Source organism: Opisthocomus hoazin, chromosome 2, assembly GCF_030867145.1.
Source record: "Opisthocomus hoazin isolate bOpiHoa1 chromosome 2, bOpiHoa1.hap1, whole genome shotgun sequence".
NCBI classification, from domain to species: domain Eukaryota; kingdom Metazoa; phylum Chordata; class Aves; order Opisthocomiformes; family Opisthocomidae; genus Opisthocomus; species Opisthocomus hoazin.
Window position 1 is genome coordinate 103,696,839 of NC_134415.1, and position 250,957 is coordinate 103,947,795.

General features: G+C 39.2%; 2 protein-coding genes across 3 annotated transcripts; both read left to right on the plus strand.

Moving 5' to 3' along the window:
* The first annotated feature begins 3,140 nt into the window (after positions 1-3,140).
* Positions 3,141-118,048, plus strand: COL21A1 (collagen type XXI alpha 1 chain). Its single transcript, XM_075414648.1, has 30 exons — positions 3,141-3,230; positions 29,992-30,111; positions 31,988-32,539; positions 36,573-36,741; positions 36,878-37,094; positions 39,388-39,561; positions 42,059-42,136; positions 44,487-44,495; positions 45,930-46,013; positions 50,819-50,881; positions 60,518-60,571; positions 61,048-61,101; positions 64,222-64,275; positions 65,132-65,185; positions 66,514-66,567; positions 66,646-66,699; positions 70,531-70,584; positions 91,672-91,716; positions 92,448-92,501; positions 100,530-100,583; positions 101,878-101,931; positions 102,447-102,518; positions 107,111-107,146; positions 107,847-107,891; positions 109,982-110,014; positions 113,600-113,746; positions 113,844-113,898; positions 114,194-114,394; positions 115,891-115,968; positions 116,697-118,048. The coding sequence occupies exons 2-30, from the start codon at positions 30,024-30,026 to the stop codon at positions 116,882-116,884; spliced, it is 2,874 nt and encodes a 957-aa protein (XP_075270763.1). The 5' UTR covers positions 3,141-3,230; positions 29,992-30,023; the 3' UTR covers positions 116,885-118,048.
* A 60,408-nt stretch (positions 118,049-178,456) lies between these two features.
* BMP5 (bone morphogenetic protein 5) lies at positions 178,457-239,941 on the plus strand. Of its 2 annotated transcripts, none has more exons than XM_009942338.2 (8): positions 178,457-178,636; positions 179,125-179,610; positions 202,574-202,766; positions 208,358-208,506; positions 218,962-219,159; positions 232,062-232,138; positions 233,969-234,079; positions 237,722-239,941. In XM_009942338.2, exons 2-8 carry the CDS (start codon positions 179,127-179,129, stop codon positions 237,869-237,871), a joined length of 1,362 nt encoding a protein of 453 aa, XP_009940640.1. In that variant the 5' UTR covers positions 178,457-178,636; positions 179,125-179,126; the 3' UTR covers positions 237,872-239,941. The 2 variants fall into 2 exon arrangements, with proteins under 2 accessions (XP_009940640.1, XP_075270764.1); XM_075414649.1 differs by lacking the exon at positions 178,457-178,636 and adding an exon at positions 178,912-179,015.
* The last annotated feature ends 11,016 nt before the right edge of the window (positions 239,942-250,957 follow it).

The following is a 250,957-nucleotide window of genomic DNA, read 5'->3' on the forward strand; positions in this document are numbered from 1 at the left end:
CTGAAGTAAGAAGGGAATGTAGCAGAGACCTCAAAATGACTAATCTGGACACAATTCATGCTCAGATTTTAGTCTGCCTTTTCATTTCATTTCTCTTTCGTATGGCCCCACTCGACATCACACCTTTTTATGCGTTAGATAAGAATGTTATTTTTTTTCTCCTATTCAGACTCACCATCTAGGAAATAATATTAAATATTATTGATAAGTAATCAGCTAAAAACTCACCATTTTCATAATTTAATGGTAAGCAAGTGTTAATCAGTGAATAAACATCATAATGGCAAAACAATGATCTACTTGGGGGCTGTGTTCACATCCATTTTTGTGCATCATTTCTTCTAACATGACCAGCCTAAGGGCTAACAAGACTTATCTTCCTATCCCATTCTTTGTGGAAGTTAAACAAAAAAATTATTAATGAAGCCTGGGTGATCCCTAGTGGATTTAAATCACACGATTGGTAGTTGAGATTGAGACCGCTGCTTTATTACCGTAATGTTTCAGACTTAATTGCAGACTCTGTTAAAGGCAAAGTTTATACATATAGCATTATAATGATTCTAAATTGATTCCCAGGAAATAGATTTGTTAAACAGAGCATCCTCAAAACTTGCAAATGATCCATGTTTAAGAAGTCACAATACCTCGGCCATGAATGGTGGGAAATTGTTCATGCTGTTAGTAGAAATATTCTCTTCATATAAACAACGGCCCAGAGGTGCTACACATTGAAAAACATTGATTCTGCTAGATTTAAGCACTCTTAGAGGTGGCGTTTGCTATTATGTTCTCTGTCCATGGTATAGTTAAAAGTTAGGATCTTTTTTCCTTCTTCAGCTCTTTTAGGTAAAACAGGTATTGTCTACTCTATGACAGTTCATACGCAGAATCCCTTAAACATCTCTCTTCTAAAGAGGAAAGAAAGTATATACAAAATACACATATGTGCATGTATTTAGGTATAAATATACACATTCACATGAGTGAATTCACCGACGGCAATCCAACTGCATCATCCCGAACTGAGATTTACATTGCTTCATTGCTGAGCTGCTCAGTTTTCTGAACGTGTGGTCAGAGTGAGGATGGGAAACAAAGAGTTGCTATCAAAGTTGTTCCTTTCAGATGTTCCCAAACAGTGTCCTTCTGGGATATGATTTAGAATGAAAGTCATCTTTGATCCTTTGCTGTGTTTGGGTAGGCAAGCAACAGCAGGGTTGATTTTTTTTTTATTTCTTTCTTATCTGCACCTAATTGGAAGGTGATAGCTCTTTCTGTCAAGTGTGGAGATGTTTGCTTGACCTTTGTCTCTGGGTATGAGCGTGTAACACAGACACTTACTGCCTTGCTCATTCACAAAAATCTGCTGCTGTTCAGCGACCCTCAAAAGAGGTTACATTCTATGTATATATAATTTATATAAAGGAGACTGGGGTTATGTTTGAGCCCGGATTTGTTTCCTGGCTGAATGAGCTATGCAGACACAACCTTGTACACACTCATGGGTATAAGGCAACCTGGAAAGATCTGTGGGAAGAGAGAAGCTGAGGTCTCTTAGTAATCTGCACCCTGACTACAAAATAGATGAACTGGTCATGGGTACTGCTGTGCCCACAGTACAAATAGCCCACGATGTCTTGGAAAGGCACGTTTAGCATCAAGAAGACAAGCTGGCCTTGAGTGTGAGAGCAAGGGGCCTCTGTCTGGGACCGCTGGCATCCACAACCCATAACGCTTTCTAATGTAGGTGTCTCTTAGGTTTAGGAGAACACGTGTGTCACTCACAGAGAAGTAGTGAAGCTGCATTTGCCCTCCTACCTGCCAGCCTCGGACCCATGTTAGCCAGGCGTCCAGTCTGACGAAAGCTGCTGCTTCCACGTTATTTAATCAATGTTTTTCTACATATGCATTCCTTCACAGCAGGACAGGACCCATGTGGCACAGCTCTGGAGTTCCTCCAGCACCTTCATGGACATGTAGGGGAAGACATAAGGACCATCAACTAGGTACGACCTGTGAAGAGGGAACAGTTAGGGAGCGGCCCCAGAGGTCTCATCACAGAATCATTCAGGTTGGAAAAGACTTCTAAGATCATTAAGTCCAACTGTCAACCCAGCACCACCATGCCTTACTAAACCATGTCCTGAAGTGACACATCTACACGTTTTTTTGAACGCCTCCAGGGATGGTGACTCAACCACTTCCCTGGGCAGCCTTTTCCAACGCTTCACCACTCTTTCAGTAAAGGAATTTTTCCTAATATCCAATCTAAAACCTCCCCTGATGCAACCTGAGGCCGTTTCCTCTCATCCTGTTGCTTGTCATTTGGGAGCTTTGCCCTTGCCAGGCTTGCCACACCACTCTCAAGTGGGGGGTACTTGAAATTTGTGTAAAGGCAATGAAGGACACCAGCTCCTGGCTTTGGTGACACCTCTCCACACGTGAAAGGCATGCGCTCGCTGGCTGGTCATCCAGCTCCCAAAGGGAACGTGTTCCCACCAGCCTGTCTGCTGGACGCTGCAGTCACCGAGGCCAGGGCTCGCAAAACTCATCCTGTCCCTTCGCCTGGAAGGAGAAGTGCCGGAAGGTGGGCAGGAATTTGTTCACGGTGTCCATCTGGGCACTGCCTTTGCTGCTGCAGGATTAGATCTATTCCTCTGTGCTGCCGCTTTGGAGGGTGACATTGGGTGGCAAGCACCAACAGTTCCGCACGGGCAGAGAAAGGGCTCCTGCACCCGAGCTCCGGTCCGGGCGGCGGAACGGCAGGCGCTGTGAAGGGGCCGTGGGGTGCCCGCCGAGATTTGCGGGCGCCTTCACCTCAGAAAGCGGGGAACGGCGGGGCTGAGGCGCCTGGCCAGACGCCGCCTCACCTGGCAGCGAGCTCCCCAGACCGCGTACTTCTGAAACGACCGCCACCGAGCCGCCCCTCTTGTGCCGAGCCGCTCGCTAATCCCCGCCGCAGCCCGGGACCGGGCTTTGCGGGGCCGGGGGGCGCGGCGAAGCGGCGAGCTCGGCTCCGCTCGGCTCCCCTCGGCGGCCAAGCCCGGGCCGCGGCGGGCGGGGGGCCGAGCGGGGGGCGGTGCCGGCGGCGGGGCGGGCTCCCGCGGGCGGTGCGGGGCCGGGGCCGCCGCCGCGCTGGCGTGGGGCAGAGCCGCGCCGCAGCGAGCAGAGCCCCGCGGCAGGTGGGGCAGCGCGGCTGGCGGAGGGAGGGCCTGCGGCCGCCTCAGGTCAGCGGGGGCGCCGGGGGGGAGCGGGGGCAGGCGGGCCCCCGCGGGGCTCCCCTGGCTCGGGGGGGTGCGGCGGGGCGGCCGGGCAGGTGCGGCCATCGGGGCGGCCGCGGCCCTAGCCCCGCAGCCGGGCTGGCCGGGCGTGGGGGCGGTGGGCGCCGGAAAGGCGAGGGCCGGAGGGGAGGGCGCTTGTGCCTGCCCCCTGTCACGCCGCGCCGCTGGTGCGGCTTCGCGGTGCGGGCAGGCGCATCCCGCCAGCCCGAAATCCTCGCTGGGTTTATGGGCGCGGGGTGAAATCGTTTCTGTGAGGTCCTGTCCTCCCGTGCCGTGCAGAGATCTGCTTTACTCTCGCACCGCGGGTGAAGCGAGCGCCTGGCTTCGCGTACGTGGGCTTGAACTGCTGCGGCGGTTTGTGGCGTGGGAACGCAGACGGTATGTCAGTGGAGGAGGAGGGTTCGTAATAACTGCAGTTATACTCGCTTCCGTACCTGGAGAGAGGAATCTGCTCCGTGGGCCACCTCTGACTGCCGCCGTTCGGTTGCGTGATGCTCAGGTGTCCGCGGTGCTTACTGTGCTGGAAGGACCTGGTCTGCGGTTCACGGATTTCACAGGCTGGAAAGCCAGTCCACTGGTTGGTTCTGAGAATCGTCCCGCTTTCGGGCACCTGAGAAAGCCTTAGAGTTACTTAGTAAACTTGGAAGTTTTCCCCAAACCTTATTGATTGTGGGAGTGCTTATTATAGATCTGTCAAATGTTTATTCAAATACAGAATACCGAACTAAAGAATGGGCAGAAAATATCTATTGGAAGAACTGTGACAACTGTGCTGAGTATTTCCCTTAGCAAATTCAGTTTTCAGCATGAAGACTCTGATAGGAGACAGCATGTTAAAGAGGTGTGCACGATGTGATGTGTAAGTACAAGGTCAGGTGAACTGGAAAAGCAGAGGTTCTGCAAAAGAAGGATTGAGGAGTTGCAGCTGACCAGAAACTGAACAGCAGTCAGTAGTAAACCCTCACATTGTTTTTGGATGTGTGTGTAGATACTTAAATAAAAAAAACCATCAAGACAAATGTGATTCTGGGGTGTGTAACAAGAGTGTTGCAGATGTGCAATGGCATCTCATGGTAGTTGTGACTTCAGGGTCTGTGTCTGGCATCAGTACCGTATGGGATTTTGGAGACCAGTTAGGCAGGAGATGAGTAGCAAAGGTGATCAGAGATCTAGAAAACATCGCCTGTGGGAAAATAGTGGAAGAACTGGAATTTTGCAGTCTGTGGAGGCAAAGACTGATGAGAGATGTGATAACAATCTTCAGATGTGTAATTGGTTGCTGCAGAGTGGCGGGAAATAAACTGTTCTCCACATCCAGCGGAGACGTAACAAGAACCAGCATGCTGAACTGCAGCAGGAGAGATTAGGTTAAATGGCAGGGAAAGCACTGTCTGTTTGTACATGTAATTGAGCATTGGATTGTCAAGGTAGGGTGTGGAATCTTCTTCACTGGAACTTTTTAAGGGCAGGTCTGACAAACATTTACCGGAAATGCTGAAGGCAAGGGTGACCATGCTGTGCCTTCAGGTCGGGAGAGAGAGACTACATGATCTCTCCAGGTCCTTTACAGGCTCGGGAGGTGGTGGAGGCTTCCAGGAGGCCAGCCTGTGAACTCACACTTTTGGTGACGATTGTGCATATCGAAGAGGCAGCTTTGTAAGGTAAACACGGCTCAGTAATCCGTGTATATTTCACTCACATACGTATCTTTTATACTATATTTTTGTGACTCTTGTTCCTTCTGCTCTAACTTCATTTACAGTTGGAGTCTAAGAGTGGTGGATGATCTGCTGAAGAACATCACATCTTGGTTTGACACCATCCCAACCATTGGCTATTGGTAAATGTTAGGAGATTTCAGCTCAGTTTCAAAGTACAGTTCCGTAAACTGTATCACTTTTCTCCTTCCAGGTCCTCAGTAGTGCAGGTGTGTCTCAGGCAGTCCAGGAGGCAAAACATAACTACTTTGGTTTAATTTATCTCTGTCTTTGCTGTGATCATCATCTTTGAAATTACTTGTGTTACAGTTCAGTTCTTAAACATACTTTGACAAGTGTAGTTTGTCCCTGGATTAAGCAAGTTTTTTGCCCAGTCCAGTTATTAGCCCAAGCGAATTATGGAAATAGCTGGCTGGAATGAGATTTTGTGTTTTTCTTCACTTGGCTCCATTATGTAGAGGTTTTTGCTGCTTTGCTGAAGTTGTATTCTTTTATTGTTTTATTCTTTGTGGTGTTGAACAGGCTGCCCAAGGAGGTGGGGAGTCCCCATCCCTGCAGGTGTTTAAAAAACGTGTAGATGTGGCACTTCGGGATATGGTTTAGTAGGAATGGTGGTGTTGGGTGGATGGTTGGACTTGATGATCTTAGAGGTCCTTTCCAACCTATGATTCTATGATTCTGTCAAATTACATATTAATTATTTTTAAAATTCTGCTACATTCTTTGCTTCTGGTGATTGCCTGTGGCATTAGCGTCACAGTCCACAAAAAGATCACCTAATTTTTTTGAATATCCTTGTTTTGTAAGAGTGGGAACAGACAAGGCCTGACATTTCTTTTTAAGTTATTTGTTATTACTTCGTGTCCCCATGTTCTGCCCTCACTGTTTTAGAGAGGTGTTGAATAAAGCTGATTCAATCTTTCCAGTGTCTCTTTAGAAGATAGGCCTTTATAATGCTCTTAGTCATCTCTATTATTAAGATGTCTTTGTTTCTGCCTTTTTTCTCTTCTTTGAGCTGTCGTGACCAGAGCCGAGCCCAGTAACACCTCTGAAGACGTGCTGTTCATGCAGCATCTTCTGCTGCTTCGTCTGCCTCCTCCCTCGCTTCCCATCACACCCGCGGTGGCACGGCCGTCTGGTGTGCTCGAAGAAATCAAAATGTGCCTTATAAAACGCATTGTCTCGCATTTAGTTCTTCTGATGTCAATTTGTTGCCCTGTACGCTGTTGAAGTTCCTCTGAATCATCCAAAAGGAAGCATTTTGTCAGGGCACAGCGGCAGGGGCTCCCCACGGAGGGTGTCAGGGCAGGGCCTGGCAGCCAGGGCCCGTCCCACCGCCCCAGCCAGGAGCAGGGCAGCCAGGGGGGAACCAGGGCAGCCCCAGCCCCCGGCATCGGGCACCTCCCTGGGGACAGGGACAGGCAGGGACATGGGCCCCTGGGTAGGTCCGGCTCCATGGGGCCCATGGCCGGGCAGGGCAGGGCTGTGGGGAGCCGGAGAGCGGCCCTGCTGCGGCGTCGCTGGGGCAGGGGCTGACGGACAGGGGGTCCTGGGCTGTGGGCCAGGGCCAGTAAAGGCCTGTTAGTGCTGTGAGGGGGGACAAATTTCAGAGCTTCACTGATCCAAGTTTTGTGCTGAAAATCTGTGAAACCTATCCATTGGCACAGTGGTGGGAATCTGAAGTATCTGAAGACGTGGGCCTTAGGAAGGGTGAGCCTACAGAGGCTGGAAGATGGCATTGCCATCTCTCGCAGGGTAACAGTCACAAGGAGATTGCCACAGAGTTTGTCTCCCCCAGTTACACAAAACAGCAAGGTCTCTAGAAGAGTTTTTTGCAGTGCAGACGTGTGGTTCAGCACCCTGTCCTTCTGCAGCGTGTCCTTGGCTTGCCTGTGCTGGAGTGTGTGGGAGCACAGGGTTTGATGTCCACTGTGCATCCTCTGCCAGGAGAATCCATGCACCTCCGCCAGCACCAGCGGTGACCGTGCACGGATCTTTGCGTGGGAGCTGCTCCCTCAGCCGGGGTCTGCTTGGAAGCAGCCAGCTCTGCCAGTCCGGAGTAAAGTTTAGGCATAAGCAGAAAATTTTGAAGGAGGTTGCTACACCATGGCAATACATATTGCTTTGTTAAATTAAAAAAAAAAATAAAAAAAAATCAAGGCTTGGCGTTTCTTCCCTGCTTTTGCCAATGAAAATAGTTGGAGCCCTGCAAGGCTTCTGTGTTTCTTTATTTAGAACTGGACTGGCTGTGGAAAAAAACAATATATGGTAGAAGAAAACTTAGACGTGCAGGGGTATAGACAAAATGGCTTGAGAGGCTTTTTTCCTCTCTCTAGTTTCTGTGGTACTGGGGTACTGTGAGACTTACAAAAGGAACTTTTCTAAGTTACCGTTAATCTGTACAGACATTGTTTTAAAGCAGTGCTGATTGATTTAGCCTTCCAGGCTAGGTGTCAGGCACGCTATTCATGATTAACAGCAGATAGAAACCAGGGAGATGAGCAGTGTTGATCATACTGAATAATATTATGAATGGAAATAAGAGTACAAAGTAAATACATGTCAACCTTTTGGAATTTTGTGTGATTTATATCGTTTCAGTATTGAGTAATTGATCTTTTTATCGGTGTGTTTTATGCTGTAATAAAACAGGATTTAAATAGTGAGAAGTTAAGAGCTGCTCTAAGTAAAACACACAGACATTGGAATGAGACACATTCTCTATAACTAAGAACATGCAAAAACTGCAGAGAAGTTTGTTTGAACTTGATGTGGTGAACAATAAAACTATCATTCATGCCTGTGAGAGATTTACATTTTTCCTTGAATTCTCTGTCAATTCAAAGTAAGCCTGTTAAGAGTACTGCATTAGCACATAGGAAATGTAAATTTCCGCCTTGTATATTAGTACTTTAAGGCGTCTTCATAATTCAGGCTTTTGTATTCCAAGATTTCTGTCTCTCCCGTGATTAGTTCCAGTAGCTTGCTCTGGGGCTCCGGTTTGAGGCATGAGACACTGAACTAGTAACAAAGAGAGGTTGGAGGCTTCTTGGCGGTGCAGGAAGAAAAAAATACCAATGTGGCAAAACGGGTGGGTTCTGGAGATGGTGGAGGGGAAGACAAGGAGGGGCTGGGATCAGTCGCAGCTCTTCTGGGGCAGAAGGGCTTGGGAAGTGGCCGTAAGGGCCAGCTGCCTTTGGTTGTGGGAATGGGGCCGGGGGTCTTCGGGGAGGTAACGCGGAGACAGAGGTGTGAGAAGGGCTCAGGGAGTTATTAAGGCAGGGAGGGTTTGGGGAAGCTTTGTGGCAGCGGGATCTCTCTTATTCCATCACACTTTTCATGCAGACCAGCTCACCTCATTGTCTTCTCCACTGTCCCATGTTGTGGGTGCCTCTTATCAGCTCTCTAGCCATCCATTTCTTTTCAGGCTAACAGTTTTCCTTTCGCTCTTGGCTGGCCCCTGCCAAGTCTCCTCCTCCTCCTAAGCTTTGGGAAAAGGGCCGGGGTCTCAGTGTCACTTGTTCTGGCTGTTGGGAGGGTGATAAGGGGAGACGTGAAGAGAGATAATGGGACTGTGCAGAGGTGAGGACAGCACTTCAGTGACCCTGCAGAGCAAGGTTTGCTGCTCTTGCAGTCCTGCGTGATGTGTGAGAGATGCATGGCAGAGGAGTATGGCAGGCCCTGCTCCTGCTTCACGTATACTCATCTCTGTTCTTGGAGGTCATGGCAGAAGTGCTGTGTAAATAAGAGGTGCTAATCAATGGTTTGGGATGTAGCTCTGCCATCCTCATCTTCTTTGGCATAGGTAAAATCTGCTGGTAGAAGTGGACTACTTGCTTACGAGCCTGCAGGTTTGTGTGTGGGTGTGAAAGACCTTGAACAAAGAAGTGATTGTTGGGTTTTTGTATATTTTAATTGGGACGTTAAGATTATCTGTGAGGACGCTAAATAAGTCTATTTGGACGTGGCATATCCATGGCTGAAGTGGCTGTAGCACGCTGTGAATTTGCTGATGTGACAAAACTTGGAGGATTTTTTAAAAGATTTTATCTGTGGAACATGCTAGAAAAGCATCTTTATCCAAGCTGTCTTTGAAAGCGAGAAATTGAGTTGCTGGGATGAAGAGTGTCCCAACTTTTGTGGGTGGAGTGTATATTAACACTGATATTTGGTTAGCTCAGAGCATTTTTTTTATTTTAAAGACCATTTACTCTACCCAAAGCTCTCTATTTTTTTGTGTTTAGTCCAACTTATCAAATCTACAATGTTGAGTTGCATTATCCAAACTGTCAGTTCTTTTCCCCTTTCTTTTGTGTAAATCTTGAGAGCCATGGTGATGATAGAACATGTTCTAACTTGCCTGAACTCATTTATATCCCACATCAACAGAAAGTGGAAACCCCCCCCTGAGCTCTAGTCTGAGATTAAGCCAACAATTTTTAAAGCATGCGAGCTTGTATTTTCCAAAATATTTTCTAACAATCTGTACTTTGTTCATTAAGTAGAGTTGATGATTTCCAAAAGTTTTCTTTTGAGTGAAAACTTTTGCAGCATATAAAAATTAGCCCAATTAAGGTGATTTGAAGACACGAGATCGCTCTGTTGGTGTAACACCAATCTGACAGTACGTGTAGGCTCAGCCTGTAACAGACCCTTGAGAAGTCTTTGTTGTCAAGAGTACCTTGTGCTTCGTTTGGTTTCAGTGGGTAGTTCCAATTCTCACCTCCTTACGAGCTCCCGAATTCCACAACAGCTTGCAGTATCTTGTGTGGGGAGATCAAGATAACATTACAGAGTTGTATCAACAGTACAGTTTATTAAAATACCAGATTATTGAGCTCGGTTTAAAATTTTGTGGTATAACCCTTGCTTCACTGCAGTGTGCAAAACTGTGTGAACTTTTGCCAAAGTAGCAGGGGGGCTGCCAGGGAGGGGCCACACGGTCCCATGATGAGCCTTCTAGACTGTCAACGTAGTGCATACGTTTGAGGCAAGATGTGTGGAGTGGTGCTTTAATTCTTTTCCTGACATCAGACACTTATAAGGTTCAAAGTACAGGTGCAAGTAGAAAAGCATGTAATGCCTTCAGTGTCCCCAAATTTAATAATTTCTTTTTCTGTGTTTCTTAACCTCCTGGGTGGCTCTCTTGGAGCTCTGGCCCAGACAGACTCCATTAGACAGAGATCTAAGCAAGGCTGTGTAAATAAATATCTCTTTCTTTAATTGCAGCTCTCTTTGACCAGATCAGCATGTTCCTACTTACTTACACTTGGGATCTGACCCTGGTTTCCTACTAGTGAAGCTCTTTCCTCATTGCAAGTAGAGAAGATAGAATAATATTCCCAGTTAAATAAAAAGGCAAAGGAAAATATAAACACTGTAAGTGTAGCTGCAGTGTGCTCTGTGAAGAGGAGGCAGGCACATCTATGCAGTAACTTAAAGCGTCAGTGAATTATGCAGAATGTGACTTGAAGACGGAAGAAGCGGGAGCGGACCACTGCTGGACTGTTAGGGTCATGAATTCATTCCTTTCTCAGCTGTGGGAGATGTTTTGAAACAACAAAAGCTCTCTGGGAAGTGGGTCTCTGAGACTGGACTTTATGCCCAAGTCAAAAACCCAGGGGAAAGTTATATAATGCAGAACTTCCATTTAATTAAAGGATTGATTGCTTATGGGAGGTGGAAACGGGAGTCTCCAGCTCTTAAAATCTTGGCTGTGATAGCACAGGCCTGAAAGATACAGTGGATCACTCCTGACAGAATATAAGCCAAACTGAATGCCAGTGTCTCGGCAAGCAACTGTGTGCCCTCCTTTCCCAAGTGGAATGGTATCTGCCTAGTTAGTGTATTTAATTTAAAAGGTTTCCGTTAGGAGGGAGCAGAACTGGGTGAGCAAAAGTGAGAGAACTTTTGAGATGTACCACGAGATTCACCTTCAACTCATGAGACAGAACAATGTGGAAAAATACAGCCAAGAACACTGGAGCTATTTAAAGAGTAGAGCCCTTCTTAGCAGCTTAAAACAAGGGAGCTTTTGGTGGAAATGCAAAAATAAAAGGTCTTAATACATCAAGGGGAATTTTTAGAGACAAAACCTCTCATTATCTTACGTACTGAAAGGAAACTGAAACTCTCACCTGCTGAAAAGAAGTCCCTTTTGTCCTTCAGGAACTCTGTCACTTGCAGGGAAAGCGAGGATCAAATAGGAACCCTAAGCAAGCCAACCAAATAAATTAAATGGCTTTTTGAATAGCTCTGCCTGGAAGTCAAGAGAAAAAGAAGAATGGGGAAACAATGGCAATTAAAAGACCTGGAGGAGATTCTTCCTATCTCTGAGAAGTAAAATTGAGAGTCCTTCAGGTCCTATGTAGAATTGTACAAACCATGAAAAATCACTGATGATAAAATGTATCTAAGTGCTGGCAATATCACTCTTGCAGCATGATAGAAGATAAAGTGATACAGGATTTTTCTGCTTTTTTACTACCATGGAAAAGAATGAGGGGTGGGGAAGTGGAAGAGGATTTGCTGAATAGGAACAACAATGATTTTTTTTTTTTAAGGTCCTAGACAATGGAGTTTTATGTTTGCTATTCCCCGATGAATTTTCAATGAGGAGAAAGGAATGTAATTGTATGCCCCTGTGATTAAGTCCATTTGCTGTGCAAAGAGGCCCACATGGCCATGGCATGCTCATGACTCAGCTGAAATGAACATTGACCACTTTTGCCAAAAAGGGGAGGAAAGCCAGGATGCAGAGGATTTCATTAAGGAGCTCAGAAGAGAGGACAGCTGCACCTAATTTTCAGAAGCACATAGTTGTCTTCGAGGAAGCCAAGCAGTACCAAGAAAAAAGCTTAGTTTTTATTTCCTAAAGAGTAAGGGCATTCCATTTGTTTTATCGCTTATTTTCATTTCTGATCTGGATTTAAATAAGGTATCTGCTCTCAGAAGAGGTGTTTCTAGCAAAGGAGAATTTCTTTGTGTGTGCATTAGTTAGTATAAGTACTCACTGTAGGTAATGGGTAAGTTCATATTTTGATGGTACCTGACAGTAGCAAGAAAAAGACACTGAACAAAACCGTCCTGGAGCTGTCCCATACGGATGAACATGGCAGACCATTCTGTAGCTGTAAATAGAATAGCTGTTATTTATAGTTTCAAATTATACAAGGTAATGCATAGACTTACTTATTTTGATGACTTTGTTTGGAGTCCCAGTCCTACAGACAATGCTGTATTTGTTTAGGCCTGAATGCAATGAATTACAGTCCAGGTGCAGGTTTTATGATCCATTGAGATTGCTATTAATTTATTTTGGGCTTTTTTTTGTGTGGAAACAGCAGTCCACCCAGCCATTTTACATTGAAGGAGTGACACTGCATCTGTACAATGATTGGTTTTGTCTAAAGCCGCATGTGCTAGTTTTATAACTTGCAGGTAAATGCTATATTTATTTTACATTTTTATTTTATAGTTCACATCTTTTTTTATACTTCAGCATTGAATGTAGACTGTAACATACTTTACTATATGAAAACACATTGAACTTTACTGAAAAGGAATTTGTCCATCTCTTCCTTAGTATTAAATTCTGTACAAAATTTTCTATATACTTCAGTGCAGGTCAGGTAATATTACTATTGGCTTGTGCTAATGAATGAACCATTAATGAATGGGCCATCAAAATCTGTATAGAACTGAAACCAGTGAAGTGCTTTGCATGAGAGGCTGCAAATTTCTAAAAACTGGACTTACTTGTGGGCATATAGTCAGGAGCATAATGATGCAGCTGAAGTTAAATGAGTGATATTTGCCCAGTCACGGTAAAGAAACTTGATTTTCAGGTTTCCATGGGACACATGGGAACACACTAAAACTGGAAGAATGAACCCAAGAAGGAGAGACCACTGAAATCAGGATTTCTGGGAACGTAGCTTCAGCAGACAGCACCTAAGTTAAATTTTGCGTCTCTGTTTTGAAGCACAGAATCTACTGCAGAGCATCTGCATTCTGCACTACTAGTACGTTCTGCCTGACTTAGAAAAGGGCTGCCCTCAGGTAAAGAAATGAGTCATGATTATATTATTCCTCAGAGGCCTAAGGACTTTGGTATGTAACTTCTACTTTAGATGCCTACGTCCAACACTTAAATGCCATAGAGACTCTTACTTCTACTCAACTCCAGGGGTAAGTGAAGTCATTATGCCTGCATTTCTGTCAATCAAAATTACTGCACACCTATATGTCTGATGCTAGGCATGCCTAGACCTGTGTGGCATAGACCTAGCACAAGCCTGATTCCTGGAAAGATTTACGGAGTAGAAATTCCTCTGTTTCACCTGTGGATCCAGATCCAGCAGGAATTTTTAAGACGTATTTTTGGAACAAGCTCCTTGAAAAGCAGTATTTTTTTACTCATTATGTCACGTGGTTAAAGCATTAGTCAGAAAAGAAGACCAAGGTTTAGTTTCTTCCGCAGTCTGAAGCAGTTTGAACCATTTGCCTTACAGTTCTGGTAAATGTTAAAATGGTGAGCTTCTGAATAGAGATGAAATGGGGAAGGAGAAGTATGAAGTATGGTGTAACTGCGGTTGATACTGTGTATTTTAAGCCCTTTTTGCCAGCGCTGCAGAGAGCTATAAATAGAGGTATCACATTTTTAGTTTCTAAATTGATACTTACGACATACACCAACCCTAGGGATCTCTGATTTGTTTTAGGTGTTAGGCCTCCAGAAGCAAGCCACATCACTCAGGAAGCATTTGTTGTTTACGCTGGGCCAAAGTGAGATCTGTATGTGTCAATGGTGGTAGAGATTATGCTTCTTACTAGGTGAAGAGGAAGGCTACGTGAAAAGTCTGATTTATTCAATCCAGGATAATGGCAAACATTGTGTGTGTGTATTGCTGCATTAGAAACAAAGCTGCAAAATTAAAGCACATAGATGCATTGCTCATACTGCTTTGAGCAGTAGCACGCTCAACAGCTGCTGTAGGATTTTCCTATTCAAGATGTCTCTAAGCAGAACTGAAGAAGTGTCTCTCTGACACTCACTCAGGGATGCCCTGTAGCACTGATGGACAGGACTTGCCCAGCAAAGGCTCTGCCTGTCTCCAGACTACCCTCCACCACCAGGAGGTTGCCTTCTGCAGCAGAGGTCTCAACACCTGTTAGTTGTACTGTGTTTTGGATATACTATGAGGAGACAGTTGATAACACTGGTGTTTTCAGTTGGTGCTAAGAAATCCAGGACTTTTTTCAGTTTCCCATGTTTGGCTAATGAGCAGGTGTGCAGGAGCTGGGAGGGAGCACAGCCAGGCAGCCAGCCCAGGCTGGCCAGTGGAAATATTCCATGTCATAAATGTGATGCTCAGTTTATGAATGGGGGTTGGCTGGGCGGCAGGAATCCTTCCTCTCTTCTCTTTGCTGTGAGTTTGAATCCTCTCTTGGGGAATTCAAACTTTTTTTGGGAATTGCGTGATTTCGGGGTTCCGCGATTGCTGCTTGGGGCCTGGCTGTGGGTCGGTTGTCGGGTGGTGAGGACAACTGTATTGTAGTAGCAAGTCTCATCCGTGGGGCCTGGATGACTCTCTGACCCATTTGCTGAAGATTTCTCCATAGAGTGGGAGGAAAGAATTTGCCTTCTTCCCATGTGCTGTAACGTTGCAAGATAGAACAGGATGCTGCCCCTCACCCCCACGCCATCCTTGCAGTGCCAGCTTGCAGGGAATCGTCTGCGACAGCTGAGGGATAATTTTCTGCAGTTTTGAACACTGAGATTTCTGGGAATTTCCAAGTGCATAACAAACTTGTGTGGCTCTGACTGTTGTAATTGTTGTAAAAACAAACACCGCTCCCACGTGAGGGTAGTTCTCCTCACGGTATCCTGGAGATCTGGAGTTGCACTCCTATTGTACTGTTAAATCCTGATTAATGAACGTCTGAAGATTAAACAACAGCCAATAGCACAGGTGAGTGAGCGAAAAGAAAAAGCAAAGACACTGGTTATAGCAGCGTTACAGGGTTCAGGGACTTTTTCATAGGGAGAGGTGGGACGGTACTTAATGGTTCTTAATGGAATCACTCCCCTCCGTCTCTTGTGGTGGTCTCTGGGGACAAGAGGTTTGGTGTGTTGCTTGGAGTTATTGGGCACCAAAGCCAGCTCAGGTTGGGTCGCTGCTGCGCCTGCGCTGCTTCTGGTAAGGCTTGTCCTCCTTTGGTTCGGGTGGTTCCTGCTGTAGTAGTTCCTGTAACATGCAGCTCAAATCATGGGTTACAACAATTTAAAGGTATTTCCATTACAATAAACTGTGTGTATACATGCAGATGGAAGGGAGTTTGGGGGGACCTTTCGGTTTTGCTGAGAAAGTCATAGGCAGAACTAGTGGGTGGAAATTCAGAGAAATTAGTCTTTGAAATAAGATGCTGTTTCTTAAAAGTGGGGCTGATTAAGCACTGGAAAAGGTTAAAGGAGTTGGAGAAAGGAGGGATGCACTCGAGTCATTAAAACAAGGTTAGATATTTTTCTCAAAAATGCAGTTGAATCCAGTTTCTTGTAAACAATCTATAGCTTATGCATACAGGGGTCAAACTAGATGACAAAAATGTACTGGATGATCCTTTCTCTTCCCAAGATCACACATAAGGGCTTTGGGAAAGCAGATAAACTTTCACTTAAATGTATGGATGTTGAAATGGCATTTCTCTCCTAAATGTGTGTACTTTCATGTACAACTTAAAACATCTCCTTGTTCAGACACCTGCCTGGGGGACTGGGAAATACTGGTGATCTTGCTGTGTCAGAAAGTGACATCCAGGGTGAGGTGTGTATGGTATATGCTGGTTTACTTCGTATTTTTTCTTAGTGCTATTTACCTGTGTGAAACAAAGCTGAAATCAAAGGACCACACAGGAATTTCTGGGGAGGGAATACCCAGAGACAGGGGTTGTGTAGTGCTGGACAGCCCTGGCCTCCTCCCCACCCTGCACCTTTGTGAAACCTTCTTGCTGTGGTTTGTCCCTGCATTAGTCCCTCAACTCTGCAGCTACTGTGTCCTTAGTTGCTTGGTGGACTGAAGGACAAACATACGGTAGGGACCAGGAAGGAGTTTTATACTTTAGGAATGTAATAAAAATAATTGTCTTCATATAACAGGTTGTCATCATGTTGTAAAGTGAGTCGAATACTTGTTGGAATATCTTTAGTCTTGCAGGTGAAAAGCAGCTAAGCGTGTAAATTTTGCAAGGTTTTAATTTTTGCTTGGGATCATACCACATCTGGAATTGCAAGTGTTTCTCAAAGTACCACATTTTGGATGTACTTGAAACAGCAAATGTTTATGTTTTCCCCATTGAGCATGGATGCGTTAAATTTCTGTTTTCTTCCCTCAGAAAGCTGTTTAAAATATTAAGGGTCTGATTCAGCTCCACTGAAGACAACTGGAGTTCCTTCCAAGTTTTCACTGGTTCAGATCCTAAATTCCTCTAGAATTTCTACTATTCCCATTCCTTCAGCAATCACAGCCTCTTTTGATTGACTTGTCAATATTTTCAGTAAAATCAAGAGTAAGTAAAAAAACTACCGTCATTTAAAAAAAACATTGAATTGGAAAACCTAAAATTCTTTTTTTCTGTTTACCTGATATGACTCTTCTTGGTTTGATGTCAGTGAGTTTATATTCATTGTCAAAATACTAACATATAATCAAGAGGTTTAAAGGCCAGTCTACTTTATGATACCTTTATATGTAGTCTAAAGGCTGTTGTACTAAATTAAATGGAATAAACATCCATTCATTGTATAGCATAAAACAATAAAATCAAGTTTTGAAGTTTGAACAGAGACTTCAACCAGCTTATCCCATGGCTACGAATTGATATTATAAAAAAGATAAAGATGAGTCTGTTTTGCCTTCTGTTGAATGTTTCTGAAAACGAGGGAAAAAGGGGGAGGACAGTTAAAGAAATGGAAAGGACTAAGCTTTCAAATAAAGTTTTGAAACCTTCAGCTAAAGCAGGATTCCACGTCATCATTCTTATCCCCTCCAGCATTTGACAGTACTTAAATGAGCACTGAGAATAGCATTAAGTGTAATTTGTGGAAAAAGACAATGAATAACGTTAATGGGCTTGATCCGTTGTGCTTAATGCTGGAATTCAAACCCGTCTGAGGGATAAACAAGACAGATGAACAGAAGAAAAATATTGGAAGACAGAAAATATAACTTCTGTTTCTGATGCTGGCCCTTACTTGCAGGAGGCAAACAGAGCCCATAAACTTATTCTTTCCTGCATTAGCAAACTGATTTTAAATCACCCCTTACTGCTTCTCTCTTGTTTTCACAGCAAATGTTGCAGTCATCACATTGCAAATAACATCTTAGCTAAGCCAGCCCTACCCTCCCCTTTTTAAAAGTGGAGAACGAGAATAAAAAGATGGAAAGAAAATGCATTTTAGGGGAAAAGAAAGAAGCCAGTGAGGAGCTATTGGCAGAAATGTGTGTCTGATGTAGCAGGACCTAGCTGAATTTGGTAGTACTGACAATGTTTCTGAATCCTTAGATGGCTTGCTCTTGTGAGGACTTTGAGACCACAGCAGGAATGGATGAGCAATTCTGGATATCTCTTGTCAATTAAGCATGATCCTAGCGTGGTCTTTAAATTGCGTTAGAAGTTCTTACTTGGATTGGTTCTGTTTTTATGTCGCCTTTATGCCTCTTTCTATCAACATTCATTATTAGAGATTGTACCTTTCTCTCAGACTTGAGCCAATTTCTATAGTGCTTTCATTGCTGAATTATACATAATTGTATGTAATTACAGAATTATATGTAGTTTTCAGTTATTGCATTATGTGCCCCAGTGACTGTTTTCCTTCTGTTTACCAACAATTGTCACTGGTCCAATCAAACTCTATGTTCCTTAGCACAGCCAAAATCGTCTCCTAAACTATTGCTCCAGGTAGTCATTTGTATTAAATTGTATTTCTGTTTCCCTGTTTGGTAATGTAGATACATATACATGTGCACACTCAAAATCTGAACTTTTGGATTTCCTGTACGAGTAGGTTCAGACATTACTTATGCAGAATCCTGTTATCATATGCAAGGTTAATTTCAACTGTACAATTCGCATGTCAGATTCTATCCTATTGATTAGCTGTTTTGTTTTCATTGGATTCGTCCAAGGAGGGAAAATTCTGTGGAATCTCAAGTTACTTGATAAAGAGAGAAATAACAGCACGGGCTTTTCACAGACAGGATGAAATCATGGTTTCCAGGGAGATCTCAAATTCATTTGTTGCAGCCAGAACGTTGTGCTGCCAGCTGTGGTTGCTTACATAAGTTGCCCATCCTATATTGTTTTCCAATCAGCCGCGTATCAGTCCAGCAGCTCAAATGCTGTGGTAAGCCTCCTTCTTCTTTAACCCGTAATCACTAATTGCCAGAACCTGGCACAGCATCCTCTTGGAGTGGGAATAAATCCAACAAAGTGCAAAGTGCCAGAATAAATTTGATTTAAAAATACAAGTCTTCTGTGACTTCAGATGTTGGAGCATGAATACAAACTTTCTCTGCTGTAGACTGGAGGAGTCAGTGGGTTTGCTGTGCTTTACTGAATCATATGAAAAACAAACAGTCAACCCATCTCACTTAAGAGGATTCTCTGCTTTCAGAAATGTGTATCTTCTTGCTTGGGCTATAATGTATTATCAACTGCTTATTTTGTCTTTGATGTGTAGCACCAAAGTTGGTATAAAGCATTTACACAGTTGATACAAAGCCCTTCTGAAAGCTGCCAAAAATATAATAATTTCTTTAATCCTCTCTGTTCCTTTAAATAGTCTGCATAATACTTTATACAGTGTATATATCAAAGCTATAAATACGTAGTGTAATCTTACCATGTAGTACTAATTCCTGTGGGTTTATTTTGTTTAAATCAAATACCTCTAATAGTGGAAATTGTAATCTTGTTGCAGAATAGTTTCATTTAAACTACTGGTCCATTGTTGTTGTGTTTTTTTTTTCTTACCTATCCCTAAAAAGTCTTTTGGAGTGAAGATTGAAGTGGTTTGCCTTGTCAGTAGTTTGGGCAATGCTCTTTTAACTGTTAAGTCAACCATTTTTAATGAGAGGTTTAAGTTAGGGCTGTGGCACAAAAAGGAATGAAATATCAAACATAAACTTGAAGTAGTTGTTAGTGCCTTTACTGATGATACCCATAAATGTAAAATTTCCACTTACCAGAGTGACTGTAATTAAACTAAAGTGGATTCTTGCTGTTTTGAGAAGACAGGAAAGCTCTAAGATAAAGAGGCTCTTAAGTAACGCTACTTAGACAAACGTGACTTGCTGTTTTGAGAAGACAGGAAAGCTCTAAGATAGAGAGGCTCCTAAATAATGTGATTGTATTTAGCCTGAAATGACAGGGTTTTGGCGTGCACGTTTGGAGGAGAGATCCCCCATGTGCCCGGTGCCACAATAAAGAATGCCTGCTTAATAGCCTGCCGACTATTGAGTCTTCAACTCTGGCTTTTCATGGCATCACTGAGCTTTGGGGGACAAATCCAGAATAATTACGCTGGAGTGTCAGGAACAGACCATGCTAGTGCATACCTGAGGGACCATGGATATGTATGCAGAGACAGGTGAGACCCATTTCTGAAAATGCAGACGAGATGTGATACTACTGTTTCTTTGAGGTCTCCTATATTCATTCACTTTCTTCAGGTGCTTGGACGTTCACCTTCAGCTAACCCAGGCCGCTTTGCCGTCGCCGCTGCACAGCTCCCATTGCTGCAGCCTTGGACATGATATACTCACTCAGCTGCAATAGGTCTTTGCCTGCGTCTCTCCTCACTTCTTTCTTGTGTTTCTCCAGTGCTGTCTGGAGATCTCTGGTCTTTAGTTGTCTCTCAGGTAGGATTTTAGACTTTTAGAGGGAGGAGAAACAAAGCTGTGCCTCCTACCCTTGCTGCTGTTGTAAAAAGGAAGGGAGCGAAGGTGGTGGGAATGGAAGGGGGGGCCCAAGCAAAAGTCCCATTAGCCTTTTCTTGTTAAAGGAGTCCAGGCAATGCTTTCTGCTTGATTTCAGGGTTAGGAAATGAAATATCTCAAACTGTGTACTCTGTGTGCTTTGTGTAGGCAGGTATTATGCAGACTAAGTACAGATATTGCTTAGCCGGAATGGAACCATTTTACAACTACTTTTCATTCTTGTTGTGCTAGTACTAACTATTAATAAAAAATAAAGAATACTTACACTGTGTAATTTTAACACATAATTTTCTTTCTTGACCCCTCTTAATAAAAACTGATCTGAAGTAATCTGTAATCATATATTTAATGTTGTAGAACACTCCTGGTATGAATGTAATTGTCCTGATGATTATGCCAAGATAGTTCATTCCAACATAGAAACAGAAAGAAATGGTATGAAGAATACTAACATCCTCGTCACTGTAGGAGATTTTATCTATTTATAGACAATCTTGCATTAATGTACATATATGTATGTGTATGAGCCTAAATTAATGATGTCTTCACAGCCTCACCCTTCCCAGGAAATGCTGTTATTCTTTTAAATGTTCACAAATATAATAACTTCATCAATTGTGCCCACTAAGAAAAATAAATGAAGAGGAACAACATGTTGAAAACATGAATGCAGAATGGGACTGAAATCCAAGTGAAAATAAATACAGATTTAGATGTATTACTTGTTAAAAGTAACTGATTTGGAGTAACATCATAGACTTTTTGAATGCTTAGGACTGGTAATATAAGGTAGAGTTAGGAATAAATAATTAAATGTAAATTGCCCTAACATTTATTTGTAAAGCGCATTAATTTTGAAAACAGAACAAATATGAAAAGAACATGATACAATGTTGCATTACTTTTCCACGTTATTTAATACATATGAATCAGAATTTTCAGGGTGGCTTTTCTCTTGCTGTACAGTTCATGTAGTATTGCGTAAGTTTGGAAATGCAAAGAATCTCCTGTATGTCCTTTTGTTTTGTTAATTTATACTTGGAAGGCACGATGATATATATAAAACCTTTAGTCTGGTTATTTTCTTGGAATACTGGAAAAGGTTAAAATCATACCCTTCCTGGCTTCCTTCTTAGACAGTAACTAGCAATGGGAAGAAGTGAAGGAAGGAAGGAATTCCTTTCAGTGTATTTCTTCAGGGTAGTTTTTCAGCAAGAAATCTTCATGCAGCAGAGAAGTCAGGGTTTTCCCTGTTTCTCCATTCCCCATTTGAATAATGATAAAACTGCACTGAAGAGCAAATATTTTTGATTCTGGAAGATTCCAAATTGCTCTAAATGGAAAGTTTCTTCAGAGACCGTTCCTGGGAAGAGTAAAATGATGTACTTATCTGGGTGCTGGAAAGCTGGAGATGGAACGACTGTATCAGTAAACTGCCATTTGAGATACAGAAGGTGCTGCTTTTAGGCATCTTAAATGCAAAGTGGACACACTGCCTAACCTGCTTATGCATCTAAATTTCCAGCTGAAAACTTAATTCAGATGTGAAATTCTTCTCCTGTGCACGGATATAGGAGATTCTGTTGTTTGAACCTCTGTACACTCCTGCTTAACAAAGCTGTTCTGGGAGTTGCATGGCTTTGCCACCTCTGATGCACCAGCAGCCTTGAATTAATTAAAAAATCAAGCAGAGGCTATTGGTTCAGTAACGGCTGTCCCACATGTCCACTGTGTAGGAAACCTGAGTTCAGTTTCCTTCCCAGTTGGACGTGTTCAGTGGCCCTATGTATGCAAATGCTGCTGCACGGCAAAATTGCAGCGCCCAGAAGAAAGTAAGAAATATGTTGCAGGAACTGTACAATTGGTTAAAGCTGCCTAAAATGACACAGCAAGTAGGTGAGTCAATAGGTCACTAATTTCCAAACTTCATTCAGTTTTCCTCCTACACATGGCAAAAACTGAATGTGTGTTGAGGAGGCTGTAATTTATCTGTCCCTGACCATGCACTCACAGGGCATGGGCTGATCAGAGAATCACAGAATGGTAGAGGTTGGAAGGGACCTCTGGGGATCATCTAGTCCAACCCCTCTGCTGAAGCAGGGTCACCTACAGTAGGCTGCACAGGACCTTGTCCAGGCGGGTTTTGAATATCTCCAGAGAAGGAGAATCCACAACCCCTCTGGGCAGCCTGTTCCAGTGCTCGTGAAGAAGTTCTTCCTCATGTTCAAATGGAACTTCCTCTGCTTCAGTTTGTGCCTGTTGCCCCTTGTCCTGTCGATGGACACCACTGAAAAGAGTCTGGCCCTGTCCTCTTGACACCCACCCATAAGATATATTTGATGCAGCCAAGCTTTATTGTACCCTCTTGCTCTCCTGCCTTTGGTGAAGATAGAGGTAATACTCTGCTGACTCTGCCTTGATGGAGAACAGGGTCTTATACTAGTGCCCTTTGGGTTGTAGTTCAAGGATCTAATGCTTAGTGGCTATGGTTTTACCTTTCATTTACTCTGAAATACAGAGAAGCTGATGAGTCTTGATGCAAGTCTCAAAGACACTCAAATATATCTAGTGCACTCTACACCCCCTCATTTCAGGGGCTCAGAGGAGAGGCCTTTACATAAGCTGTTAGGGGTCCCTCTGTTCAAGATAGACCGTTTTATCCCAGGATACTGTTTCCACTCACTCTAAACATCACTTTTACTCTCCAGGTTGCATGTAAAAACCAAGATAAAAACCATACAGTGAAGAACAGAAGAATGGCCATAACAAGTCACACTAAAGGCCCACCCAGCCCAGTAACCTGTCTCAGTTAATGTCTGTTAGGCCCTTGTGGCTTTAAAGTAAACAGTTTTGTGGAGTTGGGAGGTAGCCAAAGGCTTCCTCTTGCCACCCTGTGCGTCATCAGAATTACAAAGCCTCTGGGTGCAGTGCACTGTCCTGTTTAAGGTGGAAAAATGAAATAACCGTGGGAGATGCCTTGAAAAATACAGTAACATGTATGCTATTTCTCCACTAATATTCTCTCAGTCTGCAACCTTTTACTTGAGCTGGATGCGACGTCTGTGTATTTAGTTAGTAATCCTGTATGGATTTCTCTTTCATATACTAAAAGCGGTTTGGTATAACTGAGACATGGAAAAGCAATTTGATAAATGTGTTTTCCTGGTTACATTTGGTAAAACCACGTACTAATCACAGCAGATAATTTGGAAAAAGGCAGGGGCTAAAAGTTTTATTTAAAATACTCTTTTCTGTTTTTTGGTGTTTTTTTTTGTTTTTCACATAGCTTAGCATAATATTATAGAATCATAAAGTATTTTGAGTTGGAAGGGACCCATAAGGATCACTGAGTCCTGACTACTGTCTGCAGAAGTGGAGGACATAAGGAGCAAGCATGAATCCTGTGTACCTCTCTCTATGCAGTGCTGGGACAGATTTACCACGCCTTAGTGCATCCCGGCACTGTCTGACCCAGTTCATACAGCTCCAGCAGCAGGAGTTTGGCACGAGGACCCTGACTTCTCGTAGCAGCCAGCAGAGCTCTCAGGGGCAGAGAAGAAAGCAGTGAGGACTTCCGTGATCCACCATAGAGACAACTTTCTCCGTTTCAGGCTAAGAGAGTTGGGGCTGTTCAGCCTGGAGAAGAGAAGGCTCCAGGGTGACCTTCTAGCAGCCTTCCAGTAGCTGAAGGGGCCTACAGGAAGGATGGACAGGGTCTTTTCACAAGGGTGTGTAGTGACAGGACAAGGGGGAATGGCTCTAAACTAAAAGGGGGCAGATTTAGATTAGTTATTAGGAAGAAATTCTTCATCATGAGGGTGGTAAAACACTGGCACAGGTTGCTCAGAGAAGCTATGGCTGCCCCCTCCCTGGAAGTGTTCAAGGCCAGGTTGGATGGAGCTCTGAGCAACCTGGTCTAATGGGAGATGTCCCTGCTCATGGCAGGGGGGTTGGAACTAGATGATCTGTGAGATCCCTTCCAACCCTTGCCATTTTATGGTTCTATGATTCTGTGATTCTCTTAAAAACATGGAGATAGAAAGGACGTGATCAGCAGTGATGAATTTTGGCTTTTGGCAATGTCAGTGGAGAGGTCCTGGGCTGATATTAATGGTGGCCTTTCTGTGGTAGCAATAAGGCACTTGGGCCAGTATTTTCTGTAAGAAATTTCAAGCACATTTCTGTTGCCTGTGCTATAATTACTATGTTAAGAAGACACAGAGGTTTGGTCTCTGGAGTTGTTGGTTTGGCATCTCTTTTGACTGTTAAAAGAGCAGTGCTATATTATTATTTTCTTTCAAATAAATTGAACACTGGGTTTTTCATGGAATCCTCATTGCCTGGTTACTTAAGTCTCGGGTTTATCCTTTAAATTTTGCTTTCTATTAATAAGTCCATTTTGGACTACTAAATAGTTATTTGGTGTTATAATGAAGGTCTCAAGTTCAGTATCTCATATTTTTCAAGCTTTGTTGTAAATGAAATACGGAAGGACTTTCACAAATAGATGGAGAAAGTGATCTGCTGAGGGAATACAATTTGATTCTGCAAATCAGATAAGCTTGTTTTGCCAATTATTTTACTGTTTCTTTTTAAGAAATATAAGTTGGAGCATGGTTTTTACCAAAAGAAACCTTGCTTTGATGTGATAGTTACATTAATTTAATGTCTTACAAGATTAAAGATGTACACTGAAGGCTGATGCAGCATTCACTAGTGAGGAATGGAAATTCTTCACTGTAAGGTGCAAGACATATATGATTCCTGAGCTGTAATTCCCTCTTGTGCTCCCCTACACTGAGGCTTGTGAAGGTATTGCCCGTATTACTTCTTTTACTGGTGGAATGCCCCTCATGTGAGGGCAGGGCTGCATGGTGAACAGCGGTTCTCTGTGTTTCGGTAGGTGGGGCTGGGGCCAGGAGGAACTTGCAAACATTTCTGCTTTCTTGTTCTACTTTTTTCTTTTGGGACTTCTGGTTTGAGGAGTTTTAAGGCAACTTTATGAAACCTGACTAGTGGGGTCATATGAAGGGCGTCCCAGAAGTTTTTCCCTGTTGTTTAAAATATATTTACGAATGAGGTGAATACAAATGAATGATAGAAGGAGAACACAGAACTAAACAATTCAGAGGACAGCAAGTTTCTGCTGGGTGTATGAGTGGAGCACACCACAGCATATCCCCGTGAATATTCCTTTCCTTCCTTCTAGTTCCCCTGTAACGCCCATCATCTCCCGTTTGCAGTGGTTTTGACATGGCCTTTCCCCTCTGGTCCTAAAGCAGGCTCCCTGACACTCTCTGTGGTCCAGGACAGCCAGTAAATGCTACTTTCACATGTACCTCTCCTGTGGTGAAGCTTTAGTGTAACTGTGGAGCACCTCCTTCCGCAGGGGCACAGGGCTTCTGTGCAGTCCCCTGCTCGCCCCTTCCCACCTGGCCAGCTCTGAGCACCTTCCTCTTCCCTGTAGCTTCTCTCATTCCTGCCGATCTGGGGGGTTCATCCCTGAAGGTAGCAGTGGGTAAATGAGAGGCTTGAGAGGTGGGCCTGGGCGAACCTCATGAGGTTCAGCAAGGCCAAGTGCAAGGTCCTGCAGCTGGGTCAGGGCAATCCCGAGCACAAATACAGGCTGGGTGGATGAAGGGATTGAGAGCAGCCCTGCCAAGAAGGACTTGGCAGTGCTGGTTAATGAAAAGCGCAACATGAGCCAACAATATGCACTTGCAGCCCAGAAGGCCAACCGTATCCTGGGCTGCATCAAAAGCAGCATGGCCAGCAGGTCGAGGGAGGGGTTTCTGCCCCTCTGCTCTGCTCTGGTGAGACCCCACCTGGAGTCCTGCGTCCAGCTCTGGAGCCCTCAGCGCAGGAAAGACATGGAGCTGATGGAGCAGGTCCAGAGGAGGGCCACAAAAATGATGAGAGGGCTGGAGCACCTCTCCTGTGAGGAAAGGCTGAGGGAGTTGGGGTTGTTCAGCCTGGAGAAGAGAAGGCTCTGGGGTGACCTTACAGCAGACTTCCAGTACCTGAAGGGGCCTGCAAGAAAGCTGGAGATGGACTTTTTACAAGGGCCTGTAGGGATAGGAGAAGGTGTAATGGCTTCAAGCTGGAAAAGGGCAGATTTGGATTAGATAGAAGAAAGAAATTCTTTTCTGTGTGGGTGGTGAGGCACTTGAAGAGGTTGCCCAGAGAAGCTGAGGCTGCCCCCTCCCTGGCAGTGTTCAAGGCCAGGCTGGATGGGGCTTTGACCAACCTGGTCTAGTGGAAGGTGTCCCTGCCCATGGCAGGAGGGTTGGAACTAGATATCTTTAAGGTCCCTTCCAACCCAAATCATTCTATGGTTCTATGATTCTATGGAATGTTTGTGAAAGGATGAGCAGTGCAGTTTGAGGAAGGTGTTAATGGCTTTTGCAGGGGTTGGTGAAAGGAGAGTGGCACCAGTGAGCAGGATCCTGGTGTCCCTGTCTGACCTGAAGTGCCTGCGCTTATGGCACAGGACATATACAAGTTTTGTGTGTGTTCAAAGAATTTTGCAGATCTAGTGTGCTGCTTTAGATTCACAAAAAGGTGTGATATTAATGGTAGCAGTCCCTGTACTCTTTTTAGTGAAGACTGATGCAGTGAATTCACTAACTTGCTTGTTTTTTATTTTCCTTTAACATAAATTCTATGGATTTTACATAAATAGCCATTCAGACAATCGCAGAGATGATGAACACCAAAAATATTTAATGTACTATTGTGATATTTTCCTTCGTCATCTTTTTCACAACTATTCTGTATCAATTTTTTGGACCTATTTCTGTTGGGGTTGTTGGTAGGATTTTGTAGCTTGTTTGGGCCAGAATTGTGTTTTTTTGATAAACTCTCTGTACAGTAGTCTGTTGGTTTATTTTTTCAGTTGTAGGCTGACATTTTTCTGATATTCTCAAAGAATGTAGTTGTCTTTCTTTGGTTACCTGCTGTTCAAATTCCCACATAAATTTAATTTCATATGTTCTTTAGTATCACTTAGTTTGGCTTTGTGAGAGATGTGTTTTACCCATCAGTAAACACTTGCCACAGAAAAGGCTGAAAGTAATTTTAAAATGATGAATCTTACAAACTATCAAGTTTGAAATAATCAATGTAAATTGTCCACTTCTACCATGGTAAGATTTTCTCATGTGTCGCATACGTATTACTTGTACACTTAATTTTGTGGTTTAAACAGATCCTTTTTCAAATAGCTGAGACAAGAAACTGCCACTTAATCATTTTAAATGAAGTTGACATCCCAGTATTTGTGTAGTAGCATTGCAACAGTGCATCTTATGTCCTATCCCGCAGACCCCAAAGTGCTTCACCTGGTTTTTCATTCATTCTGACACAAGGTAATATGAATAACAAAGTATGGTGTTACCTTGCAATTATCTGTAATCTGAAGGTGATATTTAATGACATAATAATTATGGTTTTGCACTATTAACTTTGGGGGATTCTATTAGGTAAGAGTAGCATTTCCTGGAAATTTCTCGAGGTTGTTTGTGGGGATTTTTATTTTTTTTTCTTAATGGAATGAATGCTTTATAAGCAGTGGAAAAAGCAAATCAGCTGACCGAAAAGCCAGAGTAAATAAATTTGCTGATATTGTGGAACATCTTCTATTTGGAAAATACAGATCAGGAATCTACCAGAAATGAACCTGACATTGAATTACTGCCTCTCTACTTGTTATTATCTTGCCCTCACAGCTCTGTAATCCCTTTTTCCCAGATCATTTTCCTAAAAACATCATGTCAGATATATACATCTTTAGAGAGAAAAAGGTCTACGTTTAATTGCTGCAGGATTTTGTTGCAGATAACAGCTTACTGGCTCCTTGGTGGTTGCTCAGTATGTTAGAGTGATTAAATGGCATTCTCTTCAGTTCACTCCCCTGACTAGTCTTGGAAAGGAAAATGGTTACTTATTTCCATTTGCCTATTTCTTCTTCTAAGAGGTACTTGCAATAGGCACGCCGAACTGTGCTTTTGTGTGTTTTTGGAGCATAGTATTTTCCAGCACTATGGAAGTTTTAGAACATCTGCCAGTACCTTATTGCTGGTAATGTGGTGGACACCTTGTCTACCCTGAAGAGTTAAAAATTAAAGATGAGTGATATGAAAAGGACAAAACCACAAAGTTTTCATCCCCCCGTCATACAGTGACTATTAATTTTGTTGTGTAATAACTGTTTTCATTTATATTTGACCTTTTAGGTGAGTGTGTAGATCATTTTGGTGTGGGCATAAGTAAAGGTTTATGACTAGAAGAAAGGGATATGAAAAGGGAATGAATATTGGCCTTTTTCAAGGAAGATATTTCAATTCTAGGAAATGGGCTGAAAAAAAGCAGCAAGAATGCTGGTGATAAACTAGTGTGTAATAGATAAAGGCTAACGTGACTGACAAAGCAAAGCCTGTAGAGAGAAGAGGAATATTTAGTCTTCTGGCTAGATGTAAAATATTTGGTGACACTGAAGGGCAATGCGATGAATTGGCCCTGAACTGCTACTGAAAATTTGTCCAGAATTTATCTTCTTTTTATTCATGGTTTGGCAATTTTCCCATAAATATGGGAAAATTTAAAAGCAGTAGGTTGGCTGGCCAATTACTGAGCAGCACAAAGACAATGTTGTTCTGAATGCAAACCAAACAATTCAATGGGGAAAAAAGTTTCTGTTAACGTATGCAAAGATGGCTAGAAGTTATTGTAAAATTTTGTCCTCTGTTATGTTCATGACATTTGATTGACCAAATCTCCACTTACATGAACAAGTACTGCTGCACATATTTTAGTAGAAATCAAAGAGTCACACAGTGGTTGAGGTTGAAAGGGACCTCTGGAAGTCATTTGGTCCAAACCAGAGCCAGTTGCTGAGGACCATGTCCAGAAGGGCTTTTGAGTATCTCCGAGGATGGAGACTCCACAGCCTCTCTGGGCAACCCATGCCAGTCCTCAGTTGCCAGTGCATGCACTTACTCAGACCAGCATCTAATCCTCACTTTTTGTGTCAGGGTGTTCATGTTTTATAGTGGAGGATAAAATGTAGTTAGAAAAATGGATTTGGATTGGAGGATGAGAAATCAGAATACAAAAGAGATTCAGTATACTATTTTTCTTTCTCTGAGTCTTGAAATGAATGGATCTCTAATAAAGTGCTTCAAAAATGTTTCTTTCCCCATTATGATTCTATTTTTTTGCAGTAAACATAAGTAATAAGTATGGCTAAAGGCTTAATTTCAGTAAATTTGTCAAATAATGTTTGTGACAGCAACAGGAGACATGTTTGCTTCAGGACCCTTTTGGGGATATAATTCAGAGACCAGGATAACAAAGGAGACATAAACAGAGGGAAAAATCAAAAGCTGAAGATGCATATAATCTGAGTAACCTGGGATGTTATGGTACGCAGTCTGCGGGCCTTGGCTGTACTGGGAGAGAGCTGGGGCTCGCTGAGACCCTGACTCCTGGTGGCATTCTCAGCCCTGGTGTGGAGGGGTGGGAAGTGTCCCAGACTCCCTGAAGGAGATGGGTGTGTGGGTTGAGACCGAAGTAACGTCTCCCCACCAGTACCCGATATGTAAACACTTGCCGTATTTTGGAGCAGTAGCTGTCAAGTCTTTGGGTAATGGCTGCAGAGCGGGATAGCCATTGGAAAAGTGTGACTGGGGCTGGGAATATAACCCACTCATGTATATACCTAGCAGGAGGAGTATATAAATGTGCCTTGGTGACAACAGCTTCCGCAGAAAGGCTGGTCAGTGTCGTTGAGTTCGGAATCTTAGTTTTGGGCTTACATACCTGACTGACACTTTTTGGGTCTGTGGTCCATTGCAGGCTGGCCTTACATCTGGGCTTGCAGTTTCAGTTCAGAGTTGTTCCTCATGGACAGGTTTTATAAAACAGAAGTCTGGGTTTGCTTTGTAATGTAATAACACTGTATTTTCTGTTTGTTTCTTCCCCATGTAGTTTAATCTCAAGACTTTGAAAATACAATACACATGGCACAGATCGTAACATTTTTTCAGACGGTGTTAATTCTGCTACTTTGTGAACATATCTCAGCTGAAGATGGGGAAATGAGAGCAAGTAAGTCTTAATTTTTATATTTCAGATAAGGGCAACTTCAAAGCATACCTTGAATTTATAGTATCCATTTTCAGGTCCACATGTACACTCCTGTTGATGGTGATTTTTTTTTCCAGTGTAATTTTCCTGGTGAAAATCCTATAATATATGATAAGTAATGTAAATATCTTATTTCTGCTTTAGGAAGGGAATGTCTTTATTTCTTTTTCTGTCTTGGAAATGCACAAGGGGACAGATGGATATGTAAAGCTCCAGTCTTGATTTCAGCTTGTGTTTTGAGTATTTACATTTTCATTTCTTCAGAAGTCATGTTTTGACTAGCTTGATGTTGTGTGAGAAACTAAGGAAGAAAAATAAAGATTCTGTGACAGGAAGCTGAGATAACCCCAGCTCTGGGACAGACCATCTTGCATATTCTTCAAAATTAGGGTCTCAAACCCCACCAAAAAGAGTTTTATATTCTAAATCTGGTTTATGGAAAAGAAAAAGATAAAACAAGGTAGCTTTTTGAACGACAAAGTGTCTGAACAAAAAGAGTGTGGAAAACTTTCCTCTGGCCACAACGATACTTTCAGGTTAGGTCTTTTTCCTCCAGTTTTGCTCTCAATCCAGCAATTTTCAGTTCCATAAAATTCCTTTTGGTCTCTAGAAAGACATATTTTTTTCAGTCTACCTGCTTTAATCTGGGCCTCCTTTCAGCAGGATCCAATGATGTCCAAAGTCACTTCCAACTGGAATTACTCTGTGATTCATATCCCTGGACCACAGAGTGATGCACTCTGCTCGCCCCTTGCTCTTTCTCCCAATGTCTTTTCTCTTCACCACCACCTGCATTGCAAAAGCATCTCTCCAGCGGCTGTGGTCACTTGCTTTCAAGGAAGGTGAATCTTGACCTGACCGGAAGTGTCCATAGGCAGATGTGAGGACAAGGCAAAGCTCTCCTTTCTGTGGTGGAGCTGCAGCCTTTCACAAAACAGAAAGCACAATATTAGACAGCAACCCCCATGACCCCATGTGTCATGGGATCAAAGTAATCTCTCCTGGTTTTGGCCATCTCCTTGGCACCTCGTGTATCAGTTTCTGAGCTCCTTTCACAATCGATGGAAGATGATTCTCTCCTCTAGAGAGTTAGGCCCTGCATCTGAGGATGTGCATATAAGATGTATAGGTCTGTCTTATAGTAATGTTTGTGTTAGTCCATGGCCTGTAGTTGGCATGTCAGTCTAAAACTTCCATTTATAAGTAACTACAGCTAGGAGAGCTGAATCCATGCCTAAGTCATCACGCAGTTACATTATATTTGTTAAATGCTTACACGATCTTATATTCTGGAGGTTGAGCTCGTTCACTGAGCTTTTTTTCTCTACTAACATCAGACTAAGCTACCAGCTTCTGTAAGTGCCATGTAGCAGTACTGGAAGTCAATTAAAGTGTATTTATAAAAGGATATTACTGCTGACTTCTGGAGCATTCGGACTATAGCCTTTCTCTGCAGTGTGCATGGTTTGCTAACAAAAATGAGTTTTTATGTTGATCATCTCTGCAGGCAAAGAGATGTGGAAAAAAACAAAATGTATTCCTCTGCTGATTGCATGAAATGCAATTGCCAGCTGAGGAGCCTGAATTCCAGATTTTTTTGTAGTCATTTCTGGTGATAATGTAAAAACCAGAAAATGGTATGGTTTTCAGATAACAAGTCAGATCTGTGTGGCTTACAGAAACAGTCTTGTTTTCTCTGATAAACTCAGCAGGGTTTTTTGAACTGGAATGTGTTGTCAATACAGATTCAATACAGATTCTAATACAAACAGTAATTTATGTGAAAAATATTTCCTGTGGAAGAGTTCATTAAAATATTTGATTTTTTTTTTTTTAGGTTGCAGAACTGCTCCAGCGGATTTAGTTTTTATCTTAGATGGCTCTTACAGTGTTGGCCCAGAAAACTTTGAAATAATCAAAAGCTGGCTTGTCAATATTACAAGAAATTTTGACATAGGGCCAAAGTTTATTCAAGTTGGAGTTGTCCAGTACAGCGATTACCCTGTACTTGAAATTCCTCTGGGAACTCATGAATCCACCGAGAACCTCATCAAGGAAATGGAGTCCATACGCTACCTGGGAGGAAATACAAGAACAGGAAGAGCTATTCAGTTTGCCTTTGACCATCTTTTTGCAAAATCTTCAAGATTTTTAACAAAAATAGCAGTTGTTCTCACTGATGGAAAGTCACAAGATGAAGTCAAAGATGTAGCAGCAGAAGCAAGGAAAAATAAAATCACTTTGTTTGCTATTGGTGTTGGCTCAGAAATTGAGGAAGATGAACTTAAAGCTATTGCCAACAAGCCTTCATCAACTTACGTATTTTATGTTGAAGATTATATTGCAATATCAAGAATTAAAGAAGTTATAAAGCAGAAACTCTGTGAAGGTAAGTAATTGATTATAAAATATATGAGGTCTGTAGAATGTAGTTCTGTACCCATATTTCTGTGCTTATTACACAAGCAGAATGCATGATTAATGTAACCTAAGGCATCTGATAATCTTTACTATGATCTTCTTTCGTTTTGATCTTGTTTGCAGAAATCACTCCCAAGATGTTATTTTCTCCATTAAACAGAGAGGTATATTTGGGAAGGATATGGTGCTTTAACACAGTGTGTATTTAATTTCGGTATATAGCATTTTGCCTTAAGCCCCAAATTTTTTGCATTGATAAAGTTTAGAAACCCTAAAATAGCTGAGCAGTTCTTACAATGCTGAGAATCTAGGGCTGTCTTTATCCTGTTCCTAGGTGCAGCTGATACTCATCCACAGTCCAGCATTTCTGCTTGACAGTTGAGAGGATAGCCTATCATTACAAACAGGAGTTCTTCCGCTAGTGTGTGTTGAAAAACCCAGAAGAAAGACTCTTGGCAAGAGTGCCTGGAATTGTAACCAGCTGTTATGATCTTTTTTAGAAGGATTTTATAGAAGAATTAGCCAAGACCAACATTGTAAAGTGACTTTTTAGCTTTAGAATGCTAGCAGTATTACTGCATTGAGTTTTCTGATAACTTTGTAAAACATTGGCTTTCCTGTATATATAAAAAAGATAGCAAATTGCTTCTAAAATATATCACTCAGAAGGACTCTATTATGCAGCAAATATTTATCAGTGCTGTATGTTTTATTACCAAGAATTGATGCAAGTCATATTTCAGTTATACTATATTTCTGCACTTAGTGAGAATGAAAAATCCTTTTCGTTTGCTCTCACTTTTAGTATGGACATCATTGAAAAAATATGGAGATACTTATTTTGAGGATAATAGTGTTTATTTCTTGATACACTTATGAAAATCATATGTCCTTGTGACTGATGTAGTAAGGTGGCCAGTCTAAAATTTAAATCAGCTAAGGACAGCTAAATTCTTTAATAAATCTTCACACAGTGAGAAATCCCCCAAAATAAACACGATATTTTCTTTAAATAAGGTTTAGAAGAAGTCTTACATTTCATTAAGAAGGCTTTTTGGCTTTCAGAATTAAGTTAACTAGTATCCTTTAAAACTCAGCTGCAATATTTGACACTACTCTTACAGCAGTAATCTGCAAATGTTGGCTATATATACAAAAGTGTCCATACTGTTTCACTTGAAGTGACCCTTTGCTTCCAGTCTTTTACATTGCGTTCCTCCCTCACATTAGCATTGAGATGCCTCTCTCGAAGAGCAATCAGAGCCAGTTGGCAGCTTCATTTCTAACCACAATGTCTTTAGCAGGTGAACTGAAAGACTAGTACACTGGAAATTTTATATCTGAGTGGTGGATTATTTTATTCATGTTGTTAAGATTCACTTTGACTGTGGGAGTTCCATGAGGGCAAAGCAGCAATGATTTGACTGTGATCAGCCACATGAAACTGCCTGGAAATTTTGCAGTTGTCTCTTGACTGTCTTTGTTTTAACGTCTAAAAAAATGCCAGCCTTTACTCTATGGTGTTTTTAACTTCGTTATTATGTGAAAGTAGATACCAGAGCACAGGGGCAGTATTTCCATTCTGGAAAAAGGAGGCTGAGGTGCAGTGGTTTGTGTAGCAAGTAGTGCTATTACAAACAACCCTGCGGATGGAGGGCTCTCGTGTACCTTTTGGGAACTCTAGTGTTCATTTTAGAGAATGGCAGGGTGAAAAAACCTGCCGAACCTGTCATCCGAGAACAAAAACTTGTCTGAAAAAGTCCCCAAATATTTAAGGAATATTTAATATTTATTCTGGAAGTCGAATGTTCCTGTAGTATTAATATTCTCTAGCAAGAATATAGAAAAGATTGTATGCCAGGAATGCATTTGAAAACAATACTCAATGCAGACCTCAGAAGTATGTCTGGAGGATGCTGAGAAAAGTTCCTTTGTGCTAGATAATGGGATTTAACATCAAAAAGTTATTTCCTGCTTCAGGAAGGAAAAATAAAGCATCTGAAAGCTATGTAAAAACACTAAAAGGGAACAAGATTTCATCAGAGGCTAGAGAATTGCTCTGACTGGTACTATAGACTGGAAACACAACCCTGTTTCCCGTGGAAGACAGTTGTTAATTTTGCCACTGACTTCTGCATCCTGAGTAATGGCTTGGTTAGTTATCAATCAAAATAGTCCTGCCAGAAGATGATCCAGATGATCCACAAAAGATCTACTGTACTGGGAATGTTTTTAAGTAACACTTCAACATGCCATTGGAAATAAAGAATAGTTTCCTAATGTATAATGTTACACATGGTTCGTGACCACCTGAGGAACCTGAATGTACATCAGTCTATGGGACCTGATGAGATGCATCCCAGAGTCCTGAGGGAATTGGCTGATGTAGCTGCCAAGCCACTCTCCATGACATTTGAAAAGTTATGGCAGTCAGGTAAAGTCCCTCTGAGTGGAAGAAGGGAAACATTGTGCCCATTTTTACAAAGGGTAGAAAGGAGGACCCTGGGAACTACCGACCTGACAGCCTCACCTCTGTGCCCTGGAAGATAATAGAACAGATCCTTCTAGAAGCTATGCTAAAGCACGTGGAGGTCTGGGAGGTGATTCGAGACAGCCAGCATGGCTTCACCAAGGGCAAGTCCTGCCTGACCAACCTAGAGGGCTTCTGTGGGGGAGTGACTACACCAATGGACAAGGGAAGAGCTATGGATGTGATCTGTCTGGACTTCTGTAAAGCCTTCAACACAGTCCCCCACAACATCCTCCTCTCTAAATTGGGGAGATATGGATTTGATGGGAGGGCTGTTCGGTGGCTGGGGGATTGGTTGGATGGTAGCATCCAGAGGCTAGTGGTCAACGGCACAATGTCCAAATGGAGACTGGTGATAAGTGGTGTCCCTCAGGGGCCCGTACTGGGAACAGTGCTGTTTACTACTTTTATCAATGACGTAGACAGCAAGGTCAAGTGCACCCTCAGCAAGTTTGCAGATGACACCAAGCTGAGTGGTGCGGCTGACATGCCAGAAAGACAGGATGCCATCCAGAGGCACCTGGACAAGCTTGAGAAGTGGGCCTGTGTGAACCTCATGAGGTTCAACAAGGCCGAGTGCAAGGTCCTGCACATGGGTCGGGGCAACAATACAGGCTGGGGGATGAAGGGCTTGAGAGCAGCCCTGCCGAGAAGGACTTGGGGGCACTGGTGGATGAAAAGCTGGACATGAGCTGGCAATGTGTGCTCACAGCCCAGAAGGCCAACTGTATCCTGGGCTGCATCAAGAGAGACATGGCCAGCAGGTCAAGGGAGGTGATTCTGCCCCTCTGCTTCTCTCTGGTGAGACCCCACCTGGAGTCCTGCGTCCAGCTCTGGAGCCCTCAGCGCAGGAAAGACATGGAGCTGTTGGAGCGAGTCCAGAGGAGGGCCATAGAATGATGAGAGGACTGGAGCACCTCTCCTGTGAGGAAAGGCTGAGAGAGTTGGGTCTGTTCAGCCTGGAGAAGAGAAAGCTCTAGGGACACCTTACTGCAGCCTTCCAGTACTTAAAGGGGGCTTATAAGAAATATGGGGACAGGCTTTTTTAGCAAGGCTTGTTGGGACAGGACAAGGAATAATGGTTCTTAAACTAAGGGAGGGTAGATTTAGACTAAGTATAAGGAAGAAATCTTTTGCAATGCGGGTGGTGAAACACTGGAACAGGTTGCCCAGAGAGGTAGTGGAGGCCCCATCCCTGGAATACTGTAATACCTAATACCTTCTAACTACAATTAATAGCAATTCAAAATAGTATGTGAATGCAATTGCATTAAAATATGACGTGTCAGTATTCTCACTTAATGTCTCTGAGGATTCTGCGTGTCACGTCTCTCGTGTTATACTTACCTGACAGTTTTCAATTCTCTTTTATTTCTTGAAAGGCAGCTATAAAAAATTAGGTATGTGGGAGATTACTTTTTGAAAGATTTAAATCATAATTTGAGCTATACTTGCATTTGTTACTTTGCAGAATCTGTTTGTCCGACAAGAATTCCAGTGGCAGCTCGAGATGAAAAAGGATTTGACATTCTTGTAGGATTAGGCGTGAAGAAAAAGGTTAAAAAAAGAATTCAAATACCAACCACTAATGCAAAAGCTTATGAAGTAACCTCACGTGTTGACCTGTCAGAATTGACAAGGTATTTGAATTTGTAAATACACATCTAAATTTATTAAGTTTTTTTCTGTTTGCTAAAAGTGAGAGAGACGTATTTTAAGATTTATACGAATATTCAAGTACTGTCTTTTTTTTTCCCCCACTTCTCCCGTATTTAGGAATGTGTTTCCAGAAGGTCTGCCTCCATCCTATGTGTTTGTTTCCACTCAAAGATTTAAAGTAAAGAAGACGTGGGATTTGTGGAGAATTCTAAGCCTGGATAAGAGACCACAGATAGCAGTCACTATTAATGGAGAAGAGAAAACTTTATCATTCACTACTACAAGTTTAATAAATGGCACGCAAGTTATTACTTTTGCTGCACCTCGTGTAAAGGTAAGGAGTAAGTCATCATCATGCTGGAATACTCATTTAAGTACATGCTATTCCTTTGCCCTTTATGTTTTTTAAGAATGTGTGGTCCTATTTCTGACTGTTTCAGCGTTTAAAAATAGGTGGGGGTACTTTACCCATGTTGCCAGAGTATCCGCAGTGGTCATCACTGTAAATGCTTTGCAGGTGCTTTCTACTTGGTAGCTTCCAGCAGGTAATTGTGGAGATCACAGAGACCTTTTTTCACACAGCTCTTTGCTTAATGCATGCTGGAAAGTATTTTCTGCCTTTGATATGGAGTCTAGAAAATGTGAATGAAAATAGTTGTTTTAGAGAGATTTTTTGTTAAGTGTCTAAATTCCTTGAAAATACATAATGACAGAAGTTACATTCTTCTCCAGAAGAGTAAATAGCAGCTTATGAAATGAGAGTTCAATCTGGATTTGTCTAGTACACTGTTGGATAAAAATTCCATGGAGCTTATTTTTCTCGCGGAAGGGATTCCTTTCTTTGTGCAAACCAATTTTATTGTCTTTTAGTGTAATCTGAAAGTTCTCTTGCAATCTTCCAGACAGAGGGAAGGAGATTGGATGTCTCTACTCTTGGTTTTGTAGCAGTATAGCAATATGCAGCCCAGACATTCCCATTCCTACCACAGGGAATCTTAGTTAAGTGAACAGAGAGGGATGCTTCAGCAGACAAAGAATGCTAAAGATTTACTGCTGGAGCACTGCATGACCGAGTGGGTTCAACTTTTCTGGGAAACGGTGGCCTGCATTCGAATCCTTACTCCAAATCAGGCTGAAGTTATTTGAAATGTAAATCCTTGGAGAAGGAAGAAGTCCTGTCCAAGAGAAGGTCTTAACTACTAAGTTTTGCTAGGGAGAAGTATTTTATTCTTCTATTATTGGATGGAGAATTTTATTTTTTCTTTCCAAATATCCTCTGCCTTTCTATAATTATTTGTAGGCAAAATAATTTTTTTTTTTAAAAAGCAATGTGAAACTTGATTTGCTGGAAATTGTTAGAAAATTCAGTTTCAAGTAAATCCAAAAGTTTGTATTTAATTGTTTCTGGCACCTACAGTGACAAATCAATCTTATTTGTGCAGTCGCAGGTATCCATGAACTTCACCATGAAAAGAAGACTTTTCCTTTTTTTTTACTTTTGTGTTCCTCCATGCTTGTATTGGTCTTATGGAGAACATTAATTTTATGCCCTTTTTAGAGCTGTATGTCTCTAAACACACTATAAATATCACTATGCTTTTCATGAACCTTCGTATTTAGTAAACCTTTATGGTAATTTATCACTTTTACTCAGGAAAATGGAAATGTTATAAATTCTGATCTGTTGTTAATTTTATCTTGTAATGAGAGCCATTGTAAATAAATAAAAACCTTATCGACAAATGAAAATAGAAACAACTGCTATCTAGGGGTGTATACTATTAAGTGAAATACGGTTAAATTTCTCTTTATGTCTAAAAAAGGTAACAAAGATATATGGAAGGATGTACGTTTCACTTTACGCTTACGTATACCAATTTAGTGTGGGATTAATCTCTCTTAAATTTAGGTATGTAAAAGGTAAGCATCTGGTCTAGGCCAGGCTAAAGAGCTAGACTGTTTTTGAAATTAATGGATAGGCTCAAGAAGGCAGCATTTCTTCCTATGTTGAATTTCATTTCTAAGGTTGGTGAGATAAATACTTGTTTAAAGGTATCTCACATTCTGTATTACTGGTAGAACTATGCTATTTTTTTAAATGAAATCTTAAGCTTTAGAAACCTGAGTTTTTGTGCCATAGTGAATGTAATATTTGGTTTATTCACTGCAATACTGTGATTCTTTCCACTAATATCATGTTGTCTGTAAGATTTTTTTTCATAAGATATTAAGTAGAAAGACTTTCAAGTAGCAATTTGTTTTCACCATGATTTAAGTCCTGAAGTGTATGAGACAATATACCACTGCTGAAAAATTTACCACTGGCTTCATATTTTTATCAAATACAGGTTTGAGCATGTTCAAGATCGTAGACTGAAAAAGTCTATGTGAGTTGTAAAATAACTCTGAAATATGGATTAATTATTACCAAATACTGTCTTCTCAATTATATTATTAGTTGGCAAATGTTTTATGCCTATTCAGTTTACAGTTTTTTCTGTGACAAAACCTGGAACATCGATCATCTCAACCGTTAACAGTAGTTGAAATTTTGAGATGCAGTTTTGTTGTTATTGAAATTGATGACATTTTGTTTTAAACAGTTCTCTTTTCTTCACTTTTCATAGACGCTGTTTGATGAAGGCTGGCATCAAATTCGTCTCTTAGTAACAGAAGACTTTGTAACTTTGTATATAGATGACCAAGAAATTGAGACCAAGCCATTACATCCTGTTTTAGGTATTTACATCAGTGGCCTAACGCAAATAGGAAAGTATTCTGGAAAGGAGGAAACTGTACAGGTACGCATATGCTAAAACCACAATAATTCAGAAATCCTACTGTGGGTTAACATTGCATTGGTGCCTTCTGTTTTCTTGAACTTACTCTTCTAATTTACACTAGAGTGAAATTTAATTTACAACATATTGATAGTTGAGAGGGAACAGAAATGGTCAGGAGGACTCAGCACAACTGATGTATCCTGTGTGGTGGGTGCTTGGTTGGCCTCACTGACTTCAAGGGGTATTCATTTTTGCTGAAAAGCAAATTTGATGCAATGTGGTCACCTGAACTTGGGAGACGGTGTCTCAAAGCAGGGGATTTGCGCTGTGCTTGACACTTACGTGTAATTTCCTTCCATCAGTGTATGGGTTATGCTGGTAAAGGAGGGAGATAAAATTTTGATGAAGCTTCTTTGTCATCAGTAGCTGTCATGAAAGTACAAGATGTATCAACTCTGTTTCTGTCGTACTGCTAAATAGATTGTTTCCTTATAGTTATAGCAATGTGGTAGTGACATTACTGATTAGACTGATAGTAATGGAAACAATACTAAGAAATACTGAATTACATAAGTAGACATTTTTTTTAGTTATTTTGAAAGCGATGCTTTTTTTGTACTCTAATTTCATGATCCTTACTGCTCCTGTTAAAATATATTAATGTGTTATTCACCATCTTCATTAACTCTCTTCAGATACTCTGGGTCAGACATTTCTTCAGATAACTCTTTACTCAGTTACTCCTGAATTTTATGTATTTGTAGCCAGGCTTCAGTTCTATTATTATCATATTCCAAAAGTGTACGTGGAAACTTGGATGATGCACTGTGTGTGTGACTCATCATTTCTGGTGGTAACATTGTCCGTGTACTAAAATACCCCTTTGCAAAAGCTACTAAATGTTTGTCACAGATTTCTGATGGGACTTTAAGCACTTATTGCAAGGAAAGTAAAGAGATTTCAGAATTGTAATCAATCATCTTATGCATTTTCTCTGTTGATGCGAGATTATACTATTTTTATAGGTTTGTGCATGGTAGGACTAGAGTTGGTTGTCTGTTGTTGTTGTGTCTTGGTTTTTCTCATAAGTCGTTGCAGAAATGGGACTTTTATAGATTCCCAGGAATACGGTTTCTGAGTTAAAGAATGTTAGTAGCAAGACATGTTACCTAAAATAAAAATGAGAATAGCTTAGGAAAGTCGAATTGTATAAGGTCCTCTTCTGACAGTGTAGTAGAAGAAAAGTAGAAAATCTGCCTCAGGTTGCAATTTTATATTTCCAGGTGATTTCTATAGTCAAAATAAGTTATTTCCTTTCTCCGACTGCGATGCAGTCTGCAAAGCATTGACAGTCAAACTTTGCCAGGATATTTCTATTTGAACTGTGATTATAGAGAAATATTTTAAGGAATCTGTATACCGCCTTTCAGTGAAAAGGTATTTTTAAATCCTTTAAGAAGTCAGTTGGAGTTGGATACAAAGTATGATATAAGAATCTTCTTCAGAGATTCTTTGGTGAATTCTCTTTCTGTGCTCTGATTCAGATTTTTCTAGTGATATTTTGCAAGTGTTCTCAATTTAATTAGAATCTTACTGGCTGAAGTGCTATCCAGTATAGCAGTGATAGACTTGTATGCATACTTAAGTGTTGTGAAGTGTAGGCATTTTGAATTTGAAAACACATATTACTAGGCATGGTATTAACAGACTTTCTGTGCTTTCTTCTCCTGCTAGTCCAACTTACAGTCTGTGATTCCAGATAAGAGTAACAGGGCTTTTTTCTCTTTTCAGTGATGATAGCGTGTGCTAGAAAAACTGACTTCAGCGGTTTAATTTTTCTGGAGTATAGGGACAGAGCAGAATGGCACAAACCTTTGGTTACCTGGTGCCAGTGCTTTTAATGGTTGCTTTTTAAAGCTTTATGTTACACAGCTAAACTCTAAACCAAATTCTTTCAAGTGTCAGGGATGCCATCTGATGCTTCACCAAAATTTACTAATCTTACATCTAGTAGACCTTTTACATCTTATATCAATTTGACCTTTTACACAGGTCAGTGTAAAAACATCTTCCCAGGACTGTAAAGGTAAAAAGGGAAAGGTTGGTTTTACCTGTGCGGTTGTAACCTGTTTCCCAGTGATATTGGCAGCCAGTGTAATTTGTGCTGTGAGTGTTTGGATTTATTGCCAAGGATTAGGAGTGGTGATTTCAGTTAGTTTAGAAAATAAAATCTTGGATTGATTATTTTTCTTTAGATAATTCTGTTACAGAATGTTTAATTGGTTGCATGTGTTAATCATTGTGAACAGCCCGACTGAAAATGTTTCTACATCTTCAATTGACTTTTAGCTGTAGTGGACACAGAGAGCTTCCAGTTTCTCTTGCTTTGTAGTATTTTGTTCGTTTTTTTAAACTTGCGGATGATATAATTTAAGAAGGTTATAGTTTAAACTAACTTAATGTCAGACTATTAACACTTTCTCTAAAAAAAAGTCCTTTATGTTTTGAATTATAGTTTGATATACAAAAGCTGCGAATCTACTGTGACCCAGAGCAAAATAATCGAGAAACAGTCTGTGAGATCCCAGGATTTGTGAGTATGATAGATGAACTTCTGAGCACTGCTTGGCATTTTTTACAAATCACTGTTTAAAGCTGACTCAATGAATTCTTAGAATAAGTAATACTGCATTGATTCAGCTGATGCAAACAAACGCTTGTTACCTGTGCAGTATCAAGTGACACGAAGCTTGTCTGTTTTCAGCCTTATTTTTGCACAAATGTATTTTAGAAGTTTTTTTTAATTTAGATATTTGGTGGTGGAAATTTGACAGCAGTACAGAAGAATCTCAGAATCTTCTGTTACAATTTATGATTTTAAACATTATATTTTAATAAAATTACTATGTTACAGGAGTGTAAAAGACTTTAGATATTACTTTTTAACTCATCTGATACACGTATTTTGCTACGTCTCAGGCCATTCAATCTCTGAAATTTTTGTGCATAAACAACAAACCTATATTTTTAAATCACCTTTTACTATCAGAACTATTTATGCGGATGTCTGTGTTAAATAATACATTTACTGAAGTGTTGCCAAGATTTCATGAAGTGTGTTATGGATAAGATAAAAACAAAATCCTGTACAGGATTTTATGATGCATGTACACAATTAGGAAACTTACGGAGATCCTTTGACCCTCTCTTTGTCCTCTTACTTACAGTTAATTATGCAATGAAATGTAAAACACGTGCAAACAGATTTGGAAACCATTCATGACACACAGTGGGAGCCATATTTTCAGAAGCATTCAGCTCCCAACTCAGAATATAAGCAAGAGATTGTTTTATGGGTACAGTTTCATTCAAAATGTCCTCCTTTGGTGTCTAAAGCAAACTGAGTTAAAGATAATCAGACATGAGCACGAGTGTCTTACTGTGTAAACCTATATTCTTCATGTTATCATTTGGTTTAGTGCTGGGACCATTTTGTCAGTTTGACAATAGAACCTATGAATCTGTAACATCCAGATATTTTGGGGTTTTGTCAGACTTGCACAGACCCTCAGCTAGTCTGTTTTTCTGTTATTTGTTTGGGGCCAGTGTGTCTATTGCAATCAGCACCCTTATTAGGGCTTGTTCAAAACTCACAGCTTTCAGTTAAGCAACGAGTAGGCGGCTGGATTATTAGCTGTTTGGAAATCTGACTCTGCGTGACAAGAACTAATGGGTTCAGGAACACTTTTGTAATGTTAGCTTTAAATCCTGGAGTAAATTTAGTATTTGTCTATCTAACTGCACCATATATCTTTTTGCCATGTACAAAATAGAAGTAGGATATGAAATGTAAACAAATGAAAAAAAATTCTGCATAAAGAAGTCAAACACTAAAAAATCCATCATATCTTGTGTTCTCTGTGACTTGGCAAGAAGCCTGAGCAAAAAGATTGTTTCTTTTTCAGTTAGTTTCACTTGCTGTTGTTGTAAATTAAACTTGGACTTTACCCATGAAATTCTGGACTCCTTCAGAAAATAAAGATGATGGATGATCTCCAAGGAGGAATATGTGGTTTGTGGTTGTATTCTGTCAGAGCGTGGTTGTGTTGTGTCAGAGCTCCTGAGCTAAGCAGGGGCTGTATGTACTGATCACAGCCTGAATTCATCCCCTTTCCTGGAGATGCCTAGCTGCATAGTAATTTTAAGCTCCCTCTATGATCCGTGGAGAAAGATAACCTTCTCTAGAAGCTGCTTGAGGTGAAAACTGAATACAGAGGAAGCTGTGTCTCTCCACAGACTGTGTATGAAGTCTGTGGTGACTGTGTGCCTTTTAGACAACTCCTGTACATGGTGCAGCTAATGGTGGCTATGAAACCAACTTCATGGTTGGTATGCTGAAATATTTGGGGATGGATTGTTCTGTGGCCTTGCAGATACTGGAAAACTTCATTCAATTGATAGCAGAGGCTAATGCAGTCACATAGGAAAGAGAAAAAGCCAGCCTTGCCTCTGTGCCTCTGTATGTTTTCCCAGATGCTGGACTGAGGCAGAGATGAGAGATTTTAGAAATATTTTGGTACATTCTCTTGACATGAATGAGTAAGCAGAGGATTGTTTTGATTGGAAGTTACTCCTGGAAAAAGGTTTGACCCAAACCTAAACATTTAGTCTGTAAATATTTACATGGTTCAGTATTAATTGTAGTTTTGTCATTGCCTTTTAAAAATTGCTACTGGTAGCAATTGTAATGAAATAAACTAAGAATTCATATGCATTGATAGCAGCTGCACATAAGCCTGAGAAAGACTAGAATTCTGAACTATTAATTCCTTGATAGTTACAGCCCTAAATTTATGAATGATTTTGGTAGTGTTTACAAATGCATGAATTTTGCTTATTCCAAATATTGCTGTACTCTTAATCTGTGTTTCTTCTTGTTTCAGAATGGAGAGGTAGGCTCAATCCTAAACTGCTCAAACTCACTTTAAGGTAGTATTTGACTTTATATAAACTTCTTATTATTCTAGGGAATATATACATTGTTTTGCAAAGTGGACGGAGGTTTGCTAAGCTTAAAAGTGCTGGATTTCCATGAATTGAACTCTAGTCAATAGACAAAGTAAATATCAGTTTTATGAAGAAAGCCATGTTTATTAGATTAAACGGCCAGATTTTTTCCCTGGTTCAATTCAGTTACTTGTGTTTGCAGGGTTGGATGCTGTTGCAAAGTGAATGGGGGTATGCACAGTCAGGTAGCTGTTACCTGCTTCATGTGATGATAGCTTCCCTAACCATCCTTGTAACGCCACTTGGTAGCATTGCAAAGGAAACATGGGTTTGTGTTTTGATCAATCATCTGATTCTGAGAAAGAATTCCATTCAGAGGACATTGTAGAAAGTCTGCGTTATTTTAGTAAATATGAGTAAAATGTTATAGAAAATTTTTTAGATAGTAAACACAAAATATGCTTTTTTGTATCTTGGATTCTTAAATTTTTGCCTTTCCATAGCTCTAAGGACTTGCTGGGTGAAAAAAAATTCACTGAATCTAACTTCAGCATATAGATTTATTACAGATGCGCCTAAATTTTGGGTGCCTGACCTTGGGCAAGTGGATTTGATCTAATAGCTCTCCCCTTGCCTGCCTTGATGAAACATTGAGGTTTCATATGGTCTTGATGGTGAGAGGTAAACACCTAATCTAGAGGGTGGTGTGGACTGCCAAAGTTTAGTGTTTACCGCTGTTTGTACAGGGAGCATAGTCTGGAGGAGGTCACTTAATGGCCTTTGGAGGATGGGTATCCTGGGTGTCAGGACTCATGACTTGTAGGAGTCAGTGGTAGCAGCCGTGCCTGACCTTTCCTCAGGTAGCTTTACAGTTGGGAAATGTGCCCAGGAGGGACTTGGGCTTTACGTTCTTTTCAGGATTGCTACACAGGATAGCATGCCCATTGGTTGTGGTCATTGTGCTATACATAATATTTATTAGATTCTTTTACAAACTTCATTTAAGTATTTGTATTTGATAAATGATCACATTTTAGATGATGAATATCAATTAGTTTAGGAGAAGTGTTTTGCATGTTGCCAGGTTTAAAATTATCAACCTATATGACAAAATATTTGTGGAAAAGCAAACAGAGTTTCAGATATCAGCCCAGTATCGGTACTTAATTTTTTATTTATTTTTCTTCTGGGTAAAATGATGAATTCATGCGTGCAATGTAGTTGGAGGGCAATATTCAGGTAAGCAGAACTTCCAGCTGAACAAAGGAGTGAAAGCCAGGACCTATGCAACCTAAGGAACATCAGCTTCGTATAATGTTATGATACATTTATTGAATGCTTTTGGCATGTGTATTGATGGCTGGTTTCACTCTTGGTAGTGCATGAATGGTCCTAGTGATGTAGGCTCAACGCCTGCCCCCTGCATATGCCCGCCAGGAAAACAAGGACTTCCAGGCCCCAAAGTAAGTTTCCATTCTGTCTTATTGAGCATACACAATTTTTTTTTTTTTTCGTTTTTTTTCTCCAAATCTCACATTGGCCAGTCAAAGTCAGGCAGATTAAAAAAAGCAGGGGACAGGTTCTCCTGGTTCTGGTTTCCAGTGAATGAATGTAGTGATTATGATTGTCAAGACCTGGTTTCGATGCCATAACCCCTAATAACAGGAATATATCTTTTATTTGTTAAAGAAAATGCTCATGGATGTCAAATTAAGTTTCCTTGCTACTCTTCAGCAAATGATCTTGCACTGTTAATTGTTTGAGAATGAAATGGTTTGCTAATAAAAGTCTTTTAACAGAGAGGTGTTTTTCCTTCTTTGTTAAAGAATGGACAAGATGCTTACCGGGAGAGTTCCACCTTAGCTGTTCTGGTGACCTCCCTTCAGTGTTGGTGAAGGATTAAAAAGAGAACCAGGCTTGAGTCTCAGATCTCTAACATGGCAAACACAAATTCCTGGTATTTTGCTGTAGTATCTTTCTCAATAGCTTTGCTAAGCAGTGCTTTCAGAGTTACTAGCTTGCCTCAAAAGGGTGGGCAAGAATAACCCCAAACCACTTGTCTTTCATTAAGCAAATGATTAAAAATACCTCTACTTTCCTTATGTAAAGGGTTAACAGTCTACTGCAGCTACCTCAGGTCAAAGGGCTTTTTGCTACAGTGGTAGGGGTTTATCACAGAATAGTAGGGGTTGGAAGGGACTTCTGTGGGTCATCTAGTCCAACCCCCCTGCCGAAGCAGGGTCACCTACAGCAGGCTGCACAGGACCTTGTCCAGGCGGGTCTTGAATATCTCCAGAGAAGGAGACTCCACAACCTCCCTGGGCAGCCTGTTCCAGTGCTCCGTCACCCTCAGAGGGAAGAAGTTCTTCCTCATGTTCAGACGGAACTTCCTGTGCCTCAGTTTGTGCCCATTGCCCCTTGTCCTGTCACTGGGCACCACTGAAAAGAGCTTGGCCCCATCCTTCTGACACCCACCCTTCAGATATTTGTAGGCATTTATAAGGTCGCCTCGCAGCCTTCTCTTCTTCAGGCTGAACAAGCCCAGCTCCCTCAACCTCTCCTCGTAGGGGAGATGCTCCAGTCCCCTCACCATCCTTGTAGCCCTCCGCTGGACTCTCTCCAGTAGCTCTTCATCTTTCTTGAACTGGGGAGCCCAGAACTGGACACAGTACTCCAGATGAGGCCTCACCAGGGCAGTGTAGAGGGGAAGGAGAACCTCCCTCGTCCTGCTGGCCACACTCTTCTTGATGCACCCCAGGATGCCATTGGCTTTCTTGGCAGCCAGCTTTTTCATGCTGGCTCATGGTTAACCTGTCGTCCACCAGGACACCCAGGTCCCTCTCCGCAGAGCTGCTCTCCAGCAGGTCCACCCCAAGCCTGTACTGGTGCATGAGGTTGTTCCTCCCCAGGTGCAGGACCCTGCACTTGCCTTTGTTGAACCTCATCAGATTCCTCTCTGCCCAGCTTTCCAGCCTATCCAGGTCACGCTGAATGGCAGCACAGCCTTCTGGTGTATCTACCACACCTCCCAGTTTGGTGTCGTCAGCAAACTTGCTGAGGGTACATTCTAACTCTTCATCCAGGTCGTTGATGAAGAAGTTAAACAAGACTGGGCCCAGTACTGACCCCTGGGGGACACCACTCGTCACCAGCCTCCAACTAGACTCAGCGCCGCTGATGACAACCCTCTGAGTTCTGCCATTCAGCCAGTTCTCTATCCACTTCACCGACCACTCATCCAGCCCACACTTCCTGAGCTTCCCTAGGAGGATATCATGGGAGACTGTATCGAAAGCCTTGCTGAAGTCAAGGTAGACAACATGCATGGCTCTCCCTTTGTCTACCCAGCCAGTCATGTCATCATAGAAAGCTATCAGATTGGTCAGGCATGATTTCCCCTTGGTGAATCCATGCTGACTACTCCTGATAACCTTCTTTTCTTCCACTTGCTTGATGATGGCCTCCAGGATAAGCTGCTCCATCACCTTTCCCGGGATGGAGGTGAGGCTGACCGGCCTGTAGTTCCCTGGGTCCTCCTTCTTGCCCTTTTTGAAGATTGGAGTGACATTGGCCTTTCTCCAGTCCTCGGGCACCTCTCCTGTCCTCCAAGACCTTTCAAAGATGATGGAGAGTGGCTCAGCAATGACATCCGCCAGCTCCCTCAGCACTCGTGGGTGCATTCCATCGGGGCCCATGGATTTGTGGACATCCAGATCACTTAAGCGATCCCTCACACAGTCCTCCTCAACCAAGGGAAAGTCGTCCTCTTTGTAGGCTTCTTCTCTTACCTCCAGGGCCTGGGATTCCTGAGGGCCAGTCTTAGCACTGAAGACTGAAGCAAAGAAGGCATTCAGTAGCTCTGCCTTCTCCACATCCTCTGTCACCAGGACACCCGCGTCATTCAGCAGCGGCCCCACGTTGTCCCTAGCCTTCCTTTTGCTGCTGATGTAGTTGAAGAAGCCCTTCTTGTTGTTTTTGACATCCCTTGCCAGCTTCAATTCCAGGTGAGCCTTGGCCTTCCTCGTCGCATCCCTGCATGCTCTCACCACGTTTCTGTACTCTTCCCAAGTGGCCTGTCCCTCTTTCCACATTCCATGGACCTTTCTCTTCTGCCTGATCTCCGCTAGAAGCACCTTGTTTAGACATGCAGGTCTCCTGCCTCCTTTGCTAAATTTCTTTCTCAGGGGGATGCATTGCTCCTGAGCATGGAAGAAGTGTTGTTTAAAGAGCGACCAGCACTCATGGACCCCCCTGCCTTCGAGAGCCCTGGCCCACGAGTCCTCCCAGTAGCTCCTTGAAGAGGGCAAAGTCAGCCCTCCTGAGGTCCAGGGTTTTGATCCTGCTTATCGCCCTGCTTCCTCCTCGCAGGATCCTGAACTCAACCATTTCATGGTCACTGCAGCCGAGTCTACCTCCAACCTTCACATCCTCCACCAGTCCCTCCTTGTTTGTTAACACGAGGTCCAGTAGCGCGCCTTTCCTTGTTGGTTTCTCCACCACTTGCATCAGAAAGTTATCCTCGATGCTCTGTAGGAACCTCCTGGATTGCGCCTGCCTAGCTGTATGGTCTTCCCAGCTGATGTCAGGGTGGTTGAAGTCCCCCATGAGAACCAGGGCCTGTGACTGTGAGGCTGCTTGCAGTTTCTAATCAAGGAACTGGAATCCACAAGATGAAGATCATTATTATTTCATGTAATAACATTTTTGTGGTCTTTTATCTTTTAATTTTTCTCTGTAGCATGTGAGAGAAAAAAGAGACAGAGAGAAGAAAGTATTTATCATTTTATGAAAATTGGAAGCCACATCCTGTAAAGTAGGAAGGAGTATCAGATGTTAGAATTAGTGTGACGTATGCAAGTTCATTTAGATCCCTGCTTCATGGGCAGTCTTTCAATTGCATTGCAGTGTATTTGTTTGGGGAGGACTAAATAATGCAGGTGACAAGATGATGCCTAACACAAAAGACTGCGGAAAGAGTGAAAAGGAAGCCAGTTTAAGACTGCATAAGTTATCCTAGTTACAGTATTTCTTAACTTTTGAATACTGGACTTTGGAGCCCTATATATTTAAACTTTATTTGTATGTTTGTGATATTAACGAAGTACAATAAAATTAATTAAATTAAAACAATTTAAAAACACAAGTAACTGGTATTTTAAACTTCAAATTAAAGGCACAAAATTTCATAGTTTAGATAGTGTATTTGAAAGCAAATTTATTTTCATTCAAATCTCAAACCTGGACTTCTTAATTTGGACAATACTGTTTCTGGGTAACCTATTATTAATTTAGCAAATGATAACTGTTGAGCTTTTCTAAAGAGACATTATTCTATATCCTTACCCATTTAGTTCAGCATTACAGTTCTGTGGCTTATATGTGAAAAGATGTTTTTTCACAGTCGTGTTGAAAGCTAGTTGCCTGTTTACCTCGTAATGTCCTCCCTGTTTATAACAATTCTGCAGTTGTAACTGACCCACAGGTCTGTGGGTGGTTCAGGCTGAAGAAAGCGGTACCTGCTTCATGCTCCTGTAGAAGTAAAATGTTTTTATAGATCAGCTCTTACTGGATTTTGCTGAGCTCAAATCAAGTCCATTAGTAGAATAAACAGAGAACTTTAATACGCTAGGAGGATATATTGAGTAGGAAGTTACGTTCCTGCTTTGTTACCATCAACATGAAGCCTGAGAGCTGACTTTTCCTTTAAACATCGTCATAACAGAAGTTATCAAAATAATTGCAAAGACCTTATAGGAAGAAATCTAAAATAATATCTTTTTTAGACAGCAATAAGCATGTAGAGAGGAGTTTAGTATTTAGCAGGTTTTAATCCTGGCTCCTGCCTTTCCAGTGCTTTTGCTTTAAGAACCAGACTCAGCCAAAGCAAGTGAGAGTCTTCTTCAGAGCAGAACTACTAGGTTAACAAGGTTTCAATAAAGATTTTTTCATCTGTTTTATGAAAAGTGTTTTTACTTGTGTTGATTAGGCTTTAAAATAACTTGAAAGCATTTGAGATGATGAGCCAAACTTGTGCTGTAACTGAGCATGGGCTCACTTCTCCAAGTCCTGCACAAGAATTTAGGGAGAATTTTCCCAGGGAGGGGGTTACAAGATCAGTTATTTTTTGCTGTAGGAATTACTCCTTAATAGCAGGTATCTGGGCTTGCAGCCACTGTTTCGTGGAATGTGTTAGGGTTAAGGTTGCTCTGTGCTAATTTTAAAATGCTCTTTCGTAACTTTTGAGTGTTAACATATTGCTTCTCCGTAGGGTGACCCTGGGCAGCCTGGGAATCATGGTTATCCTGGTCAGCCTGGTCCAGATGGTAAGCCTGTGAGTACTAAAAACTTAGTCATATATTGTAAATGCAAAACTAACAGGAGAAAAAACATGTACCACTGATAACAGATTTTCAAATTTAGATTATTTTGTCTCCATTCTTTGAAACTGTGAATGTCAGTTAAGTGCTATCTGAATGTAACAATTCTGTGAATTTGTTAGTGTTCTTATTTCAAGCTCAAATATTGTAAATATGACAGCATGAGTTAGGCACTGTTGTAAATCAGAGAACAGGCTATGAGTGCTCCTGTTGGTCTTTGCATCAATTTGCAGTAGTTACCACCTTCTGACCTTCAGTCTTTACTGCTTAAGTGTTTTTGCATGAGATAACACTTTACAGCAGCTAAAATCCTGCCTGTTTTCTTTTAGAGATTGCTTCTAATGTTTAAGCTTGGTTCATTTAATTTCTTTTTAGGCTGCCTCAAGTAGTCCATCAAAATATGTAGATATGCATATACAATGTTAAAAATATAGATATTTTGCCATTCTAAACATTATGTGTTAAAACATACGTCATAAAAATACCTGTGTTTTTCTCTTACACGAGATTTGACTTTTTAAGCTGGCATTCCATTATTATGGATGGTAAAGACTGGAAGAAAGTAGATGAATAACATATGTCCCTAAAATAAACACAGCAGATTTGGCAGTGCCTCGCCTGGTCTTCATGGTTAACATTTTTCATTGTAATAAAAGCAAAGAAATGTATAAAAGTAGCCTAAGGTATCATTAAAAAATATGTTAGATCTCTGAATCTAACTGGAAACCTCTAAGGTTTTGGCACCCAAGCTTGTCCGTTGAGTAAGGTTTTATTAACAGCCTGCAGTCTCTGTATCATGAAAGTGGTGGTATGCGTATGCCTCTGATGTGTAAAGAGAAGGCAGACCAAAAGCTGGGAGACTTGACCACCCATGTTTCTTTTCTAAGAATGTGGCCTCTGATACTGCTTACTACTCATTAGAAACTTTTTTATTTATATTAAAAAAAAAGAAAGAAAGGGAAAAGAAAAAGAAAGTTGGGAGCATTAAAAATAATTTGCTTCTGAAAAGAGGATAATTTCTTTGCTTGGATTCCAAAAGCAGGAAAACAAAAGTGCATGCATATACTAGAAATCCCTTGTAGCTTTTCATTCTTATTGTGAGGACTAAATTTTGTGGTTGAGTCCTTAGGTTGTAGTGTTATTCTGGTATCTCCATGGTGAAGTAGAAGAGAAGGTAAGCATCATGTCTTGAAATCCACAGAAAATAGTTGGGGAGGAGTCCCAAATACTACTGAGAATAAAAATATAAGATGTCCCAAAACGTTAGAAAATATAAGTGGATGAGTGCAGAGAAGACAAAATCATTTATGAAAGAAGCATTGGATTATGGACTGGGGAACTAATAGTCTACGGATTTGTTTGAGACTTAGAAGGGATGTTAAGTTATTTTGGGCCACTGTGGTCCACACTTGACAAACTAGAGAGACCTCAGAGAAGAACAACAAAGGTCTGAACTGAACCTTTCAGCTTCACACTCTTAGGAATTTTTCTGTCCTGTGGAAAGTTTCATGAGGATATTGTCACTTATCACAGGCCTTTCCAAAATCTGCCCTTGCTTAGCAATTTTAGTACCTCTGTCATGTTATTCCTGTACTGCCCACCAACTTCAATGGCTTCAGAAAAACACATAACTTTCTATTTTTTATAAGAATTTTTAATACTAGTAATACATTTCATTTCTATGTCAGCTAAAGATGGAAACAGTGAGATTGCTAGTTACTTGGAAGTGTGTATGCTGCAAGGGTGATAAATATTACCAGTTACAAAGAGAAAGCTCCGTGCTACACGTTATAAAATGTTCACATTTCTCTTATTTTGTTGCTTAGTTACTTGTTGGCCTTTTCTTAGGGATAGCAGCTGCTTCATTTAACTGTGGTGATTCCTTTTGGAAGCAGAGTTAGTTTGATAGGAAAAAAAAGTAGGTACTGAAAACAAGAAATGCAATTGTTTCTGAAAATTCATCTGTTTTAAAATATGGGACTGGGTATATTGAAACCCGGCCATGGTAGCCCTGATGGCCCAGGAGAGCAGTGAGTATATGAATTTTTCAATAGTTCCACAGGAAAAGATCCTTATTTTCCTGTGATATAGAAACATTTGTATACTTTTGCTTTTGTCTTAAACAGCATTTGATAGCTATTATCATAAAAATTTTGTGGAACTGGAAATAGAGAAAAAATCTGAATTGAAATTTTCAGTGCTGTAAAATACTACATTTTCGTTCCAGAAAATCATGAAAATCCAGGTTTTAAAACAGGAGTGGGTGGAATCTGAACTGGGGAAGTGTCATCTAATCAGAATAACTTTTCAGTTGATTATTGATGGTGCTTAAGTTCTGAAGAGTAGTCCTGTTCTATACAAAGATAGGTATAAAAACTCTCTCAGCCTGGAGTTCTGTGGGAGAAGGTGTCCATCACAGTTTGACCATGCCAATTGCTAGAAGTAGACCTGCAGTGTGGATAAGCATAGCAGAGCTGTTTTAAATCCAGCCACTTCTGATATTGTGAAAAATAAAGTGATATTGTGTAAGTTTTAGTGAAGCCAGAATGGACTGGATATTGGTAGGGAATGGTAGGGAACGGCTCATTCCATTCTCTCTCTTAAAAAACAGATGAAGACTTTATTTCTGAAGTGTCCAGTCAGCTACAACGGTATTGTTTTAGAAACAATTTGTTAAGACTTTTTCATACTTTTATTAACAGGTTTCCACTTCAGTGCTATATATCTTCCCATAAGCACTGAGATTTGTAACATTGTGAATCATGAGGGAGAAATAAATTGATATCGTAGTCTCTCTGTAACTTCGCAATCTGGCAGTTAGTGAGTATGTGCATAGATGGGCATTCTCTGAACATAAAAAAGGTTAACAAAAGTATCTCAGACAATTAGAATAGAATCAAAAAGCCCTGCTAAAGGAGAAATTTTACCATTTTGCTGAACTGAAGTTCATATGTTATTTAAAGTGCTTGCAGTTAAATCCTATATCTTTGTTAACTTATATTTTTGAAAAATCAGCTGTAGCTTTTTGCACTTGTTCTTTGTAAGGACATAATTGCAAACCTATTAGATCATTTGCAGCTCTGGCCAGTACATTATTGTTCCTTACAGTAGATTCTTGAGTGCTTTCCAGGCTAGCTTTTAGCCATGAATGATGGGAGACCCTTTAGATACACAGTGCAGGAAAGCAGATTCCTCTCTCTGTCTTTTTCTTTCTGTTTTACTTATTTATTTGCTAATATGACTTGCATGTTTTCTGTGCTGTCAGTGATTTGCCTTGTTTGAGGTAACTTTGCTCATATGCATCATTTAGCTGTGTTCCCTGGGGAACTCTGAAAAGCAAGCTCTTAATTCAGACAGCACAATAGGCTTACAGGTAGTTGTGTAGTCAGTGTTGTTTAATCGAATGGCTTTTGCATGAAAAGCTTTTCCTGGAAAGTCAGTCTTTTCTGTTCCCAAGCACATTTTTGTGTTCTTCTCTAATGTTATTCCAGTTTGCCTATCTGGTATTCATTTTCTTGGAACAGCATAACTGGTCAACAAAATGTTTCTTCCTCTGAGAAAGGTTTTAGCATGCATTTGTATTACTATATGTAACTGATTTTTAAAGTAAAACATCAAAGAAAATTTAGTTTATTTTTTGCGGGCTGGCTAGATTTTTGTAGTACTTAAAGTTAGTTTCAGTCCAGAAAAATTCAAAACAATTCCCATGAATATCTTCAATATTACCAGAAAAATTTCACGCGGTGTTACCCAGTAAAATTATTTGCTGTAGTATTTGGAGAAGTGAATATAAACATGGCTCATTTTCAGTCATTCTTTAATTGTTTTTTTAAATAGCTTTGTTTATAGGTTGTTTGTTTTTTCCCTTTAATTGCCACCTCTGTTTATTTTCCATACTACGATATGTACAGAAAACATTAATTGAAGTAACTAGAGAAGAATACAGAGGTGAGAAGCATAATAAGTAATGAAAATACATTTTTTTTCAATCAAAAATGCCATTCAGGACCTCAAATGCTTGAATTATCTTGTCAGGAAAAATAGCATTGGTAAAGAAGCACAAGGGTAAAAACAGTATTTGAGTCTCAACTGGAACTCATTTTAAAGGACATTATTCATCAGAAAGAAGCAGCTGGAGTGGTTGCTGGCCCTGAGAATGCTTGTCAGCCTGACTGTGCGGTCACAAAGCCATTTTTTATTCAAAAGGATACTTTATATGTACTGGGGAAAAACTCAAGTTAAGGGGAAAAATAAATAGATTCTATGCAGTGGTCACTTGTGGTTAACACAGGTGATAGGGTACTGGTCTGCTGAGAGAAATGAAAAAGTACACTCATTTGTCAGTTTTGAACTTTGAACCACACGGCTGGCAAATCTAGATGATTTTCCAGTATTCCATGTAGTTTCATTCATGAAAGTTTGGAACCATTTGCCTTGTCTTTACAGTGTCCACAAGCAATAAGCAGTTTAAAAATAATCTGGTGAGACTGATTTTACTGATATACCCAGATAAAGACTTCATAAAGTATCAAAAGCCTCACAAAATAAGTAATTTCTGATCATTCCAATATTTCTTTTTAAAAAACTGTAGAACATCATCAGAGCTGTACTGTCTAGAGTTTAATAATATTTGGTGACCAACTGAAGGCCAAATCTTCTATGATGCACTAAGTATAACGGCAACGGCCAGCTTTTTCAGCAGTACTTTTGGAATAAATATGGGTAACAGTTTCATGTATACATAGGATTACCTGTGCTATTGGATGGTTTGCCTGGGGATTTAAATTGATACAAACTCTGCAGCTACTTTTCTTAGGAATCTTTTACAGACGTAGTTGACAATTCAGCTTTAAAATACTGCTCTTAATTCCAGAAAAGTAAATACTCCTCAGTAACACAGTGACGGTGTTGTTATAGAATCATGGAAACATAGAATGGTAAGGGTTGGAAGGGGCAATATGTTTGCTCCGTTCTGACTAATGCAGTCATGCAGTGGCTTCTCTGAGACCTACTACTCTGAAATAAGGGCAATGCCTGATGCTGACTTGTGTTGCATACAGCTATATATTTCAGACAAAAGACCGTATGACTGTCTTCAGCAGTGGCCAAGGCCAGATGATGCTAGCGGCTCTGAGCTCTGAAAGCCTTGGCAGATGACAGAGTAGCCAATGGAAGGAAGTATAATCAAATGGAGAAAGGATTTAACAGGCCAAACCAAAACAAAGCAATAAAAGGCAACAGACAAGGCAATGAAAACTCTTTTCTGTACTTTGCTGATGATAATGTTCACGGGATTACAAATCTGTGATCAGGAGTCATGCCCAAATTTATGTTGGAGAGTAAAAGCTGCATTTAGTTACCTTTGTGTTCTAATGCTGGGCCTGCCCTTCGTTTTCGTGTTTTGGTATGTGTAGACAGAGGGGCTTCACTTCAGAGACAGTTCTGGTAGCCTGCAGAAGCAGGTGCCACTAGAAGTTGTTCTACAGGGCCATGCTGTTCAGCAAAGGGAGGAGAGAGGACGTGACACTTGTTCTGAGCTCCTGAGTTACCACAGCTTAAGAAAGTCCCGGAGAAGGGAGTAAGGCCCAGGTTCGAAGGAGACCTGATGGAGAGGACCGCATGACTGATCCACATGTCCGAAGAGCTGGGAAAGAGAGAAGCAGTAGGCAGAGGAGTACGAGCATAGTGAGGTGTTAGAGAAGGCAGGATGGGAAAAAGTCTCCTTGGGAAAAGGAGGAGGAAAGACCTGAGTCAAAAACATCAGATGATAAGCAACTTCTCAGAGAAAGGCTAAAACACTTAATTCGAATATGCCAACTACTTTCTAACATTTCTGTTGCCTCGCAGGGCTGTAGTTACTGATATTGCCAGTGAGGGAGAAGGTCATAGCATGACTGCAAATTTGAGTGTAGGTGTGGATGCAAGTCTGAATAACTATAAGAAGTTCTGTCCTTTAAGATGTAATGTGTTTTATGGATGCTTTAGATAGTTGTACTTCAAATGTACGAAAATTCTCTGCAAGAGAGTTCCACAAGAGGTCCGCAGACCTCTCTGTCAGGATATTTTCCTAACACCAAGTTAAATTTTTCTTTTGCAGTTGAATTCCATTATGCTTAGTTACATCACCCTAAATAGTTCTGTTTACTTAGTGTTTACAGTCCTTAAATATCTTTAGACCATTGCTGTTGATCTTGGTTATTTCCTAGCCAAATTGAGCTTGTTTACTTCTCCCTCATCTTTCCCAAGTAGTCCTGTTGTCACGCCTTTGTCGTTTGTGTCCTTCAGTGACTCCAAAAGCTTTTCAGCAAGGAAGTGTGCAGTGCAGTTGTTACTGACTTCTCAGTATGTCCACTGTTTTTATTTTTATGTTTGTCTGATGTGATAGACCTATGAATGCTGTCGGAACTTTTGTCCTTTAGGCATGCAAGTGCATTGAAGATATACTTATGAGGTTTACTCTGCTATTTCACCTAAAAGTTCTTTGGAATTAATACTTGTCATATATCCTTGTTGCTCAATTTTTTTCGCTACAGGTAAACTAACTTTCATTTTCCAGCAAGGCTCTTAATTCACTGATGGTGACAGTATTGCTAATTTGTCTGTGTCCTTTGTGTAAGTTCTTTGGCCTAAGAAGTCTGTTCAACTTTTTCCGTTACAATTATTTGTAAATTATTGCCATTTTCTTTAAATTCCAAAGACACATTTTATGTGTGATTTTTTTAAATGCTTAACCATCTGGTACAAAACTAAGCATCTCAGTATCTTGCTGTTTATCAGTTTGCCTTTACAGATTTTCAGGCACTAGGAATTTATCAGTACTGTTCCCACCCACAACAAACTGAGAGGGAGATTTTGTATGATCCTGATTTCAGTTGCACTGATGTAAAATAATTAATGTGAATATAAAAAACATGCTGTGGAGTAGTACTGATGGACGACATTGATAAAACATTATAGATGGGATTCAGTTTAAGACACCTAAATTTAGCATTTACATGTGTACAGACACTGGGTGTCTAAATTCCCATATTAGTCAAGACATATTTAACTAATATACCCCAAGAAGTATGGGATTCTTACGCTGTAAGGTATTTTGTCTTGCCCATGCTGCTGCTTCAAAAGGGTGAATACCTCCCAAATATTTTGTGCCACTATCTTCTAACACTGGGTGAATGTCTAGGAATCTCAAAAGGCAGGAGCTGCCTGTGTTTAGGCGACTGGATTCAAAACTGAGTGTGAATTCAGGTTTACTATAATACTTTTCACACCATTCGTGTCTCTTCTGAAAAGTTCATGAGAGAAGATCAAGTCCAAATAAAAAGTATTCTTTTTGGTGGCAGATTTAGTGCTTTCACCTTATTTGAAAGTGAACCTTCAATCTTGAATGATCTATGTCAATTGAAAAGGGAATTTTGACTTCTGTCCCTTTTACGTGAAATGTCAGCTATGGCACAGCTGTTCTCGGAGCGTGTGCATATATGTCACATGCATACTCCTATAGAGGGCTTTGAGGTTAGGGAAAAAGGACTTGAGCTGACTTGAGTGCAAAACAATTGTGGGCGTTCACATGTAGATTGATGATCCATACTGCAAGAGGAGTAGTGATACAGAGTACATGCTCAGTTCTTATGAAATGTAGTTTTCCTAATTTATAAAAGGTGTTTTTAACTTGTCCAAACAATTGCTGCATTATTTGTACCAGGAAGTGATTCTCATTTTTGTGACTTTCTGTGAATTGCCTTTTGAATCTTCTCTGTTCCTGCTTTCTGTTAAACAAACACACTGACAATGTGTTTGATTTGCTCTGAAATCACATTACAAGATCTAGCTCTGAGCTAAATATGCCATTTTGTAAGCTGAAAACTCTTCTGCCATCCTACTTTCATCTCATGAATTTTGAAATTCAGTTCAGCCAGGAAATTGTCCTCCTCTACTTCTTCCCCTACTAAGTTAGAAGGAGAAGGAAGGGAAATTGCATTTCAGAAACCTAAAATATGAAATAAAGTTTTATTTATATAGTATTATGTCCCACAGGAAGTCATACAAACTTTTTGCTTTTTTTGGAAAAGAAATAAAAGGATGAACTTTTAAAGGCATTTTTTTGACTTGGTGAATTGTTTCAGCTACCCAGGAGGCTTATAAGCAATCTGGGAATGCTACACCATGTAGAGTTAAAGCTGATTTTGCTAGAACTGCCTTGAGCACTTAAACGCTTGATAAAGAACGTGTATATGGCAGAGACCTAGAATGCTGTTTACTTCTGTACTAAACATTACCAGCTGACTCTTTGGGCATCTGCTCAAATGTCTTTTGGGAAGAGGGCACAGCAAGTACTTTCTTGTATCTAACCCAGCAAATAATTTTAGCTCTGTTTATTATTCCCAGGAAGCTCTGACTGATTTAAAGAAGAAATCAGACATACACATTGCCTTCTTTATATTGAAAAGGTTGTACTGACTCCTTTTTATCAGTGTGGAAATCCCACCATTAAATTTGTGCTGAGTTTTTGAGACTGGAACCCATTTAGAAATAGGGTTATTAGTTCTTTCAGTTCCAATCAAGGTCAAATTCTGGGTATTTGAAATTGGATAGTCCATTTTATAGGATATATCAAATTTAATTTGGGCTGCCTGTTGAAAGTTCTGAGCCAAATAGCTTCAGAATTTTATAGGACAATTTCTTTTCTTGTTTTGTGTATTTTCTAAACAAAACCCTCTTTGTAGCTCATTGTATTCTTTGGAATTACGTGTTTTTAATGGAGCGAGATAAAATTCCTGTTCTTCCACTTACTTGCCTCATTTAAAGGATTCTTCTGAAGGACTTGTTAATTTTGCATAAAAACTGGCTATCTTTGCTATACTCATTGAATCCAATCTGCCAGAACACCTCAGACATATATTTTGGGATCTGTAAAGGTTCTCTTGTTCTGCCAATGCTGATTTCTAGTAAAACATTTCTGAAATTCTGTTTTCAACTCACGAATTATTTAGTGTTTCTTTTCATAGTCCCAGTCATTCAAATTATTTTTTTACTTACATAGCCTGTTATATACCTTCAAGTTCATAGCGAAGTGCTTAGTATTCAGAATGGAATTTTTATTGTTTAGAGATATTATAAAACTAGCTGCATAAGGTATTAGAACATCCCTTGTTTGTTAAAGCTTATTCCTGTAACTGGAAATAAGCCTTTAAAAGTCCTGGCATTATTCAGCTATTTTTCATGAGAGAGAGAGGGGAAGAAAAGTGTCTACGTATGTGGGTTTATTTGTGGTTTGTTTTTTTTTTCCTCCAGTGGGGAATAAAACAATACATTTGTTACATTCTCATGTAACAATTCTAAAATAACGGATTTTAGCATAAAGTCTGAAGGCTGCAAACTTCAGATGCAGAGGTGAAAGCTTCTGAAAGCTGGAATCAAATTCTTAAATGTATGACTGTGATAGCATTCACTGAAATTTGTGACCTAAATTGACAGAGTTGTGATAACAGTTCTCTAGTAACCAGGAGGAATGTTTTTTCGTTATATAGATGTTTGGAATTTTTTAAAATATAACTTATGAAAAGTAATAAGTCTTGGTTTCTTTTCCTTAGGGATATCAGGGATTAGCAGGAACTCCAGGTATCCCAGGAACTCCAGGGATTCAAGTAAGTTTGTGTTTTATTCGTAGAATTTGAAAATCTGAGACAAATCCTGCCAACTCTCTCATGATGCAGTCTGTGTGGATAGTTGAGGACTTACTAATTTGTTGAATTAAGTATCTGAGAGCATGCTGGGACCAAGAGCAAGCCTGCAACATCTGAAGGCTGGCTGATGGACATTTGAAAGGAAGGGGGCATCTGTGGACTAGTACAGACCGTGTGATGTCCTTTTTTCCTGGGGTGGTCCTTGGTTAGAGCAAAGAATTATTTTGATGTTCCCCGGTTATGGGTTATGAGTGTGCCATATTCATACATGCTGGATACATTTCATGCTTGGTTCTGCTTTTGTATCCAGTTACCAAAATGTTGTGATCGGCCATCTGACACATCAGAGCCCGAGTCATGTTGTATTACATTTCTACATCTCATTCTGTATCAGATTGTATTAATATTTGATCTGGTTTTCATTTTTTCTCTCTTAGGGACCACGTGGCTTACCAGGTATCAAGGGAGAGCCAGGGAAAGATGGGGCTAAGGTAAAACAAACAAAACAAAACAACAACAGAAAAGAATAATAGAGAAAAAGCTTTTACCCTTACCATTTATCATTTTTGGTGGTACAATTAATAGCATCAATATTTTCACAGGAAGCTTCTATGAGATTTTTTTTATACTAAAAAGGTAGTAAAGAAGGAATAAGAATCCTAAATTTAGAATGTTGCTTCAATTCTGAATCTGGTCTGCTTTATTTAATACAGTTTATGTAGGCTTTAGAACTGCCAGTAACACCTTTATTGCACTGAATAATTTATATTTAGAAAGCATAGCTAATTATGGGTACCTGGAAGCATGATACAGACATCTGTCAGAATGGTTTCTTTCTGTCTCTTTCTACCCTTTTTCTCTTTAAGTGAGCATCCAGATGAGTGAGGTAGGAGTTTCTGGATGGCACGTTTTATCAGAAAACACTGACTAACTGAAACCAAAGCTTTTTGTGGAAAAATTCTGAGGTGATGCCTGTAGCTTGGAGCTGCAGACAGATGTGGAAGCTTATGTATAAAGTCTCTTCTGGTAATCAGGATGAATTTGAATCTGGATCTCCGGTCTACACAGTGAATAAACTATCTACTGGCTATTTGAAAGTCTCATTGATATATAAATATCTGTGTCCACCCTTCTCTCACACTTTTGCCCCATGTTTAGAAATGTTCTAAGTTTATTGTGACAACAATGTATTTTTGTTTTGGTTTACTGAAACTTCAAAACCTTTTTTATGAAACAAACACTTGTTTTCCAAACAGATTTTACTGTAGAATTTGCTTCTTCTAAAGTTCCCAATATTAAAAGCAGGTTCTTAAATATGTCACTGTTCAGCCGAATTCTCAAGTGCATGGTTAGAGCTGAAAAATGTGCTTATGTGTTCTGTTTTAGGGATCTGAATCTAATTGATCTTGATGTTAATCTAATTGATCAGTCAGTACTGGGCCATGTATGGAAAGCAGAATAGTGATGATGAAAAACTCTGTTCTTCTGGCAGTGCAGAGTAGTGACGGATAGAATATTTCCTAATGCTCAGTCCAGCCTTGTTTAAAATGTGCCAAGAAACAGGGCTTCCACCACTGTTTTAGAAAACTTCTTCCATTGTAAAATAGGTCTTGCCATTAGAATGTTTTTCCTGATGATTCAGCCCAAATTTTCATTTCTTAATTTCATCCCATTACTTGTAGAATTTCTATAGCAACTAGTTATAACTGTTTCCATTGCCAAGTGTTTATCCAATAATTGAATCACCACTACTGAGCAAAAATTGAGGCTTCATTCTTTTTCATTAAGAAGCAGTAGATGCATGAAGTGTTTATTTTATAAGCTTTGTTGATTTCTTAAACTTGATTCCAGTGTCTGTTTTCAATACTCATCTGTTGAGAGATATTTTGATAGTGTTAACCCACAAACTGTGAGTGTGGCCAGCAGGTCGAGGGAGGTTCTTCTTCCCCTCTGCTCTGCCCTAGTGAGGCCCCATCTGGATTACTGTATCCAGTTCTGGGCTCTCCAGTTCAAGAAAGATGAGGAGCTACTTGAGAGAGTCCAGCGGAGGGCTACAAAGTTGATTATCGGACTGGAGCATCTCTCCTATGAGGAAAGGCTGAGGAAGCTGGGCTTGTTTAGCCTGAAGAAGAGAAGGTTGCGAGGGGACCTTATAAATGCTTATAAATATCTGAAGGGTGGGTGTCAGGAGGATGTGGCCAAACTCTTTTCAGTGGTGCCCAGTGACAGCACAAGGGGCAATGGGCACAAACTGAAGCACAGGAAGTTCCATCTGAACATGAGGAAGAACTTCTTCCCTCTGAGGGTGACGGAGCACTGGAACAGGCTGCCCAGGGAGGTTGTGGAGTCTCCCTCTCTGGAGGTATTCAAAACCCGCCTGGACAAGGTCCTGTGCAGCCTGCTGTAGGTGACCCTGCTTTGGCAGGGGGGTTGGACTAGATGACCCACAGAGGTCCCTTCCAACCCCGAACATTCTGTGATTCTGTGATCCCTGTAGCTGTATTCCAGTCTTGTATGGATGTGTGACAGATCTCTCCAAATCTGCTTAGACGTGAATGGTTTTGATAAATACCACTGAGGAATGTTATCTTTTACCCTTTGTCTTAGAACTTGAAATATTATATAAAATGACTTCCTGAACATATTTACTATTCCTTCTTTATGATTGAAATATATTGCTCAATATAGAGTTAGATATTAACAGAGAGAAAACATTGCAGTTGTCCAAAAGTGATTTGGTGATCAGCTTTTTGTCCTGAGCGAAGTAGATCCAGTCTACTGAAATAAGCAGCTAAGCTGTTTTTTATGGTTTCAAGTCAGGTAGTGCCAAGTTATTATTTGGCCTTTTGTTGCAATCACTCAAGGGAGCTTGCAGACAAATTGTCAGATAAATATCTTCAGTATCCATAGGAAAAGTTTTGGAATTCCTCATATCTGACAGTGAGGATAATAGAAAGAACTGCTGTTTTGGCTTGTGTTTCCAATTGCCAATTGCTTTTACCAAAGTGGATTCTTTCTTCCACTGAAATGAGAACTCATTTGTCAAAGTTCCAAAGTTGTTTTATCAGTGTATTTTGGTTTAATTTTATTCATTTTTTAGAGAAAGTACTTAATACCTTATTTAGTAATATTTCACTCATCCAGAGTAAGCTGGTGAGAAATTTGGTAAGGTCAGTAGGTCTGTGGTATTTTCAGGAAGAGGTAGGAGTGACGCCATGCCAAGTTTAGAGAGTTTCCTTTTTCGTCGGGAATTGGGAATGGATCATAGAATTATCACAGCTCCTACAGAGATTTTCAAAGCTCTATTCAAAGCTTTTTTTCCTCTTGTTCAAAGCTGAATTGCTACTTCTGAACCTCCATAAGCCTTATTGAGACATTACAGTAAAATTTATTTTAAAAAATTTAGTGATTTTAAATTTTTTTTCTTTTATGTATTGAATCTTATTTAAAGATCAACAAACTCTCGTCAGTCAGCATACCAATGTAACGTAGTTTATATGGTGATACATAATGTCTTTCCACTGTTTGTTCATCATTGAAAATATGAATATTATTATAGTATATTACTACTATTTTAGACATAAGGATTTAAAATATGTTTGCTCTTTTAGGGTGACCGTGGACTACCTGGTTTTCCTGGATTACATGGGATGCCAGCACCAAAGGTTGAAATTAAATATTTCTTGTTACAATATTCGTGTGTCTCAGCTTGCTCTGTAGTTTAACTGAGAGGAGAAAAATGCTTGTATGCGACATCATGTCAGTGCATTTGATGTACTACATAAAATGAATAGATACGATGCTGAAACTGAAGGAAGATACATGCCATGGGACTTCGTTACATACATACCAAGCAATAGAAACTGTTTTTTCATTTTTGTTCATTTTAATTTCATTTCATTTTTTCATGTTTGTTCATTTTATTCATTTGGGGTTCTATGTATTAATTACTATGAACTTTGATTTCACTACTACTCAGAACTTTCTTTATCACAAATAATGTGTCAAAAAAATAAAAATAATTTGAGTGACAGAATTTTGAAGGATAGTTCTGATCTAACCCAATGAGTTTATTGTATGTTCCCCAAAACTTCATTAACTATCTTTTGCTCTTCTAAGTACTCAACTGGATTTACTTCTTAGTTTTTCCAAATTTGTGTTTTAAACTTCTCAAATAAGGTCCTCAGAAGAGTGCAGCACTTTTCAAAGAGATGAATTTTCACTCAGGTACTTACCCATATTGAAGTGACCAGAAATTCAAAGTGCATTCTGTTGAACATAGAAGCATTAAGCCTGTGACCTGTGGATAGTCTCATCAGCAGTATTGCATGTTCTGGGCTCCTCCCCTAGGAGAGTTTGGAAAATTCAGGATTTGCATTTACTGTCTTGAGCATATTTTTTTATATCTGATGGAGCTCTTTGCAGCTTCATTTTATGTCTCCTACATTATACTTTGTGTATATGTCTGTATATAACGACTTCTATTTTGAAAATTAACTTATTCACTCACATTTTGTCTAGGGAGAAAGGGGTCCTAAAGGTGATCAAGGAGTGCCAGGAATATATGGAAAAAAGGCAAGTAAATTTATAAACATAAAATTAAGTGACATAGTATTGGTATCTGGAGGGAGGTGACTTTGCATGGCTGCCTGATGCACCCCAGCCATTCTTTCATTCCCCCTCCTCAACAGTACATGGGGATAAATAAGATTAAAAGCTTGTGGATCCAGATAAGGACAGGGAGATCACTTACCAATTATCATCGTGGGCAGAACAGACTCGACTTAGGGAAAAGTAATTTATTGCCAACTGAAATAGGTTTGGATAGTGATAAACAAGGACAAAAACTAAAACCACTTCCCAGGACACTGCTTTTTCCCGGGCTCAGCTTCACGCCTTCCTGGGATGAGGAATGGGTGGTCAGTGCGTAACAGCTCCTTTCTGCACTCTTTCATCCTCACGTTTCTACCCCGCTGTGGTGTGGGTCCTTCCCCCAGGCTGCAGACCCTCAGGACAAGCCTACTCCTGCCTGCGGTCTCCACGGGCTGCAACGCCGTGGTCCTCACCACCGGCTGCAGGGGAATCTCTGCTCCAGCACCTGAGCACCTCCTCCACTCCTTCTCTCGCCTTGGTGGTTGCAGAGTTGTTTCTCTCACTTTTTCCCTCACTCCTTACTTTGTCCCCATCATGCTTTTGACCTTTCTGACACACATTTTCTCTGAGGCATATACTTATGTCTAGTAATGTTAAACTCATGCTCTGCTTATTTAGATATTTTGAGAACTCAATCCTTCTGTTAATGGATCAATGTAATTAATTTGAACATAACACAAAATGCCTCTAAAGATATTTTTTGCAGATATGTCTATGCCTTTTATATGGGGTATGTGTAATAATTATATTGCAAGGAAATCTGTGCTTTTTAATGGGTAGAAATGTACATGAACCATAGAAATGAAAGGGGGAGAGGGAGAGGAGTAAGGGAAGTGCAGAGAGGAGCACACAAATGGAGTGAGGCTGTTAGCAGCCTGGAAAAGAAGTGTTATTTTAATCCATAATTTATAAAAAACAGGATGTGTGATGTAATACAGAGAGAATATTTTGGTCATCCAGTAGCAGTTATGTTTTCACTTGTGCTTATATTTTCTTCATGTATTTATCAGTCTAGAGTTTTAAGCAATTTGAAAGAAGGTCTGTGGTCACATTTCTATATTTTAGAGCATTTTTACGTTTCTGTAACAGGGGGTAGTTATTAATTGACCACTGCCTTGTGCTAAGAAGGAAACAGATCTTCCATACCTTTTCAAAATGAGCAATAGCATATGTGAATTATAGGTTAAATATACTGAATCTGCAGCATAAATATTGAGCGCTACTTACTTTTCATTTGCTGTATTTCTCAGGGTTCAAAAGGAGAGAAAGGTGATGCAGGGTTTCCAGGAATACCTGGGCGATCTGTAAGTTTTGCAAAGACTATTTGCTTTTAACTTTTGCTTGTTAATTCACCTACTGATGACTGTTAACTGTTGCCACAGGGAGACCCTGGCAGAAGTGGGAAAGACGGATTACCGGGAAGTCCTGGTTTAAAGGTAAGTACAAATGTACATTTGTGTCTTGCCAAAGTCTTCAATAGCATTGCTGTTGGTCTAAATATACCCAGTTTATTCTGTGGAGAATTACTGGAAATTAAAATAATGCGTGCTGCTGGGAAATGCCAAAATTAATTGCAGTCATTGGGCAGACTTCATTGATTTCAGCTGGTTTGTGAGCAGGGGCAAAGCTTTTATTAGGAGTCTCTTAGTGATCATCAGAGATTGTTTATGCTTCGTCTTCCTTATCCTGTCTGTGTTTCTCTAACTCTGTGAATCTGTTAGTGAAATTTATATACAAGCGTATGCTGCAGAACATACCTGTTGTATACAGTTAAGAAGTAAATCTAATTATTATTATTGCTTTTGAAGGGAGCTGGATGAAAGTTAGGGAAGAACACCTCCAGTGTTGTATTCAAGTTTATGTTTGTGTTCTCTTCACTGTGCAGTGCCCTTTATATTTAATTGAGAACAGTTTTTCAAGTGGACTAAGTATCTGTCCACTGTAAAGAAGACTACAGGTTCTGATATTTCTATAATGTATTGCAGTCTGTGAGCTCATTTTCTTTATCTGATTGTTGTTTTCATTGTTCTAATTTGTGAAAAGATGGATTTCGGCAGTATCAGTTTTAAGTTCACAGGAAAAGATTTTTATTAATATGCATTGTAAATGTTCAGCTGAATTGATGTGAAGAATCTTTTTAACAGCAGCTTTGTTCCTGTAATATTTTTCTTAATAATAATAAAGTGATCTAGGGCTGCTCAAGATTAATGTTTCTTCAGTGTCCAAAAATGCCAGTGTACTTTTAAGTGCATTTGTCTAAATTCTTGTTACTGTAGTTGGAGATCTGGGTCTTTCTTCCATTTTGTGACCATGCTTGTCTAGAGCAGTTGGACATACCATGGCATGTCTGTGACATCTGCTGCAGCACGGAGATATGACACAAGACCTATGAGAGACCTAAACCCTTCCAGGCAGCAGCTGCCAGCAGGGTGGATGCAGCGGGATTCCAGGCTCGCTCAGGCTGGAGGGGACTTTGAGGCATCTCCTAGTCCAGCCTCCTGCTCACAAACGGGACAGCACTGAATCCACACCAGGTTGCTCAGGGCTTTTCCAGATGGGTCTTGATAACCTCCAAGGATGGAGACTGCACAGCTGGGCAGCTTGTTCCATTCTTGACTGTCTTCATGGTGAGAAATTTTTCACCCTTATTTGCAGCAGAAAATGGCTTTACATGTCTGTGTCTTGACAACTGAATCAAGCTCTTAGTGAATCTAATAAATGGAGCCTCTAAAGTAATTCAGCTGCAGACTGTTAGCTACTATAGTGAGATCACTTAGAAGTATGCAGTCCTGTTTGCTGGTTTTGGGTACCCCAGGTGACCTGTAAATGCCATTTCAGAATGACAGAGGTCTCCTGTAAGTGGTACCTGCCAGTAATGTGGAAGCCTTGGCTGCCCTACAGCACCTCAAATAGCACCAGGCATTTATGGTTAGGTAACCGAATCAAGCCCCTGATTACTGTAATGAGAACTTAGATCATGAGTGTATCTCTAAACAACTTCAAGTAGAAAACCACATGTAGATGTCTTAATCTGAAGTTAAAGGGGAGAGTGATCACATATATAACACTACAGCAGTAAAAATTGCCTAACTTCACTGTATAACTAAGCATCCTGCAATTCAAAAATTTATTAGGAGAATACATCTAAAATAACAGCCTTTAAAAAGTACATATAAAATTTAACTTTTACTGTAGGTAAACTCAGTATTTCCCATTTTGTTTGTTCTCTTTGGAAGACCTAATGAGGCTGTGTTAAAAGGTAGCAGAGTAACTTTATTGTATGTCAAATTGATGTAGTGCTTTTTTTTAACCGCCCCTAAGTTTACACCCTTAAAATACATAGGTAAAAGTAGTTGTAAATCTTAATTATGAAAAAAAAAATAGTTCTTATTGCTTATTTTTCTGAAGTTAACTTCAGCAACCAACAGCTGAAGGACTTTTTCTTTATTTGTTACTTGGTTTAGTTTTAAATACTCTGACATTAATTTCATTTTGATCTTCAAATCCCACTGATACCTGCCTAGGAATTGTCAATATGTATCTACAAGAGTATGTATCTCTGACACTTGCAAATATGTCGGGCAAAGACAATTTAACATTCTTGAAATGCTCAGGGAAGTTTGTGTCTATGGATGTAGTAGCTACTTGTGTTGCCATTAAAGTCAATGGAGGTCTAACCAGTAACGCCAGTGAAGTCTGGCGATCCATTCAGCTCAAAGAAGGCAGACTTGTAGGTACCAGTTTAGTTGCCTACATAAAAGCATCTGGTGTATTTAAGATGTATTAATGTCTAAAGCATCCTAAGGATGCTGACAAACGTGACGTAAGTCCTGTGGAAAGCCGGTGCCTTTCTGGAGTGGGAGTAGGAACCAAGGCAAGATGCCCTTTGGTATCTCAAATATGACCAAATGTCTATGTGGGGGCGATGAAACTGAGCTCCTGGTAGCTGGTCAGCTGAATCAAGCCTTCATGAGTTGTCTTGACTAGGCTTCTGTTGGCTGTGACAGGAGTTTAGTTACCTATGTGAATTTATTTCAAATGAATCCTTGCCTTATTTTCAATGTATGTATAGACATACATATATACACACAGATATCTCTGCTACGTTGGTGGAGAAATTCCTTCTCCGGTACTACAGGAAGTAGAAAAAAATAATTAGAATTTTTCCTCTCTGGTGTTTGATAACATGGACAGGTAATAGTCACAGTTGTTTAACATAAAATTTTAACTGTCACTGGTGGCCCTTTAGGGTGAAGTATTATGTGGTTAAAGCATGAATTTGGAGAGTATTTTGATCTGGTTTTATGCTTGTAAACAATATACAGATAGTTCAGTATATTAGTCGAGTGAACGTGTGAACATGTAAACCAAAAGACATTTTCTTGACTGTTTTCTTAATTTAATTATTGTAGTACAAAAATATGACATACTCATAAATTTTGATTCATTTTAGAATATAATAGTTAACAGAAGCCATGTTCTTCATTCAAACATTTTGTCAGCTTGACTTTCAGCATCTGCTTGCTATAAAACATTGCTTCATTCTGGGTCTGTAATCAAATTCAGAGCAGTAACAAACAGGCTGTCTTTGAAGGAAATTTCTGCTGGAGCTTTCCTGCTTTCTTACAATGTTCAGTCTGGGAAAGAATGTGGGAAAAAAGTGTGGCTTGAAGCCCAGAGGCTACCCATTGTTACTTCCAGTCCAATTTTTGTAATTTGAAGTTAATTATTACCAGATTATTTTATACATATATATATATATATATATATAAATGGATCTTGCATTTGTTTTATGTGCTTTTATTTCTGAAATTACTCTTAAAATTTTCAGAATATTTTTTGTATCATATATATTTTGAGTAAGGACATAAAGATTTTATCATATCTGGTACTGCTGTATTCTGGAGTGCTTTGAAGTAGTTTTCAGACTATTAGTTGTACCAACAATTAGACAAGAGCAATTTATTACTGGTTTAAGCACTTCTTCAACCTGTAATTGCTGTTCTGATTCAAAAAACAATTGTCTCTCCCATCTCTTTTTGCAAACTGTTTGACAGCTGTCTGTCGGACGCAGCATGAGGGAATGTCGTATTGACGACACTTCTTACTGTCTTTGAAACTGTTTTTAAGAGATGTTTGTTTGATGAATCATGTATATTGGGTTTACGTTTTACTTATCCTAGAACTAATAATTTATTATTATCTTTATTATGCAAAGGAAGGTCTTTTTTTTGAATATTATATTTAACAGTCTTTTTAATTTAAAGGGAGAAGTTGGACAGCCTGGATCTCCAGGCCTAGAAGGACATCGAGGAGAGCCAGTAAGTTATTAAATTGCTGACATTCCCTATGTACTGATTTGTTTGTTTGCTTTTTTTTTTTTTAATTAATGAATGTTGTACTTCATGTTCCATCCATTTTGATTTGGAATGGTTGATATGTCTATTTTTGTAAAAGTTCTTTTTTACTTTGTGGTGTTCATTTTTAAATTTAGGTTTAGTAAAAGAAATAAACAAGCCTTTAAAGTCAAAGATGCTTTAAAAGAAAAGATTGCTATGTTGCTATATAAAACTATATTGCTGTTATACACCAATTTGCATATATGTTATAAAATTGTCTCATTATTGACTTCTTTCCTATTGACAGGATGACATGGTTAGATACTGATAGTTACATATATGAGGAAAGATTCTGGGTGTTTTTAACTCTCATTACTGCAACATGGTCTATGTTCTTTCATAGACTTGTTAATTGCACTTTTAAAGTCTATTTTTTCACTGTCTACCTCGCCCTCTCCTTTGTCCAATTTTATTGGTCTTGTACTTCCTTGCTTCTTGTTACACTGTCTGTGTTATCTCTATCTCTGTTCTTGCTTAGCTGGGGAACATGCTGCTGCATTTTTGTTTTGCTTGTTTGCAAAGACATTGTTCCTCTACCGGTGTTTGGGCAGCTCCTCAGGGCAGCTCGTTTTTTCCTCCTCTTTTTATGTGATAGCTAGGCTTTGTCCTTCTTGTTTCCTTGTTTGGCTTTTTAAGGCCACCAGACTTTGCCTGAAGCAGAGGAGCTGAGATATCTGTAGAAATAGCTGAAAGCTTGGAGTGCCAAGAGAGAGCCAGCTGTCTTCAAACCATCAGTAATTCTTCTGTAGGCTAAGAGCAGTAAATGGAGTTTGGTTGGTGGAACACTGCCTTCCAGATGAATTATATTCTGATTTACATTTTGAATTATAAGATAAGGAGATGCCGCTTTATACATTCAGAAAATTTTGTTGTATTGAGCGTAACACCAAGAGGCAATGTGTGTTGTATGGTACTGGAATCTGGTAGAGAGTAGTGATAACTAAGGGATGGAAATAATGCTCCCAGCTGAAAAATTTTCAAGCTCTTTCATTTAGATTTTTTATATGTTCACCAAAACCTCATAAAAATACTGTGAGTAGACTGCAAAACACTGGGCAATCATTCCCAAGTGACTTTCTTCCCGGTTGGCTGGCTTAAGTGAAGAATACACATAATTCCTCACTTGGCTCTATTTTTTCCTCTTTTTCTGCCCCAAATAACTGTGAGATGTATTAACCTTTACAGTCTATTGTATCTTCAGATGTAAGAAAGACTGAAAGTGAATGTTCATTAAAAAACATGGAATAGAAATGGAGAGGTTTTGGTATATTGTTAGTCAGTACACTATAACAAGTATGTTGAGATAATAACCAGATTTCTGTTGTTTTCCCTTGCCCTGTTTTGTCTTTTTTCATTTTTAGAAAAAATGTTAGTAATTGTGATTTTTTAAAAAAATTAGTTTAAAAAATAGGAAGGAGAAGGCATTTCTGACCTAGGGAAAACTACCTATTTAATACTTTAACAGCTCTCTCTGATCTGATAGCTTTGGTTAAGTCTGACCTATAGCTACTACAGAAATATATTTTGGTTCAAAATTAATGAAAATGTTATATTGTGAAGCATTTATAACAGCAGTGTAGACTCATCAAGTAAGTCCCATACTTCTGCTTTAAAGAGAAACGAAGTGGCAGATTTAAGACATTAAAATCACTGTGAAGTCTTTTAAAATAGAGGAAGACTTCTAATATATAAACAACTAAAAAGATTTACACAATCCTAACAAGGCAAGCCAGATGATTGCACTATGTGGTTCATTTATGAACAGTGGAGGTTCTCCTGAAGAGCAGAGTCTACACGCTGACCAGGAAATTGCCTCGAGGTAGCCAGGAGGAAATGTAAGACATCTGGCCAAACCTGCTTGTCTGCCTCTGTTGCTGACGTAGCACCAGACTGCATGTGCAAACATGGTGCTTCCATCTATTTAGAGCCTGGAGAAGGAGCAAAGGGCATCTCTGTGCAGCAACTTTGTGGTAAAAGTGTGTGCTTGAGCTGTGCAGAATGAAGCTATCCTCAGCCGTGGGATATGTGGGCTCCGCTATTCAAGTAGAGGGTAGTTGGCTTTCATCTGATGGAAAGTGAGCTGGATTGTGGGGGCTGTGAGGGATGTCTTGTGCAACTGGTTGCTTCTGTTATTTCTGTTGTTCCTCCGATGTGCATTTGATGTATAACGTGTAAATGCCTCCTCTCTGCTCCACTTCTGTGCAATTCAGTGTGGTCTTCTCTCGTCGGTTACCCTAGTAGTTAGGGCCCTGGTGTGGGAGAGAGGGACTGAGCTCTGCTGTGCCCTCCAAGTGACAGACAAATAGGCTGCCTAAGGTCAAGACAGGCCTTGGATGATACTGTTGAAACTGTATGACTCCATGTCATTAACCAGCCAGATGCAGCTGTGGCCCTGGGACAGCTCAGTGAGTTGCATGGATACCCCACCCACACAAACGCACATGCAAACAATCTTTATTTCTTCCATTCAGCCACATTAGTGTTAGACATGGCTTAATTTGTTAAGTTGGTCTATATTAAAAATAGCCATCTTCTGATCCCTCTTGCTTCAGCAAATAAAAAATGCATGGCTGCAAAATTAATGCATCTTGAGACAACATCTAAGAGGCAACTGGCTAGGATGGAGAGCACAGTTGAACTGAACTACCAATGCCTCCATCCTCTGAGGTGTGGTTGTTTTCTGGACAACATACTTTCTGGTATATTATTGCTCTTACTGATCCCTATATTTATGAATGGGAAAAAGTAGGTTGCAAAGCTAAGTAAATAATTCCAAGTGATGTGATTGTTTTCCCTCAGTAGTACTATTTGGAACTGAAGTTAGCCAGGCCATCTGAATCCTACCCACTCTGTGTAAGAAAAATGTTTGACAGTATGGACAGAATAATTTAGACAGCATTTAGTAAAGCTAGTATCAAGCTCATTTTACTGATGACAAAAATAGGCCACGCTCCAAGTGGAGTCATGCTGTCACTTGAGTAGTTTAATGGCTGGTCATGTATCTTACTGATGACAAGCTGTTTTGATAAATACTTTTTTTGAGGGGCCAACTGTCTAAAGGATACAATAAATCAGGATTTATTTGAGCTTAATTTTAGCCTGGTTGTGCTTTTTAACATAGGTAGAATTTTGTTAGAGTTCGGTTTCAGTAGAAGCTGTGTTCAACTTCTTGTGTTTAGAATCATGCAGATGGGAACTCTGAAGTGAGTGCTTGTGGGTGAAGCTGGCAAGACATTTATAGCACTCTTCTAGGCTTAGCATAGGCTGTCCTGCCACAAGTAATACATCTGAACATTTGCAACTGCTTGTGTTTACTCTCCAGAAATCATATTTTTCAGAAATACAGCTGCAAACACTTAAAATGGTAGAGTTTGCCCTTAATATTTAGGTCACGTCACAAGCCCTCAGATGTGGCCTCATTTGTGCCAGCGACAGCAGCATAACATGGCTTTCAGCTTCTGACCCGACTCCCGCTCTTATACCTGTACTCCCGGTTTGTCTGTGGATCTCTTATAACTGCATCAGGAATGTCAGATCTAGATCAATGTATTCTCTGAAAAATGTGTATTACATGCTAGGGTATGGTTGCAGAATTCTTCCTGAAATGTGTTCAATACAAACTGAGGATACAGAAATCTCCAGCAGAAGTTGCTGTATTTTTCTTCATAAAGCAGAAATCTTTAAAATACAGTATAGAAACTGGTATAGCCAGCTAGCCTTTATATTTGGAAAGCAAACCTAAAGTTAATGTAATTCTACTGCATCTGTAGCCATGCTGAAATTGATGGAAACAGGAACCAAGGAAAGAAAATTCCTTAGTTATATGGTAGTATGCAGAAGAAAAATTTTTTTTCGTGTTTTTTTCTTCTGTGTACTGTGTAATAACTCCCCTGATCCCCATCCCTCATTGTACAGGTTTCCAGATCTGTTTCCTATGAATAAATTTGCTTTACTGGAACCCTCAGAGCACAACACCTTGAGGCAAGATGGCTAGTTAAAAGGTCTTGTGTTCAGTGTTGCCTCTCTTGTCTATTTTTGCATAGGAAACCATGAAAAAATCAGACACAAACCACAGAACTACTACCAACTGTGTTATCTGTGTACTGACAATATTCCTTAGAGAACCTGTTCTTGAAACAAATGCCTGGCAGCCAATCATAATAATAATATAGGAAATAATGATATTTACTTATTAAAATGTAAATATAGCTGATTCCAGTGAACTTTCTCCTTCAGTACAGCTTTACGCATATCAGACTGTAATTTCATAAACTGACATATATAAATAAGCAAATATTTTGAGAAGGAGGAAATTCGGAAAAATTATATTTTGAATATATTTTCCTGCTGCAACAAAATTTTCTTTCACTTTAGTTGCACCCTTTTATGCTTTTAGCCGTGTGTACATTCTTTTGAGAATCACTGAGGAGAGAAATATTAACACCACAACCACCATATCTGAGTGAAAAATGTGAAATGAATGAATGTTGTGTAAAGAGTAACATCTTTTATAAGATTATTCAATACAGTTAGATGAGTTGCACAGTTTTTAAGGTGTTCACGCCCCTCTTCAACAGATTCTACAACAGATTCAGAAAGTAATTTTAACTAGATTTCTGTACATTTAACTTGGTTAAGTTAGGTAGACCATATGAGAGGGAAAGTAGCCAGTTACCTGTGGAGTAGGATAGTACTGTGAACAATGGAAAACTTGGTAATTGTTTCAAACTATTCATGGAACTAAACTTAATATTCACAGTCAAAACCTTTGCGATAGTGGAGTGTAAGAGCTGGGTTGGTCTGTTTAGGAGGAAAGCTACTATTCTACTTTAGTAAAATAGCTCGAATTTTATGCTTTTAGTGGTCATATTTATCATAGAATCATAGAATAGTTGGGGTTGGAAGGGACCTTGAAAGGCCATCTAGTCCAACCCTCCTGCCATGAGCAGAGATATCTTCAACTAGGCCAGCTTGCTCACAGCCCCGTCCAACCTGACCTGGAATATTTCCAGGGATGGGGTATTTACTACCTCTCTGGGCAGCCTGTTCCAGTGCCTCACCCCCCTCATTATAAGAAATTCGTTCCTTATATCCAGTCTAAACCTACCCTCTCTTAGTTTAAAATCATTATCCCTTGTTCTGTCGCAAATGGCCTCCTAAAAAGCCTGTCCTCATCTTTCTCATAAGCCCCCTTTAGGTACTGGAAGACTGCTATAAGGCCTCCCTGGAGCCTTGTCTTCTCCAGGCTGAACAGCCACAACTCTCTCAGCCTTTCCTCACAGGAGAGGTGTTCCATCCCTCTGATCATTTTTGTGGCCCTCCTCTGGACCTGCTCCAACAGCTCCATGTCTTTCCTGCGCTGAGGGCTCCAGAGCTGGACGCAGGACTTACCAACTGTATTTGCAGAGTTGTTTCTGATAATAACCATATTTGAGAATGCAGCATTATGTGTGAATACTTTGTCAGTCCTTTCTTCCTACTTCACAAATAGAAGGAGCAGCGCAGTGTGTTAGTCTTGACTGAAACAGATGATGACCATGGGCTGAGATAAGTGGAAGTGGAAATACTTGCACCACATGTATGCACAAATGTGTTTTTCAGTGATCACAATGATATGCTTTTCTTGATGTGCTTCGTGTTGATGTTATGTTGGTTTGTACCAGTTTTAGTTAATAAGATGCCATTTACTCAACATATTTCATATCTGCATTTATATACCGAGTTATGAAATACTGCAGTTAGAAATAAATCTAAAATCTCTGTAGTATATCTGTGCAACAGGGTCTGTAAAAAACATCTTTCTTTCTGGAAGTGTAACTTCTTTTATTTTTTAATGCACCTAGTCTGATTATTGTTGTATTTCTGTTTTTAATCTCTCGGTGGATTGAAGCATAAAAATCCCCTTGTATTTCCAGTTTTAAAAAGATCATGTGTTGTGTGGATTTAATACTTGTTAAAATGTTTCATAGACTGCTAAATACTCATTCAAGTTCTATACTGCCTTAAAGGAGGCTGCTATAAAATAACGCTCTCTTTTTAAATAATGTATTGAGAAGAAATTACTTCCTGTCAGTCTTTAAGAGAAAAGTGGTCAGGAGACTCAGCACACTGATTGCTGTGTTTAGATCTGTCAAAATTCTTAGCTTCAAATCTAATAATCATGCTTTTCCACTGGTCTGAGATGCCTCAACAGTAGCAGCTGAATGCTGAGCACTAGTGGCCTGCTTTTCGAAGGTGTCAGCATTACAGTCATAAGGGAAGTAAGGACTAGTGTTTGGTCTGCAAATGATGTCTTCTGGGTCTCAAAAGAATTCTGTTTCTTTGTTGAAAATTCTGACTTTGATCTGTTAACACATTTACATATAAATTGAAATGGTTATTCAGGTGGAGTGTTTTTTCTACATATGCGACTGATACAGTAAGACTATGGTAGGCATATGTCATATACAATTATTTCTTTACAAGTAGATTTGGTTAGTTGAATTAGTTTTTTAATGATTGTTTCTTTATAGCTTCATCTGATTTCTGAATTGGTGGAGTAGACAGGGCAGAGTCTTGCTGATGACTTTTTGATTGCTGGAGCTACTATAACAGATGTTAGTTTGTTCCCACTTGATGACAGCTTTGACATCACAATGCATTCAATAATCATTCTTTAATTACACAGTGCTTGCTGTACGCTCAACTACATTTTTTACACTGAATGCAGGTTTTCCTGTCAGTTATAACTCTTAGGTGCACTTTAGGTATATATATATTGTTAAGAGACTTTATTTGCAACCTAGGTTATCTTTTTCCTTCTGACTGACAAGTTATTTTAACTAAGTTCATTCCATACTACATTTTCAGCAGAGTTAATTGCTGTTGAGAAGATAAATAGGAGAATGATACTGTAAAGAAACAGGTGACTAAGGACTTCTGGAACTTCAGGCAGACTGGTCTGAACTACTCTGTTACTCCCAGTTGACAAAAATGATATAAGACATGACAGCATAGTTGCTGATCCAAAGCCTATTGAAGTTAATGGAAAGATTCCCATTGAATTCACTCTGGACTGGGTCCACAATAAATGCTGTCATAAACTTGGACTCACTGACCTAATGCAAGTTGGAAAATAATGCCTGCTTTTCTAAGTTGTAAAACTAACAGTTCTCTCCCATCTGATTCTCACTTACTGTCTGTTCCTCATGATTTCTAATTTTTAAATTTCTGTCTTCACACACTATGCAATTACATTAATTATATTAATTTTCTCTAATTCTTTAGTGTATTTTTTATTTTGATTTTGTCTACAGAGAGTTAGGAAAGTGTTATTTTGGGATTTTTCCATTTAGTACAATATCAAATTTGATAACTTTCGAAAGTCAAGTGCCATACCTTGCTGCCATTTTTTTAATACTATTTTATAGATGCAATGTTAACTAAGGCAATTTCTTAAAAGATGTAAGGAAATATGAAAGCAGCTGTAGTTGTAAGCCTATTATGGACATGAATGGAGTGTGCTATGAATAGTTATAAACAGTACTGAGAGTATGTTTTATACTTGTATGCTGTAGTGACCTTTTTATGGCTACGTTGGCACTTTTCTTACTAATTCATCTGTTGATAGAAGTTACGTACCAGCATTCCTCCTCCATTGCAGCTGGTTTGTAAAGATAGTGATAGAAATACCTCTGACCAATATGTTGTACCAGTTTAAAACCTCCCTGTTGACTCACTGAGCTGTATTACAATAAACAGATGCTTGTCTTCTGTTAAAATGTCTCTTAATAATTTGCTAATCTTGTATCAACTAAAAAATCAGCGTGATTCTGAAAGAATTGTCCTACAGCAAACACTTTAAGGTGCGTCCTTGTTAAAGAGTGCGGTAACTGTCTTCTAAGCACAAAATTAGTGGTAGGGCTTATTTATTCGTATTCCATGAGTGATTCCAATGAGCTAGTCCTGTTCATACACAAAACCACAAACTCTTCAGAAGAGTGTGATTTTTTGTGTGAATTAAAATAATTTTGGGTATTTATGGAAATTTTCATATAGGGACATTAAACTTGATATTATGCTTATTAGTAATCCGCACTAGAAATTGGGATTTAGTTCCCAGATGAAGTGCTTTGGCATAAGCTTTTACTGTCTGTAGAGTAAGAGCTGTGACATACATTGTTCCACCTGTGGTTTTTCCAACTGAGGGAGTGAACATATTTACTTCGTACTGCAATTTCAGCCTTCAGCTGTCATGTTCTCAGCTTGGCTAAGATGTAGTCTAGAGATTCAATATGAAACTAAGAGTGAATCAGCTGGGCAGTATGGATGTATACAGTGCACATCAGATATCCCCTCTTGTGGTAGTATTACTCAAAAATACATATAATGCCCATTTAAAGGCTTGTGCATTTAGGAGACTGGAGTCCTTCACATCAGTTGCAGAGACCACAGTATGCATATATGTGCTTACAAACATCACCACCTTTTTTCTGAGTACCAGAAACTAGATTTTCTTAGTATTAATATTGCAGTGGGCCTTCAAATAGAGATGGTTTCTTGGTATTTGAACATTATAGCTATACAATTTGACTTTTAATGCATTTTTAAGTGGGAAAAAGTCAGTTTACTATAACAGTTTATTATTCAAAAGCATTCCCGATGAGTTGGTTTATGTTATTTTGAGCAAATGAGGTACAGATACATTTCAAGTATACTAGCTACCATAGTACTGCTTGGTCTGAAAAAAAGACATTCTAAAAAATTACTGGACTTGAGTGAGTGGAGATTTTTGAAAAGTTGAGTGGACAAATCCACAGAACTGTAAATTGATCCTGTAATCTTTATCAGAAATTTCTTTGCTCCCGAATCTCAGTTAAAAATGTGATTGGTTGCTGAATTGCCTTAGATTAAAGAATAAAAACTATGTAATCTCTGTGCATGTGTGTGAATCCAGTGTGGCTTTGTCTGGGTAGCTGGTTCAGTTAGAAAGGTTAGAAGTTCTTTAATGATTCTTTACTTTTCACATAAGCTTACTAAATTATGTGTTTGCTGAAGGGTTTAACCTAATATGATCTGATCTAATACTTGCCAGGTATAATGGGTTAATTCACCCGGCTAAGAAGAGAATAACTGCTAAAGATCTTGAAAGTTATATAGTATAACTGGTATAAAATAAGTATGCCTTAAGTGACTTAACATTTGCTTCCTTTGACATGTGATATTTAAAAAAGGACTCATTTGCATTCTTTTGGATCCAGCTTATGTCAATAGTAATACTTAGGGCATTCCTGAACTTGTGTGCTAATTTAATGCATCCAAGAAAGGCTTTTCTGAAGTAGGAGATGCTTGAAGAGAATGTTTGGACTGGTATGTGTTGTGTATTGGGCTGACATCTGCCATTTTAGTGCCAGGAAAGTTGGTATTTATATTTCCAGTAAACAATGTTTCACATGTGCTGATTAATCTTGAAACAGCAACATGTCTTCATTATTCTTGCTTTATAGTTTTCTTCTTAACTCCCACGGTTTTCAGGAAACACTTCAAGACACTGTCAAATCCTTCAGTAATATAGATAACACATTGCAGATTACATCTTTAAGAATATGGATTTTGTATAGTCCTCAGCAGAACCATTATGCCTAAGATCAGGAAAATAAATATATGCATAGTGGAATACTTATGAGTTTGAATGAATTTCTGACAGCCAAAGAACCAAACAGTCCCTATTGGGTGGCAGTACCATCACAGGATTTTGGCTTGATACAGTCATACATGCATCACCTTTTAAGCAAAATGTGGTATGACAAAGTATTTGAAATCATTGAAGTAACATTTTTGGAGTTTATTGGGAAGAAAGAGCAAAAATGAAAAAAAGTTCTTTTGTAAAAGAGAAAATATTTGAGAACCGGTGGAGTAAATGTCCAGTTTGTGGATTGTGCAGAGGAGTTACAAGTAAGTAATATGTAAGATATTTTTTTCTCTTTAAACATTTTGCAGCAATGCCAGCTGTATTATTTGTGTATTTGTCTATGCTGTTTCCGCTGTAACACATATTACAGAGGTAGGATATAAAATATCTCAGTTTCTAGTATGTATACTAATAGAATTAAAAATATTTTTAGCAACAACAAATGGTCATTTAGGCAGCAGATTTTAAGCAAAAATGCAAGGCATAGAACATATAAATTTAGTTTACCAGATTATAAATAAGAATGTCATTTTTGAATTGCTTTCATCTGTAATTCACAGTGATTGTGTTCAAGATTGTTCAGCAGCTGTGTTCAATCACACAGAAAGTGTCATGTATGTTGGACTATTTTAGGCTGGAAAATGCTTGAATATGTAATTAACATATGTCTGTCCGAAGTGGCAAGTCACTAAACACCATGCTTGCTGTGGTCTTTCATTTTGTCAGATCCTAGAAGCAAGCTACAGAAAATCAAGATGGATCTGGATTTTTCTGGCATTGTTTTAACATATGCTGCAAAATGGAAATGTTTTGAATCTTTAAATGTCAGACAATGAAGTTTTAGCTCTGAGATTATAATTTATGGTGAATAAAAGCAGAGTGTGAGTAGGTTTTTTCCCCCCCCATTTGTGGTGTATAAATGCAAAATTCAGAGCAAGGTTTTTAAATGGTTTGTTGATAATTCAGGTACTCACAGGCAATGCTTTAGGACCTAGTGCTTCACAGTGCAAGTTCTGTTTGTGTGTGCATTTTCATATTTCATTTTTAGGCACACACATTATCAATTGTCACTGGTTTGTGTCATTGCATTTTAACATAACAGTAATATAAAATGTGATTTGAATCTTAGCAGTACGGCTCAAGGACAAAGTTCTCGATGTATTCATATGTTCCACAGAGCACGAGGACTTGGTGTTTCAGGTTTCTAGTGAAAATGCCCTCTTCTTGGTATGAATTATGTCTGTGTTAATGTTCATACTAAAAAATAATCAAAAGAAGTGACATCTGAATGCCTTTAGCACATCCACTAAGTATTTCCATCTTCCTTTCCTAATACACTATGAACAGTAGAAATTAGCATTTTGATTTACAGCTGTTGTGGTTTTGCCTCAATTTGCAACAAAAGAACCACGCAGTTACTCTCTCACTCCTTCCCCCTCCCCAGTGGGATGGGGAGGAGCATCAGAAGGAAAAAAGGCAAAAATTCATGAGCTGGGATGAGAAGTTTAACAGAATGGCAAAGGGAGAAGAAAACATCGATCAATAATACTGATAAAAAGCGTATACAACATGCAATGATCTCGCCACCCGATGGTCAGCTTGCTCCTGAGTAGCAAGAACCTCTCCTTCAGCCAGCTCCCCACTGAAATACGGAGCATGACATCACATAGTATAGAATATCCCATTGGGTTGGCTATTTGGGTCAGCCCAACCAGCTTGTTGTGAAAATTAACTCTATCCCAGCTGAACCCAGAACAACAGCTTAGGTAAATATCTGCTGGAGATTCCTGTGACTCTGGAGACAAAACAAACTTTCCTCAGCTGATTGTTGTACTTAGAAACCAAGCATAGGCAGTACGCTATGAATGACGAAGACACTCAGTTAGAATGTAGCAGCCATAAATATTTGTTATATCAGTTGATTTCATTTACATATTGCTGTTCTGTTCTGTGCTTCTCAACATGTTTATGCTGAGTTACTTAAGCACAAGTAGAAAGAGGATGTTTGACTTCCCTTGTTCTGATGCAACTTCAACAGGGTAGTAACAGGGTAGCCAGTTTTCTTGCTAATCATCATTCTTCTTCAACATATGAGACAAGCCAGAGAAGAGATTTGCTGTGCCAATTTCCTCAGAAGGTGTGAGTTACAGCCTCCTTGAGAACTGTGGTCAGGGTGGTGATATGAAGCAATCAAGCTGTTACTCTTACAGGGCTCTACACTTACAGGTGCAGTTAGTGTTTTCATTTTTGTGATCTATATGTATTAAAATTACAGTGAGTTGAAGCTATGGAAAATCTTGTCAAATACAGGCTGACTTCCCATCCGTAATGAAACAAAAAACTAAACAATCTTAAATCAGAGTGAAGATGTTTCTGCTAAGATGAATATAACATGATGGTATAAGACCTCTCCTTCTCAAAGTCAACCCCCCCCCCCGTGATAAAAATGTATAATTTTTCATTTGTACCACATGTTTTATTGCAAGTCATCATTATTATATGTGCTATAACCAGCATTTTTTTTTCAGATAGATAATATTAAAATTGTCTATATTTGTTCTTAGCCATTGTTGTGAAAAGATTACATATCACAAATCAAATAGTACTCTGGGCTAACGAAGCACAAGGAATGCAGTGTTTGTGGGATCCTGTTCTTAGGCCAAGCTTAAAAAAAAAAAAGAATTTAGGATTTTGGCACACTTTACTCATATTGGACCAATATAGAATAAATTACAACAGGACCAGCAAAACCAAGGTTATTGGATCCACCAAGACCAAGAATGAAACAATCTTTGACTCCTACTGTGCAAATTAATTTTTGCTTTAGTAATTAGTTTTAGTAATGAAATTTAGTCTGAGTGATTGCTATGTGAGTCAAGGTGGGAGTTTCACTCTTCGTGCTCTGGAAGGGTTTGATCCTAGTCTCTGCACCAACTTTTCTTAGCTATTTCTTAAACAGATAAGAACTGCCAAGCAGACTCAGGCGAAAGGAATTATCACAGAACTTTTTCTCTGACAGTGGATTGGAGTATCGAGGTAGTGGGCCTATGTGAACCTCATGAGGTTCAACAAGGCCAAGTGCAAGGTCCTACATCTGGGTCGAGGCAATCAATACAGGCTGGGTGGATGAAGGGCTTGACAGCAGCCCTGCCAAGAAGGACTTGGGGGCACTGTTGGATGAAAAGCTGGATATGAACCACCAATGTGCACTCGCAGCCCAGAAGGCCAAGTGTATCCTGGGCTGCATCAAAAGCAGCATGGCCAGCAGGTCGAGGGAGGTGATTCTGCCCCTCTACTCCTCTCTGGTGAGAGCGCACCCAGAGTCCTGCATCCAGCTCTGCATTCAGCGCAGGAAAGACATGGAGCTGTTGGAGCGGGTCCAGAGGAGCGTCACAAAAATGATCTAAGGGCTGGAGCACCTCTCCTGTGAAGACAGGATGAGGGAGTTGGGACTGTTCAGCCTGGAGAAGAGAAGGCTGCGGGCTGACCTGATAGCAGCCTTCCAGTACCTGAAGGGGGCCTACAGGAAAGATTGGGAAAATATTTTCAGCAGGGCTTGTTGCAATAGGACAAGGAGCAATGATTTTAAATTGAGGGAGGGTAGATTTAGACTGGATATAAGGAAGAAATTTTTTACCATGAGTGTGGTGAAACACTGGCACAGGTTACCGAGAGAGGTAGTGGAGGCCCCATCCCTGGGAACATTCAAGGCCAGGTTGGACAGGGCTCTGAGAAACCTGATCTAGTGGAAGATGTCCCTGGTCACTGCAGGGAGGTTGGGCGAGTTGACCTCTAAAGGTTCCTTCCAACCCAAAACTTTTATGATTCTATTCTATGATTCTATGTAGAAATTATGGGTTTTTTTGCCTGTTATTTAGTGCCAGATTCCGTCTGTCAGAGCTTTTGGGACTTCCTTAGCTAAAAATGCATGCTGGCCCATCCTACTTAATAGCCAACAATGGACCAATTTTCTAGTAATTTTGCAGTCTTTTTTGGAGCACAGTTTTATTGTTTTCTTTTGCTACATCCTGTGACAAGCTTCACAGCATGCACCATATGGAAGAAAATGCATGATTTGTTTTTAAACCTAGTCACTGCTAATTTAACTGAGTGTCTCCTCACTACAGCAAAAGGGGGATGGCTGAAAATTGCATTCTTCCACATCAGTGCGACCTATGTGAACAGAACTGCGATTCTTGTAGTGTCAGACAGCCAGGTGTGATGGGTACAAGGAACAGAGCAGCAGACAGTGCTCTTTGAGTGCTCTCATGCTGCCATCCTCAGATTGCCCTCTCTTATGTCTGCAAGGTGCTCAAATTGTGTGACCCATCATAAGCTTTTCTCCATAAATTAAGTAGTGGTGAAATTTTAAAACGTTTTGAAGGCATGTAACTGCTTGAATGTGAGTGTTTTTACAGGTAGAGTGTGAAACATGGGTCAGTTTGTCAGCTTTTAGAAGTCTCTGTAAACTTTTTAGGCAGAGTGGATGTTGGTTTGCGCAGTCCGTAAGGCTGGTGCCTGGCGTGGCGGGCACATGGAGGACATCATGACGTCACCTGCAGGGCTGGGGACTTGGATTTTGTCTGTCCACCTTTGGATCCACAAAGATTTGAGAAGTCTCTTGCTCATATTATTTGGAAGGGTGTTTACAAGAAACAGTGACACCAGTTTCAGTCTGTGACAGGAGATACACAGTTTTCATTTTCTATTACTATTTCCAGCTTTCAGATTATAGTTTTGCAAGGTCTGTGTTGTTGGCAGTGCAACAGGGGGGTCACTGTGTTCCAGATTTAACATATGTATGTTTTATTTTTAATAACTGATTTGCCAAAAAAAAGTGTTTGCAAACTCTGGTGTTATAACTGCAAAGATCTTGGTAATGCTTTTTCCTTTCCTACATTTAATTTAAAGCTGCTAGGCTAGTCCAGTGGATGCTCATTATGTCTGTGGGAATGCTTCTTTGTATTTAGCCTGTTTTTCTTTGTCATCAATTCCAACTACTTAGTAGTAGCAGATGCAACTTCATTGAATTTCTTTTACATATATTTTGTTACTTTCCCCAGGAGAAAGTTTTAGCCATTATCCAAATAGGGTTGTGTCTTTCATTTTGTTAGGATTATCAAGGATTTGCTGTAATCTTTTAGAAAGTATCTGGGCTGTTGTACTTATATCCAAATTATGGCTTGACTTGTAGTTTTTTACATACCTCTAGTAAATCTCTCATGCATCATCAAGTATGCTTCTTCAAGTAAGGATCAGTAATACATAAACAGTCATATTTTTCAGGTGTTTAAAGGGATCATGGGAACATCTGAGTAGATAGATATCTTCTGTGAATCTTGTTCCACTGCTGTAATTCATGCTGTAATGTCTTCCTAGAATCTGAATTGCAAATTTTTCAGAGTGGAAGGAGCCATTTCATTGAAACATAATTCAGAGAACTCATATACACGAGGAAAATAATCTTTTTATCAGTAGTCATGAATTTTATCCATTTTAAACCTGATCCTTCAGCCGACGCTGATTAACAGTTACCCTGTTGGAGAAAGAGTAGGGTCAAAATTAGGACCATTCTGGCAATCTTCTTGAAAAACCTATGGACTTTTTAAAACTGAAACTCTGATCACAGTTTCTCAGTGCCTTGCTGGGAGTCTTTTATGAGGCTTGTGTCACTGTTGGAATTATGAATGATCGTTAGGGATACAGAATCACAGAATCACAGCATGGTAGGGGTTGGAAGGGACCTCTGTGGGTCATCTAGTCCAACCCCCCTGCCAAAGCAGGATCTCCTACAGCAAGCTGCACAGGACCTTGTCCAGATGGGTCTTGAATATCTCCAGAGAAGGAGACTCCACATCCTCCCTGGGCAGCCTGTTCCAGTGCTCTGTCACCCTCAGAGTGAAGAAGTTCTTGAATTTTTGTTGTGTAAATGGGCAACAGCCTAGAACGTGACCATGTTTTGACAAAAGTTTCTAAATGTTATTCAGTTGATCCATTTTTTAAAATTTATGTGATTTAAACAATGTAGAGTCACAGCAAAATAAACTCACTGTCCAACCTCATTAAAAAAAAAATGAAAGCAGATACTATCTTAAGCCATAAAATAAATCATAATATTTACCAATATTAACAATAATAGTAGAGAAGCTGGTAGATTTTTTTTGTCCTAAATAATGACCTTTGAAATAAAGGGTCTATGCTTACCTTACATGTTACTGCTTTTTCATTTTTTTCAGAAGGTCTCACTATTTAAACAGGAAGTATTTTTTTACCATAACTTTTAATATCATTATAATTTTTGATAGAGAAAAATGATATTATTTCGGGTATTTTGTCTTGATGTTGAAAGACGAATGGATAGTTTGAAAAACTATTCCATAGTTATTTGTCCTAGACAGTGTTTATCAAGTGTTTGACGCTTTACAAAATAAGTCCAGATGTATTATATTCAGTGAGGAGCCTGTTTAAAGCAGTATGTTGAAAGAGTACAGTTTTGTATACCTACCCTAAGAAAATAAGATAATAATAAGGTAATTATACTAATGCTCTGCATCTTCTTGGGGAATTCACTGCAAACCAGTTTGCTCAAAACAGAGCAGCTTTTGGAAATATTCTGTAATTTTGCATCTTCAAGAGACAGAGTTTTGTGATAATGGAGAAGTTATCTGTAGTCTAGAAACTCCTACTTTCCCTACTAGAGCTGTCAACCAGTACTGAAGAATTAAGTCCTACCAGAGACTGAAGAGATGGGGAATATTAAATAGAGTAGCAGAAAATAAAGAATAGAACAGGCTAATAGATATTAATTTTAGGAGTAAAATAGTTTTTGTTTTGTTCTGGAAAAAGTTTTTATGCATGGTTTCTTCTGCTGTTCACGAGCATAAAGTTAGACATGAGGGACGAGCAAATGATCCATAGTACTAGCTAGAAAAAGTGGGAGAAACATTTTGAGAAATATAGCTTGTGGCTTAAGTAAAAATGCTTGCACCTTGTTGATCCGTATGTAAGACCTCAGGCAATTTACTTAATGGATTTTTTTTGTGGGGCTCCATGGAAAAAAATACATCTGTTTAGTATAATCCAAAACAAAAATAGACACTTCGTGATTAATGAAAGCTACAAGAAAGATTTTCCAGGGGTTGTGAAACCATGTTCCTTTTACAGTTAAATCCATTATATCTGCCAGGTATTATCAAAGAATGGACGATTTATTTAACTTACTACAACTGGGATAAAATAGAATATTTATACAGAATATTTTAAGTATCATCATTGAAGCTCATCATCACAACAGAAACAAATTCATGCTTTGGGGTGTTCTGAAGTTCCAGCTGCAGCTGAGGGAGACTGTGTCAGGGGATTTAGTTGCATACCCAAATAAGCTTCATTTTGTGATGGAGTTGTGAGGGCCGTGGCTAAGCATTGCTATTTCTTGCAAATAAAGCATACCCATAGCTCCTTTTACCTTTGGATATCCTTTTGACTTGTGATTCCTAGCCAATGTGAAGACTGTCAGAAGTTTTTGCTATCTGAGCCTGTAGAGACCTGTCATAAAGGTATATACAAACAAGCAAAGCAAAAAAAAAAAATTTTGCTTCAGAGAACAAGTCATCAAGATGTGGGATTTGGTCACCTAGGCATTGGCACTGAAAGCTATTTGAAATGTATGAGGGCAACTGCAACATCTGGGATGTATGACATGGTTCCAGGAGTAGACTGACATCTTTTTCAAAGGGTAGGTCGTCTATCTCACAGCACATTCAGTGATACCAGAGATGGTTTCAGTACCTACATGGCATGAAGTGTCGCTTTAGGTCCTGAGTGTACCCCTCAAAGCCTCCGCAGGTCTGTAACAAGAGCTTAGAAAGCTGATGGGCTTCTAGGTAAACATAGGTAACACAGGATGGCAGAGAAATGATTAAACAGACAAAGGAGGCTGAGTAAAGGGTAAAGACAGCAGTGTCTCAATAAATAAAAAATCTCGGTTAGCTGCCAGACTGGTACATGATCACAGTAGTTTTTAGGCACAAACTCAGCAGTGTGTGATAAAACTGCAGTTGAGAATCTTTAGAATAGACGCTTTTTTAAACCAATGAATTAGGTTTACTAGACTATCTTGCTGGCTTTAAATTTCATGTGACTATAGCACTTGCTGATAATGGCTAAAATAATGAATAATATTATAGGCTTTTATGGGGCAAGGGAAGACTTCCCATTTAAGGAAAAATTTCAGAGAAAGGAGAAAGGTATTTGAGTGAAATGAAGGTAATTAAGAAAAGTCAGATTAAAGATGCTGAAAGAACTAAGGCAGCAGTAAGGCTTGCAATAAACTTCATTTTAAAATATGATAAAACACTGAATAAACCTTACATGAAATTTGACATAAAAGAAGAGGGGGAACAAATTTACTGATTCAGAAGTGCAAGATGGTCCAACTCATGTAAGGACAGAAATCACTAAAGTGCAGTAGATGCTTAGATTTTTAGCTATTCTGACTAGAAATGTAATGCTATGTTTTATTGGTATTGCAACTGCATATGTGATAAATACAAACCATTTAAAATAAGTTTTCTGAAAAGACAAAGAAAAGAAAATCTAGAATTAGAACGCATTTTTCGTATTTCATATGAATAAAATGTTTATTGATAGCTTTGTAAAGGACATCCCCAAAGGCAATTTTTTTCCGTAGGCCAGTGAATCATGAATTATTCCACAGCATTGATTCTGTTACTCCCAGTGGGTGGCAGTTTTCCCATTTGTAGTAGTTCCAAACATTGTGTTTCCCTTAGTAGCAGAAAAATTGCATGATGAATCTGTTTCATATTAAGTTTTGATTAAACACAGTTATTTGCGATAATTTTAGTTACAGTATACTCTTCACAAAAATTATGTTTTTGTCTTGCAAATGGAGTAAAGCTAGTTGCTTCACCTCATACTTTAAAGTAAGAATGCATTTTTTGATTATTAGAGTCAGGTTTCTTTGATAGTTTAGTTAGTGTTATGTAACCCTATTAAACAAAACTTCCTAATAAAAATGCCTTATTACTCATGGTGGACAAAAAAATGCTCAGATTTTGAGGATTTGTAGTGCATGTGAAATCTCTGTTCAGGCTCTTGACCTAGAAGTTAGGGAAGGAACTCAGGATCTCTAAGCTACTTTTTCACTTTGTCTTCTGGTAAAGTGAAAATAATTCTGATTGGCATAACCAGGCATTATCCATGTAAAAGGAAGTAACAAATTGGGAATAGATAATGAGAAGGAAAGCAAATTTAGGTTTTTAGGCATCCTTGAGCTGATCCTACAGAAATTAGTCCTTGTAATTGCTGAACCATGGAAGCTATACAGAAAAATAACTCTTATGGTAAAAAACTCATTCTTTATGACCAAATTAGCCACTTCATTCTCCTTCTGTGCCAGCTGACATGTGGAGAAGAGCTCTGAAAATCTCCACCCCATGTACTCTGGGAATCACTCACATTAGCAGAAGTGATAGATTCAGTCTTAGATGAGTTAATGTTGATGAGCCATAAGAGAATTTTAAGGGTCTGGACCGGCTTCTACTGAAGTAAGAGCCCGTTCCCTGTACTCCAGTAGTGCAGGGTCTATCAGAAGAAAAAAAAAAGGGGGGGGGGGAGTAAATATTACTTAATTTTACAGTCATTCTTTGAGTTTTATCCTTCTTTGCCACCAATGTAAAGGTAAAGTTAAATGTCTTGTATCTGCAATTTCTTTTAGCCAAGAAAGTTCAACACAGCTCAGTGGGATATTGTGTTTCTTCTTTTAGCCATGCTTATATAATGGTAAATAATTCTCTGTGTTGGATAAGTATATGGAACTGCCATCTCTCAGCCCTGCAAATAGCATAGAAATGTAACCATGGAAAGCTTTGGTGCCTCCTTTCGGTATGAGAAGGTTGCTGCCTGGTGGGGGTTTTTTTCAGCATGTATGAAATTCTATTTTGTATTAGAGGTACAGAATTTTATAGTTTAGTTTTATATTTTACAGCTACAGAAATTAACCGTTAAATAATTATACTGAGAACTCATGGACAAGTCTGGAAGTTCCTAAATGTGGTGATAAATATTTGTGCAAAAGATCTAACATGGTCGTGGACAAAAGTTTAGCAAATATATGTATGTTACACAACATGAACGGAAGTCATATAATGAGACGTTATTTTCCAGTTCTTTTTATCATGTTCTTTGGCCTCGTCTTTTAATGATAGGTACACTGGAATTTTGATGACCTGAAAAATGCTCAGGATGTCATAGTTACTAACTCATGTGCCATTGACCAATGAACTCTTTCTGCTCATTATTAACTAGAAGCGGGGTGTAAACTGCAAAACAATGGAGCTATCTTTTCCAAGCCAGTGTTGCACAGATGTAATCCATATGGAAGCTATCAGCTTATTCCTGGCTGTTACATTCATGTTTTTTTTTTCCCACAGAATGCATTTGGTTTGGTGGTGTCTACAATAGTCCTCTTCTTTTCACTGCAGCACATTAATTTCAATATTAGAATAAAATGTAAAGTCTGTAAGCCAAATTCTTGCTGCAAATTAATGGTGGTACAAGAGAGAACAGTGTCTGCCCAATAAATTTGAAGAGTTTTAGAAAGAAAGATACCTGTTTTTTTTTTTAAAAAAAAAAGCTTAACTGAATGTAGACTACAGTTTTAAGTGTATACGGAGTTTTGTTTTAAAACTGAATTATGTTCAATTAAATGATCACTATAAGAAAACTGAGATACACTGTAGAGCTAGATAAGCAATGATGCTAAGGAAATGACAGAGATTTTCAAGGTGGAAGCTATCATACATCAAATGTAATTATATGTAATTATAGCTATCTCTTGGGTTATGTTATAGTCACTGTATTTTAGACAGGAAAATAAGATGTGCCATACTCATGATCCTGTTGACCAGGACTTTTACTGGAAGAAGATGTGCTCTAACTTATGTGAGAAATCTTATGGATAGTGAAAAGTAGTTTCTTTCCTGTGTTAGTCAGAGTTCTCAGTACAGCATTGCAGCCCTTGATGGGAACTGGGAGCATCTGAGCCTGCCCAATGGCAGACATGGGCTCCTGGCGTGAAAGCACTGGGGGCAACTGAATGTTAGTGTTTCATTGTATCCCCAGGTGAAATAGTTTGCATGTTTCCAGCTGCAGCTCTTTTCTCTTATGTGTTTTTTTTTTTTAATTTTCTGTTTACTGCCCGTATTTTGAACCCCAGTCAGATGGTAAATGTTAAATTTATGAGGACATGGCAGGGCTTGTGTATTATTTTCTGGAGAAACTATTCCATATATTTAAAAGGTTTTCTTTTCTCCCCTTAGGGAATTCCTGGAATCCCTGGAAATCAAGGAGCAAAAGGACAAAAGGTAGTATTAATAGTTCAAAACACAGTTAAAACCTGTGCATCTATATCCCCATTCCAAAGTAAGGGTTCATACTCTGCTGAGAGGAATATTTTCATAGTGGGGATTTAGAACATGAAATCATGCTACAAATGAATGGAGACATGCTCCAAATTTTTTGTGGCATTTGAAAGTCTCTCATTGGGTTTTCTCTGTACTATTCGAGAAGCCTGAAGAAGAGAAGGCTGCGAGGGGACCTTATAAATGCTTACAAATATCTGAAGGGTGGGTGTCAGGAGGATGGGGCCAAGCTCTTTTCAGTGGTGCCCAGTGACAGGACAAGGGGCAATGGGCACGAACTGAAGCATAGGAAGTTCCGTCTGAACATGAGGAAGAACTTCTTCCCTCTGAGGGTGACGGAGCACTGGAACAGGCTGCCCAGGGAGGATGTGGAGTCTCCTTCTCTGGAGATATTCAAGACCCGCCTGGACAAGGTCCTGTGCAGCCTGCTGTAGGTGACCCTGCTTCGGCAGGAGGGTTGGACTAGATGGCCCACAGAGGTCCCTTCCAACCCCTACTATTCTGTGATTGTGTGATTCTGTGAATGAATAATTTACAAGTAACAAAGTTAATGTCATAATAGTTTGAGAAATAATCCTAACTAATTTAATCTGCATAATTATAGAATATTTTAAAAACTTGTTAATTTTACATACATTAATCACAGAACTCTTCTCTTTATCTGACAAATGCAGGGTGAAATTGGACCACCAGGTCAACCAGGAGTGAAAGGGTCACCAGGGGATACTGTAAGTTTGCAAAATGGTGTTATTATGAACAAATAATGCTGATGCTGTCATTTTCTAATTGTAATAAACAAACAAGAAGTAGCAAATATAGTACCAAACTAGTGTTTTCAGGTTGGCAAATATGATCAGACTAAGTCTAATCTCTGAATTCCCCCCAGAATACTGTATACTCACTTTTCTTTTAAAATTGGTATCCTGACTGCACATTTGATAAACAAATCCAGCAAACACATTAGTCTGAATTTTCTCTCTGATTTAATTGCTTTGAAAGTACTCAAATAAATTTATTAAGAAAGTTAAGACCGACTTAAGTATTGTCGCAGTGTACAATGGGTTTCTGAAGAAGAATTTTAGGATGCTTTTGTGATAGTGTTCTTTTGACAAAGACTGGGAGAATAGCTGAGATCATTGAATTCCCAAAATGCTTGAAGAGAGATTTTTATTTTGGGATGTAGGAAATGGAAAATAATTCATTCTTTTTGGACAGTCCAGCTTATCACGTCTTTGTTACTGTCTGAGTAGGGTTATTTCCGTGTTCTTTATAATCCTTTAGAAATCACAGTAGTAAAATAATTTTTCTGAATGTTGTTGCAAGTGTATATAGACTTTAAAAAATGGAAATTTTAAAGGCAAAAGGGACAGCTGCTTAGAACTGGTTAGATATCTTTCATCAATTAGGAGGAACTTCATCATTGGTTGAACATATGCTGCCTTAAAAAATAATTATGTTTTCTATTGGAAAGTTCAACAATGTTTACATGGTTCCATTATTTATCATCCTTGCTGTTAACATGACTTTTCGTAGTTTTTGATTTGTGCTATTTTATCTTCTTTGCTGATAAATTTTGCCTTCTTGGCTGATTAAAATGCTTCTGATCTTCCTGAGAGATACATGGCTTAGCATCATAAATACACTGTTTGCTCTGACTTATTTAGTTAAAGAACTTATGTTTCATCCTGTATTCGACCTCGAGCAGATCAATATAGACTATTTCTGCTAGAATGAAGTAAATACTGTAGAGAATTAAGTGCAGAATTAAGACTCATGCTATTAACTCTATGGACAGCAGGGCACTAAATGACTAAAAAGTTTTAACCTTCTAAGAAATTTGTTGTTTATTCTTAGTGTATATAGCCAGATGATAGTATAAGAGATTTGATGCAGTTGTATTCAGGCTACAGAATTAGTAACACTTGTCAGGGAAAAAATTGGATAACGCTTCTTGATTTGTAGCATATGTGAATGTTTTAATGTGTGATAACAATCGGGAGAAGATAATTTGCCTTTTTCTTGCCTTTTTGCGTCATCCTGACATTCACTATAAATTGTGCATGTAATGGGCTTGTCCATGCCCAGTCCAAACAGAAGATACAACTTCAATTTCTCAGGGAAGCCAAGAAAGCAGTTCAGTGAAAATATTTAACTGGGAAATTTCAGCATTTCTGTAGTGTTTCTAGTGGGTTAAATATGATTATATGGGAAACTGTAAGATTCTGCTTGATTTCTTTAGCTTAGAAAATGCATTTGAAGACAAATAATGACAAATAATGAGTCCAACTCCATCTGTGATTTTTGATTTTGATAGCAATAGTGTTCAGTTTTCTAATATCTGAACCAAGAAATATCAGATTCTTACAAACACTTTGATATCATTGCTTTTATAAATAAGAGACTAACATGTAAACACGTCTTACAAAAATTCATCTCAGAGCAATAATTCTCTTGCTAATTAAATCTGTCTGAAATAGAAAGGTAAAAGGAAGTAGTAAATGAAATTATCTGGACAAAGCTGAGGGACTTGAACAGCAGCCAGAAGGAACTGCACGGGACAGACCTTCAGAAAAATCATTAGAAGTAAGGAGATGGCATTCATGAAACAGAAGAGATTGAGCAGTTTAGAAAGTGATGCCTGCATTGTAGGTACAAATGGCACTGACCATTTTATTCCTAAATAGGGAAGCTATGCTTTAGTAGTGGCGGTATTTCTTCTATCAGCAGCAAAAGGCAAGGCTATGGCAAATGTAAGTTTTTAGCCCAGTGGCATCTTTTAAGTTTGGAAACTGTAGATGAAAGCTGTGAACTGTTCTTTCTGCTGCCCTTGCCATGGCGTTAAGCCTCTTGATATTTTCCCAACAGGTGACAGAACATTGCTATAGATTCTTGGATTTTGGTAATTGCTAGCAGAGTATATTGTTCATTTTCATAACTTGTCTGCCTCTGAATTTGTCTACCTCATTTCTTTTCAAGGTCTTTCCCTATGAAAAAGCTTCATCAGTAGTGAACTTCCTCTTTACATCCAGCCATCAGTCTGGATTTCATCCATTCCATAAGACAACGGAGTTTCAGATGCCACTTTGTAGTGTTAAAAGTAGAAGAAAGGGAGAGGGCTCGTTTTGAACTTAAAAAAATCAGTACTTATATCTGCAAGGTCAAATACAGAATAGTCAGTGGCTTTCTAAAAGGGACTTGATGTTCATTCCTCAGTCATCAGGATGCCTACTGTCACACTGCTAATGCCATCTTACTGTCAATATCTACCTTTCATGGCAGGACAGGAGTAATCTTTCCAGGGACCTTTCTTTTTAGCTCTCAGTGATTCCAGTGTTGTTTACCCAGGTTCTTGTGGTGGCTTGTGCCTCATTTTGGTGAGTGACAGGAACCTTGAAGAAAGAGGATGCTAAGGATCTCGATATGGACCTTTTGATTCTCTGTCTTGCTTGCTGAATCTCTCTAAAATCCTAGTTAAGTTTACCATCTTCTAGAGTACATAAGGACAGACGTGATACCAAAATTATTTGGGGTTTACCTCCTGATGCATCATTTCCCATTCTAAAGATAATCCTTGTTTGGATGGAGGTCAGCAACACGTATGTCTGATCATCTTGGTACGTGCAGTCTTGCATAACTATATGTTGCTGCATGCCAGACTATTCCTGGACCTCCTGAGGAGGAATCTGCATTGTTGCTTTCCCAAATTAACCGTATGATGGTAACTACTAGCCTAAGAGTCACTTAGATACTAGTGCTGGAAGCTTCTTCAGGGTATGGCACTTCTCTGTCCAGGTTGTTACTGGTGAATGTTTCTCTCCTAAGACAGAACAGGTACCCCAAACCAGTAGTCTTTTTTTCTCCAGAGAAAAAGAAAATACATATTGACGTATTGGAATTGAGAGCTTTAAGAGGAGTTTGTTTATAGAGAACCCAGGTTAAGTGCTCACTATAAGCAAATAGTGACTGAAGACATGATAGATTCCATCCACAAGCAAAGTGATGAAAGGGTTTTTCTTCTTTTCTGGGAAGATATTGCTAATTGTTTTGTCAGATATCTGAATCACATATGAGTCTTGAGCATGGATTCACCAAGGGGAAATCATGCCTGACCAATCTAATAGCTTTCTACGATGACATGACTGGCTGGATAGACGAAGGGAGAGCCGTGCATGTTGTCTACCTTGACTTCAGCAAGGCTTTCGATACAGTCTCCCATAACATCCTCCTAGGGAAGCTCAGGAAGTGTGGGCTGGATGAGTGGTCGGTGAATTGGATTGAGAACTGGCTGAATGGCAGAACTCAGAGGGTTGTCATGAGCGGCGCTGAGTCTAGTTGGAGTCTGGTAACTAGTGGTGTCCCTCAGGGGTCAGTACTGGGCCCAGTCTTGTTTAACTTCTTCATCAACGACCTGGATGAAGAGTTAGAATGTACCCTCAGCAAGTTTGCTGATGACACCAAACTGGGAGGAGTGGTAGACACACCGGAAGGCTGTGCTGCCATTCAGCGTGACCTGGATAGGCTGGACAGTTGGGCAGAGAGGAACCTGATGAGGTTCAACAAAGGCAAATGCAGGGTCCTGCACGTGGGGAGGAACAACCCCATGCACCAGTACAGGCTTGGGGTGGACCTGCTAGAGAGCAGCTCTGTGGAGAGGGACCTGGGTGTCCTGGTGGACGACAGGTTGACCATGAGCCAGCAGTGTGCCCTGGCTGCCAAGAAGGCCAATGGCATCCTGGGGTGCATCAAGAAGAGTGTGGCCAGCAGGACGAGGGAGGTTCTCCTTCCCCTCTACACTGCCCTGGTGAGGCCTCATCTGGAGTACTGTGTCCAGTTCTGGGCTCCCCAGTTCAAGAAAGATGAAGAGCTACTGGAGAGAGTCCAGCGGAGGGCTACAAGGATGTTGAGGGGACCGGAACATCTCCACTACGAGGAGAGGCTGAGGGAGCTGGGCTTGTTCAGCCTGAAGAAGAGAAGGCTGCAAGGGGACCTAATAAATGCTTACAAATATCTGAAGGGTGGGTGTCAGGAGGATGGGGCCAAGCTCTTTTCAGTGGTGCCCAGTGACAGGACAAGGGGCAATGGGCACAAACTGAGGCACAGGAAGTTCCGTCTGAACATGAGGTAGAACTTCTTCCCTCTGAGGGTGACGGAGCACTGGAACAGGCTGCCCAGGGAGGTTGTGGAGTCTGCTTCTCTGGAGATATTCAAGACCCTCCTGGACAAGGTCCTGTGCAGCCTGCTATAGGTGACCCTGCTTCGGCAGGAGGGTTGGACTAGATGACCCACAGAGGTCCCTTCCAGCCCCTACGATTCTGTGATTCTGTGATTCTATGATGTCAGGCAGGCTCGTTGACTGTAGAATATTGAATCAGGAGTGGGAAATTTGCTCTTGATGTAATTTTATTGAATGGAATTTTCCAGAATGCTGTGTCTCTTGCTTGTAACTGGAAATACAGTCTGCTTTACTTTAGAGTTCCACACTTTGGAGTTGAAGTCACAGAGGAAGATAATGCTTTATGCCTTTTCCATGGCTGTCTAATGACTACCAAAAGATGAAGTCAGATTTAGTTTACCAAATTTTGCCTACATCTGGCAAGGTAAGACAGTTTTGGTTTGTTAGTTTCCTGAGCTTGCTGTTAAGGAGTCTCATGCTCTTCTCACACCCAGCAGACCTGACAATAAAGGATTTAGAGAAGACAGTGACAGTTACAACATATGTGAATGGATGCTGGGTGGTTCTTTATTTCTAGGAGACTCCTCTCCAGTAAGAAGAGCAATATATGCCTACCTGTCTAAATGGAGCATGTACTTGGCCTAAGGCTTATCTGAATCTGAGTCCTCTCTATCCTTGCCATTTCTGATAGTATCTTAGTGTTGGAGTTTTGGTTATGTGTATCAGTTCAATTAAAGTCCTCTCAGTATTTGTAACTCCTACTGCCGTCTCCCTGAAAGCAGGTCTATTTTTTTCTGCACCAAATTTCTTGGTTTTTTGTCATTTTGTATAGGATTATTTGGTTGATTATTTGATGAGAGGGTCTTTGATTTAATAGAAGGTTATGTCCATTGTGGAAAGACTTCTTGGTTTTCACTGGCTATTTTTCTCTCTTTTTCTGCGAAGGTTGCCTTTTCTCTCCAGTCAGAAGGTGGATGAACTTGAGATGCTGAAGGCTGAATAGTTTTTTCAGCTTTCGAATGACTGGAAATATTTTTCAAATCTTTCAACTTTATTTTTCAGAGAGAATATGCTTTCAGACCCCTCCCAATTTTCTATTTCATCTTGCATATGAATTGCACTTAAATCAGGTGCTAAACTTCATTTGTAATCAGTCAAGTTGTTCAGACCTCCAAAAGGAGGTATCATCACACACCCGGCAAGTCAAGGCTTGCTGTGTGTCTGCCCAGTAAAGTATGTCTGTCCCATCAGAAGTAAACCTCACCATTTTGGAGGTGGTCTTTTGCTTTTGATTGTGCATTTGTCAGAATGATGCTGGGATCAATGATTCCACAAAGGACTCTTAAATATTTGCTTTAGGATGCTCTGATTGTTCTGAGTATTGCTTAGTCACGCAAAATCCAAATGGATATGTGAACTATCACTTGAAGAAGCTGTGTAGGTTGTTAAACTGTAAATAGACTTTTCAAAGTTGTACACTCCACAGTTCTCATCATCCTTTCTATTTCTTTTCTTAGTATTTCACTTTGTTTTATTGGTTTTCATCAAAGACAATGCAGAAGAACTAAGGGTGTGATTTGTGCTTTCTCCTATATCTCTGTAGATAACCACAGATGAGGGAGAGAGCCCTGAACTTGCGCTCTGAATAATGCTAGGTTTAAAAAAACTTGACTCTGGTTTCCAGATAACAAAGATTATACATAGGCTTATGAATGTCTGTAAATGTATTGAAGAGTTCACCTCTTTTTCCATGCTCGCAGTTCCTTAATAAAACCTGAGATCAATTAAAACCAATGCAGCCCTGGTTAGAGAGAAAGGTTTAAACCAGTGCTGGGTTTTTTTTCAAATTCTGGGCTACTCTGTCACCCCATACGTTTAGAATTTCCTGCACAATATACAGCTACCCTGCATCCACCCAGCACCTCTTCCTTTCCTGACTACCACAGGCATGACCACTACACTAGAGCTGTCAGCAGCCATTTTGTATAAAGTGAGTACAGTGGTTAGTCTTCTTTTCATGAACTTAAAGAACTTTTTCAGCCACCTAATGGTCTTCTCTGGAAAGAATAAATTTCCTTCAGAACCAGTTGTTGCCATTGTTCAGACCACAATTGGAAGAAACATTGCCTGAACTGAAAGTTCAAATTTCCCTACTCCTATTTAACGCGTGTACATTTTTATTGCCTGTTGTGGGAATATTTTTTCTCCATTTCTTTCTGAGCAAGGCTGAAGAAAATGCCGGAGGGAAGCCTGTATCAGCTGCTATAATAAAGCCTTGTGGGATTCCAAAATGTGCGCGTTTATTCAAGTAACTCATCTACCATGTTTTCTTAAAATTTTATTTAGGTAAATAGCATCTGGTTCTTGATACATTTGAAAATAATTTATTAATGTTTCCTGTCAAGTCATTTAATGTATCTTTTGTCACCTGATAAATAAGTAGGAGATTGATGCATGGAATAGTTGAATGCGTTGTACGGCATTAGAGAATTTCAACCAGGAAAGATAGTGGGATTTTCCTTGTATTAGTCACACTGAAGATGTTTGTTCCAGAAAAAACAGATGGAAAGCTTGTGGATGCTCTATTAATACCTTGGGAAAATTCTTCAATAACAAGTTCTTCTTCAGTAATAAGTGTCCCTATTACATTGCCAACATCAGAGATTTATTAATATATCTGCCACACAAATAATGTCAGCTTTGGAAAATTGGGTAGTAACGTTACATTTTATGTCCTTGGATTGTTCTTTATTTGCATTCAGGACATACTTTTCTCTTGTAATTTTATGTGCTATAGTTTTCAGATTATGTTGTCAAGCTTTTTCTATATTGCATCTTAAAGTTTTCTTCTTGCAGCGTACTGATTTCATGTAGCCATCTTCCTGTAATTTTTTAAATTAAGCACATTAAATATGGCCTAGTAGTTAAAGTGCAAGACAGGAAGCCAGGACGACTGTGTTTTATTTCTCCCTTTCCTGCAGATGTATGCCTGACCTTTCATTGTACGAAACTTATTTTCTGATTTGCCTCCTCTAGTATATGTTTGCAGATCAGTATGTATATAGACACATATCTGATTAAAAAAACCCCAAATTCTGTGCACATAGTGTTTCCAATTTGTAAAAGATAAAGTGAATGAGGGACGTCTGTGATGAACGTTTAACCACTTCTGTAGTCCAAGGACTGGTATGGGCATAAACTAGAAGTGATCTGGTGTGGAGTTGGTAGAGGGTAGGCTCTCGGCACGTTACATGACTTGCAGCAAAGGGTCACACTGAGGTGGCCGTGTGAAAGGAGCCAGAAATCCCTTAATCGCAATTCTCATCCCTTCCCACTGTCCCTCCCCAAACTTGTGCTTGCTTTTCTCTACCGATTAACGTGCTAGTAATGAGCACAGAACAGGGATCTGAGGAGAAAAAATTCTGATTTCATAATGTTTTTTGGAAAAGCCTTCAAAGAATGCAAAAAAGATCACACAATGAAGAGAGCTGTATTTCTACTAATAATACTAATACACTGTGCTGAAACCATTATTTCTCTAGCTTATTACAGAAATGTCTCTGCCTTTTTCACAAATAAATAGGGTTTAATGGGACCAGAAGGCTCATTTGGTCTACCTGGAGCTCCTGGGCCTAAGGTAAGTGTTTGTGTTAATTTGCTTGTGACTTTGATAAATGACTGCTTTATAGATGACAAAAGGCCAAGATTTTGCAGCTAATTTTTTGGTATATTGAATATTGGTGAGTAGCTGTATGATTTTCCCTATATTACCTTACATGATAGTTCAGTCTCAAGAGAGCTTAATACAGCTCAGTAAATGGTGCCTGTCATCCCCTGAGGTTTGGAACAGTTACAGAAGTGGTCAAGAGACTTTGTTTCAGCTTTGCAGTCCTGGAAAATGTTCTGCAGTGCTGGGAGCCAGATTATTCTCAGTATACATTAGAACTTTCTGCCCGTGTTACATTTATTTATATTTTATTTGTGTTAAATAATGTTATGTGCTGCTTTTTCCACCCAAGGAGCCAAATTTATTTCAGATGTAACTTTATTGATTGCACTGCGGCTACAGCAAGAATTAATTTGACCCATGCTCTCAGAAACTAAAATACATACTATAAATCCAGATCTGTTAGTGTAACCTTTTAATTTAATCCAAGGTGAGTTTTGGCCAGTAAGCATTGAATTGTGTGTCCTAGAGAATATTTAGGAACATAGAATCCATTTCCCGAACTTTGTATTTACATTTAGTTCCATACATTAGTTTATATCCAAAAGTACGTATGTATTTAATTTTTAAAATGGTATACCGAACGTAACATTTTTTAAAGTGGTCAATGTTTACAATGGTCAAGAAAATTGAATACCTACGAAATGACTAAAAATTAATTAGCTTTATTTTCATTTGTGAAAAGTCCTTTTGGTTTGTATATTTCTCTCTCATTCAGGATATAAGCTGATTCTTACAGAATCATTCTTAATAAGCTCATTCTTACAGAAGAGCATCATGAAGTAATGAATAATTCTTAGATTTTAATGAAAATCCTCGTGCTGAATATGTCTAATTCCATAGGCTACAATAAAAAACGAAACATGAATAAATATTTCTTAGAGTTTTATTAAATAAGATGATGGAAATGTGAAGTCAATACACACAAACATGGTGTGACTGGGCAAGGGAAATGAGGCAGGTGAGGAAGAGACAGGTGATCAGGGGCTGGCAGATCACATTTTGTACTTAGTATCTCACCTTTCCTCAGAGAAAGTTGAAACTTCAGGTTTCCTGTAAGGGAGCAAGGCTTTAGCCTTTCAGTCACTAGCTGTGCCTGTTTTTAAGAGCCAGTTTCACAGCGGTGTCGGTTTATGTTTGCTAGTCATACCACATGTGATGAAACATACTGATGTATCAGCCACGCTCTTCTGTTGTTATATAGGGTGATAAAGGTGAGCCTGGAATACAGGGAAAACCAGGATCATCAGGAGCCAAGGTAAATATGAATCTGGAAGTATTCTAGTTAAAGAAGGGATTAATTTACTTTTCCATGATTTACTGATTTTCCATGATTAATTACAAGGCAGTTTGTTTCGAAATAAAGCAGTAGTTGAAATAAAATTGCATCAGAATCCATTTGATGACTTTCTTACTAATTTTATACTAGATTTTAAACAACAAAAGTCAGCTTTTCATGAAGTTCAAACCGGCTAACGTTGCCATTACTTCGAGTGGTTTTATCTGTGTAATTTTGAAAAATCAACATCAACTGTATTAAAAGGCAATTAAAAAAGATACTAGAAATCTGAGGTTAAGAATTAGGAGTTCCTTTTGTGGCTTCTCTGTGTTCAGCATCACAAATTCTCCAGACATAGGAATCATCCTCAGTTATAAAATTATTAAAAATTACAAAAAATCATAGCCAAAGCATATCCTGTGACCTTGAGAAAACATGCAATGTATGTTTTTACACACAGCACATCACTGACACAGAGCTATTGTATTACTCAGGGAGAACAAGGATTACCGGGTGCTCCAGGGGAACCAGGCTACCCAGGCATTCCTGGTACCCAGGGTATAAAGGTAAGTATTTTTTCCAGTTATATATTAATTGCATCTTTTATTGGAAGTGCTTTTCTTGTAAGTGATCAAAGTGATTAAAGGAAATCCTTTTTCTAAATGCGTAGTCATTATTAGAGAATAGTTGTTATATTCTGGAAGGCCCATTCTTAAGAAAAACAATGCTTTTTTCATAGGGAGGAGAGAACGGCCAAAATGGAGAAACTGTTCACATTAAATTCTGCAGCATAGGTATTAATGAAATTTCAATTATGAATTATAGTACATAATGGTATGACCCTTGATTCTATATTTACTTAGTCTTATATCTTATCACAAGTGCAAAATCTATGAAGTTTGTTGTACAAAGTCTTTTGTGTAGCTCCCATGAGAAGTGGAGAATTTAACCCATGGCAGCTGGGACAGATTCAGCTCAGCTTTAGCCGTGAAGAGTTATCTGATCTAACCAAGCTGTCCGCGTTCTTGCCATATTTGGCTGAGAGAGTCTGAGCTCCTTAAGGAGTCGTTTATTCACATCTCTGCGCCTTTCTATGACTGTAGCTGAAGCATAGACAATTAGCTAAATTTAAATGGTGAAATTTTAGACAGCAAAATTTAGGTTAGATGGATCCTACTTCTACTGTACAAGTAGAAAATTGTTTCTTCTATCCAGACAAGAACCTATGTTTATTCCTCTGGTATACTGAGTTCTCATAAAGATCATGCCTTCAAGGATCTCACCGTCTCTTGGTGCAGCCTTACATTTACCAAACACTGCTATAGATGTAGTTATGCTGAAATTCTTCATTGCTGAAGAGCTGTTTTGTGAACGCATTGTAAAATTTTGTATTGATGTTTGACTTACCTGGGTAGTCATCCTTATTTTTGAAGTGTAGGTATGTAGGATTTTCTGACAATCACATGTCTTTAAGGGGTCCCAGGCTGAAAAAGTTATAGGCAATGTTGTTCTTTGGCAAGTTTTGAAATTCAAGCAGGCAGCTTTTTGCATAACTTCAAGCTGTAATTAACATTACATTAAATTCTTTCCTAGAGATTTTCTTGTACAAGATGGCAGCATTCTATTAAAAATCCCCTGTGCGGTTGAAAGCTCTCAGTTCTGTCTCGGCCAGTATGGCAGAGCTTTTTGTTTGACTGGAAGCTGGAAAGCCACTAGAATATTTCTAGTTTTAAAATACTGACTTATTTTTATTTCACTAGAACTGACTGGAGTGTGAACTGAGTCTCTTGAGGAAAAATCAGCTATTCTTTGTCTATAGAATGGGATTTAAAAACCTGAAAATTAGAAGTGATTGAAAGTCATTACTCTTCATGCAATCTGTACTGTTCAGGCTGACATGTAGGGTAACTACGAAGGGCTTAACAGATGTTAGAGTTTTCTAGATGATGTTTTTCCAGGATGGCACCTTTCTTCTATGTAACTTAACCAAGAAACAGAGAAAGACCAAGAATTTATACATTTATACTTTGCATATGCTATTAGGCAAATTTATGTGAAGGAAACACTACACATTTATTTGAAACAGCTGGAGGAAAAATATTTGCTAAAATCTTTAATAATGTGATTAGAGGAGAATTTCAGGGTTGAACACCTGTCAGCTTTCATGGTTCGAAGTGATTGAAGTCAAATTAGTTCCATTGCTGTAAATCAATTAATTCTAATTGTAACTGAAGCTCTGAGTTGTATCCATTACATTTCTAAAGTTTAATTAAGATTTCTTTATTCTGGACACTTTTAAAGCAATAATATGTGCATCCTGAAAATTAAATGTTTCATTGCTTTGCAAGATAATGAGTACTGCCATTACTGTCATTATTTTATTGTGTTTTTGTGGGAAAACATGACTAGGAATTTTTTTTTTGCAGTGAGTTTCTTAATTGGCATATACAAGTGTAAAGCTTATTTTGATGTTAGACTATTTCTTTGGAGCAATATAAGTGATCTGATGTCATGGAACAGACAGACTTGTTTTCTTAGTTAGTTAGACTATGACTAACAAGCTTTACCTGCAACTATTCAAACTAGATATTTATTTAAGCAACAAGTTGTTGAGGCTAAAAATGTTGCTATATTTGCTATCAGCCCAAATATAATATTTACATGTAAATTTTAATTTAAAAAAACTATTATTAGTTTTAAATTAATTAAATCAGTACAATTAATTTAACAAGTTAAATACAATTTTAACTTATATTTGAACCGATTTAATAGTAACTTCAAATTTGAATATATAGGAAAAATTTATATAAGAATAAATTAAGTGTGTTTAGGTAATATATCTGACACTTGTGTTAGAAATCTAGCAATGTTTCCTAGGAAATACTGGAGTCTCAACTAGGGCAAAGGCTTCTTCATTACATATGCAAATTACAGATTTCAGAATAAACAGGAAATCCTGTAAAAGCAAAGAAAGCTCAGGTAAGGGGTCAGATAGATAGAAATAAGCAGTTAGTAAAAAATGATCTGTGTAGTATTACCAGCAATGCAGAAGACCACCTTTTGAAGGATGAAGCCCTTCAGATAAAGACATTACAGAAATAGAGTTAAATCAGGTACTTCACTGTGGAAAGAAAGGCTGAAGCATAAAGAAGCAGTAAGTTAGAAGGATGGTGTTATGTTTAAAGTTTTATGAAAACCCCATGCAGAGCTAGTCCACTCGACTTCAGCTTCTGCTCCAGAAGGGCACAGGCTTCCTCTATGTCCAGCGTCATATGTGCCAGCCATGTATGGATGTCTTAGGTATGCTAGAGTATTTTGGATGTCAGTAGACACATATGGGGATGCCTTGGCTTGCCTAGAGCTGCTTAAATGCCTATGTTTAGACAACTGAAGCAAGCCCTGGCCAGTGGAGGCTAGAGAATGATCCAAATCTAGGTGAGGTTGTCTCAGCTAAATGAGACAATGGAACCTACGTTCCGTTTTCCAAGACAAGGTGTAGAAAAATTATTCTTCTGACCAGTTTCAAAATAGTTATTTGCAGAGCAAAAGGACAAAGATTTCCTGGCTTAAGTCTTTCAAAATGTACTGAAGCCCAGTGGAAGTGTGACTTGAGTGGAGTCAGAGTCATAACAATAGTTCAGTTAGTTTTGTTATCACCATATATTCAGTTTCACTATTTAAGGGTCATTTAAGGTACACATGCCAAGACAGTAATACTGATTTTCAGAAGGGAGATTTTGTTAGAATTAATGGAACCTCTCTAAGTTTTAAATTGAAGAAGGTTTTGCAAAAGTCGTTATCCATTTTATAGAAAAGATGCAAGTCAGAATATATATTGCTGGTTAACTGTAGTTACAATTCATAAGTATGACAGACTCTTGAATTCTTCAGGACTAAAAGAGCGGTTTGGGCATCTGACAGTAAAAGTGAAGCCTTCCTTTCAGCTATAGCTTATTTTAAAACTTGAAACCAAACCAAGTATTTTACATTCAAGAACAATACAACCAAATACAGCTGGCATAAATACCCGCTTATATTCTGGGATTTTCAGTCAGGAAAACATTTGCGATGGCCAAAATCTCCTCTTCACTACTGTTTAGCATTTAACTAAACATTCTCACTTTCAAAAAACAGTGGAACACACACGTTTGGCTCTTAGAACAAAATTTGCAAAACAGATCCAAAAACTCCATCCTAATTATTTTCTTTTTTAAATGCAGTTTTGCACATGCACCCACAGATTTCTTTTGTTTCATGAGTTGCTATGTTCTCAGCCCAACATTTTGACTCCATTCTACTTAAACAGAGTCACACTGATTTAAGAGGTCAGAGTTAGGGCAGGAGCCATCTCCCATAACTTCCCGTTTCAGTCAATGAGGAGAGAGGGGCACATTCTGGGACTACGTATTTCATACGTCTGTCGTTGATTGGCATAAATAGTTTTCAAGAACTGCCTGTTTCTCTCCAGTGTCAATTACTTCAGACAACTTGATAAATCTAGATACCTACCTTTTAAGTACCATTTGCACCATCAGATTGCCAATCACCCCACTAATATTTATTTATTATTAACTTTTCAATGAAAGTCAAAAGGAGTGGGTAGAAGTAGAACTTAGTCCTTACACAGTTTTGATTAAATTTAAATATAATTTTTTTCTGATTAAAAAAGAGTCTTTGATGTCTCATGTATAACTTCTGCATTCAATTAATTTATTGTGTTACAGAAATTGTTTATACTCTGTTCTGTGTGTGAAGGCAAGCATACTTAGTGGTTAGCATTCAGGTGAAATATAACCCATCAGAAGTACTACCCCCTCCCTGCCTACATCCTCTCCACTCCCATACACTGGCTAGATAAAATTCTCCTGGATTTGCCACCTCATTGTGTTGTATTTTTTAGTTTTAACTTGGTATATGAGTATCCACTTTTCTTTTTGATAGTTCTTTCTATGACAGATTCCCTTCTTAATATAACTTTCTGTACTTTTCTCAGTGTTCGTGTACATGGGGATAAAGTGATTTGTTTTCATTCAGTATAAATAAAAACTATTAGATGCTTCTCATATTTACTGTGTTAAAACACAGACTGCATGTCTGTGACGTGTGTCTTTGAGATGAATCATGTTACAGTGGAGACTTTTCTTCTAATATTTTACAGGGTGACAAAGGAAACCAAGGTGAAAGTGGTATCCAGGTAATTCAACTTTGTTTCTAATGAAATAATCTGGCAACATTATTAATACAAGTCTTAGGCGTTAATTCAGCAGGTTTTTTTTAAGATTAAGCTCCACAGAAGGTTTTCTTGAAGAATAGCAGCACTAAGCCCTAACACTTCTTTAAGGAAAACTGCCCAGTACGCCCAGTATGAATTTTCAGCTGTGTGTCTGGGGCTGAGCAGGCTATTGACATTTGGTGTGGAGCTGTGTGGTCCTAGCAATGGTGCGGGGCTGAGGATGTGGGGTGTGCTGCTGCCCCAGGGAGATGGGCCATGACCCAGCACTGTCCTGGGATGGGTTCTATCCCTGCCTGCCCCAGGCACTGGGGGGGTCACCTAAATGCTCATAGTCAAAGTAGCACTACCTGGCCTCTGCCTACCTGCTATAACATAACCAGGGGGATTTTCCTCCATGTTACCTAAAAGTCATGGAAATGCCTAAAGAAAGACAAGAGTATCATGTCACTACTCGGATCCTAACTTGGCTCCTCTGTGTTCGGAGTGCAAAATGTATCCTGCGCAGTTTCTGCTCTGAACTCTTTAAAGAGTAATTTTTCAGATTGATTTAGCCTGCTTTAGGATAAGATTTTAAGTTTTACTTCTTTGTGTTATTTTTGATAGTTTAATTATGTCTCCCAGATAAATGTGTATTTTCAGAAAATGTGCTTCTTTTGTGAAGGGACTGAAAGGAGAAAAAGGAAGACAAGGAAATCCAGGCTTACAGGTACTGTTAAAATAGTGATCCTAGTTCGAGAGCCGTGATTCGTATTTGTTTCTTAAGATTACTTCCATCAATATGGGTAGTTCTTTGCAGCACATGAAATATGTTCATGTATAACACAGTTACATAGGTATATAAGTTACCTCTTAAACAACCTTAGTATTTTACAAATAACAAATACAACACATATAGAGAAGATGGAGCCTCGCTTTTCTTGGCTGTGCACAGTGGAAGGACGAGAGGAAACGGACATGAGTTGGAATGCAGGAAATCCCAACTTGATATATGGGAAAAACATTCTTTTTTGAGGGTGGTCAAACACTAGAGCAGGCTGCTCACAGAGATTGTGGCAAAACCTGTCTGGACAGAGCATTGAGCAGCCTACTCTAGTTGGATTGGTTCTGAAAAAGAAGTTGAACCCATGGAGGTCCCTTCCAGCCCACATGTTTTGGTGATTCTGGGATATTATATTTTGAGAAACAGACCAGAAGTAGATTCTTCTGGATTATTTTATTAAATCCTTAATTATGGAAAATTTTCATTCAACAATTATAAATAGTATAAAATGCAGATAACAGCACAGAGTGACTTTTGTGTAAAGATTGTAAGAGTGATGCTTGAGATGTTAAGATTTTGCATGTACCATGCTGCACTTTTGTATAGTTCATTACCTCCTAGACTATACTGGGAGTCATTATTGACATCTCCTCTGCTCATAAATTACAGATGTTTCCTGTTTCAGCTGCAAATCAGTGAGATCGAGTTGTTTCTCTCTAACTCTGGGCCAGTGTATTCTGATTGTGTCATAGTTGGCTGTCTTGTTATACCACAGAAAATAACTGTTAATATTTATAAATACTTGTTAACTACATAATCTATGTCGTGTCTAAACAGAGAAGTATTTGTTAGAGGTACACATCTAAAACTAGACTTGGAAGGAAGTCACAGTTGCTTTTTTCAGAATTACGACATCGATACAGCTGCCTGTGTAGCCAGAATGAGCTGGTTCCAGTAGAGCATAGGCGGGAGATCTAGATTGTATGTTAGCCTAGTTTTATCACTCTCAGGGGTATGTAGGTTGACAGGAGTCCGGCAGTAAAGCTGAGCAGATATTTTTGAAAATAAATAGTTTAAAATAAACAGGTAGTCATTGGTATTAAACAATTGTAACGTCCTACTCTTACATTTTACAAATTAAACTTTCTGGTTTTTCATTTTGCAAATAATGGACAAATTTTTAATATATTTATTATTTATCATAAGGTAAAACAAAGTGATAGTGAAAGAAAACATATTTTTTCAGATAGAGTGATGCAAATTGCTGTTGCTTGCTTTTTTTTTTCTTTGAGAAAGCTGAAAAAATAATACAGGCTTGGTCTGAAATTGTTTCCCAGGCTTATCTAGTTTGGTTAGCAACCAAAAAATCAGTCATTCGCATACTTCTGGTGACAGCACTAGGTCCTTCCAAGGTTTAAGCCTTCGGGACTTCTCAAAGGTATGATACAGATTCTCTTGTCCATAAGAGCATATCAGAAAATTGAAAAAGCCTGCGCTGAGTTGCCGTCTTGTCATGGAACTTGATGATCAATAACACCATTGAACCATTTTGCAGAACTGACACTGAAACTATTTGCCAACATGCGAAACTGGCTTACAAAGTGAGTTTGTATTTCAAAGGCTCTGACTTGATTTCTGTCTAGTAAGACAGTATTAAGCAGCTAAAATCAAGAGTTTGCTTTTGCTAGAACAAAACATTTTATTTCTTTTGTCTTTTGTAGACTGAATAAGGTTTTGTCTGTATGCACTTCTTGTACACTAATAAAATATATGATTTATAATATGTAGGATATATTCCCAACTTATTTATCCTTTTGGTGTATGGTATTAAAGGTATTGCTAAAGTGTTAATTCAGCGTGATATAAATTTTTCATCCTTATATGCAGTTTGTATTTTTTGTACAAATAGCAATCACAGAATCTTTAAAAACTGACATTTGTGATTAAATTGAAACAAAGGGCAAAAATATTTTTTGATGCCAAGTAATATGGCTTAACTTACTTTTTGGTGTTTTTTTTCATATTAATTCCTAAAGGGAATAGAAGGATTGAGTGGAGAACGAGGAGAGGTAAGTATTTTGTAATGACAAATATAATATTACAAAATTATTCCATTTGTTTCTGCAAATTATGTGATCTGTAAAATGTGTGTTTACAGTCTTATTTCCATATTCATATCTCTATAAAAAATGGAAGAAAACCGAATTAAGAAATAGCAGAGAAGAGAAAGAAGTATTAGTTAAAAAGAGACATAGTGAAATATATATTTCATGAAATGAAAGATTAAAAAAAATAATTAAAGCCAAGTACATACTTTAAAAGAATTCAACAAATAAAGAAACAAACAAAAAGACTGAGAAGGAGCTGGTTAAGGAAGCAAATAATTAAAAGCAAAAAAAAATCTAGGTTTTCTAAGTTAATTGAAAAGTAAAAATATAGTTCTTAAAAGAATACAGAATACTCGAGCACACGATCCATATTGTTCAGCAGCAGCCAATAATAGCAGGACAGGATACAGAAATAAGGCACAGGGTACACAAAGAAGATCGTTCTTCTTGTATACCTTCGGTCTTTTTGGCAGTCAACAAATTAGGGGCATTTAAGCTTGAGATCAAGACCATTGCATTTAATGTCAGTCTTAAATTTGCCTAATTCTTTTTGAACTGTGCTGGTATACTCTACTTTCAGCTTCCGTAAGTCTGTGGTAAGGACTTCTACAGCTGAACTATTTGTCTTGTGTGATTTTACCTTCACTGGTGAGATTTCTTTGTGTACCTTTATTTCAAAGCTAATGAAAAGAAATACAGCCACTCCTTTACAAAGATTTTTTTTTTTAGAGGATTCTGCCTTTGAGACTGACTCAGAAAATGCAGGGCAGAATTCTTTCTCTCTACTACCAAGTTTTTACAGGAATAATTCAACTCGGCCTGAAACTTGAGGGGCAAAAGGGGAAGCCTGCTTGGATTGCTCTTGCTCTCTCAGAAACTGCATTTGTTGCTCTCCAGGATATTTTTAGAAGTCCCATGTTTTTTTTTCTTGTGTTTGGCTAATGTAGATACATATGTGGCCAGAGTTTTGTGTTGCATGTGTTTTAAAAATTGGTATTTAAAAGATTAGCTTTGTTAGTTATTTTTCATTTTTTCCAATATTTAGTCAAATCAGGGTACACACTGTCCCATTAATATAATTCTCCTTCAGCTTTATTTAGAGATTTCTTTGTATAACCTTTTTTCATTAAAGCATTGCTACATGTCAGTAACTGGACATGCTCACTGGAAGCTCGATTCTGATAATTAAATAATTTTATGCATTTAAACATTTTAATTGCTCTATATGCTGCTGTGTTTCTATGAAATACTTAAAATTACAGTTTGGCTTATAGGTGATTTGCTAAATTGTTGTCAAAATTGGTAAAAAATTCCTTGCATACTGTTGAACTAACCTCTTTAAATATTGTAAATCATGGTAATAATAAATTTCTTCTGAAAAATCCTTTTAATAATATTCTTACTATAGACTAAGATATAATGATGTCATTATTTTTATTTATCAGACCTATAAAATTAGCTTATATTTTATGATTATAAAATTTCTTGTCTTTTGTTAGACTCCGACTCCTCAGTACAAAGTTTCTTTAGTGTGTAATTCTCAGCACTTACTGAGGTCTTTTAATTATTTTTTTTTTAATTTTCTTTGCCAATAGCAAGGGTCAACAAACAAGGCCACACATGGGATGTGGCTGAGCATTACAAGACCAAGATATACTGCAGAAAATGTTCCCTCAGCAGTTTCATTTGCTTTTTGGCAAGTTCTGCAGGCAGTTGTGCTGAAGATTCCAGTGTTTTGTCCTGGTGTTTTTATACTGGCTTCTTGCCGTAGTGTTTTTCTACAATAGATGCCATTTTCCAAATATTTCACTGGTTCTTAGTGCTTTCTAGCCCCTTTAACATTTAATCCAAATAAATCAGCTTGCAAGTAGATGTCTTTTATGTAAACATAGTCCATAGCTGTAAAAGTAATTAAAACTTAAACAAATAACTTCAAGCTATGAGAACAGCATGATTTTCAGATTCCAGCACATACAGCTTCTAGTATAGCCACAGTCAGTTACATATGCTCCGTGTGTTTATCTCTGAGCTTTGCTGACCCTGTTAAATGACAAAAAAAATTTGTAATTATGTAATAGAAATGAACAGCTACAAATGTACATGGTGTAACTAAGAGTATCAGTTCTCTATGACTGCAATATTCAACTTGACAGTACCAAGAAAATAAAATACAATTACGGCCTTGGAAAAACTCAGTTCTGAATTAGTGTTTGGCTTCTGTAGTGGAAAGAGGGTATGGGCTGTTCAATTCATGCATAGCATCGTGCTGGTGGACCATCTTTCCAGCAGTACTCTCAGGCACTTGACTGACATTTGACATTTTGTCTCATTTCTCTCTTTTTTTAAGAGGAGAAACTAACTGCCTTATTTTAGTGGCTAGCTCTCTGCACAAACCTGAGTAATCTGATACTGAATTTGAAGCTTGCTACCCTGTAATAATTCATGCGGCGAACTCTGGGCATTATTACTAATTCAGACCAAGCAAGAAGCTTTGAATTTTTCTGGTGTAAAGAATTTTGAGAAGTACTATATAGACAATAATATAAAGTCCTAATTTAAAATTCAGTGTAAATCTATGAATACTGTATGCCTGAGTTCTTCTTAAACTTGCATTGGTTGCTTCAATAACTTGTGTCATATAAAGTAATCCTGCTGCCTTGTTTCCATAATTCCATCTAAGATAGTTGGAAGGAGCGAAAGAGAATTTTGAAGCAACTGATAATATTATGCAGAAGCTGTGTGAAAATGGAAGGAAAAAACTCATCAGGGAGTAAACAGTATACTAACTTTAATCTTGGGCACATACCAAATTACATTGTACTAACATTTTGCTGGCTTCAGCACAGGGAAAGAATTCCACATGAACTATTACAGTAGGTAGTTCCATACATAGAGGAACTATTGCTTGATGAAGATATATAAAAATATTTTCCAGTGTTATTTTAAACTTTTCCAGTGAAGCAAATGGACTACAGTTGTTATCAATCATATGGAAAATAAATGAAGGCAGTAAAAACGAGCAAAAAATCCAAACTGAAATAAAACTATTTTTTTCTTTGGTCTTATACACTACAGATATAGGCTAAAAGTCTTGATTATTATAGTACATTTGCCAAGAACTTCAGTGATGCCAGAATTTCACTTCTAATTTTTCCAGCCTTCTAAGGATTTTAATGTACTGTATCCAATTATCTAATTCTCATGAAAAAGTGAATAAAGCCTTTCCTTCCATATGTTAATGAGGGAGACTTTTGGTTTATATTAATTAGTGAGTAAAATGGTTCCTTAAAGTTAAAAAACCCGTAATTTATTTCTATTTATATTTGGTAAATGATTGTATCTGAAACAGTTACTAAAGAATCTGAAAGCTTCAGTATGTTTTAGTGAAATGGATCTCATCAGTATCAAGTTAGTTTTCCGTGACAACTCACATTCGTTTCTGAAGATCATCAGTGAAGATTTTCTCAGAGTATGTTTGCGTGGTGCTACCTAGCTTCTAAATGGTCTGTGAAGATATGGTTGGGTTTTCATTTGTTTTCATTCCAGAAAGGTGAGAAAGGAGATCCAGGCATTCGAGGCATCAATGGGCAAAAAGGAGAATCTGGTGTCCAGGGTTTGGTTGGACCTCCTGGTCTCAGAGGTCAGCCGGGAGATAGAGGACCTCCGGGACCACCTGGATCAGATGGAAAACCTGTATGTATAGGACCTCAAACTTGTCGTTCTGGATACCTTAAAAACCCCAAACCAATGCATGCTCGCTGTTTTTTTAACCATTCTTTGTTCAATTCAGGCACGAGAATTTTCGGAAGAATTTATTCGACAGGTGTGTTCAGATGTACTGAGAAGTAAGTTTGAAAGCCTCTTTACTGTTCTTTCCTTGTTTGAAATGTCAAAGAAGTTTCCTGATAATTATAAAGATGTTTTGTTGAAAGCAAGATCAATATTGCTGATTTATCACTTTTCCTGCAGGTGTGGAAATATATTTCCACACCACAGGTTCTGTACGTTACCATCTTGTTTCCTAAAGGTATCATATTCTCTAAAGAGAGGAAACTGTTTTTGTATTAGTAGCTAGGGGGCAATATTTTTATATTTTATAGTTACGACACTCAAAGCAATTTTTTGTTTGAATTCTCCCAGCCCAGTTGTCTGCCATCCTCCAGAGTGGAAGGCTACAGAACTGTAACCACTGTCAATCCCAAAGTGCTTCCCCAGGACTTCCAGGACCACCAGGTCCAAGAGGCCCTGAAGGCCCGAGAGGGTTTCCTGGTTTACCGGGGAACGACGGTATCCCAGGGCTGACAGGCATCCCGGGTCGTCCTGGGGCTCGTGGGACAAGAGGTACTGCATGCGTGCGTCACAGTGCTAATGGCCTTTATGACTTTGTTTTCCGCTCCAGTTTTGAATGGGATTAGTGCAGGGGGGGAGTAAGGGGATAGCTGGGTTGGTATGACAAAGTGCAATTGAGGACGTGGTGCTGCATGGATGTTTCACCGCTCATGAAGAACGCATGCCAGAAGAAGAGAAAAGACAAGAAGGCAACAAGATAGCTAGTGTTCAGTTGTACCCTAGTCAAACTTTGTTTTGATCTTTTTAGAGAGTTCTTAGTCTTGTGTAAATGTTTTTAACTGCATTTAGATTATTTTTTTTAGATCAGATATGCTTAAATGTGGATTTCCATGTATTTCCATGTTTTCTGGTTTCTTTTCTTCCATACTTCTTTGTACCTGCTATTTTAAAGTACAGTGTTTATTCGCTGGCTATTTCATATCACCTACCCTGTAGGCTGATGTTTGGCATCCAACAACCTTTATACTCCCTCTGATTTCCTGTGGTTTTCTTTTTTTTTTTCTTTTCATCTCACAAGGATTTTTACTCCTTTCTTTATGCTTTTCTTAAACATTCAGGTTTCTTTTTAGGCAAGCTAAGGTTTATGCTTTCAGGTAACTCATCTGTCTGAGCATTCCAACTGATTTCTGTGATATATTTGCAGACTTTAAGTCAAATATGCATATATAGGCTGTAACTGGACCAAGAGACTGGGTGAAGTCCATGATTTGGTAACTGGTCCCAGCAACAGTTGTTTCCTATAGCATCAAAATAATCAAGAAAGCTGTATAAAATACAGCTAACTAATACTGTGCTGAGGGTAGGCAGGCAAATGGTTGGTAAATATTTGCTTTCTTTGTGAATTATTAACTGTGACTAGCACATCAAATTCATTTTGGATGTAATGATGATTTGTCTGCAGTGCTTTTATATTTTTATCTCTAATAGGAGAAAGTGCAGTTTTCCTCTGGAGCTGACACTAGCAGTTCTGGTTATTCCATAAGAGTTGGAAAAATAGATATATGTTTCTGTGAAGAAACTGAATTTGTTGGGTTGTACAAGTGAAAGAAAGCATATGTTTTTCCCCTCTCAATATTACTTTGGTTGAGATTTAATTCTGCCGTATGTTGTGAAATATTGTCTACATATTCTGCATTCCACAGGGACTGTGGTGAATACCTTACATTTCCTTCATACAACTTCTTAAAAAATTTGCCAATTGAAAGGCAATGACAGCAAATTTCTTAATTGCCTGTCATCTATTCCCTCAACTCATAATGGCTGTCTGCTTAACAGGTGATCAGCTCTTAATTCGGTAGAAATGAGGATAAGTAAGAACCCAGTTACACTGTGCACGTTCCAAGGAAATGCCTATTTTACATCCCATTATTTGCTTTTAAACTATTACATTTTTTATTCAATAAGTATTAACAAATGCTGACTTCCTAATTAATTGGATGAAAATATTCTTAGTGTGCAAAGATATACATGTGTTTGCTAATTCACAGGACTGCCCGGGAAAAATGGCGCAAAAGGCAATCAAGGAATTGGGGTTCCTGGGATCCAAGGCCCCCCAGGACCTCCAGGTGAGGGATGCGGTGTATGCTAATAATTTTTAGAAAAATGTGGTTTAGAAAAAATGTTGATATCATTTGGAAAATCTTAGACAGTTTTTACATGTCTCAATTACCACATGTTTTATGGCTAATGCCTGTCTATTGCATGCCTTTTAAATTGTCCTCTAGTACATTACTTAATGTAAGACAGGTCTTGTAGAGATTGGTACCCGAGATTGCTGTTTCTTGGTGGATGGATCTTGAAGTCAATCATTATCTGAAAACTGAGCCCTGATACAATCACAGGACTTGTAGGCATTGCTTAATGAAGGAGAATGTTCTTCCTAACAACAGTGTATTCATGCAAACTGCAAAGTTGAGTGTTTGCAAGAGATACTGGGGCCTGATCCAAAGCCAGAGAAACGAATAGAAATGGGAGGACTCTGATTCATGTCATGGTGGTTCCAGATTATATGATAAAGTACAACAGTGTGCTAAAGTTAATTTTTATGTTTCCTTTAAAAAGCTGTTTTTATTTAAAGTGTTTTTAAAAAAAAATTAAGAAGATGCCATGTTGGTTATATAAAATTATATGAAGTTTGTGACAATAAGTGGGGTTTTTTTTTTTTAGAAAATGAAGTTTTCTTTATCTGCATGCTCACCAAAGAGCAGGGGTTTGTGGGTCCATACTTGCTCTTGTTTTCATTTTAAGGAAAATCCTCTGTAATGCATTTGTTTATTGCATGTGTGTCATTAAGGTCCTGAAGGTCCCCCGGGTATGAGTAAGGAAGGACGTCCTGGAGAGCGTGGGCCACCCGGTAAAGATGGAGATCGTGGCAGTCCGGGAATGCCAGGACCGGTTGGACCCCCTGGAATTTGTGACCCATCACTATGTTTTAGTGTAATTGTGGGTAGAGATCCGTTTAGAAAGGGACCAAATTATTAATTTGTGATACAGTAATTTAGAGGAATAGGCATGGTGCTTGTCTTTTATGGTCTTTCAAGTCTCAGGAAGGTGACCAGCAATAATCCCGTAAGCAGGAGCATAAGTACCTCTGACATTATAAACACGATAATGATCCCAAAGGTTATATGTTCCTGTAGAAGAGAAACTCCAATAATTTTTTTATAACTTGCATCAATTGAATCTCGAGTGTTTTTAAAGACATCATCAGTTTCAATAGGAATAAAATTAACTATAATATTTGATATTTAGTATTTAAGTTTCCTATCATGCTCCTGTTACCACTGAAGTCCTTTGCAAAATTGCTGGAGATGCCAGTGGGAGCAGGATTAGGCCTTAAATGATATTGGTCAAACGTAAATTACTGTGAAATTTTTCACATGCAGCCAACAAATACAGTATTTGATTTTGAAAGACTGTGGCTGGCTTTGACTTCATATGTGTGTGAGTCTCATTGGCTTGTGTGCATTTCATATGTCATAGCTCCAAGTGTTCTGGGAGCAAGAGTATGTATCAGATTTTTATAAATTAAGAGAAATGTCTGGATTTATTATGGATATAATATCACCTATTTTGCTATGCAACTCTCTGCTTAAAACCAAGGTGAAATGCAAGGGTAGAACTACTGGTACATAAAGGGACAAGGTTTTTCTGGAGATGGTACTATCAGCTAGAAGATGTCAAAAGGTTCCCTGTGGATGATTCAGCTTACTGAAAATAGCATTAAAAAATAGAAAAGAACAAAAAAACTGGTATAGCTGCTTGTAGCTATGATTTGACAAAAATGAACGTTAAAAAAATGTTTGCACAGCCCCAGTGTAACAGTTCTGCGTAATTAAGTGTTAAGTTATGTACCCTTTGCTGTTTCTCCCCAAGGACTGTGGTTGCCAGGTTGAGGAAGCAGGTTTACAAGGAGAAAGGTCTAACTGCTGGCTGACTAGCTGCAATGTTCGTTATGCTGTTTCCTTTTTCATTTTAAGCAAGCTATGGGTAATTTTCATTGCATGCTTTGCTAATGAAGTGTATTCCTTGCTTTTCCATAAAGCGCAAAGGCACAGTTCGCGTGAGAATTTAAAATTTGTTTCTTAAATTAAGGCAGAGTCTTGTATTGAACTTAACCGATGCTTTATAAATGGCTTTTTCTAATGTGTTGTTTTTCTGTTGTCCTACTATCAGAGGTTGGTAATGTGCTTGACGTTCAAGGTAAAATAAAATTTTGTAAAGAACTGGTGTAGTTTGATGAGCGATTGCAAGAGTCACCTGTGTCCTGTGTCACAGCAGAGAGTGACGCCTGTGATACACGGAGGGATAGTTCCACCTTGCAGCTGTGCAGGTTTTCCCCAGTGTCCTTCCATTTCCTCTGGACAAGCACCATCTCCGGGAGCAGCACCTTTCCGCTGGGCTCCCACAGAGCTGCACCATGCCTAATGGCTGCTGCCCATGGAAGGGTGCTTGCAGTGAGTGGCTTAGCCAAACCACAGCCTTGCTTACAGCGGAGTGCAATCGTTAGCACCTCGTAAAATCTAGTCTAAAAACCTCCAAGCTGATTCTTGAAAGACACTGACGTGGACCTGAGAAACGAAGCTGCGCATGAAGTTTTCTCCCCGGACAAGTGTTCCTCGGTACACACTGTAGGACTTTGCTCATGTGTACAAGCATTGATTGAATTTGTGGAAAAAAGAATCTAGAAAAGTCTTATTTTGTTGCGTGCAATCTCACACTATTTTTTGAGAGGTGGAAGTGAAACACATTGCTAGGTTGGGAAAGAATCAGGATCCCAGCATGTTTGTAGAACCTTTGTGAGCTGTCCACGCTGCGTGCTAATTTAAATCCACGTTTAAGACACCTTTTCCAATAAGATGCATGGTGGTGTGACTGGTGAGCCTGGGAGGAAGCAAGAACAGCAATAAAAGCAAGTCAGAAGGACCTCTGACTGCCGTGAATACAAGCAGAAAACCAGAATTCCTTAATTGTAGAAAATCACAGTATTTGTTTTTGATATAATTTTAAATAACACATTCTTACACATCAGAAACATGGTGGAAAAGTTGAAAGTTTCTGAATATTTCCCTTCTTTTTTGCATTCATTTAGACAAAACATTTCCTTCTGTATGCAAACAGTTCAGTTTTATCAAGAGGAAGAAAAACTTTCATGTAGTGCATTTGACAGGAAAAAAGTCTTCACTTATCAGCCAGTCTGATTTTTTGGTAGCTCAGTTTATGATTTTATTTGATCAAATTCACAGATATATCAAGCTTCGGTTTTAAAAGTAGTGGTGGTTTTGTCACCCCTTAGTCCTATTGGAGGGTTGTTTCTGAATGATTCTGACTGATGAGCTATATGTCATTTCCAGTCTGTGTCTATTACTGGCTGTTTTATATACCTTTATTCTTATGCTAACGTGGTCTTTGGCTGGAGTTACTCCTTTTGGCATCTTTAAGAAAACCAGTGGTCCCTGACAGCCTTTCATCTGCTAGGTTAGGCAAGCAAACCTTTTATTTTCCACGTGTTTGAAAGGCTTTCCGCTCACTGTTCATCCTTGTAGTTCTCTGCTTCACTTTTTCTGAGGGGGAATGAGTCGTTCTAGAAATATATCTGTAATTCTAGGTAAAGAACCTCAGTTGTACTTCGGTGATGTTGATACTCACTGAAAGTGTGTAGCTCTGTTCAGCTTCTCATTTTTGTAATTCTTGGGTAAGTTATACAAGAGTCATGTAAGTCTTCTCTGATGAAGCAGGATTACCCAGATCTATTTCCTCTTCTAGCTTTTGTAGCTGATGAGCTCCTACAGGATAGGGTAATTCAGGTTGGAGGGGACCTCAACTTAAAGTAGCTATGCTTATTAGTTCTAAAGAGTGTGATCTTGCAGTTTGCAGCATTGCATTTTTCAGTGCTTTTTTACTGTTCTAATTCCTCTTGTGTTCTGATTCTTGTTTCTTTTGATCCAGTCTTCGTTAGCGTGCTCCTCCTTTTTCTGTCAAGTTCACTACAGATAACAGTAGTCAGTCCAAAAATCAATTCTCGAACCAATCCACTTTTTACCTGTGCCAGAATTTCTCTTTGAATACCTCTCATTTATCTTATTTTCTTATTCACTTTATTGTTCCCTTAATTATAAATGTGTAGCTTAATTTTTTAGATTTTTTTTGTCTATGCCGATAAACCAGAAGCTTTTACTTCTCCTGGTATCTAATTTAGCTCAGTCTGGCCTAGCATGGGTATTTCTGCGCAGTGCTGCTCAGAGAGTATTATCTCAGCTAGTGCATGTCTTTTTGTTACAGCTTTAAAGCAAGATCTTGTGTTGGAGCTACTTCACTGCATAGAAGAAGATAGTACGAAAGACTGACTTTGAAAACTAAATAATTAAGAGGCTTCACTGAATGTAAAACATACTTCAAACCTTTGATCTGCAAAAGGGGGAGATTTGAAGCTGAATCTATTTAATTGCCTTAACTGCTGAGCTGTCTGGATGCTTTGAGCTTCAGTACTGTTGTATCTTTGGTATTTTGCTCTGAATTTAAGTCTGTGAACCTGTCACATTTCTACAAAAAGGATTTGGTTTTGAGAAGTTGGAATTTTCCAGAGGAAATGCTAACCATCTAACCTGTGCTAACCTTTGAAAGGTAATAACAATGTAGATAATATAAATGAAGACAAACATTTTGAAAACCTAGTCCTATGTGATTAATAGCCAGAAACTATTAGCAAGTGTCATGTATCCCGTTGAAATGCATACACTATAGCCTAGGAAGTTGTGGTTTAGGTAACTGCTCCTTACAAGATTTTACCAAGCCAGAATTTAGCTGACTTCACAATTATTTCATTTTCTGACTTTGTTTGATATAGTAGGATTATACAGTAAGTGTGGATGTGTTCAAGATCGTATCTTGATTGGATCCTTCAACTGAGAATGTGAGTATTTTTCCCAGATCTCCAACTAATTCTAAAGTAAGAGGTTAAACAAATGATATAAATTGGAGTATTATCTTGTTAATGATCCACAGGAGAGAGACTCTTATTTACTATTCATGCAAACTATAAGAGGTTTTTGCGGGTGTTGATCTGCAATCAGAAGCTGTGAATGAAGAAAATGACTGTGAAACATGTCACCATCTAGCTACCAGATATTGTCTGAAAACAGTTATGAGAAATGCTGTGAACTGACATTTACTTACTCTCCTGATGATAGTCTTTAAAACTGTATCTTGGGCTAATTTCTAAGCAGAAGGTAAGATGGAAAAAGAATTTCTGGACTTTTTTTTAGTAGCATCTTGCTGTGTGACCTAGAGTTAAAAAATATGCTCCCTGGCTCGACTGGTGCCTGTTGGTGTCAGCAGAGGAACTATAATTCACTACCCGAATTTCGGAATATGGCTTCAACTCACAATATCTCTGTGTGTAAAATGGATTTTAAATTTACCACTTTACTATGGTTATTGATTGCTATTGCCTCTTAGATAGTGAGGTGTGTACTTGGATGTAAAGATGCAGAACTGCAAAGTATTACTGTGGGAACTGAATTTCTTAATGAAAGCTGAGTGGTGTATGGAGCTCAGCAGTTTGCACCTCTGAGAATCATCATCTTCTTAGGGAAGTTTGGAGTAAACACACATAGAGTGGTGTATCTGTATATACATATATATAAAATTTAGTGAAAGACCACGTGTCACAGATGGCTTCCACATGTGCAGATTTATTTGGTGAATAGGTATGTATGGGGTGCGTGTGTGTACATATATGTAAATGTATAGTTCTCAGTTCTCCATTTGTTTAAATGAAAGATATCATAGTCTTGCAATTAAAAATTAGGAAGTAAAAGAATAAAATCGAGTCTTCTTGTAAGAACTGAGCTATCACAGTCCTGCTATTGCTTCAGAGCCAAGGTGTTATTGTTAGCTTCAGGTGTAGCCAGCGCATTTCAGGGTTGAAGTGGAGCCTTAGAGGAGGCTCCTCCTTAGAGGAGGACCTGCGAATCGTTAGCTATGCATCTTTCAGAACCAGAGAATCTAATTTCTCAGGAAACTCAAAGTGCATTAAAATGAAATTTCCTATTGGTGCCTCTAACTGGCCTGGCAGCGAACACTGTCAGGGTCTGTCATTATAGTTCACACAGATTGAATCAAACCCCTGTGAAAAGAGACTATAATATTTTCCTGTAGGGGGAAAACATAGATGATATGAGACCGTAAACCACTGTAAGAACTATTGCCTTCTGGCCTGCTGTTAAAATGTTTAAAACTTGAATTAATATAAAAAGTATTTGTGAGTTATTTTCTACAGTTGATAAGCAAGATTTTCTCATAGGGTACATCATCTATGTATCCTGGAGAATCTAAGTCCACTTTTACAATCGGGTAGTCATTGCTATGTGATTCCTGAGTTTTTCTTTCAAGCATCTTTCCCCTCCCAGTATTTACTATATTTGCATAAAGTGCTATTTGGTAACAGATAAATATTCTGCTGATGTTCTAGTATATTGTATTATTCTGTGGTATTTTTTCCTTTCTTGGCAAAAAGATGCAAGCATTAGAAGGTATTTTTCCAGAAGCAGTGTCTGGTCACTCAGCTAGCTCTCCAGAAGGTAGATTGGCGGCTTGGAGGCTCCTTGGTTGTCTGCCATAGGCTTAAAGAACTATTTAAGTGCTCTGTATTGATCTTCTGACACCTTTTGATGAGTTTCCTCTTGTCACTGGTAAAAGTACATAGTATTCTTCCACTTAAGGAAAAGGTAGGTGAGAATTCATCAGAAGATTTAGCCCTGTGGCTGTTACAGCATCATATGTCCATGTTGCCTGAAAAAAGTGTCTTTCTCATGTTGGAACCTCATAAATTCCAGAGAGTGTTCCATTTGTTGTTTTCAGTTTTTCCTTTTGTAAAGCATGAAAAAAAATTCATGGTATCTCTGTGACACATTGAAATCACATATTAAATATCATGCAAAAATGGTGATAATGCCTAGAAACTGTGTTTCAAAGAAATAACTTTCTTGAACTGTTGAAATATGTCGTGCTACCTGGGAGATGAAGGAAAAAAACCCGTCTTCTAACTGGGGTGTGATTCTTCAAGGTGTGTGAAGCTCTTACTGAAGTAGGAGTGAATGCTACCTTTAGTGTAGACAAGAGAGAGCCCGAAGAAAAAAACTGACTTAAGCAGTACAGTAGCCTGGATAGCAAACGAAGGAGAAGGAAAAGGTCATTCACTTTATTCCTCCATTCCAGTATAATATGGTTTGAATGAACTGTGCTTCTGCTTGTCCTCCTCAAAAAAAATTATGAGAAGGTACACCATGGGTTCTACTTTGAAGCTGTTACTAGAGCTGGAAGAATCTGATAGTAAAAATAGTTACTTTCTGTAATAAATTTCTTGCCTGTTTGAACTCTGTTTCCTACATTGTGCATACAGCAAACATAAGGCTCAAAACCCTTACTGTCTACCCCTTCCTTTACTGCTTAAAAATTGAGGGTGAGTATTTCTTTTATTAAACAAGTTTGAGTTGGCTAGAGCTGTAACTAGGTGCAATTTAATGGACTGCAATATATAAGACGTCCAACTTACCTCTTTATCCCTTCACATTTAAGGACTTTGGCTTGCCTGTCTAGTGTAACAAAACAGACTATGCAAAGGGTTGTAGTTGCCTTCTATAAATATGATGGGGTAAACAACAGGGAGGAAAAAGAAATACTTGTATGAAAGGGCAGTGTTACTGTACAAGCAGATGGGTATGATCTGACCGCAGGTGAACTGCAATGGGGAGCAAGTGGAGAATGATGACACCTTTGCCTCTGTTAGGCAGAAGAGCCTACAGCAACTGCCAGCTCCTTATGCAGAATTGTTCTTAGGATAAACACTGCCTATGGATCCACCAATGCCTGGAACAAACCCAGGAGTGTAAGTCGTGCTCCTACTAAGTCCTTGTAGCTCTGACTTCTGTGGTCATGTATACAAATACTTCCACTGGTTTTCTCCAGAACTTCTACATTGTACATGAAAGGTTTTTCTTTGCTTGTTCAAATAAGATCTCTTGTCAAAATGGAAGCTGAATGGGAAGGTCTTCACCAGTTGGATGAAGAATGGTATTATTCCTCTGTGCGTGTGTGAAAGAGAAAGCAAACCAGCAACTCCCAGCTGTGTGGGAACTTTCTCATGATGATACTCAGCTAGTGCAAGGTCTTTTCTGCTTTGCCGTGCCAGTTCCAGCAGTTCCTGGAGTAGTGATGAGGCTGCAGTAGGTAAAGGCTGGTGCTTTCAATTTGTAAACTCTTAACGTCAACCTGAAAATGAAACAATTTATTTTTTAAATATTACATCTCTGTGAAATTAATAACATTTCCCACACAATTCTTTATTTAAGTTGTACTGCTTTTAAACAATTCTTTAGGAGTGTATTCCTAAAATGCTATCTTTTTTGGTAATGCAGATGCCTTTCATATAAGGCAGATTATCAGAGAGATAGTGAGGTTGTTCCTTTTCTCATCCTCAAATTAAAAAGTCACTGTATGAAGCTACTCAGAAAGAGAGGTTATTACTGCGAGAATGATAGATAACCTGAGTGGAGATCCCAGGTTAGAGAACTCTATAGGTCAAGCTCAGTAGTTAATTCTAATACTGAAGTGCTTGGGAAGGAGAAAGCTTTCATTGTGTCTGGAGAGTGCTCTTTTACACATCAGTGAACTTTTATTCCTTGCAAGATTATGCAATGTATGCATTAATGGAATTATGTACCATTGACTCCAAGGAAGCCAGGCAGGAAAATCTTAACATCAGTTCCAGATTCTTCAGAATCAAGAGGAACCTTTTCTCGGCATTACAGCAATTTCTCATATTTACTCCATCTGTTGTGCCCGTATGCCAAGTAAAGAAATGCTGTGTTTGGAAGAAGTGAAATTTCAATTTCCAGTAAAAATATTTTGATTCTGCAGAATTTTATATACATAACAAAATGTTCCTCCATCTAAATGCTTAAAACAAATGTTTAAACAAATCATCTGTTAAAGTGCCCTGAGAGCCCTGGGCACTCGGTGTTGACAAATGGAAATTCGTTTTTATCACAAGAATACTAATGGGAATTCTTTTACGGTTATGGGAGGTGTTCCAGCATACCCCTGAAGGTCAGCAATCTTGTTTGCCATGCTGGATCATCAAAAGAAAGACACATGCTTGTATGCTTTGGCATGTTGATTTCGGACCAGCTCATCTGCTCATTTTCCTTGTACATACAATAGCAAGGGGATATTTTCTCCGTACCCCTCCTGCCCCAGTTCTTCAGGGTCTTTCTGGAGTCACTTACCTTAAACTGGGAGAAATTCCAAGTTAAATGAAGAATTTCTCCACTTTCACATCTGCATTACAAGTGGGATCAGTTGATCTCTGTCAGCCTGAACTTCTGTTTTTCTTATGCGTGTGGGGTTCACCAGCCTGGCCTTCAGCAGGTCTCCCTCATGTGTTTAGATTCAGAAGGCCATAGAGTCCGTGACCCACCTGAGGCTCAATTCACTTGCCTGCATACAATGTCTATATGTATGTGGTATATGGTTGGCAGGCAGATACCTGAATCTCAGCTGGGGTGCAGCTTGTGTGAGAGGCTGGAACGAGTTCTCTCACTGAGGTGCCAGATCTGTGAGCCCTCAGAAATTACTTCCTTTCTGTCTTTTCATTATTGCTCATCCATCGGATCACTGAATTGGTGAAACCCGTGCAAGTAGATGAGTAAACTCCTTGGGGCTATTGGACCTGGAAGTACTTGTTGGCTTCCAACTAGGCACGTGTAAGCTCTTTACTTATTCATGGCCTTCTAAATAGTGAAGTAAATATTGCCAAGAGCTGTGCACAGGAAGCTGTGTGTAATAACAGCTTTGTCAAATTTACAGACTTCTGTGCTGGGATAAAATTGTCATGTGATCTTCACTAACAAATTCTATTCTACCCATGTATAGGCTTTTCTTTGTGTGAAAATGTGTAATTACAGATATAGCTGAGATATCATATGTTTCATGAAAAGATATTTTTGCTTCAAAATATCAGTTTGGACAGTGCAGCTAAGTCTCAGGTTCTTTTCTAAAGAAAAACAAAAACAAAACAAAACAACAAACCAACCAACATAAGCCCCTGAACTTCTGGTCAATATAGAGATGACTCAGACAAGTAACAGAAAAATAAATAATTCTAGAACTGAAAGAAACATTTCCAAATGCTTCCACCTTTTACAGAGATAATAATTGTCACCTAGAACATGAGGAGCTGGTCTTGTATACTCGTATGTCAACTGTTAATGTAAACTTTTACACTTTTTTTCTGTTACTTTTTTTCAAATTTTGCTTTGAAACAACAACTAGGACAAAGTTATTCAAGCTTTTCTGAGGAAAGAGCAGTCACTGTCCTATTCCTAGTGAAGCAAATCTCATGGTGCTCAGTAGCAGGATTTCAGTGGAGGAGAAAACAGCTACAAATTCATCAGACTTCGGTGGGCTCCAAACAAGGTTTCTGAAACAAGTATTGAAATTAAAAAAGTACAAAAGAAACAATCTTGGGAATGACTCCAAGTTTAACCACCTTTCACTTCTTAACTTATTTACATACTGATTTTTTAAAGAAAACTAGCACCCTGTGTGATACAACCAAGAATCAGAAAGTTCAGAAACAGCAGACTGGAAATACATTGTCTGCCTGGAAGCACTGGTTTGGGGGTTTTGTGAAGAATTTTGTTCATAAATTACTGATACCTGACTTTGACAAGTTACTTGTAATTAAAAGGAGTGAATTTGCTTTACTACAACATTTCTAAAATAAAGGAAAACATCCCAGTGCAGCTATTAGTACAATATTTTAATGCCATGTTTTTTACTTTCTAACTCTCCCTTAGGATTAATGTTACAGGGCAATAGTCATACCAAAAAAAATGGGATGGATAAGCAGAAATGTCATTAGTGATTTAGATCTCTGAAGGAGCTGCAGAGTTGTTTGATGACTTTCCTAGATAAAGCTGGGAACAACTTTCTAGTGAGCAATTTTCCATGCAACAGAGAGAGGCAAGTTTTTTCCCGTTCTCTCAGCAGTGGTCACGACCTGTCTGGTTGTGGGAGAAATTCCTTTATGATCTAAAGCATGATACTCTGATTAAAAATATGTTCAGACAACATATAATTCAAGAGACTTTGGTACCACGATGAGCACTTGTACACGTTGCCTGCAAATGCTATTTGATGAGGCGGACCTCATCTCTGTCTCCTTGTGCTGTTCTCAAGGTAGTGAATGAATAGCTCAGCTTCAATCTATTAGAAGTTCACCTTTTTGTGAATATTCAGTCAATTATGTCCTTTGCCATAAAATTCACTTCTCAAACTGTTTAAGATGATTGCAGTTCAGTGCTGCACAGAAGTCAAAGACAGTATCTTGAGTTCGTGCTTTGTCTAAGTGTTCATTTTGTTCAGAAGAGAAAACAGGTTCAGCTCACTAAGTTAAAGTGCAAATATTTCTCAGCAGTTCAGCAAAGTTCGTTCAGCTCTAAAGAGTATATATGCATGATAAAGTTCTCTTTGTAATATCTTTCTCATTTGAAAGTTCATTTAACACAAGGTTGCATCCAGATCAATGTATGTGAAGTGAAGTGATCTGAAAGGCAGTAGCCTACCATTCCATGCCTACTCACATTTTGTGTCCATTAAATAAAATTTTAATTAGAGAGAAGCAATAGGTTGTTTATGACTTAGTGTATTCTTTCCTATTAAAAGTTAACCTAGAATTTGGAGAGGAAAACCACATGCTAAATCTATTCAGAAGCAGCAGAGCTTGAAGTGTTTTCAGCATTTCAGCTGAAGGAATACTGCAGGCATAGTTCCCCGGATCTCATTGGAACAAGTGTCTGTGCAGCAAGGAAAGGGAGAGTTCCAGGTCTGAATGGATACTTGCGTTTCTAGATGAAGTTATTATGCTGGTTTTCTAACTGATTTTTCTTCAAATTAGGGGAGGATACAAAGGTGTAACCAAGTATTTCCTATATCTTTGTAAATTCCTCCACTGTGACACTGACCATTGAGGAAGAGAGCTCATCCGAGAAGTGAAAATTCTCTGGACTCACTCGCCACGCCACTCTGCGAGTGTGTGCAATCGCCCGGGGAGCTGACACAAAGGGGCTGGAGGGGTGGAAGGGAACTGAGCCAGATCCAGTATAGCCAGTGGCCTGGGGCTGGCTTCAAAGCCCTGGGCGGATCGCTTGGATTTCCTCAGCTGGTAAATAGCTGTTGAGAGTGAGCTGAGAGGGAAAGGTTTCTGGAGGGAACAGCCTTGGATTCTGCCCTGGAGGCAACTTGCTCAGTGCTGATCAGGGCAGCAAAGCACCCATCTTGTCAGCCACGTCTGAAGTGAGGCACGATTTTCTTTTGATACATCCCAAGATAATAATAATCTCCCTCTGCTATAAGGTGGGCTAATTTTAAAAACACTCATCCAAAATGTATGTGAAAGCGTTTGATTCCTGCTCGAGACTGAAGGATTTGGTTGGGCTGCAAGAAGCAGCAGGAGGGAGAGAATTACTGTACAGCTCAGGCTACGGGAAATCTGTGCAGAAGTTGTGTGGGGGAAAGTGGAAGTCCTACTCCTGCTCCCAGAGAAGTTTACATGTTTGAATGCCCATTGCCTACAGAAACAGGTTTTGAAAAGAGACCCGACTGCAGTACTTGCAGTTAAATGTCTTAAAAGTCAGGCCACTGTGTTGTGTTCCCATCTTGGGGCGCGCGTTAGAGGAGTGCCATGAGTTAAACAAGGAGTGACAGCACTCCTGGATAGTCTTTAAGCTGGTGTTCTGGCTGGGAACTTGAGTGTCTTCAAGCCAAGAGGGCTGAAACTCCTTCCTGATCCCTAGATGTTTTCCCTAGTGCCGGGGCTGTGACGGATGCTGCTGCAGACCTCTTGCAGATAAACTGCCGCACTTTGGAGGAGATTGTGAGTGGCAGACCTGGCTCCAGCAGGGATCCTGGACTGAGGATCAGGGCAGGATTTCTGCAGAGGACAACCTAGCCTGGGACTCCTGGGAGCTCTGAGAGTGCCAAGCTCTGAGAGTGTGGTAGCCCTGCCCCAGTGGCACCTACGGTGTTTGGAGGTTGTTGGGCCAGGCACAAGCTCTGCTGCAGGGCCAACAAGGCTGTTTTGTGCCAAAACCTCTTTGGTATGCCCATGCATGGAAGGTGGAGATAGGGCTTCAATTCGGGCACTGGATAAACTTCACATCTGCTTTTAAGGAGCAGTATCACTGCTGTCTAAAAGCTTGGGTGACTTTGAAGCAGAAAGTGCGGCTGAGCTGCTCTGTGCATCAGGCAGCGTCTGGCTGGGGAAGGGGGATTTCAGGATCGCGGGTTTCAACTGAGGCATTCAATTAATTTTTTTGTGGGTTTGGCCAGTTCCAGTCCTGGTCATGGGCCCAAATGAGCTAAATTACTATATGCATAAAAGACAAAAACCTCTAGCCCGAGGTTTCAAACTGTCCTCATATAAAATTCCTCCTAATTACAGTTCCATCCTGAAGGGCTGTTAAATTGTTATGTTTCCTTTGGTTCACAACCTGTTATGTTTTTTCATTCCTGAAAAATCAAACAAAGCTTTTGGAGAAAAAAGATACAAAAGAAAAGGGGGGTGGGAGGGAAGCCAACAAGTCGGATAAATCCGTTACAATCAAACAAATAAAATGCATATGTGTATACCAATGGGAGATACTAAAAAAGGCAGTCAGAAGGCCCAAAGTCTTATTCTCTGCTTTAGCCAAAACTTTTCTTAAATAACATAGCACAAAAAACTAGCTGAGAATTTACATTGATAAATACTTTATTATTTGTATTTTAATTATGAGACAGAATCTACATGAAATGAAAACCAGTTGCGTTTAGGAGTTGGAGAGGGTTGCCATTTTCTCTCCCCTCCTCTTTTTTCTCCCCCAGCTGTTTCATTCCTTCATCCAGATTCCAAAGTTTCTCCAAACCAGATAATGGGTTCCTCACTGAACTTATCTTTTCTAAAATCTGTGAGCTAAACTGATTCCACTCTCTTCATGACTTTGTAGCTCACTACCATATCCCTCCTCAAATATCTGTTTTTCAGGTCCTAATCTACTTAATGGTGTTTTATACAGGAGTCTTTCCATATCATCCTCCTTGTCTCCTTCCCTGAGCTTTTCCTAGTTATATGATATCCTGAAAACATGATGTCATGGCATGATGGAGTGTTTTAGGTTTTCTATATGATGTTTATTGTTTTCTGATGCATTTTCTACTTTTATTTTAGTAATTCCAAATCATATTTGGCTTTTGGCTGTGGCTGAGCTTGGAGTTAATGTTTTCGCAAGTATATTCAGCGTAACTGTGAGGTCCTTGGGAAGTAACAACAAATTCAGACACACCTTTCTATATCTGTGCTCAGGAATTTTTTCCCCCAGTTGCATAATTCTTCACTTACTGGACAACGGCATTCATCTTCAGGCAATTGAATTGTCTGGTAACTCACACTAGTGAGAACTTTTTATTGCTCTATTCAGCTGGGTTTAGATTTGATGATCCTGAGTATATCTGTGTCATGCATGAACTTGGCAGCATCTGTGAACTCATTATTTATTCCATTTTCCACGTAACTTCTGAAAACATGGAGTAGCAAGAAAGAGCTGAGCGCAGATTTTTCTCACCTTAGTGTATTTATTTATTTCTGCCTAGCTGTCTGTTTTTCAACAAATTACTAATCTCCTAGAAGACTTTTTCTCTTAGTGCACGGTAGTATCTTTTCTTCAGTTTAGCAAGGGATTTTGCTGAGAAGCTCTGAAAGATCAGACATCCTACATTCCAATGTTCATCCTTATCTGCATACTTTAATTCATGGTTTTTGTTTGTCTTGCTATGGTTTTACATTTACAGTTTTATATTTTTTTTTCCCCTCTGGTTAGATATTTAGTTATTTAAACTGTTTTCTTACTTTAAACATTTTTCTTTTCTCCTTTTCTGCTGTTTAAGTATACTTACATTTCTTAATTTCTTTGCTAAGACCCTAACTTGCTGTATAAAATGTCTCCATTATGCCTTCAAATGTTTTTAGCCTTTTTTTTTTTTTTAATGAGTCCTGCTGTTTAGTTGTTCTCCTCCATAAAGTTAAACTAGAAGCAGATCAGGGAGGAGAGTGATTTTTCCATTCTACAGGAATGCTGAATATACACCATGCTTGTTGTGTATTTCTGTAGGACCATTTTGATTTTTGTCCTATGAATTACTCAGGAAACGCCGTAGTTACTTTTTCTAGATTTTCTGCCTAGATTTTGGCACTCACGTAGTCATCTTTTGTTCTGCTTGGAATTTCATATTTTTTCTATTTCCTCCCTAAAATATGCTTTAAGTTATATAAACTTGTTGAAAGCATGAAAATAGTAAACAAGATTAGCTCCATGGAGTGCTCTGAGACTTCTGTGTTACACAGTCCACATGCACTATGAAGTGTTAATGTTATCATCCAACCTAAACGCATTGTGAGTATCTCAGAGAACATCTTTAAACAATAAGCCCTTCATATTTCTTCTATGTTTTGATGCACAGCATAAAATGTCTTAAATTATGTATTTAAGGCATGCCAATTTTATGTATGCTTCACTTTCTGGTACAGATTCAGCCAGAGACGGATTCATCTTGCCTGTTTTCAGTATACCTCCAATGTAGATGCTATTCCCAACACCAGATTAGACACAGCCGACATAGCAGACCTTGCTGCTTGGGGAAGCCACTAACTCATTTGCCTGGGAAAGTTAATAAATCATTAGTTTACTAGTACAGAAGTGTTAATTTCCCCTTGCTGTGTTAAAGCTCCCATTAGTACCAGCTCTTGTGCTTTGGATATTTACACTGGTTGCACCAACAGAAGTTTTTGTCCACTTGTTACGATTTTAGGTATCTATGGACAACCACTACTGTCCTTACCAGGAGGTGGTCACTATTTTCCTCTACCCTAAATCCTACATGAATATACAGCCATGATTTCCGGGTAACACCTAAATCATCTTCCTACTGTATTTTAGTTCTTAACAAGTGAAATTTTTGTGAAAGCTATATCCAATAAATCTTTGTTACTCTAATCAGGTCATAATTTTGATGATTTGAAGGCCTCCAGGTTTTGCTAGCACTCTTTGCTTTAGGATGAAGCCAAGTAAGGTATTCAGCAACTTGACAAGTGACTTTTTTTTTGATTCTCATGCCACCTTGATCAGTAATCCTCAATGGCTGAAATTTCTTCAAGAGTTTCAGATGTAGCCAGAAAGTTTCTTTTGTTTCTTTGTGGGTTTCACACCATCTCTACACAGCAGTTTCATTGCAGCATAGCAAAGGAAGCCAAAGTACTGCCAGAATAGATATGCACGTATGGGTATATTTTTTATTCCCTCTGTTAACTGCTTTTTTTTTGTCATTCTGTCCCTGAAAGCATGTGTATGTATCATGTTATCCAAAAGGGGTCAGTCATTGTCTAGCTTTTGCATATGTATGAAAGAGTTAAGGAGAATATAATCAGCCTCTGGCGCTAGTAATTTCAGGTCTGCTCGTCAGTGTATATGTGGGTATGTAATGTGATGGAGTAGCCTGTGATTTAGATGAGCCCTGGCAGCTTTTCTGTAGCAGGTTTGGGGCCCTTTGCAGTGGCACTTTCTGATACTTCACAAGTCAGCAGATCCATTCCTCCAGCTTCCTCAGCGCTGAGTCCCAGAAGCACTGCTCTTTGAAATGTATAAGCACCACTACAAAGAAGCAGCAGAGTCCTTAGGGCATTTTTTTTTTTTAAAATCAGTAGGGTAGATTCCTTGCTGGTCACTAGATAGCAATCGGTTATTGGCCTTGGCTGCTGGGGCTAAGCAAGCAGCATTTCCTGCCCCAGGAGCAGCCGCATTCCTTCTCTCCTGCTGGAGTTACTTCAGATTCTCTAGATAACCTAGAGCCTTCACACTTCCAGATCTTCTTCTGCTTCATACAAATATGTATTTCTCATGTTTCAGCCTGTCTGCTTCCTTCTCAAGCTTCCATGCTGTTCTTGAGAGGGTGTACTAACAGCAACTCTTGTAATGGACTTCTGAAATTTTCTTTTCTTTCCTGACTTTCAGTGGATATAAGACCCAGTCTTTAAAAAATCCTGATCAGTACAAGCTTATAGTTATTGGAATCCCTGTTTGAACACAGCTTTCACAGAAGCAGTGGAAGATCTGCCAAGGAGATGCCTGCAATGAAACATGGAGGCTGCATAATTTTTGTCCTTGCATATTATCGTGATCTTCATTTTCCTGTTCTGTAACTGATAGGAAACCCCTCTGCAGCTACCTCTTCACTTTCCTTTTTTTCCATGGTTTTCTTTAGGTGGTTACAGAGACGGAAATGCTTATTGGAGACTAGAGTATGTTCCTACAAGACAGTAATTATGGAGATACATATAAATAAGTGAGTATTATAAATGGATCTCTCCTTTGGGAATTTTAGTGAATGTTAGTAGCCAGAATCTCTTTGCAGGACAGAGAAATATAGAACAATTTAGATTAGAAAGGGCTTCTGGAAGTCATCTGGTCTTTCTGTTCAAAGAAGAACCAACTTTGAAGTTAAATCCAGCTTTGAAGTTAGATCAAGTTGCTGATCCATAAGATCAGCAGCTTTATCAGGGCCCTTCAGTTATGGCCAATGCTTCCTATTTCTTGTGCTGGCAGAAGCTATAATAATAGCTTCATTAATCTTCTGTGCCCAACAAGCATCTTTTTATAGATGTTTTATAGATTCCTGTCATTCGATGAAGAGGCTGCACTACTGGGTGTGTTAAAGGCATGATTTAGAAGAGATGAGAAACCAAAGCAGAAAAGATGCCCAGGAGCAACAGACAAGGGTAGGAACAGAATAGTGGAGTTGTTGTTATAAAACCACTCATCACCAGCGCACAAATCAAGGCAGACGTAATGGAGATAATAGAGTGGGAAAGCTTCCCTCTGTTGACCTTTGGCATTGTTGGAGGACACAGTTCCTTCACACAAATCTCATTTTGTAGCTGTGGTAATCTTGAGGGAGGGGAGAGAAGAGGAAAATAGAAAGGACTAGACTGAGCCTAGCCCTGGGCAAGTAATAAATAAAATAGAACACGTCCATACACACCACATGTTCCTGTACAAAATGTGCATCAAAACAGCCTTTGGGTATATGATCTGCTACAATCATCTGTATTTTGTGAGCTTGTACAAACTCATTTGGAGCATGCTCATGTTTGATGCTGGTTGAACCAGTTATACTTTTGGTTGCACTGAATTCTGTACGGTTACTTCCCTTCTACTTTAGCTTCGCCATTGTCAGATCAGGACATCAAATGAAAATATGGTGGGTACTCAGATCTACTTCTGAATCTAATAGCTACTGTTGTCCGAAGAAATAGCTAGCATCCTAATTGTAAAACTATTTGCTGGTGACATGGCAGCAAAATGCTTTGGTTTTCTTTTGATACCTCTAATTATTAACCAAAGTGAATTCTACCTAATTTGCAATAATTTACATTGTACTGTAGTTCCATCGTAGAATATTCCAAATTAACCACGAAGGAACAAGGCAATATCATGTCTATCGAAATCAAAAGCTGATCTCAGAACTTGTAAATAACCTTACTCATCAGAATTGATTATTAGCTATTACACTGAAGATTATTTTATTGTAATGTATTATAATCTTTGCTACTTTTCCTCTTTATTTTTCTTTTTTTTTTTTTTTCTTTAATTGTTCAATAAGTTGACGGCAAACCAAACTAGAAAGTTACTTAGCATATGTTCTTCCAAGCACTTAAAATTGCCAGGAACCATCTAATTTCTAGCCAAATTATTTTCACAGTTTGCTGAGTTGGAAAAAAGTACATGTAGCTGACACAAAATTAAGCAGCTCCTGTTTGCAGCTGATCTTTGGGGATTCTTACTTGAACACTCTGAGCTAATAGAACTACCATATGTGCTGGCTACCAAAATGCATCTTGTTACTTGTCGCTATGGTCATTGCCTATGGAAACTTACTTTTCTGCCTTGTGTTAAAACATAGCACTTCTTTCTGTAAACATGGTAAGGAGAACTGGAAATTTCCTTACTGAGGCACATTATCATAGCCTTGGGCTGTATTTTAACGTGATGTGCTCTAAGTTCACGTATACTGTCTTCTTTAAAAGTGTAATTATAAATATACTGCTTTGCAGTTGAAACACTCCCTGCAATAATGGCAATATGCAGCAAAGTTTTTCTTCCTTTTTTTGGCACTCTCCAACATGTGTCAGTATTTCGTAAATGTCATCAGGATCGTTGAGCAAAACTTGCTTTTAAAGAAAATTATTTGGATGATGCAATCCACAGTGATATAGATAACTTGTCAAATCCTTACTACTAGAGTGAAAAATACATCAAATACTTTTTGAAAGCTGATTATGTGGAATTAGGCAGAGAAATACATAGGTCATTCAAAATGTGCTGCTTTCGAGGAGCGTAAAAGTACCATAGCTTTTTCCTCTTGAACTCTTATAGCAACAGGAAAACTGGAACCAAGAGGAAAACTGGAACTCTTCACTCTTCTAGTCATGGTGCTCCAGGGACCATCTGATCATTACTGTGCACCTTCTATTGCCTTTTATTCAATTTGATTTATTTTTAAGATTCTACAAAGTCAAAATGGCAGTCGCTCAGTATTTCCTTTTCATTCGTGTAGATAACAAGCTGAAAAGAAGTAATGCCGCACTGAATCAGATCATCTTCCAGTCATGCCTGTTGTTTTGTGCCTTGCAAGTGACCAATAACAGGCATTTTATATAAATTTGATAATAATAGAGTATGCTTAACCCCCTCATTTCCCTGGAAGGATTTGTTCGTTTATGACAATCAGCAGTTGTAAGCATTTCCTGAACTGTGGGTCTCATCTGGACTATCATGCTGTGCAGCCTCTGACAGATCTATTCTCCATGAGAATTTGCTAATGCCTTTTGGAACCTTTTGGACTTTTGACCTCCACAACATCCTGTAATAATGAGTTCCACAATTTAATTTTGCATGAGATTTAATTATGTGTGAAAAATTACTTCCTTTGTTTGCTTTAAACTTTCTGCCTGGTATATAAATTGGGTACTCCCTGATTATTGTACGAAGAAAAACAGTGAATTGTGCTTATCTATTCAATTTCTCCACATATTTCATGTTGTTCTAGACCTCTAGCACATCTCCCTTTTGTTATCTCTGTCCAAACTGAAGAGACTATGTCGTCTCTTCTTGCTTTAAAATGACTTCATGGCTTTGTCATAGATGTGCAAGGGTACATAATGATGGAAAGGTGAAGATGATGATGTTCTTTATGATAATAACTCACACTAAAATCACTATGACGCCATTCCTTTTCCAAATTAGTGAGACTTCTGGCCAGCCAGTCCCTCTGACTGCTGGACTATTTTAAAGTGGGTCTCTGCTTCTATGTACGCTTTTCTCAACACACCCCTAACCAGGCAATTTCCATGACTAGTGAGTGACTTGAACGTCAGAGATTATGGTTAAATTTCCACTCTGGAATGACTCTAATTTCCTCTCTTCAGTCTAAAATTGTTGCACTTGTCTATGTATTGGTGTTTTCATCTAAGGATTAAAACGTGCCATTGAATTGCTGGATATTCTAGACATCATCTGACCCGGTCATTACTAAAGTTATATTATGTCTTCATGACTGGCTTAGAGATTAATAGGTTAGTAATGCAAGTACGTAATTAACAGATTCACACCTACAGAAAATGAGATTTCTACACCCAGCCGCTTTGTGTCACACAGCAAAGATGTCCAAGTCACCTGACTTGCGGCAGGCAGCTGCTTTGGGCATCACTGTCAGTCACAGGCATGTGCAGAAGGAGTTGTGGGAACCAACAGAACCAGAACTTCTGTTCAAATTGCTATGCACAGAGGAACAACTCAGATCCCAGCTGTGCTGTGTTTTCTTGGATTTCCAAACACGGCATTTCTATTCAGAAACAAAATAATCATAACTGCAACAAACCCTATTTTTATCACATGAATGCTTCTACTCTGTTTTGATTAAAAATTGTATTTTATTATAATATTCAGCAATCCTTTTCCATTAATGTTTTTCATGTCATACAAGTTACAATCTGTGAAAGAAGGCAAGTATTGGGGGGGGGGCAGTCACTGTCTCCATGACATTAAAATACACTGACACCTTGTCAATGTGAATCTCTCTGGGCTTTGGCTTTTGTTTTACTCTTAGGCCAGGTTCCCCAGGTTTTGCCAATATTTTGGTGATTCTTGGTCATGTTCCATCAAGTTGGGGCCAACTTTTAAGTACTCTGGAAACTGGACTTTGTTCAAAGCTTAGAATAATTTATAGTCCGGGACAATATTTATATAAAACTTCCTTTGATTCAGCCAGAATTTGGTGGATTTGTTTCAGTTTTATTTCTAGTTTTATATCCTATTTGAATGCATCTATGTAACTGGAATCTGAAGCTGATGAATGCATATGTTTATGGAAAAAAAATGAAAAAAATGACTAGCTTAACTAAAAGTGCTAGCTGGTTTTGCCTATTTCTGTGAAGCACAGAGTAAGATTAATTTTGTTCCATTCTACATCATAAAATTAACAAGGTTCAGGGATCTATGGCAACAGAATAGTTTTCTGGCAAAGTGAGATGATGTTCTAATAGGATCACACTGTTATCTTAAATTTTTCTGTGCCTATAGGGGCAAACATATGTATTGTACACCTACCCTGTCAGTATGAATCTCTCCATGATCCTCCTACATTATCTAGAAATAATGTAGCACACGTGCTAGAAAACATCTGAGATGTATTTTGGAGTGGAACATGTAGTTCTGTCACACACAACATTTGGAATGGTTTACCTCTTGCATGTTAAAATGTTTCTCTCTCAGAGAGAGGTCACATAGACTAGCAAAAGACAATTTGACTGAAGGCCTGAATCCGAGGGAGGGTGTGCAATTGCAGAAGTCCACAATATTGTCAGCCATGGGCATGTTGCTGGGTGACTTCTCACTGAAGGTTTTCAATTCAGCCTGCAAACGGTTCCTGAAATAACAAATAGATACCAGAAGCCTAAAATACAGTCTGTGTAAAAGTCCATGATGTGCCTAGTGTAAGGGAGATGAGAAGCTTGGATGTGAGCAGGCACAAGGACCTGTGGAGATGGGGCCAGTACACACCAGAAGGTGCTGCTGGTGAAGAGGGAGGTCATCAGTGGTTCCAAGGGATGCATGAAGGATTTTAAAGGTAATACAGACAGAACTGATAATTTCATTCTTGTCTGCCAAGTTAAGTCAGTTTGCAACATCAGGCTTCTTTGACTTAGCACAGTTTAATTCAGAAACAGACTTAATGGAAATTTCTCAATATTTTTTGTTTAGTGCAAACTTTAGCTCTTGGTTTGCTTTGTAAGTTGCTGTGAAAAATTGTTTTCTCAGATGTAGATGCAATATTTATTTAGTAATTTTGTAAAATTGATGTTGATCAGTAGCTTTTGCAAGAATGATTACAGTGTGTAATACTAACAACTGCTTCAGTTTAAATTGAGAGGATGACAGGTCTGTTTCTTTGAAAATGCATAATTAGATTTCTAGGGCCTGGGATTGTAATTAATAAATGCTTTCAATCAATATTCTATAATATTTTTTTAAAGTCAATCTTTCAGATGCAAACTGAAAACAAAATGAATGCAAGCGCAGTTGAAACGAACTTTTACAGTGTTTCAAAATAACCATTTCCTTACAAAAGGGACAAACTTTAGAAACCTAAAATTCAATGGCATTTAATCTTAGTAGGACAAATTTTGAAAGAGATTTAGAGAGGCATACGAGGTACATACAGGCTTGAATGTTTGTATGGACTCCCACCAGGTTGAAAAATGTCATAGATTACATTTTTTCTCTATTAGTGGAGAAGACTTCATCTTGTAGTGCACATATTCACACCTAAACTGTACGTTAGATGTCTTTTCTTCAACTGGGCTCTCAGTAATTAACTGGATTTCTTGAGGGTGCAATTAAAATGTATTGTAATTGTTGAAGGCATTACATGATCTGCTGTTTTATGTGAACACAGGCACTACTTGAGTAAAATTCAATAGTTGTCCAGGCGAGCCAAGCAATGAAAGAGATTTTCTGTTCTCTAGAATGTATTTTACAAAATCACCTCTGCTGAAATGATCTTTCAGGTCCAACACTAATATGCTGGAAAGTACAGGTGGCCGATACTTCAGTTTTTCTCCAGCATGTGTTTCAAGAAAGTCAGTATTAAATTAATGGTACTTATGATGACATTACCTGTTTACGATAAAGTTGCTTACTTAAACTTTACTCTGACTTTTGTTCTTTGTAATTCAGAACTTGATTATCTTAAATGCATGGTTTATTCCAGAAGGAAGAATACTCCTCTGCTGCCAAGACCACACAATGACTTCTGCATATCCCAAATGGTACTAGATGCCTATGTGAGGACAAGTGAATGGAACCATTTATACTACTGAAAAGAAAGAAAATGTTTTCCTTTTTTTAGCGAGATGTCTTATTTGAGGAACAGAATCATGTAAAACAAGTTTACTTTTTGACTTCTATATTTTATTCCCGTGTCTTCATCTATACTCTTTGCATAAGCCCCTGGAAGATAATGAAGCTGCTATCCTTCACTGATCAAGAGGAAGCCTTCAACTCACAGTGTACACACAGTAGTCACAAGCCTTATTGCCTTATCCAAAGTCAGCAGACTGTAGCATTTGCTATTTCCTAATCAGAGAGCTCTTTGGGGAGAAGAGCTGTGGGAAACTGACGGGAAGCTCATCTGGAGTCCTAGGCAATCTGCCCTAGCATTACTACCTCATCAGTTCAGTTGATATATTTGATCCCCAGACATATTAAAGCAGTTGGAAAGGCTCCAGTAGACTCCAGTGGGCTTACATCAGGCAATTCTGTGACTGGTGGAGGACTGGAAGTTGATGGGCTTTTACTTTAAGGAGAGGTTCTTTTGAAATCAATGTAAAAGGATACGGGAGTATCTTAGCAGATATTAATCTTAGTGACATATGTGTGGTTTCCCCCAAGTACTGCCATTGCTGAATATTAAGGAGTGAATGGACTTCAGATTTAATCAAATATTTCCTTCTGAGTGTGGCAGGGATGTAAGCTTTGCAGTGTAGAAGTGCGAGGGAGCGGGTAGTGGCACGAAACCACAGCCATCTGCCTTGTGCACATGCAGTGGTGCACTCACTGACCCCTCTAGGCACTGGAATGGTTATTTTCCTAGAATAGTTTCAGTATTGCATTTCCACTAAAAGAGTTTTCTTTGTATTGACAAATGGATTGCTTGACTTTGAAAATTGCAGATGTTTTTTTCATTATGTTGTAAAAAAAAAAAAAAAATTAACATTTACTATCTCAAGCAAGTCATAGAATTGTAGAATCATGGAATGCTATGGGTTGGAAGGGACCTTTAGAGGTCACCTAGTCCAACCCCCCTCCAGTGAGCAGTGACATCTTTAACTAGATCAGGTTGCTCTGAGCCCCATCCAACCTGACCTTGAATGTTTTCAGGGAGGGGGCCTCCACTGCCTCTCTGGGCAGCGTGTTGCAGTGTTTCATCACCCTTATGGTAAAAAATTTCTTCCTTCTATCTAGCGTAAATCTACCCTCCTTTAGTTTAAAGCCATTACTCCTTGTCCTATCACAACAGGCCTTGATAAGATTTTCTCCATCTTTCCTATAGGCCCCCTTCAGGTACTGGAAGGCTGCTATAAGGTCTCCCTGCAGCCTTCTCTTCTGCAGGCTGAACAACCTCAACTCTCTCAACCTGTCCTCGTAGGAGTGATGTTCCACCCCTTGGACTGTTTTTGTGGCCCTCCTCTGGACCTGCTCCAACAAGTCCATGTCCTTCTTGTGCTGAAGTCTTAGCATTCTGTATTCCCTGAATGCCAGGTTAGTATCCAGACTCCTCACCTCTCTGTGTCTGAAGCCATGAATTAGTGAAGACTTCCCTGTGGCCAACTGAGAAGAGCTCACAACATGTAAACGATATGTGAGAAACAATTATCCGCTCTTTTTTTTTCCCAGGGTGTTCTGAGCCTTCGCACTTAAACGTATGAACTGTCTTACTGAACTCAGTGAAACTACAAGCAAAAGCTTTCGGATTGATCCATAAATTTGGTCTTCAGGGCTTTCTCACTGATTTGTTTCCGTTTATAACATACTGCAAGTTGGGCGGTATATAAAATACTTCTGATGTAATATTAGACGATGGAATTGTGGTTTTGGACTCTTACCGGTTAGAAATTTTCATATTCAGAAATAAACATGCTGAAGTCAGGGTCAATCCAAAAAGCAATCCTATAGGCCTGTTTGTTTTCTGGCCAAGCATTGTAGTCTTTCTATACTAATGCTTTGTATTCAGGTTTAGAGTTTCCCCAAAGGGCAATAACTTCTAACAAGATGGATTTTTATTTCTATCTTTTATGGACTCTCTAGCTCTCTCAGAAATGCTGTGAAGATGTTTTGCTGGATAAAAGGTTAAGTCCTGAACCAGCATTGACTTCTTCAAATGGTTTTGCCTGTAGGGGTCTGCCATAGATACTGTACAATGCACAAAGTGTTCATATGATTTCATATCATGTGTGTTGACTAGAAGGAATCAGTGTTGACATTCATGCATGCTTATTTCTGTAAGGAAGTACTTCAGTTATTGCCTTTGTCTTCTATTAGTTTCCTTTCCTTTTTGCCAATAATCATGTTTTTTTCAAATGAATCACTAATTTTTTTTCCAACACTATTATTTTGTTTAGCTAAATTTTGAGGCCCTCTTAATAATCTGGAGGGAAATCTTGGCAGGAAACAAAACAGATCTTGAATTAGTTGTCTGAGTCCATTTTTACACTCCTTTAAAAAGACCAAGGAAACATTTCAAAGGAGTTCAAAGAGAGGGAGTAGAACATTTGGTGCAGATGTGACTTTATGGCAAGAGACTGGAAATGAATGGTAATGCAAAATGTACATTTTGACTATCAAATGCAAACAACTTTTTTTCTTACTGTTTTTAAGGGTGGTTTTTCTCCTTGCTTTATTTTGTGGCAAGTATTGATTGCATTTCAGTAGCTGGCTTGACTCTGGGTTTTGGATTGTTTAGGTTTTTTTATGTGACCTTAAATCTGTGTTGAGTGTGAAGTATTCATTATATGCTTCACTACAGCTTTCATTCAGCTGCAGTTATTTTAATAGGTTATGCAATATTTATATTATGTTATTTTATGTTTCAGTGCAGTTGGATCTCCTACATATTTGTGTCTTGCGTAGATGCTTAATAAAAGCTGAGCTGATGCTGCAGCTTTGGGGCATTAAAAAATCTGTTTTCTCTTGATCTGCCTATTTCCACCAACTTCCTGAGCTCTTTGCCAAAACTGATTAAATTTTGGTTACCTTGAGATCAAGAGGATTTGGGTGGGATTGACAGTACACCATATAAGACTGGGGTTTTTTTCAGAAGTATCCAGACACAAGAATAACATGCCAGTACTGAGCCTTATCTTGCTGTTATATGTCCCATCGTCTCTCCTCAGCTTTTGGCAATATCAATGGCTTAGGGATTTCCTGAGCTAGAGGCAACATCTGGACTGTCATATTTTAATAGCCACTAGTGGACCCTTTCTCCGTGAATTTCTCTAGTCTCTTCTTTAATTCAGTTCATGCTTTTGGCCTTAACAACATCCTGTGTCAATGAGTTCCAAAATGTAATTATGTGTTGTGTGAAAAAATGCTTCCTTTTGTTGGTTCTTAAATACTTGTTATGGGCAAAGTGTGTTCTCTGCTGAGTGATAACACTGATTTCTGTACTGCAATGGGAAGCAATCACACCCTGGACAATAGGTGTTTCCAGCAGTAGGCCAAAGTAGTTATATGTGGACATCAGTGAGAAGGGTGATAGGAGACAAGAGAAGTGTGTGGTGGCCCCAAGTTCTGTCATTAGACTATATATAAGAACATTATACCCTTAAATAGGAACTGCATTGCTGGGTCATTTATTGATGATGTTTAACAAAGTGGACAAGTGTTTATTGTAGGATCTTCCTCTTCCTTTACTTTGCAAATGAACTGAAATACAAACTCTAGTTTACCATATATGGTTAGACGCAAGTTTCTATTGCTCCCTGTTTAACAATGTACGGTTAATATATTATGCACTAAACACTTGTGCTTGCAACATAGAAACATTGTTGTCTGACCCACATGATGTACTTAATGTGTCACAGACTTCGGGGTCATTTTTTTCTGGCCAAGAGCTCAAAACTAGCAGCTGCTTTGCCTGATGTCATTATCAAACTATGCCCCTGAACATTGGGATCAATACATTTGGTACTAAAGATGTTTTATTGGGTAATAAAATCTTTACCAGATATACTGATTGAGTTGGAATTGCTAATTGATTAGAACTTAGGCTTTTTACTTATGCAGCAAAATAACGATACAGGGAACTGTAACCCAACATCAGTAGAGAAATCAGTGCCTGAAAGGTAGGAAAAATTTTGACCAGCTGGATCCCCTTACTCATGGCAGCAATGTCCCAGAAGAAGATTAGAACAAATAGAGGAATTTGGGTTTTTATTTTCTGTACCATACTGAGTTAGTTTTGAATTATATCAAATTGTTTATTGTTTGATCTTACATTTGGAGAAAAATTCTACACATTTTTAAGAGGAAGATTCAAGAACTAATGTTATTGTAGAAATAGACAAAGGTCAGTCTTTTCAACCTGGGTTTTGAAGGCTAGAATTAAATTGTGATAGGGACATACCTGACTGCAGTATAATGTGATCTCCTCCTTCATTTATCATTAAACTGAACATTTATTTAGCAATTAATAAAGACAAAAGGTGATCAAAGGAACACCTTATTTTTCTTGTAAAGAAAAATGAGATATTGCTTTACATGGTGGTGACAAAGAATGTCATAATAGCACTAACCAGTGAAAGCGTCTTGAGATGGAGCCATGAAAATGCAATAGATAGTTTGCGTTACTAGAATATCTGTTGGGGAGGGTCATATGGCTTGTTGTGTATTGTCAAATTGTAGGAATCTGACTCAAATACCTAAGTTAGAGGACAGTCTCTCTGTCTTCCCATGCATGAGAAGCCATAAGAGAAAGGAAGGCATTCAAAGAGAGAAGTTTAAATTAAATTTAACTCCTATGCCAAAGAGAGACACTACTGTAGGAGGTAATCCATTGCCCCTGTTCAGCATTACCTTTTAGAGGAACGTGTTTCTCTCTATTATCTGTATATAGATGTTAGCAAAACAAAGCTATTTGCTTGAAGTTTGGTGATGTGAGCTACCTCCCTGCAGGTCTCACTTCAGGGAAGCGTTATGAACTCTTTTACAGGTGCTAAGGGGATTCAGAATAGCCTAGAAACGAAATGGAGGGAAAGTACAACATTTGTATGGACTGTGGGATTCAGTTAATGAGGAATTTCACTTCAATTGTAAATGTTTTTCAAACACTTGAACCTACTGCCACGATTTATGCAAACTTAGGAGGTCAGAGTGCAATAACTTCAGTCAGTACCATTTAACTTGAATTTCACATTCAAAATAATTTCCAGTGAAATGTTTTCTTCTTTTGCTTCAAGGAGACTAGCAGTTTTCTTGTTGGTAAAACATTCAGCAGCAAAGTCAGTTGTTTACAGCCTGGCTTGCACCAGGGACTCTAGAATTGTGCTTACAAATCTTCCTTAAAATTCTTTGGTCAGGGGAATCAGGACAGGTGAACGACAGCTCACGGTGTGGTACAATACAGTTCTCAAATCATTTCCTAAGATTTACTGGGAAAGTAACAGGCTTTTTTAGTGTTAAATATATCACATTGTCTTTCTAGCATATCTGATTTCTGAAACAAATAAAACCTTGTTAGTTAGGAAATGTTACATTTTTTGATCTAAATTACTGAGTACCGTTTTCCAGAATTGGCACTGCACACATACCTCATGGTAAACAATTTCACTCTAGGATTAAAATAATGTATTTTAACAATACAATGTTTTCTCTTTTTGCAGGCTGTATCTGATCACCATAAGCTGAAGTAAACTACAGATGATGGCAATTTCTTTGGTACAAACCAACTACCTAATTACCATCTACTATAAAACGAAGATATGGGCAGGTTCTGAAGGGGCAGGTTCTACCTCTTCTACAGAGTCCCCATTTGGGAAGACGTGGTACAAAAGGCTCATACTCTCAAGAGGGACTAATAAACTTTCATAACCAATTTCAGATCCTTAAAAAGATTGACTCGCAGTGGGAGGAGTCAGTAACTGCACAAAATTTCTGAAAATCAGGTCACTTTATGATACTTTACATTGGTTATTTACAAATGGAGGTTACCTGTGATGTGACCGATTGTAATAATAGCAGCCCAAAAGTTTATCTCCTAGAGTGTTTTGCTATTTTTGGCCAAGCCTACTCACTGAGAAGTGCTAAATGGAGGAGGCCTGAGAATAAAGAGTGAAATTCAAAAAGGAGAAACACTATAGCAAGTCGAAATCTGTCAGCCTTTGCTTTCTGAATTTCATTCGGCAATTTCTTCATTTATTCCCTAGTACTTTTAAAGTAGACGGTCAAACTATTAAAAAGACAATATTTTCATCTCAGTATACCTGTAGCATTGACTATGCTTGTAAGGGCTAGATGAAAAAAATTATCAGGTCAGAAATGTTGCAAAATGGGAGGAAAATAGTGTTAGTTTGGACTCTGGTCCTTTTATGTAAGTGGTCAAATTTTATTTTGAACTACTACAAGTATATGAGGACAAAGGAGTTCGAGCTGTGTTAGAAGTAGTCACAGCTTTTGTTTCTTTGACCTAGACTCTTTGTATGTCCTTCACAATCAGTGGAATTGCATTGAATTTGAGCACAATGTTCACTGCATGTACCTTATTTTTTCAGTTTCTGTTAATAGATGTTTATTTTCCTGTTTGGAAAATAATCTAGATAATAAATAAATAGTACAATGCATATTGTCCCATTAAAATCGAATCTATGAACAACTGAACTTGTTGCTCTGTGAAAACAGAACCTGGACTTCCCTTGAGGCTTGGAAGAGTTCTGATTGCACATCTAAAGACAAAAATGTATCCGAAATCCCTTAAAAATATTACAGCATAGAGGTAATGGTATGTATAACTGACATTTTAAAAATATTTAGCTTTTAAATAAAAATGAAGAAATCCCTGTATTAGGAAGAATAGAGAGGGTGAATAACATGGAGGATTTATTGGAAAATATTTGTAAATATTCGGGACAGGCTTAAAACTTCTAGCCATATGGACAACATATGTATACATTAGCTGAATATGATATGTAGTTTCCACTGTCCAGGCACATAGAATTTATTCCATAAGTGCATTTTCAGGCCAATAATTGTAAGACATAATTCCTTGTACCAATGAAACACCAAGTTATTTGTTTATTGACCAAAATAAGCAGGAAGAATCAGCACATGCATTAGCAAAACTGAGATGGCATCCCATACACCCATACATGAGCCCAATTTTTTAATAAATCAGAGTGATATTTTGAGGAAGAAACGGTAAGAAAAAAATGTCATGTTTGCTAATATATGCTAAAAATTGAGGAAAATCAACATGCTTTTGAAAATATAAAGTTTTGCTTAGGGGGTTGGGTTTTTTGTTTGTTTGTTTTGTTTTTAAATAGTGGATACCTTTGTGCATAGCTCTTCACTTTAAATGTGTGTGTGTTTTTCTTGGTTTTTTTTTAACCTGTTGCTCCTACAAATGTGTCATGACTTGGGAGAGGTACATCATGACCTTAAAAAATAGATCCTGGTATCTTACTCCTGGAATGGAAATGAGTTTAAAGACATGATCAATCCTGACTTAGATTCATCTCAAAATTGCTACATTTGAAGGGTACCTGATATATTTTGAAAGCTACATTGTCATTCTTAGCAGATTTTTTGACTATTACTTCATTTGTTTAAGAGTAGTTTCACATGACCTGTAACTATTTCATGCAGAGAGAAAAAGAACTGCTGGGGTTCCACCCCGTGCAATCTGTTGCAGCATCACTAGACTGGCTGATATTCTACCAGCACATAAAGTCATGTCAGGACTAACATTGCTTGTAAACAGTGTGGGCAACCTGGAGAACAAAATTCTGCAGCAGAATGGGGAGTGACCCAAAACAGGTGGTGTACACATCTCTCTATGTACAGCTGTGCTAAGGAGGTCAGCCACTGAATCAAAAACATCAGTTACTCATATGGCTTGTCTTTTATATACTTTGACATTTTCAATCCAAGTTTTAATAGCTGAGAATTTCAGTTGCTGGTGAGAGTTTAACTTTCTGAACTTGGTTTTGGGGGCCATTCACTGTATGATCTTCCGAGTGAGTGAAAGGTTCGCAGTTCACGGCAGTGGATTTAACTACACATAATTTCCCCACCCCTATAGCCATGCCTATCTACTTTCAGGTTATACATAATTCACAGGGGTTTTGGAAAAGAGGTAGGTATACGCTCTTAGATACAAGAACAAGCTGCAAATCTGTTGCAAGCAGGGTCGTGGTCTAGCTGCATGGAGCTGATAAAAGGTGGTGAAAGATAGGAACCTGCAATTGCATGGAAAATGAGCTGTTGTGATCAGCAGGATTATTACTGGCTTCCAGCTGGGTGACTAAGATGGGACCTTTGGGAGAGATGATCAGGAAGTTTCCCAGCCATCACTGTAGAAAGGTGAGATCTGACCAAAACCCTAGAAGAGACCTTGGATCCACACTGTATGTCTGATGACACTTAAGTCCCTGCTACTGGGAGACAAAGATCCCATGAGGTGTAAAGGTATGTTTGTGTCCGGAGATGGTGAAACTTCAGTTGTTGGAACAAACATTTATTTGGATTTCTCTCCCCAGGGAATGGTGCAGTCTTCATACTATGTTTGAAGACTTATTTCAGTTTTCTTTCCCTCTGCAAGAACAAGACTAAAAACAATTCACTGCTTGGAGATCAAGAAAGGAATTTCTGTGAGAAACAGTTTTTATTATGGTAGTATGCTAAATACTTATATGATTTTTAGGCTTAAGCCTCTATTTCTAGGATTGTAAAACACACAAATCGCCATGCAAATCTTGTGCCAGTGTGGCTTAGCTGTTAGCTATGTTACTGCCTTGAAGAAAAATCTAAGAAATACATTCAAGATTTTATTCTTTTTTTAAATAGGATGAGATTTTTAGTGTTTCAAGAATTCCTAGACCTCTTCTTCTTTTGAACGTTGCTAGGCGCATTTCTTTGACAACATTTTAGGGATGACAAGGTTTAGTACAAAGTTGAATGTTGTCAGATGACCCCTGTAGACTTGCTGACTTGCAGGTGAACACTCATGCTGTTTTACTACAGCTTTTTATTTTGAGCATCCTTTTTCATTAGACTGTTTTAGAAATTCACAAATAAAAAAGTGCCTACAATACAACTGCTGCTATAAATGTGAAATTTCAGCATAAGCAGTTGGAGTATGTAATACTAAAAATTGCCCTTTAAAAAAGGAACCTGAATTTCTACCCTGTTGACAAGAAGGTCTCTGCTGAGAATTTCAGGTGGAGAGTCAGATCTGCTCATCAGAGCATTGGATCAATGTCTTCTGGGTTGGTGTCATTTCCAATGACAGGTTAATCAGTACAGTCCTACAGATAAACTACTCGGAAATAAGCAGCGATGATCTAATGATCTCCATAAAACAGTTCATTCAGCCATTTTTAAGAATACATTGCCATCTGGTGTACAAAATTTTGAATTTCTTTGTCGTTACTATTTCAAATGTAATGTCCCTGAGCAGAAAATCTTTCATCATTTGCAACTAACTTCCTGGAATCAGCCTATGGACCTCAATGAACTAAAACCTATTGTACCTTTCAATGCAAGTGTGTTGTAAAGGTTTTCTGAACCTTTATGAGTTCATGCAGTGGAAATAATACATTTAACTTGTTACAGAGACTAGTTACATTTAGGGTCTATTGGTTCCTCATGTGACTGAAATATCTCTCTTGTTTCAACTCTAAGCTGAGAGGAAAGTGAACATAATCCTACAAAAATAAATTGTGCTTTTATTAATAAGACAGGCCCTGCACTTACATGCAGTATCCTTACTGGTTATACCTTGTACAAAGGGAAGTTTAAAAATAGAGGGGCAGATCTTCTTCCCAGATTTTGTATACTTTTTTTTAAGGGATGTTTCACTGGTTTAAATTAAGTAAAGGTTTGATTCTGAGTGTCTAGTGTGATTAAATTGCATCCATGTCCAAAAATAGTGTAGTTAACAGCAGATTTTGAATAGTTGCTTTCTTTTGGTCTCATAATAAGCAACTCAGAGTTTGTATTAACTCTTTAAAATATGTTTTCGGCTCTTCTATAAGGGTTGATCAAGGGTGATCATGGTATTATGAAAGCTAGTAAAATCAGCTCCTCAAATATTACATTTGTCGCATGGTAGCATCATACAATGGTTTTCCTGCTAAAACCACAAGCGATCTGAAAAAAAAAAAAGTGTCTTGCATAAATGCACACATTTTTCTGACGTGTAATTAAAAATCTACAGTGTCTTAAAAACAAACAAAAAACCATACCACCCCCTGCAGCCCAGTCCACACCCCATCCCTAATTACATCCAGACTGATGAGAAAAGGAGCAGTGCCTATTTCAAACTTAATTTTGGGACTGGTTCTGTATTTCCGTGTAAAGATTTTTTTTAAATTATTCTAATGAAGTTTTTAAAAGTTGCCTTTTTTAAATAAATTATTTCTAGTTTGAGTAAATTTTAGGTAAACGAATGGAGTGACTTTCTGACAATGGCAGCATACTTGCTGCTCTGTGCCTCTACACTGTCGAGTACAACGGGGTCCAGCTCTCCTTGGTCGTGAAGGACTGCCATGCCAATAAACATGTTTAATGCTAATCTTTCTTATCTTGGGTTTCTGAGGACCTCCTTTTCTCTTCTCATGGAATCTGAGGAACAAACACGTGAGGTTACTGGGTCAGGCTCTAGTCCTTCTAACAATGAACTTTGATTTGTTTAATTCCTCTGTCAGCATTTGTTTGGCTTTACATAATTACTTCCAGGCTTATCTGTGATAACTTAATGGCTTGCTTTTGTTGTGACCTTTTTGGTAAGGTTGTGTATAAAAAAAATGCACTGATTGCTTAAGAGGATGTGGGCAGTATTATAGAAGACATTTGTTTGATTAAATGGTAATTAAAAAGAGAATGTAATTAAAAATTCTGTTATGACCAGCTCTTGTTCAGTACAACTTGTGGAGTTTAAAGATCAGTCTATGCTATTGCTTAGAGTGGTTATTACTATTTATTACATGTATGCTAGAGTAAGCACTGCACAAATAGAAACATACAAAATAGTTCTTGCAGTCCCTTTGGAAAAAATTGTTGTCTGAAGTAAACTTCTGGAGAACTGCATTTTAAAACCCTTCCCATTTTTTATCCTGAAGTTGCTTGCTGCAGTCAGGTTGAAACTCGCAGTAGAAAGCTGGCCCTTAAAAAGACAGTAATTTTCAACACAGAGAAATGTTTTGGCACATGCTGCAGAAAGCTAGGGTTGCTTTGATTTTTCTGCATTCTGTTTTGGGATAATTAATACTTCACGGGAAGCTAGTCCCTGCTGTGTATGAGGATAGTAAGATGTGGTTGAATAAGTGTGGGAAGACAATGAATATTTGCACCTCCTCATGAAAGAAGGAAGGCTCCCTAGATCCCCATCTCGCTATGACAGCTTTGTCTTATCCCTGTTAAACTGTGCTTTGCACCTGATTGCTGGTGAGTCAGAAGAATAAGGAAAAAAGCAGGCTATGAGTTAGAGAGTCGTTTAATTATAAATGTAAGTAAGAAACAGCTGAAGCTGTCTGATTGGGCAATAGAATAAAGAAAAATGTCAGTTTTAAGATCAAGTATGGACCTTTATTTCTGCCTTCTCATCAGGCTGATTTGCAACATTATCTCTAATTCTATGATCGCATTACAATTTTTAAATAAGACAGCAATCTGTGTTTTTCCAATATACTTATGCAATCATAGCAAGTTAATCAAGGGGTAAACTGATGCATTTGGTTTTCTCACTGAACTGCCTTTTCGTCTGGGACAGAGGCGGAGGCTGGAAGCTGTAAAGTCTTGACTTCTGTTTCCCTTTTCTTATTGTTCAATTTTAATACATTTAAAAAGCCTTGTCTTATGAAGCTTTGCAATGTGTCAGACATAGAAGCAACACCTGCATTTAACAATGGTCTCAGAGGCATAGAAAACTGAAATATGTTTATCCAGAACCTTGTTGGATAAACTGAAAATACTTCCAGATCTTGGAATAAACTTGTTGTTTTTATTACTTTCAGCCCTTTTTTGTCGTTGTTCCTACATAGTTTTCAGGGGAAAAAAGTTTTTAATCTACTGGCTTTGTTATGTTTTCTGTTAATAGCAGCTATTTATGCTTCTCTGTCAAAGATTTGTAATCAGCCTTGAATGGCAAGGTAGTTCTGTTCATTTGACTTCAGATTTTCAGCCAAATAAACCTCTTCATGAGTCTGACAGTATTAAAAGTAAACCAATGTTTTTTTCTGCAGGCTTAATATTAAACTTTGATTCCCTTTTGTATTTTGCTAGTTGAGTTAGCTGTAAATTCATCTTGGTCTATATTTTTAGAGAACTTCAGTATTGCAGTGCTGTTCCTAATCTGCTGTACTTGTGCCAGATCTAGATCTCTCCTCATCTATATTTCTTCTTCTGGAGTTAAAATCCTAATTCAGACCAGCTGCTTAGGTAGCTAACGTCTAGTTTTTTTTAGCCAGTGAAAAGTAGGAAATAGTCGTACACACTCACTGTGGCTGTGGAAGATGGGCCTTTGAGTCTCTGCTCTAGCTCAGGCATGAGCTGTACCAGCAGTAGCAGGTATTCACATGCCGAATGAATCGCCCAGATATTTCCGTGCTGACCTTTGGCTGTGAGCATGCTCTGAACAAGCCTGTAAGTTTGAGCTCCACTAACAAATTGGGTGTTTTCTATAATGTTACATCTGTGAATGACAGTAACTGTAAATTGCTGGAGAAGCCCCTCAGTGGAAAGTGTACCTTCCTGTGCCACTCGAGAGGCGGGCAGCATTCAGACCTAAGCTAATGCACCTTTGGCTGTCCTGTCCTTTCTCTCCTGCTCGTTTTCTGTTAGGAGAAATATATCATGTGAAGTTCAGATGTGGATAGAGAGCAGTTTGTTCATCTCTTCTTTGCATTTGGCATGCAGGGCAGTTGGCTAATCCTCATCTGTACGGTAACCGCTAGCTTTCGATGCTAACCATAGCCAGGTTCTGGTGTGCCTCTGGTGAACTCGCTGGCCCCCAGCCCTACCTGGCCACCTGAAGCGGGATCGCTCCTGGAAGGAACAGCTGTGACATGTACAGGGACGTGAAGACAAACGTTCAGAAAGGGGAGTTTCATGTGTTTCTCATCTCTGCTTCAGGATTAGAGAGAGTTCAAAAGATGGCCACAGAGCCAGAGGGCTGGGTACTGCTTTCGTACCCAAGACAGAGATGTTTTATCACACAGCAGAGATCAGTTCAGTGAGTGTATTTGATTTTGTTGTTGCTGTTTTTACATTTGTTTTCTAGATTTAGTGTAAATACTTAGACTATTGTGTCACTTGAAAAAAGGTGGGTTTGAGCCAGACAGGAACAGTAAATAAATATTTCCCTGATGTTTTTTTACTAGGGACCCTGTGGAGGGGAAACAAATCATGCAACAAACACCTGTGGTTATGCTAGCATTTATTTTATTTTTACCATAATAAATAATCTTGCAGTGTAGGATGTATGATTTCCTTTCCTGCTACTTTCAATACTATACAAAATAACTAATTAAAACCTAGATTAATATTAATCAGCTCCTCTAGACCCCAAGCTATACTGTGTGTCTGTGCCCAGGTGCTGGCGGGGGGCTGCAGGGTGGTCCTGTGAGGGGAGGAGAGGCCGGGGCTGCCCCGGGCCGGATACAGCTCCGACTGACCCCGTGCAGGGCACGGCTGAGCCCCGCAGCCACCCTGGGGACACCTCGGGGGAAATGTACCTAAGGACAGGCAAAACCGCTTTTGTGGGGGACACACAGGGGAAGAGAGAGAGGAGGAGGGACCCAAGGAAGGAACAACAGAGGGAGAAGCAAGGTCAGGTACCTGGATCAGTAATTAAATGTTTATTTTAATTGACAATAAATTAAGTACCCTAAGCTGGGTCTGTTTTGCCCATGATAGTGCTGGGTGATTGATCTCCCCATCTTCATCTCAGGCCATGATGCTTCTCACTCCTGTTTGTCCTTTTTCTTCCCGGTCCCACTGATGGTGGGGGAATGAGCAAGCTGCTTGACTTTATTGCTTGACTGTGGGAACGTGAAGGAATGTCACTTTTCTCCAGCAAAACTGCCCAGCGCAGCTTTCCAAGGTTTACTTCAAGGTCAGAATTGTGACTGTATCTGTAAATATGAGAAGATATTGCATCTTAGGACTGACAGTTCTGATGTGTTTGTGCGAGGTATTAAATTCCTATGAAACCCAGCTAAGACGAAAACTGATGATCAGCTATGGTACTCCTATGATGTCTTCTGGTTTTATTTGGACTAAATGCTGTAAAATTCTCATCTCATTGTATAATGGAGTAAATATTTTTTAAGTTGGGCATCCTGAATGTAATAATCTAGAAGTAAGTGGGAGGATTTTGAGAGCACTGTGCGGTTATTTGGAAGAGGTTTTAACCAGTATGTACATACACTGTCTTTCAGTCCTTTTCATTTTCACAGCAAACCATCTCAGACTTTTGCTTGAAACTATTAATTTGGATTCCTCCTTCAGATTTCCTGATATTATGGCACTTCAGTCTTTGATATGCTTAACTGTAAGTATACTCTGAAGTACTTCAACAGATAAAATTACGGTATTAAACACATCCAATGTTTAAAGTTTCATTCACAGAATCCAATATTAATGAAATTTTTTCTGGAGAAATACTTATATTAAAGAATATTTCAGATGCGAACCTGTTTGGTTGCTAATTGCATGACAATTACCATTGCTTTTCCAATCAGTATAAATATTTTTTACCTTGTGCTTCTCGGGACCGTGCCTGGAGCCACCTGCGAGGACTTTGCCCACTAGATGGCAGGAGATACTTTGGACCAGAATGTTCAGCCTTTTATACAAAAATTACGATTTCTGGATCTAAATACTGGGTTTTGCCCAAACTGCAGAGATTTTAGTTGTTAAAAGTATGTCTGGTCACACGTTATCCAGTATTCCTTTCAGTATATAAGCCCACTCTCTCTGCAAATAAATGTTAAAGTTAAATCAGAAAGGTTTGATTACAAAATTCTGTTCTACTTACTTGGCATTGCAATCATACACTGGTTACAGAAATTTCTGTATGCCATAAGTACATAGGAAAGCCTACTAATCCAAAATAAGATGCACAAGTTGAAAGAAACTGATGCAAATACTATCATTGTAGTGTTTCCATTATAGTGTCTATCATGTTTTGAGACTGTATGTATAATATAGTATATGTATTTTAAGTGCTTTATATTAGGTAGCATATTAAGATGCTGTATGGCAAGCTTTTTACCCAGTAATAGTTTTCACTAACATTTTCATGGGTGTCCAATTTATTGTGGTTTTAGTACAACACCGTGACAAAGGAATTCTCTTTGTTTCGTCAGCTCTTCCTAGGCCATTTGCTGTTCCAGCAGCTGGTATCTTCACTAAATAATGCAGCAAGTATGCACTGCGCATATACACAGAAAGCCTCCTCTTTCTAGCATACACACGTGTATGTAAATATGTATCTATGCTTTGACATATTTTTCCCTAAGTGCTTCTCTTGACCAACAGGCGCTGCAGTTGCTAATGCCATTGTTTACCGTGAATGTTCTCCATTCACTTTTGGCTTCAATAACATCCGCAGGCTGGAAACACTGGAAAACCCAGCTACCTCTCAGGTTGAGGGTGATATAATTTATTCTGAAACATTCAGTGGAAAGCAGAAGGGTGTCAAAGACCTGAACTCCGGCAAAACTTACCCCATTGTTTTATATCCACAGAATAGACGAACTGCTGAGTATCAGCAGAAAGTTTCCAAACAAAAAAACACTTGGAGCACAATTAGTTTGCCCTAATTAGCTTACACATAGTTAACTTGTCCTTGTGACTTGAAATGTTTCCTAGATATGAAGTAAATTGTATGATACTGAGACTGGTAGAATCACCCCCACTTTTCATGTTGGCAGTTCTAACCCCCAGTTCTCAGCCCTTACGGTTTTCCGAACTGTAACACTTCTGGAGTATAGTATTTTATATCCTGGCTGTGACTCAGGCTGAACTTTTGGGAAGTTTTTGGCTGAGAAAGTTCAGCCATTTCCAAGAAAGGCTAGAGAAAATGAGTTATTTATTCCATGTTTTAAAAAAAAAGTCTTCAATCTTTTCTTTGAAAGACTCTTGCTGTCTGGTGCTCAGAAGTTAGGATATGAAATTATACTGAGGAGGAATGGATAAGAAAAGGCAATTTAGAGTCAGAATATGACCTTTGCTACTCATGGGGAAATCTGTTACAGGCCTTTGCAAAATTGCTTCTTGGGCATAGGCAATGTAATCTCCCTTGTTTTTCATGGCAAATGGCTCCAGAGAGCATCCTTACGCACCGCAGGTCTGCCGGAGAGGGCACGCAGCATCCCTGCAGCAGGAGTGAGAACGATGCCCTCCATCACCACTCCCGCACGCGTCAGGTTGGTCCCAGCAAGGTTTCACAGGCGACTGAGCGTACGCCATTCCATGGCACTCTGGCCAGAGACAGGCAAGGAGCAGGCTGGATTCATCACTCCCCATTTCAGATGCCTGCATCGGTCTCAGCCACTGCGTGCTGCTCCCTGTCTAGGCTTTCTTAGGCACAGCGCTTGTCACCTCTTTTAAAGTCTGCTGCCAGCGAGTGGGGTAACCTAGCTGAGATGTTAGGTATATTTCTGATCTGGATGGATTTGATCTGACGACTCCAGTGAGAGAACAGGATGTGTGGTTCTGGAGAAGGAAACTGGGGCTTGCTGAGCATAAAGAGGGTGCATATTCTCAGCATAAACTGATTTCAGGAGCCTTGTTTTGCTTGACAGAGGAGACTTTCTGACAGTACCCAAAGGCACCTCTGTATTTTTGGCATCAGGCACTGTCCCCAGAGTAGCTCCTGCAGCTCAGTGACAATCCTGTCCCACAGTACCTGAAAAGAGCAGTTTTCCTGGCGTGTTTGCAGTATGCTAGTCCACGTTGAATAAGAATTAGCTGTTCCTTAAGAACTACCACAAATGTTTAAGAATGGAAGAAGTCTCTTTTATTCTGTTAAGATAAAGGGTTAAGGATCCACTTGAATGAAAGGAAACAGTTACCAAAAGACAGGACAGTGATATGCTGCTGGAATTTAACTAAGCTGTTTTCTCTCCAGCTTGTCATGAGCCTTAGGAAGGCGAATGTGTTCTTGCAAAGATTGCCTCGTGCAGAAGGAAGCCTGCGGAAACTACCTTAATGCTACTCCAAAACTTCTGAATTCTTACCTTGCATAAGGAAGAACAGGACATAAATGTTTTCTTCAAAGGACACCCTTCCCTCTGGTGCGTAGTTTGAGGAAGTCCATTGTATGCTTTTAAAATGCTGAAACGATGTGCTCATACAAGAAAATTATTTTTTAGCTTATTAGAGCTTGTCCTTTATTTTTGATATTTCGGGGGTTTTATGCTCTCCTTTCTTCATGCTTTTATTAGGCAGAAAATATAAACATCGTCAGACTTGTTTCCCTTGTTTTAACTGGTGTCTGTTCCTTTTGTAAAAGCAATATGCTGTTGGTTAACTACATTTATTAAGTGAGCTCAAGCTTGCCTTTGCAGCTAGCATTTTTGGATCTACGGTTTCAGAAATCACGTATTTCAAGAAACAATTATTATATCAATATCTTAATAGCACTGTAGAAATCAACTTTTCCTCAGCAGTTCATAGCGATCAATTAGTCTAAATAACATATTTTATTCCAAAATTGGAAGAAGATTCTCTGGACAGTATAATGCTTCTCTCTACACTGCTTTAGGGACTTCTTCCAGTGAGGTCTATCATGCAGAATAGTATCATGGTCTAGAAATATTCTTTCTTGTATATGAAAAGTTGTTTTTATATATGTATATATATGTATAGAATTTCATTAAAATGATTGCCTAGCTGTTTTTTTTTTTTACTTTTCTATTGCCAAATGTAAAACAGAGGGAAAATGTTAAACAAAGGGAAGTGTTAATAGTTCCTTCTGTGAAATAGCTTGTTCTGATGACATTTCCAACCGATCTGAGACCCAATAGCGTTCTGGGCAGGTTAGCGTAGCTGGTAATGCTTCTTTGTGGTTGAGGTTCTAAGCGAGTTTTAATGCTCTTGCTGATACCATATAAATATTCCAGGAAGACTTACACTTGAAACCAGTTAAAAAATCAACGGTGTCATTTGGAGGTATATTTGGGTCTATATTCCCTTTGTTGTTGCTGTAAAAGATAACACAGCACTCCTTTAAATATATGTTTCCTGCCTCCCATAAAAATCTTGGCTCTTAGTTTGCTTTCATGTTAGCAGAAGAGATTAGTTCCAAATGACATTAAGAATCAAAGCAGCTCAGCAAATTAAGGTGCCTTGAAAAATCTGTCAAATAAATCCAATATAATGGATTGTTTGGTCTTGATAGCGAAACAAACCAAACAAAACCAACATCCTATGGCTCCTAAAATTTCAGTATGGTGCTGGAATGGAGGTCAGAACTTTCTCGATATGAAAAGGAATCCTGTTACGGGGATAAGTAATCAACCACCTGGGAGAATATAAAACTAAAATGAGAGGTGTCCACGGAGACGCGGTAGTGCTGCCAAGTTAAAGATTTAAATCCAAATAAAATATTACAGTAGTCTCAGGTGATAGCATCCATAGAAGTTTGGACCTCATTAGGGGAATTGAAAAGCTTAGAGCTGTTTCCAGTAATAACACTCAATTTAGTTGGTTAAATTAAAGCCAAACTAATCTCCCTTCCATGAAGTGTTTGAGCAAGTTGTAGAACACTCCCCCATCAGTTTTCTTGTAGGAGAGAGAGAAGTCTCATATAAATAGTGCTGCAAGACTGAACTCAAACTCTTCACACCAACCTGGCAATTCCCATTTACACTTTGGTGTGGTCGTATCTCTTCACCTATTAAACAAATCTAAGACCTCACTGTTTCATCCTTCATCAGATCTTATAAAATCAAGCTTCTGGAGAGTGTTTGGATTCATGAGTGTCAGCTTCACTCTCGTAAGAAAGTGGTGAGTTCATGATTTCAACAGAAGCTGATGGAATTTGGTTTGAGAGAACTGAAGCAGAGTTTTCCTTTTCATGTGGTGTCCTCAGTGTTTTTTCATGTAGTCCTCAACCGCTTGTAAAGATTCTAAGGAAACATTTAACTAGCCAGAATTAAAATGAAGAGACGACTCCAAAGAAACTATTGAAGTAAGAAACAAAACATGTTCCATACATTAGAAATCAGTATTAAGCTGAAAATGAACCAAACTAAGCAAAGCTGTACTTCTTCATAATTCAAGGAATACCGAATACAGAAAATGGCTCTATACAGTGTACGTGAATATCCTTCAGCAAAGTCTTTTCTATGAACTATGCTCACAAATGTCTGGCAAATTATAAATTCCATTGTTTACTTGCGATTAAACTTAATCTGTATCCATCTTAGTCTTGGTCTAGCTGGCCTTAAACAATAGTATTTCCTCTCACCCTATGTAGTTTTCCATGACACTTCTGAAACAAGTGTCAGTGGTACAGCAAATATGTTTTTCCAGTTTTGCTTGGCATTTTTGAATATATATGTGTAGCCAGACTTAATAAATTGTCTATGTTTAGATATACCAAGAATTTTACTCTAACTAAAATTACAGTGCTACAGCAAATGCCAGCTTTATACCATAATAAATGGAAAGTTGTGGACACCATGAAGGCAGAATGACATTGTTTTGTAAACAAAGTTTCAGTAAATGCGTAGAAATCAATCTTGAAAAATATGGCATGTGTGTTGGCCTTTTTTGTTACTTATTGTATTCTACAACTTATACTGGATCCAATAAAGTACTTCAGAGGAATTGGCCTCAGTGAATTTCAGCCTGCGTTTAAAGGTCAGCATACGCTGGAGGGCTTTGCTGAACTGGACATCTTGCTTGTGTCGTGTGATTTATCATAGTCTTACTATGCTTTCGAAGTTTCTCATGCTTGTCACCTTTGCTTTCACAGCTTAGATAATTTCTTACTTTAAAAATTCTCTTTGCTCTTGATAAGTAGTGTAAAATTTCACTTTTCAAAGCAAAAAGTGTCTCATGGAAGGTGTTACAGCAGGAATGAGAAATGAAGGATGAAAAGATCAATCAATCAGAACTGTTGAGCCAGCAGGATCAAACTCAAGAAAGTGCTTTCTTATCTTCCAAGGTAAGGAGGCATTTTACTACAAACCAGCTTGTTCCTGAAATGTGCTGCCACCATCTCATGTCAAAAAAACCTCCAGTGTTGTCCATTCGAAACTGATTTGGAAGTGTGCTAAATGTGCTCAGGGATGAGCACAGAGCTCCGCAAGCCTGCGGAAATTAATACATTGCACCATTAAGGATCCAGACCCCTGCAGGACTGTTCTTGGGCAAATTATGATTGCTTTCCATAGGAGGGATAGAGGACTACATGCACATAGCGTAGGTGCCTCAAACTGGTCTGTTTCTGCTGCTCTTCTACAGGTCGCAGTGCGTCTACAGGATCCACCGGCCGTGAAGTTTGGCTGAACTATGTTGCTAACGAGAGGAAAGTTGCTGACTTTAAGTTGCAAAACTTCAGCTTAACATGTCAAGCTTGCAGGTATGGCCATGCAGTCACCAAATGGATTACAGTGATTTCTGAAAAAACACTTTCTGCCTTGGTCATAGACAGGCAACTGAGCTGTGGGATTTTGCTGTATAGGTTGGTCTTAGCACCCTGGGGTGTGACAGGCGCAGAAAGGCTCATTCCCATGCCATGGATGTTTCCTTGCTGACCTACCCAGGCAGAGCATGACCGAGATGTTGCCAGTAATACTCAAAGCTTTGAGTAACCTACACATATATCTAAAATATATCAATATAAGTGCCTTAATAGCTTGAAACGTTGTAAAGAAAAAGAAATTTAAAACAGCCTTGTTTAAAGTAAAATAGCAAAAAATAATGATAGAAAGTTCAAAGGTTAAGCTGATATTCTATGTCAGATACACCCTGTTTTGTGTAATAGTTGAGGCCATTTACATTCTCCAAAGTACCTTGTGTGAAAGTAATCTCTGTTACATAACACAGCCTTAAAGACATAATGATGCTCACCTCTCATGGATTTGTGGATTTAGTGGGGTGTTGTTTAGCTGGTATTCTCTTCCTTTCCATATCTTTTTCCTTCTCTTTATTAAACTTTCTTTTTGTCCTTTGAAAGTCCACTGATACACAAATTGAAGTACCATGAGATAATTAAATATTTTCTTTTTCTAAAAAGCAGTTCATCCAAAGTTTTCTTGAACACTCATTCTAGATAATAACTATTAAAATTAAGCTGCACTAATTTAAAAACTCCCTTATAAAGAACTCAAGCTAGCAATTCTTGTCGAGACAAAATCCAGTGGAAGGTGTGCTGTTGAAAGAAGTGCACAGCTGGACCCAAAATAATCACAAAATTATAATATGATTTCATTTTATTCAGTGCTCTTGAAATTGCTAATCGAAGAAATTGCATTATAGGAATCAATCATGTGCTTATGAATACAGCACATTTGTGATACTAATTTCTTATTTATGCTTTATTCCTATTGTATGGAGAGTCTAGAGAGTTTTGGGGGGTTTTTTTGATAACTATGTATAGCTCTCTTAAACTGTGAGCGTCTCTTTGGAATATAAGCCTGTTTATTTTATTGTGCTCTGTTTAGTTATTCTAAAAAAAAGTTACAGACACGTAATTGTAGCCATCTGTTGTGTTTTAAGTCCAATCTAGCCCAAAAGTCAAAAAAGTCATGGCAACAACTTATAAAAACAATGGCAATAATATGAACTCACTATGGTTACTGGTGAACCTTTATTTCTCCCCTCAAATGAAGTAAGTTTCCTCAGAGAATTATTTTAATGTTTGATTTATTTCTTTATTAGATTTGCCCACAGTGCGACCAGCTTCTCTATCAAGATTGTCATATGGCTGTCTGCTTGACAGTAAATCTGTGTTTCTCCAAAAAGGTACATACTGTTGTTACACAAAACCAAGCTCTGAGGGAATCCCCAGTGCTTGCCATATATTACTCTCGCATAAACCAGCAAGCAGGATTAAGATTGTTGGAGAAAATTTATTAGTGAAGCTGAATAATATTTATTGTATACTATATTTAACCCATACTCTGACAGATTTTAAAGTAATTATTTATGGATTTTAGATATTTGATGTATTTGGTTTTGTAATTTACTGAGATATTTAGTAAATAAATTCAATTCAATTAATTTCATCAGAATGTCAGTGACTTTTATGAGACATTGTTAATTTTCTGTATTATGCTGTCTTCTAGACATATCCAGTTTGTAAGTGTACCTCAGCCAGTTTAACTAAGAGCAATGCATCGCAGATACGTAGATACTTGTACTGTGAGCAAAAAATGGCACATGTGAGTTGAAAATGACCTCTAGATGTACTGGACAAAGTCAGATACATGGATGCTTTCTGCTACTGCAGATTGTTGACATGGTGTATTTCATCAGTTTTCTTTTCTCTGTATTTGTGGAAGAATCACATAATAGAAATCCATGCACAACTATTTTTATGCAGCCATTCACAAACTTACCTCCTGTTAAACAGAGAAGCTGATGAGTGTTTGGGGAACAATGCTGTCCTTTTACGAGAATTACAGAGCACAGAATCTGCGTGGCCTGTAACTCCTTGAGAAAGGTGAGGATGCCAGAGGCATGAAATGTCTCCTGGCTGGGCTCGTTTCTCTCTTTTGACTACGTAGAGCCTAGCCTTATGACAATCATAATTTGGAGCCTCATGCAGTGCTTGCCATTAGGCAGGATGGATTACAGCCTCAGGCCACCTCCAGACTGATGGTGGCCCAAAGGCAAGAATCTCGTTTCCTCCAGGTGATCGAGCAGTGGGCATCGCTGGCTGTCCTACAAAGTTCCCTCATAGTCACCAACAGGGAACTGGGTTGTTTCTGTCAAACCAAATTGGGCACTGTAATGGTGAAGAGGCAAAATAAGAGATCCGTTTCCAGTTGTTTAAGCCACCTCCATGGCAAATAAGAGGAGATGTAAGTAAAGTTTGTAGATTGCTTTATTCAGCTAGTAATAATCTAAATAAAACAGCAGGTATTTCACACATTTCTATAAATGGAAGGTGAAATAAGAAATGTAAATGATGGTGTATGTGTAAACTTCATTCACAGATGTAAATGTAGTGTAAAAGCCAACTGCTATTTTTTCACTTCTCATTTACTGAATTGTTTAAGATTGTGGGTGGGTGACTTTGCTTTTACTCTTGGTTCTTTGGATAAATATGTCTACTGAGCATGGGAGTGCATCCACTCTCATTAGTATCTGCCTCATACTACCATTAAAAGTAATAGTGTGGACTTGCTTTTACAGGCTATTGCTAACTTTCCTTTTACAAGAGTGTACAAAAAGTATCAGTTTGTAACCCAAAGATGACATATTTACAGAGTGACCGTAGCCACAAAGCTTTTGGCCAGAATATCAGCTGTGATTTATATATTTTTCCCTGAGAAATTTACACTGGGCAATTATTTACATGATCAGACTTTCCTTGTATATTCTTCAGTTACAATGAAAAACTTTCTATACATCATCTCTCATTCAAGAATCCTTGGAGACCCTCCTCTTTTTTGATCTCCTGCTTTTGCTTTTATCAGACTTCTGATTCTCTCCAATTTGAAGTAATTTTCCAAGTATTTATCATTAGTTCTTGTTTGTGTATGCATTTGTGCAACTGGAACTGTCTGTAGCCACTTCATGCCTGAAGTTATCTGGTTTTACACGTTCCATTTATTACCTTTTATCAAACAACACTAACTAAAAATCATCTTATTTCATATCATCCATCCAAAGCAATAATTTCTGTACTTCTTTGTTGTACAAAACTTTCTTAGGCTTCTTATATTATTTCATTAGAAGCTGGTCCATGTGGAAAAGCAGGGCGTGCCTGTGGTTCAGGAGGCAAAAAGCGCATGTGGCTGCGAAAAAGAAGCTGTGCCAGCCTCGAGTCTGATCAGTAGCGCTGTCAGTGACCTCACTCCATCATCACCCACAGACATCTGAAAATGCATTATGCAACTGCAAGAGTTTCTGATTTTTTGGATACTGTGTCACCCACAGCAAGTAAGAGAAATAGTTGTAGATAAAGGAAAGACCTGAGGACATTCCCAGTATGCAGCTCTGGAAGCTGAAATACTGATGACACCAATTTAAATACAAGTGGGATGGTTTGGAATGACTTAAAATTATTTCTGTAAAAGTTAGTACTCCTGAGGATCAGAAACTTAAATTTCTAATCAGATGTCTCATCTGTTAAGCAGGTGGTTGTACAAGCTGTTTGAAAAGCATTACCTGGATCAAAATATCACAGTTGTGTGTTGCAGTGTTCCAGATGGCAGTTCGCTCCAAAGCTTGCTCTCCGTTTATTTTCTTGAGTCTCTGTGGTTAATATTAATCCAGGCTAATGGTGCAAACATTTTGGGTGTGATGCGACAAGGCATAAAAGCATGTTCATAACTTGAAGTCCTTGAGTCATCCTTTTACCTGATAAGCATATGATTAAGTGCTCTGCTGGAATGGGGCCAGAGCAGATTTTACTGCTAGCTAGAATGAGTTTGCTCACGTGCTGTAGCACACACCTTTGATTCTGACTCCATCCCTATGCAGGATGGAGTTGGTACATCATGGACTGGATTGTCATCACATTGAACAGCCAGACAGCCTTTGAACCATAGTCCAGTGCTGCACCAAAAAAAGAAAGATAGGAATCATGATCTGCGAGTGAGTAAAGAAACCAGGCCAATTTCCACAGTTCGCATGAAGGGAAAATCTCCCACTGACTTAATTAGGTGCACTGCCTGACTAAAGCCTGCATGACTTGGCCAACATTTCCTATCATTCCAGTGTTATGACAGAAGTCACCAGAATAATTCCAGCTGAGAAGTAGTCCTGCTCCACGCTTCATTCGGAGAACAAATGGAGTTTGACTGCAGGACCTGCATACGGATTGACAACAGCTAATGATACCACATAATCCTGTTGCTCAGCTCCTGTTGAGCTCTCAGGTTTAATGACACTTCTATTTACACAATGACATGAGACAGAAAGGGTTTCCTGTTGGGTAAACAAGATGAAGCCTTTCCTCTTAGCTCTTGTATATTTTGTAGAAGAAGTTCTGTTTTGACAGATCCTATAATAATAGTATTTTATTTCCAGTAGAAACCCTTAATCTTTTGTTCTACTTATTATATTTTTTGTCATTGATATCTGGTAGCATGGGTTTAGTTTCATCAGTTTCCTATTTGCATACCATTCCTGTGAGACTGATACCTAATTCTGCTTTCTAGAAATCATTCCCTATAGTCTTTTTGGTTATCTCTCTTTCCTTCTTGAATAGCCTAAATCTTGACAATAACTCAAGTTTACATTACCAGGCATTTCAAGCGGAAAAGCTCTTGGTTTTCAAGGACTTCTATGTCTGTAGCTGTCCTCCTCTTGACCAGAGAAGACAGAATTATCCTCCTCTATTTGCTTTTTCTGCGACACCTTCTTTTTTGAAAATTTTATTTCTGAAATACATCTTACTTTTCACATTTTTTGCTGTTTTTAAAAAGCCTTATTAACTTCCTTTCTATAGCACAACATAATGAAGTGCTGCAGTCAAATACTGCCAATAGTCCTAGGAGATGGACTCTACTAGTTTCTGCTTTCACCTTTGTAGGTATCTTTTCTGGGAACCAGAAAAAGGCCCCAAACACCAAAAAACTCATGGAATTGATAAACATAATGTCAAGACAATCAGTCTAGTCAGTTTGGATAAAGGAGGTGGATGGTGGGGCTGGTGTTTTCTTTCTTTGTCATTGTCACACACTGTCCAATTCTTGGTCCCTCTCATTTCCTGTGTGATGAAATACTGCTTGAGCCGTATTTGGAGGATCAGATAAAGAGGTGTTTTAGCATATAGCCAAGCAGAGAAAAAGTTTTGGAACTGAAACTACAGTAGCACTTACTGCAATATTTCTTCACTTTCAGTCCTCAAATCTACTGGCTTTTCTAAATCTCCATAGTCACACCCCACCTTGCTTCCGTGCTCTCGCCTCCACTCCCTGCTCAGGTGGCACTGGGTGCCTTTCCCCATGGACTACCCGACCAAGGGTGCTCCTTTACATCACATGGTTCGAACTTGCTTGAAATCTGACCTTAAAAGCTTCCCTCTTTCTTATGATTAAAAGCAGAGTGCATGTCAGCATCCAGAAAATGACCCACCACCACACCAATTGGATTTTGCTGTTACAGAATCACAGAATCACAGAATGGTAGGGGTTGGAAGGGACCTCTGTGGGTCATCTAGTCCAACCCTCCTGCCGAAGAAGGTTCACCTACAGCAGGCTGCACAGGACCTTGTCCAGGTGGGTCTTGAATATCTCCAGAGAAGGAGACTCCACAACCTCCCTGGGCAGCCTGTTCCAGTGCTCCGTCACCCTCAGAGGGAAGAAATTCTTCCTCGTGTTCAGACAGAACTTCCTGTGCCTCAGTTTGTGCCCATTGCCCCTTGTCCTGTCACTGGGCACCACTGAAAAGAGCTTGGCCCCATCCTCCTGACACCCACCCTTCAGATATTTGTAAGCATTTATAAGGTCCCCTCGCAGCCTTCTCTTCTTCAGCCTGAACAAGCCCAGCTCCCTCAGCCTCTCCTCGTAGGGGAGATGTTCCAGTCCCCTCACCATCCTCGTAGCCCTCCGCTGGACTCTCTCCAGTAGCTCTTCATCTTTCTTGAACTGGGGAGCCCAGAACTGGACAGAGTACTCCAGATGAGGCCTCACCAGGGCAGTGTAGAGGGGAAGGAGAACCCTCGTCCTGCTGGCCACACTCTTCTTGATGCACCCCAGGATGCCATTGGCCTTCTTGGCAGCCAGGGCACACTGCTGGCTCATGGTCAACCTGTCATCCACTTGGACACCCAGGTCCCTTTCCGCAGAGCTGCTCTCCAGCAGGTCCACCCCAAGCCTGTACTGGTGCATGGGGTTGTTCCTCCCCAGGTGCAGGACCCTGCACTTGCCTTTGTTGAACCTCATCAGGTTCCTCTCTGCCCAACTTTCCAGCCTATCCAGGTCACGCTGAATGGCAGCACAGCCTTCTGGTGTGTCTACCACTCCTCCCAGTTTGGTGTCATCAGCAAACTTGCTGAGGGTACATTCTAACTCTTCATCCAGGTCGTTGATGAAGAAGTTAAACAAGACTGGGCCCAGTACTGACCCCTGGGGGACACCACTAGTTACCAGCCTCCAACTAGACTCAGCGCCACTGATGACAACCCTCTGAGTTCTGCCATTCAGCCAGTTCTCAATCCACTTCACCGACCACTCATCCAGCCCACACTTCCTGAGCTTCCCTAGGAGGATGTTATGGGAGACTGTGTCGAAAGCCTTGCTGAAGTCGAGGTAGACAACATCCACGGCTCTCCCTTCATCTACCCAGCCAGTCATGTCATCATAGAAAGCTATTAGATTGGTCAGTCATGATTTCCCCTTGGTGAATCCATGCTGACTACTCCTGATAACCTTCTTTTCTTCCACTTGCTTCATGATGGCCTCCAGGATAAGCTGCTCCATCACCTTTCCCGGGATGGAGGTGAGGCTGACCGGCCTGTAGTTCCCTGGGTCCTCCTTCTTGCCCTTTTTGAAGACTGGAGTGACATTGGCCTTTCTCCAGTCCTCGGGCACCTCTCCTGTCCTCCAGGACCTCTCAAAGACGATGGAGAGTGGCTCAGCAATGGTATCCGCCAGCTCTCTCAGCACTCGTGGGTGCATTCCATCGGGTCCCATGGATTTGTGGACATCCAGATCGCTGAAGTGATCCCTCATGCAGTCCTCCTCGACCAAGGGAAAGTCATCCTCTCTGTAGGCTTCTGCTCTTACCTCCGGGGCCTGGGATTCCTGAGGGCCAGTCTTAGCACTGAAGACTGAAGCAAAGAAGGCATTCAGTAGCTCTGCCTTCTCCGTATCCTCCGTCACCAGGACACCCGCCTCATTCAGCAGTGGCCCCACATTGTCCCTAGCCTTCCTTTTGCTGCTGATGTAGTTGAAGAAGCCTTTCTTGTTGTTTTTAACATCCCTTGCCAGCTTCAATTCCAGGTGGGCCTTGGCCTTCCTCGTCGCATCCCTGCACGCTCTGACCACGTTCCTGTACTCTTCCCAAGTGGCCTGCCCCTCTTTCCACATTCCATGGACCTTTCTCTTCCACCTGATCTCCGCTAGAAGCTCCTTGTTTAACCATGCAGGTCTCCTGCCTCCTTTGCTCGATTTCTTTCTCAGGGGGATGCATTGCTCCTGAGCATGGAAGAAGTGTTGTTTAAAGAGCGACCAGCACTCATGGACCCCCCTGCCTTCGAGAGCCCTGTCCCACGGGATTCCTCCCAGTAGCTCCTTGAAGAGGGCAAAGTCAGCCCTCCTGAGGTCCAAGGTTTTGATCCTGCTTATCGCCCTGCTTCCTCCTCGCAGGATCCTGAACTCGACCATTTCATGGTCACTGCAGCCGAGTCTACCTCCGACCTTCACATCCTCCACCAGTCCCTCCTTGTTTGTTAACACGAGGTCCAGTAGCGCGCCTTTCCTTGTTGGTTCCTCCACCACTTGCATCAGAAAGTTATCATCGATGCTCTGTAGGAACCTCCTGGATTGCGCCTGCCTAGCTGTATGGTCTTCCCAGCTGATGTCAGGGTGGTTGAAGTCCCCCATGAGAACCAGGGCCTGTGACTGTGAGGCTGCTTGCAGCTGCCTGTAGAAGACCTCATCAACCTCCTCCTCCTGGTCAGGTGGCCTGTAGTACACACCCACTGTAATGTCACGCTTATGAGCCTGTCCCTTAATTCTAACCCACAAGCTTTCAACATGTTCCTCATTTGCCCCCAGGCCAAGCTCAATGCATTCCAGTTGCTCCCTCCCATACAGAGCAACTCCCCCACCTCTCCTTGTTGGCCTGTCTTTCCTAAAGAGTCTGTAGCCATCCATGACAGCATGCCAGTCATGCGAGTTGTCCCACCACGTTTCTGTGATGGCGACAAAGTCATAGCCGTCCTGCTGTATAATGGCTTCCAGCTCCTCCTGTTTATTGGCCATTGTAGACACACTTGAGCTGGGCTGTCAATCTCACCCCTGGCCTTGGCACACCAAGCCTAGGCTCATCCCTAGTGAGCTGGGCAATATCCCCTTCCCCCTTTGAACCTAGTTTAAAGCCCTCTCAGTGAGCCCTGTTCCTCAGGGTCTCACTGGACTTTGGCTAGATATGGTCATCCTAGGCTCAGAACCCAGTCTTTCCAGTCATCCTGCAGATCATTGTTTGTTCACCATTTTTTTCTGCCTGAGCATTATCTCTGACGCATATTTTCCAGCCTTTTTTCCTCACACAGTTGAAATCGATGACACCTCATAAACAGCTAGCGAAGAGTGATATCTGACATATTTGAAACCTGAAACATAGGTATTTGAGAAAAGCCTGTGATATAATTTCTGTGCATTTTCTATCAATTTTCTTGCGGTTTATTTCTCCCTTAAATTTCTCTTCACTTTGCATTTGTTCTCCAAGGACACAAAATAAAACCAAATACTGTGTTTCTATTTTCATTCAGCTGTTTGGCCATAATTACAACTCTTTGGTAATGTAATACCAATAGCTGTTTTAGGACTGAAAAGAAAATCACAAGACAATGCCATTATTTTTCAAACCATGTAGCGGTAGGTTATCTTCGATGCTCTTTTCCCTGTACTCCACTTGGAAGATCCGCAGGCAGCAAAGGTCCTTTTGGCAGGAGGCAGACTTCTGTAGGAGGAAGCAAAGAGAGATCTGTTAGTAAGGCTGACTCCTTTATCTCTTTTCTTAGCCTGGGGGTGTGCTGGAGAAAAGAAAGGAAGTGACATAATTGACTTTGATAATCTCTCTGGTTGGTAGATAGTCCTGGGGGAAAATGACTGAATAGTGTTTGTTAGAACAGCATCATTCCGAGGCCAAGCAGAGAGAAAGAAAGGGGCTGCGAGCAATGCTTTTAGCCAAGTCTTTGCTGTACTCAGTGCCAGTCAGGCGTAGAAAAAAAAATCTTAATAATTTGAGAAACATATTCTTTTAGTCCTGGACTGCTTCAATTCATATTTTATTTTTCAGCCAAAAATGTTAAATACTTGTATCGATCTCGTTTGTGTATGTGCCTGTGTGGTACTACTATTACAGCATGTTAAATGACACATGCTGGTGTGATCAACTTAATTTTGTGCGTATCAAGGTCTTTCTCTGAATACCTAATTACCACCGCAATTTTCCAGTCGAAATTAGACACATAACGCCTGTGGACCGTACATGTAAAGAGCTGATACCATTTGTTGCTGTTGGCTATGGGAGGATACACCCTCCAGAACAAGTGAAAAGAAATAAAGAAACAAAGGCAAAGCCCAAAAGCTGTCGGAGGATGTTTGTAGCAGCAACTGCTGTGGAGGGAAAGGGCAAGGGTGAGGTGGGCGAGGGAACTGCAGCTGCAGTGGCCGCGGGGGTCCAGCGGTGCTGGGAGATGCCAGAAACCCATGTGGCATTGCACTGCTGTTGGCAAAACGCTGACATTTCTCAGGCTATTGCCTGCCATGGTTTTTATTCCAGCAAGGAATAAAAGGAGCTTTTACGCAGGTAGTAAATATGGTTTGATGTCCAGGAACTGAAATTCTCTGTAGTGTGTCAGCAGAGATGCCACACGGCGAGAGCTGCAGCGATGCTCTTGTCAGTGCAGTGCAGAGAAGGTCTAAGTGTTTCCGTGTCGCTGTGTAACAGAGTCTGTAGTACCTGCCTAGGTGATTAAGGGAGCGTAGCAAAAGAACCTGCTTTCTTATGGAAGGCCTGCGTGGTACAGATCAAAGCAGGTAGATAGCACAGATATTGTAGAATTATACTTTGCAGAGACCTAATCTGTAAACCTTTCCTGGTCACAGATGAGAGGAACAAAATTCTCAATTAAAAAATATAGAACAACCGAAGTCACCAAAAGACAGTTAATAATGACCTATAAAATGCATGCAATCTTCCAGTCAACAATATAAAATTTATTTTAAAAATTTAACCAAGAAAGACTACTAGAGGCAAGAGTCTCTTTTACAAGGGTGTCCTGGCAAGAGGGGCGGCATAACAGTCAATTATTGCAAACAAAATCCAGGTTTCTTAATTAAAATACAAAATACTGGCTCTGCTGTGTAGGCTGTAATAAGTTATGTCTTGAGAAGACTGTAATTATGCTGGCGCCTGCTCATGCCGCCATAGTTATGTCTGTCACCATTTCCATTATAAACCCCATTTTTAAGCAATTTATAACGTAGCCATAAAAAATAATTTTAGATTGAAACTTGGCAAAGTAATTCTTAGACCAAAAAGTTTTTTTCTTTTTTTTCTTAATACAAATAATCTGTTTGGTCATCTTTATGTTTTTTAGGAGAGCACTAAACAAGCCAGAAGTTTTATGGTTTTGAAGCTTTCTGGCCATCCTGTAGTATAAACATATTTTCTTTTTTCATCTGCAAGAAGAGGATCCTTCATTACAGGAATGGATTTTAGTTCTTCAAAGGTCTGTAAATACAGGAAAACAAACTTCATGATTCTTTACAGAAACAGTGAAGACTGATTAACTTTGAATTACAATGAAGAAATAAGAACAAATAGAAATTAGCTGACCTTGGGCTTCAGAATAAATCACTGCAAAATGTTTCTGCCATGAGACTGACCTCAGCTTTCCAGACCCCTTCTCATGCCAGAGGAAGATGTGGCCAGAGCCAGAGGCAATCACACCTCAAAGGTGGACAACAAGGCTGAGCCTGAAGCTTTCCCAGCAGCCCATTGCATCTGCTTCATCTCGCAGTGCTCACAGGAGGATGAGGAAAGTGTCTGTCCTAATGTCATAGAAATTTCTTGTTACTTTGTCCCTGTACACATTTTATAATCAAAAGGTGATAGAGAGGAGCAAATGAGCACAGAAAATACTAGTTATCTGCTCTGAGAAGTCGCCATGAGAGGGTACACCTGTGCTCTTGGGCTATATGGAAGTAAGCCGTACCCATTGAGCACTGTTGGTACAACAACTGAGTAAACTAAAGTGGTTTACCATGTATCACTCCAATCTACCCTATGAATGAACAAAATCCAGTTTATTTTTGTGATGCTGAGTTTCTAGAAAGGCAGATACATTTTTTTTATGAGCAGCACTGAAAAACAAATAGTAAACCCTATGCAAATATCATTACGAATCCACTTCCCAGAGGAAAAGACTCTGCAGTTCCGGTCTGCATCTGTAACTGTCTTCTAATTTACATGGCTTAACTAAAATTCCTCCAGGAAATACCATTTGTTCCAAATTAAAAGTCTGAATGCTGAGGAAGGAGCACTGAAGGTAGTAAAGCCAAAGAAGCAGAAATGAAGGACTGCTTGTGTGTCTCTGCCATGTTTAGGCTACAGTGCAGTTTCGGATGCAAAGGTTGTGATGTTAATCATGCTCCTCTTGCCTAAGCCTGTTTCCCGAGGGACATGGATTATTCTGTTTAACATCATACGGATCCTTTTGTCAGACCTTCGGCTACATAAAGGAAAGTTTAGCAGCTAAACTGATCTTTCAACTTTGATGTACAGGTTTTAGTGCAAAGTAGGTAAATACCTTCTCCAATATTATAGTTTTTCTCAACCACTGTAACAAAGCTCTGAGGGAAACAAATGGGTTTCTAGGCCAACAACATAAACTGGCTTCTTACTTTATTCCTTTGCTTCACCGGCTTAACTAACTCTGGCTTGAACAGAGTCTTGTAGTATATTTTGGCAACAATTGCCCATTTTTGATTAAATAAATTTCACCAGCTGTGGGCAGTTATAATCACTTTGCAAGATAAAGGCATTATATGCTAGAAGGGAGTACTGTCTAATGAGAGAAATTCAGGAAACCAGTATTTTAAGAGTTTTTATTGACTTCTGTTATGGCCGTTGCCACCACACTGCTACTGTGTGTTGGCTAATTGAATAGACCCGACCCTGGATGGTTTCTGTGATGTGTTTACATACTAACCTGTCTCAATGCAACTTGGTTGCTACCTTCTTTTGCGTTCTTATGATGATAATTTAGTACAAAGGCACAAGATACAAATAATGCCCTTTCTGCTCTAGTATGGAAACAGTGCCAGCAGAACACCATTTGCTAATAATACCAGAGAATTCACAAAATCCCTGGTATTGTACTGCTGCTTCTTAACTGACTCTGATGTTGTCTGCTTTCCTGAAAAAGCCATCGTGGTGAAAACTTCACAGCATTTTGTGGCTGGGTTGCTGCCAGTTCCTCAGGTGGGTCTGGGCTGCCTCCCTGATGGATCGCCATGCCTGCAAAAGTCCATGTAGAAAGATCAGTAAGCACACCCCAAAGATTTTTGGGTGCACACAGTCTTGCAATGGTCCCATGCACGTCTTTTTGTTTTGCAATCCTCCTCCAACAGCAAGAGATGACTGGTCTCTCAAGGACTGCGTGATTCGTGGTAGGACTCGCTTAATTGAAAGCGCTGGAGCAGCAGCTCCTCTTTCACTGCCCGAGAGGCCAGCTGATCGCTTACAAAAGGGGAAGAATTGCTAAACAAAGGAAGTCATTCAAAAAGAAGAAAATAACATCTGTCTACAGATATGTGGGGAGGGAAAGAAGAAATGTGAAAACAGAGGCGGTGGGGGAAAAAAGGTTTAAAATTTAAAAAGCTGAAAAACAAAGGCCACGTGGGATCAGAGGGAGAACATCCAAATGGTTGACCAAATGTAGAGAGACGTAATGGGAAGAAGTATAGGGAAGAGAGAGAGAAAGAGATTGTGTAAAACAAAGCACAGGAAAAAGGTATAAAACCCCCAAACTAATTTACAGAGATCGAGAGACTGCTGCATCATCCAGTTGCCAGCAGAGGTGCTAAAGCCACGGCTATAGAACTAGTAGCAAAATACTCAAGAGAGGAAATAAATCCTATATTTAGATAGGTAGAGTATTTCACAACATAAAAAACAGCGCAATGAAGCTACCTACAAGGCCTCCGTTTAGGAATGAATTTCTATGCACAATTGTAGTTGAAAGCAGAAAGACAGCCAGCAAGAGGCAGAAGAGATTCCCTGAAAAAGTGCTGGGGCCAGCCCCGGAACACCACAAAACTCTTCTGGCCGTGCTGCAGCCAGCAAACAATGAGACCAGCAGGTACCAGTCTGCAGCTGGGGCATGATAAAACCCTTCCACAAGCTGAGCCAAGAATAATCTTCCTTATAAGTGCTATGCTTTGCTACTTACAAACGTTGCTCTTGTCCAAGTGTTTTGTATTTGACTCAGTGCAGTTCCTTTTTTTCCTTTCTTTTTTTTTTTAACTAATTAGAGGCTTATTGTAAATCAAAGGGGATTTCTGGGAGCTTTTTGGGTTTGTAATTTATGCAAAAGACAGCACTCTGATGTCGGATCGTATTATTAATTGTGTATTTTGCAGTTTCACCTATTCTGAAGAGTATGCGTGAAAAAAGTTTTTCTGTTTTTCCCCAGTCCCTGAACACAGTAAGTTAAAAAAGAAACTCTTCAAGAGGATAACAAAATATTTTTTTTCCATTTTCCTAGTGTTAAAGAGTATATTTTTAATGCTACAGACTACTCTGTGCTGATAGCTTTACAACACTGTGCATGTACTATGAATAGAATAAAATTCACAGATGATTATAACTTAAAGCTGGAGGTCTTTCCGTAAATTTTAAACAAAGTGTTCTATTAAATGCCATCTATAAAATGCTTGATGACTTACCCCCTAGGCTGACTTGTGATTTTGCCTGAGCTTTTGAAATCCTGGATGAAAAACGGTTTTGCTACAGGAAACTGATTGGTAACTGAATAAATTTCACTATAAGTATCGAACACTTCTACATAGCAAGTGTTATTTTGCAATGCATTCCTCTGCCTGCAGCACAAAATAGAAGTACTCCCTCTCCATAATGATTATTGATCTCCAGGAATACATGTGAAGAGTATAGAAGTCGGGTAAAACCCCAGTGTTTATCCTAAAATTCCCCTGTGGTTAAGGAGCGCAGCTGTCTTTGTGGCTCAGGACAGCTCTCTTGCTGTCCTGATATGAAGTTAAATAAAGTAGTAACATTGAACAAATTTTCTGTTCTGAAAATGGTAGCGTTTCTGCATCTGAAATGATTCCTGTCTATCAATTGGTAAACGGTGTGAGATCATGGGGAAAAAAAGGGGTTTATGTAGATATGCAACATTTACAAATATCCTAGTCAATTTATGTCTGAACTACCAATTTCTGCAGCTAATTCTATTAATTTTCACACTGTGTCCATTACAAATAGAATTCCCTTTGTATTAATAGATGTATCTTTCATTGATACAGAAAAATATGTTTGTGTTTATTTTATTTGTTTGCAGGGTAAGAATACAACCTTCATAGAACATCCAACTCAATAAAATAAAATAAAATAAAATAAAATAAAATAAAATAAAATAAAATAAAATAAAATAAAATAAAACAAAACTAAGTGAAAGATGTCATACACGTTTTGTTGACTGGACATTTGGAACAAATGAACACAGGCATACTTCTGTGCGAAAGCTTGTATGTACACCTCTTGCAGTCCACACCATTGTAAATCCAACTTAGATACAGGTAGTATACCAGGTATGCCTACCTATGGTGTCTGTGTAACCTTTCTAACCCAGGAAGACTTGTTTTCTTTTCGCTGGGGAATCTGTAATGATTTTCCTGCTTTCATGAAACCTTTTCATAAAAGTCTTTTCCCATGTACCCTTTGCAGCAATAGCCTTGCAGAGAGATAACAAGGACAGGCTTCCACATTTTTAATGCTGGATCATCTGTTTATGCATAACATTGCTGTGAATACCAAATTTAGCTGGTCATTAAGAGGGAAAGAGCCAGCACAATCATTCAGCATGCATGCATGGGTTTCAAATTTAGACTGCAAATATCTTGGAGAGGGTTTGCATTTTAGTGTGTTTTGTCAAACATTTACAGAGAACCATTGCTGTGGGAAATCGCTCTCAGCTAACGTGAGATTGAGAACCCAGAGGGATTTTGCATTCAGTAGCCATCCACTAATTTCTTATATTTTGAAGTATTGCTCACTGCCCATAAAAAGAGTTGCACCCTCAATGACTGCAGTGACCTGCTGGGTAGTTGTAAATTCTTTCACTGTTGCAGTGTTATGATCATTGGAATCCAAGACTAGTGAGAGCTGGATTCCCGGGTTTCATTACTTCCCTTCTGATATTTGCTTTAAGGTTGTTTAGGTTAGTACAAATATAATGAGCTCTGAATTCACTCATCATATACATATATGCCACATTATTTAGAAATTCATGCAACTGTTTCCTATCTCGCGCTGCCAGGGGTGCCTGCGTGGTGCTCTGCTGCTCTCCTGCCTCTGAGACCCTGCTCTCCACGTGCCCGCTGGTTACGTCCTCCTCTCTCATTTTAGTTTTTCTTTTTTTTTTTTAAAGGACTGGTTAAGGGCTGGTCAGGTGATTTCTTATGTTGCATCCAGGTTGAACATCTGGGGAAGGAAGAAGGTATATCTGTGTGTAAGTTTTATATTTCAAAATTTCAGTTTTAGACACAGAATAAAACTGGAATCTCTGGGGCATCTTGTTCAAATCTATGGTTTCGATTCTGGGTCAACACTTTACACTGACCTCAGCTGTTACTTGAATTTAAGTGCATCTAAAAATGGTGTGAAAATGGCATCTCTTTTAAGTTTAAATATTATGTAAACAACTCAGAATAATTTTTTGTTGTAAAACTTGAAACCTAGATCTGAGGTGACGTTGAAACTGAACTGTAGCCTAAACTACATCCAGATATCTGTTCCAACCTATTTTTATATATTATCAAATAAAGTATCTTGACGTGCTGAAATTGTATGTGGTATTTTTTCTTTAGAAGTAAATTGATTCATAGTGGAAATATGAAATGGGACCCATTAGCTATTACAGATCCCTTTCATTTCTTTAGCAAAGGTTTTCCTTTTGAGAGCTGACTATATCTCCCATATATCAGATATCCATGTTAAAAATGATTATTTATGGGACATAGGTTTATTACAAAAGGACATTGCGTTCATATTAATAAAAACTATATTTATATTTTTGTGTTCTGGTCAAAGAAACTTGGTGCCTCATTGTAGGGCAGGTTAATGTAAAAGAAATCCTTTGTATTTAGGTTACATGTTTGGTTGTGGCTCCATCTGAAAATAACAGGAGCTGTTTTCGTCAAACCTATAATTACTAGTTTATATGTTTTCTTACTCAGTTTCTGTCTGGAAAAATGTTTACAACATAAAAGCACCCTCAAACTTGAGGGCATTTTTGGCTTTTTAAGTGAGAAAAGACTCCAGACACTCTAGTGGGATAATATAGGAAGTTTCTATTGCTGGACGTACTGATGGGCTGAAGACTGAAATCCTCTGAGCAATCAATCCACTGGCTTTTATGAATGCTTAGGGAAAAAAAGGAAATATATTGCTGGAAAAGAGAAATAAACCTTGTTGCAGGATATGTGACGGCCAAATTAAAAAAGAAAAGACATATGTATGGTAAAGTCTCATGTATCATTACAACTGCCTGAGAGGGACAAGTGAAAGCAAAACAAAACCAGGAAATAATACTTTTCTTTTAACAAATGGATTATGAGGGAAAATCTCAATGAGGAAAGAAAGCGTATTCTGATTCTGAATGCTTTTCTGCCAGGAATAGGACTTTTGCTAAATAGCTTCATAATTAGTTTCAGTGTTAATTCAGCAGGTCTAGTCTGAGATAAATCCTTCCTTGGTAGAAGCATTGTCTATTACGCGTACTGATTTATGACAGAGAATCAGCTATATTACAATGATAGCTGGACTAGACTGTAAATATACACTCGGACTCACAATATATGAGAAAAGCTCTTTTGTGCTTAATATACTAGATAAATTGTTCCTGGCTTCTTAGGGTGTGACTATACTTGCTGTCACACTCCCAAGTTTACTCAAGAACTGTGTGATTTGCTGAGTAGGTGCTAGTCATGCAAGGGAAAACCCGACGGGATGCATTTTGTATACCTGTTTTTTTCCTTAAAGTCATGTATTAACCTTTTTTGTCCTGTTTTTCCCCGCCCTTCACTAAAGGAAAGCCTACTCAAGACCGATGGCAAATTATAGGAGTGGGGAAAATGACCGCCAATAATCTGAGCAATATGAAATTTAACCCTGCAATTTTGTTTTAGTGAGAGAAAAACACCAGTTGCTGGCTGTCATACAGTTCTAAGCTGAACTTTAACTTCACGGGCAGCAGCTTTAAAATCTATTTAATATTTCTTATTTCTTTGGTTACACTGTTTCTTTCTCCAGTTAATAACAGGTTGTGGGATTAAATCTTAGCTTTTGATATTTACTGGGAAATGTAGTATAGCGATTTATGACTCAAAATGTACTTTGAATAAATTATCATTGCAAATTACAGTTTATGAAAGTTGTGACTATAACCATAATTACACCATTGGCTATGCACAACTTGAAATCTCGCTTGCTGAATAAATTTGTTTTCATTCAGATTGCATTCCCGACATTTTTAGAAAAGAGTGAATCGAGCCTCACCGACAAAATTTCCTACCAAGTTTATTAAAAAGGTCACCTTTGTTTGTTAAACTTACTTAAAATACATACATTTCTTGAATTAATTGGATGTTATTTTAGTCTGTTATGAGAGTTTCCTATTCAAGTTTACCAAACTAGAGACTCCTAAGGAGACTCACAAGGACTTCCACATTACGCCGTGCCTTTAGCTATCTATACATCCAAAAATTGTTCAAGTTAAAATTGATTCTGCAAGCTGTTGGGAAAAAAACAGCCGATAGCCAAAAGTAGGTGTATTACTGTAAATTGGGGGGGGAGCGGTTTAAAGCTCTGTCTGGCAAGAGAAGGGTTAAGGACTTTTTTGCTATACCCGTTTCAAATTACAATGAGAAGCCTCTTCTTTCCCAGCAGGGTTGTGCTTACATTAGTCTTTAGATCTCTCTTGAAGAGAGCTGTTATATTTGTGCCTGCTAGAGTTGGAAATAACAGTTCAGAAGCTGAACAGGGTTGAATGGATTTACAGAAGGGTTTTTTTTGCGAGTAAATTCATGGCACCACGTTAATTTGATTAGTAAATGCTTTAGAATTACTTTACACTCAAGCGATTCAAAAGATGTTAAACTTATCACCAGGCTGCTGGACAAATATGTGTTACACCTCCAAGGTACAGATCAAGACAAATCTGTGACTCAGGATTTTATCTTGGGAAGAGCGCAAGGTGTACGAAGAACTCAGAATAACGAGGGAAGATAACTCTGGGAACTACAATGTGTCAGAAGAACAGCTCTTGCTAATACAGCTCCCCACCAAAGACCTGGTTATCTAACGTTTATATAGGAATGCCTAGGTCAGCTGACAAAATACTGGTCTTCTGCTCCATAAATGCAGAAAAAGCGATAACAACAGTGGAAAATTGGAAGTCTGAATTTCAGCTTTCTTAGAAATAACTGCAACCTGACACATTCCATGATATTTAAACAGGGTGGGGGGAGAGAAATCACCAAAGATGTTACGTTTAGAGATGACATTGACATGAAGAATAGGTAAATTTTGTTTTTCAGCCACTGGGAAAGCAGACCTCATAGGAACTCAGAGCAAGTAGGAGAAAAGTTTTTTTTTAATATTTTTTTTCCCTGTTCTTTTTCTTTTCAGAGATGAACCTAACTGCGCTCAAAGCTTTCGTGGGCTTGCTCTGGAATTGCTGGGTTCTGGTGGGTCACGCACAGGGAGGTTTAGGAGACAATCATGTCCATTCGAGTTTTATTTACAGGAGGCTGCGGAACCATGAGAGAAGGGAGATTCAGAGAGAGATTCTCTCTATCCTGGGTTTACCTCACAGACCCAGACCGTTTTCACCAGGAAAGCAGGCTTCTTCTGCACCTCTCTTCATGCTGGACCTGTATAATGCCATGACAAATGAAGAGGACACTGAGGAGCTGGAGTATTCACTAAAGGGATCAACGGCAGGGGAGAGCAGAGGGATACGGAAAGGATACCCTGCCTCTCCAAATGGATATTCACGGAGAATACAATTATCTCGCATGACCCCCCTGACCACACAGAATCCTCCCTTAGCCAGCCTGCACGACACCAGCTTTCTGAATGATGCTGACATGGTCATGAGCTTTGTCAATTTAGGTACGTGGAAAATTTTTTTTGTTTCTGCTCTCTTTGACAAACTGTTAGCCTGATCTTGTGAGGGGCAAACCTCTCGGCTGGACTGTTACCTGTTCTAAAACAGCAGGATTGGGCCCGGGCTGCTGTGCCACTGGTAAAAGAAAAGTCGTACTGATGGTAAAGTAGCTACGTTGTAGGTGGCCGTGGAAAAAGATTTTTCTCACTGTTTATATAAAGTCAGTTTCTATAACTCCCCTCTGCTGGCTTCTGTTTTCTTTCTTTCATTGATGTAATGAAAATTCTAGCCTCAGGCCAGCTAACTCCTTTTTTTTCAAAATCCCGAAAAATCAAACACTTATGCCTATTGCTCAGTTATTTCCTTCACTGTTTTGCTTAAAGCTTAGACATGAACAAACATCAGTTGTTAATATTTTAAAGCCTAGAATGTTATGAAAAGGGAAAAGTTAAGCCATTTCCGAAAGAAAAAAAAAAAAATTTCTAAGGTTATTTAGGCTTCTTTTTTTCTGCTGGTAAGAGTCAGTTTTATTATCTTTTCAGCTGGATGGCTAGATTTTAAATAATCTGTTGCTGTTTCTTTGTTATTTCTATTTAATAACCACAGACTGTGTTTTATTATACTGCCATGGTGCTCAGAGTCTGCAATGATTCTTATTTTCTGTGTCATAAATAAATTAAATAACACGTAGCGTATTAAAGACCAGAAACATGCAAGCAAAGAATTCTTTTGAAAATGATAGCAATTCAGACACAAAAACTGGTAAAACTAAATTATATTGGCTTCTGAGTATAATAAACATGCTTACTAGTTACATTGTGGTTGAAAAAGCGTTACAAATTTCTTTAATAGAAGGCAACTTAAATCTCATTAAGAAAGCTGCAAATAATTGATGAAATGTATTTACTATTTTTACAAGTATTTTAAATGCTGCAGGACTCATAAAGCTAGCAAAAAAACCCCTTCTTGTTTGATCTGAACAGCAAGAGGTTTAGTTGAAAACTTAAAGTTTCTCAATAAGCTGGTACAAAATCTGATAAACTCTTGCTTTCCAGGATAGTACTTTATATAGAAACTTTTTAAACAATGGCACATGTTCCAAAATACCTTCAGATTATCACACACATGCTCTACCTTTTATGTCTACTGGGTCTTTAATCCTTTCTGCAAGATTAAAAATGTTTCCGAACACTAAAATTCTAAAACACTCGAGTTTCTAGGAAAGTGACACCCTGGAGTTTAGTTGTCATAATAATAAACTTTTCATTAATTATATGGCAGATCAGGAGGCATTCAGTTCTGAGATCTTTTTCCCTAAAAGTAACATATGTCCACAACTCTAAATACATTTGCTTGTTGCTCTTGCTCATGAAATAGCAGACTAGAAGAAAATGAATTCTATTTTCTGAAAATGCCTTTCTTATCCTTATAAAAGAGTTACATATTATCTGTGTATTACATTTAAGTTATCATTATATGCCTCAATTTACCCAGAGAATCTGGAGTCAGCTGAATTTAAAATGGGAATGTTATAAAGGAAAATAGGAAATGCTCTGATCTCCTAAGCATTTGTCAAGGCCCTGATGCTGCAAATAATTTCCTCGTGTGTCCTGAGAAATACCTTCAATAAATATGTCGCAGATCATTTCTTCAGCGGCCCTGAGGACTACTTACACAGGACCTAGCCTTTGATTCCACAAAATGTCTTTGATTTCAAGAGGACTTCTTGCAGTGCAAGAGTAGAAGTCTTTGAAGGCTCCGTGTCAGATATGTCCTAGCCTGATCCTGCTGCGCTTCCCCAGACAAAAACCCTCTCTGGAACAGTGCAGGTTTCCACTGAGTGTCTTACCTTGACTGGGAAGTTTCTAATATTTGTCCCATTTTGTTGGGAAGACAGTGTTGCCTTAAGAAAGTCATTTTGAGAAGTTAAAGCATATCTTTCACCTTACCCTCTAAACTGGGAAAACTGGGGGTGAGAAGCTTTATTTTGCTAGTGATTATGATTAATAGAAGCCATTAACTTACAAAAAAATACTGTGTCAATACCAGGTTTTGTTTGGTCTCCGTAAAATTAAAATGTGTCTCAGCTCTAAGTGAGGCTCAGTCCTAATTCATTTCAAATACCCTTCCATACATGTTGGATATTGTGGTTTATTACACATTCCACCGTGTAACATGTCTAAGAAATATTGATGACCCATATAGATTAGCTTCAACATTTTTATTAAACAATCCTATGTTTCAGTATAATTAACATAAAAATGAAATAAATCACAGAAGCAGGTAACCATTTTATATGATTTATGCAGTATAAGATCGTGACAGACGAGGGCAAGCTCTTTTAATGTATAATGGGGAAAAATATGCGGTGATAAGTGAATGCTAACACTGTACCTTAAAATCAATAAATGCTGATGCTGCACAGTAATAACTCAAGTGGTTTGAGATTTGAAGCCTCTGTCAACTTGCATCAAATTAATAGTATTCACCCCGTTCATACTTGCACACCATTAATTACATAAAGTGTAATTATGAAGCTTTATTAATCATCATGATATTTTAAAATGAAACTTTTCTATATAGTTGTAGCCAGCTGTAATAATTTAAGATGTATATATTAAAACAAGAAATATGTAGCTGAGATGTTTGCTAGGAATTATTAAGCATAAGATTGAAAAGGCTGAATAAGATTAAAAATAAAAAATTGACAATAATTTTATACTGAAGAATAAAAATTGAAACTTATATGCTACTTTAAACAAAACTCAACCTGTCAGAGTTGCAAATACCTCACTTTCAAAAACAAATTTAAAAAAATAATCAAGGGAACTGCAATTATAATTCTGTCAAGTAACCAGTGAGGAAAACAAGACTGCATTTACTTGTCCTGAAGTTAAAATTGTAAACACCTGCTCTTTATACTGGAATTTATACCAGAATTTCCATCTCTTTCTTTCTTGAAAGATATGACAAGACAGAGACTATGCCTTGTCCTGCATTTTGTATAAGTCTGTGTGTGTTGGCAGCTCTCCATAAATATTAATGATTGTAGCAGAAGAGTTAACTGGGGTTGGTCCAGCAGTCAAAGGATAAATCCTCCACTAAATACACTGGGGTTTTCAAAGATCTGTTTATATCACCTACAAGTTCAGGACTTTGTTTTCCTCACTGAGTGCTTTTTTATCCTGTTGTTATATTTTATTATATTGTTGCAAAGCCCTGACTGTTTAGAGTTCTGGCATCTTCTTTTTGGCTGGTCTCCCAAAATGACATATAGAGGATACCCTGTTCCTCAGAGAACAGGCAAATAATACTCATGTAGTCCTACTCACTTCTCTGCTCACTCAAAATTTAGTTAGGGAAGGACTTTGTTAAGATAAATGTTAGTGTTCCCACTCTTCACCTTTCACCAAAATAGGGGGATTGAATAAAAAATTTAGTACAACTGAGGCTTGGAAGAAACAGCAGCGCTTTTAAAAAATACGTTTGAATATTTCAAGGACTGAGTTTTCCATTAGCATCAAAATGATCATTAAATCCCCTACACTTCAGTGTTCCTTCTCATACAATTCAAATGGCCAGTATTTTCATTTGTTTACTACCCATCTGTAAATTTTTCTCTAAACAGATTGCTGCATTTGCTAAGCAACTCTGTTTTCTTTCTCCATGTTTTCCTATGAATTGGTATGAACTCTCTATAAGACAGGGGACATACATATACGAGTTTTGTGGTGTTCTGTTATGTTTTCTTTCTTAGCATATAAAACTAATTTGAAAAACTCAAACGTGAAGATCACTATAAAATTTATGACCCTACATATGCTAATTTAAAGAAGGATACAATATTATGGATATTTTTAAAGTAACCAATGCAATCCAGAAAGACACATTTTCTTCTTCACACACAATGTGATTCCACAATCTTAATTACAATAATTCCCAAACCACACATGCTGTGATCCGTTCTTAAATCAGACACTGAAATCAAAGGAAATTTTGCCTGTCTGAGGCACAGAAGACTGTTCATATTTCTCCACCTTCTTTCCCCCAAGTTTGTACACTGTCTTGAAGATTATATTCTTCTTTAAAACCTGAATCACCAAGCATATACATAAATTCACAAGATTTACAGGCCATTGTGTTCACTGAAGAATGCTAACATGGCAGAGAACTGTCATACAACTACTTTGAGAAACCTACAGTAGATCAATCGACACTGAAGACCTGTACAAATATGTTTTTATTACACACAAAAAAGAAAGGATTCCTAGCTGCAGTCAGACCTTGAGCGTATATAGTAGCTAGTTTCTTAAATTAAACTAATTCCGTTTCTACAACCTACTGCTCGCAGCTAGCATATCACCAGCGAAGGATATGGAGTGCTAAGCTATAAAAAGCCAGGAGCTATGGAAGGGGAGCTGGGTTTGAAGGATACGTGCAAAAAAAGGCCTCAGGATCATTAACTTCTCTCCTCAAAGCTTAGGAATGAGCACACTCTCTTTCTTTCTTTTCCACAGGATTTCAGATGTTGCTGTCTTAATTTTAACCTTACGTGAATTTCCTTGGCTGTGGTACAGTTTTAGTCCGTAAAATGCAGGCTTGTAATGAAAATATTGACACAGCCTTAACTGAAGTGACGGAAATAGTTCTATTATCTTGCCTTGGACAGAGGGGTGCTATTACAGAGATAAAACTTGTTAAATAACAAATAGACACCATGTCTTTATTTGTGGACTTGGATCAATACTGAGAAAAAATGAGAAAACATTTGTGAAGTTTTTTTTGAATGGCAACCCAAAGTCAATAAGATGATATTTTTCATTCTTTCACATAAAATTTAAAGCAAATTAGATCAAGTGGGTCTCTTTTAATCTTCAGCCAATACAGACCTCACTGATGTCTTGAAATCCTAAGATTTTTTTCACTTAATAAAATTTTAGTCACCCAGTCAGGGCAGTGAATGAATTTATTGTGACCTAGGTACACAATCAAGCATCAGAAAAATCTATTAAAGATGAAATAATTTTCTATCGTCAAAAAAGAAAAAAAAGACAGCTTTTTGCAAAATATGTTTATTTATTTCTAGAACAAAAGAACTTTACCCATGGGATGACGTTCCCTAAAAATCCTCACCCAATCTTTGCAATTCATTAGGCACTTTTAACCAATTTCTGTGCGATGACAGAGCAGGTTGTTAGGGATTGTTTTTGATTTTGAGCAAGAAATATTCTCCATATTCCTTTCTGGAATTACACTACATTTGTTGTTTTATATTGAAATATTTTATATTTCCTTTGAAATCTCTCATGTTACATGAACCTTATGAACTATATAGCTCTACCTCAAAATAGGTTTGTGTGTGATCCATAAATATCATCTAACAAAATAATGTTTTTATAACTGTCAATTAATTTTTTTGCCAAAGTTAACACTTTAAATCCAAGTAAATTATTGTATCTACCCAGCCAAAAAAATGTCAAGCTCTCCATTAACCGGAGTATAAAACTGTCTGACTTTCCTTGCCGACAGATTTGAAAGAAATTGCAGATAACTGAAGAGAAACTGATTTAGCAGATGGTTAGACGTGCATGGTGAAAAGCTATATATATGTATGGATGTACAAAAATATATATTATTAATAATATTTTTCCCATTGGGAAGAACGGCTGACCCAGTTCCGCTTCTTCTCTAGAAAGTGCTCCTTTCCAGACTAAACACAGACTTTGGGTGGGGTTGTGGGGACTGTATCTATTGTGCAGTACATATTTTCCCAGGAAAACACAATCTCGGAGTGACTCTGGCTAGCCATGAAAGACAAAGAGGGAGGCTTGTGGAGACGCCTCTGTGCGGAGGGTGTTAGGGGAGGAATCCGCCTGCCGTGGGCTGGATGGAGATCCTCTTGGTTCCCTTCCTAAAGCCCAGTTTACTTGCTAAAATAACAGCACAACTTTGGCACATGTATGATCTCCCACACTTATTGTTTCTGTTATTACTTTCTCTGAATGTTAAATTATGCAAAGATTTTTGCCATGGCTACCTGCCTACTTACTGCCTGAGTTATGCAGGTAATTACGACACGGGCAGATCTTTTTTCTTCTCTTTTTAGCCACAGTGGTTCCTTTCAGCTTGCTTTCATAGGCCCACAAGCTAATGGAGTTTTGCAGAAAATTGATTGATTACAGTCTGATCATTCTAGGTGTCGTCTGGTGTTTCCACATAGCTGGGACTGAACAGTTTATGAAGTGCCAATTGCAGCCTCCAGCTAAAGAAAGGCTCCCCAGGGCTTCAGGAGAGCTCTGGCTGCTACCAGACTTTATAATTATTTCCCACACTTTTCCCCCATCCTCTTCTACTTGTCCTTTCCCTTGTCTCTAACCCCCGCCGTCTAGGCAAGGTCACTGAACTTTAATTTTATGTCAGTGGCATTTGGCTGCAGAAGGGATTAAAGGCCGAGAAGCGGTGAGACTAGGCGACAGCACGGGAGATAGAGAGGGAAGGAATGAGAGCAGGCATGAGAGAAAAATGGCAAAGTGCAGATCAAGCTTTACGGAGAGGACAGCCCTCTTCTTCTCAGCAGGGAATGACCAACGTGCGGGGCTGGACACAGAACTGCTGGGCATGCGAAAGGCTCACAACAGAGAAACAGCCTCTGCAGGAATTGGTATTACTGGGAGAGTTAGTTCTGCTCCTCTGTGCCTCACATGGGAGTGATGTTGTAGCACTGACAGCATTTCCCACGCCAGTGGAGTTACAAAAGCAGAGGGAAGTTCATCATGGTAGGGAGAAGAAGGTGCATGCAGAGAAAGGGCAAAGAACATAGCAAAGAACATAATAAAAATAGATAATGTGCAAATGAAAGATAAAATTAGTCTAGGTGTGGGTTTCTTCTGCTAGTCAGCCTTGCAAGCGGAGGGAGCAGTTTCTTCTCAGTCCCTCATGGCAGAGCAACATCCTCAACCTCCTCGGGCACTTGGCTCCCTGGGCAAAACTTTCTGTCCTTGCAAAATAAAACGCAGCTTCCCCCACCCTTCAGTACGTGTGTGGAGGGAGTACACAGACAGGCTACTAACATTTGCAGCCATAAATAACATAGAAGCTAGCTTTTAAAAACCGCAGGTTAAAGGATGAGGGCTGCCATGACGCACACAGAGAGGTTGAGATCAGAGGAGCAGCTAAAAGGGGTCGGAAGAAACAATGAATCCCCTTGTTCTGAGTCATATTTATGAGTGCTCCATTGCACCTAAAGTTTGTATTTTATTGGCTAGGCCATGGGGTTTCCCCATTTGCTCATCTCTTAAAATAACACCTCTGGTTAAAGTTTCCTATAAAACACAGAAATCCTACAGCAGGCAGAACTTGTCAACCCTGACAACTACATTATTTAAGTTTGTGGGTGGGGTACACCAAGCAGGAGCTGGTTTGTGTTTTGCACTGAATTATGAATTTGTTTCTATACAAAAAATGACTGTAAAACAAGTAGAAAAGGAGAGGTTTTACAGCTCAGCTTTCCACTCAGAAAATTCTATTATTATTGAGAGATGTTCCAAAAGGTGAATCTAAACCTTTAGTTCCCAACCCTTTTTGAGCAACTGCTCTGGTGCAATCGATAAAGAACTTGGGTTTATGGACTGCTGTTATACAACACAGTGGCATGTGTGGTACCCTGCTAGAACGTAGTTCTGCTTTTTTTCCCACTGTAATTCAGGGCAAACTGAGACAGCACTTATTAATGAGTCAGAGCCTAGAAAACTAATCAGAACATCTAGTGATGGTACGTGATATATATCCATAGCTGATAACTAGTGGCTTTGCGGAAGCAAAGTTCCACCTAACTCTCCTTTTGGAGGAGAATCAGAAGGAGATTGGAATCTGAATGGCTGAAATATCTCTAAGGTGTATCTTTATCTGACTTAGCAACAATGTCCATTCAGAAGCTATGAGAACCTAAAGGTCTTTTCCAACCTCAATGTTGCTGTAATTCTACCCCTTTCTAGACTGTGTCTGTCAAAGGAAATTATTGTTCTAATTCTCATATATTTGACTATAGTTAACGAAGCTATATCCATATTATCTGGAAAGACTGTATCCATAATCTAGAGTTATTATTATAAATTAACAATAATTTCTCTAGGCATATCCATGTAAAATATCCCCTTTTTAAAAGTGAGGGGAAAATATAGGTGGAATATTAAATTATAAGGTACTGCAAACTAACTTCCAAATGATACTGTGTTGGAATTTTACGATACGCAAAGCATCAGTTTTGCAGGTAGAGGTGTTAAATTCTGTCCTACCATATCTAGACTACAGCAGAGGTAAGAGCAGGGACACTGAATGGTTTATGAGTCTGATTTTGGAGCAGTGAGTGGATGGCACCTGATGGCACCTGGTGCCTGCAGCCATGGGATTCTAGTGGTGTGGTTTTCAAAAACATTAAGTGAGAAATCAAAAGAGTGGGTGAGCAGCAGTGTGGTTGATAAAGCCACCAGAGCAAGAGCAAGCCCAGCGTACAACCCTATGACAGCTGTAGTCTTTGTGGTGATTTATGATGGCCGAGATCCAGCACCAGCACAGCTTTCGGAAGGTTATTCCCAAGGTTACCTCAGCTGGGGTATCTGTCAATAACTACAAGTCATAACATGCTAGTGATCCAGAAGGTTAACCTGCTACTCCTGACCAGGTTACCTTACTGCCTTGCACATGAAATGTGTACAAATGTTTTGCCGTGAGTCTGTCCCAGCCCCAGCCTAGCCTAAACCTGTAATTCAGAGAGTGAAATGTCTAAGCATCTGAATAGGAAAAGCCTCAGACAGAGAAAGAAAACAGTGTGCCTCTGTTCTCCAATCCATAAAATGAGGATGGGCAAATACTTCTGTCCTTTTGCACTTCTGTACACTCTCGTTCTTTCACCTTGCAGAGTACTAGCATAGTTTTCTTCTCGTGAAGCCTCTTTTTACTCTGCCTCTGTGCTCTGTCAAATACCTCACTCCTAAGAGTCTCGCAACACCTTGTCTTTCCTCCTGGTGACCTCAAGTGTTAGTTTAGAAAAGGCTAATAAAAGCCCTTCTCTAAGGGCAACAAATCTATTTACTGTTCTTAAAACAGACTGTTTTACAAAATAATGAAAAAGAAGAAACTCTGGAATCAAAGAACCAAGACTGAGATTTGAGATCTGGTGCAACAGAGAGACGTGGTTAGTCTAGCTCTTGTTCTCAGAATATAGGCTTGTGCCTCTTGAGGCATGTGTGCATGCGTATCAGTCTGTGTGCGTGGCTTTGTCTATGTAATATAGAAACATGTGAAACTCTTCACTTTAAGTCATTGGGATTTTTTCCCCCTTAAATCATAATATTCTTTCCCATCAATACTATGTGGCTTTAGCAGCCCTGACCTTTCAAGCTGCCTGTTTGGGCCAGTGTTTATCAGATGACCATTTGACCTCCTTGTTAATTGTACTTCATTACATCCTGTTGTAACATTTTGAAATAAGGAGGAAAGTTTATGGATCTGCTCCAAAGAGCTGAAGACTGAAACAGCAGCAGAATTTCGTGGTATGAGGTGCTGAGTAATCTCGTAGTTAGGTCAAGAAGAGCTGTGCCTTTTCCATTTGATTACAAAATTGGATCCTGAGACTGTTCCTTTTCCATTTATGATCCTTGGTACTTCTGAGAACAAAATCACACAATTTTCTTTGTTCTGAGAAGGGCTTCTCCTCTCTGCTTCTCAACCTGGAGCTTTCTATGAAGAGGTCAAGGAAAAACTGAGAGGCCTATCAACAGCATTGCAAGGGTTGAAGTTGACATAAGATGATAGAAAAGAGACAAGCCTTTGTTGCCACATGTGGTCTCCCCGTGGCTTTCAAAAACTTTAGAGTTCCTTATGCTTCCCTAGAATTGCCAGTTCCCATGAGCTTATTGAGATTTGTGTAATATTTGGTCTGAGATTTTCTGTGAGTTTATGATTTATGAGCACATCTAAGGTTTCATTAAAGAGCAGCAGTTATCCCCTGTAGCTGCAGAAAAACAAAAATGAAAACAAATCAACTTCCAGAAACAGATGCAGTTCTTGAAAATGGGCGCTCTAAAGGCTCAGAAAGCAACTTCAAACACTTCTTTTTTTATAATGCTTTTCATATAGCTGATGGCTTTTGAAACACATCGGTTTGACCATATTGCTTCTCTTCTCACCAAAGATCATATATTTATATATGTTTCCTCTGTTGTTGTTGTTCCATAGCTCACTTTCCATAAACTTGATTTATAAGATTATAGTAAACTTTTCCTAAAATGAATGAAGACGAAAAGGAATAGAAGCTACAAAACAATTAATACTGAGTGTAAATCTAGTCCCAAGGATCACAAAGCAAAAGAATATACCTTCAATTTTATTTTATTAAAACACTGATAATTGGTCTTATTAGAGAGAGAAGTGCCATGAAGAATTAATCTTCTGTTAGTAGTAAATTACACATAAATATGGCATTATTGTAGGAGTTTTAACATCCAGCCTGGGTCATATTCTGGATAAAAAAGACAAGATACTTGGTGCTGTGCTGTGAGACACTAGGCTGACACAGCACTGCCCATGATTATCACTGCAAAGTGTGCAGTATTCTTGTGAAAGTTAAAAATCTGTACTCTTTCAGGTAGCAAAAGTTAAATGTATAGTTCAGCTACACACAATTACATTTACATAGTATAAATGTTTTTTACATGTTGATTAAAGTGGCAAGCTTATATGATTAAAAATAAAATACAGAATTTGCTGAATATCGAGTTATTCAAAAGATCAGAATGTTTAAATACTCTTTGGTGTTCAGCAATATTAAGTATGACTGAAATAATACAATTAAATATGATGACTGTCAAGGAGGCCTGGTTATTTTTTTTAAATTTTTAAAGATATGTCATGTGACACAAGAGGGCATGTTTATCCAAGTAGTTTAAAATTAGGTGTTATGTCAGAATAAAGTTCTTTTTTTTATTTGATTCCTTGGTGTACTCCTTTATTAATGACATCTTATAGTTATCATGATGAGTATCTATTTTAACCACATGGGTTTTTGAAAAGTAATTTTTTTTCGTCACTTCTTAAACTATTGAATTAATAATGGTGTTAATTGAGGCTGTATATTGTAATGAGCTCATATTCACAAGGAGATTAATTTTATATATATATAAATTTTTAATTTAATAAATGTATTTTAGATAATAATATTTTATAAAATGTACATACATATATATTTTTTGTTTTTATACATATATGGTAATGGAAAATCCAGAGACAGTTTACGCTATAGAGTGAATACCAAGTAGATCGAGTTCCTGTTGCAGGTCACTGGGTCAGAATGGAAGGCGTAATGTCATTAAGATTAACAACATATTGTCCCCATTTTTGTTTCCCAGCAGTGTGTTTTGCTTTCTCCACACTTGTATGTATTCCTTAGAAAAGCAAAATACAAAAGATGTGCTTACTGGCATGTTATGTGTGTGTATAAAGGAGAGACCTAATGTAAAAGGCATTCATCACACGACTCAAATCAGTGAAACAAACACACGCCTGAGCTGAAAGCTTGGCTCCATGGGCACAGCTCCCAAGTAAGTTATGACCTGTCCATCCTGTGTTTACATTGCCATCTGCTGCTGTAAAGGAATGAAGCTTCTTTTGCTAACACTGTATCACCTTGGGTTAATGAGATCTACCTTGGATTCCATTAAACCATGCTGCTTCGGCTTGTGCTCAGTCAGGGAGTGTGTTCCTATCAAAACAGGAATCAAAGCAAGCCCCCAAAAGAAGAGACTGTGATGCTTCCAGTTTTGGGGATGGGCTACAGGTGGTTCTAAATTACTTGAAAAAGAAAACTAGGCTTATTACTAAAGACTGAGGCAGTAGTAACTTCTAGCCCTAGTAGAAACAAAAGTTTAGCACAAACACCTGCAAAGGCAAAGGCCGATCAGATACTGCAAAATGCATGCTGAATATTCTTAATGATGTTGTACCAAAAAGACTGCATTTGAAATAAAAGCACTATGTTAGTGGTCAGGTTCCCACTCCCTGCTTGTTGTTACCCTCTGCTCAGCAAGCCACCCAGATTTTGTCTGAGACACATCAGCTCAACTATTAGGAGTGGAGAGAAGCAAGTGTTACAACATATAATACAAGCTTCAGGAGATCTTCTTTGCTGTTCCAGAGATGTGTTACACATCTAGATACTTCTACAATCAGCTTGGATACTGTATTTGCAAGTAACTTGGACAGGAATATGAGAAATGCTGTCCCAGATGGAATAACAGTGAAAATGCAGAAATGCTACAAGCATGTCCATAGTCCCAGGCAATCAGCTCTAGGTGGCCCTCCCTGAGCAGGTGGGTTGGAGCAGATGGCCTGAGGTCCCTTCCAACCTCAGCTGTTCTGCGACTCGGTGACAGAGTGGTTACAAAGAAGGGGGATCTGACTCTTGTCTTACACATTGGCGTCAATCATTCCTACATCTTTTGTTTGAGTGGAGTGATGCTCGAACAATTGCTGGATGAACAGTTCTGTGTGCTCAAAGCGTCATGCTTTTTCTTCCTACTTTGGAAATTATCTTCTTGCTTTCTATGTCATTTTGAGACTCCCGTATCTCTTCTCAAGTCTTTCTCAAGTAACCTGCTGTGAGGGATCCCACCTATTGTTGTGTTACCTGGAGCTCATCTGAGCTCTTTCATGGCACAAACATTTTTTGTGAAGACTGCTTTTCCTTTCCTCTGGCAGTGCAGGCGTAACACTGGATGGCCAACCCAGAGATCTTTTAATTCACTAAGTCAGTGAGTTTCTGTCCTGAAAGAGGGTTGAAATGTTCAAGATTTAAGTTGCTTTCAGGAAAAAAAAGTCCATGTGTTTTTTCCTTCTTGTTGAGGGGATTTATCCCATAAGGGGGGTTATATGTGGGCAAAATAATCTCTCTTTGCAAGAATAAATCACGATCAGGTTAGACTAGCAGAACTGCAGAGGAGAGGGTGCAGTCTGAATAAGCATAACAAGTTGTTAAAATCACAGCCAGCTCCCAAACTGGCTGTTAAAACCTGCTGTCTAAAATGCCGCTCCTCACCAGCGCTGCCCAGTCTCCTGGCTGCTCTTCCTCCTCATCTTCCTCCTGTTTGCCCCCACGTGCAGTGTCTGGAAAGGTCTGTTCCTGCTGTGCTTCTGACCCCATAACTCAGTTTCGCAGCACCACTGCTCAGGCTCTCGTCGGTGGGTCCTTGGTGTTGGCCAACAGCAAGCAGGCACAGGGCAAACCTTCAAAGTGAGGGCTAACAAATTATATAAAATGAAATTCCAATCTCTTTACATTCTTTATTTTTAAGGTGATGACTCAGTACAGTGATTAGCCCAGTATACACTTGTACACATAAAGCATAAATCTGAGGAACTCTGAATTCATTTGAGCCGTGCTGAGATACTAGCTAAGCACATGGCCTGTGATCGGCTATTTTTTGCAAATTAATTTAGTATCTTATCTATAATATAGCATATCAGAATAATTTTTGATTACAGCATTTTTCCACTCTCTAAATGAGACTATCTTGAACATTTTCTTCTTCATCATTGTTACAACTGGACTGCTTCTCACGGAATGTTTGATCAGTTTTAATGGATATGGTTAATATTAAAATACTCACATGTGAGCACAGGGTAAGGCAGAAACAGTGCCTATCCCATTGTATCCAGTTTGGCACGCAGACACAACTTCCATGGAAGCTTTTCCGACAGGTTCCACCATGGGAAATGGATGGAGTTTATTAGACGATGTGTGAATGGTAAATACTGGAGTGACTGCCCACCTCCGGGTGGAAGCGAGCAGAGGGTTAACGTGGGCAGGAACTAAGGAGATGTGGGAAGACAGAATGGGCTTTAATGTTCAGTTTTACTCCCCTGCCAGTTGCCCTGTGATGATAAATGCCCTTTCACCCTCCTCAGAAGTTATGTTCCATCTGTATACTTTTACAGTGTCAAAACAGTTATAACTTACACCTATTTTCTGACCATTGGATCCCAGAGGTATAACTTTTGCTCCTATTCGGTTGCAGCTGAACCCAAGAGGGATCTTTTTTTCTGTCATTTGTTAACCTTGAGGTTGTGTTGATCTGACATTCTGACTTTCACACACAGTCAGAAACCTGGGAATAATTGTTAGTTTTCTTTGTGACGATCTTTGATTAGAGAACAACAAAATTAAATATGAGAAAAAATGGCAGTCTATTGACAGATGGTATCAAAATGTACTGGCTTTGCCAAAGCCCAGGCAAAACAGACATAATTGAAAATGCAGACAAAATTAACAACCTCAGGCATGGTGGTGTAGGGATTAGATAATTTATCTAATGCATTAGGTCAGAACTACATAACACAGTGATCTTTTCTCTGGTCTGTTCTATTTTTTCAAGCAAAAATTTTTTATCACTGATGAAAATGAAAACAATCAAAAATATAGTGGATATGTCTTTTTAACACAGGTATTTGTGATTGAAATGCCTTTGTAATACAGTGTGACTTAAAGCAATTAAGAAATCACAGAGTCCTTCTTATTACATTCAATATAGGAAACTGCATGAGATTTTTAGTTCATTGCCTCCTCCCAGACTCTTGATTGTGATACTTCGCTCTTTTGGCACACACTACCCCTGACAGCACAAAACAGGTCCAAATATGATCTGTTACTATTAATCCTAGAAGCCATTACCAGCTGGACTTTCAACTTTAAAATTTATGGAAGAATATTCAGATGAGATTCATTCTACCACTCAGTACAATTAAAAAACACGTATGTGCAGTGTATCTTTTGTTGTGCTTTGTGCTACAACTGAACAACTGGAGTGAAAGTTTTGCATTCGGGAGGTTGAAGGATGCAGTGCATTATGCTGTCAAAACCAGAAGAAAAATTAGATTTTGAGGAATTACTTTGTCAACTATCTTTTATGTTAGGATCATGATAATATCCAGGCTTAGACACTCAGAATTCTGTTCACTTCTAAAACTCAATCTCTTTCTTCTGCTTACTCACCCCTACTCTTGCACTGGCCAGAATCAAACCAGCATAAGAAAAGCAGGGTGTTGCTTTTCCACTTATTCTGTATCAACAACTGAAAGCCTTCCAGCATTTAATTATTGTTGGAGCAGCTGCAGTGTAGCACTTGTTTTGACTTGTTGAGCAAGTGCATTTGACTTGGAAGATACAGAGTAAATCGAATGAATAACACATGTTTACCATTGAATTTTTCAACAAAACATTGGCAACTGAATGAAGACCAGCAATTTCATTAAAACACCTATTTTATCCCATATTTTGGTGTGAAGTAACAAGAAGACATCATAGGCAATCTCACAGTTTACAGAACACCTGGGAGATTACCCGTGAGAAAGCTGAGCTCAATTGTGCCTCTTTGGTTGAGGTATTTCTTTAGGTCTGTGCTTACAAAAGTTGCTGGCAGGCAATGTTACACATTCCCTGGGAACTCCTTCCTGCTGAGGGTGAATGCTGAAAGCTTTTAACTACTAACTGAGCTGTAACTCTTCAAATAATTAATGAAAAAATGAAATTTATTCTTTTACATATTCACTTATATTTTACTATATTTTTTGTAACTTTTTCCATTATATGCCTAGTTACTGCCTATCTCTTACTAAAGTTGAATACATTGCATGTACGTTTTGAGGGGATTAGAAGGTAGAAATCACATTATTTCAAAATCCACCTTAATAACAATATAGTGTTTCAAACCATTTTGGCTTTTTCAAATGTGCATTTTATTAATTGGTAAAAATCTATCAGATCTTACTGACTAAAACAAAAAAATTAAAAACTCTAAATTTTAATAATGGAACAGTGCTTTCCTGGTCATTCTGAAAAGATATTGCAATATCTTACCCCTAAATGTTTGGGTAAGATATGTGATTACTCTAACATTGTTCTATAAAATATGGGATATTGAAATACATTTCTTCTATGAGGGATAAAGAAAGAAAACCAATATGTGCTTGAAAAAAATCCAGGCAATGCATTATTATTATTTTTTTTAATTATGGTTTTCATTTTGATTCTTGCTCTAGATTCTGTTGCAGTCACTGAAGGTTTTTTCATTGACTTTATCTTGACTTGAATTACTTTTCAATTCATACAGTTCAGTAATTCTGTACAATCATGGAAGGGGTATTCTACCATTAAAAGTCTGTATTCAATAAACAATAGATGATGTTTCATTTATTAAAAACTGCCACTCACTGCACAGCATTTCATCAAACAATTTTCAAACTGTCCCCAATTTAGTAATGCAAAATTGCCAAATGTTGCTCATTGATGTCAGTAACTGACTGAAAATAGTTTAGTGAAGTAACTTTAAATTTACAGCAGTGTAACTTGCTTCAGAATATGACCTATCAAGATTTCTGCTGTGTTTTAATAACAAAGTATATTTTATGTAAAAGCAATTTACATCATTCTTTCAAAACCACATCTATAAATCTATAATTACTTTAAATACAACCAGTCTAATAATAATAAATACAGAAAAACTCAAATATACAGTACTGCAATAAAGCAGTTGTTAAGAAACAGGACTGTTGCAATGAAAGAAAAGCAAAGTTGCAGGAGACTTACCCTCTCCAATTAAGAAACATTCTTACTGATTACGGAAACAGTTTTACCTCAGTTGGAAAGGGATCACAATTTGGATTATGATTCTGAGAACGAGTTTCCTGTTTAAGCTAGGATATATGTGGAATGTATTTTTGGGGATACCTATTTCCAACCCCTGCCTACATTTTTGACTTAAGGGATTCTTTAATGCCTGCTCTTGGGCTTTGAGTATGGGCTGATTCATTCTGATTGGATATGAGTTCGCAAAAGATCTCAGTTCAGAAGATAAAATCTGAACACCCCCAAGACATGTGGACATGACTGAACCCCATACAATGCATTTTCCCACATCAGCCTGGGGAGGGAGATGGGGATGGAAATGAAGGGTTATTAAGCCTAAACCACCACCTTTCCCTAACTATGGGCTACAAAATATGCGTGGGTGGACCAGCCCTCCCTTACTTTGCTGATGAAAATGGGTAAAAAGAAATTCAGAATACTTGGTACTAAAAGAGCAAACAAGGGGGTGTGTGACTGAACCTTTGTAGTTGAAACACTCAGCTGAATGATTATCTAGTAGATGCCTAATATCAAATGAATAAAAAAACAGATGGGGACACAAAAACTTATTTCATTCTCAATTTGACCCCGAGCCCCTGCATTTCTTCTGTGCAGTGGCCCAGGTTGTCCCACTGCTGGGCTACTCAGCATCCTGGCAGTTAGGATACAGTCATGGAAAGCAACTGATAGGGATTGAAATGTCCTTTGACTGAGCAAGGGCTATCTCTTAGTCCTGTTCTCTGGAACTGCAGATGACTAAAGGGGAAATGTAGATAAACTGCTCTGTTCTTCTTACTGGCTGGTGCAGGACAGCTGACCCTTAACAAACAGAAGTGTCTCTCCACTGACTGTATCAGGCAGCCATCTCTGGTGTTCGAAACAGTGCTTTAAGGAGAGGTGACTATTTTTATCAACTTCAATGTCTAGCTCAAAATAGAATTCCTGAGTCCAGATTAGGATTCTTACCATTCTATAAAACAGATTAAACCTTTTAAAGCAGTAGTGCTTCGACAAGTATTTACATTTTTTGTTTGTTGTATTTTTTTAAATTTTTGGGAAAGTATTTTTCATCACGTTTGGACTTTAAAAATCCACTTGACTTAAAATCTTTTTTAGAAAACTGTAGTTCTTATTCAAAGTTCTTATTTCAGAATGAAAAGGTTGCTTTTTACTTTGACAGACTTTGAATTAAAGTTTGCATTTTTAGGCCTTCCAGAGTAAAAGATGAAAGATATACCTGCTGAGATAATCTAAGTTTCTAAAACTAATGTTCATTTTCTACAATGTAAAAGCCTAAACAAAGTTACAAAATTTTCAAATATATTTTTAAAAATCTGTTATCTGGTCTCCTCAACTAAGAATGACGTTCCGATGAATGTGCTTCTTGACTTCTCTCTTATGCGCTTCATTAAATATTTACACCTAGCATAGCTGGTTGGATTTTTCTTTAAATCCTTCATTCTGCTCTAGCATCACATCCTTTCTCCTATCCACATGTCCTACAAAACATTTGTTGCCTTATTTTGTAAGAAGTGAGTCACTTTAAATACTCTAATCATGGAAGAGAGAACATGATTCCAGAATTTGAATGTTGGAGAGAAGAGCAAGAATGAGGTAAACAGCTATTTGATGTCTGTCTTTTCACAGTAGCACAATAGCTAATTCCTAGGGCCTCTGACCTTTTAGTGTCCTGTAACAGAGTACTTGCATTAATCTGTTGCTTATCTGTCACCTACCACATTTGATATTTCCAGCCTCTGCTTTCAATTATCAGTCATTAGAGGCAGCACTGAGTAATTTCAGGAGAAAACGCCTGGAACCTTTGACCTGTTTTTGTCAGATAACCACAAGTGGTCACTGTAGATAAACTATCATTTCATTATATTCAAGATGTAAACGAGTGTCGTTTGTAGTGTATCAACTTACTGTAACCTTTATCACCTTGAAGTTATTAAAACTGGCTGGTTTACTCAGTGCTTACACAAAGAATTCAGAGTCAAACAGTGAAAATCAGTGAGATTAGTGTAAATGCCCCCTTATAGTTACGCCTGGTCTGTAAGACCCTCCATTTTGCCTTGGCATGTGTATTTAGTAGTTAAACAGTGACATTAAGTTGATTAGTGAGGCTTCATTATTTGTGAATCTGGTCGGGATCCTGGGATCTTAGATTGTAAAATCAGCTTATTACAATATATCTTTGGTTTGTTCTTTGGTTTGCCAAAGCAGCTTTCACTTTCCCTACATGTCAACACATACCAGCCTCTTCAGGAAAAGCAAAGCTCATGTCAGTGGGGAGCTAATAACTAATGAAAGAGCACATCTATTAGTCCCTCATGCACTATGACCTAAACTCATTGCTAGCCCTTATTTACATTTTTTAAGCTCAGTCAACAGTTAATCAGACATTTATAGCAGAATTGGTAAAATACCGATTACTTATTATACTGTCCATCTATATATGTGCTTTTTTTTTTTTTTCCAGGAGATAAATACTTTTGTTAATGGAAATTAGTGCATAATATTTTCTCTTGGTGTAAAAGATGACCCTTTTTCCAAAATATCTTTTTACTGTAAATTTTTATTCATTCTTATTAGAGTTGGGCTCAGTGCTAATACAGTATGAATATTTCATCAGTTTGCCACATGGGTGGAAAATATCATTCTTTCCCATGTTACACACAGGTGTTTGTAATATTCCCTTGAGCCATAATTTGTCTGATGTAACCATAGTGCTGAATATATTAGTTTCAGGCGGTATAAAAATAACATTTTAAAAAGTTGATGCTAATAATCCTGATCAATGAGAGCAAATGAAGGATTTTGTTGTAATCAGCATTGACCCTAATATTCTAGTTATTTTTACTTAGAAAAATTTATATTCCTCTAATCGTTGAAAAAGGACTTCCTGATTTTCTGGTCAATGGGTTTTTAGATGTTTTAGATGCTGTGATCGGTCCCACAGAGATGCATTTTGGCAGATGAACTGAGCAGAGCTGGAATGACATGTGAACACTCTGGAATAACTGAACACTTAAAAATCTTAACCTGTATTTTTCAGACTGCCAATGTTGGAATGCTCTTGCATGTGAAATAAAAATATTTGAGACATGGTGCCCCCCTGCACTTCATGCCATATCAGCAGGACAAAGGACCTGAGAGATACCCTGCTGAGGATTCACTGTCTTCCCTGCCAAGGCATTTATTAGATGCAGGAGGGATCAAGACTTGTGTATTATTTTCAGTATTAAAACACTTATTATCCTTAAATAACATTTCACTTTTATAACTTGGCTATCATTCTAGCCATTAGTCATTGTTGCAACATCACCATCACTGCTTTTTTTTAGAGTCTACTATATGATGCAAGATCTTAACTTGTCTAAATTTGTAAAAGTTGTTTTTATCCTTTGTACGTTGACTGTCGGAAATCGGCAGCTTGAGATTGTGGTTTCACCGTGGAGAGGGGGACCTCCCTAGACTCACGGTTTTCCACAGCGTTCAGTGCCTGCTTCCTACAGCCCTTCACTTCTGCAGGCTGTTGCTACGCCCAGGTCCTGGCCTGCCTGTAAATGCTGCCTTGACCCAAGGAAATTATTAACTTGTGTCCCTTTCACATGGCAGTGCTGTCGCTTCCTTGGGTATATGTGGAAACACAGATAAGTACTATCTGTGTGAGCTGTAATAATTAATTTTGAGCTCATCGGGAAGCGGCTATCAGTATTCTTTCAGCAGCTGTGAACGGTCCTGAGAGACCCCCACCAATGCTATCGCAGGGTATTGTAGAGGTTTCTGTCCAAACCATAACATAGGGAGAGAACTGCTGTTTCCAAACTAATATTACTAATTAGAAAGTACTTGTGAGAAACTAGACAAAAGGAAACCTCAAACCCAAATAAAAATGAAACACGCCAGGAGTGCTGGCATTTAAACCCTTTATTCAGCGTCTAATTCTCCAGTGCTTACTCACTGTGAGTAGTGCTTAGTTACCCACACATGCTGGTAAATACTTGTTGAAAAATACTAACCAGAGATTTCAGAAAAGGTTGCTACTTTAAGTCTGCCTTTAATATATTTTTCATTTAAAGGTTATTGACATATCTGTTTGATGTTAGCTTCAAAATGCTCAGTTATAACCTTAGAAACTTGCAGCAGACTCGTTGCATTAGAAGAATCCTCCCAGGTTCAATGCATTTGCATATGCTAATCTCTGCCAAGTTCCCTCTGAAATGAAAGGCTTTACATAGACATTAAAAAAAAAAAAGGGGGCAAACAAACCCCAAACCTCAAGTCAGATCTCTGTATATATCTCACAGTTTAGAACCGGGCAGTGGAGCTGCTAAATAGCCTGTATCCTGTTTCTCTTCAGTAGCAGCCCATTCATCTTTGGGTACAGAGCAGCCAGTTTACATGCTTCTGCCTCTTTTCTGCTTTACTTTTTCTACATAGTGTACGATGGCAAATCCATGTAAGCTAAATACTCACTTGAGCCAAGGAAACCTCACAGTTAGCAGACAATTTTCCTTTTGTCAGCCAGGAGAAAGTTCATTTTCACCGAAGATAAAGTGTTCTTATAGCCTATATATTTTATTTTTGGTGGTTCTTAAGGCAACGTAGATTTGTACATTTTAAAAAAATATATGCTAATGAAAACAAGAACAGTTTACATTTTGAAAGCTTGAAAGGGAAGTGTACTGTAAGGGACGAGCTACATGGCCACAGGTGACTTAACTAGTAACTACTGCTCTGAAAATAATGTACTTTTCCTTCAAATGCTTTGACTTTAACATGTCTGTGTCTTTACCCTTATATGGCAAGCCCAAAACATATTTTTTTTTCTTTTGGTGCATTTCTATTTTGTAAGACCACATATACATTATAATAATACACATATGCATGTTTATATACAAATATATATATCTTTACACACACATACAGATACATGTACATTGAAATGACATACAGTTTTTATTCTTTATACATGTAACATTTAGTAATCTAAATATGCGCTTTGACAGAACTGACCCTGTTCCTTGCTCACATCTGAGGACTGTTAATATTAAAAGGTAATAAAAGAGCAGGGGTTATAGGAAGGAGCATTTAGTGGAGCTGAGTGCAGTTGTGAATGTTTAGCTGTATCCACACTGAATCCCAGCTTTTAGCATTGTAGGCTTTGTCCGCCATCAGTAAAGCAAAGCACCTGTCTCACGAGGGAGGTGGAACTTCTCCAGAAGTGAGAAGTTCTCTCTTCTCACAGAGCACAGGTGCTTCACAGGTGAATGATACTTTGCACTCTGTGGCAGTGGAAACCATGGATATTTTCCTCTCCACATCCATAAAATCTGAAGTATTCATCCCATAAAATGATCACCAGCCAGTACTGTAGCCTGTAGGTTCCCTTGACACATGAAAACACGTATTCCATTGCAAAAGTGACTCCTAACTTAGGGTCCAAACTGCAACAGACAGTGGAATTAGCCCCAAATCAGTTGTAAACTCCAACAAAATAAAATTGTCTGTTTACTCCACCTTATAATTCTGTGCAATCCTGAATTAAGCAATGAGGAGGTTAACTTTTGTATTTCAAATTGCGGCAGTGTCAGAAGCAGTGGGAGCTGTACCTGCACACCCACAGTAGGTCTGAAGGGACTTGCCACGCCAGGAGTGGTGGTCCCTTTGCCGCTGGGGTGCCAGAACCACTCAGCCCTGATTCATGTCTCCTTCTTCTGACCACTAGCAAGATGACGCTTATGCCATTAAAGTGCAACAAGTGTTAATTTGTATGATGTAACTGCTTCTTTAATATATAGTTGTCACAGTGCACTTTAGTACCATGTCAGAATTTATTATATTAAGTGGAAATGAGCAGCATTCCTCTCATCCATCTGGTTATTAGCGTCAATTTGTGTTTTCCAAAGTCATCTACGGCTCTGACATTACTACTGCTGTGCTTATGACTAGACTGAAGTCCTAAGTCCTTTTGCAGCTTTTAGTTTGTCCATATTTCTAGTCACTTTACAACATGACCTCTTTCAGCTTTTTTTGATATTCTTTCCACTCCAGCTTCTGGAATTTGTATAAAAGCCACTGAGGGTTTTTTTTTCTTTTGAACTGAAGACGCTGGGCTGGTGGAATTTCCTTTAACTGGAAGTATGTCTGGGCTTGTGGTTTTATTATTTGCACAGTTTTATATTGTCCTGTTTGTTTACTCCCAAGCACAGGGAACGCTCCATTAATCATAGGAAATGGGCATTCGTTTCACATCTTTAATTTACATTCACCTCTTTTTCTCGCAGTTGAAAGGGACAAGGACTTCTCCCACCAGCGAAGGCACTACAAAGAGTTTCGCTTTGACCTTACTGAAATCCCACACGGGGAGGCAGTGACAGCAGCTGAATTCCGGATATACAAAGACCGAAGCAACAGCCGCTTTGGGAACGAAACCATTCAGATCAGCATATATCAGATCATCAAGGAGTATCCAAACAGGTACCCTCTTGGCACGAACACATCACGTGTTTAATAACGTCTCATCTTTCTGTCTTAAGTAGGGAGGCAATAACTGATCATAAGCATACCCTTGGCAAGGCAGCATTGCTATCGCTGCAGCTTGTGCAGCATTAATTCCTAGGCAACAACAACAAATACTGAGCAAGAATTAAACTTATCTTCAAGGTAATTTATTCAAGGTTTATGAAGAGATAAATGTCCAATCACACCAAATACTCTGCCCGTGCACAGAGGGGATGAGGGTTCATGTTCTCAGTAAGCAAATGGTGAAGTCGTATGCACAGTTTAAGCATCTGGATTTGGGAAATGCACCATTTGCTGACACTGAGGTACTACCAGCCAAGATCCATTTAGCTCCTAAAAGGCAGATAGATGGTTCAACGTTGTTTGCTTTTGAAGGAGCACAGCTTCTTTGCATGTGTTTTAATATTCTGCAGAATGTCACTAGAAGATACAGTCATGCACTAACTTTAAGATGACATATGCACACTGAACACATGTTGCTCACCATAACTGAAAATTAAAACAAATATGATGTTACAGATGACCAGATCTCTGAATTTGAGTTTGCAGAGCTCTGTGTGCGACATATTTCCAAGACTCTGCAAGACCTGAGTAAATGACCAGATTTCACCAGGCAAAGTATCCAAACACCTGAAAATTCCCCTTGACAACAAGTAGCAATTCCAAGATGCTTCTGAAAAAAGCTACACACGCCCAAAATTTAGGTTTTGAAATTAAATTAGTGTATGTCTTTTCTCAGAAAAGTGGAAAAAATCCTCTCTCTCATCTGGAAAAGGATAAAACATTTCTGTCATGAGCACATTTAGCAAGAGCAAAGAAAATGGCAGCCTAAACTTGCAGAGTATTCTAGAGGGAAAGAAGTGCCCCATCACCAGCTAACTTGAGGGCTGGGCCAGAGTTCAAATCTCTTGTCTGCCCGAAGAAGCTTGAGCTTGTACCTCCCGGGTGAGATCTCTGAACATCAAGTCATAAAATTTTTCTGGCTATAAAAAGGGAATTATTTTATACCAATGGAGCAGAACTAACAGGAGAGAAGCACCCATCCTTCCGGAATACCTTCTGCCTTCTTAGTAAATTTGTGCGAGAACAAAACAGTGCGGGATTTTTTTTTTTACATCTATCTTCAGCTTGCAAAAATTCTTTTGATGTAAGTTCTAAAAGAAATTTCTTGGAGGAAGGAATGAAATGAGAAGGAACAAAATGTATCTTTTTAAAGAGCAGAGGTCAAGGCTAGGGTGATGCAAGGTCTTCACCTGAAAACTCAACAGACTTTTCTTAAGAACTAATGGGAAAAGTTAGTTTTTCTAATCAATTTGATTTTTATTTTTTTTTAATATTTTCCCAGTAAGTGGTTTCTATTCTATTTTGGACAAAGCAAAACTGCTTACTACTCTGAAGCAAGATCACACTTCAGTATTACCTGACTTGTTACAATGACAACTCTCTCTGTGAAACCATTAAAGAATGCTCTTGATTTCTTTCAATATATAAACACAAATTTATAAAAGCTTTATACTTCTATTTATAAACATAAAAGCCCCATGTCTTCTAATGGAAGCATGATTCTGGAAAGGGGCATGTGCAACAATACACACCTGTTTGATTTCACCAGTATAACTACAGAAATCTCAGATGTAGACTAAGTGTTTCCCTCCTGTTGTTGATTTTGCCAGTCTCTACTCATATAAGGAGTATAGACAAGCATACGTCTCAGTGGGCCAGGATGGGAGAAGACCACAAGCTCTCCACTGTTCCAATTAGAAACCAGGAATTTTTACCACCCACTTCTTGATACCTCCAGACAGATGAGCTCCCAAGAATATTTTTTTTTTTTTAAATAAAACCACAGCTTTTGTTTTGGGGCCCAGACTTCATTAGTGTTATTCGTGACTTGGTCACCTCAGGTTTGTCCTACACATGTACATGAGAATTTAGGTGCAACATTTACAGAAGCTGCAACTGCAGAACATGAGGACGAGAGAACTGTGAGGGCGGTGAGGCACTGGAACAGATTGCCCAGAGCAGGTGTGGCTTCCCCCTCCCTGGCAGTGTTCAAGGCCAGGCTGGATGGGGCTTTGAGCAGCCTGGTCCAGTGGAAGGTGTCCCTGCCCATGGCAGGGGGGGTTGGAGCTAGATGATCTGTAAGGTCCCTTCCAACCCAAATCATTCTATGATTCTGTAATGTCCCACACTCCTTATTCATGCCATACCACAGCAAAACTGCTGGGTTTGATGCTGCTCCGCCACCCTGCTTTGCTCTGAACAGGAGATGTGAGTGTCTGACAAGGCTCTGCAATCGCAAACAGCGTCCTGCCATGCTTTGAAGCAAGGAGTGGTCAGGGTTTAGGGTTTCTGAGTTGCAGACTACGGATTATGTTGTAGCCTCAGACATTTTTCTGCCTCTGTGGCAGCATGGCCACTGAAGTGTGTGTGTACTGAATTTGCTTGGTGTTTGCTGAAATGACAGTCTTTGGGATTGAAATTTTCTATTTGTTCTGAGCAAGCGTGCAAAGCACAGCCCATGGCAAGGCAAACTTCCTTACATAGCCCTGCCAATGTACTCCTATCCAGATCTTTTCTCATGACGAAAGTAATGTAGTCCAACAGGCCAAATCCTTGTTCATGATCTGGTGGCAGCTAGCCACTCATTTAACTTAAACCCCAAGGGTTCTTCCTGCATTAGGGAATCCTCAAGTGGCATTAAGATACTAAAGCAGCTTTCTGGAATGAGGCGAGAGGTGAAGCAGCGTTGTGGGGATGGCCTGTTACACAGTAATCATGATTTGATCTGATTGAAAATTTTGTTGGGTTTCAAGGAACATATAGACGGTTTATTCCACCTCTACTTCCTTAAGTGACCCAGGAGATCTGGAGCTTCTTAGACGTTCTGCCCGCAGCCTCGTTGCTGAAATTCTTGACTGTGGTAGCATTTCTGCTGTAGACAGCTGGCCATTTGGGACCAGACTGAGATCACTAAACTTAAACAGCCCCCATAAAGGTAAAGCAAATCAGCTGTACTCTGCCTGGATGTGTTCACTGTTGCATTTCAGGTTATTTACGACATAATGTCTTACTTTTTTATTATGTGTTGTGGGCTATTTTTTTAAGAGAAATATTTTTTAAAATTAGAGCCAAAATTTGCAGCTGTTTTTCATTTTAAGTGTGATGATTTTTTTTCTTTTCACAAATAAAGGAGAATTTAAAAAATGTCACAAAATGTGATGAGAAGTTTGAGTGAGTGACACGAGCTAATGGGGGAATCCTGATCCCAGAGCTCTCACTGCCTTCTCAGGGATCAGGTTTTCACCCAATGTTTATATCAATTGAGAAAAAAGCTGTTTTTTTCCTGACAAATACTTTGCATTTCTGTAGTAAATTGCTGTTACATGGGCTAAGTCACTAGCATTGGTCCGTAGACATTTTCTCTATTCTACTATGTGTTCTCGAGAATCAATTCTAGTTTTCTCTAAGTACCCACAAGTAATTTTTGGTTCATTTGCTGAGTTAATGGATAAGAACAATCCGCCTCTTCGAGTCTGTAATCTTAGCTAGATCACTATGATTGTAGGAAGGCAGACAAGAAGATTGGCATATCAATGCCAAAGACACTTTGGTGTGAGTTTCTGCTGCAGTATGAAATAATTAAATCCCACTGAAGAGAGATCCACAGGGACAATTCGTCCTTTACAGGGATTGCTGGACTGTACCATTAGTAGTGCCCTATTCTGGTTTGGCACACAAGGCATTGTGCATCCTGACTTGTGAATATTTCGTATCAGTTCCAGCAAAGCTTGGAGCTGAGTCTATATGGGAAAGCAATTATGTATTCTAGGAGGAGACAAGGCAAATATGAAATCGTAGCACTACAATATTGTAATATTTTATATTCCAAACAATTTTTCAGTTTTCTATTAAATCTGCTGAATGATACAAGGAATATTTATAAATAAGCATCTTAAAGACTGTCGCAGTATTAAACCTTTCAGCTTTAAAGTTCCGATAAAACATCTTGTTAGAGAAAAAAGTTGGTATTTAAGACTCCAGAGAGTACTATTTATGAGCTTGTGGTACGTTGTTAATTTGTTCAGTGCAAGCATAGCAGGTCAGGCTCTTTTGAATTGTAAGATTGTTTGCATGTTAGCTCCAAAGGGAGAGTGTATGTTTTCTCCCTGTGTGGTCATTAGCACAGTTCTACTGGAATGGAAGTGATAGGAGCCCAGAAAAAGATTGTCCCTTAACAGAAGAAAAAAAACATGACTTGAAAGAAAACCCTTTCAATATTCTTTTTTTTCAAAAATCCCTCTTCTATAGTTTCAGAGCTCTTTAACCTGATTCTGCAGATATTTCTCACATACAAGTAAACATATGCTTGTCATAGCCCATATGGTCTTATTTTCCTGAGTGTTGAACAACCACAGTTTCAAGAGCCACATGAGATGTTTTTTTCAGTATCACACCTTCCAGGTGCATTTACAGTGTTTAGTCTAGATAAGACAGTAACTTCCTACGATGTTGTTATGATTAAGCAACAGAAGAATACCGTGACAGGACCATCATAATTTTAAAACCAGTTTTTATACACAAAGCCTATTATTTCTTCTACCTTACTTCTTTAAGCATATATTCATGCTGTCTGTCAGGTAACAATATGATTCCAAGTTCTGTGTAAGTCAGCTCTGTCTTTAGTTGACTTGGACAGTCAACATTTAGAATAAAATATTTTTTCTTGTGTATTATTGTTTTGATTACTATTTATGGCAGAAAAGAGATAGGTTTCTTTAACTATAGATTTAGGTTTAAATTGGTTCTGGAACCAATTGTGTGAGGAGATATGTGAAAACAGAACAAAAAAATAATTCATGCTAAACATTTAGTAATGTGATTATGCTACGTCTCCTGAGCAGCCCTTCTGAATTACCAGAAGATTTAATGGGAACAAATTTAAGAATATACCAGGGAACTGAGGGTTAAAATGCTATAATTACATTATTGAACAGATGTAAATTTGCTACTTTGATATTTTCGAAACATTTCTACTAACATGTAACTGTCTGAACTGTCATCTGTTCATGTTTTGTCATATGACATAGCTGCTGTCATATGTTATGAATAACAGATTTTTTTTAGCAATGCTATGCTTTTGAATTTTAGTTGAAATCGGAACGTGATTTTGACTTTTTTTTGTCTTTTACACCAAATGGTTTATAAAACTTGATCTTCCTGAGACATTCTAGTGCTGAAAGATGAATCCTTTATACACAGATTCAATTATATATTTCATGTATTTATATCAGGAAGCTTTTTCAGTTTTTCAAGAGCTGTAGTTTTCACGTGCTGAGACTCATTTCAGAAAGGCCTCTCAGGAGAAATACCTGTGTTATACTTAACAATTATATGTTAGCTACAGCACATGCTGTACTGTGTTGTGATGAGGATATGTCAAAGGATTATTCATTTGGACTCCAGGAAGTTCTTGTCAGCAAGGAAATTAAAGACAAAAAATAATAATATTTGAATGCCTTAACTCTCAATTTTTTTTAACTTAGGGATGCAGACTTGTTCCTGTTAGACACAAGAAAGGCTCAAGCTTCTGATGTGGGCTGGTTTGTGTTTGACATCACTGCGACCAGCAATCACTGGGTGATTAATCCACAGAACAACCTGGGTTTGCAACTCTGCGTTGAAACTGGGGACGGTAAGATCATAATGCTGTATATACTCCTGTCATCTCTTGCTGGGAACCTTTTCTGGGTGGGTGTTTTTTAGCTTGACTGGGGGACAACTCACCAAGAGTTTACAAGAAAAGAACAAAAGTTTTGTCCTGCCATAGCTATAGTCTGCAAGCTTTCTATTATTCTTAATTCTGTAGAATATGGCAATCATAAAGCTAACTGAATCAAGTTAAATGAAATGAAGCTTGAAATAAAAGCTCCTACACAAAAAATGAAGTTCCATTTTAATGTTCTTCCAGTGATGACTACATTCAGGAAACTCAAGCAGATTTGTGGAATTTTTGTTTTAGAAAGATTCTAAAGAATTTTCTGGGCTGAAGCATGGAGAAAGGTATAAAAAAACCCTCAGTACAATTCAGGAGGTATCTCATAGCAGCTGGTACTGATGTTGGAGAAAGGTCAACAAGAGGGTAACATGGGAATCGCTTTTCTATAATTTGAAAAAAAAAATTAATTTCAAAACTTTTTTACCTTGAAATGAGTTATCTTGAAAAATTTGATTAGCTGAAAATTAGAAAGAACACTGGCAAAACTGAAGTCAGATCTGTGGGGCTTTTTGGTACAAATTTACTAAGCTACTATATTATTCACAATTATGCTCTTCATTAAAAAGTGAAAATGCATCCCAGTGAAAAATAATATTTTTAGAAGAAATGTTCTTTACTTAGATGTCTTTAGAAACTAATAAAAAGAGACTTATATACTGTTTTTTCTGTGATGGTTCGCTTAATCCATACTACTTTACAAGCAAACCTTCAGATTTAGCTCTTTCTTGTCAAAAAGCTTTTTATGTCAGAGGTCAAGGGATCTATGATGCCAGTTAATCTAAACCTTAGCTGACACAATGTTAATGAGTAGCAGAAGAAACCCTAGTGTAAGGATTAAATTTTTTTTTCTTCTTTCTTTGTTCTGGCTACGTTTTCTCATTGTTTTTGATCTGAATTCTCCCTCAGGCTCAGCTGGGCTGTGAACAAAGCCTCTCATAGTTTTTCGGCAAGTGCTCTGCCTGCTCGAGAGTTATGCAAAAACCATCCTCCTTTAGGCATGGTGCTTCAAAAGGGAGCTGGCAGGCTTGAACCAGAGCGGACGACCATTACACCTAATATTGCATATACAGTGGGAGTACAGGCAGTGGAAAAGGGAGACAGCAATGCAAAGTAGACCACGTTCTTGCTGCTTTCAACCTGCCTTCAAAGGCACTGCACCTGAGCTTGGGCTGTACGAGGAGCGGCTCTGTCAGGCAGGCTGGTTTTGTGAGACCTTTTTTAAGGCCTTGAAATTCTGGAGAGGTGACACCTCCGTCAGGCATCCAAATTAGGTGGACTGGCTTCTGGCCAGCTTTCCTGCTCCAGAATAAACTTCATCCTTGACTTTTTTCCAGGAGATTCAAATACAGAAATTCTTGAAAATTAAATATCCATGAAAGGCATTCATTAAGAAACCCTGGAACCAGAAATTTGTTGGTTCTAGTCTCAAAATTATACCCATTCAGTAAACAGCAGAAAAGTTTGTATGGGTAAAAGGAAACATTTAGGTTAATACACTGAAGAAATTGTAAAAGAACGGTTTATGTCAATATTTCCCCTGTCCTACTCCCAAGATCAGAAAGGTGATAGACAATTTTCTATTTTAAATTCCAAAGCCACAGGCAGCTTTACCTTCTGCGCCTCACTTCTTTGAATTTCTCAACACAGCTGCTTGAGTGAGATGGGAATTCCCCTCTTCCCTCACTTGCTGTTCCCTTTTCAGTTTATTCATGTAAGAAGAGTGCCCTTCTAGGGACTAAAGTTTTCAAAAGTATAGGGGAGACCTGTGCTATACCACTTCAGCTTAGCATAAGGAAAATCATCCTTTCACGCTCTTACAATTTTGCTCTTAAGGCTTTGATTATTTTTATTAGGTTGCTGTTACTTCTGGAAGCTATTAGAAACACCAACAGTTGAATGACATGTTTGTGTACAGATGGAACATGAATTTTTATACATGACTCAGTATGTAGTGGTCTCATTTTGCAACCCAGAGAACCCCACCCACCTTCCCTCCAACCAGCTTTCTATGAAAGCTCAGAGACTGGTTCAAATCAACCAAAAAAACTCCCCTTGGCTCAAGTGAACTTTAGGCTGCGCAGGTCTGAAGCACGTTTCTTCATGCCTTCAGCTGTCCATTGAGTTTATGGGAGGTAGAGGAGTTCTGCCACATAACTGGAGAGACATTTATGATAAGACCTGATCCATTAACCTTTCTATTGCAGCAGACCATTAAACTAAATGGGATTCTGTGAAGTCAGAGGATCTCTGTGTGAGGTATTCAGGTGCTGCACTGGGGCCCTGGATAATCAAATCTGACATACATACTAATTTTAAAATTGATTCATACAGCACCTTTAAAATGCGGTACTGAGACTCCGGTACGCCACTATATTATTATTGTTACCATTAACAATAATCTTTCTTACGGTTGTCTTTCAGTGACTTTTTAGGCAATTACTTGTGTAGATATATTTCTTTGGTGATCCCTGAAGATGGTGCATAAATAATAATGTCTACAAGAGGAATAAAAAAATTTGCAACTATTTAATATAACAGTGTGATAAAAACAACTTTGGAAGAATGTCTGGTTGTTGTAATTGATATTTTTCCCCCTTTGAAAATGCTGAAAAAGTACAAAAAGCCACATGACATTGGAATGTGTTTTCTTTTTTCTTTAAGACGGTATTTGGTATCACATGCCTCATTTTACCATGAAATGTAGACTTTTTCTCTTAATGGGACGTTTTATTTTGAACAGTAAGAATAAAGGTTTGCATGACGCATATGGAAGCTGTCAACATATAATGCACTGTTTCCCTGGGGCTGTGGTGAATTAAGGATCAGGTTTTTTTGATTCTCTTTTTTAATGTCTCCTCAACATTCTGCAGCATCCCATTTTGGCTGATTCCCTCCTTTCGACACCAAAACTCTCCATGGTGTTTAAAACGAGAGGTGATCATTTTCACACTGATGGAAATGCGGGTGTTAGATGAATTGCAGCATAAAATCAATGCAGATGCAGAAACAATTCAAAAAGCTCCACGTGACGCTTTTCCTGTATATATACCATATGTTTCCTAAGCCTTAAAACATGTTCCAGTGAATCAGCACCTTTGTATTAACATTTAACATTTTTATAATTGGAAGCTAGCAACGGTTTGAACATCACTTCCACTGGAGGAGTATAAATAGCTCTAAGAGTAACCCTTTTGCTGTTTATATCATTGCTGAAGAGAACCTAGTGTTGTCACCAGCAAATGGGAGAGGGAGATAACATGTAACAATGACTCTTGATGATCCACACAACAGAGCAGGTTCCAAATACACCACTCTCAATACGAGATCTCGGGTAGCCCCCACAGCCGTGTAGTTCTGTGCCTTTTCTCAGATTACTGCAGCTCTCAGTTATTTTCCACTCACCTGCACATCAGAGGGCAAGAAACTGGTGGTAACCTTGAAAAGCCCAAGCTGATAAGGTGATTGCTGTTTTCACACTGTCCTGTGGAAGGTTTCTTTGGGCTTTCTTGCTGTTTGAGGTGGGCAGGCAGCAGGAATCCTCAGCTGCCTGCCTCTGACTCTAACTTCAAGCATTTTTTTTTCTCAGAGCAAAGGAAAACTTGAAAGAAATAGGTTTCTTGATCCAATTGAAGCCTGGGGAAGGTCAATTCTCTCTCCAACATGTATTTGGGTACACTCCGACATGTGTACCCTGGAAGGGGATTTGGCTCCTAATCCTACATGCTGCAGGAAGGATTGGTTAGGTCCTTCTCCAGTGATGATGGGGGAGACACTAAGAGACAAATTTCCTCTTTTTCAGCCTCTCCTGCTTTCAGCCTGGGCCTTCCAAGGGCCATTTCTCCTACGATGCCTGCAGAGAGGCAGCATGGCCACACTGTCTCTGTCGCAGAGGGTGGCTGACTTGCTCTCAACTCATAGCAACCAGTGGCAGCACCCTGGCTTCTTCAGGCAGTTGGCTGCGTACTTTACATTGGCCTTGGCCTCACCTTTACAACAGTAAATATTATCGGTCTCATCCTAAGGTTGCCCAGAGTCAACCTTGACACCTAACTTACATGACCATGGTAGCCATCAGGTGCTCTGGAGGATGCTGCTGGATTATTACAGATAAGTCTCTTGGTGGATTTGGTATTTACAAGGCAAAGTATCACGAGTGAGTTCACCTTCATCAGTGTCCTGACAGTGGGGAAGTTTAGAATATATATATTTGTACTGATATATATATGGACTTTGGCAGGCAATAGCTCTGTCTAAATTCTGAGCCATCTGGAAGCCATATAGCCATGTTAGCACAGCACTGAACCTGAGCTAATATATCCTGCCCCTCAGCAGGTTTTATTAGCTTGGGCTCAAGCACTGCCTAAGTACAGCTACATGAGTTCTGGTTCAGAGCTGACTTTGGCCAAAGTTACACTAGTAAATTAAACATGCTCAGGAATACTGTGGTGTGAAGCGAGCTGGAGGGATGACTCTCTCAGTCTCCAGAACAGGGTGACCCCATGGCAGCTGCCCCCCCGAAGCAGTCCCTGCAGCACCGCCTTGGGATGCTGGGGAGTTGGCGGTGGAGCTGGCATAGGACCTAAGCGCACCAGGAGAGCCCTCCCACCCTGAGCTGATCCAGCTCCAGCGCCTGGGAGCATTCCTGGGCGCTCTTTGATTTACTCAGATAGGTGTAACCCCTGTTTCCAGCTGGGTCAGAAGTACAGTCAGCATTTTCTTGTGCCTGCTTGTAGCAAGCCATGTGAACACACCCTTGGTTCGTAAGGGCACACTTACTTTAAGCACGAGTGCCAGGGAGGTGAGATGGGCTCCTGCCCCTTCTCCTGCCACCACTGCATACTGGTGCACACTGGTCGTGGCTGTACAGCAATGCAGCTCCCCCTCCACCCTGCTACCCAGACAGATGAAGGGTACATCTGCTTCTCAGCACCACTATTTTAGAGATAACGACATTTGTGTTTCATTTCATTCAGAAGGCTTTTATCCATTTTATTCTTTGGTGGATGACCAATTAATCTAATCTCTCCTTCTTTTATTGTCTTCCTAAACACATTTTTGACTATGCAGAAAAGCCCTAGAACTCCTACAAACGATTCCCAATTAAGTGGATTAAATTGCAAGGATAAATCAAGTACTTAGCAAGCATATTTGTGTATGATTACATCTGATTTTCTGTGTACGCGTACATGGTACTGGCAGATTATACAGTATACCATGGTTCCTAACATGTTCCCAAGTGCTTTCTTCAAGAGCTTTATGAATACCAATATCAACACAAAAAGATAGGCAAAATTCCTTCAATTGAACTGAATAAAAACAGTAAAATGTGAAATTTTAAAAACAAAAGCTGAATCTTCAGTTTTGACAAAAGCGGTGAAGCCTAGGAAATGCAAAGCAGACCTTCTAAGACCACCCATTTTTCAGAATTCCTTAAAGCCTTCAGGGAGCAGAAGAGTTAATAAAACACATGAATCTTGTTTCAAAAGCATACTTTATGTTGATATAGATAAATGCATCCACCAAAGGAAAAGCTTGCGTAACAGTTAATGTAGATGATATAATAGAGACAGTACTAAATACTTTGGAGTGTTGAGGATGTCTTATATACAGACCATCACATTTGTGTTGTTAGGTTTTCTCTTCTTTTTTTTAATAAGACTTCATATACGCTTTGGTAGACAAACTTTACCTCAATTCTTTTCTTTCTCTGAAGTCCCATTGCTTTCAAGAGCATGAGAAACCACACAAGTTCTTACATAATTGTGAAAACTACTTTGTGAACTTTCAGACTCAGACCCTCAGGACAGTTTTTGCTCAAATATTAGATGTTATTGGACCTTGTATACTCAGGGTCTTTGTCCAAAAGGCTTTTCCCAATCCTCATTTCAGATATTACTCCCCACAAGGAGGAAACCGTAGGTGTGGCACTGGAAATCTTTTTTTCTGCAAACCAGGAATGAATTCTCTGCATCGCTAAAGTTTTAATTTCTATCTACAAATATATAAAATTATTACCAAAATGACTACTGCGACCTAGCAGTAGTGGTTAATCTGTAAAATGTGTTTTATGACTTGTTGAACACTTTTGAAAGTAAATAAGTGCTTGTTTTTCATAACAAAATGAGTGGTTTGCTTCAGTTCGATGACTCAGGACAAAATAATGGATCTTGGAATCACTCATTGTCCTGTGTTGCCAGTGTAAATCTGGCCAAAACACATAATGGCTGAAAGCTCTTGCAAAATTAGTGTCTGCTCAATGCCTTACATAAAATATATGCTGCCTGAGGAGAGACAGCCAAGTCACAAATCTTACCAGTGTCATTGGCATCCACATGGGCGATCTCAGAAGTCAGCTTTCTGAAGGTCAGGAAAAACGAGGCAATGTCTCCAGGTCAGGACTGTGAGACAGATCATTATTGCAAGCTCGCAGGGCTCTTGCATTACCATTTGGAGCAGCTGGGGGGGAAAATGAACTTTTAAGATAGAACTTGGTCAGTTCATGAAAAGAATTGTTATGATAACACTGCATGTCACAGTAGAAAAATGGACGTAGTGACACAGCAAAAAGCTCTGCAGTTACGATCCTGAGTGCTATTCCTATTCTGTGGGAAAAATAAAAAAAAAGAACAAAATCATCAGGACTGTCGAGGTAGCACCTTTTTGTAAGCTGAACTTCACAGTTCTTTCTGCAGCAGCAATGCCTTTATTGTAAGGGGAAAGAAGGTGAAAAGGCAAATAATATCCTTTCAGTTCACTCAGTTAAACCAGCACTTCCACACAGCCTTTTATGCAAACTGCTATGGGCACTTTACTATCAAATGGAATAAAAGCCAAAAAGAAGTTTTAATGCCAAGTCAAACACATACGTCTTGCCAAAGACTCAAAATCATATGAATAAGGACTAAGGAGTTCAGCAGATTTGGAACATAATGCTTTAAAGAAGTCTTAGTCTCCAAATATACCTGTCAATGTGGAGAAGAGATAGTAAATTATCTTAGCACGATTGAGAAACGCATGCCAGAATGTGAGGAATACAGAGGCTCTGGCCTGTCCCTGCATAGAGTAAGTCCATCTGTTATGCTTATTTGTTTTTCCTAGGTATGGGGGCAATTGCAGTGGTGAGGTTCAGTGGAGCAGGGGCTAGCTGACTGCTGGTTTCTTGCAATTTCTTCTTTTCTTCTAAAGTCTGAAGAAAAGCCTTTGAAATCCTCAGAACTGAAGATGTGATGGAAGTATAAAACCAAACCCATTTTTCAGAATGCTTGACTACGCTCAATTATTGTTCAGAGATGTTCAAGACAAGCGGAGAGACACATCTTGCTGGCTTGGTTTTACCAGTTACTTGTGAGTGAAGCTCCGAGAGAAGGTGCAGTTAAGCAGGTCAGCCTGAGTCATTCAGCTGATTACAGAAAATACTGCTCTAATACCACAGTAGGGAACAACTGTGTGATGGAGAGACCTGGATTTTCAGCTGTCATCGAAGCCCAGAGTTTTCTAAATGCTTACAAGAAACAAAAAACTCCACACATCTTTACAGCCCTCAGTATATAAATCTAATAGTATTCTTAAAATAGACCAAAACCACTTACTAAAAATGAAGCCCAAACTGCTTCTTGCTATAAAGGCCAGTTCAGGTAAGATTTTTCTCACTGTATTCTGAAATCCAGACTACAGACAAAGGTGAGGACTACTTAACAAGGCCGTAGCATACAGACGGAGCTACTGCTGTAGCAGAAAGCTTCATGCATTTGAGAGGCAGGATACTTTGACGTACCTCCTGTTCAGGAAGGGGCAAAGCTTTGTGTACTTCGACTGAAGGAAATCTCCCCCCCACACACAATTTTTCTTTTTAAATAAAGGATAACAGAATATCTGTAAATACAAACCTTCTTTTACACAGAAGCAACCTAAAATGGAGACAACATATGTGGTTTGAATTTCCAAACCAAACAGTTCAGAGATCCTCCGTGGAAGAAATATAGCGTCTCAAGGGCAGTGTATATTTTAATTGCTTCGTCTTCTGAAAGTTGTAGTTAAGCTAAGGTATATGATAAACTGAGAGAGAAAAGTTTAATGACGGACCCACAGAAGCCAATAAAAGTTTTCCTGTTGACTGCACTAGAAGCCGATTCGGTGCGTATACCGTTCATGAGTTGAACCAATGGGTCCTAAAAACTCAGGCTGGTTGCTCAAAAGACCAAACGAATAAAGGAATAAAGTCACATAAGCTGTTTCTGTACGTAAAAAGGCTGTGAGTTACAGGATTAATTTTTTATAGTATATCTCTATACCCTGAATAACCAAGTAAGCCTTAACTTGTGGAATCTTAATAGCCATCTCATTGCTGAAGTCTAAAGGAAACCCAGAGGAAACTTAATAATATTAAAAGTTATTTTAAAGGGAGTTCACATTGGTTTGAAGGATATTTTGGTTCGCACACAATATCCACCATTGTAAATTCAGAGAACCTAGGTTTAAATTCAGAAAAACTCCACACATCTTTACAGCCCTCAGTATATAAATCTAATAGTATTCTTAAAATGTCCACCAGCAAGGTATTAATCTTTTACAGATAAAATTAAAATTCTAAAAGTCATTGGACAAAAAAAATAAAGAAAAATAGGAAAAATACTCCCTCTAGAAATGAGGGGAAACTTGGAACTTTGTGGTAAGAGGCTAGGTTGTCCATGCTGCAATGAATAGAGAATAGTCTGCACAGTTTTTCATATCTGACTTGCAAGAGAAGATTGGAACATAGAGAAATTAATATTACTGAATTATTTAATAGTAACTCAAATAAAAGAATTAAAGAAACACAAGACTAAAAATCCATTTAAAATTAAATCAGGAGCTTCAACAAATACAGTCTTCCCTTGCAGTCAAAAAAGTAATTATCAAAATTGTTCAGAATATGTTGCCAATTACTCTGCTCCATAACTGCAAACTTTCTCAGTTCTTCTCCTGCCTTTGCTGGGCTCTCTGTCACTGGAAACATCTTAAACCAATTTAAAGTGCTACACCTGAATAAACATGTTGTAAAAGTGTTTATGTATTGAAGTGGGTCAGTTCAAGGTATGGTATTTGGCTGGAACTTCTAATTTCTCTTTTTACTGCAAAAGGGCTGCCAGAAGGAGGAAGTCTGAGCTGAATTAATACATTTGTTACAGTGGAAGTAGAATGGAAACTACTTTAACCACAAATCAAACTGCCTCTTTCATTTACGCCAGTGATAGAGTTTTTGTAAGAAATATAGACTCTGGCATACAGCCACTATAAGTTTGTATTTGAAAAGGAAACCTGTATGCTTATTTCTATAAGCTTTACTCCCATGCTTATTTGTAAGTTCTTTTTCGGGATGATTGAGTTAACAGCATTATACGTTTGTGAGGCAGATGCTCCTTCATCGCCCGCGTAGCAAACTTTTCCAGGCGGTTTAGAAGAATCCCCAGGCACCCCGACGCGGTGCCTGCACCCGTACCTTCCCATTTAAAGGACCTCTGTGTCCCCCACCCAGCACAGCTGCACAGCTTCACATGACACTGTCTCATTTTCTGATGGTTGAAGGGCTCTGCATAATACACGTACACACAAAAGTGTTTATGCTGCCAAAATAAATTCTGTTAAGAGCAAGGGTTTATTTGCTAAAATGTCACTGATGTCGTTTCAGTGACTTGTTTTGCTTTCTTTTCTCTTAGTGAGGTTTAGATCCTATAATATACTGAGGTTACCACACAGTCCTGACTGAACAAATATTTTAAAGAAATATGCACATCCCCTGGGAAGAGAACCAGAGTCAATAATGTACATATTTCAAACTCTGTTCTCTTGAATGACCAAATGCCTTACTACCTTTACTAGCAAATGAACATCAGTTTGAGTAACATGGCACAATATTTATTTTTAAAGCAGAAGTATATTTATTACATACACTTCTCTTTGCTACCGGGAATTTGCTTTGGGGATATATGATTCCACATCTCACATTCAAGTGATGCAAAAATTAGATGATAGCATTACATTATCCTTTCGATAGCCTATAGATTTACTGGGGCTCATTTATATTTCAGTTCTATACATGTGTACATGAGACTGAATTAAAATACCTGTGTAATGAATAAGATTTATAGAGCACAGAGACTGCAATTTTATGCAATGACAAACTACCTGTAAAGCTGTTGAATCTTTTGTAAATTGTTGAATTTTTTGTCTGTTAAGTTCTGTTCAACAAAACGCGGTTAGGATTCTTAATCACGTAAATTCAGGATTCTGGGCAAAATCCTTGCCATGCTTCAGTCAGCAGCTGAACTCCCACGGTGGCTTCAAGACTGGCAGAAGTTCACCTTTTAACTTACTCTTTCCACTACTTTATAGGTCGAAGTATCAATGTTAAATCTGCTGGCCTGATTGGAAGACATGGGCCTCAGTCAAAGCAGCCATTCATGGTTGCATTCTTCAAGGCAAGTGAAGTGCTTTTGCGTTCTGTCCGAGCAGCCAACAATAAAAGGAAAAATCAGAACCGCAACAAATCCAGTAGTCATCAGGAGTCTTCCAGGATGCCAAGTGTTGGGGGTAAGATGAAACTACAATTTACTAGTCTGTCTAAAGAGTTATGGGCACCTGCTCAAATGCTGTGGAGTCGCAACAGCTCAACAAGATATTCCTCATTGGCTGGACTGTCAGATATGGTGTTCCCCCTCCATTTCTACCTGACCCCCACCCCAGCTTTGCTTAAACCTCTTTTGTTATGTTGGCCCTGAGCATGACCTACCTTCTCTGAGATAGGTCACTTACAGGTATCGTGGGCTCCTGGATGGTGAAATGACCAAGTAGTTTGGGAAAGGCTGTACCTGAGCTTGAACCTAGTCCTCTGTACTAGGCAACCAGATGAGATCTTTGCTACATGGGACAAAAAGGTAGAGAGAAGGGTTTCACCCCAACTGCTTGTCTAGGAAGCCTCAGCAAAAGATGGTGTTCAGACTCTTGCTTTAACTGCCTTTCAGCTGAAGAACCCAAGACGTAACACAAAAATCTGAACACTGGAAACGAGGAAACTTAACCAATGTATGAAAGAGTAAACTGTCTATGAGTTCAGACCAGCTGACCCGTACTGATGTAAATACACAGTGTATCCCTGAACAGAGTGATTTCAATCCCTTATTTAACTGAAAGGTACTGAAAATAATGCATGTGTAAACATTGTTAGTACCGTTAGAGCCTGGAATAAGTTTTGCTCCAGTTCTTTCCTGAAATGCTCCTTTCAGCTGGAGGCACAAAGTCACTTTCTAAATATTCTCACTTTTGAACAAATATTTCTACTTTTTGGAGACAAGGTGTGAAAATGTGTCTTTCTAAAAGTATGGCAGATCTAGTACCAGCATATCAAAACCTCACTACAGATGCTCTTCTTAAGCCCTGTGGATGTCTACAAGTAAGAAAATCAGTATTTAGTGGAAAGAATACAGCCCTGGAGTGGAACTCATCTGTTTGTGGAGAACCTTTGTGAGCATTATGCATCACTTCTCAGAACCTCAAAAGTGGCAGATTAGAGACCCCTCCAATGTAATGCAGAAGCCTTCCCTGATCTTCTGCACAAGGATGAATTTTGCCTTAACAACCACAAACTGCTATTGACTTGCTAAAGAAAACACAGAAATTATTCAAATATCTTTCTAAACCTGTTTGAAGTTTACCTGGTGATCTACTGGAATAAAATCCCTCTTGAAGGTTAAAAATGAGTATTGAAACGTATCCTGAAAAAAACCCTTCTTAATTCACAGAATCACAGAATCACAGAATCACAGAATAGTAGGGGTTGGTAGGGACCTCTGTGGGTCATCTAGTCCAACCCCCCTGCCGAAGCAGGGTCACCTACAGTAGGCTGCACAGGATCTTGTCCAGGCGGGTCTTGAATATCTCCAGAGAAGGAGACTCCACAACCTCCCTGGGCAGCCTGTTCCAGTGCTCCGTCACCCTCAGAGGGAAGAAGTTCTTCCTCATGTTCAGACGGAACTTCCTGTGCCTCAGTTTGTGCCCATTGCCCCTTGTCCTGTCACTGGGCACCACTGAAAAGAGCTTGGCCCCATCCTCCTGACACCCACCCTTCAGATATTTGTAGGCATTTATAAGGTCCCCTCGCAGCCTTCTCTTCTTCAGGCTGAACAAGCCCAGTTCCCTCAACCTCTCCTCGTAGGGGAGATGTTCCAGTCCCCTCACCATCCTCGTAGCCCTCCGTTGGACTCTCTCCAGTAGCTCCTCATCTTTCTTGAACTGGGGAGCCCAGAACTGGACACAGTACTCCAGATGAGGCCTCACCAGGGCAGTGTAGAGGGGAAGGAGAACCTCCCTCGTCCTGCTGGCCACACTCTTCTTGATGCACCCCAGGATGCCATTGGCTTTCTTGGCAGCCAGGGCACACTGCTGGCTCATGGTCAACCTGTCGTCCACCAGGACACCCAGGTCCCTCTCCGCAGAGCTGCTCTCCAGCAGGTCCACCCCAAGCCTGTACTGGTGCATGAGGTTGTTCCTCCGCAGGTGCAGGACCCTGCACTTGCCCTTGTTGAATTTCATCAGGTTCCTCTCTGCCCAGCTTTCCAGCCTATCCAGGTCACGCTGAATGGCAGCACAGCCTTCCGGTGTGTCTACCACACCTCCCAGTTTGGTGTCGTCAGCAAACTTGCTGAGGGTACATTCTAACTCTTCATCCAGGTCGTTGATGAAGAAGTTAAACAAGACTGGGCCCAGTACTGACCCCTGAGGGACACCACTTGTCACCAGCCTCCAACTAGACTCAGCGCCGCTGATGACAACCCTCTGAGTTCTGCCATTCAGCCAGTTCTCTATCCACTTCACCGACCACTCATCCAGCCCACACTTCCTCAGCTTCCCTAGGAGGACATCATTGGAGTCTGTGTCGAAAGCCTTGCTGAAGTCAAGGTAGACAACATCCACGGCTCTCCCTTCGTCTACCCAGCCAGTCATGTCATGGTAGAAAGCTATCAGATTGGTCAGGCATGATTTCCCCTTGGTGAATCCATGCTGACTACTCCTGATAACCTTCTTTTCTTCCACTTGCTTGATGATGGCCTCCAGGATAAGCTGCTCCATCACCTTACCCGGGATGGACGTGAGGCTGACCGGCCTGTAGTTCCCTGGGTCCTCCTTCTTGCCCTTTTTGAAGATTGGAGTGACATTGGCCTTTCTCCAGTCCTCGGGCACCTCTCCTGTCCTCCAGGACCTCTCAAAGATGATGGAGAGTGGCTCAGCAATGACATCCGCCAGCTCCCTCCGCACTCGTGGGTGCATTCCATCGGGGCCCATGGATTTGTGGACATCCAGATCACTTAAGCAATCCCTCACACAGTCCTCCTCGACCAAGGGAAAGTCGTCCTCTTTGTAGGCTTCTTCTCTTACCTCCGGGGCCTGGGATTCCTGAGGGCCAGTCTTAGCACTGAAGACTGAAGCAAAGAAGGCATTCAGTAGCTCTGCCTTCTCCGCATCCTCCGTCACCAGGACACCCGCCTCATTCAGCAGCGGCCCCACGTTGTCCCTAGCCTTCCTTTTGCTGCTGATGTAGTTGAAGAAGCCCTTCTTGTTGTTTTTAACATCCCTTGCCAGCTTCAATTCCAGGCGAGCCTTGGCCTTCCTTGTCGCATCCCTGCATGCTCTCACCACGTTTCTGTACTCTTCCCAAGTGGCCTGTCCCTCTTTCCACATTCCATGGACCTTTCTCTTCTGCCTGATCTCCGCTAGAAGCTCCTTGTTTAACCATGCAGGTCTCCTGCCTCCTTTGCTAAATTTCTTTCTCAAGGGGATGCATTGCTCCTGTGCATGGAAGAAGTGTTGTTTAAAGAGCGACCAGCACTCATGGACCCCCCTGCCTTCGAGAGCCCTGTCCCATGGGATTCCTCCCAGTAGCTCCTTGAAGAGGGCAAAGTCAGCCCTCCTGAGGTCCAGGGTTTTGATCCTGCTTATCGCCCTGCTTCCTCCATGCAGGATCCTGAACTTGACCATTTCATGGTCACTGCAGCCGAGTCTACCTCCGACCTTCACATCCTCCACCAGTCCCTCCTTGTTTGTTAACACGAGGTCCAGCAGCACGCCTTTCCTTGTTGGTTCCTCCACCACTTGCATCAGAAAGTTATCATCGATGCTCTGTAGGAACCTCCTGGATTGCGCCTGCCTAGCTGTATGGTCTTCCCAGCTGATGTCAGGGTGGTTGAAGTCCCCCATGAGAACCAGGGCCTGTGACTGTGAGGCTGCTTGCAGCTGCCTGTAGAAGACCTCATCAACCTCCTCCTCCTGGTCAGGTGGCCTGTAGTATACACCCACCGTAATGTCACCCGTGTGAGCCTGTCCCTTAATTCTAACCCACAAGCTTTCAACTCGTTCCTCATTTGCCCCCGGGCCAAGCTCAATGCATTCCAGTTGCTCCCTCACATATAGAGCAACTCCCCCACCTCTCCTTGTTGGTCTGTCTTTCCTAAAGAGTCTGTAGCCATCTATGACAGCATGCCAGTCATGCGAGTTGTCCCACCACGTTTCTGTGATGGCGACCAAGTCGTAGCCGTCCTGCTGTATAATGGCTTCCAGCTCCTCCTGTTTATTGCCCATGCTACGTGCATTGGTGTAAACACACTTGAGCTGGGCTGTCAATCTCACCCCTGGCCTTGGCACTCCAAGCCTAGGCTCATCCCTAGTGAGCTGGGCAATATCCCCTTCCCCCTTCGAACCTAGTTTAAAGCCCTCTCAATGAGCCCTGCCAGCTCGTGGTCAAAAATTGCATAGGTAGAAAAAATACTGAGCTATTTCTCTAGTTTCCTCTGAGGACCTGTAGCATAGTTATTTCTGAGGTAGATGACTTAGAAAGATGTATGCTCCCTCTGAGGACCCTAGCTTTTGAAACCCCCCTGAAATTTGTGAAGGTGCCAGGGATCTCTGTTTACAAGTGGGTTTTTGGTGGTGGGGGGATTGAGTATTGTCAAGTATTTCTGATGTTCTGTATAGCTATAGCACAAATGGCTCATCTGTACAATTAACTTCTAACTCCTTATTTGTCAATATTGCAGGGGAGCAGTTATAAATAAATAATGAAAGAAGTCCCAAACTAGAGAATTTTAGCTTTTTACTAGGAAAAAAAAGAAATTACATGCTCCATAGCAGAAAGGCATTTTTAAAACTTTTCATTATTTCTAAAGTGATATTGATGAAACATTCTTTCTCATTAACTGCTTAAACGTCTTCAGATTTTTTGAAACAAGACAGGTTTAAAATTGACTGAGCATCTTGTAATTCAGATGTGGTTTAAGCATGCACATCAGTTAAGCTTGCCAGCTGATGCTAGCTTTGAATTCATTCACTTCAGTAGAGGAACTGAATCTGAATTTTCACCTGCAGAAAATATTCCTTCTATTTTACTGCTATTGCATGATGCACTTCCCTATTTTCATAAAAGGGTTTTGGACTTTATGACACAACATGGGGGTGGAGTTTCTGGGTTTTTATTTGTTTGTTGTTTTGTTTGTTTGTTTTTAAATAAATTCAAACATGATATGTAGAACTGCATTAGCTCCAAAATGTAATATCTTACCTCAAGAGCAAGTAATATTCTCTCTGCATGAAAAATATTTTTAAGAGATTTTTTGTATTTTCTGGAAACGGTCTATTAATTATGAGATTTACATTATTTGGGGGGGTGGAAAAAATCATCAAAGTACGTTACACGTAAGATACCTAAATATAATACTTTCAGAATGAAAACCATCTTTTCTTTCCATGAGGAAATGAGTGTTGAACAGATTTGTTAAGCCTCCTTGATTGTAGTAGGAAAGCTAAACACAAGCTCCCTGCTGGTTTAAGCTGAGAAAAAGTCAACCTTAACACGTGGCAGCAAGTTGCATCGGCATGAGAATCACCTCAGGAAGAGCTGTCTGTGTATTTCAAAACACCAGTCAAATTCATCTGTGCATCAAGTCGTGCTCCAGAGTGGTAGTAAAACAAGACAAATCAGAACATCTCTAGTGAAATGAGCACTATGAACCAAATTTTCTCCTAAAATTTTTAGGCCCCCAGTCTGCATAAATGTAGAGGTGCATCACTATATACATTGATCCAAGCCAGATCTCTGTCAAAAAAGGTTGTGATTCAAGAAAACCATACTGTTAAAGCAAAATTAGATGAAGAAGTAACTGCATATGCAGTTGCATCAAAGGCAGGGGCAGCATCCTCTGACTGGAAACGGAGGCAGCAAGATACGGGCAGGCTGGAATAAGTGGCAAAGCTGAAGGCAGATGAGTAATGACAGCCTCGCACAGCGACATCCTCCATAGCAAAGCCACTTAGAGGAGTAGCTCCTGCGCCATGGCAAATCAGATTCTGTGCTCCTGGATTGCAGTTTGCCTCAACAGTCCCCATATCACAAAAAACTTCTTATATCTGGGTGTCATTGATGATCAGTGATAGGACTTTTCATGCTATGAGTGATTCAGAAGACTTTTTCTTTTAATAACTACTACAACACTACTCATTAAAATCGGCAGATGAGCACACCGATGGATACAAATGCAATGTGCAAATTCTATCCAAATGGTACAGTGTACAAAAAAGACATGAAGGAGGGAACACTTTGTTATTCCCAGATCTTCACATCTTCTCAGAATACAGGCAGAGTTCTTCCATGGGGAAAGCCTGTTATCAGGGAAAAGCGACGCCCTTTTCCTCCTGTTCACCAGCCTCAGGAACTTTACAAGTCAGTGGATATGCTGCATCCCTGCAGGCATGTGGGAAAAGGCTGAGTCTCCCAGTTCTCTACAGCTTCCAGTAATGAGCAGTCCTTTGAAAGGATAATTAATCTCTTCATATTTACACCAAAGAAACACTGAAAGGATTATGCCCATCATCTTTCTCATGACAGCCTGTCAATAGGCCATATTCAATTCTCATTTACCTTTTGATGCAAGACACTGTTGATGAAAATGATACAGTGATGGGCAAATGTAATTGTGTGACGTAGGTGCTTGTTTCTAAGCTTATTCCATAATCTTATGTCTACAACATCGAAGCCAGACATTGACAGTGAAAAATGCTTATGTATGTGGCCGGAGGCTATATAGCCAGATGCAGATAGGTATGCTGTCATTTATATGTCACAGGCTTTGGTTATACTTCTCTCTGCACATCAATGCAAACTTTACTACAGTCATGCCTTCTTTTTCTCCTTGCTTTTTTCTTTTTTCCTTTTCTGACTTTTTCCCTTTTGATTTTTCCCCCCTTTTTTCCTTTTTTTCTCTTTCTGCATTCTTTTGCCCTTACCTTTCATCATCTTCCTTTTGCCTCTTGCCTTTTTTCTTTTGTCTTTTGCCTTCTTCCTTTTGCCTTCTTCTTTTCTAAGTTCTTTAACCTCAGTGATTAACTTTACTGTATTCTCAGCACATCATAAAGGAAAGCCCCACTGGGCAAATCAGTTCTTCTCTTCCAATGGACAACACTTTTTTTTTTTGTATTATTCATGAAGATATGCATAAACACAACTTGAAGAATATGAAATCTATATGTGTCAGTTATTATAACAGCTGGGCAAATGTTGACAGATTGGGGGTCAGCATCCCTGTGTTGCTAAGAACTTCAAGAGAAGATGGCCTCAAGGCAGTGCAAAGACAGACAGAATTAAACTTAGCATTCAGACTGCACCTCATTGCTATGCAGAGAGGACTGAACTGTTTATTCCTTACCAAGTTGTATTTTTGTCAAACTGTAGATAAAAGGAAAAACAAATCAAAACAAGACAGCTTGGTCCCAAAGTATATCACGTAACTCTTCTTTAAAACAAAGTCTGGCTTCATTTTTTTTTAACATCATCTAAGTCAAATTACGGTGTAATTGGACAACAGAGGATATTCACATTTAAATACTGAATAGTGACTTACATCAAGAAACTCAAAAATAAAGTTACACAATTTTTGTTCATAATGCAGTGAGATAAAAACAGAAAACAATGTTTAACTCTGTGTTTCCTCTATTTTATTGGTTGATGTCACACTTCATTAAAAACCCAGTACGTTGTGGTATTATACACAGGCATGTATATATGCCTTTATTTCCCTAGGGAAAAAAAAAAACAAACAACTTATTTCTTAATTTCTTGCAAATATATTATCTTGCCCTCCTTCGACAGCTCTTTCTGCTACCTAGCGGTTCGGACCCCAACTGCAGTCCCCGAATAGCTGAGGAAAAATGTTTTCTTAGTCGCAATAGCCTATGGTTTTGATTCCTGACAGAATAAGCATATGGGCCTTGAAGCTACAGCATGTGAAACTGGATCCTTGGCACCAGATCTTATTATAAATTTCACATCTGATACTTATATGAAATGTTACATTACACACAACATTTGTCTTATATAAAAGATAAAATTCAAGGAAGGAATACAGACTTGCCCAAGTCTCACTTTCTTCACAGGTGTATGGGTATAGATGGTTTGCAGATATATCTGCATATGAAATGCAACCCATCTTGTCAGGTGTTCTGATATCCACCACTGGTTAACTTATATTCACATAATTCAGAGTATTGAGACATTGAAGACATCTATGAGATGACTTACATATTTATGATTCAGCCTTTCTCCTTTAACTGTAGGGACTTCTGCTATGTTCTGGTGCTAAAACTTCTGTACCTATACTTAAATATGAAAATATCATGATGGAGAGAAAACTGGCAAAAGCACAATCTTTGGCTTTCATTGTTTGCCTGCTCAAGTGCTGTCTCAAACCAGATTGTGACTTTCCTGTCTTGCTCATATGCATTTATTTCCCACAGTTTTCAGTCACAGTTTTTTTGCAAAGTGATAACTCAAGCAGAAAAGCTCAATATTTACCTCCTATGAGCACTGATATTAGTCAAAATCAATATACAGATCCTTGTAAAGAGTGATCAGTGAAACACAGTTTGATCATTTTAAGTTAAATTTCCTTTGCTCTCTACTAACTTCATCTTACTTCTAATGTAAGTGCAGAACGCACTTGATTATTACAGACAATTCAGCAGAAATGTTGACTAAGAGTACTTGGTAATATTACAGGCACATAGATTTTTGAAAACTCGTGGTGTCCTAGGGTATCCTTCCTTGCTTCCAGTGGCTACTCCAGAAAGACACAGGACTCCCATAGGATGTGGGTATATATTTTGGCCCCATGTGCCCCGGGGCAACTGAGAGTATCTGAGATGGCAGCAGGTAACCAACTATCTATGGGGAACCTTTAATGACTGTCATAGAGAATCAGCCCATGAAGGACTAGGAAAATACCACAGGAAACAAGGTTGTATCCATCTTTAAAAAGGAATAAGAATTTGGGTTATTCTAGCTTAGAAAGCCTAACTTAACATCCCTGGTGGTACTAGAACAAGTTATTTAGTACTGCAAATAGATACGCCTTGACTTGTGCACAGCTTTTGACACAGTTTCAGGAGACATATTTGGACACAGCTATATTCAACAGAAAGTAGGTACATAGCCTGTTGAAAAAAAGAAAGAAAAAGCATATTCAAAAGGCATGTATCAAATAACAGTAAAATTTGGGTGGGTATTTTGAATGACATCTCATTGAGTCTCTTGTGGATTTGATTCTGTCCAACATTTTATTGGTAATTTGGATGACTGATCACTCCTCCCAGATCTGGTATCCTCTGTGAACTTACAGACACCACATTCTGTTCTATTATCCAGATAACTAACAAAGACATTTATCAGTATTGGCATCAGTACTGATCCTTTAGGGACATCCCTAGTAACCAGCTGCCAGCTGGACTTATTATCACTGATCATAACCTTTCGAGCCCAGCAGCCCAGCCAAGTTTCAACCCGTTATATTATTTACCTATCCAAACTGTATCTGACCAGTTTGGCCCTGAGAATACCATGGGAGACCATATGAAAAACCTTCTTAAGAGCAAAGCGAGCAACATTCAGTGCTCTTCAAAAGCCCACAAATCTAGTCAGCTCACGACAGAAAACAACTGGGTTGGTTAGGCACAGTTTGGACAAGTAAACCCATGCTGACTGTTCCCAAACACCTTCTTGATCTTCATGTGCCTGCACACACCTTCCAGAAGAATTTGCTCCACAGACTTGCTAGATACTGAAGTTAAGCTGATTGCCCTTCTTGAAGACGGATGTGACATTTTCCATTTTTGAATCATCGGAACCTCCAGTCACTATAAACACCCAAAAATGGCAGCGAGAGCCTTTGCGGTGATGTTGGTCAGCTCATTCCCCACCCTGAAACTATCCCTTCTGCTCACATGGACTCGTGTATCTTCACTTTGCTTATACTGGTTCCTAACTCTAATTCTTTTGCTCTGGGTAGAGCTTCAGTCACAAGGGTTAGGGATTTGGGAGTCCTGAAGGTAAATCTTGCCAGTAAAAAACACGACAAAGAACTCATTGAGTACCTTAACCTGTTCTAAGTCCTTGTCCTCTGCCCTACTGAATAATGAATCTGTATTTTTCTTTGATTTTCTTTTCGCTATGAGTGTACTTATAGAAGTCCTTGTTGACCTTCACATCCCTTACAAGTTTTAACTGCAGCTAAGCTTTGGCTTTCCCAACATCCGTCCCTGCATGTTCAGGCAATGTGTTTATATTATCTCTGTGTAGCTCATCCCAATTCCACGTTACTTTTACTTCCTATTTGAATTTGAGCTCAGTCAAGAGTTTCCTATTCAGCCACAGTGGCTTTGTGCCATACTTGCTTAAACTGCACGTGAGAGTGGACTTACCTTGTGCTTCTCATAGAGATTGCCTGGGAGATCAGCCAGCTCTCCTGGTCTCCTTTGCCCTCCAGGCCAGTCTGCCACAAGATCATGTGAAGAAGATCACTGAGCAAGCTGAAATCTGTTCTCCAGAAGTCCAGGGTTACACAGAATCACAGAATCACAGAATGGTAGGGGTTGGAAGGGACCTTGTGGGTCATCTAGTCCAACCGTCCCGCCAAAGCAGGGTCACCTACAGCAGGCCGCAGAGGACCTTATCCAGGCGGGTCTTGAATATCTCCAGAGAAGGAGGCTCCACAACCTCCCTGGGCAGCCTGTTCCAGGGCTCCGTCACCCTCAGAGGGAAGAAGTTCTTCCTCATGTTCAGACGGAACTTCCTGTGCCCCAGTTTGTGCCCATTGCCCCTTGTCCTGTCACTGGGCACTACTGAAAATAGTTTGGCCCCATCCTCCTGACACCCACCCTTCAGATATTTGTAAGCATTTATGAGGTCCCCTCGCAGCCTTCTCTTCTTCAGGCTAAACAAGCCCAGCTCCCTCAACCTCTCCTCGTAGGGGAGATGCTCCAGTCCCCTCACCATCCTCGTAGCCCTCCGTTGGACTCTCTCCAGTAGCTCCTCATCTTTCTTGAACTGGGGAGCCCAGAACTGGACACAGTACTCCAGATGAGGCCTCACCAGGGCAGTGTAGAGGGGAAGGAGAACCTCCCTTGACCTACTGGCCACACTCTTCCTAATGCACCCCAGGATGCCATTGGCTTTCTTGGCAGCCAGGGCACACTGCTGGCTCATGGTCAACCTGTTGTCCACTAGGACACCCAGGTCCCTCTCCACAGAGCTGCTCTCTAGCAGGTCCACCCCAAGCCTGTAATGATGTATGGGGTTGTTCCTCCCCAGGTGCAGGACCCTGCATTTGCCTTTGTTGAACCTCATCAGGTTCCTCTCTGCTCAGCTTTCCAGCCTATCCAGGTCACGCTGAATGGCAGCACAGCCTTCCGGTGTGTCTACCACACCTCCCAGTTTGGTGTCATTAGCAAACTTGCTGAGGGTACATTCTAACTCTTCATCCAGGTCGTTTATGAAGGGTTGCAATGCTGTTGTTGATCCTGGTCATGTCTCAGAACCTTTTAACTCCACTCTATCATGGTTGCCGCAGTCCCATCATACTGTTGTTCTTATCAACATCTTCACCCCCAACCTGTTCTTTATTCATTGATTTGCATAAATACAACATAATCCTAAAACGACTAGGCAGGAGTACTCTAAAAAAAGGATCTAAAGCTGATGATTTGACAGCGTGGTTTTGCTGCAAAAGTGCTCTGGGATATACTGTTAGAAAATAATCCAGAAATTGTAGGAAATAATTATTTTACTTTATTTGGCACTGTGTTCAGTTTTGGCCCTCCCATCTTCAGAAAGACACAGAGAAACTGAAGAGAAGAAATGATAGCACAGATCGGGACACCTGACAAGAAGCAGTTGGTAAATTTGCAGAAAAGTGCCTTTAAGCCAGCTATTTGGAAGACATTTCTGCAAGGATAGTGAAGCACTATAAAGGGGTTATCTCACAGACTGTAGAACTCTCTTCCTTTCATTTTATGAGAAAAAGGCCTCTCTGTTAATTTTCCATGAATTTTTCAACAGATACCCTCCCATCCCAGCCTAAAATATTTTAATATTAAAAACCTGTTCCTAAAAAAAATGAAGATTTTGTTTCTTTTTCCAGTGTCTTATTTGTTTGTTTGGGGGGTTTTGTTGTTGTTGTGAATTTCAGCCAACTTTTTCTTTTTTTTTTTTTTTTTTTTTTCCTGTCAGAATAATTATTTTGGTCCAAAAAAGCCGCTTTATGCATTCTTGAAATGGAACCAGAGGACACAGCCTGTCCTCCCTGCTCCATCGCATACCTCACTGATGGCATCACTTGAATAGCATTATAAACCAGCTCTGGGGTGCTAATGTAGTGAAGCCATGACACTATACTCTTCCTTTCCCTTTAGTCAGGGGCAGTAAGGACCAAGGACTAGATTTTCTTCAGGATTAAGATTGTCCTGGAGAAGCATGTATGTAAGGTTCTCTGTTTCCTTGTGTCCTGACACACCTTTGAGTGCAGAAACATTCAGGCCTTTAAAAAGCATCTGTTAGTCTACTTGTTTACATTAATGTTACCAACTGAAGATCATCGTGGTGAGTATTTCCAGAAAATACGGTAAAAAATGAAGGAGTACAAAATGTGCTAAGGTTTAAATAACAGACGTTTGGAAAATCTGTTGTTTTGGGGCAGTTTTTATCATTGTTAATAATATCTTTTGAATTGGGCTACTTTCCTTACCTGGCAAATAAACTTGTGCCAACATACAGATGACTTCTCCGTATCTTAGATCCAGCTCTCACTTCTCCTCCTTTGATTACCTGTGTGCATGTTATCTGAGTCATTGCCTAGCTAGCCAGCAAACAGGTATCTCGTAGGCCTGTTTGCCCTAATGCTGAATGCAACTTTTTGACTCTGTATACAAATTGTATCAGGCTGACGCTACTGATGATGTGTTTCCAAGTTTACAGTGCCTTTACAACCAACCCTAGGAATATAAATGACAGTGTGCTTGTTCCTTTCCTTTGTACAGTTTGGTCAGGAGCTCAAAAATAGCTAAATCTTGTTGTTTCTAGCAAATCTTCTTAACAATTTATTGTTATTGTTTTCTTCCTTTAGATTATAACACAAGTGAGCAAAAGCAAGCATGTAAGAAACATGAACTTTACGTGAGTTTCCGAGACTTAGGATGGCAGGTATGATTATAAATGTCGCTTCCTATCAATTCAAATTAGGACAATCTATTTTACTGTCCTTATTACTTACAATCTGTTTTCTTCGTGGTAATTGGTATTTCACTGATGAGAGATAAATCCTTTAAATGTGTTTTGTAATGAATCCTTATCACTACTGCTTTAACTTTTTCGGCTGCTGTTCTCTCAAAGATTTTGCAGATGTTAATGGCTTTAAGATCTGGATTCATTCACGTAAGTTAAATCTGAACTTTTGTTCAGGATATGAGTAGGTCTGCAGTAAATAAAACCAAAATCCCCACAATGATCAATGGAACTTTTGAAATTTGTACTTGAATTCTCCCTGGTTCAATGCTGTCTACTGCAGCTCAGAGAGATTTCACTGGGGCAGGGAAATAGTCTGTAGGGAACTAGAGCTTGGATTACTGATCAGTGATCTTTATAACACCATAGTTAAGTTTATATAATTTCTAGGAAAAATTCATCCTGTCATACAGTAAGAAAAAAAAGAAGGTACTTGTAGTAAAAGGTCATAAAGACAGAGGCAGGCCATTGCGAGCAAAGAAAATAGAGATCAATCTAGGTTTTTTTTCCAGAAAGCAAGGAGCTCTAAGAACAAGAAGGCCATCAGCAACCTATAACCTAGACATATTGCATATGTAGGTAAGAACCCAGAGATGGCTGTCTGTGCATTTCACATTTCTCAGAATTATTTTAAAACAACTATCCATGAGCAGAACAAGTCTACGAGGAGAATAAGCATGCTGTGTCTTTAGTGACAGCTCACACTTTACGTATCTAGCTTGGATTGTCATATGGCCTCATTACTCTGCCTGACTTTTTCTAGTGTGTTTACCCTCACAGCAGCCTGAAAAAGCAGACAGAGACTGTTTTCCCAAGTCTGCAGAGCATGATCACCCTGTCCACAGCCACAGAGCAGGCTTGTGATATTGACTTGAGCTCAGGCTAATTAACAAGAAAGCCATTGTCTTTCTGTAGATCACACATTTTTCCAGGTATCACCAGATTTTTTGTTTTTTGAAACAGTAAATTCTGACACGCCTCAAGGTGTGCAAGGCTCTCAGATCAGTTATTCAAGCTGGCCATAGAGAAAAGAACTTTATTTTTTTCCCCACAAAAAATACTTGAAGAATTCAAAGCTGAAAAAGCCAAAGCTGCACTGTACAATATTTGATCAGTGAAACTCATGGTGAAATAAGATAAAAAGAAACAAAACCCAAGAAGTAGGTACTTGATCCTCTCTGCCCTTCCCACAGCACCTCCATTACCTTTGCCTGGCAAAGGAGAAATTAAGCAAACTGAACCCAGAGCTTTCATTAACATTTTAAAATATTTTCCTTCTAGTGGTCTTTTTCCCATGCTGTGTTGTTAGAAATACTCAAAATGCATGATTCAGTGACATTCCAGTGGGTAATCAACAACCCTCGGTCTCATGTAAAAATATAATTACTAGTATTGAGTATGCTGAAGAAAGAGGAAGCATTTTAATTACTTTTCTTGCACCAAGAAATGCTCAAGATTTTCAGTCTGGGAATAAAAGAATTCTGACAAACATATTTGGACCTTTAATCCTCCTTACAGCCTCATTATTTCGTATTCAGTACAGATTTGGAAGTTTAATTTAACTTTCATCTGAGTTTTGCATGGATAAAGCAAACACTTCTCTTTTTTTTTGCAAAAAAAATGTAATTTAACATGCCACATGCTGAAGTTCATTTTGTCCTTGGACAAGTCTTAGTTAGTTTGGTATAGTTTAAAACTCTCTGAGTGAGAGAAAAAAAAATTAAGTGGGATTATTTGTTCTTGTTCTAGGATTGGATTATTGCACCAGAGGGCTATGCTGCGTTTTACTGTGATGGAGAGTGTTCATTCCCCCTCAATGCCCACATGAACGCAACAAACCACGCCATTGTTCAGACTCTGGTATGCCTCTGCCTATGTTGTATTTGCCTATTTTGTAGTTGTGTCTTGGGAACAGGGGCTGTCTCTTCCTATCTGTTTGCTGCTATTGGATTTTTATTTTATCTGTGTAAATGATCGCCCATTTCAAAGGTGTGCTTTGATGATTACGTTGGAGAGAAGATGAACTGCCCAGAGTGACCTGTGTGGTAGGTGTCCCTTCCATTTCAAACGCAATAACACATGAGAAGACTGTGCCGTATTACTGGAGAATTGTGTAGGCAGGAACCAAAGGGCCTCCCAGTCCCACTTCCAAGAGTTTTCTGCAGCTTATTGCAGCTCCATGTTAACATCTACATGCTATACCTTCCAGAAATGTTGACTCTTGGCCACTCTTTGGACCTCTGTTGTCAACTGTTGGCAGAGATACTTAAACCGTAATTTAATGTGAAGCTTTGCAAGCAGATGCATTTGCATCTAAGAAATTGTGTTCAGTCATGCCTGGTTAACAAATGAAAGTTAGAAATAAGTGTGTTTGGATCTGTTGCTCTGCCTGGTACACGTAAAAGAGGATTTGCAGCCAGCTTTCTGCCTCTGCTAGTCCTTATGTTAGTCTTGTACATCAACTGCAGCAGCCAAAAAAGATGATCATAGTTGAAGCAGCTGGCTAGGCCTCCTCTACCCTAGCAGCATTCAGCTACGGTTTGGAAAACACAGCACCTACAGAAACCAAGACCTTGAGAGTATGCCTAAATGTAGTGCCGTGAGTCTGATGTCTGGTCATGATTTTTCACGTGTGCCAGCTGAAGAACTGGTTCTGAACAGCATCAGTATCAGCAAACTCATTAAGCAGCAGAGGAATGAGACATAATATGCAAGGAGGGAGTGGGAGTACGAAATCAGAACAGGATAGGGTTGCCATCCCTAATTAGTTTCTGGAAAGGTCAAGGCACTAGACTGCAATTAGAGAAACATGGGTTTAAGGATCCTTCTGATTTAAACTGATGACAGGAAAGTATCCTGACCACCAGACTATGCTGATGTGTCTGCCCATGGATGGTGATCTTTTTGTTTGATATTGACATAAAAACCCTGGCCCTGAAAAACCTTCTCCTTCAGAAATGAGGGCAGCTATTACCCTCCTAGGAAAAAAAAAAACAACACAAAACACTTAGGAAAAGGGGGAAAAAAACCCCAAAGAAACAGAGAGAGTTTGCTTCCTTTCTAACAGAAAACAAAATCTGTTTGTGAAAACTGCCAAGTATTTCTACATGAAAGTGATATTTTTAAAACCTCAGCATGTGCTGAGACCTTTTCCCTTGCATTCAACTTCTCATTTATGCACCTTCTACAAGTCCAGCCACCAATCCAAAATTATTCCTCTATACCAGCATTCAAGTCAGCAAGATTCACAAAAAGAAAGGAAAAAGTCAGAGGCTGGAAATAAACAGAAGAATTGAGGTAAGGGCTTCAGGTGAAAGGGAACAGCAAATGCTAGTTGGCAAGGAATATATTAATGTGCCTAGAAGATGATAAAGAACAGCATATATGCAGTCCTGAGCTGAAAAGAAATATGTCAGCAAAGCAATAATTTAGCATTATGCAAACACTGTCCAGAAAAGTTGCCAGTATCAGTGAGATCCTCAGGTTATTGTTCCATCCTGCAATTATGGACTGTTAAATAAGAAGTGGCCCAGTACTACTTTCTCCGGACTGTCTACCCTTTCAAAAAATGGTTAATTTCCCATTGTTATTTGTGTAGTTTGTCCTATTTTTCAAATTGGATACTTAAATTTTCCCTCCTTTTTATGGCCTTTTTGGAATTGTGTGTCTCCCTCTGCATGTACTGTACATGCATTCAGTTGTGCAGCCAAAAAATCATGAGCCTAATTAAATTTTAACTGCACATAAATTAGATGAGATAACAGTAGTTGAATGCTTTCTGGTTTAAATTATACAAAATTCAGATTTACACAAGGTGTGCACATGGGGATGGCTTGGGAAACAATTATTCATACACTCCACCCTAATCCAAATGTAATCATCTCCCAGCCATACTGATTACACCATTCTAAAAAAGCCCACTCTTATGGTTGGGAAGTGATTGTTCCTTGGTACCCCTCCAAACTTTACTGACTCATTATTTTTTTCTTTTGTAGCAAGAATAGGAGAAATGCTGGGCCAGTACCTCCCTCTCTTCTTTTTCTGAGACTGAACTTAGGCAGTCAGACGATACAGATGCATATAAATACAAGACAGACTGCATTTAATGAATTATATAGGATTTCTTCTCCTCTCTCACTTCCCACCTACCTCCAAACAGCTGTTGGAGTAGAGCTGAGCCTATGGGCATCCAAATCAGTGGGTTAGCAGGTAGATGAGCCCTGACTTCCAGGCTCACTCTTGAAAAGGCTGTGAGCATCGCTGTCGTGAGGGGCTAGCAGGGCCATTGGAGCTCCCAGCCAGCATGGAAGGGGCTGATAGGACCAGGAGTTATGGCAGGGCAAACATCTGCCTAGATGAGGCACAACCATGCTTTTCTCCAGTGTCTTGCTATTCATTTGTTAAACTGTTTTTAAATGTGTGTCTAAACCCTTACTAAACTGCTACTTCAGGATTTGTTATTGTTCATTTCAAAAGACCTTCTCATGGTAACAGTTATGTAAAAATCGTTTCCTGATAGACTGTTCTCTGTTGTCTGGCAAAGGCTCTGGGCTTATATCACTGCAAGACAGATGGCTCTAACAGATTTACAAAGACTTAACATACAAATGAAACCTATTACTGCTGAAGTCTTCATCCATGCCTTAATAATCTCTTACCCTCTCTATTACAACTCCCTCTTTTCTGGCCTCCCCAGTTTCCAAGTCTTCAGCATGTGTAGAATATTACATCCAACCTTCTTTCAAGTACAAAGAACTTGTATTTCCCCCATTTTCAGATATTTCCACTAGATCTTGTTCCTTCTGGATGCTGTTCAAAACTCTTTTCCTTCTCTTAACCTTTCATTGATATATTTCAGCCTAGTGTACATAAAGTCTTCTCTGCCTCAGCCCTTTCCCCAAACCTGCTGTCCAGCTGGCACCCACCTTATGAATTGATTTTGACTTCAGTGGAAGTAGAATTGGACCCACGGATTCCTAGATAAGACCTTAAAATGCACTCTTGCTGTCTGAGAGCCCACATCTTACCGTTTCACAGGCTGAAAACAGTTTCAGTACGAGCCTTTGCTGTCTGCAGCAGAATTTCCTCCAGGCTGAGATGCTGACACAGGAAAGCATTTTAGCACATGCTGGTGTCTCGGTGAGACCCGGGACTTGAGCATGTGCTTCAGGTTAAGCACCGTCCTTAGCAGAGAGGTACCAACAATAAGTTTAAGTGTTTTCCTGAGCAGCTGCCTAACTCCAACTCTTTTCTAAATTTCATCTGAAAGCCAACTCTCTGTCTTGGCCACTCCTCCTCATTTATTTCTCCATCTGTGATTATTGTATAACTCTGCCTGCGTGATTGAAATCAGAGGAACGTTCTGGAGGTAAGCTGCGCTTGAAAGTTCCTAACCAAGGAAAATCTCCAAACACAGCACTCTGAATTGCAAAGACAAGTTTTACACTGATGTTGTCCTTGTACCTCTCTGATATACGAGCTATGTATTTTTCTGTCTTTCAGGTTCACTTGATGTTCCCTGATCATGTACCAAAGCCATGCTGTGCACCAACAAAACTGAATGCAATCTCTGTGCTCTACTTTGATGACAGTTCCAATGTTATTTTAAAAAAATACAGGAATATGGTTGTGCGTTCATGTGGCTGCCACTAGAATAAAAAAAAATAATCTAAAGCAGAGGGGTTTATTCAGAATTGTAATAAAGTCAAGATATGAACCTTGCTGATGAAAAAGCAGTCCTAAATTTATTCCATTTCATGTCATCTCTCATTTAAATGTACAGTATAATTTATATAGTAGCTTTTATTTATTTAAAAGTATATAGTTTCTTTTGTATGAACAGAATTTCAAAACCATTTATTTTATGGATCACCTCACTATGCAGTAGAACTTCACAAACTAATTTTTCTGTTGACCATACTGGAATCTATTTCATTCCTTTTCAATTTTTAAATGTAAATACTTTCTAGAGATTTTTTTAAAGCTAGAAACTCCAGAACTTCTGTAACTGCTTCGTATTGTTAAAGGAACTAAAATACATTTGGTCATATTATGCCAATGAAAACTGTGGTGGGGTATTTGTTTAGAAAAAGGCGCAGAAAGAAAATTAAACAGAACTGCTTGGCTAAACACATTTTTTCTTCTAGAAGTTCTGCTCCATTAGAAAACGTCAAATGTTGAGCACTGCTGAAGTAAATAAATAGTATATAGAAAATAGAAGTGAAAAGATTGCACATAATTGTTCTAACTATTTTCTTTAACAAGATGAGTGTAACTGGGGGAGTGTGTTACCTCTTGGCTTGTGGGCTGCAGAGTTTGCAACAGAGTCCAAGCTTTGGGAATTCTGTGGAGACAGACTCTAGCCTCTATCTATAACTTTTCAAGTTAACACTAATAATTGAACTACAACGTTCTTACCTCAAATCATATCAGTCTATTATCTACTACACTGCTCCAGCAAATATTTTTGTAATAACAGCAGAAGGTAAAATCAAGCAAAAAAACCACACAAGCCTTCTTATTACATACACAAGTTACTCTGTACACAAACTATACAGAAGACAGGGTATGGGAGGGCTTTGCTTTATTTAGGTCCCACTTTTGGATGTGTTATCTGCGTGTGTGAGAGAAGGCACAGGGGATGCAGCAGTTGTCACCTGTTTCATTGAAAATCTTGTCCCTGATGGTGGCTGGTTTCAGGAAAAAAATAAACACACCTTTCATATCGAGCCATTAGGTAATTTGCAGCCTACTTTCAGTCCCATCTGCTTTTCAGGTGGAGATTTGTTTAAATCATGAGACTTGAGATGAAATATCTTTTTTTTTACAATTAACTATTGTCACTTCAAAAATTCTTAAATCCATATAAATCATTTTCAATCTTCCTAAATGTTTGGCCTTGAATGAAATCCTGGGGTTGTGAATTGCACAGCTAATTACAGATTATCATTCCTACCACCATTACCCACATGCTTATTTTGAATAAACTATATTTAATGTCTTTGGACATGCCTCTGTTTTAGTGTTATGAAAATGGGAAAATAGAAACTCTATTTTCGCTTTATTATATCACTAGTTCTAATATACGCTTTTATCATGAATTGCCTTGATTAAAATGCTTCATCTACATAGTTCTCAGAGAGTTGTTAAAAAATGGATAGGACATATCAGTTTCTCCTTACACAGTCTATTCACGTAAACTCTGACTTCTCTGGTTATTTAAAGCATATTTCAGAAAACTCAGATTATTACAGACTGATAAAATCAGCGTGAGTGTGACTGTGTGCATGCATGTGAATGTACAACTGTCTTTTTTCCAGAAAATAATTTATTTTATCTTGGAGTAATACAGAAATCCTTTTTATGCATACACTGTTTTTTTAAAAAAAATTAACAGTTCTTATTTCAGCCTTGGGAGCTCTTTCTCCTTAATACAACAGTCCCATTTTACACTTCTGTCTTTATTTTATATTTACGTTACCTACATATCTACATTTAGTTGCAGTTCATGCACAAGGGTGTATAGCAAATTAACGTCTCCAACTGAATTACCATTTTGGAACAGTTAAATTCCTAGGTTGCCTTCAAAAAATTTACTGGTTTCTGTATAAATTGGGTAGGTGGATATGCTTTTCTGAACTCAATTTATTCTAAATGGAATTTGATAGAAACTAAAATTTGGGTACATTAAGTAATATATATTTAAATAATGGTGTACCATTTTGCGAATAAGAAACCGAAGTTTAATATTATATTATTCTTTAAAATATGCTGTTGGAATATATTTCTATATTTTGAGACATAATAAACCTGTAATACTGTTTTCTTCTGCTGTGATTTTGCTTCTGAGACACATGCAAAAATGACACTGACTTCATATATTCTTTTAAAGGTAAAAGCAAGAGATCACTAACAATTATGGACAGATTTTGTTGCAGTTCACTTTTTAGTAGACATTTTGCAAAGTTACTTTTATTTTGCTACTCCTTAAACTGCAGCTGGTGAACCATCTACACTGTTAATAAAAAATCATGCATTCAAATCATACCTCCAAATGCTGATACACTACTCAAAATATATGAGAAAGGAGAAACAGTGTTTAAAATTCTCCATAAATTCCTAGCTGGTCTTTTCTCTATTTTGAAGGAAGGATAGTGGCACCACACCTTCTGCATGCTCTGGATAAGTGTATATATGTGTGTTTTCATGTGAACTTGTTCAGGTAAACCCTTCTCCAGTAGTACATAAAAGGACTTTTTGTTCTTTCTCTTTGTCCTATCAAATATCTGTTATTTTACGTGTATTTATACATAGTATATACACACATATGAATAATATAACGTGTATGTAATTATATTAATTATATTAAATGTATACCCATATCTATAGCTATATCTGTTTCTATAGTTACAAAGACCATTCCATTATCATTTTGGACACAGGAGCTTTGTTCTTTTTAAAGTTGTTTAAGCTTTGTGCATCCTTAACAACTCGAAAGAGTCTAAAGGGCTGAAAATCAGAAAAATAGAAGCAGCTCTGTGCAGAATTAATGTTACATTATAGGTCAGAGCTTCTTAGTCTTTAACTCACTTATAACGTTAATGCCGTTGCTACACATTCTGGGCCAAAATCAAACATTTACAGGATGTTACTAGTGACAGTTTCTATGGCTTAGGAGTACTCACCCAGTGGAAGTCAGAGTTGAGAGGTGAATAGTTTTGCAGCAGTGATTTAATTTCCCTTTAGAAGCATCTTGCTCTCCAAGTGTGATTTTGATGTCCAAGACAAGGCAAGCTCCGACTGACTGAAGTGTGGACCATTTATATGAAGTTCTCTGACGTGCTAAGCTGTGAACACACATGACTGTCTTCCTTCAGTTAGATCCCTTGATGCCCATTTCCACAAAGTATTTATAGGGTCAAGTTTTTCTGATGTTGGCCAAAGGTTTCAAATTTATTAATTAGGGAGCAGGGGTGGGAGACATTTGCTGACAGTCAAAAAAACACTTGTTAGGATTGCATTAGCCCATTTTTTGATGCAAGATAAAATTAGATTTGTATAAAGCTGTCTGGTAGCTGACAACATAGCAATACATTCAATCAGTACAGAATTCAGCTAGAGGTATCTCAGACAGGCAGTGGCACGGATGTCTTCAAACAAAAAGGATGATCATTCCTTGTTCTGTTATGTATCTGTGTGAAGTGCTGTCCTGACTGACATGTCCTTTACAACCCCATGACTTCCTTGTGCAGCCGCCTGTTTAGGCTTTTAGGTAAATATACATTTTTGTTGAGTGATTAGGTAGGTAATAAAAATGGAGCCATATGAGGAGCTCAGGTATCTTCAGGAATAGGAAACCAATCTTTTATAGCTGCACAGGACTGTGAAGCTGTTTATTTTGCGTGCTGGCACCTATAGGACTATGGAACAGTAGTTAGTCTTTATATTATGATAGGAGTCAATTGTCACACATATTGGGGCCTCATTTTATTAAATGCTGTATACATGAGTGCTGTGAGTTACATCTGTACTGCAGACACTGAAACTCAGACTTTCTTTAGAGACAACACAGAGAAATTGCACTTTTGGATTGTAACTTGCCTATTTCTCTCCAAAGACTACAAAGCTGGTTTAGGACAACGGCTCTGCTGTAGACCTTGTCTGAGCAACAGTAGCAAATTACAATCCCTAACAACTTTAAAATAATTTTATGTTGGAAAAATTTTACTGAGATACTTAATTGGGATGTGAAGCTTTAAGAAATCTTTTTTTATCATGATGGGATGTCAGACATGTCCATTTTGGAACATAATTTTCTACCATTTACTTGGAAAAGGTTGGATTGTTGCCTGTGTGTTTCTGTTCTGTGTTTTTTGTCAGCTCCTCTTTTGAACAGTTTCATGGTAAATTTACTTTGACCCAAAGATGCTTAAAAAATGCTTTGAGCTTGTATTCATAGGATTCTTAATTGTTTCAGCAACAACCAAAGGATTCTAATAACCAGGACTTAAAAATTATGTTCTTTGCAATCTCTACCAAGTTTTCTGCTCACACATTCAGCTGTTCACAGGGAGAACCTGACATGTGGTGCCTGAATGACAAACAAGCCACATGTGAATTACACAGAATTATCTTTTACTATCTCGTCTGCAGTCACAGAACTTGCAAACTGTGATTTACAATGTGTTACTGAATCCTTACTCACATGGCTTGAGCAAGAGCTTGATTAAAAACAAAAGAAAACTAAACTAAAAATCCAACAAAAAACAGCGAGAGGAGGTTTTCTTGCCATCTTGATTCAAATAAATCAGCACCAAACATGTACGTGAGGGATCAGGAATCTCATGTGAATTAAATGGGCCTTTTGTATTCTGTTTTCCATATTTACAACACATGACACAGACACTTCTCCTGACTGCTGTATTTCCAGCTAAATACTTTCTGTTCTGTTCCTGCACTTTTTGTTTCCAGATGGGTGCCATCAATTATTATTACCAATATGAATGAAGATATTTTCATTGCTTTAGCAGATGTTAATGCTTTACAAAAGAAGTATGTGTTACTAATATTGCTGCTTTACAGGTACAGAAAAGTGGAGAGACTTGCCTAAGAGAAGAGCAGATGGGAGGCAGTGTTCCAGTGTTCTAATACCTATCCCATGCTCTTGGTAGAGTGATGCATACACTTGACACTCCTGTCCCTGCAGCTCATAACTTTAATGGCTGATAGGCAAACTGAGGGGTTATCTGGACCTCTACTTTGCATTTACCAAGTACTTTTCTAGTTTCATGATTGTTTGTGGAAATCTGGGCAGTGACTGATAAAACTGGGGCATGTGCAGGGTGCAGACCACACCTTTCCTATGTGGGGGTGGTTGTATTTTAACACTACTTCTAGGGAACCAACCAAGATCTCCTTGAAGCAGATATTGGAGCACCTTTTCAACTGCATCGTAAAAAGGCAGTGATGCATCCCTTCCTTTTCTTCCTTCCATTTTCCTCCTGCTCAGTGGGAAGTTCAGCAATGCGTTAAGACTGAGACTGTGTTAATATCTGTGTAGCAGGGGATCTCAGGGCAGATGTTGGCTGGAGATATAAGAGGAACATATTTTCTCTCAGAGAATAATATCGAAGCAGAGATTTGGGAGCAGGATCTTCTCTGTATAACTTGTCCCGGTCTCTGCTGGGTCTCCAACTGACTTGTGAGCAGAAACATTTGTAAAAATGACAAAGCTCTTTAAATTGTGAGGAGAAAACTTGGAGGAGGCTCTTTCTGGCATCTCTGCCCCTAATAAGTCCTTCCACAAAGGAAAAATCCAGGCTCAAACCCGGAGGTACTCAACTGCACAGAGGCCAAAAGTTGGACAGGACTTTGTGGAGAAACATGGCACATACGTCAGACTCCCTAAACTGATCTAATTGGAAAACAAAGCTTTGCATGTCTGATTATTTTCTTGGTTGCTGAGCTGTCTCGTATTAACTTGCCACAAGAAAGTGTGTTCCCTTTTATTGGGGCCAATTATACATCCACCATTGGGATTCCTTTTCAAAATTATTGTTTCTCCCTTAACCTCTGCATCGGCTCTTTTCAGCCTTCTCTGCATGTTATCTGTTTTACTATTCAAGACCAAGAGCTCCCACAGGGAATGCTCTTTCCTAGACTGTGCTGTAGGAACAAAGACAAGACCTGCCAAGTCAGTTACTTGTTTAATTGTGTTGTGAATCTTTGAGAAATGTTTTTGCTCACATTTTCTTTCTTTTTCACACACATTTGAAATTTTCCTTGGTTAGCTATCTTGGTGTGAATTCTTGTGGATGAAGACATGTAGGTAAGTGTATACAGTTCCACAAAACCTTCCTGTGAAAAGTATTTGTGCATTTAGCAAGGAACAAAACATCTTAATTGGTTTCCTCTTTAAAAATTAAATTGATACAGCTAGTAAAAAACTTGGATTCCCATTAAGGAAATAATTTTTTGTGAACTACTGAGCCTGGTTACATTTCATGTTTTGAAATCTAGTAATTTACCCAAACTAAAGAGTTGCTAATCAGCAGAACCTACATTGGTACCTCAGGACATATACCAAGGACCAGATTTTCATTCTCAGATACATTGGTGTAAGTACAAAATCTATCAAGATTAATGGTGCCCTTGAAAGACTTGTAAACATATATCTGATTCTTTCTGTTTATCCGTATTGGACAGTGAGTTAACAAGAACGTTATTCATGCCAGAATACAATTAACTGTTTAATTCTCAAATTTCTTCTCCTTATAACCAAGCCCTTATGCTTTTACTCTTTTCACCCATCTTCAACAAAAAATGGCTGAAGGTCATGACTTAAAATTCTGTGGAAATAATTTGATTCTTCAGAATTGAACTGAATGTGGAAATTCCCAAACTTCAATTAGAAGTTTTAAAAAAGATCATGAAAACAGTTTTAAAAAAGATTATTGCTGATCTGATGAGCCCACACCAGTGCTGTGGAAGTGGCGGCGAGGCCAGGGGAGCCCAGGCTGCGCCCCTACCTCGCAGAAGCCCCATCAGCCTGGCAGGGGCCAACGCACCCAGATGAGGAGCCAGCAGCCCCAGGGACTGCGAGTTCCCACATTCGTGGAAAAGAGCCTGGAAGCTGCAGGGTTCCCTTCTCTGACACAGTCCAGAGTGAGGGCTGTCCGGGAGCTCTGCATCTTTGTTTCCAAGGGAAACAGGAGAGGTGTCTCACAGAACGGTGCATGGTAGAGCCCACTAAAAATGCCTGCATTTAATCAGAAAAGTGTTTAAAGATATGGCAAGGTATTTCAATGACAGAAAAGTATTTGTTGCGAAATTCCCACACTGGCTAAAATTTCTCCTGACATTTCTGAGTGAAGCTTCACTGACATTTTCACAGAGGTTTGCTCATTTTTGGCAGGAAAGAATTTGACCCCTCTCTTCAATCATGTCACACCCCATTTCCACTGACTGTCTCTAAGTCTTTTACCATTCTTGTAGTTTTTCCCGTGATGTAAATACACACTGCAGTAGAAGCAGTAGTGTTCCTCTGGATTTATTCTACAATAGCTAAGTGGTGTTGCAAAATGCTTCCTACAATGTTTTCCTCCCACTCCTCTGAACCTTTCCCCTTAACTGACCTGTGTTATTGAAAAAGCTGTAAGCGATGAACCAAATAATAATTGTCAAGGCAGGAATCGGGAGACATGTATCTATTCACATTTGTTTAATCAGATAACTAAACGTAATGCACAGCTATTATATCCCTGTCCTTAACGTCATTAGTTACAAGGCACTGCCCTGACTTCAAGCACTATGGCCCATCAGCCTGACCATTCAAGCAATGTCAGGCTAATCAAGCTACCTGAGCTCACAGATATGATTTTTGCAATTTTTTAAACAGATTGCTCCACTAGAATTTTACTCGATACAGTAAAGTCCCTCAGAAGGGTTCTGAAGTGCAGCCAGGAACGGTAACCTCTTCCATTAACACACCTGGATCATGACAAGGAGACCTGTCCCCAGTTGGATTTTCATGTTAAAAAGTGCATTCTTTATATTCTAGGTATGAAAAACGACAGAACGGCTTTTCTAGCAAGGAAGAGAACTCTGTCAGAGAGTAAAACTCATCTGTGGTATTTTCTGCTTAATGGTTCTGCCTTTTTCTCTATAATCTAGTTTCCGCGATTGCCCAAAGCCTGCAGAATCCATCTCACTCATCATATCAATTACTGCAATTAGCTTTCCTATAGACTACTCTAATTTCATGCATTTCTAATCCCCCATTTGCTATGTGGGTAAATACCGCACTCATTTACATGCAACCAGATGTTTTGGTAATTATGTTCTTATTTGCTCATTTTCCCACCAACATCAGTTTTCCTCTCCTTCACAGTCACATTTTAATCTTTTTGCACTGCAGAAAATTTAGTATTCTGTTTATGAAAAGTTGGGCAACCTCCATTTTTTCCCTTAGAAAGAGAAATGGAAGTGTTTCTAAGGCTACTTCTATGTGACACAGAACAGCAGTTCTATGCAGGTATTTGAGCTAACCCTGCTCTAGAGGCAGTGCAATTCTGTTACTGCGTATTTCCAGGCTGTTTGCAATACCAGCAGCAATGCAGTCAGAACCTATATCTTGGCATAGTAGTACACTATACGGTATAGAAATACATAAAAGTGGTGTTGATCATTTCATGGTCTCTGAAGTGAGCTATAAGATTGAAACAAGTTTGTGAATGGCAATTTAAAGTTTAGGTTTTTCTATGCGTTTCCCCTTTGACATGAACAGTGCAAGCAAGCCAAGGCATAGAATCAAAGGGTCTTTCAGCGAGTACATTTCTGTAAGGTGTATTCAGTGAGATGCTGACCATCAACTTGTGTTGAGATCAGCTTTCAATTTACACTTGGGCTTTACCTTCTCTTGAGCCTGACTTGTATGATTTGGTTTCCTGTAGAGCCCCAGCTGCCTTAGAAGTTCTAAGAGCACCATCTTCTGACTAACGTCCTGTCAGGAGTACCTCTGAGTGTTTTTATCTTTTGTTCATTGCATCTCTGAGGGCCCTCCATTTGTGAAAAGGTGACTGCTGCCCTGCTTCACGCATAGCTCCAAAGATGCAGTGAAGTGGTTAACCGTGCCAGATACTGAGCAGTACAATCATCTGTGCAGAGCTGAGACTTCCTTCACTTTGGCAGCCTGATATTGAAATGTATGCACATTTCCCATGAAAATGCTGAGAGAATTAAATGAAAATAAAAAATGTTCCACTGACATTTTTGATGCTGGCTCAGTTTTGTATGAGTAAGAACTCCACTGACAGGACTTCTCAACCTCTTCCAAGGTCAAGATTGTGTGGTAGATATTTTCAGTATAAATACAGTCCAGCTAGTCAAGTTTTAACCTTATTTAGCCTTTGCTTTGTTATGCACAAATATGTAGATCTTCAAATCAATAAAAATGTTTGGAGCTATTTTCCTAGAGGATTTCGTTCATTTCTGTAGTTTTCATATCGTATCTACTTTAACTCATGGTTATGTTCTGTACAGATGGATCCTTTCTTCCCAGTTTTGTCTGGGCAGTAAAGCAAAGCCAGTAGTGACTGGCAGCTGACTATCAAACTTATTTAGTCCATTAATTTTGGAAAGGCTGCGGATTGATATTTGAAGTCGCATATCCAGTTCATTTCATATAAATTATTAAAACTTAAGGCACAGTTTCAAGGGCATAAAACCAGTTATGTGCTTCATTTGTACAAGAGAAAGAGAAGGGCTTAGAAGTTCTGCATTGTTTCAATGCTTCTATCACTGATTCACCATGAAACTTTGGAAAACAAATATTCCATATCTATGTGTAATTGTAATGCATTTATAAAGGATAAGTGAACTTAATTAGGTTTTGTGAGACATGTTTATATGCAAACCTGTTGGGCAGAGAAGAAACAGTGCTATAGTTGGCATTAGATGTTGTTGGTTTGTTTCCTGACTCCAGCCTACCACACGCTTCTTTTTGTGATAGGCCAAAATTTTTTAAGATGTGTTTACCTTGTTCAGTTCTCAATTGTAATACAGTAATAACAGCATTTATCAATATCACAGGAGAATTACGAGGCTAAATGCCTTAATAATAATGAGGGACTCAGATACATCAGTAGTCATGTAAGTACATATATGTTATTTGCATATACAGGCCATCTGATATATTTCCTCATTAGAAAATTGTACCTGTTACTCATCTGGGCTGTTCTTCACCAATTTCTATTCTAGCGTGCTCACTCAAATTCAAGGTAATAGTTCGTTCCATCCCAAAGAACTTCTTCAGTCATTACCAAAGGAGGTTATTTGCTCAGGCTACCCAATTTTTCTCGTGCTAATTTCTTTCAAGTGACTTTCTCCAGTCTGAGACGCTGATGTTCCTGTTCTCTGAGATTTCTACATATTGTCAAAAAGTCTGAGAAACATAATGTTCAGAGCTGATGGCTCCCTGGAACTGAGAGGAATTTTCTCTAACTAGTGACATATTGGGATGTTTCATTGCATTGCAGAACTCTTTACAGAGGTGTACATGCTAATGCAAGGTGCAAGGCAGTAGAGAACTGAAATAAATGCCTAAATATACATCACGGTTGTGTTGATCCTTATTTCCCTGATGACATTGATCTGTGAGTGAATAAGCCAGGTAGAAACACAGGTGGTTATAGTAATATTCTTTACTGTATAGCTCCACAGGGATATTTATTGAGTGTCACTAGAAACTGCAGGGTTTAGGGTCTATGCACACTCAGTGCCTTCTACAATTTTTCATTTTTAAAGCATATCTCCAAAATCATGGTGAACTTGCTGGATCAGAATACTCATTGCTACCACTCCTCCATTTATTTTAAGACCATAACAAAGGTAGATGTAACTATAGACATAATCTCAAAGGTCATGAGAAAGAGGAGAACTATGTTACAGTAGCTTGGAGCAAGAAGACTGTGCGTTCATTTAAAACACTGGTGAGGTGATATCCCCAGACGGGTTTAGTTCTTATTTTGATTTCCAGCTACACATATTTGTTTCATCTCCTGCACGACAAATGGTAGACTCAGACCATCCGGAGGGATGAAAAGCCCTTAAGGAAGAAAGTAGATGCCCCAAGAAACATTTTTGTCATAGATTTCTTCTTAACTTTCCAGCCTCTAACCCAGTTTACACTGGTGAATGGTAATGTATATTCAATATATCTACATTATGGATTCCATCATGTGTATCCCTTCAATATCTAAGCACTTGAAGTGCAACCCCACCACCACTACCAAGGTCTCCGGCCTGCACCTCCAGCTGTTGCACTAGCACACACTAGGTAATTTTCTTGTTGAACTTGTGATCAAAAATTGCCACCTTCCACACTAAGGTCTCTTTGAACAGTTATTTGTCTGACCAGTCTCTTGTTTCTTAGCTCATGGCTCCTTATGCTAGCTGTTAAGATGCCAGCCTTGCAGGTGACTTTGTCTGACTGCCTGCTTTTCATATGAATATCTCTGTACCTTTTCTAATCACTGTTCTCCATGACCTGGTCCACAAATTCACCTCCCATTTCCTTCAAATTGCTCTTCAAGTTAAGCTTTGTAGAGAGAAAAGGTAAGGCAAAACAGGTGGGTTTTGGGCAGTACAAAGTTCAAGAGAGGATGAAGTTGAGGAAATGCAACATCATCTCTTATTAGACACAGAGTGGTAATATAAATGTCCATTTCGTTGCAGTAACATCTGTTCTTTCAGATCAGTGCGTTATAAAATACCACAGAATATTTCCAAAAGCCTATTTCTGTATTTGTGCTGCTTTAAGCTATGAGATTTGGTACAAGTTCTAAATCATGATCATTCTCCCTTAACCGATTTTATTCTTCCTAGAATCACTATTTGCTCTGCCATCTTTCATTTTCCTCTTCACATGCTATTGTTGTAAAATGGTTTTAGATATCTGTTTGTTAGCATACTCATTATTTGCATATCTGTGTGTCTTTCAATGTGATATTTATTGTTCTTGTGTTTTATCTGTGTGTATAAATAAAGAAAACGTCTCCTGCTGGGATACAGATTGGCCTTTGAAAAGCATGTTAGCCTTTTATTCACTCTATTTCAAATAAGCAATGCACTTTTGCATACAATGAATTTGTTTCCAGACTCAGCACACCACTGGAAAGGCCAAAACACAACATGATGGTCCCAAGCTCTATACTTTGCTTTCAGCATTCTGAATTCCTTACAAGACAGATAAAAGTCAGCTGGAAAAAGCCACATCTCTCTGGACAATGCACCTACGTTTGGCTGCATTGTGGCTCCTCCCAGACAATGTATGCAGCATAGTGTGTTCAAGACTACAACAAGGCTTCTCCCTGAAGTACTACACATGTAGTGCATGGTTTAGGGCTCCCCTTTCCTCCTTCAGACAAGTTTTGCTCTTATTTTCAGATTGTTGAGCACAGGCATTCGGTCCACATGTATCAGTTCCAATTCACATTGTCAAAAGGCAGCACTGTCTTTGCATGAAAACAATAGTGCTTGGGCTGTATATTGTTACTATCATACTTCAGTCTGCTTTGAGATGTCATGTGTAAGAACTCAAAGCTTCAGTCCCTGGGCTAGATCTGCAGCTAGTGCATTTTGAAGCAGCTTTATTATGTTTGACTGATGTCGCCTGGAGGTTTGACACTCTCGCCTCACTGCAGCTGTGAAAAATGAAGATTTCCCATGTCATGGCACTCTATGACAGTGCTGTGCACACAGAAAGGAAACCTGGAACTGGAATTTATCCAACAGCCAGCATATACCTCAATGACAAATAATGGAAAGATGCATAAAGCTGAGATTTTAGTCCCACGGGTTGTACCAGCAATTGAAAAGTCTCTCATTTCTATGGTTTCTAAACTTACTCTTGTTGTTCGATAAAAAGCTTTACATGTTGCAAGTTAACAGTTTTACTAGGTGATGGAAATCTGACTAGAAACCCTTTTCCCTCTTTGGCTCCCATGAATTTTTCTGGTTTACTGCTGTTGAAATAGATTTTGAGAAGGTAGAATCCATCCTCTTACGCTTTTTTACCCGACATTTAGAATTTTTCTCACTTCTCGGGGCTCAGACACCCCCATGAACATATGATTAATACTAAGTTACAATGCATGAAAATGCATAAAGATATGATCCTCTATTGTCCTTTTGGCTACTGCACTTGTGTTGTGACTGTTGTACTTGCATTTTAAACTTCTT

What these genes read in the sequence shown, in the direction of transcription:
- COL21A1 (XM_075414648.1), top strand. Translation starts at nt 30,024, where the DNA reads ATGGCACAGATCGTAACATTTTTTCAGACGGTGTTAATTCTGCTACTT. An exon ending in AAGGACTTCCAGGCCCCAAA is followed by an intron (nt 46,014 to 50,818) that starts GTAAGTTTCCAT and finishes GCTTCTCCGTAG; the next exon opens with GGTGACCCTGGGCAGCCTGG. An exon ending in CTGGTACCCAGGGTATAAAG is followed by an intron (nt 102,519 to 107,110) that starts GTAAGTATTTTT and finishes AATATTTTACAG; the next exon opens with GGTGACAAAGGAAACCAAGG.
- BMP5 (XM_009942338.2), top strand. Translation starts at nt 179,127, where the DNA reads ATGAACCTAACTGCGCTCAAAGCTTTCGTGGGCTTGCTCTGGAATTGC. An exon ending in CATGAGCTTTGTCAATTTAG is followed by an intron (nt 179,611 to 202,573) that starts GTACGTGGAAAA and finishes TTTTTCTCGCAG; the next exon opens with TTGAAAGGGACAAGGACTTC. An exon ending in ATCAAGGAGTATCCAAACAG is followed by an intron (nt 202,767 to 208,357) that starts GTACCCTCTTGG and finishes TTTTTAACTTAG; the next exon opens with GGATGCAGACTTGTTCCTGT.